General features: G+C 37.6%; 4 protein-coding genes and 1 pseudogene across 46 annotated transcripts; 2 read left to right on the top strand and 3 right to left on the bottom strand.

The window, feature by feature from the left end:
- Window positions 1-2,465: 2,465 nt before the first annotated feature.
- On the top strand, window positions 2,466-14,822 carry LOC120305296 (cartilage associated protein). The gene is made up of 7 exons (XM_039336965.1): window positions 2,466-2,924; window positions 6,662-6,811; window positions 7,263-7,434; window positions 9,038-9,166; window positions 10,692-10,837; window positions 11,062-11,145; window positions 12,174-14,822. The coding sequence occupies exons 1-7, from the start codon at window positions 2,466-2,468 to the stop codon at window positions 12,228-12,230; spliced, it is 1,197 nt and encodes a 398-aa protein (XP_039192899.1). The 3' UTR covers window positions 12,231-14,822.
- Window positions 14,823-14,871: 49 nt separating this feature from the next.
- On the top strand, window positions 14,872-15,052 carry LOC120305305 (annotated as a pseudogene).
- A 4,172-nt stretch (window positions 15,053-19,224) lies between these two features.
- On the bottom strand, window positions 19,225-55,441 carry UBP1 (upstream binding protein 1). 7 transcript variants are annotated; one of them, XR_005556001.1, is made up of 16 exons: window positions 55,318-55,441; window positions 54,782-54,972; window positions 51,989-52,140; window positions 50,460-50,536; window positions 46,391-46,496; window positions 45,980-46,086; window positions 43,209-43,361; window positions 42,944-43,054; window positions 42,351-42,458; window positions 38,310-38,410; window positions 32,165-32,219; window positions 31,965-32,058; window positions 28,128-28,218; window positions 27,350-27,459; window positions 22,891-23,849; window positions 19,225-21,117 (listed from the first exon to the last, which is right to left on the bottom strand). XR_005556001.1 is itself a non-coding variant. In XM_039336959.1 (16 exons), the coding sequence occupies exons 1-16, from the start codon at window positions 54,892-54,894 to the stop codon at window positions 21,080-21,082; spliced, it is 1,611 nt and encodes a 536-aa protein (XP_039192893.1). In that variant the 5' UTR covers window positions 54,895-55,307; the 3' UTR covers window positions 19,225-21,079. The 7 variants fall into 7 exon arrangements, 3 of the variants coding, with proteins under 3 accessions (XP_039192893.1, XP_039192894.1, XP_039192895.1); XM_039336959.1 differs by lacking the exon at window positions 55,318-55,441 and having other exon boundaries at window positions 22,891-22,942; window positions 23,707-23,849; window positions 54,782-55,307; XM_039336960.1 differs by lacking the exons at window positions 42,351-42,458; window positions 55,318-55,441 and having other exon boundaries at window positions 22,891-22,942; window positions 23,707-23,849; window positions 54,782-55,307.
- Window positions 55,442-58,985: 3,544 nt separating this feature from the next.
- Window positions 58,986-61,900, bottom strand: LOC120305068 (uncharacterized protein K02A2.6-like; the record flags this gene model as incomplete). Its single annotated transcript, XM_039336376.1, has 4 exons — window positions 58,986-59,097; window positions 59,713-60,600; window positions 60,699-61,375; window positions 61,721-61,900. Coding segments are annotated over 4 exons (1,857 nt in total), but the record flags the coding sequence as incomplete, so codon positions are not given.
- Window positions 61,901-79,047: 17,147 nt separating this feature from the next.
- Window positions 79,048-273,434, bottom strand: CLASP2 (cytoplasmic linker associated protein 2). Of its 37 annotated transcripts, XM_039336918.1 has the most exons (43): window positions 272,229-273,434; window positions 265,260-265,338; window positions 260,090-260,193; window positions 254,085-254,176; window positions 253,772-253,847; window positions 248,139-248,236; window positions 220,261-220,331; window positions 184,892-185,038; window positions 179,731-179,810; window positions 176,237-176,329; window positions 175,984-176,129; window positions 170,871-171,006; window positions 161,564-161,634; window positions 160,454-160,513; window positions 148,043-148,120; window positions 147,450-147,617; window positions 146,681-146,736; window positions 146,355-146,525; window positions 142,410-142,433; window positions 136,720-136,737; window positions 132,812-132,913; window positions 132,656-132,682; window positions 123,691-123,861; window positions 122,191-122,298; window positions 118,442-118,504; window positions 117,366-117,466; window positions 116,642-116,665; window positions 115,664-115,908; window positions 110,208-110,271; window positions 106,198-106,200; window positions 101,568-101,731; window positions 100,924-101,002; window positions 100,748-100,798; window positions 95,241-95,384; window positions 92,969-93,112; window positions 90,433-90,539; window positions 89,524-89,677; window positions 88,205-88,430; window positions 84,486-84,679; window positions 83,534-83,662; window positions 82,552-82,758; window positions 82,248-82,364; window positions 79,048-79,468 (listed from the first exon to the last, which is right to left on the bottom strand). In XM_039336918.1, exons 1-43 carry the CDS (start codon window positions 272,421-272,423, stop codon window positions 79,382-79,384), a joined length of 4,674 nt encoding a protein of 1,557 aa, XP_039192852.1. In that variant the 5' UTR covers window positions 272,424-273,434; the 3' UTR covers window positions 79,048-79,381. The 37 variants fall into 37 exon arrangements, with proteins under 37 accessions (XP_039192852.1, XP_039192853.1, XP_039192854.1 ...); XM_039336919.1 differs by lacking the exon at window positions 106,198-106,200; XM_039336920.1 differs by lacking the exon at window positions 136,720-136,737.
- Window positions 273,435-282,929: the final 9,495 nt, after the last annotated feature.

Below are 282,929 nucleotides of genomic sequence, written 5' to 3'. Positions count from 1 at the left end.
TTTTCCTTAATTTTTTTTTAACTTCTTGAGTTCTGACTGAATGGAAGGATTTATATAGTCTTTGCAATCATCTGGTCATTAGCACTCTGAGGTCAGTCATTAGCTTTCTGAGAGTCATATCCTCAAGAGTCAACTGAATCAGAATGCAAATGGGTGTGGAACTTTCTTGGGACTGCTGATTCTCCTTTCAGCTGAATCACACACACCTTCCATTCCCCACCAGTTAGTTAGAACTGAAGAAGCTTTTTTTTTTCAAATTTTATTAAATGTACATTTTAAAAACAAAAATGGACACGATTCAACTTCCCTGGCTTCAACAGTGCTATTAGTATTACCTTATGTTATAGAAAGAAAAACAGAAACTTAAAATACATTCTGTAACAGGACAGAGTATAACAAACTGTGCGTATAACATCTGTAATTTTTTTTGATAAACCATCTTTCAATAGTCAACGTTGTATTTACATATCTTTCAGTTGTGTCCTAATATAGGTACTAATAAGAAGTCCTTATAATATCAACTAGTCAATCGATAATCATCTCAGCGATCCTCCTTATCTCTAACCAATCGTACAAATTTTTCCAAATTTCATAATACTCTGTTTCAGTTTTATTTTTAATCTCTAGAGTTAACCTGTCCATTTCGGTGCAGGATAAAATTTTATTTATTATTTCTTCCTAAGTGGGGGTTTCCCTTCTTTTCCATTGCCAATCTTGCTGTGGTTAAACTATGCAATAGTAAGTAAAAAGATGCTTTGCTGAGTTTATCATTAATAATCCCTAATAAGAAGATTTCTGGTTTTAAATCAATTTTTTGTAATAGTATTTGTTCCAGCCAATTTTTTATCTGATTCCCAAAATTTTGCATCTATGAACATTCCCACCACATGTGATAGTAAGTCCCTGGAAGCCTTCTACATTTCCAGCATGTTGGTGAGGTTTTTTTTAATCTATTTTTGCTAGCCTTGTAGGGGGAAGGTGCCATCTATAAAACATCTTGTATAAATTTTCTTTGTAGGAGGTGACTAGTGTTAACCTCCTGTTTCTGTTCCATAATGATTGCCAATTATCTAGGTCAATACTATAACCAAAATTTTTACTCCAGATTAACATTGTTTCTTTTACCTGTTCTTCTAACAAATCTTGTTCTAATAAATATTGATATATCTTTTTTATCATTTGATCTTCTATTCCTAGAAGGATTTTATCTAATTGTGTATGTTCTAATTTTATCCCTGGTTCTTTTTTGTCTTTTCTGTATCACAACTGTTTTGTAAGTATGCCTACCATTCCAACTCTATACCATCTTCTGATAATTTTTTCCTTGTTTTCAGGTCCCCATTGTTGTCTAAAATATCTTTATATGTAATTACTCTTCCTAAATTTATGAATTTGGGGTGCATGAATATCTCTAATATGGATAGCCAATTGGGAATTTTTATATAATTATTTTTTTTAATTTTTATCCATACATCTAATAGTGCCCGTCTAATATGGTGATTCTGAAAGTACTGATGAGCCTTATATTTCCCGTCCCACATTATAGCATGCCGCCCTATTTGCATGTCATGGCCTTCTAATGCCAGTAGTTTTCTGTTCCTTAAGTGTATCCAATCCTTTATCCATATTGATATTGTTGCTTGATAATATTTTTCCCAATTCGAGAGACCGAGCCCTCCTCTTTCCTTTGCATCCTGTAATAATTTTAATTTAATTCTCGGTTTTCTACCTTGCCAGATAAATTTGGATGTAATTCTGTTTAAATTTTCAAAAAAATCCTTGCCTAATTTAATTGGTACATATTGAAATAAAAAGAGTAATTTGGGAAGTATATTCATCTTGATTGTCGCTATTTTCCCCATAAAGGAGAACTTTTCCATCTGTCTAAGTCTGCTATAATTTGATCTATTAATTTGTCAGTGTATTTCAAACTTAAGAGTTGAAATCCACGCAGTTTAAAGTTGCGGATGTTGAGAAGCACTGTTTTAAGTGAATGGATATACATAAACAGAAAATAAATACAAAAAGAGCAACTTGTTTATGCTCATTTCTTTTTCTTTTCTTTTTTTCTTTTGAAGCACGCCCTTTGAAATGAACATCTCTGTTCTTTGAGGAAAAGCGGAAGGCGAGAAAGATCCATCCTTGAGATGTAAAAGTTTAGGACAAGGTCAGTTTTCTTGCACGTTAGCTTGCTTCCTAAAGTATCCGATTGTGCCGATCCTCCTAAGCGAGATCCCTCCAACGAAGGCAAGTTGGACCCCTCTGTTCAACTGCTGACCTAGTTTCCCCCACCCGTTTCTCCCCAAAAAGTGCGACGTTTCCAGCGCGGGTCAGGAGGAGGGGTCCAACTGCACGTCAGTCCTTCAGGATCCCCGCCTGGTTCTCGGAGTGGGGCGGGAAGGCTAAACTTTTTTATTCCCTTCCTCTTGCTACGTGGTGTCCGGTTATTCTCTAAGCTGGGAAAGATGTGGAGGCGCCGGTTACTCGTGGCCACCCTCTGCCTCCTCTGGGCCGGGGCTCGGGCTCAGTACGAGCGCTACAGTTTCAGGAGTTTCCCGCGCGACGAGCTAATGCCCTTGGAATCTGCCTACCGCTACGGCCTGGACCAGTACAGCAGCGAGAACTGGCCGGAGAGTGTGAGCTACCTGGAGATGAGCCTGCGCCTCTATCGCCTTCTGCGGGACAGCGAGGCCTTCTGTCACCTCAACTGTAGCTCCGTCCGCATGGAGGAAGAGAAAGAGGCCGACCGTTTCGATGGTTTCCCGGAGCTGCGCTATTTCGGGGACATGCTACGCAGAGCACAGTGCCTGAAACGCTGCAAGCAAGGGCTGCCGGCCTTCCGCCAGTCTCAGCCCAGCCGGGAAATGCTGGAAGAATTCCAGCGCCGCGATCCCTACAAGTTCTTGCAGTTCGCCTACTTCAAGGTAGCCCCTCGCTCGAGCCACCTTTCCCCTGGCTCAGCCCGTTGCCACGTTTGCGTCCCGCTTCTGCGCCTCCTCCTTTCCAAAGTTTTCATGAAGTCCGGATCTTTTTGAGCATTCTGCGCTCTTAGTTTTCCTCCATGTGTTAAATTGAGGCTTTTTAAACAGGAAGGCAGAAGTCCAACAGGTGAAATTTCCCCTAACATCATCTTTGGATTGGAAAAGTTTAATTATTTTTCATTGCCCTGCATTTAGAGATTGGGATATACAAGCAGGTGACAATGGTAGCCCACGGTTCATGCTAAATCATTTATCAATTTATCTGAAAGGAAGACTTGTGACAACCCCTTCCATATCATTACAAAGGAAGGGTTATCTTAAAATCAAATGCATCTTTCACATACATTCAATATTCATCTATCATCCATTCTGAATTTCAGACTTATGTTTTACTTTTTAATTGAAAAACTTTAGAACTTTCTATTGCAGTGGTTCTCAATCTTTTTAATGCCGCGAGCCCAACCGGTCGTAAGTCAAGAACTACTCAACCGGTCGTAAGTCGAAGACTACTCAACTGGTGCAGCACCGTTTTCAGAATGGGACTTTTGGTGGACTCAGAAGGGCAGAGACAGCCTGGACAATTCCTATTGGCTTTTGAAAGCCAATAGAATTAGACTCTATTCAAGAGAGTCTATTCTATTGGCTTTCAAAAGCTAATAGAATAAAGGGGAGTAGCACAGCTAAGGAAAAGGGGAAAAAATGGCGGACTGCGTTGTTTGGCAACCCCTGTGAAATGGTCGTTTGACCCCAAATGGGGTCCCGACCCACAGGTTGAGAACCACTGTTCTATTGAGTGATAGATTAATATTTGTCAATCAGCTAGTTAAAGTTTTGTGAATTTGTCTGCCGGAATTTGAGTGCTGGCTAGGGAATTCTGGAAATTGAAGTCCATGTATTTTAAAGCTGCTAAGGTCAAGAAACAGTGCACACCTGCATGCAGATTTATTTTTCTTGCATGTCATACAACTGCTTTGTCAAACATGGAATTTAGTAATCTTTGTAGTTTCTTAGGCCCATCAATTCCTTTTCCTTAGTCCTTCAGCCAATTGTTAGTTTTCTGTTTTTCTAGTGCTATAAACATAAAATTAAATAAGAATTATATATGCCAGGCTTTTCAACTGCAGCCTTCCAGATGTGTTGGACTACACATTTAAGTGTTAGCTCCTGGCTATGTGAATTCTGGAAGTTGTAGCCCATCGTATTAGTAGAAATATTCTAGTTCTCCCTTAGTCAAGAAAATTCACTGGGTGACTTTAAACCAGTCAGCATCTTATCCCATTTTGTTCTTACTGTCTTTCTGTCTATTTATCAATCTATCCACACTAAACTGTGCCTGCTGCCTTGAACTCCTGGTTGCAATGGAGCATATAAATCTAATAAAAACATAAGGCTGGAGGCAGCAACAACTAGAAAGGGGAGAATCAGACTGACAAAAGCAATGTCACAGTGCAAGCCCTACCCCTTTTGTGTAAGCATTACAATGTCATAAGCACGCCTGAAAGTGGCTGGGGTTGCAGCACATTTCTTTGAGCCTGAAGTCTGAAGAAAGGCAACAAGAGATCCTAAAAATGCAAACAGCTATGGATTGTGTTTGTGATTTAAAAATGGAGGTGGAATAAATATAGTTTCCCAAAAAAGATTAAAAGACTCTTTTACGATAGAAATAGCAGACCTTTACCCACAGCTTGACTATGAGCTGATATTGGAAAAAATACTGGAAATGTCAGAGGAGATGAAGTTATGGAGAAAAACTAAAGATTATTTTGTAGAATCTCAACCTCAAACTCTAAAAGATCAATCTATAGGCCAAGAAGAAACCTATATACAACAGTGTACAGAATCTGAGATGGAGGAAGAATTTACTGATCAATTGAATTCTGGACTGGATTATGAGCTGATATTGGAAAAAATATTGGAAATGAAAGAGGAGATGAAGTCATGGAGAAAAACTAAAGATTATCTTGTAGAACCACAAGCTGGGCTTCAAACTCTAAAAGACCAATCTATAGGTTAAGGACAAACTTATATGCAACAGTCTACACAATTTGAGATGGAGGAACTCACTGATCAATTGAACCTTTAGAAAAATTTTGGACCCAAAATTCCAGATTGAGACTTTAAATGATTACTCTACAAACCAACTAACTACTACAGAGGAGGATATTTCACAAATTTATGCACAAATGGTGAAGAACTTTGAAGATCCAAAAATGACTTTAAGTGAAGTACTCTCATTGCTAAAATTAACAGGAATTGACAGCCAGACGCGATTGATTGAAAGTTATGACAACTTGGATAATCAAGCTGAAATTATAATATGGAACAAAATGGACTATATTGCTTACATGATACTGGAAAAAGGGGAAGAGGATTTTGATCAGATCGATTTATTGATGAACATTAATACTCAAATACTGAGATTTGATGACGTAAATGCGACATTATGGAAACCAGCTTGGTATAGAAAAAAAGCTAGAGTCAGATTTAAAAATGTGATTTAAAAGCTTAATTATTGGGTCAAAAAGGCTTTAGAAATTTGGATTGATTTGACAATTTAATTGAGTAAATGAAAGTAGTAAGATAATAACTGGTGTAATAATAGGTTTGTTTTAGATACGATAGATAATTTTGTTGAGATTTAAATTTTACTTAACAGGTTGAAATGTTTTTTTTGTTTGTTTATTTTTATTTTGTTTTTATTTTGTTTATATAGAAAACTATTTTGTAATAGAGAGATCTATGATAAGAGAAGAAAGGGTATTAATTAATGATGTATTAAATTAAGAGATGAAATATATATGAAAATATTAGAATATTATTCTCGGAATATTATGTGTTGTAGAAGGGATACCCAAAGTCTTATTAATATGTTTGTTTAAGATTAATTGGAATATGTTAATTAATTAGTGGAGCTTAAAAGCAGGAGTGATTTATATAGATGTAATAGGGATGATTTTGTGGATTGATTAAATTTTAAGAAGAAATAGATTAAACTAAATTTGTTACATTATGAGAGGGAAATTTTTTAAGGTATTAATTTTAGCTATACATATATGACTTGTTTTGCTATGATTGATTACCCTTTCACCACAGTGTTTTCCTGAGCATTTTGATGTAAAAAATAAAAAAACCCATTAAAATGTGTATTAATAAGAGATCCTAAAAATGCTGCTGGTTGGAAAAGGCTGACATATGTAATGCACTTTCTTTCATAAACCTCATCCCTGATAACCATTGTGTGCTGCTTATTCCACATTTCCATGACCTGCTCATCATTGTGATTTTTTTTTTTAGTAACATTGCATGCTGTTTTTAGTTTTCTTAACTGAAATAACTTAAACTGAGCAGCTAAATTTTTCATTGCCCCTGTGATACATTTTCCCCCTCCAAATACCTTTATTGTTACCCAGTTTTGATATCTTGATTTTTTTCCTATTTATCTCATTGCCTTCCTTAATCCCTTTCCCATCTCAGAATACTCCTTATGGCACTTATTAGAAATTGTTTAAGATGAAAATAAATACATTTTACAATATTTGAACAAAATATATTTCATATATAAGTTGTGAAATGGAAATATAAAACTTTTTGTATTTTATAATTGATTTTGTTTTATATATATATATATATGACATGACATTAAGGACAATATATATATATATCAAATTCTTTTTCGCTAGGCAAACAATTTTCCAAAAGCTGTTGCAGCCGCACATACATTTCTTCTGAAACATCCGGAGGATGAAATGATGAAAAGGAATATGGCGTATTACAAAAGCATGCCTGATGCTGAAGATTATGTTAAAGATTTAGAAATCAGATCGTATGAGGTATAGTTTCTACCCTTGTTTCTTAACATGTCTTATAATATTCTGTAAAAATATATATAAATAATTTTTTAGCTTCCTATAATTTCTTATTTTCATCTGTAAATAATAATAATGGCTTTATTGCTAAAAATGCCAAATTTTGGTCCCTTGACAATCCATTACATTTAATTAACTAATTTCAAAATATTGGTAGAAAGTGAATTTTTTAATACAGGATTTTATTAGAAGACCCCACGAATCTTAAGACAGTGTTAAGTTTCATGGGGAAAAATGTGTAATTAATAAGGTAGATATAGGAAAAATGACCTGTTTGGATCTGCTGTGCAAAGAAAACAGAAAATAAAGCAAAGCAAAACTTCAGTTTCTTGAGCATATAGTGATATGGAATGAAATTAGGTCATTCAAATACAATTTTTGCCACATTCCTTCAATTTTTGTTCTTGCCTCTCAGACTCTCTTTGTCAGGGCAGTAAGGGCCTACAATGGAGAAAACTGGAAGACCTCAATTTCAGACATGGAACTGGCACTTCCTGATTTCTACAAAGCCTATGATGATTGTACAGCTGCCTGTGAAGGTTCCCGGGAGATCACAGATTTTAAGGAGTTTTATCTGTCTATCGCAGGTGAAAGGGTTTCTTGAAATAATCCTTATTTTCTAAATTTTACACCCACTATATGCCTTATAATAATCAGTTTTCAGCCAGTGAGGAGAAAGGAGTGTGAGAATAAGAATTAAAAATGAAGTGATTCATATTTGACATAAATATGGTTATTCAGGTGATTATGGAGATGAAGAAATTTGTTCAAAGCATTAATTAGACATATATGTACAGTATGTATTTTCTATTTAAATTAGGAGATAATATCAAGTTTTGGCTGCAAATAGAAAACAGGAACTTTCTTCTATTCCTTTCTGACATAAAAGAAGCCTAAATATAATATTTATAATCACTTGTTACATTATATAAGAGACATTTTGCTTCTGCACAAAATTGTTCTTTCTCTCTCTTGCTTTATCCTACCTATTTAGTATATACATTATATGTATTAGTCCTACAATATTATGACACATTACTCACAAAGCCTAAAATAGGCAGATAAATAGATATAATCTGGATTGGAGACAAAAAATTAGTCAAGACATCAATCTGAACAGTTTTGACTGAAATTGACATCAAAACTATATTAATTAGAGTAGGGCAGAGCATGGCAAGGCAGAGCAGAACAGAACAGAACAGAACAGAGATGGAAGGGACTTTGGAGGTCTTCTAGTCCAGCCCTCTGGACTAGTCTAGTCTCTTCTTAAAAACCTCCAGTGATGGAGCGCCCAGACAATGTAATGTTTAATTACCTATTTAATTATTGGAAATATAGCTATATTAGTGAAAAAGCAGATAGTACAAGTTAACAACTCTTACTACAAGTTAACAACATGGTTCATTCAAGAAAATAAATCAGAAAAGCTTTATAAAGCAAAGAAGTTGTGGGGTAGGAGGCATTGATTGAGGAAGGTACAGTAGGCTTAGCCCTGCATGTTGCTATTTCTCTCTTTTAGATTCCCATATTGAAATTTGTGGGAAAGTTTTGTGAGGGATAATTTGGAGGGAGTGAAACACAATCTGAGGGGGGGAAATTCAATAATATTATTTTATCTGAATATGGTTTCCTTTTTTCTCAAAACTGTATTTTCCAGATCTCTGGAATTGTGTCCAAATACAGTGTTGAACGTTTTCCTGCTTACTTGAATTGCCATGAAATGCCAACAAATCAATTTTTGTGTGTATCTTTCTGACCTGTGCAAAGCCGAACTCTCTGCCTCAAATTGAAATACTGAAATAGGCCAAATTAATTCAATTGGAAAAGAAGTGGAAGGAGACCTCTGTGCGGAGGCAGTGTTAGTATCTGAATCAGAAGAAAATGAATCAGAATAGTTATTTGAAATCCTACACAGTTCTAACACATTCAGAATTATTTGTAATAATTAAACTTATTCTAGGAATTTGTCATGCCAATGTCATGATTTTGAGAATATATGCTGCATTTGCTTATTAGGTATTCTGTATAATGAATTTTTTTGTATCCCAGAAATTAAACACTGACATATCCTACTGACTTTCATGCCTCAAATGTTGTACATTTTTTAAATTCATAGTATTGTTTTTTTTATAATCATCCTGTCATCTTCAAGGTGAATTAGTAAACTAATGTTCAGATTTTATTTTTTAGATCACTATATTGAAGTTCTTAAGTGCAAACTGAGATGTGAAATTGATCTGACACCTGTCATAGGGGGCTATGTTGTGGAAAAATTTGTGGCAACTATGTATCACTACTTGCAGTTTGCCTATTATAAATGTAAGTTAAGAGTTTTGTTCTTAGTTGAAACTGATCCTAACAAAGATGTCTGGATGAGAACTAAAAAGCCAAGATGCAGTTGAAGCCTCTTGGTTCTTGTTTTTGCATAAATGTTTATTCAGAGTGACAGGGCTTCAATTCTGCAATCATATCCCCAATTTTGGCTGCTTCTGATGGAAAGCAGTACAAATGTGGTTACTTTCTACAGGGGTTCCCATTCTTATAGAATAATTTTCCTGTGGAGATGACCCCTCCCCAATATTCATGGCTTTCCAAAAGTTTGTTAAGGCCTGATTATTTCAGAAATCTAAGCTAGATATTGATGTCATGAATGCTGGATTAGTTTCTGTTAGGTTATTTGTTACAATTAATGTAAAATTGTGCTGTTTATTACTATGTGTAATTCATCTACTATTAGTACATATAGCCATTTTACATGTTATAGGCAGTTTGGGGCATCAGTGTTTAGTGACTACCACAGACAACTGAGCAGGAACCTATCATTATTGCCAAGTGTCCTGACTTCCAATTGGTCTTTAACCAAGCTGGTTTCCAACTTGTGCAAGTTTGTGTAATTTGTTCTTTGTGCCTCATTCTGAACTATTGTCTAGACCATGGTCACTAAAACTTGAAGCCCAACATTACCCAACAGATAATGGCTGTGAAAAAAATAGCTTAGCTCAGCAATTGAGTTATATCTTCTGCCCAGGATGATATACTATAGTAGATAATCCCTTTGATTTCCCTAAAAGCACTAATTGGATCATTAAGAAAAGAATGCTCACTTTGCTTTGCATTTTTTACATGGAGATGATTTAAGTGATATCAATATTTCTTAAGTACAAAGCGACTGGCTTTATCTACATCAGTGGTTCTCAACCTTTTTAATGCCGCAACCCCCAACCGGTCGTAAGTCGAAGACTACTCAACCGGTCGTAAGTCGAGGACTACTCAACTGGTGCAGCACCGTTTGCAGAATGGGACTTTTGGTGGACTCAGCAGGGCAGAGACAGCCTGGACAATTCCTATTTGCTTTTGAAAGCCAATAGAATTAGACTCTATTCAAGAGAGTCTATTCTATTGGCTTTCAAAAGCCAATAGAATAAAAGGGGGTAGCACAGCTAAGGAAAAGGGGGGAAAAATGGTGGACTGCATTTGGCGACCCCCGTGAAATGGTCGTTCGACCCCAAATGGGGTCCCAACCCACAGGTTGAGAACCACTGATCTACATACAGAAGAACTGTTATATATTGCCATTATCAAAATGAAATTAAAAAGGCAGAAGAAGAAAGAATACATATCTTATAATTCTGGTGTTAAGGCTAAGATGGGATACTTGTTTTTAATACTTATAAATTTATTTATTTTTAGTTGGGAATATGCACTTCTACCATGAATCAGAATTCAGCCCTGAGGTCTGATTTCAACTCAAAAGTGCTGATAAAATATTATATTTGTACAATGTGTGTTGTTATAATAGTATCTTTCTGACAAGTTGACTTGATTTATTGCATATTTGATTCAGTGAATGATTTGAAGAATGCAGCTCCATGTGTTGCTAGTTACATGCTTTTTGACCAGAAAGATGAAGTGATGAAACAGAATCTTATCTATTACCAATATCATAAAGATAAATGGGGACTCACAAATGAAGATTTCCAGCCTAGAGCCGTAAGTAAATGTTGGCCTATTACAGTCTAAAAAGAAAAGTAGCCCATTCTGTTTGGTTGGCTAACCAGTATATCAAAAATTCCAGACTTTTGGAGTAGCATGATTAGAAACACTTAACATACAGTATGAGAATAGGCTTATTTTTTCCAGGCTTGCTGTGTTGACCTTGATATTTCAGTGTTTTGATTTTAATATGATACATAATTTTGCTGCTCATCTTCTAGGAAGCCATTCGATATTACAACATAACAACGCTTCAGAAAGAAATGTATGAATTTGCTAAGGAGTACGTAATGGATGATGATGAAGTAAGTAAAGCAGACTAAAGCAAAATTAGTATTTTGAAAAGAAATTAAGGATCAGGTTTCATGATGACCCCCCCCCTTGCTTGTTCTGGTTCTGGTTTTGTTTTAAAGAGTTGGCATGTTGAAATGAAGACACAATGTTTTTACATGCCTATAGGTAGTCCTCAACTCAATCCACAATTAAGTGCAAAATTTCTGTTGTTAAGCAAGACAATTATTAAATGAACTTTGCCCCATTTGATGTCCTTTTGCCACAACTGTTAAGTGAATCACTGCAGTTGTTAAATTAGTAACATGGTTATTAAGTGAATCTGCCTTTCCCATTGACTTTGCTTGTCAGAAGGTCACAAAAAGTTTATTACATGATTCTGGAAGCAGCAACCATCATAAGTACATGCCAGTTGCCAAGCATCTAAAATTAACGTAACCACGGGGATGCTGCAATGGTTGCAAGTGTGATAAACAGTCATAAGTCACTTTTTTCAGCCCATTGCAACTTCAAATGGTCACTAAGTGAATAGTTGTAAGTTGAGGACTACCGGTATTGGGACATATCAAGCTCTCTTTGATGGCAGAGAAATGGACCATGAAAATATAATGCCATGCAACTAATTATGCATGATTTCCAATTATCCCTTGATAGATCAAAGAGATATAAGGAAAAGTAGCTTTTTTGCCATGACAATTGCCATTTTTCCTTGCCATTTTGCTTTTCCTAATCCCTATTTCATTTATGGGTTCTTGCTGTCAAGTCGTATGCCTAACTTTTCAGAGAGTTTATATTTGAAAGTTTTAAATAAATTAAATTGGGAGAAAGTGATAGGCCAAGGACATCCACCAGCTTTTGTGCCTAAGGTGGAACAAGTAACCTCAGTTTCCTGGTTTCTGGCCAGAAGATCCATCATTAGACCAAACTGGTTATTTCAGCATTAATATCAATTCTATATTTTATTTTATTTAAAAAATAGCAATTTGTCTCAAAAACTAATTTTTTAAAATATTAACCTGTTCTCTGTGATAACATATCCTAGGGTGAAGTAGTAGAATACCTTGATGAACTCCTGGAAGTAGAAGATGGAACACAGTGATTTTTAACAAGTAAAGAAGGTTAAGAAGCGAATATTCACCATTGCTCCTAAGTATTTCCATGCATCATCTTTAGCTCAGGTTTAGAAATACCTCAGGTCTTTATCAAGCTTCATAAGATGCCCGACTTATCCTGTGAATTTTCTACCTTGCCATTCAGCTGAACCTTGTTTTTCTTTATTTCCTTTTTAAAAACTATTATTATTAAATTTCTTTGCCACCTATCTCACTCTGAGGCTACTTTAGGCGACTCCCAATCATGAAAAATAAAGAAATAAAAAGGAAGTTTAAACAAAAGTAAAAGTAAAATAGAACAATGTGGAAAATGTTGAGCAATTTTTTCTAGTCATTTTGCTAAGCAAAGGCATCATGATTTAGGTGGGATTTTGACAGATGGGAGATATGGATCTTTGTGATTTGTTCTGTATGAAAAGAGTTTTCAAATGAGGAATAGAATATGAATCCTTCAAATAAGTAAAGGCACAACTCTATAATTTTAAAGGATGCTTTATATATTATACTGCACAGTGCATTTAAATAAAGTCTGAGTCTTAAGCCACAAGCACATACTTTGAAATAGCTGAAACTGCAGTCGTATACTTGTAAGCTTAGATGTTCAAACTTACATGTAGTCCCCATCTTATGATCCGATATCAAAGCTATGGGGGGGCCATCCTCTTCCTGCAGTCACATGACCACATTTTGGATACTCAGCAACCAGACCACATTTACTGCTATTTGTAGGGCTCTGTGGACATTAGATTTCAATCTAAGTCATTTTTTCCCCAAAACTTTCAGGTTTCAAAAAATTCTGCCCCATAGCAAAACAATAGGTTTGCTTAATGACTGCTGCATTCATTTATGATCACAGCCTGTGCTTAACAACCATTGCAAAAAAGATCATGTGAAGATCTGCTTTATGACCATCAAGTCTGATGACCATAATTGCCAGACTCAACTGTGGTCGTAAATTGAGGGCTATGTCTATTTTGGAAGTCAATCCCTTGAACTTGGAGCCTTTTTCCAAGTAGAGATCCATAGGATGGCACTCTAAATTGGCTATAATGAGAGTGCAGCTTGTGATTTTAGTGAATCTAAATATTTAATATTCAAGTATAGCTTGCTTAGACTTCAGGCATGCTTTATCGATGCATGCAGATATTTAAAGAGTATACAAACTCAGTGTATGGACTTCATAATATAGTATGTAGAGTTCCCTATAAATGCACATTTTAAAATAATTTCCATACACAATGACTTTGCAATTCTACTGCAGAATAATTTTCATGGACAGTTTGATTTATTCCAGGTTATAGTCTTTATTTGATTATATACATACAGCTCCTTTTCTAATAGTAAGAATAAATACTTAAGAAAAGATCTTTTCCATGATCTAGGTGCAGATTTGACTATCACTCTTACAACAGAGTTGTCCTTTATGTGCATTCATATACAATATATGTAATGCCATATATGTATAATTGATGACATCCATAAGATGACCTCATCAGTTTTCTTTTGCCTATTTTATAGGAACATTACTATTATAATTTATAAATTATAAATTATTTCCAAAACTATCTAGAAGCTGCTTTGGTGTGAAATTTTCAACATCTACACCAGTTTCTAATCTAAATCAACCCTGACTTAACCTGAAATGAAAGTTTTCACTTCATTCAGCCAAAGTCAAATGCACCCAAAGAAAGTCTGAATTATTGCCAACATAATAAAATTAGCACCAATGAATTCTTTATACAAATTTAGTCACTAAATACTAGATAGTATTAACTATTCATGCTAATACTAATACTATTTAAGTAGTAAGTTAATAAGTGATTCAAAACTTGAGCAAACACGTTTTTGTGTACTTCTGAGCTAAATTTTATAACATTTTTCAGGCATTCTGCATGAGAATGGAAGAGTTGTAGCTGATTTAAGACTTGTATTAACTTTAATAAGTGGTTTTCTGAAAGCAAGGTCATATTTTTCAGGCTTGCATAGAAGCTGAATAAGGCAGAGGGCTTTTATGAATATCAGAGAAATGCTTGGTTGAATGAGATCCAAGGCAATTTTTGAATCATTGCATAGAGTTCTAATAATTAATTTAAAATCCACAAATTTCAGATTTAGATTGAAATGAAAACATATTTTTATTATTCCAAGCAAAGTTCTGAGCATGATTTTCATTTTTTTAAATATATTTCAAATGAAAATATTAGTGTATTACTAAAAATTAAGTAGTTCTATCTCAATAATTCAACTCGTTCCAATAAAATCCCACTTTCACAGTATAAAAAGATATATTTCTAGGTAGCAAACAACAAGAAAAATGTGTTTTCTAACAACAAGTAAAATGCATTTTCTAACTAATAAATGGTGATTAATCTGGGATGATTCTCTCCCATCCTGAAATTATCAGTAGAAGGGTAGAATTGTTCCAGACAAATCAACTAAAAAGAAGAAGAGCAATATGGAAACAATTCTTGATGGTTAATACTTAGTGAAACACTCATGTAATTACTACCCATGTTATTTTATGCTCACTTTGGGAAAAAATGTAAATTTTCAAATAAATTATGTCTTCCTGACACAAAGGTTTTTTTTCCTGCTTTACTGCTTTTGAAACATATCATTACTGTAGTTATCGCTTCTCAGCCTTTTGGCTAAGATCAAGTGTAGTACTGTAGTTTTTAACCTGCAGAAGTGAAAACGGTAGAAGTAAAACCATGTACTGTTTAGTCTTTGTTGCAAGTTCATTTGTTCTACAGCAGTGGTTCTCAACCTATGGGTCGGGACCCCATTTGGGGTCAAACGACCATTTCATGGGGGTCGTCAAACAAGGCTGTCCGCCATTTTTCCCCCTTTTCTTTGGCCACGCCCCTGGCACCCGGTGATGTATAAGTGGTTGGGGGTCACCACAACATGGGCAACTGTATTATGGGGTCGCAGCATTAGAAAGGTTGAGAACCACTGTTTACAGAAATCCGATGCACGCAATAGCAAAAGATGGCAGTTTGTCAAGATAGCTGTTCAGGAACTTGCATATCACAAACATCAAAAAAACAATTTAAAACATATATCTAAATGAATATGGGATAACTTCAGGTCCTGCTGAAGTGCACAGTTTCTTTTATATTATTTTCTGAACAAGTCAACATTAAAATCCTTATAAAGTTTTTTTTCTTTTGTATTGTGGAAAAAAAAATCTTCATCAGGGTCCAGTCCAAGCTAGGAATAAGCAAAATGAAGACTGCTTTAGAAAGAAGGTTGTAGTTTATTGAAGAGCAAAGCCAGATGGAAGTGTGGCTCTGGGAAAGCTGACCACATGTAGTAGGAAGTGGTGGGTTTTTATACCTTCTTGAGCTTTTGTTTGGAGTTGTTCCTGTGGCATGAACTTTGACCTGAGTCTGAGTGTGCCCTTCTGGTATTCTGATGTGGTGGGTTGATCCTATTATGTCCCAAAGGTCATATCCTGCTTCCTTGGCGGTGTGGCTGATGATTATGTCCTGTGTTGGATTTTTTGGTGTGAAGGATTGTTGATTCTAGGTATCTTTGTCTTTCTAATATGATCAGCTCTAAGCTTCCAGGTGCCAATCTTTCTGAAAGGATTATGATATCTGCATTTCTACAGAGTTGGTTTCTGCATAGGGAGGGAGACTTTGGGCTATTAAGAAAAACTGGGCATGCTTTTCTACCTTTTTAAGATCCTTTGAGGAAATATAATATTCTGCCCTTTTAATCTTTCCTTCTCTGGGGAGGGGGGCTGACTTCCCACAGTACTATTCCTCTTTCTCCAAATAGGATAGACTACTAGCTAGATCTTCTGCATTTCAATATGTCACAACAGGTACCTAGTAACTTTTTTCCATTTAGTTTATATGCAGAGATCTATGACTGTTTCCTTGAAGCACCAACCTTCCAAAAGTAAAACGAGTAAAATCAAGCAGACAGTAGCTATCACAAGATATGTATCTCAGCTGGACCAATCTAAGCCTGTACATAGCTCAAATGTGGTTGTATGCTTTCTGTGTACTTTACAGGTCACATTTTTTTGCCTGAACATCTATTATTGTAGCAGTAGAGGCATTTTGAGAAGCTGCACTAGTAATAGTTTACATTAAGGAAATCATAATTTCTTCTTCCTTTGGCAATAAAATGTGATCAACAAGCTGAAACATTGTAGAAGTTTCCCAGCTGGCCAAATTCAAGGTAGCAACTGTTATTACAGATGCCAGTTCCATTGGTTTTGTTAGGCCACAATTGGAGACATCATCAGAATCTTTGCTTATGTTCAGATTCTCTAGACCATGGGTCGGCAACCCACGGTTCTGGAGCCATACATGGCTCAGCCTTCTATTGCGGCTCCTAGTCCTCCTCCGCCATTTGCAGAGAGATAGAGACAGAGAGAGGCTCTCTCTCTCTCTCTCCCAATCTTCTGCTCACCTGGCCAGCTGGCCTCATGCTGTTCTCCGACAAGTTGACAAGCTTATTGCTCTGCAGGAAGCAGGAAGCCACAGAAAGCAGCAGCTCTCTCTCACTCACATACACACACACACAAACTCACACTTTTACTTACTTAGTGGGGGAAGAAGACTGGCAGACTGAGGGCAGGAGAGAGCCAGCCCAATAAGAATGTGTGTCACCTTGTCGGAGAACAGCGTGAGGCCAGGTGAGCAGAAGACCAGAGAGAGGAAGAGAGAGAAAGAGAGAGGGAGAGGAAAGAGAGAAAGAGGAAAGAGAGAGAGAATATGAATATATATGGTGTCCTTACTGGACTTTTAGTAAAGAACATTTAATGAAATATTTAGATTTTTTTTAAATTAAGAGATGAGGTATGGGGATAATTATGCTGTATTTAAAGATGGTAGATAAGCTACTAAAAATGTTTTCACCTGTTGGGATGAAGGAGAAAGGGTTTTTTTCTCCCCTCTTTCTCCGGCATAAAAAATTTTCTTTGTAGCAGTTCACTGATTTCATAAATGCAACACACTATAGTTTTTTTATACATAGCATAAAGGTAAAAAAGGATATATGCAGTGTTATCTTCATTTTAGATGTCAAAAGGGTTTTGTGGCTCCCAGTGTTTTCTTTTCTCTGGGAAAAAGGGGTCCAAGTGGCTCTTTGAGTGTTTAAGGTTGCCAATCACTGCTCTAGACCAAGGGCATTACTGTTTTTTTTTTTTTTAAGTTTATCATGTGTCCTTGATTGAACTGTTCCAGTCTGCATAATATCCTTTTCCAAACTTATAAAATTTGGTAATTAGTACTGACATAATTTTATATCCCTACAAATTCATCAATTTTATCTACTCTACCTTCCTGCCCTTCAACTGTTTTTAACAGGGTGATCAACAAGCCAGGAGTCATTTGCATTAGAATCCATGTTTTTGTGTAACTACAGTTATGGGTTCAGTGGGCAAATCCTCTTTCATATATCATTCTAATGCCCTGCTCACTAATGTGGTTGTTGTCATCGACTCGAATCTTTTTTTCCCCAGAATCTTAGGTTAGTCTTATCTTATATTGCTACTTATCCAGAGAGTTACCATAAAATTAATAAAACTTATTGCTGTCAAAGTGAAGACTCTTCCATTGGACTATAATTTGGAGAATGGTCTTTTCACCTTCATACTAGTACCATTGGTTTGAATGCTGTACAAATACATTATGGCGATTACTTACAAATATCTGAAAGTATGCAAGCCAAAATGCAAGGCCATGCCTGACTATGAAACCATCCCACCTCCCCCCTTATAGACCTCTATTAACCCCTAAAGGAGTTAAGGCAGGGGTGTCAAACTCAATTTCATTGAGGGCCGCATCAGCATTGCAGTTGCCTCAGGGGGGCTGGGTGAGTGTGGCCTACTGGGTGGATGTGGCCAGCTCTACATCGTTCGTGTCAAGGGGCCTATGGGGCCTGGGCAGGAGTGGGACAACAGGGTCTCTGGCAGAATGGGGTGGGACCGGGGCAAGTGCCAAGACATGGTCCACTGGAGGAGCCTCACTGTTCCTCTCAGGCCACGCGGGGGGGGGGGCTGGATGGTGGTACAGGCTGCCCAGAGACCTGGACAGCAGAGATCAAATGCCCAGCCTGGCCATTGAGCACTCATGGCACCAAGCCCAGCCCCACTTCCTCAAGGCTGCTGCTCAAGGTTCTACTGGTTCCTCGCTGTTTCCAGACAGCCTTGTGGAGCTAAAACTGAATGTGTTTCAGCATAGATGGCCACCACAAAATTGTACATTGGCTCCTGGCCGGCCTGGGCCAGGCCCAAGGCAGAGGGGGCCATTCCCTCAATTTCCAGGATGGCTTCGCGGGCCACATGAAACCACTTTGCGGACCGCATCCGGCCCCCGGGCCTTGTGTTTGACATGTCTGAGTTAAGGTGTGAATACATTTGTTTTTTTTTTTAGAAAATTGGCAAGCTGGTGAGTCTTTTTTTTCTATTTCCTGCTGCACACCACATAGAAAAAATATGGAGAGAATCTGTATGAACCTGTAGATTACACATTCTTCTTCTTCTTCTTGTGCCATATCTGATATCGTACGTTGGCGATCATGTTGGCGATCCTGTTTTTATCAGCAGCTGCACGAAAAATTGCTGCTAAGTTTTGTCCAAACCAATCCCTTAGATTTTAAATCATTTTAAGCAACTTTTTTTTAAATAAAGAAAATGGCATGATAGACAAATGAAAGTTATGGAATACACCATCTCAAAGTTCTTCAACACTGAATTTGAAAAAAGCATTCTTCAAATATTCAGTTAAAAGATAAAACAGATTTGCAATGCATTCTAATCAGTATCTGTATGATTTAAATACAAATAAAATATGATTGAACACAGTTTTTGTAATTTGTATAGAAGAATATCTTACAGTAGTTATCTGTATTATTTGCGATTTGTATATAGTAATTAAGCTATGAAATAAATATTACATTATCAAACAAACTTGTTTGGATGTGTTTGATTCTATGTAAAGGGAGTTCATGAAACTGAAATTATTAAACAGGTATTTAATTTAAATAACTTGGTACTGGTTACTAGTGAATAAAGGCAATCAAATTTAGATTTAACTTCAATCATTTTAAAACTTATTGTGGTAAATCAATATAAACAGTATTTTTTTTAAAAAAAAAATCATCAGCACATCCAGTTCAATTGAGCAGAGTATAAGCACAGTTCTTTTTTAAGCCAGTGCTCATTCTAGTTCCAGCTGAAAGAGATGACATACTTCTCCAAATTATATATCTCAGCAGCACTTATGTTTTCAGTACACATTGCAAAAAATGAAGGTAAAATGTTTACAACATTATTGGAAAATGTTTTTACTGAAATTGAAATGTATATATCATATCCAAAAACAAAAAGCAATTTGCTGGTGCCATTAATTAAATCCAAATGAACAAAACTATTGTACAGCTTTTAAATTTTTTGAAGATTCTCCACAAATTTGAAAAAGTGTCGACATGACACATCAAGTGAACTGAAGACACTCAAGTACAATCAAAAATAATTTATAGTCAAGAACAACTCAAAAACAGTTTATGCTCACAAACTATGCTCCCTCTATCAGTGCAGAATAGTATAGGTCATGGAGAAATAAGGGAACGAATATTCATCCAAATACAAGTAATTAACTGACTTTCTTAGAATTATATAGTTCAAGCACTTCACTTAGGCATAATTAAAAATGGAATTGAAATCAAAAACTTTACTTGACGTGCACTTTTCACCCTTTCACTACAGCATTCAAGATTAAAGTTGATTAAAAAAGCAAGTCATGAAGTAATCTACCTTCTGTGTCTTAATTTCCAACAAGTACATATATTAATACACAATCCAAGAGTCAAATATTTTTCTAGAATGCTATGATCTTCAGTAACATTTGAAAGCATTTGTACAGTTCATTAAGATGTGCAACTGCTAGTCAAGTATTTGGTTGTATGGAATAGGCACTAAGACTGGTCTTTCCAGTGCAGCCAGAGAGGGGGGGGGCAATTGTGACCTGGGAGTGAACATGGAAAAATGCAGGAGTGCACCTATATTTTGTTAAAGGTCAACTCACTATTATTTTTACAGAGTGGTTTAAAAAAAAAAGGTAACTGCAGAGTGTATCATTCAAGAAACTAAAAACATGATGCATAAACAAATTTTCTCAAGGAATTTGTTGAAAAGCAAAATGCTGTACCACAGAGGTCGTATTTTACAAATTGCTCAGGTACTAATGATAATATATTTTGATGCATGCTTAATTTTCATGTAGTTAGGACTTTAACAAGAAGCCCCGACATTTGCACTTCTTACATTCACACTTTATACACAATCTATACAGAGAATGTTGTTTTGATAGCTTTATGCTCAAGATCCCAAACCTGATTGCTATTATCATACTACTTATCTCCACACAAATTACTATGTGCTCTGCTAACATCAAAAAATAAAAGCAGCATAAAAGCACAAGCAAGTAATAGACAAACTGGCATAGGAAGATAAATGCCCAGTATTAGTTTACATTCAACTGGATACAGTGTAAGAGGAAACAGTAATGCTTCAAGATACTGCATCTACTGGCCATAGCGTGCCTATTTTATTTTATTTTTGTCAAGAAAGGGCAAACACTTTTATGTACTTTGCTTTTTCCATGCCTGTCATTTCAAGCCTCTAATGAGGACAATTGGCTATGGCAGTGATAAGTTCATTTACTAAACAGTTCATTAGAAGATCAACTTGTGTTTTCAATATGAAACATTCTATATGGTGAAGTCAGATCCCTGAAGAGATTTGGTGTTATTTGCCATTCTTGATGACTCCATTTTTCAATTCGAATATCAGTCCGACGTACATATGGCAACTTCACTTCAAAATTATGTGGAAACCTTCACCATTTTCAGCTGCAAAGAATATTAATGAGCAATAACAAAATGACATTCATAGTATTAATGCATTGTCTTAATTAAAAGATTATGTTTACATTCTATATCTATGAAAAGAAAGAAATCATACTTTAAAACAATTTTTGGTTCCATAAAATTATTCTCCAAGTCTATGGACTCATAAAATTCTGAAGCTACTATATGGTTTCATGAATGAATAATTATCATTTCATTTTATAGAAACAAATTATAAACTTTTACATTTATTGAACTTATATAAACTTGTAAATTTATTTAAAAAATAATAACTAGGAATTCAGGATGACACTCTGGTTCCCTCTATGTTTTCCCTCCTTTCAGTATCTGTCATGAATGTAACCTGAGACTAATATTGATATTCCAATAATTTTTAAACAATCACTGTACATTTTTCTGTGTGAAGAACTATTTATCTGAATGGACTATAATTTAATTTTGGTTATATATTTTGGCTATAACAAATGTTATATATAAATGTTATCAAATGAAAAATATCTTCTAAAGTGTTCCTCTTTTCAGCAATTCTTGGGAAAAACTCAGTTAAGAAATGTGTTTCCGTGTAAACCATTTCAGAAGATTTGCATTTCAGACTAATAGGATGTGGAAATACCAGGAGAAATCTTGGTAAATGCTATGGCTTATGTGTGTAGGGTGAAGCTTTTGTTTTGATTTTAGATGGGTCAAAAATTAATTTATTTTCCTAACCCCAACTTGTTAATTTTTAGAAGTGCCAAGGCAAACAAGTTATCATAAAACAGTTCACAGGTTTAACAAGTGTACATAAGATTAATAAGACCTTGACATGCTTGAATGATACAATAACGCAAACTTTCTGTGGCTGCACTTGTGTTTAGGGCTCATCTAGACTCATTGCTACGCTAAACTGATATAACATTATATGTAAAACTAGAGGCTTAAAAATAAATTATAGAAAGCTCGATTAATGTAGTATAGTTAAAAATCTCATAAATGCAAAATCTATTACTAGACATAACCTAGATCACAGGTTGGCAACCTGTGGCTCTGAAGCCACATGCAGCTCTTTGAGCCTTCCCATGTGGCTCCCAGCCTCCTCTGACATTTGCAGAGAGAGACAGAGACACAGAGAGCCACTTGCGCTTCCCTGCTTCTCTCTCTGTCCCTCTCTGTGTTTGTGTTTCTCTCTCTCTCTCTCTCTCTGTGTGTGTATGTGTGTGTAAAAGAGAGTGGACTCATGGTGTTCTCCGACAAGCTGAAAAGCTTTTTGGGCAGGGCTCCTCCCTTTACTGCGTCTCTGCAGGAAACAGGAAGGGCAGGAGAGAGCTAGCTAGCCCAGCTATGCTGACTCAGGAATTCTGGGAGCTGAAGTCCATGAGTCATAAAAGAGCCGAGGTTGCCTACCCCTGAGCTTGTTGGAGAACAGCTTGAAGCCAGCTTGCCAGGTGAGCAGAAGATTGGAGAGAGGGAAAGGGAGGAGAGAGAGAGAGAGAGAGAGAGGGAGGGAGAGAGAAAGAGAGTTGGTGAAGGGGACTGGCAGACCAAGGGCAGAAAGAGAGAGACACAGAGAGAGAGACCTTTTTTACCCTTTATAAAAGTAAAAAAAGGATATATGTAGTGTTATCTTCATTTTAGATATCAAAAGGGTTTTGCGCTCCCAGTGTTTTGTTTTTGGTGGGAAACGGGTCCAAGTGGCTCTTTGAGTGTTTTGGGTTGCCTACCCCTGACCTAGATAATAATATTTGATTTACTCTGTTTTCATGATTACCATCATACCTTTTATTGTGGTAACGAGGAAGCAGGTCTCATCTTCAAAGTTTTGGACCATCTAGGGAGGAAGATTATAAATACTATTCCTTGTTAACAAGTCAGATCAGTTTAATACATTACAGAAAAAGTTAACAAATAGTCCCACAAACAACTTCTGTTCTCTAATGCTCTTCTCTAATACTCTTCTCTCATTTGAACTAACATTATTTTCTGATTTAGTCAAAAGTGCAGTGATCTCTAATAATGCATAGTTTTAATATTTTATTATATTTTTCAACATGTGGCAATATTATAGTTATTATATGGATATTACATACTATGTATCTGGAATGTTCAGAAATATGGCATCAAAAGTGGGACACTGATGTTCACAAAGAGAAGAATGTTCATGAGGCAAGTGATAGTTTGAGAATTTTAACTCAAAGAATGAGTTACTATTCATCCCTTTGTTCTGACCATTTTAAGAAGTAGATTTTCCAAAGATTTTTGCTTTATTCTTGTTACCTGATTGATAGAATGAAAATGAATCTAATAGGAACTGTTTGTATTGTAAAATTTGACCAACTCATTCGAATTTCAAGGAAAGCAAGATATTCATTAAGTAAGATTATATGAAAAATAAATTTCATATATAAAACGAGGTTAGTATGCTTGTTTGCTGATTGTCTTCTCATTCATTTAGAATTTGTATTTGTTAATTCAAATATCTTTCTTAAGTCTACAGCAGTGGCAACTATACCAGGAAAAAAAACACAAACTGATTGTTGTTTTGGAATTTTTGAAATGTAAAATGTATGTTGGTGGAGGAAAAATAGAATTTACCTGATCGCTGACAAGAATATGGATACCAGTAGGGCCTTGTCTGTAAACCTGATTAATTTGATGCAAAGGAATATTGAACACCAAAGCAAGCTTGCGAGTGACTTCCGAGGCAGCCATTTCTTCCAAGTAGATTGCATGGTAAACTAAAATAAAACATATCTTAAGAAAAGGTCTTCTAAAAGACCTCCTAATACTGCTCTTCAAAAACAAATACCTCTTGATTTCTTTCTGTTATTATTAGTATTCTATTCTATAAGATTGCAGTATTATGAAGCATGTTACTAATATATGGATCATTAAAAACCTTTTTTATATATATGCAGCCTGGCGACCCACTTCATATATTCCTTTCTCTTCAATTAAAGTAGAAGTCTGATTCTTTGAATTAAGTTGTGCACAGCCTTAAGCCTGAATGCCAGCTACCTGAAAGATGGCCCAAACATTAATGAAGATTTCTACTATCTTTCATAATATCCTTGAAACAGAACTAAGCCAAGGAACAAAATATTCTTTCCAAATAAATTTCAAAATACAGAGTAAAGTCTAAAATAATATAATAGCCAAAAAAATATAGTTAAGCCATCTTATATATTGAATGTAGAAAATGGACTGGCATTAGTCTTTGCCTTTTTGTAAAAAAAAAAAAAAAAATCTGTACTTTTCTAAGTGGAAGCATCCCCTTGTTCCATAAATATGTACAAACTATGTAAATGTAATCAATCCTGACTTCAAATGCCACATCTTCAGACAGCAGAATCTTTCTTGTAAATTGAGTTTTTAAAACAGAAAACAATCCTGTACTTCAGGAAAGGAGATATATTGCTGCATATCCTTATATCTGGAAGTAAATTTGTGAATCTCTGATAATGTGCTTCTTTAATAAGTGTATCTAAAATCTAACATTCCTCCTCTTTCTCAGGCTATACTGTTCCTGTTGGCCTGGAAATGGATTGGAGAATTTTTTTGAAGTTATTCCGATGGCTAAGGAGTAGTTTGTGATGTTCCACATTCACGGGTAGTTAGATTAATATAGCTGGAAGAAACAACAGAATATGCAGAAGAATATTTTTATTCCCAGAACATTTCTATTATTACAAGTGTACCTTTCTCACCCTTTATGTCTTTAATTATTATGGAAAAACTTACCACAGCACTCAGAATATGGTTTTATAGGTTTTTAGACCAAATGTTTTCCCCAAAATTTGAATGCAGTGCACTTATTAATGCAACCAAAAGGTATGCTCCTTTTGTCATTGAAACATTGTATTGAAATGTTTATTTATACAAATAAATATGTGATGCAGTAAGTTTGTGAATCTTTCTGAAATTTTAATTTTTCTTTGTAACTATGACCTCAAGTGTGTTCTGTTCTCCGTACAACTCCCAAAACTAAATAAAGAGAACCCAACTAAACAACTGAGTTAAAAATATTATACTTGTTCATTGATTTATTGAGAAAAATGATACCATATCTATGTATGGCAAAAGTATGTTAAACTCTAGGATGATGATAATCAGGTTTGGTGGTGAAAAGTCCTGCCTTATTTAAATAATAGAATTCTGGGGATTCACTATCAAAATTTCATCTTTACAACATAGATGGAAGTGTGTCACAGCTCAAACAAAGATTTCTGACAAACTCTGGAAAACAGTTGTTCATGCTATTACAAAACTCTTTCTAAAGAATTTGAATTCTACCAGTCTACTGAAAGGCAGATTGTGTATAAATGGAGGCAATGCAATACTATTGTTACCCTCCCCAGAGTGGACAATCAACCAAGATCACATCAAGAATAAGGCATGAATTACTCCAGTAGGTCTCAAAGACCCAAGTAATGCTTACGGAACCAAAAGCCTCTCTTGCATTGGTGTCTATGGAAGGGTTTCTTGCATTGAGAAACACCAGTGTTTATGAAACCACGATCAGGGAAACACTGAATAACCATACGTGCATGGAAGGGTTGCAAGAAATAAAGCCAATATTCTCCAAACAGAACACTGATGCCTGCCTATAGTTTATAAAAGGCCACGTGGATAAGGCTATCAGAAGAATATTTTGTGGTCAGATGAGATTAAAAAAAAAAACTTTTTGGACTGAATGAAAAGTGTTGTTTTGCAAAAAGGTAAACACTTCAATCCAGATAAGAACCTTATCCGATGTGTAAAAAATAGTCACAATATTATAATTTCAGCCTGCTTTGCTGCTGTTGAACCAGGGTAAGTTGGCATCATTGATGAATTCTGAATTGCACCATCAAATTATTCAGGGAAATGTCAAGTTATCTGCCTATGAATTGAAGTTCAAGAGAAAGTGGCTTATGCACACACAGATTTTATAACCAAAAATAATTAAAGGAGAATAAAGTTTATGTTTTGGAATAGCCAGACTCAAAGTAGTACCCTTTAGAAATGTTGTGGAAAGACCTGAAGAACCAATTTGTACAAGGAGGTTCACCTCTGATTAAAATGTTTGATCAACATTTAGTTAGTTATTGCTGCCTATGAGGGCACATCAATTACTGAATGCAAAAGTTCACCTATTTTTGTCACATAAAAATATATCGCTTTGGATCATTTTCCTCAACAAAGAAATGAACAAGAGATGTTTTTGACTCATTTGTTTCACTGGATTTTTAAAATCTGGTTATAAGGCTTGTGTAGAGGTTAGATCACATTTTAGGTTACCGTATATGCCGGCGTACAAGGCGACCCGGCGTATAAGACGACCCCCGTCTTTGTCGCCGAGCCACATTCCTAGAACGTCGTTTTATACGCTGGAAACTACCAGTATTTCCAGCGTATAAGACGACTCGGCGTATAAGACGGCCCCTGTCTTTGGCGCCGATTTTAGCGCTTGTAGAAGTCGCCTTATACGCCGGCATATACGGTATGTTTATGCAGAAATATTGAAAATTCAAGAGGGTTCGCAAACTTTTAGGTACCACTATACTTAACTGTGCCTTGTAGCATATACATCTCCTTTCAATCTCTTCATTATACTTTATATTTCTCTCTGCTAAATTTAATTTACTTCCCCTAACTGTATTTCCAATGCCTCATGTTCATATATTTTCCCCTGGGTTACCCATAATTTCCCTCAATTTCTATTATTCATAAATCTGGAAAGTTTTCACCTAAGATAAATTAAGATGCAAAATATAATCAGATTAGGAAATTCTAGAAATATCAACACACTTTTTTTAATAAATGCTATTTGTCAATCAAGTCTGAGGGGACTGTGTTTTCAGATTTTTCATTAGATGGTTATATGGATTGGAAGCTAGTCTCATCTAAATCTCATTAATAAATTTATAAATCAGTAACATTTGGCATGATTTGTTTTCAGGGCATCAAACTTGAATTGTATTTTAGAAAACTGAAAGCTATTTATGCATTTCAATATGAACAATCTCCAGCTACAAACTCACTTCTGTGTATTTTTTTAAATGCAAGTTTTGTTGCAAACAATTTATAACAACATGGTATATAATTCAAAATAATTTGTTCCACTAAAAAAAAATTAAAAGATTTTTAATTCTTTAAAAAGGCTGGTTTTGATGCCTCAAGGAGATCTGTAATTGACACATAAAGAATATTTCAAGGTACAGGAACAGTATATTTGATATCAAGAGAAATTACATACCAAATATTGCACCATTCTTTTCTCCATTGCCTGAGTCTTGTTGCCTTTCCAGTCGTATAATTCTTGACTGCTCTTGGCATACATAGATTGTTAAACGTGGCCTAACAGACCTAGAATGCAAAGAAATAAATATTCTTTTTAAAGAATACCATGAACATATGCTCATTTTATTATATTACTTTACTGTTATTCTTTGTGAACTACTTAAAGTTTTATCAGATATTGTTTAGTCAAGTAACTAATTTCAGAACCACTGAAGTTATCCCAATATTGGTAAATAAAGTTTTACATTTAAATTAAAGAAGACATTGATGTTTGGTGTAATTTTTTGTAAAACAACTATCATAGTAGAAGTAACAGCAAGTTAACAAAATCTAGTATGCCAGTTTAATTCACAATTAGAAAATCTGCAATTGTTAATATTTAGTAGCCATGACCTCAAGAACTTTAGTTTGGTTATAGCTCACCTAAATGAGAAGATTTGTCTCTTGGCAACAAACCCATCCGTCTTCAAGAAATCAGAACTGCCCAACTGCATTGCTATCAGTCTTACAGTCTACCTTTGAGCTCATCAGTGCCTGCATCAAATCTGTGGCCTGCCCTGAAGGTGTACAACAAAACATTCTTCTTTTGAGCACAGTACTTCCAACTCTTGCATGAGCTCACACAGGCATATGCCAATCGAAAAACTAAATTAGCATCTCCCAAACCCTCTAGTCTAAGACAGACTGTTTTATACAATTGACATAGGTAGAGTTGACACCAATGAACTATTTACCTTGATTTAAGTGCATTGTAAAGCCGAATTCCATCAGCAGGACCACAGATTTGTACCAGATCTTCTCTTGTCAGCTTCAATAAATCAGCACCTACAAAAACATTCAGAATGTATATACACTAGAAGGCTACAAATCAGTTTACAAAATAAAACTGTCTTTCAAAGATAAATAACAAAATTTCTGAATAAGTTACTAGTAATTTTTGAGGATATAAACATTTGGCTTTAAGGAATTCTAAGCAAACTTAATTTAATGTAAACTTAATCTCTCTACTCATTTAAAATCAATAATTAACAATCAGTCTGCATTCTTTAGGGTAATTCAGAGCACACTTACAAGATGTCTTAAAACACTTCAGAAAAGCACAGAAAAAATGAAAACATAAGAAACATGATTATTACATGATAAAGATTATATTAATGGCATAATAAAGGTAATATTAAGTTCTTTTATTGTTATTTTTTAAAACTGTAACAGCTGCTAACACTAGTTTTGCTTAGACTGCATAGCAGTGGATGTTTCAGTACCCTTGTGTCAAAAACACCTAGCTGAAATAAAACCCATGTACAATTGCCTACTTTTGTATGGATAAACTCGGCTGACTCCAGAGAGACAGCTGAATATTATTATTTTTTGCTGTATGCCAAACAATACCTATGTGAAAAAAGTCCCTTCTCATAGCCAAATCATTCTCTATGTTTGCATGGATTTAATTGATGCCATGAACCTCCCACAGGGAAAAAGAAACTATCCAATTGCTTTGCCTCAGATGTTTAATGGATCCTGTTTCTTTCTAATTCTTGAACTCCTGATGCTGGAAATAAAATATTGTTAGGAGCATTTGCCAAGATTGTTTAAGAGTAATCTTCTCTAGTCACTGATCCATGGGACCTTTTGTCTTACCAAGGAGTTCCAGAAGATGAAGTAACAGAAAAGATGCCCTAGAGCAATGCTGACATAAGAAGAAAAACAGATTTGACCAAGGAGGTAATTCCAAACTAACCTCTGGATCACAATCATATACACTGCTTATCTTTCCTTAATCTTTCAGAGCAGAAATACAGATGTTATGTTATGCTGTCATATTTTGCATGACTTACATATACACATATGAGGAATATTCTGTATTTGTGTATATTCTGTGTGTATTTTGCAACTGTATTTTCATTTGCAATGTTCATTGGGAGCACTACAAAGTAACAACTGATTACCCACTGATGATTTCCAACGAGCATGGAACTATTAATGAGGTATCTCCTCGTGGTCAATGTAATTGAAATTCACTTTGTGACAATATAAATGGAAAAGAAAGCTGTAACCTCTACTCTGCACCTGTGGTTAGCCACTTGACAGTATTACAGTGACTAGGTGCTTAACACAAGAAGGTTGAGGGTTTGGTGAAATGGTGTAAGGAAAACAGCCTAGTGTTAAACACTGGAAAAACCAAAGAGATCATTGTCGATTTCAGAAAAGGTAGGCACAGCCATACTCAAGCAGGGTCCACTTGAGCAGGGTCTGCAAGATGGTCTGGGACACTACACATCCTCTTCACAACCTGTTTTCCTTGTTACCTTCTGAGAGGAGGCTCCGTGGTATCCGAAGCAGAACATCCAGATTTAGTCAGTTTTGTTCCATACAGTATTAAGCTTGTGAACTCTAAAGCTTCCTCCTTCCCTTATGTATTCAAGATAGACAGTGATTAATATTTATATGTTACTTATATGTAAGGGTGTAGTTCTATACATAAGTTGTATACAGTATTAAGCTTGTGAACTCTAAAGCTTCCTCCTTCTGTTACATATTCAAGATGGACAGTGATTAATATTTATATGTTACTTATATGTAAGGGCGTAGTTCTATACATATGTTGTATATAGTATGTTTAAATGTGTGTTATATATGTGTACACTTTGAGAGCAAGTAACTAAATTTCATTTTTAATGTGTGCCATTGTGCCCACAGTAAAAAAATAATAATAAAGGTTATCTGTCTAGGTGCCTAACGTGTAAAACAATTGGAAGACTGTATACTAGGGGTAAACTAAATATTTGGAAGATAAATAATTTTGCTCAGAGTTAGATGCTAGATAAACAAACCCAGCTGAGGTCTTGTAGGTCTTATCTAATATTGGTTTGAACTTGTTAATGCTAAGCTAATAGAACAGTACTCTATTCTATTAGCTCCAGCATTGGTGGACTATATTTCTACCCTACCTGGTTGGTAGCCTGAAAGGTCACATTGATAAATGCATTGACTCCACCTCCCACTATGAAACAGATTGTACTAGAGTCACTCTTCAAGAAATCATCATTCTACCAATGCAGAGACACAGAAGGACAGCCCTGAAGCAAATATTCAGATCCTCATATATTAACAAACAGGACAGTAGCATTCCATAAATCCTGGGAAGGGAGATAATATAAAAACACCTAGGCTGACTTGTCCTTATTGATTGGGGGAAGGAATCAGACTTGCAATGGTCTGTTATTATAACCTTTATCAATAGACTATAGTCCTAGTCTTCCTATGGAATCTTGTTTACAGATTTGGATTACTTGTTTACCTGATCTGGCTTATTTTAGACAATTAACAGGTCTCCAACTTTCCTTTGCATGAAACAGATTAGCTGAATTCTTTTCAATCAAGATTCAGCTATGGTATTGCAATGAACACTTTTTGATCACTCTCACTGAGGACCATTGGCAGGAGCAGTGTAGAGCAATGCAGCTATCCTGGTTCTGCTGGACTTCTAGGCAGCCTTCAGCACAAACTATGGTATTTATCTGAACTGATTACAAGGATTGGAAGTGGGAGGCACTATTCCTGAGCAGCTGGTTACAGCTGATGATACCGATTGGGGACAGGTTAAATATCATTTCATTATTGGGTGCTGCAAGGGTTAGGGTTAGGGTCTTCTCCTCAATTATGAGACTATTGGGAGAGGTCATTCACCAACATGTGCTCTATGAAAAATAACTTTCAAGTGCTACTTTAAAAAGTTGGGACTGTTATCCAGTGTTTCTATTTAGTTCATAAATAGTTCTATTCAACTTTCAAAGTATGAGTTCTCCAGTTATATTCTGTGCTGCTTATTTTTTAGTTCTTTATTTTGGGATATCAACTATTTTTATCTTCTTGTGTAAAATTAAAGGACATTGTTCTTGGTTTCTGATGCTGTCTACAGAATAATGATCAGTTTAGTACAAGAATTTTAAAGACAAGGCTATATTATCAACCAATTTGCTTGAAGGTACAATGCATATGGTATGGTGTGGGATCAGAGTAATGCAAAATTTATGCTTTGTGATGACTCAACTCTTAACTTTTATAACCAAATCCTAAGCTCTAATTTTACGAGTAAATTGATAGTACTGAAAAGAGGTTGTTTCCATTTACTTATTTACAGAAAGGACACTTCACCAGATGTAGACTGACATAGTGAAGGCTGAAGATTGTTCAGCCTTAGGATGAAAATCCAAGCAGAGGTTATATCCAAAATGGGTTGGCAATAAAATAGCAAAGAAATATGGAATAACAGATTGATATACTTTAGAACCAAAATAATTTTAACCTCCACTGAACTGATGAAGTATATATCAGGTAGTAAGTACTTAGCAAAAGTCTTTGGATCATAGTCAACTCTGCAGATACATGAAAAATTCTCCCTTTTAGATGTGGTAAAGTCATACTTATAGTTTGCTATAAAAATACCAATTAAAGCAGAGATATAGTAAAGTACCTTGGATATATGTAATCTATAATCATACAAATAAATTGAACTGAAACATATTATTACCTTTAAAATACAAAACAAACTTTGTAAAATATTGAGCTACCTGAGAAATTAGAAAACACCCTTGTGTAAGTGGAAAATCTATGTTTAAGCAACCACTGCTGGGTTTCCTGGATTGTGGCTGATGGATGAAGTTGCTGGAAGAAAGGAGAAAAGGCAGTGTACAATGTTATGATTTTTTCAAGATAGTGAGTCTGAAAATAATATGACAAGTTTCTTGATAGATGAGAAATTGGCATTTACCTCACCACCTGCTAGGGAAATTCCTTCTCCTTGATGATTTGGAGATGATGAATTACTAAATAAGCAGAAATTTGACAAAGGAAAATTACAAAGTTAAAAAAGTTCTATGGAATCAGGGGTCTGATTCAGCAGGGTTTATCTGAACTACTTTCCTATAGCAAACAGTTTCTTACTTAAAAGTAACAACACAAAAATAATCATCTCTTTGGAAGCTTTTTATCAGAGTGTGGCATTTGGGTTGTCATAAACAGTAGTTATAACAATTTAAGATATTTTTCAAGGTAATTTCATTTGGCATGCTGGAAATATAAAAATATTGGTATTAGACAGCATTTGATTAGTTAGGCAAATCTATTTATTTCCACTTATCTGTATGCCACTTTTTGGTGACTCTTGCTTACAATTAACATCCAAAAACAGTTTATTTATGGGAGACAATTTGGACAAGAAATGTTAAATTTACACAAGCTCAAAATTTGAGAGAAAATTTCTATAAAATGTTTTATAGATGGCATTTAGATCCTAAAAAATTATCTTGTATGTACTCCAATATACAGCCCAAATGTTGGAAATGTGGCAATAATGATGCGACATACTTTCATATTTGGTGGAATTGTAAAAAAGTAAAGGCTTTTTGGATTATGATTTGGTGGAACATTCAAAAGATTTTTAGAAGAAAGATAAAGTTTACTCCTCAACTATTTTTACTTGGTATTTTTGTTGACTTAAATGAAAAAGAAACTATTTTGATGTTGAATTTATTAACTGCAGCAAGGTTATTAGTAGGTTTATACTGGAAGAAAGATTCTTTGCCTACTTTAGAAGAATGGATATTTAAAGTATCTAGTTTTGCAGAAATGGCAAAAATTTCTGCTTATTTAAAGGATCATACACAAGAAAGATATATTATTGTATGGAGAAGGTGGATAGATTATATTCAGAAAAAGTATGGAATTAAAAAGTTTCATTTATTTTATGAATGAATATTAAATATTATAGAGAATTGTTTTATAGGTTATGGAGTTAAAGGTTAATTATGACATTTTTTTCTTTTCTTCTTTTCTTTTCTTTTTTTATTATTATAAATTTTGTTATTATTAACCCTGTATTCTGCTCTGGGAAGTGAAGGGAGGGGGGTTGGGGGTGGGAGGGTAAGGGGGGGGGGGTAAAGGTAGTATAGACAATGGTTGCTTATGAATTTATTTTATTTTAAAATTTTATTGTATTTTTATAATGTTTATATGTTAAAAAATAAAAATTTTCAATTAAAAAAAAACATCCAAAAACAGTTTGACTCTGTTCGACCTAAAGAAATAGACAATTCAATCATCTATCAATTAGACCTGTCCCTCTTAGCTGTAAAAGCCTTCAGAAAAGGTCACCATTAAGTGGGTTCAGTGATAAACTCCTCATTGCAAGAGGGGACATTCCTGAGGATGCCTTGATTTGTCCTATCCTTAAAAAAACATCTCTTGAACCCACCTGACAACTTTCGTCCAGTCTTCCCTCTTCCCTATTTGGGAAAAGATGGTAGAAAAGGTAGTTGTTCGGTAGCTCTAGGGGGTCCTGAAAAAAATGGATATCTTGGACCAGTCAGTCAGAATTCAGTCAGAATTCAGCTGGGCCATGGAACAGAGACAGTCTTAGTCACACTCATGGATAATCTCTGGCGGGAAAGGGATAGTGCAACAATTCTCATCCTACTTGACCTCTTAGAAGCCTTTAATACCCATCAAGCTTGGTATGCTTTTAGGCTGGCTACATGAGTTGGGGCTGGGTAGCAAAGTTTTGCATGGTTCAGCTCCTTTCTCCAAGGTCATTCCAATCTGTGTTGATAAGGAGTGAGATCTAGCCCCAGTCTGCTCAGTATTCTATCCTCTCCTACTTAACATCTCTATGAAGCCGTTGGGTGAGATCATTCATCACCATGTATTGACATATCATCAATACGTTGATGATATTCAGCAATACATCCCTATATCTAGGGACCAGAGTAATGCTGTCTCTGCTCTCGCATGATGCTTGCAGGGATCTGGATGGGGGACAACAGATTTCACTTGAACTCTGGCAAGACTGCTATGGATGCATGGAGCCTCAAGACTTGATTTTTGACATCATTAGTTTTGGATGGGATTGCACTACCCTGTTTATATCCAGTTTGTAACTTAGGGGTTCTCCTGGACTCATCTCTCTTGCTCAAAGAGTAGTTGGTGGGGTGACTAGGAGAGCTTTTATACAGTTCCAATTTGTGCATCTACTGCAAACTTTCTTACGCACCTACTGCAAATGACTTCCTGTGCTCAGTTGCCAAATCCAAGTTATCTCTCATCTGAACCCAAGTCATCTCTCATCTGAACTACCTTTGAAATCGACTTCAAAGCGCTGGTGTAAAGTGTGGCAGTAAGAGCAGTCTTTGGAACTCCTAGGATGGCCCATATTACACTTCTACTCTACAAATTTCACTAGCTATCAGTCTGCTCCTAACGCAGTTCAAGGGGTGCATTACAACTTTAAGCTCTTAATGGGAGACGTCCAGACTACCTGAAGAACTATTCAGTCCCACTACGACAAGCTCATCCTATTTGTGCCGGCAGAGAGGGCCTACTATGTATCCTGTTAGTCAAAAAGTGCCAACTATCAGCATCCAGAAGAAGAGCCTTCTCTGCTGCAGCAGCTATCCTTTGGAACATCCAATCCTCTGTCAAACTACCGGCACGCAGGCCAGATGCATCATGCTGAAACTGGTCCCACTCCAGCAATGGGAAAAAAGTCGTGATACATCGCAACATGTCACATGACATGTTGCTCTAGGGCAGTGGTTCTCAACCTTTCTAATGCCACGACCCCATAATATAGTTCCCCATGTTGTGGTGACCCCCAACCACTTATACATCACTGGTTGCCAGGGGCGTGGCCAAAGGGGAAAAAAATGGCGGACAGCCTTGTTTGGCGACCCCCGTGAAATGGTCGTTCGACCCCAAATGGGGTCCCGACCCACAGGTTGAGAACCACTGCTCTAGGGTAAGATTTGCTCCCCACCCTATCCTTCTGCAAGAGCCTGAAGATCTGGCTCTGCTGGTTGACCTGGGAGCCAAATGGGGGTGATGGCTGCTGGACTGATGGCAATTTCCACCTCTCCCCCTTGCTCTGATCTGAAGTATTATCTTTTTTTATTGTTCATTTTATTGTTCTATTATTTTACTTCCGTTTGGTTTATACTCTTTTCATTTCTTTCTCTTTATTTTAAGCCGCCTAGAGTAGCCCCACAGCGAGATAGGCGCAAATAAATGTAATAGAAGAATCCAAAAATTTGTATAAATAAAAATGGGAAAAGCATTAAACACTATTTAATAAAAATACAATATAGATAATTCTTGATTTATGGCCATTCATTTAACAAAGGATCAAAGTTATGATAGACGCTGAAAAAATGACTTAAAGTTTTAAAGTTAAAACCATCATGCTACTTCCAGGATCACATAACTGCAAATTTGGATGTTTGGCAGTTCACTCATTCACAATGGTTGCAGCCTTTTGGATCATATGATCATGATGTTACCTTCTCAGCCAGCTTCTGACAAGCAAAGTCAATTGGGAAAGCTAGATTCACTTAATGATCATGTGATTCACTTTAAAACCACAGTAAAAAGGTCATAAAGTTGGACTTATCATGTGATGACTTAACAATAACATCACTCAGCAACAGAAATTCTGATCCCAATTATGGTAATAAGTTGAGGTTATAAGTTGAAAAAGAAATGTTTTCCAATTTACAAACATAAATGAAAATTTAAATAAAAAATTTAATGAATTAAACTAGTTTTAAATCAACCCAAGGATGACATCCAGATGCAGGTAACAGCAGCTAAATCAGATTTGCAGTTGGGTGGATTGGAACTTGTTGACAGATGTGAAGGAGAAGGAGTTTTGTTTGAGAATAGGAGGTTCGTTGGAGGCTGAAAGAGGCATGAATTAAAAAAACTTAAAGATGACAGAATGAGTAATGATCTGGTCCTTCTTAAGAAAATGATGGAGATTGTGAAACAGTCCTATTTTATGAAATTAGAAGTCAATTGTCAAGAGATGCTGTGTTTCAATTCACAGGAAAACCTGCTGAACAAGTGCTGCAGAGATATTTACAACAGAGATTTATGACTCTGGGGATTGAGATGTAATTGTTTGGAAAGAACCCAGCTACAATTTTAAAGAAAAGTTTTATTATTAAAAATCAGGATATTTGATCTTGAATGGATCAGAAATAATGACTTCAATGGGCTTAAGATAGATTAAAAGTTGCTATTGACTTTCTGCAAGTTAAATATAATAATAGATTTGTTTACAGAGGGCTTTGAAGTTTAGCTTTGCTAAACTTCTGTTCAGCAAATTTCTGGGTTCTGTTAACTCTTCTTTTTTACAATAGATAGATGGTAGGTCAAATTGGCTGAATAAATAGAACTGTAGAAGTTCATAAATTGTAGAAGTAGGGGAAAACTACTATTGTTGAAATATACTTATCGGTATTCAACTGGGAGGACAATCTATCTGTTTTTCTTTTAACAACTCTGCAATCCCTTGCATTGAGGTGGAATTGGGGTGACTGAATGTAGCTGACTGTTTACTGGTTGGATGCCCTTATTGATGCCTACAGCTTACAGCAGATAGTTTCTTTGTGCTTGTCGCTACCTGATTCCAATTTAACAGCCTCCTGATTTGTGAAACAAGAACTCCACCACTAGGCCACCAGACTGCTCAATCATTGTATATGCTTGTTCTTTTGTTTATATGCACATTTTTTTGTCTTGTTCCCCTTTTTTGAGTTTATAGTTTAACTTTGGAAAAAAAACAAAAACTTTAATAATAATAAAAAAGTCAAGGACTATCTGTAACATCTAGTTACTAATAGGCTGATTTTCTTATTGGAATGCCATCACCATTTTAAAAAAAAGTATCTGGATAAGGTGGGCAGATTCTACCAGAATATGTTCTCAAAAATAAGGGTGCAAACTGTAATAGGCTTTAGATACCTTTAACAGGATCTTGAAGCAACTAGTTAGCAGTGCAACCTCTGCAATATTAGGGAAATCCTGATAAATTAGTCAGTAAGTGGCCTGTTAATTCCTTACCTGTTGCAAATTCTGAATTCACTTCAAGGGCACAATGAGTTGTAATAATCTAGCTAAATTGACAAGTGTGTAAGTCATTGCTTCCTTGTCCAAGAATGGGGGAAATTGCTTTATTTAATGACTCTCTGACCATGGAAATTGCTTTATTTAAAGATTCTCTGACCATGGCTTCCCACGATTTCTTTAAGAGGAGCTGTGAGTCAGGAAAAAAACTGAGATTATGCATCATCCCTTACCTGTCAAGAGCTATATAGGGAATATCCATTGTATCAGCAATAACTGGTGCTAGGATTCAACAGTCTGCTTAAGCCTGTCCAGTCTCTCAGAGTGTTCAGATTCCAGTTTGAGATCTTTCTCTCTCTCCTCCTCCCCCCGCTCTCTCTCTCTCATACACACACACACACATCCATCTGAGCCTAGCAGATAAAATGAGCAGTATCAGCATAATGATGTCTAAACCAAAATTCATGAAGAAGTGCCATATGGATGCTAAACAAATATGCCTAAGGCACACCATACTAAAGCGCCTAAGGCTTGATCTATTTTTTCTAAACAATATTGACTGGAATTGCCCACTTAAGAAATGACAGGAACAACTGTAAAGCACTGTCTCAAATCTCCAAACCCTGCAGAAAGCCCATAACAATGCCATGATCTTTTAAAGAATGCTAGTAAAAGATCTAGCAGGATCAGACAGGGCATACTATTTGCCTCCAAGTCCTAATACAGGTTATTAATAAGTCTTTTAATCTTCATTTTCATAATGTAGCAAGAAATCTTGCAAGTTTTGATATTCTTAAAAGTTTAATTAGCCAGGAACTCCCCATCTTATTTCCTCTTTATTTCAGTGATGCAAGGTATCATATAATGAAGTAAAGGAGTACATTTAAATCAAAAAATGCTTTCATGTTAATTATACAGAAATTTCTGATTGGCAATTTTATTTTTGTCACAACATTTAATATTATCCTGAACTTCAATCTTGATTTAATATGTCATATCAGCTTAGAAGTCAAATATACCTGTCTGGGACACTGTAAGTAGTATGTGGAGAAGAAGTAAAAGCTGGCGTTGGAGTAGGGCTACTATTCACAAATGCAGGCGTATCAGGCCATGGTGAACACTAGAATAAAGAAAAATATTAAACAGCAGTTTAATCATTACCACTAGGATTACATTATAAGAATTTAGCTCTGGTATTAACTTTTATAAGTTTCAGTCCTCATGTTATTAAATAATATTCATCCTTTATTTTCTGTGCATGCATTTATAGGCTCTTTGGTTAGTAATGCCTTTATTCTCATACATAGACTTGTTTCTCTCATATTTAGCTATCAAAGGAATTCCATTTGGCAAAAAAATAATCAAAGCTCTATATTTAAATTCTGTACAAAGTACTATGAATTAGTGATAGCATCTGTGGAAAAAGTAATAATGAGAAAGCACAATTGTCGCTTTACAGCAAATAATCTTAAGCATTCTGATATCAACTCACTATATGAACTAAAAAAAAATTTCAGATGTCGTCTCTTCTTTTAGCCCTATATGATTAAAATGTAATTGGAAACTTTGTTTAGAGTAAATTACTGATTATTTTAAATGCAAGTGGACTCTGTGGAAAAGTACCAAGAAACTAAGTATATGTGCACTAGTTATTATAAAAATTCTTATAATCTTCAATGAGAAGGCAAAAATATATTATACAATGAGACTGCAACACTGTGAATCTTTGAAATTCATCTAAACCACACAAAGCTTCAGATTAATTGGTACTACCTGTCTGTAACTCCTTAAAGCAGCTGCCTCTCCAGGATCCTGAAGCTGCCGTTCACAGCTCCAGTGGAATTTTGGGAAAAGCCACATGTTTAAGGAGTTGCTAGCAAATGCTATGTGTGCACCTCAGAGCAATTTGCTGCAAACTATGACTTGATGATAAACAGTTTGCCTGAGATGGCAAAAATGGAGATTACGCACCACTTTACAAAGTGAATTGATGGATTACAGTTAGTGATGGATGTGATGTAGGTGTATAGTGAACCATGCAAAACATGTAACTAATCTTGCAATATCAGTACAGTGTTATATCAGGAACAGATATTGCAACTCCTGAAAGTTATTATTACTCTTCTTCTCACATATTTTCTCTTTTTTGGATTCCAAATCTCATAAACCACTAACAAAGGGAATTGGAATTTATATCTGTACTGGTTTCCTTTTGCTGAATTAAAGAAACAGCAACATCATTTTCAGCAGAAAATTTTGAAAGACCAGTGGAGCGTATCATACTGCTATGACTACTGAATAAATAATACACTCTCTAGCTATCTTGTCATCTCTCTATATATAAAATCTACTTGCTCCTCAGCAATGAAAAATGGTGACAAAATAAAACATAAATACATTACTGATAGCAGAGATTTATAGTATTGACAGCTCTTTGTTCATTTCTGATGAGCAAGAATAAGTTATGTATTTCAGACAGTGTAAATATATGTTTCAGTTATCTACAACTTATTGTAAGCATTTATATTACTTCTTACAAAGGCTCTGCTTGTTCATTTTTTGCTATGCTTCTTAAAGTTTCATTGATTTAATATAAAATTAAAACTGAGAGTTATGAAAAAATATCATTAAATCCACTTTGAAAAATAGAGCTTATATTTTATATTTATTATACTGTTAAAGGACAATAGCATTTTAATTTATAATATATACTATGTAGATTATGGCAGGTACATACAATAGGGCTCCCATTAAAATAAACTGCTCAATTCTATGCATTGGAGGGAAAAAAACATTAATTTTTAGTTAATACTTATTTTTCTCATGATTAAAGTTTTTCCTTTCCATGCCAATTTATCATTTATTATTATAAATGATAAAATATAATAACTTTAACACTATTCATTTAAAAATTGAAGTTAATAAAAATATTTAAATCCATTAATAGCATTTAAGACTTTTATTCTTTCCAATTCAACAGAGTATTGGAAAGAAATAAGGTGAATGGGGATTCAATTGTTCATAAGAAAACAACTCTCCAAATGCTGAACAGAACAGAACAGAAAAAGTCAAATCCAGTGTGGAGACAAAAGCTGGCAAAATAAAAATTAATTCAAAAACTGGTTGGACTTCATGAGAATTTGCAGGAAAAGAAATCCTGGAAAAAATCTCCCATATATCCCTGTGGAAGAGGCAGATGGTGTGGTTTAGAATATTGCCAACTCCTTGATTCTAAACCTCCTCCCTCTTCCTCCCCTGGTCACATGACCCACAGTGTTGCTATTGTTAAGGGATTGGAAAGAATTCCAGAAGCCATGCTCTGCACGCTTTCCCTACCTTGTTGAAAAGTTACACTTGGGAGAACACATTTGACTAGGCAAAGCTTTGCAAATTGCTCATTACTTCCCCGGTGGGCTTTTATTGTTGGCTATCTTAGGCAAGGCAGATTTGCAATTCCTTGTACTTAATGAAGCAGTCTATAATTATCTGACTACAACAATCCTCATCTCAGAAAGCATCCATGCTAAAGCTATAGGAAAAGAAGGAATATGTTAAGAACATGGGAAATTTTAACCTCTTTATAAATACAAAGCCCGCGGGATTCAAAAGCAGACCTATGAAAAAGAGCTTCTCTTTTATTTTTAATTCTGTTGTCTATGTAGGTGGATTTGATTTTACTATCCTAAAAGCTAGGATAGTAGCTTTTAGTAGCTTGCTCTAGTTGGCATATTAATAAGGCAGAATCAATAAAAACCATCACAAAGATACACTAATCCCTGGCCACATCTTTCTATTAAACTCATCAAATTGCTTTATATCAAATGAGCAAAGCAGCTAAACTGAAATCATGTGCCCTTTGTAAAAACCTGACTGTTCTTTGGAGTGTATGGGAGGGAATTTGCTGATTTCCTCATAAATAATAGCTCGGAATTCTTGGCTGTATCCAATTCAGAGAATTGCCATTGATCACAAAACATATCATAATCTAGGGAGAGAATACTTTGGCAGAACTCTTGTCGAACAAAAGTATTATGTGTTGAACTCAGGATTCAATTTAACAAACATTAAGGTCAGTGAAAAATCTTACTCATCAAATTTCAATTCAAGCTATGTAACAGAACTATTATCAAGATTCAGTGAGTGAAAATAGTCATCTTGATCTCCTTCAAGGAATAGTGGAATTAAAAAAATATATGTTTTTAAAAGATAAGATTGTGAAATTGTTTTTATTATAAGATAATATTGATGAGGAACTGCAGCTGGTATCATACAAAACAACAGCAGCACTCTAGCATTAGTCTCTTTAAGGATGAACAGGATTGGCATGCTACAGGAATATGTATATGGGCCCAGTAGAGAGGATTTGGGAACCTATACTTAGTACTAGTCTTACTAAAGACTGCAAGCACAATAAAAAGACCAGTTATTCAGGCAGACTGATTCTTAAAAGGTAGCAGCCTCCATTCTAACTCTCTTAGACAATCCCCTTTATTATAAGTAGAAGAGGACTATACTAGTACCATTCAGTACATGTGAAAAAATGTACATATTTGCACATTAAGCATACATACAAAGTATAAGAATTTTTTATAGTTCTTACATTAAAAAAACCCCAAGAAATGGAAAACGTATAATCAAAAAGGCAAGAGGATCTTTACTGCAACCATTTTGATGAAACAGTTTGCTAAAACATGCAAGCCAAAATAAGGAAATATACATCTCAACTAATTAATTACTGCTATATCTGATTTCATTAATTACATATGAGAAATTGGCTTTCAAGAACACAATTTATTATTCAACATAGCCATTTCATGTGTAAACTACAGCTCTTGATTTTTATAAGTGTTACAGGCCTAACATTTTACTTAGGTGTTAGATTTAGGAAGCATTTCTCTCTAGGAAATAAGTATGAAATAATTTGCAGTAAGCAAAAGTGAATAAAATTAAGCCAGCCCAGGAAAAATCTTTGTTTTCGATCATGGATGATAGAAATTGGTCCTATATCTAACACTGCACAAGATAACTTGCACAATGAAAAGTAAGCAGAAGTCCCTTACACTGCCTCGCTTTGCCAGAGAATCACCGTAGTCTGCTGGCAAAGTCCGCTTGCTGGACTTTTTCTGCTCATGTTCAACTGCATCTTCAATTATAGGCTCAAGCCTCATCTGGACAAACACCAAAGATGTGGATCAATTTCTTTTCATTATACAGTGAGGAAAATTTTTAAAGCCTTTTAAAAACATCTGCAATCTTTAGAAAGCTATAGAAAACTCACTGGTGTTTAAATAAAAAGAAATACAAAAGGCCAGTGAGGCTCTGCCCATGAATCCATTAACTTTTTAAATACAATTGTAGGTCCAAACTGACAAGGAAAAAACAAATCCTAATACAATATTTTTAACACTGGGTTTTCAGATATGTATATGAGATAGCCATGAGTAACCTAAATGCTTTAACAGAGTACCTATTTTCTTGATCCTAAATCTTATAGGTCTTCTATTTCATTGTGATCTACAACTGCCAAATAAATTTTGCCTTTACATATATTCTGCTTAACCCCCACCCTTTGAAACCTAACTTACTGCTTAAAGCAGGCCAGGTGTACTCTGTATTATTTATCTTAACAAATAAAACATTTCATTATTCTTACCTCAGAGAGAATTGTAGTATCGTATGAAGACTGATATTTTTCCTTTTCACGGGCAGTTCGCTTCTCCATCTTTTCTCTATCTGTTTTTTGTTTTCTGTCTGCCCCTTTTGGCTAAAAATAAAATTATGAAGGATGGATGGATGGATGGTGGATGGAAGGAAGGAAGGAAGGAAGGAAGGAAGGAAATTAATTAGTAAAAAAATAAATTCCATTTTTTATTGCCATTTTTTAATGCCACTCCCAAAAATGTATTTAACTTTCTTACTTTAAACACTTTGATTTGACAGCTGGCTGAATGCAGATGATCAGTGTACTCTCCATTTTCTGCTTGTTTAAAAGTGTCAACCTGTATTCTAAATGGAACTCCTTTTTCACCTCCATGTTTACGAGGTGTAAATTCTGTGCTGATACAATGTACCTGGGGGAAAAAATAAAAGCAAACCAAAGTAACATGCAAAGATACATTCTGTTTTTCTGGCTTTAACAGACATTTTAGATTTATACAGAACATTTTTGTATTAAAATAGAAACTGTTGCCTCAGAAAGATAAATCACTGTTATCATCTATCCCAAGCAATTAGTATATATATATATATAAAATAAAGCCACTGCAGATTACCCAGACTAAAAAATGGAACTCAAGATTTAGAAGCATTAAACTTCTGAATGCCAAATGACAAGGACAAGCAAGAGGAAAACATATTTTTACCATAATGTATTGCTTGAATGCTTTCTCTAGCTGGATTTAAGATTCCCTAGAGCAGAGGCCCCCAACCTTTTGAGCACCAGGGACCAGTTCTGTGGAGAAAGATTTTTCCACGGACCAGAGAGGGCGTGGTTTCATGTGCTGCCTGCAGCCAGTGGATGGGGTTCATTAATAATAATAATAATAGTAAAGTTGGAAGGGACCTTGGAGGTCATCTAGTCCAACCCCCTGCTCGGGCAGGAAACCCTACACCATTTGGACAAATGGCTGTCCAGTCTCTTCTTAAAAACTTCCAGTGTTGGAGCATTTACTGCTTCTGGAGGCAAGCTGTTCCACTGATTAATTGTTCTCACTGTCAGGAAGTTTCTCCTTAGTTCTAGGTTGCTTCTCTCCTTGATTAGTTTCCACCCGTTGCTTCTTGTCCTGCCTTCAGGTGCTTTCAAAAATAGCTTAATTCCCTCTTCTTTATGGCATCCCCTGAGATATTGGAATACTGCTATCATGTCCCCCCTTGTCCTTCTCTTCGTTAAACTAGACATACCCAATTCTAGCAACCGTTCCTTATATGTTTTAACCTCCAGTCCCCTAATCATCTTTGTTGCTCTTCTCTGTACTCTTTCTAGAGTCTCAACATCTTTTTTACATCGTGGTGACCAAAACTGGATGCAGTATTCCAAGTGTGGCCTTACCAAGGCATTGAAGATTGGTATTAATACTTCACGTGATCTTGATTCTATCCCTCTGTTACTGCAGCCTAGCACTGTGTTGGCCTTTTTGGCAGCTGCAGCACACTGCTGGCTCATATTTAAGTGATTGTCTACTAGGACTCCGAGGTCCCTCTCACAGTTACTACTATTGAGCATGGTGCCACCTATGCTGTACTTGTGCATTTGTTTTTCTTGCCTAAATGTAGAACCTTGCTTTTTTCACCATTGAATTTCATTTTGTTAGTTAGTGCCCAGTGTTCAAGTCTGTCCAGATCCTTCTGTATCTTAAGCCTGTCTTCTGGAGTGTTGGCTATTCCTGCCAGCTTGGTGTCGTCTGCAAATTTGATGAGTTCCCCATCTATCCCTTCATCCAAATCGTTGATGAAGATGTTGAAGAGTACTGGGCCCAGCACAGAGCCCTGGGGCACCCCACTACACACTTCCCTCCATATAGATGCAGTTCCATTGAGGACCCCTCGCTGAGTACGGCCGGTCAGCCAGCTACGGATCCATCTGGTGGTGGTTCTGTCTACCCCACATTTTTCTATCTTGTCAAGTAGTAGGTTGTGATCTACTTTATCAAATGCCTTACTGAAGTCCAAGTAAATAATGTCCACAGCATTCCTCTGATCCACTAATTTTGTCACTTGGTCAAAGAATGCAATAAGATTTGTCTGGCATGATCTATTTTTGACAAACCCATGTTGGCTTTTAGTAAGGACTTTGTTTGCCTCTAGGTGTTCGTTGATTCGTTGTTTGATTATCTTTTCCAGGATCTTCCCAGGTATTGAGTCAGGCTGATAGGTCTGTAATTTCCTGGATCCATTTTTTTCCCTTTTTTGAGGATGGGAACTACATCAGCTCTTTTCCAGTCCTCTGGTAGTTCCCCTGTGTTCCAGGATCTTTGAAAAATATAGTTCAGTGGCTCCGATATCACATCTGCCAGTTCCTTGAGAACTCTGGGTTGTAATCCATCTGGTCCTGGCGATTTGAACTCATCTAGGCTGGACAAGTGCTCCCTAACCATTTTCTTGCCTATCTTAACTTGTGTTTCTGTTTTGTTTTTTATGGCACTATTTTTGATAGGTTGGTCTGTTTTTTCCCTTTGTGTAAAGACAGATGCAAAAAATGAGTTAAATAGTTCTGCTTTCTCCCTGTTGCTTGTCACCTTCTTGCCACTTCCACCCACTAATGGACCAATGCCATGGACCGGTGCCGGTCCAAGGAACAGAGGTTGGGGACCCCTGCCCTAGAATACTACTAGGGTAAGGAAAAATTAGCATGTAGGACAAGTGGGAAGTACAAGATAGGTATAAAAGGGTAAAAAAGCCCCTCGTAATAAAGGCAGATTTTTTTTACTATCGATATGTGTGGAGGATGTTAAGTGCATGCCTGCTGACACATGTCGCTTCAAATCAACACCCCCATTCCAAAAAAAATCAGGCCAAATATTTTGGCTCTAATGAAACTTATAATATTGTATTATTATTCATATCTACTATGGCCCTCAGAAATAAAAAAGAAAAGAAAAAAGAGTGATCCAAATCTCAATAGAAAAAATGTTACCTACTACTTTAAAAAAGTTACCCTTCTGAGAACCTATTTCAAATAATAATTTCAAACCTGAATAAAGGCAGATGTGCGTTTTCCAGGATCCCACAAAAACTCAACTGCATTGAGTTGGCTTGGATTTGTTTTTACATCAATTACTCCAACAGACATAGGAATATCTATAAAATAAAGAAAAAATATAAAAAAAATCAAACAATTAAATTAATGTTTTAAAACAATAAAAATAGAAATGTTATTTAAATACATAAATCCTTTCTTTTTTCAGTTTTATTCTTAGGTTTTCCAGTAAGTCTATTAAATTTTATAATGGATTTTAAATAGGAATTTCCAAAATGGAACTTTAATTTACAGAATTCAGTGTACCATATAGTATTTAAACCAGGTGTTTAAATTTTACTATTTCATAGTAATGAAGTTCTCAGTTTATTTTTATGAAGAGATTAACTTAATTCATGATTTTACCTAAATCAAGTAATCGGTCTCCAGGGCGATTCCACTTCCAGCCTTCTAGCTGCTGATGCTCAGTGTATTGTAATCTTCTGTCATGGAATACTACTCTTATGATACTCTAATATAAAAGACAAAATATCAACTTAATAATAAAAATAGAATACAAATGATAATTTAGCTATAATAATGTAGTCAAGGTTGCCAATTCTTCATCACTCAATTTTTTAAAAATTGGGTGAGTCAATAAAATAAGACCATCTCTTTTTACCTGAAGATATAAATTTATATAAAGGTACAAACTTCTTTCATATGGCTTCCACAACAACAGACTATGATAATTACAATATAGAATCTTTTCCATCAGAGAAAAATAATCCAGAGAACATCGATTTATATGCGGACCAGAATGAAAACATTATCTTATAGCTCAACTAAAATAAATTCATAGGCTCCAAGACATACATTAAATTATTTACTACAATCTAATCCTAATTTACAGGTTTCAGTTACGTTATAATAGTTAGAAATCACCTTCTCAATTTGCCAGGAGGCAAAGGAACTGTTTTTTATACAATAAAGCAATGAATATTTACAGCTGCAATGACCAGATTTAAATGCTCAGGCATTCATAATTTAATCTATGAATCAATGTTACTTTCTTTTCCCTGACCTGGTGCCCTTAATATACACTGGGCTACTTTGAGTCAGCTGGAATTCTTGGAAGTGTAGTCACAACCCATCTGGACATCAACATATCAGGCAAGATTATAGCTGACCACACACTGAATATTACTTGGTTACTGTGTAATGAACACATTTGTATCAGATAATTCAGAAAACAAAGAATAAAACAAAACTTGTACTTCAAGAAAAAACTCCAATTTTCCAACCAGAATTTGGAAGTTTAAGTAAAAATGGACAACTAAATAAAGGTTTTAAACAAATAAAAATATTTTTCTATTGGGATTTATAGATAGTCGGTTAGAAAAGACTCATAAATTATTCATTTTGTTAACAACAATATATAAAAAGAAAATACAAGAAGGAAGGAAAAAAGAAACAGAAAAAGAAAAAATCAAATAAAAAAAATATAAAAAGAAATAAGAAAAAATTAAAAAAAAGTCTATAAAATATCTTAAATTTTAAATATAAGTTATTCAAAAACTAAATAATATTTTTATATCCAACTTATATTGTATAAAATCTATCCATTTTTTCCATACCAGGAAATACTTCTCTTGCGGTTGATCTTTCAAGAAAGCCGAAATCTTTGCCATTTCCGCCAAATAAGAAACTTTAAGAAACCACTCTTGCAAAGTAGGCAAAGATTCCTTCTTCCAACATTGCCCTACTAACAACCTGGCCGCTGTAATTAAATTTAACATCAATATAGTCTCTTTACTATCACAATCAGAAACAATACCTAACAAAAACAATTGTGAGGTAAATTTTACCCTTCTTCTAAAAATTCTTTGGATATTCCACCATATCTTAATCCAAAAAGCTTTTATATTTTTACATGACCACCAGATATGATAATAAGTAGCATCCAAACATCCACTTCTCCAACATTTAGGCTGCAAGTCAAGATACATACGAGACAATTTTTGTGGATCAAGGTGCCATCTATAAAACATTGTATAAAAATTTTCCCTTAAATTTTGGGCTTGTGTAAATTTAACATTCCTCACCCAGATAATTTCCCAGGTATCTAATGGAACCGATTCATCAAAATTTTGTGCCCATTTAACCATACATTCTTTAACTAATTCCGCTTCTGAATCCAGTTCTACTAACACCCCATAAATTCTCTTAATATGAGTTCGTCTTTGATCTTTTATTTGTTTTAATAAATTCTCATCTTCTCTAAGCAAACCCACGTTACTATCTATCTTCCACCTCTCCACTATTTGTCTATAATGAAACCATGAATAAATAATATTTTCTTGTATTAAATCTTCCAAAGATTTTAATTGCCAGTTTTTACCATCCCATCTAAGTAATTGTGCATAAGAAACGCTATCCATCTTGACTCCTCTCCTTATCCCTTCTATCGCATGCCAAGGTATAGCCCATAGTGGAATTTTAAAATCACTTCTATAATATTTCTTCCAAACCCGAAGTAAAGAAATCCTTATAATATGAGATTTAAAAACCCTATCAACCTTTTTATTAAAAATTAAATAGGCATGCCATCCATCCCAACCCTCCAAGAGGAGTATTTCTACATTTGTTAAGTTAACCCAATCACTAATTAATGTTAAAACCACAGCATCATAATACAATTTCAAATTTGGTACCTTGAGTCCACCTCTCTCACGAATATCTTGTATAATTTTAAGTTTTACTCTTGGTTTTTTCCCTGCCCAGATAAATTTATTGATATCTTTCTGCCATTCATTTAAATTAACCTCATTCTTTAAAATGGATATCATTTGAAATAAAAAAAGAAACTTTGGCAGAACATTCATTTTAATCACCGCAATTCTTCCCAAAAGAGATAATTGCAGCTTCTCCCAATTTTCCAAATCTCTTTGTATTTTGACCCACAGCCTTTCATAATTATTTTTATACAATTTTGCATTAGAAACAGATAAAATAATCCCCAAATATTTTACCTTATTGACAACCTCAAAATCTGTCAACTTAACCAAGGTCTCCTTATCCAAATTAGTCATGTTTCTGGGCAATATTTTAGTCTTATTGTTATTAATTTTAAAATCCGAAACCTGTCCATACTGACATATCAATTGTAATAACTCTACTACAGAATAAATAGGTTGAGATAAAGTAACCACCAAGTCATCTGCAAAAGCCCTTAATTTATATTCTTTTTTATTAACTTCTATTCCTTTAATTTGCTGTGATTCTCGAATTTTAATCAGCAAAATTTCCAAAGTTATAATTTGTTTAATTAATGTATTCAGATTTGCTTATGGTTTATATCTGTTTTAAGATTTTTTTTTTAAATTTTAACTAAGCCTGTATTCAGCTCTGGGAAGGTTGGGGGAGGGTATGGGAGGGTTGGGAGGGTTTGGGGAAGGGAATTGTTTTGTAAAACTTAAAAATTTTCAATAAAAAAAATATTCATTTTGTATATAGTAAAAGCAAATTTATTTTATGCATAATGTTTGAGAAATACTGAAATACCCACAATTGAGAAATGGGAGTGTAAAGATGGCAGAATGTGCACAAATGGCAAAATTGACCTGTTTGATCAGAAATAGAACTTTTATAAAGAGTGTTTGCAAAAAACTAGAAATTTTTTATAGACTTTATGCTGAAAATGGAAAAAGTGAAATTATTTCTGAATCTGTTATTAAAAAGGGACAGAAAGATTATGAATATGAGATAGAGGGAATTATCTGATGTAATCTGAGAGAAGAAGAAAGGATAATAAGCTGTTTTATAATTGCTATAAAGAATATTCAACTGCTTCTTTATCTTTTTCTTTATTTGTTCTGTTTCTTACACTTTTTATTTATAAAGAATATTCAACTGCTTCTTTATCTTTTCTTCTTTATTTGTTCTGTTTTACACTTTTTATCTTTTTCTAACTGTTACATGTTCTTGTGTTTATCTTTTATTAATATAAATATCTTCAATGAAAGTTATATTTAAAAAATCCAATTTTATGAACAGATACAAACTGGAAAACATTACTAGACTCAAGACTTAGTATCATCTTTCACACTAAACCATTGTATAGACATTTACAAAAGTTCCTAGTTTTTTTAAAATTATCATTCCATTTATCACTTATATCTCAAAAAGCTTAAAATAAGCTTTGAACATTATTTTCACTAAGAAATTCTTCCAAGTATTAACAAAAAGAGCTATGTAATCATATTTCTGCAGCTGTTTTCAACGTTATTTTCTCCTCCTGATAAAGTTATCAGGAAGAAATATTGGAAGAAGAACATTCTCTTCCCAAACCTGTCCCTGCAGATCAGAATATATCAGAATCTTCCTCCATACTCCCATAGCGGCATTTTAACATCCAGAGCAACAAAATGTTACTGGAGAGAAAATAAGAAAGAATTTCTAAGAAACAAGAGTCAAGGTTGAGCTACCAACATACCTTTATGAGTTTCCCATTGATTTCAGGCATATCTCCCATTTTTCGATTATCTAACAACCGAATTTCATAGGACTGACCTTCCAAACAGAAAAAGAGAAAGATATGTGTGCAAGTATATTTAATATTTATATACAAACTTTTATATTTGTTTCTCTTTAAAAATGATTCACATCTGTTAATAACAAAAACATGATATACTATTTGCTTTTTTGTTTAGAGCAAAGCAGAACAGGAATAAAAAATACATTGTGTAAAAACTAGTTCTGGTTCCTCTTCTAAAATTCTCAAAATCTTTTTTTCAAGTGGAAAGAAAGAAGAGAGACTGAAATGATAGGTTAGTAATTGACAATAAGAGATCCACCAAATAAATGCTAGTTCTGATTAAATAAACATAGAAAGAGATGTATATAATGCAATATTTTAAAAAAGTTACAACTTTTGCAAGGCTTAGTCATTCACTTCAGAAATTGTTTCCAGTTCTATCTCTATGTATGAGCATAAATAGCCACTTTATATTTGCTAAGTGCAACCTAAATAAATGCTATATTTGAGATTCACACAACATATTCTGAAATATAGAAATTATACAACTTTGACTGTCACAGAAGGATCAACAAAAACCTCTTCTACATGCAAATAAAATGGAAAAAAGATTGTCAATACAATTATAATTTTGCAAACTATAAACAGCCATTTGTTTCTAAATATGGAAGATTGAAATAAACAGAGGAACTGCAAGAAAACAAAGTTCTGTGGTCATCATCAGCAGTCACCAGAATGCACTTCTAAATTGGTTTCTTATTATTAGATTTACACTTGGTCATCATTAGTGTAAATAGCAATATTAAGTTAATTGTCACCAATGTCTTTCCAAGTATTATTGAATCTGGCTTCAATCTACTGTTCCCATGTTTTTTATAAAACGCAATGGATTACATATGATATATTTATGTCACAAAATACAAAATTAGCAATAGTTTTAGATAGAAAATATGAATTAAAATATATTAAGGTGAACCTCAATGAAACAATCTATATATATATATGCATAGAATTTTATTAATTTAGTAATAGCTATTCAAGCAAATAAAGCAATTTTGAACAAATCAGGAAAACTACATTTTCTAATAGTTGTTATTCATTACATATTATAGTGACATACATAAGCATTTTTTAAAATATATATTTCTTTTTAAATCAATCTAAAGAGAAAAATTTGAATTAAGTCTGCTAATCTTATTGCAGTATTCTGTGTTTTTCAGTTTGAGAATTCATACACTTAGGAACTGAACCACATTTAGAGTCAGTTCAGTATCCCCATTTATAATGGTTTTGCTGAAACCTGATGTTTACTTCTGGTTTTTGGCAAAATTGGCCCTATTATGACCATCACAAATTACAACTGTAACGAATGGGCTCCGTTATGGTCATAACTAAAGGACTACCTGCATATATATTGTAATATACAATGTGTGTATGTGAGTCTGTTATGTATCCCCTTCCCCTTCACACAAAAGATAAATGCTTACCTTGATTTAAATAAGTAAGTGTTTCATCATGCAGTTTGATTGCTGGGGAAGTTGCAGCAGACATAACATATTGAAATGGTGGATGTTTTGTGTCGTTATCAGGTGGAAGGCTAGAGTCTTCTTGCTTGAAAATGGGAAGTGCCAGAACATCACTAGAATGGGAAAAAAGACATATAATCCAGATTACTCCCTCCCTTTATAAAATATAAATATTTTGGAAAATCTGGTATATATATTAGAAATAAAATATGCAATAGTAATTTTCTGATCATACCTAAACTTATACTACTGGTTGCACAATATAAGATTTATTATTTACAGTACATAATTTGACATATAAGATTGAATGACCAATCCAATTTATAGATAATAAATCATGGCTTATTTAAATGTGATTTATTGAATAAACCATAAGCTATCTTAATACTATATCTTAAAACTATACTAAGTCATGGTTCTCAATGACAGTCACTGAGCTTGTAACAACTGGTAAGAAAAACTAAAAAGTAAAACCAAATATTGAATTAGCATGATATGCAATTTATGCCATTTTACTTGAGAATATGAATTATACATTTTATAATCAAGGCTAACAACATTTCCAAACAACAGTCTTGAATATTCATCCAGTAAAGATAGCAGGCCTCAGAATGTAGATAACGAGAAAGTTGTTAAAGTGAGTTTTGCACTATTTTACAACCTTTCTTGCCACAATTGCTAAGTGAATCACTGCAGTTTTTAAGTTAGTAACATGGTTGTAAAGTGAATCTGGCTTCCCTATTGACTTTGCTTGTAAGGTCATAAAAAGTGATCACATGACCCAAGGACATTGCTACAGTTGCCAATTATCTGATTTTGGGCTCACTTCTGGTCACAAGTCTAGAACTACCTTTAGATGATTCTAAATCGAACTCTTGTTGTTCTGTAGCTATTCTTCTACAGTTGTTTTATTTTTATTATCTTCTGACTGAAAACTCCTTAAGCCTAAACGTAGGGAAGCTAGTGGTAGGAATTTGGCATTTATGGGCTACAGAAAGTCTTTTGAGTTCACATTTTGATCACATGACCATGGGATGCTGCAATGGCTGTAAATATGAAAAGCAGTCGTAAATCCTTTTTTCTGTCTCACTGTAACCATTAAAATAATGGTTGTAAGTTGAAGACCACCTGTACTAGTTCAAAACTCATTCCATTCAGTGAATTCCAGCATAAGCATTCCATTTTTTTTAATGGAAAAATTTCATTTTGGATTTTTCTGCTACTAAAGAATTTCAGAAGGACAGGCATTTATATAAAATGTCTTACTTGCCAAAGAAAGAAAATGAACTAGATTCCAGTTAGTTCCAGTTACTTTCATGTACCATTAATACTGTATACATAAAGAGCAACAAAAGCTCATGAATACTTCATGTAATATAATCTTTAGGGGCAGAAGCTGCAAGGAGTTGGTGGATTTAGATCAGAGGTGTCAAACTGCCAGTCCACGGGCCAGATGCGTCATGCCAAAACCATGCCCATCCCATTGCCGGCAATGGGAAAAAAGCCATGATACATCGCAACACATCACGTTGTGAGTTTGACACCCGATTTAGATGTCTTAATTTCAACCTTTGTCACTTCATGAAAATGGGGAACTATCATGACTTTCTAGTTGGATAAAATAATTCTGCAAGTATCTAGGTACCAAACCATAAATAGTTGATATTTGTTTCATATGTCATTTCTTAATTTACATATATCACAACTCTGCAATTATCTACAATAGTCCTTAACTTATGACCGTAATTGGACCAGAATTTTCATCGTAAAATGAATGTGACTATACACAATTTTATTATGGTTATTAAGCGGATCACATGGGATAAGCAAATCCAACTTCTCCAATGAATGGGGCAAAAAAAATCACAAGTTGTGAACACGTAACCACAGGTTTCTGCAACACCTGAAACCAGTTGCCAAGTGCCTAAACTGCAATAACACAACTTTGGAGGTAACTGTCATAAGTCTAAGTATAGGTCAGAAGGTTGTTTTTTTTTTTGAGGCCATAGTAACTTTGAATCATTGTTAATGGTTTTAAGCTCAAACTACCTGCATTTCTTATACCCAGAAAATTCCCAGAAAAAGTTTGTAAACATATATTTCAGGCTCACCTCATTTGGTCAAAACAAATCAGAATATACCACATTTCTAAAATATTTTTGTACACAAATTTTTACGTTAAGTAAAAAAAAAATGACAATAACAAAAGATAATGAAAGAGAAGGTGCAAAAAGAAAAAAAAGGCAATAGTATGTGTTTAAAATACCATAAAAGAATTATCTGACAGAAATGGTAAAGGATTCCAACTAGGAGCCCTGCTTCTGGAATTATCTGGGCTCAGGCTCCTCCACCAAAAGGACCAATATGGCTTCGAAGATTAAGGCCGGTAAGTGCCTTGCTTTAAAAGTTACCCTCTTAACCACTATCGATCACTGATTTCGTGGACGAAAGGAGCGCGATTTGGCTACCGGTTCCCGAAAGCAGGACAGCCAATCACAACAGGGAGGAGCTCCCGAGGTTGAGTAAAGGAGCCTGCCAAGCCAGCAGCTCCTTCCCGCAGGCGACACGCCGGTTTCCCCCCGCGGTGAGCAAAACAATTAAGCAACTACCTCGGCATAACAGAAGAGCTAAACTATAACCAGGAGGCCCTTTCCGCCGAGAGGGAAGCACTGCCGGCGAGCTCTTCTTCCCTGTCAATAGAGCGAAGAAACCGGGCAAAAGGTGCTTCCCGGTCCCTTCCGCCGGGACACCCACCTCATGCTGTAGGCGCCGGCGCCCAGCTCTTGTCCAATGCCGGAGAGGCTGGCATCGAAGTCGTGAGCCAGACCGGACTCGATTACTTCGTCCATCTTCAGCACCCACGCCATCTTCCAGCGGTGGCGAAGTCGCCTCTTTTCTGCGGCGGCGGGCCAGGAACGTGTCCGGCCCGAGTCGGGAGAAGAGAACTGAAAAGGAACGCCGGAAAGACGCACTCGAGGGCGAAACAGGCAAGGGGAAAGAGGCCGTCTCAGCCCCGAGGGAGCCCTGTCTCTTCGGAGAAAGTGAGGCTAGTTGAAGGCAACACCATTACGATGGTTGCCGTGCTCAGCCCCATCCTGAACTTCCCACAGCAAACCTCCTAGTCGAGGTCTGGCTGCGACAGCTAGGGCTCAGACCGGGGCCGGCTCCCAGGCGCATCCGACTAGCAGCACCAGCGCCGCCCTCTGCTGCAGCAGCGAAGGGAACCGCCCGCCGCGACAATGCTGCCACTACCGCTCCCGCGTGTGCTCCGCCTAGCAGGCTCCACTCACTCTTCCAGCGGCAGGAGCGGTTCCGGTATCGGCGTCCCCGCCTCTTTCCTGCTGCGCTACAGCGCACCGACACGGCAATAGCAGAGCACGCACTACCAGAAGGCTGGATCCTCTTATTCAGCCCTGCCTCCGCTGAAGCAAGGAGCGCGGGCGGTGATTGCTTGGCGCTAATTTACGGACAGCGTATGCTGACGAATCAGAGACTTAATAGAGGGGGAAATTATTTTATTTTAAGCCAATCAAAAGATGCTCTCACCTCTCTTGGCTGTTTGTTTAAGCTTCTTCTCCACGCTCTCTTATAATCTGCCCTGACTACAAAATGCAGGTGCAATTCGATGCCAGAACCCGTTAAAGAAAGTGAATGTAGCTGTAGGGACAGTTTACAGCTTTTACATGTGTGATAACTGCCACTGAGCCCGAAAAATCACCCTAAATCTTTCAGCTAGTACCATGTTCACTTTTTCATAATAAAAGTCATCATAATCCACATAGTGATCCAGTCTAAACATCTGGCTGACTGCGATCAGTCATAGTGATATGTGGATAAAAATACCAGGTGCAGCCTAAACATCTGGGTGATTATGTGACTAATAAATAATAACAACAATATGATATACTGGGTGCCACACCAAAAGTTTTGAACAGTACTTCAAAATCTGCACATTTACAAAATTTTCATGTGTCAATTGCAAAAGGCTGCAGTGCTTGTATCTGCACATATACTATCTATGCCAATACATTACTACATCCTAGATGCTTGGGAAGAACTTGGTGAGCAAAAAGGCCAATACCAGCTAAAAACTGTGACTTTACATTGTTATGAACTGATAATAATTATCAACAAGTGTTTAAAAATTTATACATTGCATAATGAAATTGTGATTTTTTTTATTTTATTTTGATTAGGATTTTGAATTTGAATACAATATTAAAATGTAACATTCATTAGAAACTCCTTTAAGCAAATTAAAGATTTTATATTTTTTTGAGAATAATCAATTAAGTTGATTATTGATTTATAAAATTTAGCTGTTTTTTTAAATCTAGGAGATCTTATCCCAAATTCACAAACTAATTTGAGAGGGATTGATTGCACATAATTAATCGTGTGCTTTGGGCAGGGGACACAAAGATAGAAGTGCTGCTGGAAGCCACTCATACTTTTTCCTGGAGAGACTAAGAAAAAAGTTACTTTTTTTGTAGTTGACTTCTCTAAGGAAGATATACCGATTAAAAATGAAGGTGGAATGAGAAGGAATTGCAATGTCAAATGTAAAAGCTCAGATTTATATTTATGCATAACAACACAACTCATCCTCTCACTAAAAACTATGATTTTAATTGTGATCGTTTGATTTCCAATGGAAACATTTAACCGATAAAGGAAACATTTAATTTTATGAAGTTGACAAATTGTTTTATTTCATATAGATAGTTAAGATGTAGTTATTTAAAAACATGATATATTTATTTTCCAATCTTAGCCTTAATAAACATCTTGAGTGTATTCATACATGTTTGATGTGTGTGTGTGTCTGTGTGTGTGTGTATGTGTGTGTGTGTGTGAGAGAGAGAGAGAGAGAGAGGGGGGGGGCAGACAGACAGACAAACAAATTTACAGAGACAATATTTTATATTAATGTTTTAGAGTATCTCGGCCCTGAAAATTGAAAACCAATTCCTGTTTTAATCCAAACATGATATTAATCAAATTGTACTGTGTTAAAGCATTTAAATTTTATCTCAGTCTATGATCAAAATATCTCTGATTAAACTGAAATTGAAAAATTCCAAAGTAACTTTTGTTCTTGATTATAAGCTACCCTTAAAACTATAATAAAATACTATTTTTTACAGTTGTGGTTGCCTATGTTTTCATGTCCCTTGCTAAGAAAGATATAACATTTAATTGGTATGGCTGAGTCTTAACAGTATTCCCAGTACTAATTTATGTGTGTCCATTCTACTAACTGCATGAGAGGGAGAAGTTAGATCAGGACTATTACAGTATGCATATTTGTAACATGATACAAGATGGCTGCTATGGCAGCTTGCACATTCACAAAAAAGGCTGCCATTGTGCATGAAACAAATCACAAAATATTCACCAACAGATAAATTAGTGAGATTACTTATCACCATCCTGCTTCCTTCCTAGGATGTTCCCAGCTTCCATTTATCTTCTTCTTTTACCACACAGCTAAATACAATTCTTCAAATAAATCTAAAGATTTTTATGTAGGTTACAGACATATTCCTTGAGCCTGATTAAAGGCTAGTGCTTTCTTTTATTATTCCTTAAATGTTATTTGTAAAAGATGAGGTATAGTGTGGTATCAGGGACAGAGATTACATTATGTGCCCCTATTTAGACTAAGGGCAACAACACTGACAAACAACATTTAGTTATTAGTGTTGCGTCCTTCGCGAAATGGCAAGACACGAGAAGCAGTTGTAGTTCTCAGGAAACTTCTTTATTCTTTAGTTCAGCTTACAGTTAGAAGACGCCGACAACGCCCAAACTCCAGGCCTCTTATATAGGCCATCCCCGGGTCAATCTGCAACTTTTGGCACACCAGCACTTGCGCATGCGCACAAGTACTGGCGACAGCCTGTCTGGTCCCGGGCAACTTGCACCTGCCCGGGACCGTTTGCAATGCCCCGAGCCTGCTTGCACAGGCTCAGGACATAACACCCCTTCCCCCAGGCTAAAACTATTCCTCATACCATAATACCACATAACTCATCTCTTTAGTGCAGTGCCATGCTCCCCACTACCAGGTATTTCCCCGTTTCCATCAGCCTCAGTGCTTTACTTTTCTACTAGCTCTGTTTTGCCAAGAGGGTTACAAAATCCTCCAAATACTTGGGAGATTTCCTTGCTCTCTGTGACCTCCTAAGCTCTGGGTGCTTGCCAAGTACCCTTTGACTGAGGGGTTATGCGTGCCTGTCCCCCCTATTTTGCCTTGGGGGTTCCCAAGGGCTGTGCTCCACTGCCTGGCCTGCTTGCTTGCCCACCGGGCTCGTCAGGCCAGGACTCTTTTCTCTGTGTGACCTGGTTGTCCCGCCTAGCTGTAGGCTCTCTGGCCCTTTTAAGTGACTGTCATTGTTGGGCGTTTCTGTAGAACCTCCTAGGTCCGTCCAAGACCTGTCAGGAGGCTGTCTGTCCCCTGAATCCCGTTCTGTGTCCGGGCTTGTGTGGGTTTCAGTACTGTTCCAAAACTCAGCTGTCCCCTGAGTATAGTCAGAGGTGTTGTAGTCGGGATTTGGTTCCTCGACCACCTCCCTGTGTGTTTGCCCCCTTCTGGGGACAGGGGTAGTGTTGGGCCGACTAGAAGGAGTGTGTGCCAGGTCTCTTGCGGGGAATGGTTTATTGGGATGCTCCCGGGTATCCTCTCTGACTGGAGTACTGTGTGATGCGGGTGAGTAGTGATTATGCCCCTGGGGTGACTCCCTGGCTGGAGTAGGCGTTGAAGCCTGGTATCTAGTTGGGCTCCTTGAATTCCTGTTTGGAGCACTCACGGAATCTTGAGATGGGCTGTTTGTAGCTTCCCTATTGATAATGGGCATCATTCCATGCCCCTCCCTTTGCCCAAAGGGCTCCCCCTCCCCCCTGGAAAAGACCCAGGAGTCTCAGCGGGAAGGTCCCGACGAGGGCGAAGTTGGTCAATGTGCCACTGCAGGACACGACCGTTGTCCAGGGACACCTCGTAAGACAGAGGACCTGTGACCCTGGATATAGAAGCGGGGACCCATGTATGACCAGGCCCGTAATTACAAGTCCAAACCGGGGCACCCACAAGTAGTTGCCTAGGTGCCCTGGGGTGAGAGACAGAAGGAGGCAGTCTGTCCGGATGCAACTGGTCAAGCTTGGTAGTCAGTTTGCACCCCCAACGAAGTTCAGCTGGGCTTCTCCCTGTAGAAGTGGACGGTGTAGTGCGATAAGAAAGGAGGAAGTCAGCCAACCTGTGATGCCAGTCTCCGTAGGTGAGTTTCTTCAAGGCGTCCTTGGTGATGCGAACCATGCGTTCAGCCATACCGTTGGTGGACGGGTGGAATGGTGCAGAGGTGGCATGACGAATCATGTTAGCCTGCAAGAAAGCTTGGAATTCGGAGGAAGTGAATTGAGGGCCGTTGTCAGACACAATGACGTCTGGGAGCCCATGTGCAGCAAAAATCCCCCTCAGTACCTGAATAGTCTTTGCAGTGGTGTTGGATGAGACAGGTACAACCTCAAGCCATTTTGAATGGCTGTCAATGAGGACCAAGAAGAATTGACCCTGAAAGGGCCCAACGTAGACAATGTGCACCCTAGACCATGGAGACTGTGTTTCCTCCTATCTATGCACAGGAGCTTCGGGCATTTCAGGGCGCGAGCGTTGACAAAGGTGGCATGCATGCACCTTAGCTTCAATGTCTTTGTCTAGGCCAGGCCACCACAAGTGGATGCGCGCAAGAGCCTTCATTCGTACAATGCCAGGATGACCCTCGTGGAGGGAACCTAAGACCCTAGTCCTCATTGAGGTGAGAATGACAACTCTGCTTCCCCAAAGCAGACAACCCTGAGAGGTGGACAACTCGTTCCTTTTAGACCAGAAACTCTGAAACTCAGGACTAGGATAGTGCTCAGGCCATCCAGACAAAACCCAAGAAAGGACACGTGAGAGTGTGTGATCTGTGCCCGATTCAGCAGCTACATCCCTGGCATTCAGAGGGGACTCAGGCAAGGCTTGGATAGAAAGAAGATTGATAGCTGGCGCGGGGTCAGCTTCTATTACCGGCAGGGGTAATCTACTGAGGCCATCATCATGGCCCATTTCCTTCCCAGGCTTGTGAAGTAGGGAAAAATCATATGCAGACAAAAAGATAGACCACCTGAGCATCCTGGGGGAGATTATTTGGGGGGTTTGCTTACGTGTGGTAAACAGTCCCAGCAAAGGCTTATAGTCAGTGAAGACCGCGAAATGCCTACCATATAAAAAATCATGGAATTTTTTAATCCCAGCAATAACAGCTAAGGCCTCCCTGTCTATTTGAGCATAATTACGCTCAGCAGAAGATAATGTTCTGGAGTAATATGCAACAGGAACCTGAGTTCCATCAGACCTGAGGTGGCTCAGTACAGCTCCTACCCCATAAGGGGAAGCATCACAAGCGATGCACACAGGAAGGGATTCATTGAAATGTGCAAGTACACTGTTAGAAGTGAGTAAGGCCTTGACCTCATTGAAACTTGCCTCATGTGTTTGTGACCACTGCCACACTGCCTGTTTATCTAATAGCCTGTGAAAAGGCTCAGCTACACTAGCCTTATGTGGAAGAAAAGAATTGTAGAAATTCAGAAGGCCCAGAAAGGCCTGTAGTTCGGCCTTAGACTTTGCCTAGGGGCATGCATTATAGCTTTTAGTTTGGATTTAGCAGGGTGAATCCCAGCAGCATCAATTTTGAACCCCAGGAAATCAGTAGAAGGCACCCCAATTTTGCATTTGTCCTTTTTAAGTTTGAGGCCTGTTTTCCTGAACCTTGACAGGACAGCCCTCAGCCTTTCAGCTAAACTGTGTGTGGAGTCTCCTGCAATTAAGACATCATCAAAGTAGGGGCAAACCCCTGGTATACCCCATAGTGTGTTTTCCATTACGCTTTGGAAAATCCCAGGAACGACATTTACTCCAAATTGTAGCCTCTTTACCTTGAAGGCTCCTCTGTGGGTCACAATGGTCTGAGCTATAGCAGCAGCATCATCAACAGGCAGCTGTTGATATGCTTGAGCTAGGTCAAGCTTTGCAAAAACACGCCCCCCCTTGAGGGAGGCCAGAATATGGCTGACCACAGGAACAGGGTAGGCATGTTGCTGCAATGCCTTATTCAGAGTGCATTTGTAATCAGCACAGATGCGAATGTCCCCATTTGCCTTGAGAGGCGTGACAATGGGGGTCTCCCAGGGACTGGAGTCAACAGGTTCTAGAATCCCTTGTTGGATCAGTTTATCCAGCTCAGTGTCAATTTTACTCTTTAAAGCAAAAGGGACCCTTCTTGCTTTAATTCTAATGCAGTGGTTCTCAACCTGTGGGTCGGGACCCCATTTGGGGTCGAACGACCATTTCATGGGGGTCTCCAAACAACGCAATCCGCCACTTTTTTCCCCCTTTTTCTTAGCTGTGCTACTCCCTTTTATTCTATTGGCTTTTGAAAGCCAATAGAATAGACTCTCTTGAATAGAGTCTAATTCTATTGGCTTTCAAAAACCAATAGGAATTGTCCAGGCTGTCTCTGCCCTGCTGAGCCCGCCAAAAGTCCCAGTCTGCAAACGGTGCTGCACCAGTTGAGTAGACTTACGACCAGTTGAGTAGTCCTCGACTTACGACCGGTTGGGGGTCGCGGCATTAAAAAGGTTGAGAACCACTGTTCTAATGGGAGTGACAGTGGGGTCTAGCTTTAGTGACACAGGGGGTCCTTTGAATGTGCCCAGCTGGGGGCTGAAAATATCTGCAAATTCTTTGCAGACTTCCTGTAGGTCGAGTGTTTGTAGACTGTTGAGCCCTGTGACGTGTATCCCCAAGGCCTCAAACCACTCGAGTCCTATGAGACTCGTTCGTTCACCTCCTACTACTAATAGGTCTAGTGGACCCTCAAAATCCTTATATTGCACGTTAAGGGTGGCCTCCCCCTTAACACACACTCTGGAGTTTTGAAAGTCTGTTAGCACAATTTCAGAAGGCCTCAACTTGGCCTGGATTCCGCTGCCGGAACAAATCTTCCTAAATGTATGCATAGAAATGATTGAAAGTGCAGACCCCGTGTCCAGTTCCATAGTTAATGGAACCCCTTGTAGCTTTACCTTAAGTGATAGCTTTTTCTTAATGGGCTTTTGTGTGCCTGTCCTATAGATGCTTCTTCGCGAAGCACAAAACCCCACCCTACTCTGGCTGGGACCCCTGGTACCTTTCAGGCGCAATTCTTCCTGAGATTGTACCTTCTGACGGCCCAGGCACACAGCTGCAATGTGTCCTTGTTTTCCGCACGCCCTGCAGACAGCGGAGCGGAACTTGCAGTCGGTTCTCTTGTGGCGACCTCCACAGCCGATGCACTTGGGGAGAGCTGAAGAGCTTCCTTTTTGTTTCCCTTCCTTTGTGGGGTGGAGACGGTCGACTTCCTCGTCCGGATCCTCCTCAGAGTTTCTTTGGACTTCTTCCTGGTGCACGAATGCAGCATCTGGACTGTTCCTGATCGGCCGCATGTTCTTGATGGCGCCGCCCGCTGCTTCTTCTGCGGTGACCTCTCTCAAGGCATCTTGGAAAGACAAGTCCTCCTTAGCAAAAAGTCTCTGTTGTAACTCTCCATGCCTTAGCCCGCATACGAATCTGTCCCTCAGTCGTTCTTCGAGGTCCTTGAACTCGCAATATTTGGCAGCTTTCCTTAATGCGGCGATGTACTCCTTGGCCGATTCTCCGGGTCGTTGATCCCTCTGCTCGAAGGTGTGGCGCCACACGATGACGGACATCTTAGGCTGGAAGTGCTCCTTCAGTAGCTTTTTTAGATCTGCGTAGCTGACAGAATCTAAAGGAACAGGTGCTGCAAGGTTCTCGGCGATTTCGAATGCGTCTTGACCGCAAACGCACAGCAGGATGGCAGCCTTCAAACTATCTTCCCTCACTTGGTTCACCTTGAGGTAGTTTTCCACCCTGGCTACGTAAGACTCCCACCTCTCTGGATGTGAGACGTCGAATTCCGAAAGCCTTCCAATTTTTGCCATTTTTGTAGAAGGAAGAGTCTATCAGCCAGCCTACCCCCGAATGCACGCTGGATTGGCGGGTAGCTGCCAAGTCAACGCCGTTCCTGCCGCTCAGGACTCCTCGGGTAAGCTTACACCTTTTTGTTGATGTAAGGCAATCCCACCTTCGTCGCCAGTGTTGCGTCCTTCGCGAAATGGCAAGACACGAGAAGCAGTTGTAGTTCTCAGGAAACTTCTTTATTCTTTAGTTCAGCTTACAGTTAGAAGACGCCGACAACGCCCAAACTCCTGGCCTCTTATATAGGCCACCCCCGGGTCAATCTGCAACTTTTGGCGCGCCAGCACTTGCGCATGCGCACAAGTACTGGCGACAGCCTGTCTGGTCCCGGGCAACTTGCACCTGCCCGGGACCGTTTGCAATGCCCCGAGCCTGCTTGCACAGGCTCAGGACATAAAAATTAGGTTTACACAAGATGCTCAACCAACATCAAATAAAACATGTTAATTTAGAGTTATTTAGCTCACAGCTTCATAGGATTAGAGTATACTTTTTTCTGAAATACTTTGCTTTCAATGATGCAAGTAGAAGAGCTCAAGTAAGATAATTAATTGGCCTAATATAATTAATTGGCCTAATATAATATAAATATAATTCAACTTGAATTTTATTTTTTGAAATTCTACCTTTATTAGAAGATATAATTTTTATTTATAAAACTTTGTATTTATTTATAAAAACTCAGGGTAGCAAATATAGCTTCCTCGTTGTATTTTCCCTGCAGCAACAACCTTGTGAAATGAATTGGCCTGAGAGAGTGTGACTGCCCAAAGTCATCCAACTGGCTTTCACACTGGGCCAAACTGTCAATCTCAATTGACTGTTAAGAGCTATATACTGATTGATGATTTCTTCAACAAGCCACTGTTGACTCTTAACGAACACATAGACTGATTTTCTCCATTACAATCTGTCTATAACATGATATTCCAGATCTTCCAATGGCACACCCAAATCACTGCAACTACCGGTAAGTTCATCCACTTTGCTGTTACCCATATTCTTTCCTTTCATCTTTCTAGCACCTTAGACTTTTCAAGTGATATGTCTGAAGTAGGATAATTTGACCTGGTCATTTGTGCCCTCTCAGGGAGATATAATAGCTTAGTGTCGCATGACAGGGTGAGCTTTCATCTTTGCCTAGTTCTTGCCCATCTAGCAGTTTGAAAGCATTCAAATGTGAGTAGATAAATAGGTACTGCTTCAGTGGGAGGAAACACCACTCCATAATGTCATGCTGGCCATATGACCAAGGAAACATCTTTGGACAGCACTGGCTCAAATGGCCCTTGAAACTTCTTCAGACAGCGCTGCTCAACGAGTACCACTTCTATAATCGATTATGACTAGCAAAGTAAAATCCTCTTTTTCCTTTCCTTTCCTTTCCTTTCCTTTCCTTTCCTTTCCTTTCCTTTCCTTTCCTTTCCTCTTCAAATAAGAATCCTGCGTTCTTTGGTGAGCCATTGATTAGAAAAATAAGTGAAACCAGCCAAAACGTAATGATTTCTGATATTTACCAAGCATACTATATGGATTTCTTTCCTAACATTGGTCTTTCCACAGACTTAAAATTTTATTATTTCATAATTATTTGTTTGCTCATTTGTCAAACAATTGTTCAAGTTTGGTACCTTTTTCTTTGTATTTTCATGACAATTTTGATTCCTAGTGCTATATGTAATCAAAAATTCATACTACTGGAAAGAATCATCTGCATCTCTTTATATATTTGACCTTAAAAAAACTATCTACATACAACCCAGTTTCTAGGATTACTGGAATTCCTCAGTTCCCTAGAAGCTAAAACCTGAAAAATTCTATTGTATATCTATGCAAATTTTGGCTGCATTCACATGAACAAATGTTTTCAAAAATTAAGCTGTTAATATGTGCTTTTCGCAATTTTATCCTTCCTATTGTGCATTTCTTTAACTGAAACTCCAAATTTATGTTATTTGAACAAACAGTTTTGTCTTGGATAATCTTAATTTGGATGTGGTATCTTACTTTATTATAAATAGAGCTGCTGGGTTAGGCAATTATGTGCTACCATTTTAAACCAGTTTTGTTGGGTTCACTACATTTCAGCACTGTTCTATCCCCTCAATCTAGACTAATCCTGTCTTTTAAAACCAACCTGAAAATCGGTTCATCAATGTCATTTGATTAACATTGTGAGATGGAATAAAAAGATAAAATATTCTGACATTAATTGAGCGAGAATATAATAAGGAGCCTTTAGCAAGTTCCTAAGTGTCATGCAGTATTTATTTGTAACAGCTTTGTTGTATTCCACTAGAGCATTTCTTGGGCTGTAAGCCAACTATAAAGTAGCTTTTGGAAGGAATGTCATGTGGTAAACACAAAGAAATATTATTTAAAATATCTGTTGTATATCTCAACTGAAATACTTGGATACAGTACAGTATGTTCCAGCTAATATGACTGATATACAGTTGTATATATGATTGCAGAAAGTTTTATTGTGTAAATCTGTGCTTTAAAATAAATATTGGCTATACTATTTCTGAGCATTCTGGCCTTATCTCACAAAGCATTTAACAGTGATGTTAACTAAACATTTACTCTCTAAATTTAATTGAAAACTTGGATTATTCAGTGTTTTCAACAAAGAATCCTTCCTACTGTTGTTTGGATTGTCTCTGATATCCAATACTCAGGCTGTGAGTAGGGATACTTATGTAGGTAAAATAGTACCAGCTATCAGTAAGCTTAGCAAATTCAAACTTTGCAGAAAGCTGAATGGGAGGTAAATGCTTCTCAGCTGGTAGGAGTAAGGAAAATAACATGGAAGTGGCTGGAATTATAAATTCAGGAAAAATTATATTAAAGAATTATATGCATATCTCTCTCATTCTCTTTCTCTGTCCCCTTCCCTCTTAGGAAGAAAAAAAAATTAAAACAGCTCAGCGAAAATATAATGTCTCTGGGAGACCATGAATTTTAATCCTGCCTAGATACAAAGCCAGGGTGACTTGGGCCAGTTATTTTCTTTCAGCCCTAGGAAGCAAAAAATGTCAAACCACCTCTGAAAACTTGCCAAAAAAACTGCAGAGGCTTGTCCATATAGTTGCCAGGAGTCAGTGCGCACACACAAACATCTAAGTAATTTGCTTAAGTTTTGAAAGTTGAATATACTTCCCTCACCTTATGACTTAAAACTATGCTTTACTGTTTGATGTGAGCTCAACGATTTATGGCTTAATCAGAAAAATAATGAATATAATTATCTTCTTTTTACAACTTATTTTACATACCTTTCCTCCCCCCAAAAAAAACAACAATCAAAAGGATATGTTAGCACAGGTGATGAACCCACCAGACACTTTGAAATTGGCAGTGGAGAGAAGGAAATGAAACATACCATCCAGGAATAATGGGAAATTTTGTAAAAGAGCAAAACACCACATTAAATGTTGTTGCAGGTCCTATTTGCAGCTGCTTTATTTCAGCACACACCAGGGCATGATGTTTTGCTTTATTTTATTGTGAATTGCCAAGAACCTAACAAATGATAAGTAAGTAAATATTTGTAAATGAGCAAAAAGTGTAATAATGCTACCCACATTGCCTACTATTGGTTTTATTATAATCTTTATTATAGGCTTTATTATATAAGGGGTAAAAAGAAGAAAAGAATCATACAGTCTTTAACTTGTTCATCCTGTTAATATTTTAAAATAAAGCTTTGTACATCGTAGCAATAATATCATCATTTGTACACAGCTCCACAACAAATTCAGTCTTACTATTTTCAAATTTGTCTTATCAAGTTTTCAATCTTCAAATTGAATTTAGGAAAGCCAATGGCATGTAAAGCTTTTCAACACCAGATTTTCTCATTTTTAACAAGTTCTCCTTGAGAAAAATTCAGCAGATCAACATAACCATTTTTGTTTAAGTATCTTTTTCCTTCCTGATAGTTTGTTTTAGTGCTGAGTTAATATACAAAAGCAATATTTTTTAAACACAATGTATAATTTTTTCAGTTATAATCTTATAAATACCTCACCTCTTTTTTTGTAATATGTGATTAAATAGATTCTAAACTTCTTAATTTTCCTCAAACAATGAAAATTTTTTTTTCTTTTTTGAGGAATGGTTGGTCCATTTATATTCCATGTTAAAAATTTGTAACCCATATTCAAGGAAAATATTTATCAAAAGTCTTTAGCTGTAGCTCCCAAGACAAAAATTTATTTTCAGTATCTTTTATCTGTCGTAGTGCTTGTGAATCTTTATCAACATCTTCATGAAAGCTTGATCCAGTTCATGTTTATATTTTTCTAAAATATTTAATTTTTTGAACATTATTCAGTGTTGTGTGTGTGTGTGTGTGTGTGTGTGTGTGTGTGTGTGTGTATTATCAAAAAGGCCATGGGTAACAGAAGCAAATGTGTAGAGGAGAAATAAAAAAGGATTAATTTAACATTATCAGGTCTTATATCCTGATGAATCTTTTCAGCTTCCTCTACTTCTATATGGTCTATTTGTGCCAATTACAATCAACAAATAATGCTAATCTTGGCGATTGCCACTATCATTTGCTGATTATTGCTATGTGGTCATTTCTATAATTTGAAGGTATGTTTTACACACACAAACACTCTCACACACCCTTTTTACTACCCTGCATTTACTGGCTGAATGTCCTTCATGACACATATGCAGAGTTGGCAGAGATGTTTTTCTTTATGCCCTAGGAGAGAAACACCTGCCGCAACTTTCTGAGTCGGAGGTGAGCATCTTCACCATTATATGTATACATGCATGCATGCACACTCACACACACACATACACACTCACACACACACATATACAAACAAGCTTATTTGATTTATATTGATTCAAAAGCTTTAATAAAGGAAGAAGAAGGGGTGATGAAGAGAAGAAGATACTTCAATGGGAAGATTAGTGGAAAGGCACTGGGGAGAGTGACATTTAGTGTGAGCCGCTAGAACGTTGGAAGAAATCTTGGAAAAATCCAGTGCAGCTTTTAAGTATGGACAAAATGATGGACAGGCTTTTTGACCATGAAATTATCTTTCATATTTCATGTTTCACAACACTCCTTTTTGTTGGGAAGAATTCCAAAAAGTATAGGTAGCTCTTGCTTAGTGATTGCCTCATTTAGTAACTATTCAGTTATAAGATGACAAAGTAACTTCCTACATTTATGACTTTTGCAGATCTCTAAAACAAAGGAAAGCTGAAGTAAAATTGTAAGTACAGTAGTGGTTTCACTTAATGACTTTACTGATCAAATTACTGGTCTCAATTGTAGTAGTATAATGAGGATGATCTGTATGCCCATTAATAGCAGTTGCTGAATGCAGGGTTTAGTTCTTGTTTCATACTAATATAAAGTAAGTATATATATTACCTTAATAGCTTTAATTTATACAATAGCTCAGTGGTTCTTAACCTGGGCGATATTGCCTCCCAGGGGGTGATTTCATTTTTCAGGGGGGCGATGGAATGAAAAGGGGCGATGTGGGGGTGAAGGAACGAAAAGGGGGTGATATGGGGGCGATGGAGCAAGAAGTTTTGGGGACATTTTTGAGCCTGCCCCTGCAGCTCCAAGCCTCTTCGGCCATTTGGAGAGAGAGATAGAGAGAGAGAGGCACTTGTGCTTCTCTCTCTCTCTCTCTGTGATGCAGATTTGCCCCTTCACAGGGCTCCTGGTTGGCCTTGAGCCTGGGTGCCCCGCCTCCTGGGACAAGCACAGCCAGGAAGTCCATTTCCCTGGCTGGCCCCGTACCAGGTGCACGTGGCCAGGGAAACGTGCAGGGGATCCCCAGGACCCTGCTGGGAGCAGCCCATCAGAGCCTCAGCCTAGCGGGCCAGCCTTCCTGTAAGCCGCAGCCCTGAGGGAGAGCTGCCCCTGCGATCCCCAGCCATGGGACTGTTGGCCCAGCTGGCTGGGAAGGTGCGCCAGAGTCCTGGCTGCTTTGAGAGGTGAGTAGAAGATGGGGGGGAGAGAAAGGGAGAGGGAGGCATTTTTCAACCAGACCCACGAGAGCGCCTCCTCCTGGGGTCCGGTGCTGGCTCCCTTGCCCTCCTCCTCCTCTCCTTCTTTCTCCTGTTGCCCCCCAGGCGGCAGTCCTGGCTGGGGTGGTGGCCGGCGGGGGCATCGCTCCCTGGGTGATGCTGGTGGGCCGCGGATGGCCGGGAGCGTCGTGTGTTGCGGAGCAGCCCCAGCTCCTCCAGCAGCTGATGGGGGTGTTCTGCAGATGCCCTGTGAGTTAAGCCCGGGGATGCTGGTGGTGCGAGGGGAGGCTTGGTGATGCAGCCAATGGGCGGGGCATTCTGCAGATGCCCTGTGGCCCCAACCTGAGCTCAAGGATGCCAGCGGCACGTGGGATGGCCTGCCAATGTGAACGTGAGCCGGGGCATCCCTGCAGGCCCGGTGGGCAACAAAGCTGGGTGCCTCTAGCAGCGATGGGGTCTTCTGCTGCCTCCTGCCCCCCTCCCCACCCCTTCGGTGCCCTCTGCCTTTCATTCTCTCCCTCCCTCCCTCCCTCCCTCCCTCTATCTCTCTTTCTCCTCACCTGGAGAAAAAAGGGGGAGGGAGGGAGAGGAAAAAAAGAGAGAGGGAGAGGGGAAAGAGAAAAAGAAAGAGAGGAAGCGCAACTGCCTCTCTCTCCCCCCTCTCCTCACCTGAAGAAAGAAGAGGGGAGGGAGGGAGAGGAAAGAGAGAGGGAGAGGGGAAAGAGAAAGACAGAGAGAAAGAGAGGAAAGAGAGGAAGTGCAAGTGCCTCCTTCTCCCCCCTCCTCACCTGGAGAAAGAAGGGGGAGGGAGAGGAAAGAGAGAAAGAGAGAGGGAGAGGGGAAAGAGAAAAAGAGAGAGAAAGAGAGGAAAGAGAGGAAGTGCAAGTGCCTCTCTCTCCCCCCTCCTCACCTGGAGAAAGAAGGGGGAGGGAGGGAGAGGAAAGAGAGAAAGAGAGAGGGAGAGGGGAAAGAGAAAAAGAGAGAGAGAGAGGAAAGAGAGAAAGCGCAAGTGCCTTTCTCTCCCCCCCCTCTCTCCTCACCTGGAGAAAGAAGGGGGAGGGAGGGAGAGGAAAGAGAGAGAGAGGGAGAGGTGAAAGAAAAAAAAGAGAGGGGAAGCGCAAGTGCCTCTCTCTCCCCCCTTCTCTCCTCACCTGGAGAAAGAAGGGGGAGGAAGGGAGAGGAAAGAGAGAGGGAGAGGGGAAAGAGAAAAAGAGAAAGAGAGAGAGGAAGCGCAAGTGCCTCTCTCTCCCCCCTTCTCACACACACACACACACACACACACACACACTGAGTGGGGGAAGAGGACTGGCAGACCAAGGGCAGAAAGAGGGAGGGAGGGAGGGGGAGGGAGGGAGAGAGAGAGAGAGAAAGAGAGACCCTTTTGACATCTAAAATGAAGATAACACTGAAGATATATATATAATAAAGGTAAAAAAGGATATATGCAGTGTTATCTTCATTTTAGATGTCAAAGGGGGTTTGCGGCTCCCAATGTTTTGTTTTCGGTGGGAAATGGGTCCAAGTGGCTCTTTGAGTATTTTGGGTTGCTTACCCCTGCTCTACCCATACAGTGGCTCAACATTGGCCAGAATGGGCAGTGATGGAGGGGGGAGTGCTTCTTTCAAAACATCACATGCTGTTTTGTGTGTCTCTTTGTATTGTACTTTTTTAGCATGCACTCCAGTTCGATATTATATTTTCTTTGTGACTTTTTAATCCTTTTTACAGTGTGTGTGACTATATATACTTTCCTCGAATCTTAATTTAGTTTCAGAATTTTCGTCTTGAAATTCTTAGTTCCTGCACTGCGGTTTGTTCTTATGCCCTTTTTATATTTCTTTTTGCATCTTAAATTTCACTTGTAATTCAATCATTAAATGTTACTGTTTTTCTTTTCGGGCATTTCACTTTCTTGCAGTTGAATTTTGTTTTCAATGGTCATTACATTTAAGTGTCTTGAATAAATAAGATAATAATGAAATACATGTATCACAAAGTTTGGGAATAAAGTGACGGGTGGCACCAAAATTTTTCACACAGTTGAGATATGGGAAAAAGACTGGAAATAAATTATTTGCATCATATGTTCTGATGACAATTTTAAAGAAAACAAAAAAAGTGTTTGCATAAATTGAAGAATTATTTCCTATGTTGTGATTGAGAGGTTATGTTGGGGGAGGGGGCGATGACAACTTCCTCATTGGCTTAAAGGGGTGATTCGTTCAAAAAAGTTAAGAACCACTGCAACAGCTTATCATTTAAAGGCAAATATTTGTAGCTGAGGGTTGAAATGAGGGATCCTTGGTATTCTTTGAGCTTGGTTGTTTTCTTGCAGACATTTAATTATCCAGACTAGGTAACATCGTCAGTCTAATAAGGGGTGGGATTTTTTGATCTGTTTTATGTTCTAGTAGCTTGCCCTATTAGTATTGATGAGGGGATCTTAAGAGGTTCTTTGGTTGGGCTGTTTACTGTCGGCTTGTTTGGCAGTTTCTTGATTGGGGTATTGTTTATTTGATTGTAGGCTTGATGTTAATCTTATGGTTAATCTATGCTCATCTCGGTGCTGATTACTGGTGGACAAGTACTTAGGTCTTTTTGTTCTTTTTAGCTTGTCTCTTTTTCATGGTCTATAGATAATTTTTATGTCTATGTACCTATTGATGGCTAATTTGTCAGAGTGCCAGACTTCTAGAAATTTCTTAGCATTTTTGGACTTGGCTTGGTTTAGGATGGTCACAATTTCCCAACTGAAACTATAGTTAAATCTGTTGTGAAATGAAACTATGGTTAAGTATGTTGTGAAATGAGTTTTCATCATGTCTTCTGACTGCTAGTTGGTGTTCATAGATGTGTTCTGCCAGTTCATACTATGTAGTATTTGTTGCAGTCCTTACACTGTATGCTCTAGATCAGGGGTAGGCATGGCTGGCTCAGGAATTCTGGGAGTTGAAGTCCACAAGTCATAAAAGAGTAAAGGTTGCCTATCCCTGCTCTAGATGCTGCTGTTTTGTTCTTCTAAGGCTACTAGATCTTTTGGTTTGCTTAGGATGTTTTGAAGAGCTTTAGTTAGCTTTTGCTCTACACTGATTCCATGTGGTTGTAGTAGTCTGTTGGTGATTTCTTGATGTCTGTTGGTTGGTGATTTCTTGATTAAGATGTTCTTGATGCATGACAGTGTTATTCTTTTTAGGGCTTGTGTTAGTTGGGTTGAGTAATCAGGCACTTTTTGATAAAGTTACGTGGATATACATATTCGGGGAATATGTTGTATAGATGCTCTGTTTCCTTTCTCCCCTGCTTAGAATTATGCCATTCAGAGTCAATTCACTGCAGCAATCCCAAACAGCAGAAAATGAAACAGATCATCTATACAACATATTCTACTCAATATGGACAGCCTTAATCATAGTTTCAGTTGGGAAACTGTGACCATCCTAGACCAAGTCAAGTCCAACGTGACTTGTCCAACCAAGTGCCACCAAGAATGGGTCAATTCACCATGGCCAACTTGCTGTGGGCCTGTTTGCTGCAGGACAATTCAATAATTCAATTTAATTATTTAAAATAATTTTAAAATATTTTAATTTTTGTCATTCACATTTCATTTTGTCCCTCCTTTGGCTTTCTTTCTTTAATGATTCTATTCACTATTTCTTTGATATTAGTATAACTCTTGTCCTGCAGCAAGTTATCCTGTGGTGAGTTGGCCATGCAGTGAGTTGGCTATGGCGAGTTGTCCTAGACCCATTTCTAGAAGCTTGGCACTCTGACAAACTAGCCATCAAGACATATAGATGTAAATAATATCTATAGATTATACAAAACAGACAATTAGCAAGCCAAAAGAGAGACAAAAAGACCTAAGCATCTCTCCAGCAGAAATCACTGTTAGCCTAACAATGCTCATTTAATATTCAGCAGATTAAACAAATGTATAATGTATTAAAAATTGTAACAGATGGCTACAGATTTCTGGTGAGGATGTCTAGGGGCTTCTGAGGTAGGAAGGAAGATGGCAATATGAATGACTCTTCTTTAGCAACAACCGGTGTCCAGCTGATTTTGAGGTTTTGTTGGCACCCTTGCAGTCTGAAGAACTGTCCAGAATTAAGGAGAGATCTGGAAATTAATCCCTTTTGTTCTCTGGATGGACATTACTTGGGAACCTTTTTGGTTGCTTGGTGAATGATTGTCTGAGAAGTGGAGCTTCCCTGATGTTCAGTGCTCTGGCATAGCTTGAAGAACAGATTCTAGATGAACTCCCCCCCCCTCCCATTTCTAAAGTATCATAACAAGTTTGCTTTTTAATTCAGTATGAAGTTCAGATGTTATAATTTAGGGGCATACCAGACATTGTGAATATTTAATGCTTTATGAAAAATAATCCTTAAGAGAATTTCCATAAAACGATCATTAAGACATTATTTTAACAGCTAAATATAGCAATATGTTATTAAAATCTGAATTTGCTGAATTAAACATTTCAGTGAAAAAATATTTTCAATTATATTAACTTTTTAAAAGAATCCTATTGCCTGTCATAAAGGAAATTTCTCATATTTTTAGCTTTATTTTTTAATACTATCAAAATTTGTAACTTAATATCAGATATTCTTTAATTACAGTATTTGTCTCCCTGCTATTGTGTGTGTGTGTGTGTGTGTGTGTGTGTGTGCATGCCTGAGCATGCGTGGGTGTGCGTGTTCAAGCAGTCTTGACTTCCAGCAACTGTCTGGACAAGTCCATATAGTTTTGTTACCATTTTCAAAAGTGTTTGAAATCATCTAGCTGGTCTAATGCAGGATTAAAATTCATAGTCTTCCAGTTTCTAGCTTGATGCCTTTAACTATTACACCAAAGTAGCTCTTCTCCTGTCCAGCCATTAGTTTGTAAATTGTAAAGCTCAGATTCAATCTAAAAAAATAACATGGGACTAGCTTTAGTACAGAATCTTATATTTTCTTGGTTGGTGTTTTATTGCTTGTCTTTTTTTCCTGGTTTAATTTAAAACTAGGCAATGTATTTACATAAACTAAGTCACTACTACAATGTATTACTCCTACAATATCACTAAACGAAAGCAGAAACACAGATAGATACAAAATTTAATTTTTCAAGTAATGCTATGTACACTTTATTGCCTGTATATCCACAATGGTAAGCAGTGAACTATAAATACACAATGTAATTGAACAGTAGAAACAAGAATGTTACACATAAGAGAATGAGGAAGAAAAAGGCTATTTTCCTGATTTGCAGCTGCTAAAAAAGCCAGTGATGAATAATGTAATTTTCCCCTTACATTTATTTCTAAAGTATTTTCCCAACAGACAGCTTTCAGCAACAGCAAATTGTATTTTCAGTAATCACATATTATCTTTTCCAGTCAGAATAATTTCTGATAAAAATCAAAGTAACTTATTAGATAACTGCAAGTATTCTATTTATTACAAAGTAATAAGCAAATTGTGATATTAGTTCTTTTAAAAACAATATTTGGCTGCATGTTAAGGTATTAAACTCTGAACATATATTGTAGTAGCAAAGGAACAAAAAATAAAATAAAAATAATTATTTTATAGACAATGTTTTTCACAAGACATTATTGATAGCAGCTTAGTCAAAAGTATTCACCCTGAAAGAGGTAGAGAGAATCTTAATCTAGCAGAAAAACCCATCATCCTTGGCACTGCTATAATCTCTCCTGTAAATACACAATCCCTAAAACAAGATAATTCAACAAAGAATCATTTCAGGTATTGTGAGATGGGTACACATCTTATTCTCACCCCCCCCCCCCCAGATAAGAATCTTGGTACTTTTGTCTGAGATACAGAAGTAAATTTATTTTCATTCTCTCTTTGACTATTCATTTCATAAATATAAGGATGCATTATTCACAATAAACTTTTTAAAAGGTTACAGAAACAACCTGAAAACATTTCTATATCTTAGTCCAGATGGCTGCAATAACACCAGTTCAAGATAACCTCAAGATAACCATGCAATAAATTTAGGGCACTTTCCAATTCAAATTAAACTCCTAAACCAGTGGTTTTAAGAGTTTTCCCCATTCCATGCCTTTAAAATAATCAGTGCACAAATCTCCAATCTTGCAACGTATCATTGTGGAACAATTTCCTGCAGTGATGTCATATATCCTTATGTGAGTGAAATTGACAGAAGTACTGGTTTCAATAATTAATTTGAGAGGAAGTATTCTACTAACAAATGATAAAATAGACATACCAAGCAGGCTTATACAAAGCATTCTATTCTGAACCATCTTGCTTGAAGATGATACAGGTGGTTCATATCCATTAAGTGATTTTGTTAATCCTGATCTAGGAAAGCAGGATGCTATAAAACCCAATTTTGCAATACTATATTCTGTATAGCTCCTTCATGGATTAATTACTGCCTTGTCATGGCAAAGGGGCTTGCGTAACTCAATGAAGCTATGAGCTATGCCGTGCAGGGCCACCCAAGATGGGCAGGTCGTAGCAGAGAGTTCTGACAAAATGTGATCCACTGGAGAAGGAAATGGCAAACCACCCCAGTATCTTTGCCATGAAAACCCCATGGACAGTACCAAAAGGCAAAAAGATATGATGCTGGAAGATGAGCCCCTCAGGTTGGAAGGTGTCCAATATGCTATTGGGGAAGAGCAGAGAGCTAGTACTAGTAGTGCCAGAAAGAGTGAAACGACTGGGCCAAAGCCAAAAGGACGCTCAGCTGTGGATGCATCTGGTAGTGAAAGGAAAGTCCGATGCTGTAAAGATCTTTTCTCCATAGGAACCTGGAATGTAAGATCCAGGGAATCAAGGCAAGCTAGACGTGGTCAAACAAGAGATGACAAGACTGAACATCGACATCTTAGGAATCAGCAAACTAAAATGGACAGGAATGGTTGAATTTAATTCAGATGATCATCAGGTATACTACTGCAGGCAAGAATCCCTCAGAAGAAATGGAGTAGCCTTCATAGTCAATAAAAGAGTAGGAAAAACAATACTGGGATACAATCCCCCAAAATGACAGAATGATCTCAGTTCAAATCCAAGGCAAACCATTCAATATCACAACAGTCCACGTTTATGCCCCAACCACTGGTGCTGAAGATGATGAAATTGACTGGTTCTATGAAGCCCTACAGCACCTTACAGAATTAACACCAAAAAATGATGTCCTCATCATCATGGGGGATTGGAATGCTAAAGTAGGAAGCCAAAAGATAACCGGAATAACAGGCAAGTTTGGCCTTGGAGTACAAAATGAAGCAGGGCTGATAGAATTTTGTCAAGAGAATACGATGGTCATAGCAAACACTCTTTTCCAACAACCCAAGAGATGGCTCTACACATGGACATCACCAGATGGTCAACACAGAAATCAGATTGACTATGTGCTCTGCAGCCAAAGATGGAGAAGCTCTATACAGTCAGTAAAAACAAGACTAGGAGCTGACTGTGGCTCAGATCATGAGCTTCTCATTTCAAAATTTGGGCTTAAATTGAAGAAACTAGGGAAAAACACTAGGCCACTCAGGTATGAACTAAATTATATCCCTGATGTATATACAGTAGAAGTGACAAGTAGATTTAAGGAATTAGATCTGATAGACAGAGTGCCTGAAGAACTATGGATGGAGGTTTGCAACATTGTACAAGAGGTAGAAACTAAAACCATCCCAAAGAAAAAGAAATGCAAGAAAGCAAAATGGCTGTCTGAGGAAGCTTTGCAAATAGCTGAGGAAACAAGGGAAGCAAAAGGCAAGGAAGAAAGAGAAAGATACACCCAATTGAATGCAGAATTCCACAGAATAGCTAGAAGAGATAAGAATGCTTTCTTAAATGAACAGTGCAAAGAAATAGAAGAAAACAATAGAATAGGGAGAACCAGAGATCTCTTCAAGAAAATTGGAGATATGAAGGGAACGTTTCATGCAAAGATGGGCATGATAAAAGACCAAAATGGCAGGGACCCAACAGAGGCAGAAGAGATTAAGAAGAGGTGGCGAAAGTACACAGAAGAACTATACAAGAACGAGCTTAACGTCCCAGATAACCACGATGGAGTGGTCACCGACCTTGAGCAGACATCCTAGAATGTGAAGTGAAATGGGCCTTAGGAAATCTGAGCAACAACAAAGCTAGTGGTGAAGACAGTATTCCAGCTCAGCTATTCAAAATCTTAAACAACGATGCAGTAAAAGTACTACACTCAATTTGTCAGCAAATTTGTAAAACTCAGCAGTGGCCACAGGATTGGAAAAGGTCAGTTTACATTCCAATTCCAAAGAAAGGCAATGCCAAAGAATGTACAAACTATTGCACCATTGCACTCATTTCACATGCTAGTAAAGTTATGCTTAAAATCCTACAAGCTAGACTCCAGCAGTATGTGGATCGAAAACTACCAAAAGTACAGGCAGGATTTTGAAGAGGCAGATTGCCAACATACACTGGATCATGGAGAAAGCTAGGGAGTTTCAGAAAAACATTTACTTCTGCTTCATTGACTATGCTAAAGTCTTTGATTGTGTGGATCACAACAAATTGTGGCAAGTTCTTAAAGAGATGGGAGTATCAGACCATCTTATTTGTCTCTTGAGAAACCTATATGCGGGTCAAGAAGCAACAGTGAGAACTGGACACGGAACCACTGGTTGCTTTAAAATTGGGAAAGGAGTCCGGCAAGGCTGTATACTGTCGCCCTGCCTATTTAACTTATATGCAGAGCACATCATGAAAAAGGCAGGGCTAGATGAATCAAAAGTTGGAATTAAGATTGCTGGGAGTAATATCAACAACCTAAGATATGTAGATGATACCACTCTAATGGCAGAAAGTGAAGAGGAACTAAAGAGCCTCTTGATGCAGGTGAAGAAGGAGAGTGCAAAAGTTGGCGTGAAACTCAACATTAAGAAAATCAAGATCATGGCATCCGGCCCTCTCAATTCCTGGCAAACAGATGGGGAAGAAATGGAGGTAGTGACAGATTTTACCTTCCTGGGCTCCAAAATTACTGCAGATGGGGACTGCAGTCAAGAAATTAAAAGACGCTTGCTCCTGGGGAGGAAAGCTATGGCAAATCTAGACAGCATATTAAAAAGCAGAGACATCACCCTGCCAACAAAACTGCGTATAGTCAAGGCCATGGTTTTCCCAGTTGCAATGTATGGCTGTGAAAGTTGGACCATAAAAAAGGCTGAGTGCCAAAGAATTGAGGCCTTTGAACTATGGTGCTGGAGAAAACTCCTGCGAATCCCTTGGACTGCAAAGTTTTCAAACCGGTTAGTCTTAGAAAGATCAACCCCGACTGCTCTTTAGAATGGAAGATCCTGAAGTTGAAACTCAAATACTTTGGCCACCTAATGAGAAGGAAGGACTCACTGGAGAAGAGCCTAATGCTGGGAAAGATTAAAGGCAATAGAAGAAAGGGACGACAGAGAATGAGGTCGCTGGATGGAGTCACTGAAGCAGTAGGAGTGAGCTTAAATGAACTCCAAAAGATGGTAGAGGACAGGAAGACCTGAAGGAACTTTTGTCCATGAGGTCGCGATGGGTTGGACACGACTTCGCAACTAACAACATCATTCTGAATAGATTTCCATACAGGAGTTGTCCTCCTAATTTGCATTGAATTTTTGTTTATATGACAAATAGTCAATGGTTCATCAATCAAGCTTTATGGACATTGCTTTCTGCTCCGCTATTGGCATTATGATAATATATGGTTGCTTTATCCTCAGTATAGAGACTAGTCTAGCTGCGGTTCAGCTCAATCCAGCATTGATATTTGCTGTCTTCCCACTTTGTGCATCCAAGCAGAAGCACCCCTCCCCAAAAATTATTCTTAAAACCAGGAAGGAAGAACCATGTTATTTTGCAGTTTAGTAAAAATGAGGAAATTTAGACCATACTTAAAACTTAAAGGCATTCCTGTTTAATTAGTTTTTTTGAAAAATAAAAATGTACATTAACACTGATAAAAAATCAATGGAAAGACACACAGAGGAGTGCAAACAGAAAACATGATGGGTTAGTTAAAAAAATATGTTGCTTCAGTCAAGTGATATTAATACTGTCTTTTTCCTTGGATATGGAATTACTGGAACAGTCACATGCAGGCTGAGAGCAGCCCTTCATTGGGGGGGGGGGGAGATTGAGAGGGAGAAGAGCTCCAAAAATGCATTTGAGAATTTTCCTTTTACTGATGTGCCTTTCCTCCTAGTTAAAAGATGGGTTTCAGGATTACTAGCTTTGTCCTGGAACATCTGCTGAGGCATCACCTGTTCCAGATCCTGTTTGTGCACGCTTGATATAAAGATTCAACAATTTCATCTGCAGATTTAAATTAGTAAATAACATGTTTAGTTCTTATAACATATTTAGATATGTCAGACAAATATTTTTTAATTTTTAAACTAACAGTGAATGAACAATGAACATTAAAAGAACAATGAAAAAGATTTGTAATGGAATGATATATACAGAGGAAAGAAGCCTAATCAGAACTATAGAACATACAACTTATTGGAATAATTCTCACATTAATATTCTCCTCAAAATAGTTTTAATTTACTGTATATAACGATTGATATAACTTAATTAAGACTTGGTTCAGACATGATAAGGAACAACAGTCCTTTTTTCATCTTCAAATTTTTATTATAAAGATAGATGCTTTCAGTTCTAAATGATTTGTGACTGCTGAACTGGGTGAACTGTAGTTTGTTTGATAATTTCAAAATCTGAAACTGTGTTTTGATCCTGCCATAGTTTAACAAAGCACAATTTGCAAGGCATAAATGGCACAAGAAAAAAGGTTGATTTTAAACTCTAAATGGAAGTTTTTAAATCTTCGTATATGGAAACAGAAATGGAAATTTGTTATTTCTTAGATCTAGACTATTGATATATGGGCCTATATCTTATATTCATACCACTGATAAATGGTTTAAATGTCAATTATTTGCCCTCAACTTTTTAGTACTGTTAACTAATTAAGATATTTTTAAAGCAACATCACAATCTTAATTTAAAAATAAAATTTCATTGATTTTACTCTATAATAAAACTTCCTTATGTTTTCCTAAGAGCTTAGGTTCTTTACACTGAGTAGCATGAGTTTTATAAGTGAAAAAGCTATCATTTGTAATTATAATTCCATGAATGATAACTTTTTTTTTCTTCAATCAAATGCATGTCTAATCAAAACTATTACAGGTAGTCTTTGACTTACGACTACAATTGAGTCCAAAATTTATGTTGATAAGAAGACAGTTATTGAGTGAGTTTTGTTCCATTTTACGACCTTTCTTGCCACAGTTAAGTGAATCACTGCAGTTGTTAAGTTAGTAACAATTGTTAAGTGAATTTCTCCATTTGCTTGAGAGAAGGTTGCAAAAAGTGATCATATGACCTGGAGACACTGCAATTCTCATAAAACATGCCAGTTGTCAAGACTCTGAATTTTAATCACGTGACCAGAGAGATGTTGCAAGGTCATAAGTGTGAAAAATTATCGTAAGTTACTTTTTTCTAGTGCTATTATAATTTCACTAAATTAATGTAAGCTGAAGACTACCTGCAATTGATTTCAAAAGGTTTTTTTAAAAATGTATATAGAAGTGCTTGTTAAAGAACTTTTGTCAAGCTACATAAATAAAACAGTATTACTACATTTAAAAATTGTTTAAATAGCAGTGACTATTAAAAAATTTGAAACAAAAGATGACATAAAATTCTGTCCAAATGAGATTTTTCTTTATTTAGAATTTAATACATATTTGGCATATTACTTGATACTATGGGATACAATCCCAGTCTCACTCCACTGGGATTGGCCCGTACCACTCGTGCTGGCAGAGGAGGCATGCTGTGCGTCCTATCAGCCTGATTATTCAACTGGTGGGGTTCAGGAGAATGGCCTTCTCTACTGTTGCTCCTACCTTGTGGAACATCTCCCCCCCCCATATGAGGTTGGCCACAGCCTTCTTCCTATCTTTTCGTAAGAGTCTAAAAACATGGCTCGGGCAATTGGCTTAGGGCCCCAGTCAGGGAATCAGCACAATGGAGGTGGTAGATTGAGTTATAACAGACTCCACCTCCTTCTCCACTCCATCCCACCCTCACCATGTATCCTTGATTTAGTGTCTGATTTTAACATGTTTTAACTGTATATGTAACTGTAAGCCACCCAGAGTTACCCTATAGTAAGATGGACAGCCAATAAATGTTAGAAATAAATAAAATAATAAATAAATTGTACAAGCCTCTCAATGATTGAATATTATCAACAGCTTTGATAATAAATTTTAATGCTCATAGGGTACTTTTTACTTTCTATTTAATTAACTATTAACTATTTAATTAACGTATACTTCATTTTGCTTTATAGAGTAAGTTTCATCTATGGTATAATGGCAATTATTGTTTGTAATCAGGAATTAATTACTGAAGAGAAAAAAGGGCATCAAGTATATGAGCACAATGTTCATTCAATAAGACCGAAATTTTGATGCTGTCATCTTTATACTTTCTTTATAACATTTTAGCAACTTTTATTTCAAGCATGCTGATTAAATCATTGCCTAGTTTATTATTCTCATTTTCAGTAAGTTGTCTATCATTTCTCTAGCCAAATTACTCAAGACAATTGATTTGAATAGTATTTTTCCCCAGTTCACACTATTGTTAAAGAACTGGATATCTGACTGCTATCTTTGACTAAGAGAAACAGTATGTAACAGACAAATCTTCCAATATAAAGCTATGACATTCTAGATGCTTTTGTATGCAGGATTACGAATTGAACTAACAGCTTTCCAATTCACAGTCTAAAATCATATAACTGCATGAAGCTACCATGATTTCACTGAAGTTTAAAACTATATGTTTTATTCAAGTCCTTATAGTGTGTATATCAACAACCATATTCATTTATATTTTGTCAATCTATTTATACATTTCATTTTCCAATACACTTCCAGATTCAAATAATAGCCAAAGTGAGATGCTGAACAAATTTCTGTCCCTAAGACCCCCTCCACCTTTTTTTTTCTAATCCCCATAATTAGAAAAAAATCAAAATCAGGTCCTGGTATGGCATGTCACTTACTTTGCTACCTGTGAGTTGACTAAGATGTGGCTTCAGCTCATCACCAATTACTGCATGAATAGCTACAAGGCAGAAAACACATGCCTTTCGAACGCTGCTTTCAGAGTTATCATAGCCCTAGAAAAGAAGTAATTGAAATGCATATCAATCCAAATAAAAATGATATTCCTAAAACATATTTAGAAAAATTATATTTCAATCAAATATTCTATAAAACTAGAAGATTACTTGAAAAATTAAATAATCTTTTGAAAAATACTTTTTCAACGTTCTTTCTATTGTTTTTGTTTCTGTATCTTCTTACCTGTATTAAACCTGGCACTATCTCTGGCAAAAGCTGAGCAAGAATTTCTTTAGGTACTCTTTCAATAACTTTGGTCTGCATTTTGATTGCAGCCAGATTTATAGGATAATCTGCTGTTTGAATGATGGGACAAAGTACTTTAATGCATTGATCTGGACTAATGGATGTAGCCAACATAGTAGCAGCCTCTTCAGCTGATCTTACCACCTAATGGATTAAAGAAAAATATAGAAATCGAATAATGTTACACTTGTATAGTTTTTTTGATATGTAAAATATTAAATGTCAATATATTTTGCTTTACAATAGAAATTTCTGTCAGAACAGCAGTATATTATCAATATTGATACAACAGTATCAATATTTAAACAAAATAGCTTCAGATTTGAAATTTATCTGGATATGTTGGAAAAATGAACTAATATATCTAGGAAATATTCCGTAACAACTTTTATTGACATTACAACTATGCTAATTTTAAAATGAAAAAAATCATTCTAGAAAATATGAGATATGTATATGTTCAAATTTCTGTTATATCTACATCTTAATCCATTATTTCCAATTAAAATGAATTCATGAGAGGAAATGTAATTAATTGCCACATTTACTGCCTTGTAATATACAAAAATAAAACTAATGAATATATTGACATTATTGTTTAATAATAAAACTGACAGAACAGACAATAATATCCCTAGAAGCATTTAAACTTTGTAGACAATTTTATGTGTTGGGAAAATGATAAGGATCTTACTTAGCAAGGAGGTCCATGATCAAAGATTAAAAGATTTTCATACCTTGTTAAAACAGATGTTCATAAAAATCTGTATTATTTGAATTTTTTTTGAATAGGATATATGATTTTCTCAATTCCTGAAATTTGTCTTATGAAAAAATTATATTCTTTATCTTCCTCACTGAATACCATATTATTACTTCAATCAGTTTAATATTGTTTAATACAAAGTTGTATACAAACCTCCTTATGAGGGTCCTTATGAGCTTCTAAAGTCTTCATTATTGTGAGTTCTGCATAATTTCTAAACCTTGCTGGTTGATGTCTTAAAATTTCTCTTAAGACTTTCAGTGCCAGGGCTCTAATTGAATGCTGAAAGTTTAAGGATTGTTAATTAGTTTTGCTCATATAACTTTCAACTCATTATTGTTGATAATGGAACTATTTAGTATTATATTTTTGAAATTTTATTCCAAATATTGAAGTTTTTTCTTCACAACCTCATTTGATAAAGAATTGTACACATTAATTTAGTATTTATACATTACACATTATTTTAATAAAATAGTAGCTAGGACTTTATTATAACTGCATGGTGTGATTGTGATATCACTAAGAGACACTTTACTTTAAGGAGACTGAAATACTGAAAAGTGTATTCTACTGTCTGTATTAAAGAATATAGTTATAATAAAGCAATATGCCCCTGTTTTTCACCTATTTTTAAAGTTAGTAATCCTGACATAAGTAACATTCAAGAGGGACCCAAAGGTGCTTTTTAAAAAGGCAAACTTTCTTTATTTTTCCTTGAAGACTTTTTGCTTCCCATCCAAGAAGCTTCTTCAGCACTTTTGGGACAATCATGACTTGGATGATGAAGAATCTCCATACACATTCAAGAGAGCCACAATGGTATAGTAGTTAAAGAGTTAAACTGGAAAACGGAGATTGAATTTTAGTCCTCCTTATGAAAGCCCAATGGATAATTTTTTGGTGTAATTATTCTCTCAAACCAACCCACCTCACACTGTTATTATTGTGGCAAAAAGAGACTATCAGATCATTATGTATGCCACCTTGAGTTGTGTTAAAAATAAAGGCAAGTTATAAATTTAATAATTATAATATTAGTAACTTCATCATCCGGGCAAATAAAACTATTATATAATTTTTCTTTGTCCATTTTGGGCTTTACCTCTTTGTCTCCAAGAGTTTCAAGTAACAAAAGAAGAATTGTTTTGAAATGCTCATCCCAAACACCAAAAGACTCCTCCTGAGTCAATTTCATTAGCTCATAAAGAGCAGCTTTCCGTTCTTCAGCTCTCTCATTATGGTTTGATAACTCCTTTAGCAATTCTGCAACTAGATCAGAATGGTCCAGGGAAGGTTCTATAGCAAAAGTAAAATTATTTAATTAGTAAAAAGAGTATCATTCTTCTTACTTTACATGTCAAGGTATATATTTATAAAACAATAGATAAACAACATGGGGATGGAACATAACCCTGATATCATATTTCATTTTATTACAAAATATGGCATTTATTATTAAAATCTCCTACTATGAACAAGGATGTTCTCTTCACCACCCATTGGGAGTAAGACTTTTTGAAAAGAAAAGAAAAAGCACAAAGGACTACACTAAGAGGAACATTTTTCTCTACAGAGTGATCACCCTAAGATCCTTAGCTATGGAAGGCGTTGGAAGCTATGGAAGGATTCAATCTCGCCTCAAATCATTTTTAATTTTTTTGACCCTCTTTACCAGTATAAAATGTTATTACTTTCTCAAAAACTTTTACATAAGCATCTCAGCAGTGGTAGTCATACATAGAATCTGCAAGTCACAAACAAGCCCAAACTGAAGATATGCCCAAATTACCCCTTGAGGGTAATCACCCCAGTTTAAGAACCAGTGATTTAGATCCTTTCTCATCTTTACCTTAAGAGAAATCTTAAAAGACACCAAAAAATATGCCATGTTTTCTTCCTAGGTTGCCTTTACAAAAATATCGATTGAGTTAATTCCTATTGTATATTGAAAGAAATACTGCATTATGTTTGGAAAAAAGATGAACCTTAGCTCCTAGTAATAAAATTTGCATGGCTACATGTGTAATAAAAAAATAAAAAGCAATAGAAAAAGGTAGTATCAGATCTATTTTTGGTGCAAAGGAAGCTAAATGGAAGTATCTATGAGGAAGTGTGACTTGAAAAGGACTACAGGTAATCTTCGAGTTATGAGTTTAACGGAGCCTGCCCATTCCATTCGTAACTTGAAAACCCGTAGAGTGAATCTTGTACTTCGAACGAGATCACCCCCTTGCTCATTAAGACTTCCTTTCAATAAGATTCCTTGCGTTTTGAAGCACCCGTGTGAAGGCACAGAAAGGAGTGCTCCGTTTCTCAAGTGCCCTATTCCAGGCATATTGAGCTTGTAGTCTTTGCCAGATCTCCATTGGGAAAAAAAAATGTTTCAGCACCTGTAGAGCGCTTCCAAACGCAGGGATTGGCTGCATTTGGAAGTGCTCTGTAGGTGCTGAAAGACTTTTTATTTCAACAGAGATCTGGCAGAGACTGCAAGCTCTGTATGCCTGAAATGGGGCACTTGAGAAATGGAGCGCCCCTTTTCATGCAGTCACACCGGGTGCTTCAAAACACAGGGAATCCCTGCATTTTGAATAGCCCCACCAGAGCAAAAACACTCCACAATCCACAATGCCAAATCCTAACCCCCCCACAACACCCCAGGACATCCACAATGCCAAATCCTAACTCCCAACCCAGGGCAACCACATTCCTTCACTAATCTCATTTCCAGCTCTGTGTGCAGGGCAACAAAAGAAGCTTGTGGGACTAAAAAAAAAAAGAGATCAATCCGACCTTCCAACTTTTTGTGGAAAAAAAAAAATCTCACAAAGTTGGAAAGTCTGATTGACCTTTTTTTTTCTTTTAACCAGTCGTCCCACAGGCCTTTGTTGTCCTGCATGCAGTGGCGGAGAACAGAGTTGGAAAGGTTAGTGAAGGGAGGCTTTGGAGAAGTGAGGGAGATGGGGAAGGGTCTGTCTGGCCGCCGCTGCCTCACTCCGCCAGCATCAGGGCTTGGAGGCTTATTTTCACCAGAAAAAGCCATTTCTCAAGCCCCTTCCTGGCAAAAATGGAGCCAAAGCGTGCCTTGCTCTTATTGAGAACAATCTTGCGAAAACATGTCTCCGGAGCAAGCCGGCCTTATTGAGAGTTCTACGCCTCCATTTCCTTTCACTCAGGCGGAACAGACAAACTCAAGCCTGCTGTCAAACATCTTTCATCCAAACGGAGACCTGAGTCACACGAAGTTTCAAACAATCACAGAGCGTTCCTTTCTGTTTCTGAAGTGCCTCACTGCAGGCACATAGACCTTCCAATTTCTCTCAGAGATTGTGTTTGGATAAAAAGTGTTTGAGCAGCAGCAGCTTGAGTTTTTCCACTCTGTCCCAAAGGAAGAAACCGGAGATGCAGAGCAGGATTGCTCTCAAGAAGATGCAGGTGTGCTGCCTGCACCGGCCTTATTGAAAGCAATCCTGCTCGGTGCCTGTTTCCTTTCACTCGAAGCAGAGAAACTCAAGCCGCTACCGCTCAGTGAAGAGGATGAGAAGAGTGGTGAGGATTTGTGCCAGCTGGCTGGCTGAAGACTAGATCAGGCAGGCTGAGTGGCTGGTTGGGGAAGGGGATCATGGCCGTTCAGGTGGTTGCCACTTCTGCCAGCTTGGATGAGGGTACAAGAGACCTGGCCCCGCGATGTCTCCCCACTTGAAGGCTTTGTTCTTGCCCTCAAACTAAGGATGCAAGCAAACAGCGCACCTGGGCAATGGATGGAATTGATTCTTGCGCCTGGCTGATTCTGATTCCATGCTTTGCCCCATAGGCATGTAAATGAAGCAAACCCTTCCCCTCCAGAGAATGGAAGCTTCCGGGACCGTGATCTCTTTTGCAGAGAATTTGTGTTTGAACTCACATGATATTACAGCACTCAGGAGCTTCCATTGTTGGTGCAAAAAGCTTTTCCAAGCCGATTCTCCTCTCCCTCAAAGAGAAAGAAACCGTGGCAGAGAGGAGACAGATTTTGCAAGGTAAGTAAGTCCGGTGCGGCAGGAAGAGAAGCAGTTGTAGGAAGCAGGGAGAGGAATAAGGTGAATATTGCAGAGCCTCTGTGGTTGGTCGCTTGTAAGGGCGAACGACTGCTGTGTTGCTGCAATAGTTGCAATTTTGGATTTGCTCATAAACGCTAGGAGGCATTGATCACATAATCTCGAATGAGCATTAAGTGAATGCTCATAACTCTAATAAAGTACAGTATATTAGATTGCTAATTTGCCATACCCATTTTGCCATATGAAAGTTACCTAAATGAACAATGTTTATGCATAGCACGTACTGAGAGGGATTAGAAATCAACATTATTCAAGTGGTTGTTTGTTTATTTCCAAACCATAATGTCTTTTATACTCTTTGAATAGAGATAGATGCCAGACTTATCTTTTATCATTTAATAAATTTTCAATCTATTTTTGAATTAAATTTTATTTTGGAAAGTAAAATAAGAACATTCAAATGTCTTTTACTTAAGCTTTTTTCTTAAATATGTATTCCATTAAATTCTATTAGTACAATTTTTTAATTTACTATCATTATAAAAGTGTCCTATTTGGGAACAAATCAGGCAACAAAGTGCTAAGAGATACATATCAGATGTTATAATATTTAATTTTTATAATAAATAAAACTTTCTCTTTTCCCATCAAGCTCTTAAAAATCATATTTTCATGCTGTGTATCATAACTCATGTCCCTTAGTTCAGACAATGGTTTTATTTCTGTTTAGCTGTAATTTTCTTCCAATATACCCATACCCCAATTCTGTTTGTGACAGACTTACCATCAGGAAACTGATCTGCATCATCATCAAACATAGCCTCTTTTAAAGCTGATTTATTAAAAGAACCAACACTATCAGAATAATTGTATGGATTATAGTCACGTGACCGTGGGGAGGAATGAGGAGGCATAGTGTTAAGTAATGAAGTTTTGTTGTCAAGAGCTGTTCGGCCTGTATCAGTCACACCAGTTCCTGTTCGTAGATCTATTCCAGTCCCACTGCAAATCTAACAAAGACAGATACACATACCCTTAATAAAAATATAGAGAGATCATCTGCAGAGCTAGATAACTGTTTCAATACGAGATACTTTCAAAATATTGTCCAAAATTGTTTACAAAAAAATTAAGAAGATTAGTCAGAATAGAATACAGAATAACAGAGTTGGAAGGGACCTTGGAGATCATCAGGTCCAACTCCCTGCTCAGGCAGGAAACCCTATACCATTTCAGACAAATGGTTGTCCAATCTCTTTTTAAAAACTTCCAGTGTTGGAACATTCACAACTTCTGGAGCCAAGTTGTTCCACTGGTTAATTGTTCTGTCAGGAAATTTCTCCTTAGTTCTAGGTTGCATCTCTCTTTGGTTAGTTTCCATCCATTGATTCTTGTCCTGCCCTCAGGTGCTTTGGAGAATAGCTTGACTCCCTCTTCTTTGTGGCAGCCCCTGTGATATTGGAACACTGCTATCATGTCCCCCCTCATCCTTCTCTTCATTAAACTAGACATACCCAATTCCAGCAACTATTCTTTATTTTTTAGCTTCAGTCCCCTAATCATCCTTAATCAAGATGTCCCTTTAATCAGTTTCCTTAATCAAGAAGATTAAGGCATTAGTAAAAGCAAAAGAAACAGAGTTCTAATCAGGTTTATATCAGATGTATATAAGATAGTAAAAGAGAAAAAAATCCAGCAAATTAGAGATAAAAAAAGCAGAAATACAGGTGACAGAGAGATGTATAAGAACATACAGAAAGAAGCCAAGCAAGTTATTAGTGTTGCTAAAGGATAGTAATAGGGGGAATCTATTAGAAAGTGGATAAAGCCTTTTGTAGATACATAAGTGACAGAAGGAGAAAAAACTGTGCAATCACCAAAATTAAAAATGCAAACAATTCTTATGTTAAGCAAGACCTGGCTCTCTTCATTGCTCTTATGTCTCTACCCATTTTTTAAAAATTAGGCTAGTTCCCATTTTCCTTGGTAAGTTTATCTCAAAAAACCTGCAACTTTGTTTTCTCGCATATGTGTTGAAAAAACAAGCACTTAAGTATATATCATTATGGCCTTCAAGTTATTTCTCAATCTAGAGATACTTACTGAATCACCATCCTCTTTTTTTGAATCCCGTTTCATAGGTTCATTCATATCTTCCTGACTGCGGAAGCTAAAGTTCTGAATTGCTTCAGTCACTCCACGGAGAGAACTATATATATCTTCTGAATTCATATTTTCAGAATCATAATCAAATGCACTGTTAAACAACAGCAATAAAAATATTGTGAAGCAGTTTTAATTTCAGCAAGTGATGGTTCTTTAATGGATATTTCTATGTGTTAATTTGTACAATTTAATAAGAATTTAGATGACTGCTTATATTAGAATAGAATTAATTAGGCTAGAAAGAACTTATACATACATATGCCCTCTTTAAGCTGTGACAAAGCATTGCTAGATTGGAAATTTAGAGGAATAGCTATTGTAACAGAGTTTAGGATGGGGTTAATATCAAGTATGGAAGAAAACATTCTGTTGTTCAAGGCAGGGATTTACAAGGGTAACCAGGCAAATAATGAGGCAAATTAATATTTTTCTTTTAACAAGATATTTGAAAGTATTTCTATGAAAGAAAGGAACAAAGAAATGTATAAACTATATAAATTTGAACATACAATTTCAAAAGAATGAATTATGAAATAAGCAGAATAGGAATGTTGTGCAATTGATGTTTTAAATATTCTTTCACTATATTTTTCTTAAACTTGAATTAAATTATTTTGCAATTAATTCAGATTTGTATTTAAATTGGTTGAAAACTTAATGTTATTTAAATAAATTACAAAGTTGAATTAGATGTAAAACTCTGTGAAATGACTGATTCTGCAGGAAAAACAATTTCTGCCATTCTGCCCTCTTCCCTTCAAGAAAAATCCTATTGGAAACAAATTTATCTTTATTAGTGTTGGGTGAGAGTCAGTGCTGGTTCTAAATTAATATCTGGTATCTTACCTTGGTGATAATGTGTTCTGGGATGTATTGGTTGGTGAAGTGATGGGGCTAGACCAACTAGCTGGTGAGCGTGGAACAGGCCTTGTTAATGGGCTTCCCATGGGCCCCTGTAAAACACACACACTTCTCATGAGTCTTTTGAACATTGTAATAATAATAATAATAATAATAATAATAATAATAGTAGTAGTAGTAGTAGTAGTAGTAGTAGTAGTAGTAGTAGCAGTAGCAGTAGTAGTAGTAGTTGGAAGGACCTTGGAGGTAATCTAGTCCAGGTCTTTTCAACCTTTTCACTGACTGTACCACTTTTAGGACATGACAATGTTTGAGTACCATCAGTGCTTAGCAAGGTGTCAAAAACTTGATGACTAAAAAAGGGGGGATTTTGGGTTTTACTGATTAGATTCATTTGTTGTTATAGAAATGGCTAGTTTATAATATTATGGAAAAGTAAAAAGTTGAGGTTCAACGTTAATGCTTCCTTCTACTGCAACAGAGGAAGTCAGAAGTCAATGCCTTTTCTTTTTCCCTTCCCCCCTCACATTTTCCCCCTTTTTCCTCCCCACTGTGTCCTACTATTTGCTTTTGTATTTTTGTATTTTATTCTATAATAAAATAAAATATTACAAACTATAGAAAAAAAGTACCAGTTTTAATTTCTTCGGTTCCTTTGCTGAATCACTTTCCCTTTGCACTGACAAATGTATGATGAATTTAATCATGTTTACTAATATGCACCACTACCAGCTAGTTCAGGAGTCTTCAAACTTGGCACTTTTAAGATTTGTGGACTTCAACTCCCAGAATTCCTCAGCCCTCATGGCTGGTTGAGGAATTCTGGGAGCTGAGATCCACAGATCTTAAAGTTGCTAAGTTTGTAGACTCCTGAGCTAGCTGGTTTGCTCTTCTGAGCTCTTCCACAGTGTAGTAAGAATGCACCCCCCCAATCCCTTCCCTGTACCCTTAAAGACCCAGGAATCAAGCACAAAGCAAGAAAATAAACACAAATTCCATTTTTTCTCTCTCTTTAAGCTGCCTCAGGTGTGTCCCGTGTCACAATGGTGCAATTCTAGACTGAAAGACTCCGGCAACTGCAAAAAGCTTTAGCTTTAATTAGTTAAGCTAAATTAAGCCTATTTACCTTCAAAGAAAACTTTCTAAAAGCCACAGACAGACTCAATTAAAGAGGGTAAAACTAATTACATTTGTTTAAAGGGATTAAACCTTTCCTGTTATCTTTTTTCCCCTTTCCCCACCCAAGCCATGTTATTTTATAGCCTCTCCTCCCCCCCCCTTTTCTTCAGTTAATCTTCCACTACGAGATGCTTCTGGAAGCCCAATCAGCTGGAGTCCTGCCGGCTCCTGCCAATACCAGACAGTCCTCAGCTGCAGCTGCCTCTCCCTCAAGCTTGGCTTGCTTTGGCTCATTCCCCTCCCCTGCTACACTTGGCTAGCAATCGCGTACCATCTGCCATGTGGCAAAGTACCACAAGTGGTACATGTACCACCGATTGAAAAGCCCTGATCTAGTCCAACCCCCTGTTCAGGCAGGAAACCCTGCCATCTCCGGGGCATGGTGCGCGTGCCCACAGAGAGAGCTCCAAGTGCTGCCTCTGGCAGGCGTGCCATAGGTTCGCCACCACTGCCCTATACCATTTCAGACAAATGGTTGTCCAATCTCTTCCAGTGTTGGAGCATTCACAACTTCTGGAGGCAGGTTGTTCCACTGATTAATTGTTCTGTCAGAAAATTTCTCCATAGTTCTAGGTTGTTTCTCTCTTTGATTAGTTTTCATTGGTTGCTCCTTGTCCTGCCTTCAGGTGCTTTGGAGAATAGCTTGATTCCCTCTTCTTTGTCTGAGATACTGGAACACTGCTATCATGTCACCCCTTCTCCTTCTCTTCATTAAACTAGACATACCCAATTTCAGCAACTCTTCTTTATATGTTTTAGCCTCCGGTCCCCTAATCATCTTTGTTAGTCTTCTCTGTACTCTTTCTAGAATCTCAACAATTTTCTACATTGTGGTGACCAAAACTGGATACAGTATTCCAAGTGTGGCCTAACCAAAGCACTGTAAAGTAGTATTAACACATCACGTGATCTTGATTCTATCCCTCTGTTAATGAAACCTAGCACTGTGTTGGCTTTTTTGGAAGCTGCAGCACACTGCTGCTGGCTCATATTTAAGTGATTGTCCACTAGGACTCTGAGATCCCTCTCATAGTTACTACTATTGAGTAAGGTACCACCTATATTATACCCATGTATTTGGTTTTTCTTGCCTAAATGTAGTGCCTTACTTTTTTCATCACCAAATTTCATTTATCCTTATAATGATATAAAATCTTTAAAGAAGGCTTCATGCATTTTTCTAGAATAAAGATACTAAGTTGAATAAAGACTCAATGCTACAATTTGAAAACTAACATATAAAAATAACAATAAAAGAGGGCTAACAAATGCATATATGTCTGTTAATTCATCATGTTTAATGCAAATTATCTCTACCTATTATAAATGATTATAAATATACCTGTCCCCCATTGCCTGTATTCCGGAGGTGACTGTGAAGTAACTTTGTGGCACCATCTTGAAATGTTTTTGGTAAAGCACCCAACAGCATTGTAAATTCAGGGGTATTGAGTTCAAAAAGAGAAATCAGCACTGATTGCGCAGCCTAGGAAAATGATAAAATAATTAAGCCAGGCCTGAAGGACAATTGTTGATAATTTCTTAATTATGGAATTGTAAAATATATTCACATTCAATGAAGCTCTTTTTTCTTCTTGGACTTCCAACAAAACATATCTCCTTTATTATGAAATTCTAAATTATTATGAAATTCTAAAATATAATTACATACAAGTAAACTAATTCTTTCTTCTTCCTCTTGAGTTCTTTATAGCTCAATAAAAGAATGACTAAACTCAGGGAGGGGGTGATCCCAATAAATTTTTCTATAAAATGTTACATAAATTCAATCCTTGAATTTGAAATTGCAATAATTTTGAAATCAGCACTTACTGTACTTTTATTTTCAGGATACCTACAGCATTTGGTCAAAATAAATAGGCTGGGTTTCACTGCATACTGGGTGGTACTAAAAAAAGACGTGTGTATTTGTTCTTCAGCTTTTTAGGAAATCAGATACCAGAAACCTCTGCAACTTGTGTGAATAAAGCCTTCTTCTTATGACATTAGATGGTGTACAGAGCATATAATATGTGTTTTGCTAGCCTGTATTAGCAAAGTGTAGTCCATGTATGATATGCTATACTAGACCATGATGTGAGTATAATATGTATTAGGTTTGTTAGATTCTAATCTCAACCTTTTTCTGACTTAACAGAGCCTGGTTGCCATTTAATGGGTTTTGGGAAGTAGACACATACAGGGCAGATGTGCACTAGTCTGAATGTATTCCAGCTACAACCCTTTACTGGAGGTGTGCAGCTGGAATGCAGTAAATTTTCCAGTCAGTGTTCACTCCAGATAACTGCCTGGATTAATTATTGAGGCTTTCTTGAGCAAGATTTTGGAAGTGGTTGGCATTTCCTTCTTCCCATAGCTGAGAGGGAGTGAATGGCCCAAAATTACCTAGCTGGTGGTCTACCTAAGGCAGGACTACAACTCAGACCTTCCAATTTCTAGCCTGAGGAATGGAAAAGATATATTCACCATGTGGATCTACATCAGAGTAAGTCAAATTCTGTTATAACAATGGGAGGTCTCTTGAACAAATTAGATACAATAGTACCAAGTAGTCATCCTGCATCCAACAGCCCTTGTAATAACGCCAGTCACAGAAGGTCTATGTATTTAGTTAGTTCCTAGGATATGGCCAGATGAGTCAATGAAAAAGGTTAAAAGTGACAAAAGAATGCCTCAACAAGTAAAGTCAATATTTTTCTGCATTACACTTCTACTTTAACTAGTAACCAAATTCTCCACTGAATAGCTGTGCTTACAGCACAGGTAGAGGTATATATTTCAAGAAGGGAGGCAACTTACATGCACTGCCTCTGAAACTTATTCAGTGATTGAATTTCCAATCTGGCCAGATATATATATGCTACCAGATTCTGATACTCAATGTACAGCTGAAGAATGCATTATTCTATATATTCTATATTTTTTTGAAAGCCACTATAATACAAAGAGTAATGTCTAGAACAGTGGTTCTCAACCTGTGGGTCGGGACCCCATTTGGGGTCGAACGACCATTTCACGGGGGTCGCCAAACAAGACTGTCCACCATTTTTCCCCCTTTTCTTTGGCCACGCCCCTGGCACCCGGTGATGTATAAGTGGTTGGGGGTCACCACAACATGGGGAACTGTATTATGGGGTCGTGGCATTAGAAAGGTTGAGAACCACTGGTCTAGAAGTATAGGCAAGATTTTATAACTCTTACTTCTAAATAGCACCTTCATGTATTATATTTCATGCAATGACAATATATATATATACCCATATTGACTGGATTTTTTCCCCAAATATTCTAAATAAGCAGGTAGCTGGCAAGTGTATTGGCAAATATATTTCCAAATCAGTTTAAATAGAAATTTTCATGATTTAAATTCATCTGTTTATGTGACATTAGGTCAAAATTCTGCTTGGTTATTATCCTTTACAAAAATTAGAAAAGAAAACAACAAACACATGGAGAATTTTTTTCAAAATTATTATGGATAATCAATATCATGTTATTGAAATTAAAAATATTAATGTATAATTCAATACAATAAGAGATAAATAAAAATTCTTAAGAAGTAACTTTGTTCATGTCAACATCATTTGAAATACCTTCCTAACATCTGAACTTTTGGGTTCTGTTGTCCAAGTAATAATTCGAGACACAGCCAGACGAGTTTCACTTGAATTTACAAAATCTCCTGGATCCATCTGTTGTGCAAGGGTCTCTATGTATTTAAGGATTGCAACTTTTACCTATAAAAATAAAAAATATACAGAAAAGTATAATATCTAATGACAAACATATGAGAATTGGAATTATTTTACTTATTTTACTTCACTAGCAATGCTAGTTGATGATAATAGTAGCAATTCAGAAGTTATTTTTTTTAGAGCAGCAAATCAGTGAATTAGCTGAAAGGATCTTGAGCAAGAATCCATATGTAGCACCAGTAATACCTGTATAATTCAAAAGCATATTTTGGATTTCAAATGCAAAATAATAATTAAAATAACTTTAAAGGTTATGCAGGAGAAAGGCAAAAAACTACAGACAATATTTCTATATACTTCCAGATTTTTTCTAAATGGAAGTTCTTTGGTGCTAATTAATAAGCTACTTTTAAATCTGAATTTCCAATATAATTTAAAGTGTGTAATTGAGAACAGCCTTAGGGTCCTACAGGATATGAAAAACATGGTAGTGCCAAAAATAGATATTCTAACACCATAAATATATACAAGCCTATAATGATTTTAAATAAGAATGGTGGGTTTTTAGATAATTTTAGCAACAGTTTTCACATAGCTGAAAATTGGACTATATCTGGAATAGATACAGAATGGAATTCTTCAATTTATTTATTTATTTATGAGACTTATATACCGCTTTAAGTGCAAGCACTCTCTAAGCGGTGTACACCAGTAAGCAATGTGTGTGTGTATGTGTATGTGTATATATATATATATATATATATATATATATATATATATATATATATATATATATATATATATATATATATATATATTTACATTGCCCCCAACAATCTGGGTCCTCATTTTACCTACCCTGGAAGGATGGAAGGCTGAGTCAACCTTGAGCTGGTGAGATTTAAACCGCTGACCTGCTGAACACAGTCAGCTAAAGTGGCCTGCAATAAGCTTCTAATCAAATTAAATTAAGTATTTATAAAAATAAGAGACAATTTCTCTTCTGAGTCTGCTTAGTGGACAGAAAAGATTTAATTCCGGTATATACATTCCTTTAAATATTCTGCTAGAATTTTCCAATAATTCCTTTTCCTTTGCATACATATTATGTATGTTTACTTTCTGAGAGACATAGATGGGGAGCCCGTTTACAACAATACCAGGACTCAAAATATAATTATCTTTTCCATATCAAACTTATAAATTATTCATATCAATTTCTTATATGACTGTTCTAACAATTTAGTATACTTGCATCAAAAAATATATCTTTAAATATAATCTTACTGATAAGACATCACTAGTTCAGTGGAATTCAAACAAGGCAAAATTATTTCTGATAATAACTTTTTGGTAGCTGAGAGCCATCCACTACAGAGAAGTTGCATCTGCCTGCAGCTAGGTAGAATTTATTTAGCGAATGGCATATCATACATGGACAATATATATTAACATTTCATCTAGATTAGTAAAACATAATAAAATGTAAAAAGTATTTTTGAGTGCCCTAAATATACCTGAACTCAGAGTAATGAGTAAAACAATCTGAGAAGATTGTTGCCCTTAGGCCTTGTATACAAGTTATCTAGCTTCAAGCTGGCTGTAGTTAGAAATAGAATATTGGATTAGATGATCAATTCAATTCAGCATGCTATTTTTTAAAGAATAGATATTCCCAGGGCATTTTTTCTCATAAAACGCCCAGAATGGAGTTCGGCACCTTTTTTGGATGGAACTTTGTAGGGTAGGCAAGGCAGGTTGTATGATGTGTGTAAGTTCCAGCACTTTTTTTTTTTTTTAGAAAAAAAGCACTGCATATTCCATAATAAATATGTATGTATAATACATCTATGAACAATAATATTGCTAAATGTTATAATGAACACAGAATATTGAGAGTTTATTTTAAAAAATATGCATCTTTGGCACAAATAATCTAATTCCAAAAGCAATGTAGTAGTCCTTACATAAGATAGATGTCCCCAAAACCCACTTAAAACCCTCTTTTGAAGTTATTCCTGCTGCAGCACCCACATCGTGATTCACACTTAGGACTCACAGCAAGAACCCTGCAGCCCCCGCCACCGGCCTATCTCCCTCATTCTGCCTTACTGTGTCCCTGCAGGTCTAGGGCCACCTTTATACTCCCATGGTGCATTATCCTTTGGAGATCTCTAAAGTTTTGGTCCTCATATCCCTCGCAAGCTACCCCATCCTTTAGCATCCCTGGGGTATGTGGCTAGAAGCAGCTGAAACGAACTGTGGTTATACCAAAATGGCAGATGTTTCTGGGATACAGCTGCAGTCTGCTCTGCTCCTCTAACGCAGTCTGTGTAGCACTGCAGAAATCTCTGGAGTTTTGAGCAAAACTGCACAGAGCTTGTTAAGATCACTTTATCCCAGGGCCATGTGGCTGCATCCAAAAAGCAGCTGCCATTTTGGAGTAGCCACAATTTCACAAGTCTGGGGCTCTGGAGTTCTTCATAAGATAAGCGCACGATGGATAATGAGAGGCAGGGAGGAGATAGGTCCAGTGGGGTGGGAAGCAGGCCTAGGTTTTGCAGAAAGTCCTGTGGCAGGGAAAGGAAGCCTAGGAGGGGAAAGCAGGTCAAAGAGCTATGGGGACCTTGAGGGGCGGGAAACAGAGCATGGGGATATCTTGGGGCGGGGGAAGAGGTGGCTTTGGGAGGCAGGCAGGCCTTAGTGTGTGCTAGGCATTCTGGGTCTCCCCTAAGGCAATTTAATTTAAGTAACACATATGCAACCTTAATGAGCAGGTTCCATTAGTGTTGTGTATGTAGATTCTTCAGTTAAGCAATCACCATGTCCTATATGACCAGTTTCAATTTGAGTCTCTTCAAATAAAGGTAGTTATGTGAAACAGTGCATAAAAGCATGACATAATGTAATAATCCTATCTCTCTGTTGTGAGATCTTAAGGAAAGATAGATTTGTACAAATTAGAGGCTACCTGATACCTAATGTCTGAGAACACTACACAACAAAAGGAAAATGCCTTCTTATAGCTGCCAAAAGCAATAAAAAGTGCCATAGGAAAAACTATGCCGTTAAGCAATGCTAGCTTAAAAAAAAAATTAACACATCTGCCAAGAATAGCATCAGTATTATCTATCACATAAACACAGAGCACTTTTATAATTTATTAATGAAAGATTCCTGAAGAGAATTTTGGTCTACATGTAGTTTCTTATATTGAATAGATTCTTAATACTTGCTGTTAATACTATTTTTGTTGCCATCTATAGTATTTTTGTTGCTCTCTCTCCATTTTGTAGTCCATGGAGTCCATGTTCTAATATGAGCATTGTGAAAAATTAGATGGCACTTTACTACTATTTGCTTACTTTCTGAATATAATATAAATTTTGTTTATTCATAATACATAAATTCATAAATAAATACATATATTTGTTTTGCTTTTACTTTGTAAAAATTAAGTAGTCATTTTTCATATTCATATTTCATTTCATATTGCTTAATTTTATAGCAATATACCAGAGTTTCTTATATTTGGAAGTTTGTGTGCAAATGTAGGAAGCATACCATAGTAATAATGGGAGACTTCAACTATCCAGATATCAACGAGACAAACTCTGCAGCGAGCGAGCATGAGATCAAACAGATTCCTAACCAACCTAGCCGACAACTTTGTCATCCAAAAGGTGGAGAAGGAAAGTAGACGTAAAGCCATACTGGACTTAATTCTAACTAATATAGAAGAAGTGATAGAAGGAGTTGAAGTTGCTAGAATTTAATATAATGCAAACACTAGCAACAGAAAACAATCCAACCAGTGTTTTGAACTTCAAAAGAGCTGACTTTAACAAATTCAGAGAGAACCTAGGAAAGATCTCATGGATGAAAATCCTAAAGGGGAAAACAACCCAAGAAGTGTGGGAAACTAAAAAATGCGATCATAAAAGCCCAGACCAGCACAATACCACTGAAAAAGAAAAACAAGAAATTCAAGAAGAAACCAGCATGTCTGCCCAAAGATCTCTCTGACAAACTGAAAGTCAAAAAGGACAAATACAAAAAATGGAAAGAGGGGCACATAACCAAGGCTGACTATCAGTAGAAAGCCAGAGCATACAAAGATGAAAATCAGGAAAGCAAAAAATCAGAATGAACAAAGACTTGCAACAGAAATCATGGATAATAAAAAAAGGTTTTTCCAACATATTAACAAGAAAAAAAATCAAGGAAACTGTAGGTCCACTAAAGAGAGAAGTGGCAAAGAATTAGCAGGCAACAGGGAGAAAGCAGAGCTGCTTAATTCATACTTTGCATCAGTCTTCACACAAAAAGAAACTATAGCCCAACATACAAAAAAACCCATTGCAAAAGACAAATTAGAAACAAATTCTGTTCTATTCTATTCTATTCTATTCTATTCCTAATTCTAATTCTAAATGCAAACATATAATGTCCTCACATCTACAATTAGTAACATAAAATTTGAATGATTCACATATATACAATTTACAGTTAAAGGAATTTTTTTAATCAGGACAAATCCAACCCATGTGGATCCCCCCATGTCGCTCTCCCCGTTTTAAAAACTTTATTCCTTTATGCTTAAATCTACAGAAAAATCTAAAGATTCACTGTAACAAAATAGTTAACATGAATTTCTCTATAGCATTTATAATAAACATTGCATTTTTGCAAATATGATATTTTTGCTTGTAATTGTGATACTGCTGCATCCAGGAGTAAAAAAGTACCATCTTGTAAAAAGCAATTAATAAACTAAAAACGCTGTGCCAGAGAAAAATGGTGGTTATATATATGCTTGTTATTTTCCCAAATGTCTCAGTTGCTGTATATACACAATATATATACCCAACTCTGAAGTTTTTCCAACTGATTATCTGCAGAAGAATAGTTTTTGTTGTTTATATATTTCAACTTTTACATATTTTCAGCTATAGTTCAGTATCTGAATATGTATCATTAATATCATACAATATTCATTATAAAAGCTGAAAGGCAAATGACTCAAATTTTAAAGATGCAAATACGTTTTACAACTGCAGAAAACTCAGCAAAAAATTCTACTGTGATACTATTCAGTCTTTTAAATGTAGATTGGGAAATTACAAACATAAAATTAGAAGAGATTTGACAGAATGAGCTTGCATAACCAGCTTGGTGTTAGATAGCCATACAATTTTTTAAAACTGTGTTGGACTTTGTGGAGTTTTTATAGGATTCATTGTCAAATGTTTCAGACAACCACATAACACTTGGTATCAAATATACACGAGCATGCTCAAAATTCCTTGCAAAGGTTAGTAGCAGTATATGGATGCATAAGAATATTTTAATGTAAATTTTACATACAATAGGTTAAAAAAAGGAATAATGCAGAAAAAAAAAACCTTGGAACTCCAAAAAGAACGAAGCTGGTCCTGCAGTGCTGGCTTGACTGTCTGAAATTTTATAAAAAAAAAAAAAAACCCACTAATTGAAAACCAACAACATTGAATGTATAACATGACAAAATTATTATTGAATGGAATGTTACACATAATTGTAAAGCTTTATAATTTCTTACCTTCAGACTTGGTGTTTGGGTCTGATCAACAGTAAACCGCATTAAAATACTGAATTGAAGATCATTTGGAAACGATTCCCTAAGAAATAACAGAATTAAATTTCACTTCATAAAGTATGTTCGGAAACTAGGCCTAAAAAGGGAAATACACGTACTTTGCCTAGATAAGCAGTATTAGTGAGACATAATATAAAAATTATGGGTTTGTAAATAGTGAAAATTTTAAAACCGGACAAAGCATTTCAGTTCATTCTTTTTAAAGGTATATTGCATATAAACATCACCAGAAGTAGACAATATTGGTGAAAGACACTTTTCTATATTCTACTATGTTGATATATATAGCTGTGATTATTTTATTGTATTATTTATTGTATTGTATTCTAAAGCAGAGGTCCCCAACCTTTTGGGCACCAGGAACCATTCTGTGGAGAGAGATTTTTCCATGGACCGGAGGGTGTGTGGTTTTGTGTGCTGGCTACATCCCGTGGATGGAGTTTTGTTTGTGTGGATTGGTTGCTGGCATGCTGGTACTGGTCCATGGACTGGGGGTTGGGGATCCCTGTTCTAAAGGATGCAAAACTGAAATATAGGTGTAGAAAGTTCAAAATGTATGTATTTTTATTCTAACATCAATCTATTACCTTGTCACATCTAAAGCCTTCTGAACTTTGGCTTGCACAGATCCCAACAAATCAGCACCCATTTTTTTCAGAAGTTGGGTCAGAAGCACAAATAGCCAATCTTGTAGATCTTCTTTATGAACTTGGATAAAATCTACTAATGTTTCCAAAAACATGCTGAACACCTGCAGTAGGGGAAAAAAGGGAGGACAAAAGGAAAAAAAAAGAGTAGGGAAGAAAAGGAGTTGATGCTTGCCTGTGTTGAACTCACAAAATAATGTAGTACCACATAGAAGCAGATAGAGGCAATGATACACAGCCAAGCGGGAAAACATTCTCTCCTGTCTTGTCAGAATCTTTGATTCAGAAATTTATTTGTATTTCTGGAAATTAGTACTTCATGCAATACCACTGAGCAAAGAAATGCTGTGATGACTGGCGCAATTCTCTTCTTCCCTCATCTCTGCTTTGGTGTTGTCTATTCCACTGAATTTGGGGACTTGATCTATGCTTCAAACTGTTACCCCATTATAGCATACTAGATCTTTTCATTACAACTGATCTGAAAAATTCTAAATCTTTCCAGCTTTAGTGATATATTATTTACTTTCATAGATCTTATATTCTCTCATATTGCTCAGTCACAATTTTCATCTTTTTCACACAAACATGCTATTTTTTCTGCTATTCATCACTTTACAGATTATTTCAGATATGATGCTTAATAAAGTCATAAAAGATCTTGCTTTTCGATTTAAAAAATAGTTTTACATCACTCAGTCTTGCATGCAAACATGCTGGATATAGATGAAAAAAGCTAAGATGCCACAACAAATCTTTAGTGAAACAGATTTATGTCTATCTTCAATATAGTACACTTGAAGCAGGGAAAGATGAAATTAATGTCTTACAAAGGATTTCTGTACACCTAACAATTTAACTGCAGTATTGTTTATAAAAATGTCAACAATTATGGAAACATAAAATTGAGCAGAATCGGGAGATGGTGTGAAGAAATTTAAAATTGGAAACTTGATCTTCATAGTTTTTGGAAGTATTTGTATCAAAACAATATAGTTATATAAAATCATAAAGGTGATCCAAAAATGGTGTACGTGAATCAGAAAGCAAGTTGATTAAATAATGTATAGCTGCAACAGGGAAACTTTTATCTTTTTCCATATAGATAGTAAAATACTTAGCTATACTTTGTACTGAAATTAGTAATCAAACTTTCAAATAAGAATAAAACTCTTCTACAAAGCATAAAAAATAATACTTTGATTCCTGCTGCAAACAAAAAAAATAAAAATAACACTGGAAATTTATGAGGTAAAAGAAAATGTGAACATTTTTAATCTATGTTCATACTGTAAAATAATTCACCATCAGAACTTTCTATGCTTTTCTATAGTAGTCTGTTCATATGCTGCTATTTGGCCCTTTATTTATTTAATATAAAAAAACCCTATGTTTAAAATAGCCCTAAATTTGTAGAATATTTAATGAGAATACATAGTGAATATATCTATCTGTTGAAACTCCCCACTAACAAGACATGTTCTTTTGCCCAATTCCTAAAATGTGGGTTTTATCACTAAGACAGTGATTTTCGGTTTCTAGTTCCACATTTATCTTGGGTCTATATTTGCTCTTTACAGCAGCAAATTACAGACTCTGCTGTTGGGTAGTGCAGGCTAAATAAGAGGCAGTATAGGCACAATTTTGTTAAGACTCCAGCTGTAGGGATACAGATCAGGAGTTGTCAATCTAGAGTTGGAGCTTTGTCACAACCCATTCCAAGCTTTACTGTAGGATTAGTTTTAAGTTCCAATTAAATATATCCAGATAAAGTAATACAGAAAACTATAATTTAATAGATTATGGAGGAAGGGTATACCAAAAAAGCTAGGCTTTCCAATTTTTTATTACAGTAAACCTCAATTGAATAAAATTGGTTTACACAATTTCAATGTAATCACTGAAGCTGAAGGTCTCTTACAGTAAATTTTTTAACTCACCCATCTTTTTACAGAAAGTAAATAGAAGACATAAGACAGGAAAACACACATTTAGGCCTTTCAAACCAAAATGAGTGCAGGAGTGTGGAAGCAGAATAGAATATGTATTATTTGGCTATTTGGTTTACTAACTTAACTTTTTTTATTGCAGGTTAGATTGTGTAAATTTGAACTTGCCAAATGAATGTTTATTAAATTGAGGCATACTGTAGTAGAGAATTTGAAAGCCTAGTTTTTAGAAATATTTTCCACTAACAACCTAAGGGGCAACCTAAGGGGGACCAAGGGATATATGTTGTTTCTATAGCTGGAATGACAAAGTGGGCATGGTTTAATCATACATGTGAGCAGAGTTTGCTCCAGGGACACCAAGACGGGGATTGTTCTTTGGCTGCACTGAAGTACGCAAATTTAAGTTTTATAATACTTTTTTATTGGGTTTCTCACCTCAAAATGCTAAGATTCTTTTAAAAAAACTAAAGAATAGTTTTTTAAAATCATGATCAAAAGGGTTTCCAGGGGTTACAATAAGGGGACTTGGAAACTGCAGTTATCCATCAGTGTACTCAAAAAATAATAGCAATATTGAGTAAAAAGAATGATGCAACAAAATTGGATTCAGACCAAGTTCATTCTTAATATTGGTGTAATTCAATTGAATTATGGTCATAATTGTTGTTAATTTCAATGGGACCTAAATTCAACTATGTCATTTTATCTCCAACTCATTGTTTACATGACACATTTAACGGCATTGATAGGCAATCATTTCATATAAAACATCAACAGACACTACTGCATGTTATCTTGTTTTTAAACTGAAGAATACTGAAAACAATCGAAGGAGCTGAACTTGCCCTTAGCAATAAAGTCTTGATATTTAACAAGTCAACTTACCATATTTCATGTTCAAAATTGCAACACTTGTCACTGTCTAACAATGCTGTTCCTCCTTCATATTTATTGACCGTAGATCAGTTAAATATAAACATAATTTATACACTGCTCAGTATTGCATATTTTCATGGCATTTTGCAGAAAAAATATAGATATTCAAGATAAGGGATAGCTAAAAGGATTTGTATTTGTGTGTGTAAAAATCCACACACACAGCGTATACACACATAAAATATATGTCTATGTGTACGCATGTATGTATATGTGTATTCCTATAAACAAATCTAGATATAAATCTTCAACTGGATTGTGGAGAAAAATTCTTTTAAATCTTTTTAATATGGATATTTCCTTAGATGACATGAAATTAAGATGCGCCAGTCACCACAATACACAATAGCAGTAGAAAACAAAAGGAAAGTTAATTTGTATACAAAAAGCATTTCATAATAATTTTTATAGCTGCAGGAATTTATAAAGTGCAAAAGCTACATTCTACAAACATTCTTATAGGTATAGAGGGGAGAAAGATTAGTATCCGTCATGCAACAAAGTCAGGGTTCCAACGAATATTGAACCAACTTACTCTCTATAGAGAGTTCCAACACAGGGGACAGCATGCAAAAAGAAAAAAAAGGGGGAAGGAAGGGAGGGGGGAGATAAAACACACAAATTAGTTGCCATCTGCATAGTTCCTGCATGAGAAAATTATGATACAAGGATTTATATGTTTTAAAATATTAATACCTTTGGAATCAAATTCCCAAGTAGCATATAACTACCAATCTACCTTCTGTCTCCTTCCCCAATTTTCTCTTTCAAGAAAAGTGGAAGAAAAGTGCTTTTTTATGAGCAATTTTAAAACATGGCGTGCATCAATTCAAGCATCGAACTTTAGTAAGTTAAAGAACTATAATCTATGCATATCTATTAAAATTATAACATCTTAATTAGATATGCATATTTTGGGGTATACTATAGATACAAACATAATACAACTGAAATCTATTATTTTCTATTATAGCAGCTTTTTTGCAATATTTACAGGATTGAACAATCTGACATAGTGCTTCAAGTAACAGAATTTTAGCTACTTTTCTATGAAAGCTTAAATATTTTACTGAGCCCTTATGGGCTCCTAAAACAAAGTGCCATTAGACAATTCAGCTCCTCAACATCCTCAAACACAGCCAAAGGACTTATCAAAACATTCTAGAATGATTTCTATAAACTGATCAAATTAAACTAAAGGTACACATCTAATAAAAACTACAGAAAAGTTTGCTGAAGTTAAAATGCATTCATAAATGGAATAATCCCAAAATTTAGAATTTACACTAAAAGGTGCAGAACTTTTTCAGTGAATTTTATCAGATACTTCAAACAAATATTAAGAACCCACAACTTTGTTATCAATAGTTGATCAAATATTTATTATAAAGGAAAGGTGGGAACAAATTGAAAATGTCAGTATCTGAAGCAGGGTGGAGTTGGAGTGTTTCTCGCAGAAACCATAGTGTTGACTCAATTTTTATCCTACATTTTTTCTACACTACACACAACAAAATTAGAATAGTCGATAACTTGAACTTTACTTTACTTCACTAATTCTTCATCTTTCTTCACTTGTGCAGCAAATAATATCCAAAATATTAAAAAAATAAAATCTTGCAAGTAAGATTTACAAGTGCTTGAATGTAAAGTCTTATTCCTTGGTATAATATATCCGCTACTCTCTGCATGAGTAAGAAAAGAAATAGTTTCCATAGGTTTAAATATCAATTTATTGACCATTTCTCTAAAATTGGTACATCAAACTTAATTGTATTATGGTTTCCATATATTGAGTTTCTTATTCCATTGGCACAGAGCTATTTGCAAGAAATAACTTAAAGTGAAAAATTAGGAAGCTATATTAAGCAAATACTGGAAATCATTATATTATTCGGATATAATGGATTATTTAACCTAGGAAATTATTTCTATGACTGTAATATCAAACAGTGTAAAAGAAGATCACAAGCAAGTCTATCCCAGGTATTAGTTCTTACAAAGTTAATGTTCTTACAAATACAATACTAGCAAGACAAAATATCAAAATACAACATTGATGCTTACTGTGAGGGATAATTGGGTATAGGGTAATCAAGCTAGTTAACTGCCTTTTGTTCAGAATGTAATAAGCAAAAAGTTTTAATTATAATCACATCAGAAATGTCGGTACTGTGGATAAATTTGATGTAGAAACATGGATCATAATAATGAAATATAAATACAGAACAGGTACAGAGTCATTTGGAAGTTTGTTTGGTGTAATGCTGAATTTAAACTTCTGAATGTGCTTACAAACAAAATGATAAAAATAAGATGCTATGGCATTCTTTTTACCAATAATACTTCATCACAAATGTAGTGAATAACCTAATTAGTGCAAGAAGTACACCAATTAATATATCTAGTAAGTTTATTGATGCAAATGCTATTTTATACAGAGTTATTGAATGAAGAGGTGAGTAAATATGAAGTTTTGTAAGCTAGTCTAAATCAAGTTTTATAATATCAGAAGGGCAACAATTGTCCTGAAAACTTTATAACAACAAACACAGATTTAACACTGGAAGCAAGGTCATTTATTACTTCTGGCAGATAGCTGGGTCCGGCTTTCATTTGGTTACCATATTAGGTTGGGTTGGGTACAGATAGCCTCAGCTTATGATCACAATTGAGGCAAAAACTTCTGTTGCTAAGCAAGGCAGCCATGTTATGACCTTTTCTGCCACAGCTGTTAAATAAATCACTGCTATTGTTAAATGAATAATGCAGTTAAGTGAATCTGATTTCCCCCATTGACTTTGCTTATTGGAAGCTGAATGGGAAGGTTTTAATGATGACAAATTGTAACCATCATAATGCATACCAACTGCCAAGTACCTGAATTTTGATCATGTGACCATGGAGATGCTGCAATGATTTTAAGTGGTCATAAGTCACTATTTGCAATTATATTATAACATTGAACAGTCACTAAATGAATGATTGTAAGTCAAGGGCTACCTGTACTTGTTCCCTTTCAGAGGAATTATATTTCATCACAACGATGTGATTGTATCGTATACTCTAGTGTCTTAATTATATTTATGTAATTCTTTTGCCATGAGTACTGGGTAATGATAATTTCATTGTCTGCATTAATATAAAAACACAACTCTGACTTCTCCCAGATATTCTGAAAAAAGAATGTTAGGATCTTCAAATTTACAGTGAATTTATTGAAATCTGGACAGGACCAAGGTATACTGAGTCACTGAAATTCATAGGGGGACAAAGCTAAGTGATTCTGCTATTTGAAATATTTTGGAATCTAAGATGATTGAAGCTTCTTGCTCTCTTATAAGTACCTGGCAAAGAAATTGTGTTCTAATGAAAGACCCAGCCATGGAATAAAAATAGATTAATAAAAAAGTTTTTTGTTCCATGAATGAAAGCAAATGAAGTTTTTTGTTTGTTTGTTTGTTTAATATGCAGTCCACCTCACTGTTGCATCAACTCTGGATGGCTTACAAATAGTTGGAGAGCAAAGTTTCCTCGGAGGCAGAGCTTTAGCTGAAGAAAAAAGTGGCTGTAAGTCCTTAAATGAAAACAGAGCCGTTAGTAAATATAACTGATTCAATTTCCAAAATCTAGCATTTACCTAGTTATTCTTTAGGATCTAATATTTTCTCCCCAAGACTAGGAAATGTGGATCAGATGATTAATTTTACTCCCTAATCAGTTGGACAATGAAAAAAGATTACAATAAGACTGTATGTTTAATCCTGCTCTTAAGAGCCTCTACTTTAGCTAAATCTGAAAAGTGGGAATATATTGGTAATATGTGGAAACAGGAACATGTAATTTTTAAATGGAAGCATGTGTGCCTCTAGTATTCAGTTGCTGATCAGATCTAACACTGATTCAGGAGATGTGAAAGTGCTAGCTATCCTGGAAAGCCTGTACCTGGAAAAAGAAGCCCATTTTATAAGATCTTTTTCACGTCAACACTGGTAAAAGACAAATTAAGAGTCAGTGTAATATAGCGATTAAAAGTGCTGGATTAGAAACTATTTCTAGTCTTGCTTTAGGCATATGAGCCAATTGGATAATTTTGAGCCAGTAATTTTTTCTGAACTCTAGGAAGAAGGTCCTGGCAAACCACTTCAAAAAATATTGTCAAAGAACTGAATCACACCACACCAAGAGAGAGAGAGAGGGGGAGAGGGAGGGGGACAGAAGGACCAGGAGAAGGAGAGGGAGAGAGACAGAATAGTTCTTTGCTGCCATCTGATGGTGGATGAAAGGAATAATTTCAATTTGTACTTTATATAGTAAACATCTGGAATTAGCTGCTTTTCTATTACATTTTATTAAAAGGCATAAGATTTCATAAGCTGTAGCTCATTTCATTAGATGCATAACATAATGTGCCCAGTTTCAGTTCATTTTATTACATTTGTTAGTTGGAAAGGTGGTTGCTAAAAAATTCCTCCTAAAATTTGGCTACCATAAACTACGATAGCACAAGCCCCTCCTTTTGCAATGTTTATTTGATAAGTACACCAACCAATGGGGTGAGCCTGCTACTGGAGGACAGAAAGCTTGAAAAACCCCAATATTGATATTATGACATGCTGAATCAAATATCAAATAATTGGGCTTGGCGTTATTAATTGTTCTATTGATATCTGCATTCTCCCTAAAAAGACTCACAGAGCGATTCCCTTCTTGGTTTGGTCAGAAGATAGTTTCTTTTGTTTCTTTCTTCAGCAGATACTCCCTTCTCAATATTACAGAGAGGCAAAACAAGACAAAGAAAATATCCATTTTGTATATTAAAAAGAAAGTAAAAGACTCTAAAAACAGGGGGAAGAAAAAAGGAAATGAAGAACTGAATTGAATAGGGAAGGCCTGAAAAAGACAACAAAATAATTCAAGGTGAGAGAAGCTATGTTTTGTATCTGTTTTTAATAAGGAGAAGATAAGAGGAATTTCTGAGAAGATACAGCACAAAAAGTTGAGTTACATAATTTCTTGCTTATGAGCAAACCGGAAATAACCCACCTTACATAAATCATAATGGTTTCACAGAATGCTTTCTGGGGTGTCAAGTCACTTCTAGTTAAAGGAACACATTATCTGCCTCTACCTTATAGATAACTTGAATAATAAGTTAAGTCCTCAGAGTTTAATCAATGTGAATTAAATTACAGCAGCAAGTGCCACACTATGTATAGTTAATCCTCACTTAACAACTTCAAATGGGCCTGGAATTTTGTTTGTTAAACCATATGGTAGTTTTGCAGGAGAAAAATCTCAGTCACATGACTGCAAGATGCTGCGAATGATTCTCAATGCGAGCTGGTTGCCAATTGCCCCAAATGCAATCATGTAACCAAGGGTGGGTGTAGCAGTGGTTGTAATTTTGGAAATGGGTTATAAATAACATTTTTTTGAGTCCATTTTAATTTCAAACAATCATTAAGTGATTGGTCGTTGAGCAAGAACTATCTGAACCTGCTGAGGTCCTTTCTTGCATTTAGGAATCCTGGACCTGTGTAATTGGAGAACAGCAATACTTGAAATCCATAAGCCTATATCTTATCTTTTAGCTTTGTGAGTAAAGCAACTCCAATGATCAAAGCTTTTAGAATTTTAATTTATATAATACTTGGTAAATCATCATAAATAATAAAATGGAAATACATACCTTGCTATGAGGATCAGCAAACATCCTCGTGAAGATTTCACACAATCTTTTTAATTCAACACGACTGCCAAAATGACAAATTATTACTTTAGTAAAACTTCAGATGAAAAAGAAATCCATGTCCTAATTTACTTAAAAATATTTGCAAATTCTCTTTTTAAAAATATAATTTGTTAATGATCTCATAAAATACAAAGAATTTTTCAAAACATATTGCCTTGTATTTCCTATATAGAGAATATTCTAGTTCTAACCTTAAAAAAAGATCCTGCAGAAAGTACAAATTGGACTTTATCATATAGCTATTTGTCCTTAAGGAAAATGACAGCATGGAATGAGTGAACTCAAGATTTAAATTGATTGTTTTGAAAGGAAAAAGCTTTATTTCAGTATTGCAAACATTTATCAGATATATCCTCTTAAGCAATTTTACAGGTAGTCCTTGACTTATGACCATAACTGGGACCACAGTTTCTATTGCTCAGATGGTTGTTGAGTCAACTGATTTTTATGAGCTTTTTTTAAACCATAGTTTCTAAGCAAATTACTGCAGTTTTTAAGTGAATCACTGTCATTAAGCAAATTTGGCTTCTCCATTGACTTTATTTGTTGGAAATTGGCTGGGAAAGTAGCAAACAACAATCACATGACTCTGTAAAGTTCATAAATACATGCTAGTTACCATACAGCCAAATTTTGATCATGTAACCATGCAAATGCTGTGATGGTTCAAATAGTGGCTAAACAAATGATTATAAGTTGTTGAGTATCAGTACTTTCTAAAAATTGCTTTTTTAAAACTCAGTTTTCCCTCTGTCAAGTCTTCATGAGGTGCCCTTAATACAACAGAAATAGTTATTATTTCAACAACTTTCAATGAGTTCCATAAAGAGCCTCGTTGTTCTTTCTATCCATGCTGCCCTGAGCCATCAAGACGCTTCCTGAAGGCAGGAATTCAGAATGGATCCTTACTTTTATCTCAGAAAATGGAGAATACTGGATCATGCATGAATAACAGTTGCAAATGATTGTATTGCTAAAACAAATCAGCTATCCTCGTACAGGCTTTTCCTACTCTGATTGACTCTCATTTAACAAAAGCCTAAGAATAATATTGAGCCGAGGTGGCGCAGCAGTTAGAGTGCAGTACTGCAGGCCACTTTAGCTGACTGTGTTCAGCAGGTCAGCGGTTCAAATCTCACCGGCTCAAGGTTGACTCAGCCTTCCATCCTTCCGGGTTAGGTAAAATGAGGACCCAGATTGTTGGGGGCAATGTAAATATATATATACATTGCTTACTGGTGTACACCGCTTAGAGAATGCTCGCACTTAAAGCGGCATATAAGTCTCATAAATAAATAAATAAATAAATAAATCAGAAAAAGTCTCACTTCTGTAAAAATTTAAGTTACTGATAACACCTGCCTTAGTTCTCCATGTTTGAATAGACAAATATCTGATTGATAGTTGAGTGTTTCCTGTTATGTAAGATTCATTTTAAGCAACTGCTCCTGCTGCCTTGTATTAATTCTGCCTGCATATACAAATATACAGGATGAAGAAACTATCCTACTATTTTGTACTGACTGCCTAGTATAGGTGTGGGAGAGGATGAGACTTATAGATTTTAGTGAGATCTTGCCCTCTTCTCAAATGTAAAAAACTAGAGTTATAAGACTATTATATACAGTGGTGTTTGGGAATCCTTTTGAATTTCAGTATTTTTGTATACATAAGATCTTAAATGTGATCTGGAAACTACTTCCATATTACTATTCAGAAATTAGATTTGGCAATAAATGACTATTTTTAAATGAATGCCACAGTTATTAAGTAAACTATTTGCTTTGTGTCAGTTTTGAAAACCAGAAATAAATGCTAGTTTGGCAAAAACTATGTAAAATGTGTTTACATGACTGTGAGACACTGCAAATGGTCATAAATGCAGGCCAGTTGCCTAATGCAGTCACATGGCCATATTCCAAATACCCCTGTGGAGTCATAACTTTAAACAATCACTAGGCAATTGGTCATAAGTCGAAGATACCTGTATGTTGGCCAAAAGCCACACTTAAAGGAGATAAGTGCTTTTGTCCTCTCTCATTCCCTTGCTTACAGAATACTGCTGCTGATTGATGGCCAGAATAAAGCTCTCAAATATTTTATTTGCAGAAGGTCTAATCATAGACTTCCTTCAGGTGAATATAGTAAGTAATGTCCATTTTTTTAAAAATGAAGCAAATTGGACTAGTTATTCTGCAATACACAAATCTAAGAGAAAGAGGTCAAATTTAAATGAGTACATCTTCTGACTCCTGCTATCAGAGGTGACTGAATTATAACATTCTACAGTTCCATGGACTATATGGATTAGGTCCCATGACACAACTACTGCTGGGGAAAATGTTATGAGCCAAAACTCAAGGCTATGTTAAATATAATAGATTGTACATGGAGTACAATGAACATTTGAAATATAATTATGCATCATTTCAGAAAATGTATGCAATACTTAGATCAATGTCACAGGGGTAATTAAATTTCTTATAGGCCTGGGTAGTAGAGTTACTTCATCCGTTTTCCCAGGATTGAAAATTAACAACTGTATTTTGTGATAGCTTCGTTTTCCTTGTTTAGCGTATTTGTTCTGAAAATCTTCTTAGGTCTTGTCTCTGTGAAAAATGCAATTTTATGGACTACTTGGAGACCTGGGATATCCTTTGGATCTGGGTGTTTGTTACCTAATTGATGTAATTTATGATGCATTTATATAATTTTAGTAATTATGTAATTATGATAATTACGTGGATTACATCAATTGTCTTGATTGCTTCAAAAACAATGGACTGAAATACATTCCTACCCAAACTTTAATACTGAACTTGTCATCAGTGACTTTCTGACAGGATTTTAAAAAAAATAATGTAACAATGCCTTTGAGTACAGATTGCAAGATAATCATTCTACATATAGTGCCAACTGGAGGTTTTTACGATGGAGAGTGAGGGTATTGTCTACCAAAGTACCATCACTTAAGCAATGTCTCATCTGCATATCATTAAACACAAGAGAATTTGTTTTTCTCTTCTTGTCTGTGATTATCTGAATCCTTTCAACATGGCAGTCAAGCTTAGAAAAACGTACTTTATTATTTATTTTTTTCTGAACTTAAATATCACAATGAGGAGTGAAATCTGTGGTGATTTAGATTCCTTAAATATAATCCCCCTGAAAATCACACCTTTATAAAAATTAAGCTTAGAATTAAGTGCAAGTATCTAGGTACTTAACCTGCTTCCCCTCTCCCCTCCCCATTTTTGCTGGGTCCTGCAATTGTCCAGGCATACTCTCTCACAGCCAGGTCCAGGCATATACCTGTCATGCCAGGTCCAGACTCTCATTTTGGATTTCACTCTAATGGATTTGATCAGACAGCTTTGGAAATGACTTGTGGTTATTTGATTTGGATTATTAGATTGGAAAGTCACTCCAGAATGGGACTAGGGCTTGAGGAGTAGAACTGGAATGGGTTGAACTTGCACTAACTCTGGATACCTGTGGCATTATGGAACACTGGATTGCTGAGTGCCTGACAGCAGAAGCTGTGATTGCAGCTGTGTGAGAGGGGTGTGGGTGGTTGTTGGATGGATTGCTTGGCCAGGAAAGTGGGGGGGGGGATTGGCTGGCTCCCTCAACGCGTCCCTTCTTTGCAGAAAGGGTTTGGCTCTTCATGCAGCTTGCCCTCTCACGGGACTCCTGATACTGTAGGCCCAGCTAGCCAGGAAGGCGCATCGGAGTGCCAGCTGCCGGTAAGGTGATCGACCCACTCCTCTCCCATTGCCCACTCTGCCCGGCTTGAGCCTGGCTGGAGCAGCCTTGGTGCTTCCAGAGGTGGCCACTTCAAAGTCACACGGGCAGTCCTCGGCCGCTCCCCTCCCCTCCGCGCCGCCAAATCAATCCCCAATCAGAGAGAGAGAGAGAGAGGGAGGGAAGGAGGAAGAAAGAGAGAGAAAGAGAGAAATACAGAGAGGGAGAGAGAAAGAGGGAGAGGGAAAGAGGGAGAGAGAGAGAGAGAGAGAGAGAAAGAGGGAGAGAGAAATAGAGAGAGGGAAAGAGGGAGAGAGAGAAAGGGACAGAGAGAGAGAGAAAGATAGGGAGAAAGAGGGAGGGAAAGAGGGAGAGAGAAAGAAAGGGAGAGGGGGGGAGAGAGAAAGAGGAGAGAAGGAGAGAGAGAAAGAGAAGGAGAGAGAAAGGGAGAGAGAGGGAGAGAGAGAGAGGGGGAGAAAGAAAGAGGGAGACAGAGAGGGAGCGAGAAAGAGGAAGAGAGAGAGAGATTCAATTAGTAATATGGTTGTTAAGTTGGTTTCCCAACTAACTTTGCTTGTCAGAAGATTGCAAAAGGTGATCACATGATCCTGGGGATGTTGCAACGGTCATAAGTGTGAAAAATGGTCATAAATCACTTTTTTCAGTGCCATTGTAACTTTGAACAGTCACTAAGCAAACTGTTGTAAGTCAAGGACTACCTGTACTTTATTACTTTTTACAATTTTTTGAGGGGTCAAGTTTTTGACACCTCGCTAGATGACTGGTGGTACTCAAATGTTGCCATATTCTAAAAGTGGTACAATCAGTGAAAAGGTTGAAAAGTCCTGATCTAAATAATATTATCACTCCTATAATATTATAGGAGTGAATCCACTGTTTTTCCAACAAGATTGGAAATGCTTTTATTTTTAATGTGATGGTATAATAAATTCTAATCCAGGAACTCTCAGTTTCATTGCTTAATTTTCTTTCCATCTTACTGCTTATCTTCAAACCCAGTTTGTTTTTGTGATTAATCACTATGCTTTAATTATGTTCAATTTGTAACAATGAAAATACATCTTGCATATCAAATATTTACATTACGATTCATAACAGTAGCAAAATCACAGTTATGAAGTAACAACAAAAATAATTTTATGGTTGGGGGTCACCACAACATGAGGAACTGTATTAAAGGGTCGCGGCATTAGGAAGGTTGAGAACCACTGGTCTAGAAGCATGCTTTTCTGTAACAGTGCACGCCCTCTGGAATAACATACTACAGGTTTGAATGGTCCCTACTCTGCTCTTCTTCAAGTGAGTCTTGAAGACCGGCAGTTGTCCAGGCATATTCTCTTCTTCTCCCAGGTTTTGGACTATAGTTGAGTGTAGGATTCCTCTGCGATGGTGCATATGTGTGGTTGATTATAGATAGTACAGTTACATTAACCTTTTCAAATTGTTTTTAGTCTTGATTTTTATTGTTTGCTGTCTGAAGTCATCTAGAATCAGATGGTCTTATAAATGTAATTTAAGATTATAAATATATGTTTTCTACTGAAAGCAACTAATAAGATTGAGACTAAAATCTGCACTATTAAATATAATACTTTTACATCCGAGTACAATGAAAATACATTTCTTACCTTAATGTCCTCTGATTTTTTAATAAATTTTGTAGACCAAGAAGACCTTCTTTTCTCTCTGACCAGTTGGAGCTTGCACAGCGGTTAAGGACTTCAGCAACATCTTCTGTTTGTCGCATATAGGTGGGTATCGTGCCATTCCGTGAGCTATAGGATCTTTCTGAGCAGGCACTAGAAGCATCACTGTTAGCATCATCATCAGAGTACATTCCATAAGATTCATACCTCCTTCGAACTGGCTTTTTCTATTATACAGAGAAAATCATAAGATAAACAATGGCAAAATGAGCTCCTTTATCAGTTCAATTGCTCAATTTTTCAGATCCTACTACTATCTTCAGCCTTAGAAAGTATAATATATTATTTTAAAAATGGAAATATAATATTTATCTGGAAGCGAACAAATACCTGAAATGTACAAATTTTATCCCTTTTGGTTCCTTACTACAAATCCCAGATGACATTTGATTTATTAAGTCACGAAAGTATAATAACTATTTTTGACACTGAATATTAACTAACCCAATAGGCTCTAATCTAGATAATGTTACACTAAAAAGAAGAAATGCTTATTGTTATTTACATGCAAAAAGCAATATTTAAACCAAAGATCTAATTAAAATGATATTCTCCCCAATCATTATTATAATTGCTATAGTTAAGATAAAATGCAGCGGATGTTCTAGTGATTTCACATTATTGCTAAGTTAATATTTCTGAATAATTTCCAGCCAAGGCACCAGCTTATCCGCTGAGGCTGCATTACTTAAAAACAACAACAACAACATACAGACAAATATTTGGAATTTATTTAAATGTGAGGTGTTATGGTAGAGCAAAAAAACAATGACATTTAAACCGACACAGACATATTTAGAATCTTTTGGTAACTTAAAACATTTATGCAGAACATAAAACCTATTTATTCAAAATAGTGTTATGTATATATATCATAAAGTTTGACAATAATAGTTATACCTTTGTCCGAATGTCTCCTAATAGCTGAGAGCATTATAGAAAAAACAAATGTTATGAATATAAATATTGAGTGGCTTGTTAGCAAATATACTAAGCAGGTAGAATCAGAATACATGCACATGATTTACAGCACAAGAATCTAGTTTTGATATGAAAGCAAACCAAAATTGGATTCATTCTACTATTCTATTCTCTATGAAACAGAAAAGTTTATGATTGAGTGCTATTACCTGAATTACTATTAGAGCTATCAAATTATTACTGTAAAATCAAAGAGCGGAGAGGAAAAAAAGTGAAATATGCGAAGTAGGGCTTATAAAAGAAGGTGACATGTGTCATGAGATCTAATTAAAATATTATTTGATAAAATAGTTGGATTTTTCTCAGCCAGTATTTGTATTTATATTTGTATTTTAAAGTAATGATATGTAGCTAATACCCCTCTTTGCAAAAATCCTCTTTGACACAATTATCACAGAATACAACACAATTACAATCCAAGACATTATCTTATAGAACAGGCAGAAGACAAGCTAGCCTGGGGGTTTCAGAGAACATATAATCTTAAGAAAAACATGTTTATATAAAGAAAAAAGAGATATGCTAACGTTTATTAGGAAAGGAGCATCACTTAACTTGGCAGAATCAATAATCAAATTGGACAATAATATAATAAAGCATAAGAAAATAAAAATGCTACTTTGTTATCTCCACAAAAACTTACCAAGGCATCTGCTACTGCTTCTTCAACATCTGAGCCTGTGTTTAAGACACGCATGGCACTAACTGATGAAGATAATCGGCTTGATTGACTAATTCCAAAACCTGAAATAAAAAGTATGAAGTCCTGACTTAGAAAGTATAATATATTATTTTAAAAATGGAAATATAATATTTATCTGGAAGCGAACAAATACCTGAAATGTACAAATTTTATCCCTTTTGGTTCCTTAGTACAAATCCCAGATGACATTTGATTTATTAAGTCACGAAAGTATAATAACTATTTTTGACACTGAATATTAACTAACCCAATAGGCTCTAATCTAGATAATGTTACATGCACATGCAGCAATTGTATGTGCAGCAAAAACACTCCTTCAGTTTTTCCAAAGTACCTTTATTGTTAGAGGTGAAAATGACTACATTTTTAAGAATTATACTGCTATAGTAAAAATTTTAAAGAAAGTTTGATATAATACCATCAATATCCAATTTAACCATAGTTGTAGCATTGGCATGATGACGTCAGCTATGTGTCATCATTTTCTCCTTGTTCTCCCTGTATGTTTACTAAATTGTAGTTCCCAAAATATCCTCATAAAATTGAATTCCGCTATGATGTTGACACTTAAATGCAAATGTAAATGCGTTTGTTATTTTACAGTTATTTTACTGTGGCTTCTATAATATCAAAACAAAATTCTATTGATAGCATAATTATACAGGAACTGAAAGACTGATAACTTATATAAATCTCCTATTAAAATGTGTTCAGTCAGTTTAGAAATTATGAACCATATAAGCTGTATCACTGTGTATGTAAAAGCAACATGCATTAATAAAACTTTAGAAATAAAGGAAAATGAAAGAAAATGCAACATTCATCTTAAATTAGGAGGAGAAAAAGTTTAGGGTATATGGAATGAAAGCATTGTTTCATATACTTCAAATATTCCAAAATTATAAATACAAGCTAATGTAGAAAGCAACAAAAATAGACTATACAGGAAACCAAATATGGTAAAAATTAATCCAGGATGATGGCACAAATGATAGCAAAGAGTACTCATCCTTCACCTGTAGCCCCATAAACATCTGGAGAGTAGAGAGCACCAGTAGATCTGGAGTGATGCCTGGAAGCTATAATAATAGGATCATATGAACCCTCTCTGTTATAATAATAATACAGAACAGAAAAACTGCAGAGAGAGCAATGAAGCAAGTTCTAGGCAAAGTGAGAAATCAGCCTGCCTCTAGAGACTGATTTACATAGTGAATAGTAACCAAGAGTGAAGTTACAATGAGTGTTTGTTGTGGGATAACTAAAACAACTTATAGCTTTTATGATCAGCCACCTGTGTCCAACTACTGCCAAGTTATATTCAGAACTGTGCTATTGAAAGTGTTCAGAAATACTGTTGGTGGCACCATCAGTATAAAACAGTCACAAGGCTAGTGGCTAAAATAAATATGTTTATAGGACTCAGTGATAATCTGAAGGAGACTGTAAGTGATGTAGGGGATGGAAAGAAAATTATTGCTTTAATTGGGCTTACTAAGATATCAGAACTGTAGTAATTTATCAAACTATAAAGAAGACAAAAGATAAGGGTCCTATGGGCGCTGCTATATTGTTTCTTTGACAAGAATATGGCACTCATTGTTACAGGATTCATGAGGAATTTATCTCTCCCACTTATTTGGCTAGACCCCAGCTTTCTTCACAGTCCAAGAATTAGCCACATCTGATCCCTCCAAACTTTCAGACCAGCAAAGTTCAATTAGATTGCAAAATACTACAAGCTTGAAATGGGCATTCTGGGCAGGGGTTGTTCATAGTGACACCTTTGAAGCAGACAGAGTGCAAAAACTGGTTTAGAAGGCTGGGTGGTAGTCCATAATGGTTGCATCTACTGGCAAATTTACACACAAATGAATCAAAGCGATGGACATACATGAGATTTTTTTTAAATTAAAAACAATCTACTTAGCTACTTTATGTATAGATTAAATGGCATGTAGGTGACCAGTACTATCATTTCACTTATTCTTGTGGCTACCAAATGAAAATCAAGGTTATAAAGGTCTTATCCAAGTTCTCCTGGTTGTCTCCTGGTAATATTTCATCTGTGACTCTCCTGGAACATGTCACTTGGAGCTATTTTATAAAAAAACAGAATACAGGTACTTCTTGTAGTAGCTATCTGAAATTATGATAATGTTGAAAAAAGTGACTTATGACCAGTTTTTACACTTATGATTATTGCATCCCATGGTCATGTGGTAAAAATTCAGGGGCTTGGCAACTGGCAGGTATTTACAATGGTTGCAGTATCCTGGGATCACATGATCACCATTTGCAACCTTCCCAAAGGGCTTCCAACAAGTGAAGTCAATGGAGCAAGCCAAATTTACTTAATGACCATGATAAAAAACTTGTCTGAGCTCAATGACCACCTTATTTAGCAATGGAAGCTCCAGTCCCAATTGTGGTTGTAAGTTGAGGACTACCTATAGAAAGCATTTCTAGTCTTGCTTATATTCTATAATAGATTAATAAAGTGCAAAGCAATTTATAATTTTATAGAGAAGATGTAGGAATTGGAAGTAATCAGCTTTAAAACTTTGGCATGATATTGTTAAAATACTTTGGTTGTTAAAATACTATTAATTTTTATTTAGTTTAAGTATTTCTAAATAAAATTCACTATTGCAGAAACTACAGAAGCTAATGATATACAACAGCTGTTCACCTTAGTTATAAATTTACAGATAGTACCATTGAAATTCTTGTTAAATTTGTAAAGTATGTTGAAATAAAAATGCACTGATTCAAATTTTGCAAGATAACACACATAATTAACATGAGACTTAATTCATCATATAAATCAAGTATATCATGCAAATCATAAAAACAATTTAATCATAATTTAATAAAATGAGTATAGCAGAAGCACAATGACTATTTTTCATTGTTTAAAATACAATCTGCTGTAGTCAAAATTAACAAATGCATATAAGAAAATATGTTATACTTTTATGCATGTACATGTATAGTCATATATTCAATTCCTATGATTCTATGTATCTTTTTATTAGAGAGAAACACTAAATGTTAATTTTTCTGACTTAAAAGCAATTGAATCTTGAGATATTAATTAAAATAACTTCATAAGCAGGGCTCTGTGTCAAGCAGTGCCATTGTACTGATGGATTTCACACAAAACTGAGGCTTTAAAATAGTATGGTACAGTAGTGGCCAAAATTGTGGATCCTTTTTGGGAAAAGTGTATTTTTGAGGTTTGATGGCTAATAACACCACTTTTTTTTGGAGTAGTACCATAAAATTTAATTTAATCAAGAATGTAATGCAACAAAGTTTGTTCAATTATCTGTACTGTATTCTATGAAAAGTTATAGCCAAATAACCAGAAAAAGGAAACACAACTTGCTTAGGTTGATATCAGGTAGCTTTCCTTCATCTGAGCATAAGTGTTTAGAGAGCCAATCAGGTGTCATCTTGTTTTGGCAATGAGCCAATCAGATCACAGTAGGATTCAGTTGTTGATATCATGTATTGAAGCCGAGAAGAGGACATTTGTCAGCGTGTTATGTGATCGCTATCAGTTGGTTGGTTTTTTTTGTGTGTTTTTTCATTTAGTGAGCTTATAAAACGTGATAAAATTAAAGTAATGGTGCAAAGAGTTAACTGGTTGCTCAGAAAGCGATGTAAAATAATATTATTAAGTGAACAAGGCTACAGTGATAAAGAAATTAGAAGAAAAATTGGTGGAAACTTAACCAAAGGTGGTATTTCTACCGTATACTTTTCCCAAAAGGTTTCCACAATTTTGGCCATTACTGTATACTAAAACCTGCTGTAAACTTTTTAAAAAAGTTTTAAAAAAAGAAATATTGATAGCTTTAGTTAATAATAACACTTGAATCAAACTTGTTACATTAAAATATAACTACAAGGAAGAATAATTTTGTACTCATCTAATTTCATTAAAAATTAGAAATTCAAATCAATAATTACTATGGTGATGTAATGAGCCAGTTAACAGGTTAGAACGTTATGTTTTAAAAAGAATGAATATTGGAAAGTATGCAATAATTATAAAATGAAATACAGCTTTTGAATACCTATGCAAAATTTGCCCATTATGTAATATGATAAAAAATTCAAATTACTAATCATTACTCTATTCCTTTGAATCTTCACTGCCATCATTATAATGAACTGAATATTGACTTTTACATTAAACAATTATCTAAAATATTAAGCAGATATCAAATCAAAACAAATCTAATAATTACAGAAAAATCAAAACCAATTTTATTCAAAGCAATGAATAAAATTATGCATCATAGAAATAAAAGATACATCTACTACCTCAGTGTGCTGTACAATCCAGAGGTATGACTATCTTTAATTTTCCCATCAAATTTCATTTCCTTGCATTTAACAAGAACTTCCAAACTTGAATCTGAGATTTGACAGGAGACTTTCTGCTAAAATTACTGCATACATGCAGATTTTCATTTTAATAAAAGTTCATCAGAAATATATATATTGAAGAAATTATTGATGTATGCAACAAAACTTTAGAAATACTTTGCATGCACCTTTGGATTGTGCAATTATTCTACAATTCCACGGGAGATTTTTTAAGCTCTTCAGATGGACAAATTCTTCAGCCAAAGTATGCAAATCGCCATGTCCTTTACACAGGGAAATATTTATTTGTTATTTTAACTTCAGCTTATATTAGCAGATAATCAGGGGCAAACAACCATGCAGAACAAGCTCTCCATGTACTTACCAAGGGGTGCAAAAGAGCGGACAGGGCTTGTATCCCTGCTGCTTTCACGACTGGCTTCTCGACTGCACCCCTGACTCACACTAGGCCGAGGAATGCGACTACCTCGAGCTAGTATGATTCAGGGGACAGACCAACAGCAGCACAAAAAGGGAAAGATACAGAAAAAGTTCACATTTTAATACAATCCCAAGTGATTTCACTTCTACAATACAGTACTGAGCATTCTTAAAGCACTCTTTATTATTTATATTAATTATACACACACACACGAACATATATATACACACAAACATATATATATATATATATATATATACACACAAACATATATATATATATATATATATATATATATATATATATATATATATATATATATATATATTCAATAATGATGGTGAAAATGCGACTCCCGGGCATAATTATAAATGGAATGAATAAAGCGCGTTCACCAGGAGAGTTTAAAGTTAAAATACTTTAATTAAAGTATTTTACTATATTAAAAGGTTGCCAAGCTTTCGTTGGGAAAACTCCCCAACACACACACACACACACACACACACACACACACGTGTGTGTGTGTATATATATATATATATATATATATATATATATATATATATATATATATATATATATATACACACACACACACACACGCACGCACGCACGCACACACACACACACACAGAGACACATATATATACATATACTTACACTGAATATAGGAGATAATCCCAGAAAAACTTCTTGACTTGATAAACAAGTTATAATTGAGTGATATATGAATCAACATTAAACATACAACTATCTTCAGGGAAAATAGATGGTATTATTACACCTAGAGTATATACGTGTTCATCAGTTTAAATAAAATAATATACATTAATATTGTCTCATAGTTACTTTCAAAATTATTTCATAAATGTTAAGAATTGTGTGTTTTTTAAGTGATAAAGTAAGGTTTACAAACATGTTCCATCACAGGGCTAATTATATTAAGCTACAGGAACCAAATGTGTTACGTGTATGCTTTAAAATAAACCTGAGTGATATCTTAAAAAATGTACATTTATGTTTTCTTCTCCCAAAGCAATACTAATCTCAGAAACTGAAAAGGCAGAATCAATAGCATTTTAGTCACATGTTCAGGAAAAGTGTGCTCAAGTATATATGAGCCCTTTCATTCTAGGACTGTGCTGCGTTGCAAGGCTATGGTTTGTCTCTGTGTGTGTGTGCTTGTGCCCGTGTGTGTTAGAGATAGCATGATGATTTTACTCGGATGGTGCTGAAATGATTAGCCTAAATTTTAGGAAAAGGATAGAATTTGCATTACTTATTTTAGACTTTATTGTGAGGAATTCTGCTGCTGAAAATTACTATTTTGGTGGCATATTGCTACTTCTGTGAGAAGAGACATAGCTTGTCTTTACTGTATTCAGTTGTTATGTGCGAGACAGTACAGTGTAACCTCTGCAGGCTATAATGAACAGATCTTACCAACAGACAATCTTGAAGGACTGGCTTCTCTGCTGCATCCTTGGCTTCGAGGAATCTTGCTCCGTTTTTGTGCTGTTGCAGGGTTAACGAGTACTCTCTGAACACCTGTATTCATAGTTGAAAGTGTAGTTGTAGTCAAAACTCTTCCAGGAGAACCAGAACGGCTTCCAGCTGAAGGCAAACAAAGCATGTGTTACAATTCTATTACGTAGAACAAGTTTCAATTGCCTGGAAGAACTTGAAGAAATTGTTTATAACCTAGAAAAGTATACTGTCTGACATCTAGTCAGCAGGTATTATCAATTCATGTCCAAAAATGCATTTAATTGTTTTGCTTTTTAACACGAAATTAAATAAGAGTTGATTCTCATTTTGTGTTATCCCTAAAAGTATTAGGCGAATTTTACCAGTATAAATATCATTACCAGCTACTGTTTTCACGATTCTGATATATTTGAAACAAAATATATCTAACATAATTTACATGACTTGTTTGGTGCCATTATTTTCCTCACATTCCACTTTTGAATACAATTTTACAACTATCTGATCACTTATAAAACTGGTGAAATTACTAAACAGCTTCCAAATTCCTGTGAGATTAGGTAGATTAGTAAGAAAACATACATTTAGAAAAATTAATGCTCTGAGTTATATACAAATATTCATATATTTATGAATTTACTTTTACCTAGCTATTGATTAGAACAAAATAATCAATAATCAACAAATTCACAAAATCTACTATAATATAGAAAATGTATTTTTATTTTTGGATCCTTAAGCCTCCATATAAGAAGTAGGAAACCTGTGGGCTTCCAATGTTGTAAAACAAAATCTTCTAGGTAGATTACCCTTGTTTTTTCAGCATAATGGTAAAATTAAATAAAAACTACTTCAACTTGATAGAAAATTAAACAAAGAACTCTAAGAACAGGCTTGAGTTAGAATATGCTTCTAGCTATGGATATGTGATCAATTTGAAGTAATGTTTAACCGTTATAATTTGGAAATGAAACATCAATCCTGAATACATATCTTCCTAGAGAGTCACCCTGACTTGAGCAGGCTTTATAGCAGAACATATATATATGTATGTATGTATGTATGTATGTGTGTGTGTGTGTGTATATGCATGTGTGTACGTATGTATGTATACACACACACACACACACACACACACAAACACACACACATACATACAAACAATTTCATTGTACATTGTAACAGTAAGAAATAAATAAACCCAATAAAAGATGATGAGGCAAGACAGTGCTCATGCAAATGTTATGTTATCATTATTTATGCAGTGGCATATTATAGTAATATAACAGCAGTTCCCAAACTGTACACATTATCATACTTATATGTGATTTATGAAATGAAACATAAGGCTCTAATGTTTCTATGAAAACAGCAATCAGAGAGTAATTTGTATCTACTGGTAAACCTTTGGGATTTTCTAGTACATCAACAAAAATTATAAAATACTGTGTTTCCCTGAAAAAAAGACCGGGTCTTATATTTTTTTTGAACCAAAAGACCCATTAGGGCTTATTTTTGGGGGATATCTTATTTTGCGGCTGCCCGCCCATTCCATCCTACCATCTAGTTGCTTGTGGCCGCAATGGGGCAGGAGCGCTCACGTCACACCAATGCCACCACTAAGAATTGAGGCAAAACAGGTGGGGGTGTGTGGAGCTGCCCCACATGCTATGCACCTGCTTATCTTATGCCCCTCCAGCCAGGCCACCCATGCCCTGCCACCTGCCTCGCTTTGCATGGTTGCAACAGGGCAGAAGAGCGTGCATTGCACTGGTGCCGCTGCCATGGGGTGGAGCTGCCCCTCACGCCCCACCCTCGCTTACCTCAGGGCCTCGCAGACAGGCCACTTCCCACTCGGTGACCTCCCTCACCCGTTCAATGACCCAGCTCCCTGCCCGCCTCTTCCCTTTGACTTCCCTCCCAAGCTGGTGGCATCTGCAGGGCAAAGCGGAGACAGAAGAAAGCCCCTCCAGCTGCGGATGCAAATGTGCAGTGGTGGCAGCCTTTTGTTGTCACTCCCCCTGGCTCCGAAATGGTGGAGGGGGACCGGGTAAGGGGACCAAGCCTCCCCTGTCCATCCTCCGTAGCATGACAGTCCAGCTCTGGAAGGGAGTGGAAGGGAAGATGTGGATGGGCAGCTGGGTCATTGAAGAGTGGGGGGGAGGTCACCAAGTGGGGAGTGGCCTGACTGTGGGGGCCCTGAGATAAGCAGGTGTGGCACACATGGGGAAGCTCCACCCCCCACCACCTGCCTCACCTTGTGCCAGCAGTACCAGTGCACAGCGCGGCCCTCTGCCCCATTGCTGCAGCAAGCAACTAGACAGTTGGACAGAGTGGACGGGCTCTTAACTAGGGCTTATTTTGGGGGTAGGGTTTATATTAGTTGCACGCTAAAAATGCTGCTAAGACTTATTTTCTGGGTGGGTCTTATTTTTAGGAAAACACAGTATCAACATAATTAACTTCTTTGCCAAAATTATTCTGTTACATTTAAAATATTTCTGAATAAATGAGAAATATTTTTGGCACCAGGGTTCATTTGGTAGTCCAGTAGGTTCTAGTATAAAACAAATCAGATCCAGAAAGTCAGATATATTCTAACCGAACTGAACTGAACTAAGACAACAGTATTTCTTCATCTCTGAAAGAGATAAAACAAGTACATATAATCAGCCCTTTTGCCTCACTAAGTGGGTATAATCCTTGCTGTCTAAAATATTTTTGGAATTTTGCTAATTTTTGTTTCAGAAATTGGAGTATAGTTCAGTTTTCAGAAGTCTGGGAAATACTGAAAATATGCTCTTTTTATATAGGAGTCTATGCAGCAGAAAAATGATTTATATCAAACCAGGTATAAGAATATATACATTGTAGATCTTTTAAAATTGCATTAAAATATTCAGGGAATTAGAACAACATTTACATAATTTGGAGAATGAAAACCTATTCATATTTCCCTATATTACCATTCATCAACTCACGGTATTATTTCTGAGCACACAGGATAATGAAAAAGCAACTGTAAATTGGTCAAATCTGTTTTTTTTTCCAAATGCATATATAACATCTTTTACCAAGGCTGCAACTGTGCACTAACTATATACTTTTAAAAATACTACTTATTTCAAATTGTTTTTTGAAGATTTGTGAAAACAGCATGCAGACCATAAACTGAATCTTCATACATAAAATATGCTTGATTGAAATATGTGACAATATTTTTTATTCCTTATTAGCATAATTGGAAAAAACGTATAAAATCACGAATGCGTCCCTAGTACTTCCTGTTGAAATTGTTTAGCTGTTCTCAATATGGTTTTGAGTCTTCATATATATAATTACTATTTTTGGGCCTGAAACATACTTCTTGTATACCCAAATACAGAATGTTTCTGCTGAATAGGATCCTGCAATTGATGGTCAAACAAGAACGCACACACAAAATCTAAAAAAACCTTACCACCAGACTGTGGATTAGCAGACTGTGATCCTGAACAAGTGTAAAGGCAGGAATAGGGCAAGGGTTTAAAATCCATGAAGAGGGAGGGAGCAGAGCAGGTTAATAATGAATGGTGAATGGAAATAAAAAAGCTTTAGTCATTTCATATAAAAAGCTGGAAATGCCACAAGAGGGTTAGGGCTAAAGCAGTGCATTTAAGTAGCTTCCATCAAGCTCAGCTGCTTATATACAACACAGACAGAAGCTGTATAATTACAGTTCTTCAGCTCTTGAACAAAGAACTGTAAAGTAATGAATTTAACTGAAATGTCACATCAAACTGTTGAAAGCTCTAACAAAGGTATAAGTGAATGTCTAATAGGTACAGAAAAATAATATTGTATTTTTCATTTTATAGAATCCAATGAAAGAAAATGAAAGTGAAGGAAAGATAATGTACAAGAATTCCATAGCTGAAATTCATGCAGAAGTGAAGAAGCAACTAAAGATGGCTGTCCAATTCTTTTAAAATCTACCTGCACGTTGAATCATTATCTGAATGATTCTGCATTTGTAAGTATGATGACAGAAAAAATAATTATGCTTCCATATTGTTAAAGTTTTTTTTAGTGAAAACTGCAGTACAAAACTATGCATATGCAGGTTAATTCCATCATTACTGGTATATACCCACAAGACTCAAACCATTGATTGAAGTAAATATTCTGGCATTAATAAATGATACATGATTTGTGCCAGAGTTAATGCAAATATGCAGGAGGTGTGATGGCATGGGTAAAAGTTAGCTAGTCTCAGGGATATTTAGTTGATTATCTCGACTAAACAATCTCTATATTGAGTAATGAATATATTTGATTTCATTAACTGGAGTTGTATTAGATTTATTCCTAAAAGAGAGACAACTTATGAAAAATCCACCCACCTAGGCAGAACAATCAATTACCCAAAGAGGTGATCATCTGTGGAGTTGCTTTAATTTGGATTTCTGCACCAAACAAGGAGTAAAAAGCTTCTTTAAATGAATGCTGAAAATATCCACCCAATCCTACTCCTTCCCTGACAAAGTCAGCTAAGACTTCTGAACCCGCTGTTTCATATAAACTCAACATTAAGCTTCATTCTTGTAAATTTCAACACAAGCTTAAATGTTTGGAATGCTTCCAATCAGGAAAGGTTTCAGGTTAATATAGAGATTAAACAGTTGCTGAAACTGCGTATACATTTTCATACACTGGCTATAGTACAGAAACATTTGATTACCATTTTTCACCTTAATTTTATCAAATTAATTATTTGAAAATAAGAATGGAAATCTGAACTGCTTTAATGTCAAAATAATGTTGTTTTAATGTTGTTTTAGCTAATTTATTTATTACATATATTACTTGTGGCAGTATTCACTGAGGTTTTTAACTTTATACAAAGATAAAGTTATTAAAATATTAACAGAATAATATTAATCAATTAAAGGGAAAAATTTAAAAAATGCTTATAATACATGAAAACCAGCTACGAAAAGGATAAAAAAGAAATAATACAAATACAAATAATACAAATAAGTAAATGGTAACAATCACAATTCAAATTTTCCTTTCAGTACATGTAGACCTCATTTAGTGACTGTCTCATTTAGCCACTACTTGTAGTTACAACAATGATGAAAAATAGCTTTTAATCCTTGAATTTACTACTTTTGCACATCTGAAAAGCGAAGGAAAATTGAAAGGAAGATCATAAGTACAGTACACTGTTTCGCTTAACAACTACTTTGCTTAACAACTGAGTATCAGTCCCAGTTTTGGTTGCTAAGTGAAGACTACCTGGTATTTGTTTTAAGAAGTTTATGAAAAATTAATAAAGTAGGAGCTGACTGTATTTCAGGAGGAAGGACAACAAGTTCAAAAAAAAGAAAATATCTCTTACAACCTTCTATTTCCTTTGCTTGTTTGTTTGTATCCTTTAAAAGTAGGTGACCACAAAATATTCTCAAACTGGGTGTTTGCACGTTTTGTTTTTTGTTCCTTTGTTTTATACTTGTAACCAAAGGTAACTTGCTCAGAATTGCTAGTGCAAATTGGATATCCAATAAATAAATAAATTCATGCTGGGAGAGACTGTGTTGATTGCATAAAACAGTCCCTGAGCTAATTCAGAGTCAAACAAAATCAGCACTTTTAGATAATTTATGTTGATGTGAGTCAGCAAGCAACTTTAAGACTAGTTTCCAGGTGATTTTCAAAGAAAGTGCAGAGTGCACCAGCGATAGTCCAAGCAAATGATGCTGCAATATCCATGTCTTCCAAATAAGGCTAAACTGGCACAGCAAATCTTGACAACGAACCATCAGCCACAGCATCTACTTGCCTTTCTAGCAATAACTATAAGTCTAGGACTCCCAGCCATCAATCTGCTTCTTTAGGGATAGTATTATCAACAGACAAGAGACATAGAAATCTCTGATGGATAAACAATAACTATCTCTTATGGCAGCGGTTCTCAACCTTTTTATACGGCGACCCCCGGTCACACGGATGCGCCCCCATGCGCGCTGCGCCACGCATGCGCAGCGCCGCCCCATGTGCGGTGCGCATGCGCGGCGGCGCCCCCTGAGGGGGAAAAAGGGCGGATCGCATTGTTTGGGGACCCCCGTAAAATGGTCGTTCGACCCCAAATGGGGTCGCGACCCATAGGTTGAGAACCGCTGTCTTATGGGTTCAACTTCAGCTTGTTTTGTCTCACTTTGATTCTCATAGTCTTTAGATCCTGTGTCAAAACTTGGACCTGGATACTGGACCTCAAACTGATGATCACCCCTAGCTGTTTTCATGTAGATATTAAAAAGTAGGGAGAGATTGAGTACTGTGACACTTCACCAAGGTTCATCTCTCCTACAGCCAGTGACTGGAATTGTCTATTAAATAAGAAACAGAATTTTTCTAAAACTGTGCCTACAGCCTCAATCCCTGCAGGCTAGTCAGAAGAATACTTGATTGATGATATTAAAGAGTTCTGAAAAGTATAAAAAAACAGAAGGAATATACTTCTCCATCCAGATCACAATGAAGGCTATCTGTAAGAGGAAGTCATGCTTCAGTCCCAGTACCAAGCCTAAAATGTGATTGAACAAAACTGAAATAATTTGTTCCCTAGTCTAAACAAGTCCAATCAATAGCCTAATGATGCAATATCGGAGAAGGATGTTTCACCTCCCTTACTGGTGAAAAGGTGTAAGCTTGAAATTGAGCTCATACCCACATTCAAACAGATTTATTTGTTTTGCTATTCCATCTCTGGGAGGAAAAAATCTGTAATTAATCAACAGACAGGCTGCTGGGAACAATCATATCAAGTGTTTGGTTGCTGTTTATTACCAAATAGAAAGGAGCTTTCGGGTTTTCTGGAAAAACCCCCAAAACTTGCAGGAAACCAGCTAAATATAGCTTTGAGAGACCTAGGATGACCATCTGAAATGGTTTGTGTGCTCTATAGAGGTCTTGAGTTGCATCCAGTATCAAAGGTGCTAGGAATTGTTTGATGATGGTAAAAGGTTGGTGGAAATACTCTCCATATTCTGATCACAAATCATTTATTTTGAGACAAGCATGGACCCACTTACAAGTATTGAACCTGATTATTACTTTCAACAATCCCATACTATGCATTAATTATTGAGTTTCACTAGAGATGATCCTTACAGAATGGAAATTAAAATTGTCCAACATCAGAAGACAAGGGAATTTCAAGCTCCTCATCAAGGGAAGAATCCTATCAGGTAAGCAGGTAGCTGCTTATTTTTGCAGCCTAATATCTAAGCCTTTAGTTGACTATCTCTGGGATAGAATACTTGGCCTCAAGTATTAATAAGTAAATATTACAATGTATCTATTACACTATGTTAGACTTTCACCTTGTCTTTCATTAGAATAAGAATTAGGTCATCTGAATACATATATCCACATCCACACCCTATCTCTCTCTCTCTAAAATTGCCATTTTATATTTAAGGAACAAGGAGCAATAATCAATTATAACTACCTGATAAATATATATGTAGTTGCAAAATATATTTGTACATATATTTGAAATGTAAATTTTAGACACTTAAGAATCATATAAGCCAAAAAGTCATGAACACATAAGCATGAAAATAATGGTATGTAAGTGAACTTTGGACTAGATGCAGTATTTAAAACCCACTGCCACTGAAGTGATTTAATTTGTCAAGACATTCAATTTCAGAATCAAAACATGAAAGTTGCAGGAACAAAACCTCAGAATATTTATCCACCCTACAATTATTTATTAATATGTATAGATGTTTGCAACAGTAATTTCTATAGTTTTATTGCAAACAGAAAATACATCCATCCATTACACATCTTTTAGAATATGCAACATTGTTTATGATACTATAACAAGGAAGAAGTGGTAAGTGAGACATTAAACATAAAGATCATTCTCATAAGTCTCTTAAGGAATATTTGCCTATGCTTGTAAATGTATTCACCATTAATACATTGAAAGTATGCATTCTATATTTTAGAAAATAACATTATTTTTAACAATGCTTCTACTTTCCTCAAATGTATATCAATTAAAAGCTGTGAGATCTATTTAGAGAGGTTTGAAAAATTAAATTAAAACTCATTCTCTTTAGAGTTGACAGTAATGTGGCTTTCTTTTCAAGATTTAGTCCCAATTGCCAAAATTAAAACAGAATAAGGAAATGTTTAGCCAACCAAAAGAAAATATAAACCAATGTCTAACTTAAGAGCATTTTCGGTACCCTGTTAAATTAATAGAACAATCCTAAAATTTTCAGAGGATAATATTCTAGTATTTGGAATCTGACAACTGAAGAAATGAAAATGGATTCTCTGTGTCCTAAGGGCAAAAAACTGATATTGCAGTATTTGAAAAATAAACGTATGGCTGCTTTCACTCAAAGAATTGATGACCTGAATGTACTTGCCACCTATGAGTGAATTGCCTATATATGTGAATTTTGTATGGATAAATATAAGAAAATATGGGAGTCATTTATACAAAATACAGTAGGTTAAAAATTATAGTTACATAAATGTATTAGAAATATATAATTTGAATAATACATTCCAATGTTCACTAATTTTGGAAAAATACATTCAATTCTACATAACAATAAACTTGGATGGAATTTCAATTATTGAATTATAATGTTTGAATTGTAGTTAATTAAAATGTTTTCAGGCATTGAAATATTATAACACCCACTAACTTTTTGCTCTCTTTCTGTTTAAACCTCAAATAACTATAGGATTTCCCAGTGCAGAAAGGTCTACTTTAAAAATTTCTACACTGAAAGGATTAATTTTTCTTTTTCTCAATATCTTATTCAAAATAACACAACACAAAGTATAAAAGACTCCAAAAGCATGCAGACTACTGACCCGAAACACTGAAACACTGAAAAAAAAATACCTTCATTTTTGTCTGGCGATGATGAACCTATGGCACAGAACAACAACTCAGTATGTAGTGTTTCTTAAGAAATATTTCGACCATATCCTTTGGTCAATGAATGTACAGTAGATTTATGGGTCTAAAACATTGTTAAGAGAGACAAGCAATACATACGTTGAGACTGAGATACAACTTTTGTTCGACTCCGGCCTCTGGAATCTGCCTTTGAATTTCCCATTCCAATAGAGGGTGTTGAAAATTTGGTTCGCACACGTCCTATAAAAGAAAGAAAAAGAAAGAAGTGTGTGTAGAAGTAATCTAGTTAATTGGGAGAGAAACAGTGCTACAGTGTAATTGAAATAATGAATCAGCTCCATTACTTCTCAACTCTTAGCAAATTTTACTTGTAAAAATTTAATAGATGAAGCAGGTAATAATTCCTTCTTTAATCTTATCCTGCATTTCCCATTGAAAGACTACTAGTATCTCTTAAATATATAAACATCGAATAAAATAATCTATCATATTTTAAATACAAATTATATACAATATTATTTATGCATCGATACGATAGTTTCTATTTTAAAGTAAAATATATTTTATTTTAAACAGTGTATGTTACTGTTACAGATGTACCATATCAAAATTGAAGTGTATACTGTCTCTCATATTCAAGTTGGATATCAATGTCTATTATCTATATGAATATGTGTATGTGTGTGCGTATATTTATGTTTGTGTGTGTATATACACACCCACAGCCATATTCTATTATTTTTTAAAAATCCAAAACATTCTAAAACTATTCACATGATTCCATTTTATTGAAGAATAGCAGGATAGATTAAAAGTAACTTAAAGACCCAACTTTTTTTTTCAGTTCCCAAAACAGAATTGCTCAAGTGTTTGAAACTTCCTAGTATCATGTTTGGTTAGTATATAAAAAAATAAAAATAAAGAAAAGCAAATACACCAAAGATTTTCAACACATAATTTTGTTAAATAGATACCAAATCATTTAGGTCTCCTACAAAAATATATTATTTACTCAGGCACAGAGGATAATGTACCGTCTTTGAGATGAGAGCCTGTATTCATTCAATTCTTGATGAAGTTATCAAACTAAGTTTCTTATACCCAATACGCTTTGTCTATAACTAACACACTCAAATCCATGCAATGACAGAATTTCTGCCATTCACTGTAATGTGTGTAAATGTAAAAAATTTGACCTGCAAACAGAAGGAATACAAAGTGCCACTATTTTGTTAAGATGTTAAATAACCAAAACAATCATTATTTTTACTTCAATAAAAATAAATCCATTCTGTAAGTCTTATTGTTCAGAATTAAGTAAGTAAAAAGTCTATTGAATGATTCTGTATTGTCAAATGACTATATATTAGACGAACATTCAATCGCTGTCATAATTTCAAAAATTATGAAATATGAGGAAAAAATTATTTGATCTGCTGATTTTGTACGTTTTTGTACTGACAAGGAAATGATCAGTCTATAATTTTAATATAGGTTCATTTTAACAGTGAGAGACAGAATAACAACAAAAAAAATCAAGAAACATTCATTACAAAAAAGTTACAATTGATTTGCATTTTAAATGAGTGAAATAAGTATTTGATAGTCTTTCAATCAACAAGATTCCTGGCTCCCAGGTATATTTTATATAGATAACAAGCTGAGATTAGGAGCACTCTCTTAAAAGAAGTACTCCTAATCTCAGCTTGTTACCTGTATAAAAGACATCAGTCCACAGAAGCAATCAATCAATCAGATTCCAAACTCTCCACCATGGCCAAGACCAAAGAGTTGTCCAAGGATGTCAGGGACAAGACTGTAGACCTATACAAGGCTGGAATGGGCTACAAGACCATCACCAAGCAGCTTAGTGAGAAGGTGACAACAGTTGGTGCGATTATTTGCAAATAGAAGAAACACAAAATAACTGTCAATCTCCCTTAGTCTGGGGCTCCATGCAAGATCTCATCTCATGGAGTTTCAATGATTATGAGTATGGTGAGGAAACAGCCCAGAACTACACGGGAGGATCTTGTCAGTGATCTCAAGGCAGCTGGGACCATGTCATCATGAAAACAATTGGTAGCACACTATGCCTTGAAGGACTGAAATCCTGCAGCTCTGCAAGGTCCCCCTGCTCAAGAAAGCACATGTACAGCCCCCTCTGAAGTTTGCAAATAAACATCTGAATGATTCAGAGGAGAACTGGGTGAAAGTGTTGTGGTCAGATGAGACCAAAATAGAGCTCTTTGGCATCAACTCGCTGTATTTGTAGGAGTAGGGATGCTGCCTGTGACCCCAAGAACACTATCACCACTGTCAAACATGGTGGTGGACACATTATGCTTTGGAGTTTTTTTCTGCTAAGGAGACAGGACAACTTCACTGCATCAAAGAGACAATGGACAGGGCCATGTACCGTCAAATCGTGGATGAGAACCTCCTTCTCTCAGCCAGGACATTGAAAATAGGTCATGGATGGGTATTCCAGCATGGCAATGACCCAAAATACATGGCCAAGGCAACAAAGGAGTGGCTCAAGAACAAGCACATTAAGGTCCTGGAGTGGCTTATCCAGTCTCCAGACCTTAATCCCATAAAAAATCTGTGGAGGGAGCTGAAGGTTTGAGCTGCCAAATGTCAGCCTCAAAACCTTAATGACTTGGAGAGAAATGGGACTAAATCCCTCCTGAGCTGTGTGCAAACCAACTACAAGAAACGTCTGACCTCTGTAATTGCCAGCAAGGGTTTTGCCACCAAGTACTAAGTCATGTTTTTCGAAGATGTAAAATACTTCTTTCACTCATTAAAATGCAAATCAATTTATAGTTTTTTTGAAATATATTTTTCTGATTTTTGTTTTTGTTATTCTGTCTCTCACTGTTAAAATGAACCTACCATTAAAATCAAACCGGTCAGTCCTAGATCAACCCTGACTGTTCTTTAGAAGGCCAGATCCTGAAGTTGAAACTCAAGTACTTTGGCCACCTAATGAGAAGGAATGACTCATTGTAGAAGAGCCTAATGCTGGGAAAGATTGAGAACAATAGAAGAAGGGGACGATAGGGAATGAGGTGGCTGGATGGAGTCACTGAAGCAATAGGCGTGAGCTTAAATGGACTGCAGAAGATGGTAGAGGACAGGAAGGCCCGGAGGAATGTTGTCCATGGGATCATGATAGGTCGGACATGACTTCACAACTAACAACAACAACAACCATTAAAATTATAGACTGATCATTTCCTTGTCAGTGGGCAAACATACAAAATCAGCAGGGGATCAAATAATTTTTTTCCTCACTGTATGATATGAAAAAAAATGTGCTCTATTTATAAAGAAGTTGGAGCCAACCTTAGAAAAAGCACCACTATTCTATTGATAATCTGCTACAAATGAAATGTTTTTGCGGTTGTTCGGGTTTTCTCCCACATAAAATTGGAAGTGTCTTGGCGACGTTTCGATGAAGTCCCATTTGTCATCTTCAGGCTGGTGTTTTCAGCTTCGTGCTTCGAGCAGCAATCGAAGCACGAAGCTGAAAACACCAGCCTGAAGATGACGAATGGGACTTCGTCGAAACATCGGCAAGACACTTCCAATTTTACGCGGGAGAAAACCCGATCATTGTTTTGGGGATCTCATGTTAGTGTTTTAAAAATATTTTGCCATTTGACAATATTTGATCTAAATCTCAGACACTGAACACTGATATCTAGTTAGATAATCATGATGCCAAAATAAATTTCAAAGATTGAGTAAATAGTAGCACCTATTCCCAAAAGCATGAGAATGTCTAGTGTGTCAAAAGTTTCACTAACTATTTTTAATAGCAAAGCAAATAAAAAGTTTACATATTTAAAATATAATAGATATTGATACGTTATTGCCAATCTGCATTTGAAAAAAAGACAAATACTGCAGCAACAAAGCGTTATTAGCTAAGCAAATGAATAAATAACTCCAAAGACCATGTTAATGGACTATATGGTCCGCATACAGTATGGCTTATGATGATGGAAATATTAAGATTTGCTCTTTTATTGTCTTACCATCTTCAGAAGCTGTTCCTGAATGGGAAAAAATATCAAAACAATGATATTCCAAACAAAAGCTCTTTTTTTGTTTTTGATAAGCAATAATTGTTTGGCTTCCAAAATGCATATAAAATATTTAATAGTGCTATTTTATAGTTTGCTATGAAATGATTCCTTAGATCCAATCAACTGTCCTGTGACATAAACCAGTGGAATGACTTGTCTTCAGAAGTTGTGGGTGCTCTATCACTGGAAGCTTTTAAAAAGAGATTGGACAGCCATTTGACTAATAAATTTTGTATTATACTTTCCCATCTGCTATGATGACTTTATGCTAGAGCTGTTCCACAGGTTATGAATAATGCATGAAAACTCAAGGGTAGCATTAACTATATTCACATGACAAAATCCTAATCTTGGTTCAATACTAGGTCTATATTGTTAGGAAGAAATGGAAGCCTTGGTTATCAAGAATTGGATCATTTTTCAAGATAAATTGTGCGTTATTCATTTTCATTAAAAGTTACTAAAAAGATAATAAATAAATAATTGTGCCTATAACTTAATCAACCCAGTGAATGCATTCTGTTATCAAAATCAAATGACTGATAGTTCAATCTTGGAAACAGTGCAATGGATTAATAGTTCAGTACTGGCCAGACACTTTCTTCATTTAAGACAAGAGTGAAAAAATGAGCCTGGATTACAGAAATTATGATATAATCCTCCAGTATGTTAAAAGTTTGCACATTTATTCTGAACAATTTTTTGTGTGAAATATATATACTTTATTTTGGTATATTATAAACAAACAAACAAATATACATATATACATCAAATGTACATTAACCTGTGACAAGAAGTGGCTAGTTTCAAAACAGTAGTTAAATGTAACAGATATCCTTGTAATAGTGAACTGGTGAACACTTGATACAATAAAATACATTATATCTATTCAAACTACAGGAGATGGAGATGATGCTCTTGATAAATAGAAGCTCATTTGTTTCACAAATTCAATCTAATGTTTTGTTGCTCATTAAGAACAGCCACATTATAATCATTAACAGAGGCAAAGAGACTGAAATGTTACTGTCAATTGTAATGTAAATTATTTTCCATTTAGCGAAAAGACTGGACTGTCTCATCTTATAAAAAGTTATTTTGACACTTTTGACAAAAGTCAATAACATCACCCTGGAAGATATACTTATGATTCCCTATTTTCTATATGACATTATTAGATCTAGTAGGATGGTTAGAATAGATATGGAGTCATTTGATTTGTCATAGGGCTTAATCCCATAGCATAGTCTGCTGTGGCTGGCAAATACCTGTTTTATGCTAGACATCCTGTGATAGGGAAACAAGGTTCAACAAGGGGTGTTATTGTCTGGTTTGGTACAACAGAACAGGAAAAGTACAGACATCTGCAGTTAGCACTGCAGAAAAAAAACTGTAATCAGCCTGCCTTCCTTTGGCACCTGTATACTGCACAGGTCAGAAAGAAAAAATATTTGCAGACCCCTCACATCCTAGATATAAACTATTTCAACTCTTCCTCTCAGGATGTCACTATAGGGCATTGCATGCCAAAACAACTAGACACACAGTTTTTTCCCTCATGCCATCACTCTGCTGAACACCTAATTTCCACAATACTATCTTATGCTTAAGAATATTTAACCATGTAGTATGGCTGTAATACTATTATCCTTCTAATCTTTTCTACTACCCTCTCCTATTTGTATCTTAATGATTATATTACTTTGTTGTTTGTATGTACACTGAAAGTTTATGCACTGGAGACAAATTGCTATTCTATTCTGTCTCTTCTGTTCCATTCTACTCTATTCTATTGCAAATTAGAAGCATTTTTATTTACCTCTCCATTTAGATTCCAAAAATTTGAGCAGCCATAGAATATGTACATACAAATGCATGTTAAAACCATGGCTGCTAATAGGTTTAAATAGTTTAGCTGGGAACTAGGTGAGAATTGATATTTTTATCTCTTTGGTTACATACCAGTATAATTATATTTCTATGTTTGTATCCAATTATCTAATTTTTATACAAATTATTGATGAAATGGCATAATGTTTTCTCATAATTTGTGTAACTGTGGGACTATGTAATGCTTTGGATTTGATTTAAAAGAGTTACCTGGAATGTGCAGACTGCAGATGCAGCATTTATTTGTGACTGATTACCCCTTTGCTTTCTAGCAATCCCAAAATTATATACTGCTATTTATGTTTGTTATAAAAAAGATATTTGTTTGTATTTTGCCATATTTTTATGACATAGATGGATTATTAAATTTCATATAAAATTAATAATAAAAAGAATAGATGAATTTCAAAAAGTTAAGGATCCTTCTCTTATAATAAATCCAAGAATATTGTCACATGTTTTATGAATTCCCACTGTTAATAAGATATTTATAATTTTAACTCATACCAATGATGCAGACTTTTTTATACAGTAGTGGCCAAAATTATGGAAACCATTTGGGGAAAGTGTATTTTTGAGGTTTGATGGCTAATAACACCACTTTATTTTGAAGTAGTACCATAAAATTATATATCATTGGAAAGATAATTTAATCAAGAATGTAATACAACATAGTTTGTTCAATTTGTACTGTATTCTATGAAAAGTTATAGCCAAATAACTAGAAAAAGGAAGCACAACTTGTTTAGGTTGATATCAGGTAGCTTTCCTTCATCTGATTGTAGCCAATAAGCGTGAGTGTTTAGAGAACCAATCAGGTGTCATCTTGTTTTGGCAATGAGCCAATCAGATCACAGTAGGATTCAGTTATTGATGTCATATATTGAAGCTGAGAGGAGGACACTTTTCAGTGTGTTATATGATTGCTATCAAGTTGGTTGGGGTTTTTTTTCCCTTTCATTTAGTGAGGTTGTAAAACGTAATAAAATTAAAGTAATGGTGCAAAGAGTTGACTGGTTGCCAAGAAAGCGATGTAAAATAGTATTATTAAGTGAATAAGGCTACAGTTATAAAGAAATTAGAAGAAAAATTTGGTGGAAATTTAATCAAAGGTGGCATTTCTACTGTACACTTTTCCCAAAAGGTTTCCACAATTTTTGCCACTACTGTAAACTTGAATATTTTAAAGAGAATGGTTTTTTTTTTAAGCCGGTGAGATTTTTCTCCAGTCTCTTTGCCACAAATTTTCTAACTGGTTCACTCTTTTCAAAAATCAGGAACTATTTTATCCCAGCTAGATCATTATTATACAGATCTATTCCTAATAGTTTTCCCAGTACTAACATTCATAAGATTCTTCCTCCTTATAATTTAGTATATTTTTCTCTAAAATTCTATCAACTATAAAAGTAATCCCTGAGTTATATCAGTTCATTTAGCACATTCAAAGTTACGCGATAAGAGCCCCGTAGTATTTATGAACAAATCTCAAAATTATGAAAGTTGTAGCACCATGGCAGTTGTTCGCCCTTATGAACTGCAACATTGGGCCTATTCCCCCCCCCCTGTTCCTCACAACTGCTTCTCCCTCCCATCTTGCTGCACCGGACTCACCTTGCAAAGATTTGTCTTCTCTCTGCCGCGGTTTCTTTGTATTTGAGGGAGTCGGCTTGGAAATGCTTTTTGCGCCAAGAGAGAATGGTTTTGGGTGCTGTAATCTCGTGGGAGTTCAAGCCATAAGATCCAGTCTTGGCACCCAAACTGTTTGTAAGCATGCCAGATGCTTTGAGACGATTTTGCTGATCCAAAGTCTCCTGTCAGCTTGCAAACATTTTGTGGAGACTGGAAGTGCCGTGAACTTTTGTGGCAGAAAGACTGGAGAGGAGATAGCTTGCTAGATCTTCGCAAGGTAAGTGACCCGGCATGGCAAAATTGGGGGGAGAGAAAAGCAATTGTGGGGAGCACAAGGTATTTCAGTGGGCCGGGGGAGGCCTTAGATGGTCTTAAGCAGGTGGCCTTAGATGGTCTTAAGTAGGTGGCCTGTTCCATCACCTCCCCCATGCCTCATGTTCACTTAACAATTAGCAAATGCGTGGGCGAAAGCAGGGAGTGATCATGTTCAAGGTATATGATTCACTCCTATGAACCCCCAAGTTACGAATGGAATGGGCAGGCTCCATTATATTCGTAACTTGAAGATTACCTATACAATACACCAAATTTGTCACATTGCAGACTAAAAAAAATTCCAATATAATTTTTTAAAAAATAAACCTCACTTTCTCCTTCCGTTATGTATTCAAGATGGACATTAATTAATATTTAAGTTATTTATATGTAAGGGTGTAGATCTATATATATGTTGTATATAGTACGTTTAAATGTGTTATGTATGTGTACACTTTGAGAGCAAACAACTAAATTTCATTTTTAATACGTGCTGTGGTGCCCACAGTAAAAAATGACAACAAAGGTTATCTAATCTAATCTAATCTAATCTAATCTAATCTAATCTAATCTAATCTAATCTAATCTAATCTTTTTGAACTAAGATATACAGTCATTCATCCACCCATACATGTTTTTCCACATTAGTCTATCTGGTCATGTTATATTTGAATTCCAGAAGAACTGAGGCACAATATATTAGTTTTATATGATACTGCAAATACTTTATACATTTTTATACAACCCACAATGGCAATTTTCTCATACTTTCTGGCATCCCATTACAGCTTTATTCAGTATATATAGAACCATACTATATTTTAAAATGTGGTTAGAAGTATATTTTGTTATAAATACTTATATATAGTTAAGAACTATATTTGGTTATACCTTCTTCAAGCTTTTTTATTCTGAAACTTTTCCACATGGTCTATAATCTATAATTTTCATTAAGCAAAATTTTCTGCCTTGCTTTTATATTATGTTAATGGCAATATACTGATATTGTGTATGAGAATATTAAAGTCATTATAGACTATTAACACATCCACATGCATGCACACAAGAAGTCTCAGGATTCCATTCAATTCTTTGCATCTAATGAAATGTATTCCTCAAAAACATATTTTAGAATAAACATTTAAATCACCAGACCTTTTTTTTTTTTTAACCAGAGTTAACATATCGAAAATTACATTTGGTAACAGGCTATAAGAAGTATAAAATTTATGAACTGGAGGTTATTTTATTTATCAAATTTATTTATTGATTGATGAAATATATATGGGTGCCCATCTACAGAAAGTGATTCTGGGAGATATATAACAGTTCAATAAAACAATGAATATAAAATAATAATGACCTAAAACCATTATATAATAATTAATAAAGAATTAAAAATTAAAAAGCAGAACTAAACAAAAATAATAGATGGTTATTAAAAATGAATTATATGTATTATATATTAACACACAAAACTTAAGGTTAAATATTGCAATTTAAATTCAACTATTGTACTGATAGTAAGAAAAATCAAGGTATGCCCTTGCTCAAGTATTTAAGACTAGCTTTGCAAAAATAAACAATACTATACAAATCATATTAACAAATCTTATCTAAAGCAGCACTGGAATAGAGCTGCACAGACATATGCCCACATATGTATTTATATCAATGCTTTAATAAGAAAATCTAATACTATTTAGAAGTTAGGTGAGTGTGTTATTCAAACCGAATTTGTTATGTGTACAGAGTCACAAAATCAGTTGTTTTAGAAATTGACAGACAAAACAGGCTCTTACCATCCATCTTATCAGAAGTATCCTCTTTTTTTGGAGTAGCAAGCAAAGAAACAGGAAAACTTAATGTGTTAAGACAAACTACTGACAAGGAACTATAAAATCTTAATTAAGGCAATCAATGTAATACTCATATATTGATATGAGTAATTTACAAACATTTAAATACTGAAATCATGCACATACTAATCATTAGCAAACAAGCAGTTCCAAAATTATTAATGAAACATAGTATCTAGTACCAATGGTACTAAAAATAAAGAATTTTATTAATACCTGTGTTGTCATAATATCACATAGATATTATTTGGGCACCAGGGACTGGTTCCAGGGAGAAAAGTTTTTCCATGGACCAGAGGGAGCATGGTTTCACATGCTGCCTGCATCCCATGGTTGGGGCTTTGCTTGTTTGCGTGGATCAATTGCTGGCATGCCGTGGACTGATGCTGTTCTGTGAACCGGGGGTTGGGGACCCAACATAGACATTTGACAGTTCAGGCTAAAAAAGAGCCAGAATATCCTATTTTTGCAGGATGCACACAGAGCTGCATATAGATCTGCATGTATGATTTATAAACTGGATCTAAACCTGGTTAGGCATGCTTTTCTAAACGGAAATCAGTGGGACTTAAGTTACTTATGATTAAAATCTTCCACAGATTTTAGTGGAACTAAAATATATTTATGTTTGGACTCTATTCAAATGAACAATTATTTGAGATCACAGTCCTAAAGAAGAAAGAAAATTCACTAGTATAAAGATAGTAGAATAGGAAACTTATGGATTTTTTTTTTTTAAAAAAAAATCAGTTAAATAGTAAGCATGACTAGTTCAACAAACAGCCAAGGTTTATTTTGTTACAATAATATTTTTTAAATATACAAAGAATCAGTGTTTATAAAGTTTGACGCAATAAAATACATTAAACTAGAATTTAATGCTACAGGGGAAAAAAGACCACACCCTAAAATAAATCTACATAGGTTATATTTGTTTTCTTTCATTTGTGGAATAATATACATGTTAACTTGAAAAAAATAAGATGCTGAAAACAATTGCCCCTGAGTGAAAAATAGGCAATAAATAACATACACAGATGAAATTTGTATGCAATACCTAGCTTTCTAATATTATCAATTTAGACATACTACTGTGTTTTCCCCAAAATAAGACTTGGTCTTATTTTTTTTTTCCTCCAGAAGAGGCACCAGATCTTATTTTTGGGGGGTGTCTTTTCCACTCACTTTGCTGCCGCGGCATCGATAGCCCCACCCAGCCAGCCAGCCCACTTCTTCTGCGGCTGAAGGAGCAGCTTCATTCTGCAGCTGAGAATGGAGCTTCATCAGAGGCCTTCTGGAAAGGCTTTTGCAGCCAAGAACCGAGCTACGGATTCAATCCATAGCTTGGTGTCGGCTGCAGAGAACTTCCAGAAAAGCCTCTGACTGCAAAATGCAGGCCAGAGGATGCCACAGAAGAAGTGGGCTGGTGAAGAGATGCAGCTGTTGATTCATGGGAAGCCTGGTAAGTGGGTGTGGGGCACGTGGGGCAACTCCATCCCCAGCTTGATTTTTAGGCATGCGCCTCGCCCCAAAACTAGGGCTTATTATTGGGGTAGGGCTTGTACTAGGCTCACCTAAAAATCAAGCTAAGACTTGATTCTGTGAGCAGTAGCAGCAGCAGTGCAATTGGTGCAACAAGATTTGTGGTGTGAGCGGCAGTAGCACGATTGACACAATGAGCCTTGTGGTGCGAGTGGCAGTAGCACAAAGAGCCTTGTGCGCAATGAACATTATGTTGCAAGTAGCGGTGCAATGCTACTTGGGCAGTGGCGCGACAGGTGTTGGGGCATGGGAGGCCTAGCTGTGATAGTGCTAAGGCAGTGGTTCTCAACCTGTGGGTCGGGACCCCATTTGGGGTTGAATGACCATTTCATGGGAGTCGCCAAACAACGCAGTCCGCCATTTTTTTCCCCTTTTCCTTAGCTGTGCTACTCCCTTTTATTCTATTGGCTTTTGAAAGCCAATAGAATAGACTCTCTTGAATAGAGTCTTAATTCTATTGGCTTTCAAAAGCCAATAGGAATTGTCCAGGCTGTGTCTGCCCTGCTGAGCCTGCCACAAGTCCCATTCTGCAAACAGTGCTGCACCAGTTGAGTAGTCCTCGACTTATGACCGATTGAGTAGTCCTCGACTTACGACCGGTTGGGGGTCGCGGCATTAAAAAGGTTGAGAACCACTGTGCTAAGGTAAGACATTCCCCGAAAATAAGATCAAAAAAATATAAGATTGGGTCTTATTTTTGGGGAAACACAGTAGCAATCTCTCTCCTAGCCCAATAAATGTATTTCAAGGAGATGTCCCATAGACTGATGTACAAATAAATACCTCCTATGACACACTTCACCACACTTTAAAAAGGGAGCTGGGTGAGGAGGCAAATATACACTTCATACAAATTACCTGTAAAATAATATAAAATTAATTGATTCCCATAAAACACCGATTCCATTCTCTTTTTCCAGTAGAAACAACAAAAAAGTTTTTTAAAAAATCAGGATGGAGAGCTGACTAGAAGAAGCTCTTTCTCTTTCCAGCTGCCGTCTGGAAAAACTCAAAACCTCATTTGCCTTATTGAGAAAGTGAGGAATCCAATTGATACAATAATACTTCAAAAAGTAAAGAGGATACACACTTTTTTTTTTTCAAAAAACTATACCAATCCAGATCTGGACATCTGACTATTGTAGCCCAGATGTATGGACTGACAACTGCTTTAATAATTCTAAATTAAGGGTAATATACTGAATGGATATCATTTAAAACTGTTAAATGATATCATTTAAAACGGATATAATTTAAAACGGTGAATAATTGCAAGCTGAACACACTTGTTCATATCTATCTAATTTTTTATCTTATTGCTTGCACCTTAACATGAAAAAGAGTTGGTATGAGTTTTATTCCCCCTTTCCTGCAAAGAATATAAATGTTTATAATTTTCATTGGGTAAGAATTTCGCAGTTACTAACATAAGAATAAGAAAAATGTTAAATGATATAATTCTCAACAAGAAAAGAGAGTAATGGATTCCCCTAATTTTATTAAGTGGAGGCATAAAAAAAATCTTTATTAATTAAACTAGTTTCTCATACTGCTTTATTTTGTTTCACATTTGTTATTACAAAGCCCTAGAATAAATTCATATGCCAGCATCTTATGAGAGCAAGCATATGAAAAATATAAATTAGTTTATCCCAGCTCCAAGTTTGCTCATCTTACATACTATTAGACATGTTAATACAGTGGTTCTCAACCTGTGGGTCAGGACCCCATTTGGGGTCGAACGACCATTTCACAGGGGTCGCCAAACAAGGCTGTCCGCCATTTTTCCCCCTTTTCTTTGGCCACGCCCCTGGCACCCAGTGATGTATAAGTGGTTGGGGGTCACCACAACATGGGGAACTGTATTATGGGGTCACGGCATTAGAAAGGTTGAGAACCACTGTGTTAATAGGTTAAACGTGTATTGATTTTTATAAGTGTTTTCTGAATTAGAAGGTTATTTTTAGCTGCAAAACTTTTCAACCTAACAAGAAAATCCCAAAGATGCTTTTCAAGCGGCAACTGAACTTTATTGTTTTTCTTTGAAGACATTTCGGTTTTCATTCAAGAAGCTTCTTCAGGAACAAGACAGTCCAATTACCTCTTGAAAAAGCACCTTTGGGACAACCATGACCTGGATGACTGAGAATCTCCATTGACACCTACTAACAAAAAAACATTGAATAATATGGAAAAAGCAGTGTCAATATCTTATTTACTATAAATTAATAAATGTCTTCATTGCTGGATAATTCTTTATTCACAAGCTTAGATAATTCACTGATATAACTGTAAATGAAGGGAAAATTCTGATGTGGTTTATTGTATATTGAACATGTTTCCTACCTAGTGAAGCATATGATCCTGGAGATAGACCAGCAGTTGCTAAACGACCAGTTCCTGATGGCTGACCAATAGCATGACGTGCCTTTGCCCCAGCGGCAGCATTAACATCAATGTCACTGCGAGACCTCTGCAGTGTTCCTAGGGTCGGAGCAGCTTTGCTGCCACTTGAAACTGAGAGAAAACAGAAAACTGCATATTAAGATTTCCACCTCATGCTGACAGTTTAAAAAAATCCTCAAGAGATTTGCCTAAATTATTTCTAAAATTTTCTAATTCCACCTGGTCTAGTACACTGAGTAACTCTTTGGGGGTACACAGAAAATTACCTCTGTTAGCCATATTTGTAGAACTGGGGGTGGACCATTTTGAAGAGAAGGGACGACTGGGGGGGGGAAAAAAAGCAAAACAATAGTTTTAGTAATGCAAATTATTGACATTTCAAAACAGTAAACATTTCCTGTTCTCTTCAATACTCTTAAACTTCTATAAAAACTCTAATCAGGAAACATTATTTTTGGGGGGGAAAAAAATCTTGAAACACTTTCTTGAAAAGCTCAATTCTGTGTCACTATTTTACAAAACCTGCTACAGGCTTTCACATTACTACCTAATATCGAACATGCACTGAAAGATAGGTCCCATCTAAATAAGGCAGTGAAGATATGTTACAATAAAAATACATTTTTATCTATAATAACAAGTGGAAATGGCCTTGGAAGGCAAGAGTAAGAGCTGAAGACTAGGCAAAAGTCAGATAAGAGGCAGCTGAACCTGCAGAACTGTGGACAAGGCAAATGGCTCAGAAGGGACTCTCCCTAGTTTCTTTTGGATTGTTTCTTTTGGATTGGAGAGGTGAGAGGTGAGAAATGTACTTTCAGATTTACAATATTCTGTTAAAAAAATCTGTTAATTAAATAATAAAGTTAGAGCTGCTATGTCTAGGAGTGCCTCTTGTCTAGACTCCTCCGCAAGGTTGACAATATTATAGTTTCTTATTCTGTAGGTGGAAATAAGTTCAAGAAAAATGCCCTAATCTGAAGTGGACTGTATATAGATCTTGTGGATAGAAGTATTTTCTTCTAGATTGACACTTACTTTAGACTTTCTTGTGAGCTGGAAGATGACCTATCTGACTGTGGAAGTGATGCAATGCTACCAGAATTCTTTAAGTAAGTCTGGAGACTTCTTTGATAGGATGGTTCAAGACTATTATATAGAACTTCTGCCTCACCAGGAAAATGATTTCTTAGGCCCAGATAAGTCCTGAAAGGAACAACATAAAATTTATTAGAGGAAGGAAAACATTTCTGGAAACAGAAACAATCTTCCAACACTAGTAAAAAAATTAATCTTTCTAACATTTTAAAAAATGAGAAAACTCTCAACATCACAAAACTGTGTCTCCATAAATAACTAAAATGGAAAAGAACAATAACTATTAACTTACTGTGTGTGCTCCCTGGAGTCATTGTATGTTAGTGGATCGTTACATAAATCTATTTATTTGTTTATTAAATAAATGTATGAAACCACCCAACTAACACACAATGACACCTGGTGGCATACAAAATTAAAAATCAACAATATGTATAAACCCTAGAAACTCCCCTCCTAAATATGGGGGCTATCTTTTTCTGCTAAAATCAATGTTTTCAAATTAGTTAAGCCAAACTTTAAATTAATCTTACTTTCGTGCCTCCACTCTTGCCTCAGCATCAGCATCATGAATGCCCTTTTTGATAGTTTCAACAAGAACAGCTGCATGCCTGTAAGGGAAAACCGGAAATAAATATTACTTCCAATTTATTTTAACTTTATCAGAGGAGTTGCTGTTTCTTGAAACAAATTAGACAATGAATGCAAGAAAGTTCTCAAATAAGAGTAGAGAACCTTGCCAGCTTTACCCAGACCCAGATGCTAAATAGTTCTAATTAGTACCTGGACTAATATGGACAAGCAAATGATTTGATGATTTGTCTTGAGTCACACATAAAGGAGTACAATATCTCCCTGCTTTGGGACAACATTGGGAAAAGCCTAATGAGGAGATATAATAAAATCTGAGATCAAGATATGTCTGAGTTCTGCAGGAAATCTGGAAAGGAAATTTGGAAGCTCTGGGTTTACACTAGAATGAGGATTATGGATTGAAATTCTAGCAAGATAGCAATTCTGCAGTATATCATAAATAGACAGAATTCATGTTAATATGTTTCTCATAGAGATATTGGGAGAATAGTGAAAGATCTGGTAAGATCTTAGTTAATACAAAAGAAAGATAAGGCAATGATTCCAACTATTAGAGGTGAAAGAGATGAAATCTATACAATTTTAATAGATATAAACTGTCAATTTTTAAAATTTGATTCAGACTTATATAGTAATCCAGAGAATATATTGAATGAAGATATTTAGTTTTTTAAAAAATAAAATTAAGCTACCATATGTAGATTACAAAAACAACTTGGATTTGCTCCACTATCTGAAGTAGAAGTTAAAAAAAGGCAAGAGGTAAAACACCAGAATTAGATGGATTGCCTATTGAGATATTAATCATTAATTAAGGTGGATATATTAGTAAGGAAAAGAAAAACAAAGTCCAAGATTAACCAGAAAAAAATGAACATATGATCTTGATCAGGTAAGAAAAGAATAGTGTGTAGATATGAGTGTGCAAAAATTCTCTTCTAGGAAATATAAAAAAACTATTTACAATTCTTTCCCCTATCATTGACAAAAATTAGAACTGGACTTAACTGCTACCATTCAAAAATAAATTTCTATAAATGAAATGTTTCTCTTTAGAGGAGAGGATTTCAGTTACAGATCTAATGTTTGAATGCAAAAATGCAATTTTAGAACTATATTTGACTGAGATGATCATTATTACAAACATGATTTCACAGTTTATTAAGAGATGCTGTTAAAATTAGAGTGCATTAAAGTTGGCCAACTATAACAAATTTGAAATGATAATACCATCAAACAACAACATCTACCTATCCCAGGTCCTTGAGAAGGATTCGATAGGTGCATAAAAATGCCAAATCTATTCTAAATATCTGGTTGACTGTGCAATCAATCATAATAATAAATCACAACTGCACTGATTCCTCTGTCAATAATAGGCCATGGCTACTAAACATCAAAAACATCTGCCAAGCTATCCTACCTCCTTTTACATGTATGATTTGAAATGATAGAAAAACACTATCTGAAATAGAATCACTGCTCAACAGTTTCCAAATATACAGCCAAGATATTACAATGGAGTCTGGACTACACAAATGTGCCACCTCGCCAGTAATAGAGGAAAAATAGTGAAACTGAAGGAATCAAGGTGCCCTGTAGAAATAACCTCAAGAGTTTGGATAAAAAAAATCACTATAAATAGCAATAGTACTTAATTTCAGACCTGCCCCAATCTGACCCCTTAGAAAAGAAAAATACTTGCCACACCTTTTCGGGGTCCATCTCTATTCCCTCATGGGAGATGCAGTAACCTAGGTAATCAATTTTACTCTGGTGGAATTTGCATTTGGATAGCTTGGCATATAGTTCAACCATCAAAGCTTCTTGAGCACAGCTCTGACTAGTTTTACGTGTTCTGCCATGATCTCAGTATAGAGGAGGTATAGACTCCCAGGTATTCATGCAGTACTTAGTTTATTAGCTGCATAAACACAGCAGGGTTCCCTTGCAGTCCAAAAGAGAGGACCCAGAACTGGAAGCAACCAAAGAGGCAACTGAAAGCCGTTTTTCACTTATCCCCTGCTTTGATCCTCACTTGGTAGCAGGCCTCCTGCAAATCAAACCTGGTGAAGACCTTTCCTTTGACCAAATGGGCCAGCATGTCCTTCAATTCTATGGGGATGGTCACCGGATTGACTGTGCGGTGTAGGGATCACTGTCGTAGTTTGACTCATTTTCCACGTGGCTCTCCCCTGGGTCAGTTGGGGTTCTCCCATCCTCTTGGGCAATGGGGTAAATTCTATGACTTCCACTACCTTCAAGGAGGTTTCATGGGCTTGCTATTGTGGTTTCTTTGGTTTTGGGGCAGCAGCCTGAGTTGCCTTCTTGGCTGGGCATGCAGTTCAGCAGGCGGCAGCTTGCTGCCCCTCCTTCCCACCCCTGAAGCAGCCAATGGACTGGCAGCATGGGCTCTGCTCACGTGGCACTGATTTTGGGGCCTCTTTCTTTTCATGGGAGGACCTTCGCCATCCACGGTTTGGCCAATATCTGGATTGAGCCAGGTCGATTTCTACTTCCTCTGCTAGGACATACCAGTCATGGAGATTGGGGGGGGGGCACTTCTGGAAATGTAGGTGTTGCAGACTTTGTCATTTAGCCTGCCTTGGAAGCATCTGATCAAGAAGTCTTCTGGCCAGTCAGTCAGTCAACAGGCCAGGTCGCAAAACTCGTGGCTATACTCGGCCATCACTGTCTCCTTGCCTGATGGTTTTTATGCAATCTCTGGCTTTGTGATTGGCTAGAGGGTCTGCAAAGCTCTTCCAAAGTGCAGCTATGAAGTGATCAAGGTTTCTTAGTTCCGGGCTGTCATTGTTGTGGAGGGTAACCATCCATTCAGCTGCAGCCCCCTCTAACACCATGGTCACGCATTGCACTTTAGCCCCTTTAGTAGCTATTTCCGGATCATACTTTTGCACGTATGTCCAAACTTGTGCCAGGAAGAATCCCAATTGCTGGTGATCTCAGCTGAATTTTACTCCCAGGGCTGGTGTCTTGGGTCTTCTCCATTTGTTGATGCTACTCCTACAGCTGGTATAGGCTGGGCTTCAAGGTCAGGTGCTGGGGCGGTTGCAGTTGCTGAGGGGCTCGTTGCGGCTGCCATTGTGGTGACAGAGGTAGTTGCCCCTTCACTTGCTGTGGCTGGAGTTGGCTGGTCAATGGATATGCCGCCCGGGCTAGGTTTCTCGAGATTTGAGACTACCAAATGAGTTCCTCATGAAGTTTATGTCTTGCTCTAGCATCCAGTCCTCTTGCTCTGGCTTGCCTGTGCTCAATTTTTCCTCCAGTTCTGGGTCTCTCGCTGGTGGCTGTCTCACCTTCTATGGGTGAATGTCATTCCTATGGATTTCTCTTCCCATTCTTCCTTTTTCCTGACACCAAGGGACCTCCCTTGAACTGACATCATTTGCATGGTCCCCACAAAGTTCCTCTTTGGGCTGACTACAACTGCAGAGCTGGCTTAATATCAGATCTGCCCCAATCCCCAATTACGAAAGAAAAGCCTTTGACTCCCTTTGATTAAAGTAAGGGTTTCTTTTATTAAGAGTGATGGTTGCAGTAAAGCCAAGCCAGCTCTGAAATCCACACTTGCTGAATACAAAAATAAAAGGTAGGTTTGCTCCCTAGCCCATCCCTCCCCCCATGACCAGTCTGTTTCCAGCCAACTAAAGCTCGCCAAGATGTTTTGAGAAATCTAAGACGTTTGGAGGTAATTGCATATTTCTCAGGGTGTCTGGCTGTGGGATGCTGGTACAAACAGGATCCAGCTTTTCTGGTCCTTCTCACCTGTCACTGCCCCCATCCCAATTTCCTATCATGTGCACGCAAAGCATTGGAAGAATATCTGCAGGACAGTGAAGAAGATGCACTGAAGGCTTACCAAGTAAAGCAAGGTTCCCCAACCTTTCAGGGTTGGTGACCCGGAGTGGGAGGAGGGGGGAAAGAAGGGATTGCTTTGTGGGAGGGATAAACATCTGTGGGGCTGTGAATGGCCATGATACTCGCAGAAGTGTGCCATGGAAGTGCATGCACTTGCGCACATTGGCCAGCCATTCACATGGCCCTGTGGTCAATTGGCTGCAGCCTGATAGTGCACTGGCGCCCACAGAGAGGCCAAACTGATCTACTAGAAAGATTAAATGAAGAACAGAAAAAAGAGCTGGCAAGACAAAATATTTCATTGCCAGTACATTAAAAAATGAGCATTAGAAATAAGGAAAAGTATGAACAATTCATTGAAGCTAGTACATGGGCAGCAAATAAAAATAGCAGGCAAAGCAGATAATAACAAGACCTGACAATAGCTGAGAGCAGGAAAGTTGAAGAAAGAAACTGAGGGGCTATTTCAGGCTACACAAGACCAAGTCTTAAAACAAATGTGTACAAAATCAGAATTGAAAAGACAGTACAGACAGCGAATGCCATCTCTGCAAAGAAGCTGAAGAAACACTGGACCACTTAGTTAGCTGCAAGAAGACTGCACTGATGAATTGCAAACAATAGCATGACAAAATAGCAACAATGGTGCATTAGGAGATGTACAAGAAATACTATTTATTCATAAGCAGGAAATGGTAAGCCTACAAAATAAATTAAGTAATAGAAAATGAAGAAGCTAAGTTGCTTTGGGATTTAGAATTCAAATAGAGAAGCACCTGCCACATAACATCCTAGGCAAAAAAAATCTGGCTAGTAGACTTAGCAGTACCTGGAGACAGCAGATAGAAGAGAAAGAACTGGAGAAAATCACAAAGTACAAAATTTGCAAACAGAAGTAGAATAACTAAGAAAAACATTTGGAGCATTGCTTGAACAGCATCGACAAAATCAAAGTAAAGGCAACTTTATTTGAAATAGCTTACAACCTATAATACTTTTAACACCATCAAATAACAACATCTGTCTATCCCAGGTCCTTTGGAAGAATTAGATAGGTGGATAAAAATGCCAACTCTAATCTAAACTGACTGTGTGACAACCACAATAATAAATTTACATTACCAAACAACAACATCTTTCTATCCCAGTTCCTTGGGAAGGACTCAACAGGTGGAATCTTAATTCATTCTAAACATCTGGCTGACTGCAACGAAACATCATAATATCACAAAATACAAAGACTTGCAAATAGAAGTAGAATGACTGTGGAAAAAGAAAATAAGTTAGTTCTAATAGAAATGGATGCCCTGAGTGCAGCTCCAAAACATATGGAGGACTACTTGAACAACTATCAACATTAACAAAATCATCAGTCATTTATAAAAGGCGGTTTTATCTGGAACAACTTACATCCTGTGATAAAAACAGTCTAAATATTTGACTGTGTGATCAACAATAATAAATTATATCAACTATTTTTTTCTTTCGCAGAAAATATAAGAAGCTGAATTAACCACTACGAAAACATTTGATTACTTCAATGAATCTGCATAAAGACAGCAACTAAATTCACCTAAAAACTGTAAAATTTATCAGAAAAGTTTAAATTATATGGAAAACTGCTAAATGCACTCCAGTAATATACAGAATACTATGTTTATTCCTGTTAGCAATACAATTCAAAATTGACATATTTGGGGCAGTATCTGTTCCAAAACATTTCCCTGACATATTTAATTATTTAATTAAAACTACACATAGAGAAGCTGATATACTTATTTCCTCTATCCCTTCTTTGTCAATGAAAGAGAAAATAGAGAACAGTTAAAGGAAAAGAAGGTAACAAACAAAGCTTCCAGTGCTAAGCCAGTTTGGAAGGGGCGTTGACTTCCTGAACGCCTTTTCTCAGCAGGGAGATGGATAATCCACGCAGTGGGTTGAGACTGTATTCCTGGCCAATCAGATCAGTCAGCCAAAGTTGCCACGCCCCGTCCTGGACCATGATTCTTCAGTCTTGACTCGAGCGCAGCCATTGACTGACAGTAAGACGTTTTGGCTCCACTAAATATACCCTATTATCCTAGTCTATAAGGGTGGGTGTGGATTATCCATCTCCGTGCTGAGAAAAGGCGTTCAGGTAAGTCAACGCCCCTTCTCCAGCACTGGAGATGGATAATCCATGCAGTGGGACATACCAAAGCCTATTGTCCCTTGGGTTGGGGAATAGACTGGTCCTGTGTTTAACTTTGGTCTAGAACCTGCTGGAGAACCCTCCTACCGAAGGAGGCCTCTGCAGAGGAGTACTTGTCGATCTTGTAATGACGAATGAATGGAGAGGGCGAGGCCCAAGTGGCTGCCCTGCATACCTCTTCAATAGAAGCCTGCATGGCCCATGCTGCTGAGGTGGCAGCACTCCTTGTGGAATGGGCCGTGATATGCTTGGGGACTTGCAAGGACTCCGCCTGGTATGCCCCAGTGATGCATGCCCTAATCCACCTACCGATGGTAGAGGACGAGACCTTCCGGCCCCTAGTAGCGGGGTGGAAGGATATGAAAAGCGCTTCCGAGCGTCGGAATTCCGCTGTGCGCGAAATGTAATGTCTTAGTGCCCTTCGTACGTCCAAGGTGTGCCATTGTTGCTCCAGGGGATGAGCTGGGTTTGGACAGAAGTCTGGTAGGACTATTTCCTGTGATCTGTGAAAAAGGGAGTTGACCTTTGGAATGAGTGAAGGGTCTATTCTTAGGACTACCTTGTCCCTGTGAAAATGGCACAGGTCCTTCCTCATTGAGAGAGAAGCTAACTCGGATATCCGTCGAGCTGACGTGATGGCTACTAAGAATGCTACCTTATGGGTCAGGTAGCGAATGTCACATGTTTTGAGCGGTTCGAAGGGCGCTCTGGTAAGAGCTTGTAGTACTCGTGGTAGTTCCCACGATGGATACCTGTGCACGGTTGGCGGTCTGATGTTCGCAGCCCCCTTGAGGAAGGATCGTATTAAGGGATGCTTGCCCAAGGATTCACCAGGGCTGGCAGAAAGTATAGTTGAGAGGGCGGCGATTTGCCTGCGCAGCGTGTTTGGCGAGAGGTCCCTCTCTAGGCCATCTAGTAAAAATTCTAGGATCTTGGGAATTGTGATCCCTTCGAGTAACAATTCCTGTTTAGAGCACCATGATTGGAAGCTTCTCCACGTGGCCTCGTAGATACGGTTCGTGGAGGGGCGCCTTGATGCCTGTATGACCCTAATTACACCCTGTGAGCAAGCCCCCTTGGCTAAAATTGACCGTTCAAGAGCCAGACGGCTAGTTGTAGCCATTGTGGCTCTGGGTGGGAGATCTCCCCCTGCTTGAGGGAGATCCTCTCCGGAGGAATCCGCCATGGATTCGTGCGGGAGAGACTCCTCAAGTCTGCGAACCAAGGTCTCCTTGGCCAATAAGGGGCCACAAGGATTACCTCGGCCCTTTCCCGCAGAATCTTGCGTACTACCGCCGGAAGGAGAGGTAAGGGTGGAAACGCGTACAGGAGCCCCCTTGGCCATGGGCTCCGTAACGCGTCCGTCTGCTCTGCTCCCTTGGATGGGAATCGGGAGAAGAAGCGAGTTAGGTGGGCATTGGAAGGAGAGGCAAAGAGGTCCACCTGGGGAAGCCCGAAGAGGTGACAGATCTCCCTGAAGATCCTCGGGTGTAGTTGCCACTCCGAGTGATCTATTGTTGATCTGCTCAACAGATCTGCTTGGATGTTTGCCTCCCCCGATATGTGGTCGGCCTTTATGGAGGCCAGATTTTGTTCCGCCCAGGCCCCCAGTAGGAGGGCCTCGGCCGAGAGCGAGCGAGAGTGTGTGCCCCCCTGACGGTTTATGTGGGCCTTGGCTGTCACGTTGTCCGTCAGGACCAGTACGTGCCTGCCTTTTATGCTGCTGTGAAAATGCCTTAACGCTAGGTGAATAGCCCGCAGCTCGAGCCAGTTTATGTTGTGTTGGAGATCCACCGCTGACCAGCGGCCCTGTGTCCACTTGGTCCCCAAGTGGCCTCCCCAGCCGAATAAGCTCGCATCTGTTGTGACTACTACTCTGTCTGGTTCCCTGAAGGGGGACCCCCTGAGGAGAGCTGGAGATAGCCACCACCTGAAGGAGTGTCGTACTCTCAGAGGTATGCCTACCCTCTTCCGGGATGCACTGATTTGCTGTCTCTGAAACGGGAGCATGAACCACTGCAGTTCTTTTGAGTGCAGCCTTGCCCAAGGAACTATTGCTATGGTCAATATCATCTTCCCTAGCAGCTGGGAGAGGCAGACCAGCGTCACTGACTGACCGCGGCTTACCTGTTCTACGGCTTTCTTTATGCTGCTGAGGCGTTCCTGTGATAAGTACACCTTGCTCTCCTTTGTGTCTATGACCGCTCCCAGATGGAGTATTCTCGTAGTTGGGGTTAGATGGCTCTTTGGAAAGTTCACCGAGAAGCCGTGGTCCTGCAGCAGTTTTATTACTAACTTTAGGTCCGCACGAGACTGCTGGGCGGACGATGACTGGATTAGAATATCATCCAGGTAGCACTGGACTCTGACTGGTACGTTTCTTAGGTGTGCTGCCAGAACCGCCAGAATCTTGGTGAACACCCTGGGCGCTGATGACAGGCCGAATGGAAGTGCCCTGTATTGAAAATAGTGCCCCCTGTAGGCAAACCGTAGAAAGCGGCGGTGAGCCAGAGAGATAGGGATGTGCAAGTATGCCTCCGTGAGGTCGATCGATGCCAGAAAATCCCCTTTCCTTACGCTTCCAAGGATGGAGCGTAGTGTCTGCATTTTGAATTTGCGGTATTTTATGTAGAAATTTAGCCTTTTTAAATCCAAAACGGCTCTCCAAACCCCCGAGGGTTTTGGGACCACGAAGAGGATAGAATAAAACCCCTGGTCTCTCTGGTTCATAGGCACCGGCTCTACGGCCCGTATGTTTAGAAGGTGCTGAACGGCCTCGTTCATGAGCCTTCTCTTTGTTGGGTTTGTGGGACAGGGGCACGGGCGGAAGCGGTTCGGGGGCTTTGAGAGAAATTCTAGAGATAGACCATGACGTATGGTGTTCCTGACCCATACGTCTGTGGTGGTCTCTTCCCACTGGGGAGCAAACCCTGCTAGTCTGCCCCCTATGGGAAGGTCTGGGTGGGAGTCATCTGGTACGGCGGAAGGGGCGGTTGTTCCCCCGAAAGGGCCGTCTTCCCTGCGTTTGCCTATGTCTTGTGTTCTGTCTGTCCCCCTGTCTTTCCCTATCCTGTCTAGCTTGGAAGGGTTGGGAATTTTGAAAGTAGTTGACCCTGGCTTCCGTACGAAAGGATTGTTTCCTTCCCCAGGAGCCGGGTCTCTTGTCCTGCCTTTTAAGCATGTGTTTAAGGACCTTGCGCTTGTCCTTGTTCTCTGTCAGGTATGGCGTTAGTGCCTCACCAAACAGCTTTGCCCCTTGGTACGGAGCCGAAGCCAATTTCCACTTGGATTTGGTATCCGCCTGCCAGTTCTTTAGCCAGAGGATGCGCCTGCTCGTGTTGTTTGCCGCCATTGCCTTGGCTGAAAACTTGGTCGCTAAAAGTGTTGCGTCCGACGCATATTCCGTGGCCGCTACCATTTTGCTGAGTTCCTGGTGAGTGCGTATATCCTCCATGGGAACCCGGCCCTGTACCTCACGGAGCCAACAAAGTGTGGCTCTGGTGAAAAAGGACGCGGAGGTAGTCGCCCTGGTAGCCCAAGCTATTGCCTGGTGCGTTCTCCTGTAGTTGGACTCACTCTTTCGGTCCTCGGCTTTAAGAGCCTCAGCAAAATCTCCTGATATGGCCGTGTCCGATATCAGGGGACCTATGGGTTCGTCCACCACCGGCACCTCCAATGTTCCCTCTAGCTCCCTTGCTACGTTAAATAGCTTCCTCTCTGCATTGCTAGGAAGCGGTAGGGAGGTTGGCGCTGCCCACTGTTTCCTTATTGTGTTTAGGAACATGGTCGGGCATGGTATGCGGTGTTGAGTGGTTACCTTTTCGGCGAACGTCGGCTCAGCCTCCGTGTCAACTGTGACAGGCTCCGCTGGTGTCCCATGCCCCAGATGGGCTGTGGCCTCAGCCTTGCGCAGAATGGTAACAAAAAGAGAAGGGTTAAACAGGCCGCTGAAGGATGGCCCTTGAGGTGAGGTGTCCTCCTCTTCCTCAGACATTTGAATCCCTTGTGACGTACCTGGCTGGTCCAGGTAAGCTTCCTCAGAGACCGACGAGTCTGAGAAGGAGGAGAGTCCTGATGGTCCTCCGTTTCCTCCCGATGCCTCGTTCTAAGTCCTAGAGGCTTGGCTTTTGAAGTTTGAGCCCTGGCCTCAAATGCACGGTCCACTGCCTATGCTATTAGGGTAGCTAGCAGATCCCCCGTCAATGCAGGAAGAGTAACCATTGCCTGCGACCCTGCAGGTGCTGTGGTTAGCATGGTCCTCGGGTTTTCCTGTAACCTCCGTGGGGAGGGGGATCGGGAGAGCGATGAGAATTCGCCTATCCCACTCTCTGTTTGGGACTGTGATGAGTTCCCTAATGACCAAATAGCCCGTGGGGATGAAGGGAGACCCAGCGGTAGATCAGGACCTATCACCCCATTCTGCCTATTTTCAATTCTGGCCCTTTTCTGGGCTCTGTCGAACTCTTTTTCTAGGGCTTGGTGTCTTCTGATTGCCTGTTTGTCAGCCTTCTTTGATGACTTCCTTGCAGCCTTTCTAGGGGCTGCAGAGGATTCCGAATCCTCTGAAGCAGGTGCTCCAGAGGATGAAGGCGGGGCTCCAGTGGAGGGAATGATTGCTTCCTCCATTCTCCACTAACGCCGGGCCGCGATAGGGGGGACCCAGGTAGTAGGAGAGCTCCAACTTTGAGTAAGGACAGGCGCACTACTGGGGGCATCTGGAACTCAGGAGCAGACTCTGCAAAATTGTCAGAGTTAGTCACTGTGCACGGATAAGAACAGGCACGCTAATGGGAATGCCTGGAACCTGGCTTGACTATGGTGGGTAAGGACAGGCACGCGACTGGGGATGCCTGGAACCCACCACTAAATCCAGAAGCGTACGGGCCACTAATGGGGGACCCGAAGTCCGGAAGGAGCCAAAGGCAACTAAACACAGTTAGTTATGAAAGGTTCTTATTTACTTTAGGTAGAAGACACCAAGTCCTGGAACCAGCAGCTATGTGTCTGATTTGAATGTCTCTGAATGAATAATAGATGCTTTAGTACCCCAGTACTGCTTGCCTATTAATTCACTCCAGCGGTTGAACCTAGCTTTCTCAGGAAGCCTTAGATCCCCTGTTTGGACAAAAATATGGCCGCCGCTGCCAGGAGACTACTGCGCATGTGTTAAAAGGAGCAGGAGATTATTGCGCCTGTGCTAAAAAGGCTGCCTGTGCCACGTGCGGTTGTAACAAAGAGCCGCGCGTGCTCCCAGCTGTGCAGACAATGGCGCCTCGTTTAAAAAATCCTGAGCAGCCTGGAGTGAAAAAGACTGCTCCTTCGCACGCCAGCTGTTTCCCTTAATCAATCTCCCTCCCAGCATGTGTCCCCTTTGTCCTCCGCTTCCCTCGCTAATTGCTTGCCTTTCTGTCTTTTTGTTTTGTTTGTTTTAAACGCGAGGGGTTGCCCGAGCCTCCCCGTTTGTTTAAGGCGGCTGCCGGCTGCTGGAAGGTGGCTGGGGTTTGGGTTAGGGAGGGGAGTTAGGGATTTCCCCCTTTTAAGTGGGGGTGGTTTCTCCTGTAGGGAATCTGACTTCCTGAGTCTTACAATTTAGCAAGGAAATTTTTGAGTAATCAATTAAATTGAATTAAATTATCTCTAATTAACTTTTAAACTAAGCAATTTCAGCTACTAGAAGAAATCCCCCCCAATGGAAAGGAACTATACCTGCCCAGGAGCCAAAGATGTAGGTCTTTCTGTATGGCCAGATCAGTCAAGACTGGGGAATCATGGTCCAGGACGGGGCGTGGCAACTTTGGCTGACTGATCTGATTGGCCAGGAATACAGTCTCAACCCACTGCGTGGATTATCCATCTCCAGTGCTGGAGAATGCATTGGTTTTTCTAGTACATAACATTTTTTCATCAGATCATATACATGGTTCTGAATAAATCTCATACCAATTACAATACTGTTTATTATCACAATGTAAGGCAACTGAAATATATTTTTGAAACAGTGCACCTAGACTTCTTTGCCAATACTCTTTCATTAAAATTTTTCAACTACTTCTTGCATTAATGCAATAATATGAACAATTCTCTCTCTCACACACACACATACATACACAGATACAACCATACAGAGAGCCTCTCAAGTCTAGATCACATTATGTTTTTAGAAAAGATTCATAGTTTTTATGAAACAAACAAAATATTTTGTATTTTAAAAGTACAGAAGAAACTTATTTCATAAATAAGGAACCATTTTTATGAACTAAAAAAGAGGCACAAATCCTACCTTTCCAAAGAATGGGTTTGCCATTCTTGCAGCAATAAGTCTAGAAATTCAAAAGAGCGCCTAGAAAATAAAAGGTTTAAATTCAGTTCTAAATGTATTTGAATTAGTTACAAAAGGTAAAGATTCTAACTTGTTAAAAGGTTTTAATTACTAGAAGTCAGGGAATTTGACAAACAAACAATTATACTGAATTTAGAAGGAAGCATCATGATTTCTTTATCCCCTTCTATTAACTCTTTCTTTGAGTTAAATCTGGATGGTCCATACAACTCAACATTTAATAATTAAAAAATGATATTTTTATAAGAAATAGCAAAGATGTGTCATGTGACGTGTTTTAGAACCGCATCACTTAGCAATGGAAATTCTGGTCCCAATTACTGTTGTAACTTGATAATTACTTGTCAGGAAAGTCCTATATCAAAATTCAGAAAAATATCCCTCCTAGATGTAGCTATATGTTATGGCAGAAGTCATTCTTAATATTTCCATTTATTAAATTTTGAAATATATGCCTATAAACATTCCTTAAAATGTATTTCATGTCAGATTATAGGGGAAAAATCAACAATTCTGAACATCCAGGCTCAGCCATACTTTCATTCCATACAGCATTAACCTTGTGAACTCTCAAGCTTCCTCCTTCTGTTATATATTCAAGATGGACAGTATTTAATATTTATTTGTTATGTATATATAGGGGTGTGGGTCTATACATATGTTGTATATAGTATGTTTAGGTGTGTGTCATGTATGTGTTTCATTTTGAGAGCGGGCAACTAAATTTCATTTTTTGATGTGTGTCGTTGTGCCCACAGTAAAAAAAATAACAATAAAGGTTATCTTATCTTATCTAGATTTCTGCCAGACTTATAAATATAGTTACCGTTAATTTTTAGTGTTTTAAGATTTACAGGGCACTCTTATTCATGTTTTCTCATGCGATGTCTTGATGACATTATGAGGCTTACCCACAAGTAAGTGCCAGATTATAGTTTTGACATTGATAAATTTCATGTTACACTGCTAGAGATTAAAATTGTTATTAGAGATATTCATATTTTTTCTAACGTTGGTTAATCTTTAAAGGTTAAAATTCAAATGCCTCACCTCCTTACTGCCACAGATTTTGAAGTACAGTTGCTGGTTATTAAAGGTATGAGTCTTGGCACATGTGTATGCTGAAAAGAAAAAAAAGTCTCTTGAAATATAGCTGAATGGATTCAACAGAAACAATGTTAACAAATTAATCTCTGTACAGTATACCCATTTCTGAGTGTCTCACAAACAAATGAAGTTATAAAACACAAAACAATAAAGGCTCTTGGCATAATTTGTCTTACTTTAATTGCAATTTATTTGGAATATGGTTTTTATAGGTTTTAGGTTTTGGGTAGATACATTTCAATCTCTTAAAATTCAAATATTAAAAACAGCTCTTTTAATGTTTATCTTTAAAAGTATGTACAATCTTCTCTCAAAGGACTTCAAATGAACATGAGTCCAATTTTTAATCAAACTAAAATTAATTAATAAACCAATTAAATATCAGTTGGTAGTATTTAAATTATATAGTCCCATATAAAATGTGTATTCTATATACTGTACCACATTTAATATACATAAAAAGAGGGCATTCTGATTGAAATATTGCAGAAAATTAAGATAAAAAATCCCATCTGCTTTTATGTTTATTGATTGATGTAATTAGCAAATATTTTTCAAATGCAATATTTGTAACATCTCAAGCCCCATTCTGGTAGCTTTCAGAACTAGCATAAATGCTACTAGTATTTAGGCAATATTTTTCTCTTATAATCAGTTTTATATAAAGTAAGCATATGATACATAAAAATATATAAACTATACTGATAGTATAACTATGCTATTAATAAAGCTGAAAATATTCTAGCCTTTCCTAACCACATTACACTACTCAAGATGATACTAGATGCATCTGGAGGACAATATCACAATTGCTTCTCAGCACACAGCAGAGCTTTTAAAATCAACAAATAAAAGTGCAATATTCAACATAAATGATCAAGCGTAGATCAATACATTTCTAGACATTTTATCACTGTTATTTCTGCCAGCTGATTAATGGATTTAACAAATGCTGAAGGCTAAGCAAAAATGAATATTTTTGTTTTAATTAGAATATACCTGTCAACGCTGCTAATATTGAATATTCTTGTTTTGACAAAATATGCAGAACTGTCTGGTACTTTTAGAGTTAATTCAGATGAGAATGAGAGAGGAGAGAAAAGCGCATGGAAGGGAACGGAAGTGAATCTTTGCTCTCCAGGTTAATTGGAAGATGTGAATCATGACCCCAAAATAGGGGAGGAGAAATGCCTGGAATGTTATGTGCGAAGGAAGGGAAATTCAGATCTTGGCATTCTCCATGCCGTAATGACATTCCTTTACACTAATAAAGGCGTTTTAGGTTAAAAAATGCTTGAAAGTTCTTTGAAGTGTTTCATTAGTCAGACACATGACATCATGCCAAGATCCATTTTTTAATTTTTTAAACCAATTAATGGGTCCTGGACCCCGGTCACTATTCCTAAACTAAAGGGATAAACTGACAAAGATTCAGGGAAGATTTCATTATGGAAGGAGAAAGATGGCTTGAGGCCAGCACCTCAGTAGCAGCAGCTTCCCCAGGGAGCGGAACGACAGCAGCAACAGCTTCCCCAGGGAGTGAAGCAACAGCCAGCCAGCCGGGGGAGAAAGAACTCTGGCAGATCTCCCAGCTGGGAGCAAAGACTTCAAAAGCAGAATGGAGAGATAATGAAGTTTTGGGTGAGTCACTGGAAAGATTTCAAAACCCAGAGGTGAAAAGCAGAAATCAATTCCTGGAGAGAGGAGCCTATACCCCTCCCATTGAACATCAGAAAGCCTTTCAGATCCTGTCTTCCCCTGCCAGGGACCCCAACCCAGAAGAGAGAGGGAAATCCAGTCTGAGGCATCTGCAGCAATGGGGAGATTGGGTTCCCAGCAGATGGATGGTCAGCGATCTCTGAGCTTGCCACAGCTAATAAAGGCCTTGCAACAGGTTGGGGTGGTGCAGAAGCCAGGAGATCAGCAGCTGGTGGGAGACTGACCACAGCAGTGAAATTGGCCACAGCTCCTGAACGTGCAACCCCTGGGCATAAATCTGCTGCCAGGATGGGGCCAGCAGCAACAGCCACAGTGGAGGCCCCAATAGCCTACAACTGCACCACTTTTCAGAGCAACCTTCGATGGGGACCCAGAGAAGCTGTTTTTTTTCCTCAACCAAGTGCGTTCTCATCTGAATTGCTGGGCCTATCTCTAACCGGACCCGGGGGCCATGGTCGATGTGACTGCGTCCAGCCTAGAGGGAGAAGCATCCGAATGGCTGAGCAATTTATATAATGAGCAAGCCGCTGAATTGGAGGACCCCCACCTCTTCCTCCTAGGGCTGAGAGAAAGATTTGAGGACCCATCTATTGGTCTTAATGCAAGAGAACAAATCTACAAAATAAAACAAGCCGGCAGGCTTGCCCTGGAGTATGTGTGGGAATTTTGCAAGATAGCAGGTCGAATAGAGGGGTGGCCTGAACAATCCCTAATCCATCACTTCATCGAGGGATTAGATGATCACTTCTCTCAGGCCTGCATCTATCAAGCTGTACCTGATCAGCTGCAAGAATGGTACCAGGCAGCAGTGAAGCTCGCCCGCTATAAGTCTCCCCCACCTGAATCTGAGCAGCCGCTAGACCAACCCAGAGAGCAATCACACCCACAAAAACCTCCAACTACTGCAATGGCTGAGAGACCCAGACCACCTGCAGGCCCGTCAAATAAGTGTTTTCGGTGTGGACAAGAGAGACATTGAGCGGCAACCTGTCCAGTTCCCTACCCCCGACTGCAGAGCAGACCGGAACCAGCAACGAGAAGGAAACCTGCCCAGGAGCTAACGAGAGAAAAATCCAAATGGGTCACGCAAGAACCTGTTGCCCGGATTACACTCCCCACACAGGAGGATGCTGGGACTCCGGGTGGACATGCCCCTTCTCTACCTCCTTTGACAAGTGAGTCGACAAATCCCGCCTTTTTCACTGGCTGCCAAACTTATAATCCCTAAGTCCGGGGCACAAATGGACTTAAACGTGCTAATTGATTCTGGATGCACCCGCTGCATTATTAGTCAGCCATTTGCCATGAAAATGGGCATACGGGCAAAACAGCTTTCCAAACCTGTGAGGTTTGAGCAAGCTGATGGCTCCCTGATGGGAAGGACTCTTGTTACACAATTAACTGAACCCTTACACCTAGAAATAGGTGCGCACTGGAAGTTTATTCGCTTCCTAGTGGCTCCAAAAATGACTGATACTGTGATCCTAGAGCTAGTCTGGTTGGAAAATGGAAGCCATATATCTGGTGGGAGAAAGGAATGAGAAGTGTGAGACTACCTATAGGGTCTAAATCTCCCACTGATTCAACCGATGTTGCGGGACACCTTAGGCCTCCCAATGAGTGAGCACACATGGCTGCTTCACCGCCACCGAGCAAACCACTCATCCCCAATGAATACTGGGACCTGACGGAGGCATTTAGTGAAAAAGAATGTGATGCCCTGCCCCCTCATAGACCCAATGACTGCTCCATCGAACTGGTGCCAGGAGCCAAACTCCCACGCCTGAGAATGTATGCTATGTCCCCCCTCGAAATGGAGGAGATGCAGCAATACGTGAACAAAAACCTAGCGAGGGAGTTCATCGAATGGGCCAAATCTACTGTGGGAGCCCCTGTGTTGTTCAAAGAGAAAAAAGATGGATCTCTTCATCTCTGTGTAGACTATAAGGGTCTCAATGCTGTGAGTGTGGAAAATAAATATCTCTTCCCCCTCCTAAAGGACTTATTAACCCATCTGGCTAAGGGGAGTGTCTTCACTAAATTAGACCTGAGAGAGGCATATTACCGGATAAGAATAAAAGAGGGAGATGAGTGGACAGCCTTCAACTGTCCTATGGGGAGCTATCAGTTCAAAGCCATGCCATTTGGACTACAGGGGGCCCCAGCCGTATTTATGCAGTTGATTAATGAGGTCCTACATGATCACTTGTACAAAGGGGTTTTGGTGTATCTTGATGATATCCTGATATACAGCACTGATCACATAAAGCTGGTGAGAGAAGTATTAAAGAAACTATTGAATGCCAAGCTTTATGCTAAATTGTCGAAATGTGAAATTCACCAGATCCGATTAGATTATCTTGGCAACAGAATTTCCAATGAGGGTATTGAAATGGATCCAGACAAAGGGGAAAGCTATAATCGAATGGCAGCCCCCCAAAGACTCGCAAATAGCTCCAGAGCTTTCTGGGTTTTGCCAACTTTTATCATCAATTCATCCCCCCTTTTGCCGAGATTGCCCTACCCCTTCCAGAACTACTCAAAACAGGCAAAGGAGGAGGGAAGCCACGACCGGGCCAATCACTAGCATGGACGATGGGCTGTCAAACAGCTTTTGAGTATTTAAGGAGACTATTTGCTGCTGAACCGATACTAAAGCACCCCTGCCCAGGGGAGCCCTTTGTGATTCAAGCTGATGCCAGCGATGTGGCAGTTGGAGTTGTGTTACTACAAAAGAACAAAAGGGGGGTCCTGCAACCCTGTGCTACACCTCTAAGAAATTTACTGAAAGCGAGCAGAGATGGGCAATCTGGGAGAAAGAGGCCTTCGTGATTAGGTGGGCGCTATTAAACTGGCAACACTATCTAGAAGGGAGCAAGGTGCCATTTGAAGTATGGACAGATCTAGAATCTAGAAACACTGAAAACTCCCCACAAATTGTCCCCAAAGCAAGTGCAGTAGGCACAGTACTTTAACCGCTTCAACTTCACTCTAAAGTACATACCAGGAGGAAAAAGCTTCCTAGCTGATGCACTATCCCGGTTACCCCAATACAAAAGCGAACGGGAGGAGGTTAACAAGGCAATTATCCCCAATCCACAAATTGCCGCTCAACTTACGCCTCGCAGGGTCCCCAATCCTGATGACTCTGGGGTAAAGAAAATAAAACGAGAGCTCCTCAACGATCAATGGTTCAAAGATAATCAAATCTCCCTAACATGCAGGGATGGCTTGGCTTACAAAGGGGGGAAACTATATTTGCCAGAAGCCCTCCGTCTTAATGCTCTCAAACACAGCCATGATGTAAAACAGGCCAGACACCTTGGATATTTGAAAACCCTACACCTCATTCGCTAGCAATTTTGGTGGCCGGGGCTGAAAAGGGATGTGGAAATCTATGTAAAAAGTTGTACTGTATGTGCCACGATGAAAAGAATCCCAGGGAAAACCCCTGGGTTACTGCAAGCCATGACAGACCCTTCTCAACCATGGGAAGAAATAGCTATGGACTTTATAATAGACCTACCTGAAAGTAGAGGAAATACTGTCATCTGGACTGTGATAGACCTGTTTTCGAAGCAGGCTCATTTCATCGCCTGCAAAGGACTCCCATCTGCCCAACGACTGACCAATTGTTCCTGAAACATATCTATCGGCTGCATGGCGCCCCTAAGTGAATAATTTTGGACAGGGGGTGCAGTTCACAGCGAAGTTTTGGAGGAGTTTTTTAAAATTAATTGGGTCATCTCAAGGTTTATCATCTGCTTTTCATCCTGCCACCAATGGGGCTGCAGAATCCGCTAACAAAATAGTAAAGCAATATCTTAGATGCCATGTTTCTTATCAACAGATGAACTGGACTGACCTCCTCCCTTCCGCGGAGGTGGCGTACAATAATTCTGTGCACAGCAGCACCGGCTACATGCATATCAGAGTGGCCACAGGAAAAGAGTGAGGGGGTGGGAAGAAGTTTGGAGAAACACAAAAACTGCTTTAAAAAGACCTTTGAAACCTATAAAAAGCAGGCTAATAGAAAGAGGGCTCCCCAAAGAACATTCCAAGTTGGGGAAAGGTTTATTTATCAACTAAATATTTACACCTAAAATTGCCCAGCAAGAAATTGGGACCAAAATTCTTGGGGCCTTTCCCCATAGTAAGGATCATTAATCCGGTCACCGTAGAACTAAAACTCCCTAGACTTTTAGGGAGAATTCACCCAGTCTTCCATTGCAGTTTGTTGAAACCATATCGGGACTCCACTTTAAGACCTCCCCCAAAGAAGGCACCTGGGCCCCTCGTAGTTGTGGGACAGACCCATTATGAAGTGAAACGTATTCTTGACTCTAGAATTTTTTTAATTATTATTTTAGACCAACAAAATAAAACAAAACACAACAAACATTACACACATACACAGGTAATATATCCTTTTTTGTTAACAGCAGTTTGTAACAGTACTCTTCTATTCTTTACATTTCCCCCGACTCTAGAATTTTTAAAGGGAAATTGCAGTACCTAGTACAATGGAAGGGATACCCGTTTTCTGAAGCCACCTGGGTGAAATCCAATGAGGTGAACTCTGACAGGCTCATCAAAAGGTTTCATGCGAAATACCCCAACAAACCAAAAACTAGTCATTAACATATGCTTTTGTTTACATTACAGGATCTGTCCTTTTTGTAAGGGGGGGGGCGGATGTCAACGCTGCTAATATTAAATATTCTTGCTTTGACAAAATATGCAGAACTGTCTAGTAGTTTTAGAGTTAATTCAGATGAGAATGAGAAAGGAGAGAAAAGCGCGCGGAAGGGAACGGAAGTGAATCTTTGTCCTCCAGGTTAATTGGAAGATGTGAATCATGACCCCAAAATAGGGGAGGGGAAATGCCTGGAATGTTATGTGCAAAGGAAGGGGAATTCAGATCTTGGCATTCACCATGCCATGCTGACACTCCTTTACACTAATAAAGGCTTTTTAGGTTAAAAAATGCTTGAAAGTTCTTTGAAGTGCTATATTAGTCAGACATATGACATCACCACTAGATCATGCCAGGGGATTTATAAAGGCTATCATCATGTTTTAACACTGTTCAGCCTAATTCTGCAAATCTAGCTATAGGATATGAAATCCATAATCTTTCTATCGTGTAGTATACATGCCTATCTCCTATTTTATGACAGCATACTGCTCTTCAGCTTTTATAGTCAATAGTTTCTTAGAAGTAAACTACTCATGAAGAAAGTTAGTACATTTTAAATCTAAGTACCAGTCTAAGTCTAAATACCAGTCTTAATCCTAATTACCAGCCTAAGACTCTAATCATAGCTGGCGACAATGAGTTCCACATTTAATGTATCTGTGAAATAGCGCTTCCTATACCCATTCAAATTTTATTGCTGCTTATTTCCACTGGATGAACGTTTCCTTAAGCAGAAACAGACAATTCAATTATCAGCAGATTAGAAGGGAATTGGGACTCCATGCATATATTTCTTGACATCACACTTAATGTAAATTACAGGTACTCTTGAACCTACGATCATTTCTAGCAGCAATTGTTCCAAGTTATAACACCACTGACCATACAGTTGTTACTACAGTCCCTGGTGTTCCAGCTGTTCCAGCATCTCTCAGTCATTGGATGCAATTGTGATCTGGATTTGGCAACCTGTTCACATTTACACCTGATGGCCAAGTGTCTTCTGATTATCTAATTGCTATTTACAACCTTCCATACTGGTTCCTCCAGAAATTTAATGGGGAAGCTGGCAGAGAAGATTGCAAATCACTGGGATAAGTCTATCCACCTGCAATCTCCCCCAACCCTTCTGTACTTGCACCAGCCACTTGTGCATTTTCCTGCACCATCTCCAACCCAAAGGGTACCTCCTGCACACCTTCCTGCAACCTCCATGATCTAAGTAGCCTCTTGCATACTATTTCCAACTTGAATTATGCCTCTTACACACTTCTGTGCCCTGTCCCAACCTATGCCTCTCACACATCCCTCATGCACCTTCTCCAAGTCATGCTGCACCATTTGCGCCGACCAGCAATAGCCATTCCAAACTCCACTGCATTTATACTGTCCACCTATGCACTGCTTTGCTCCTTCTCCCGTCTGGCAGCAGGTTTTTATTTACCTGCTTGCTTGCTTGCAAGGTACCTGGACTTTGCAGCTTCCTGCCAGTTTTTCCATTTCTAGTTGTTGGAAGCTGGGATGAAGTTGTGAGGAAGTACTTCCTTAGCAACCCATTATCCTCACTTAAGGACAGCAATGGAGACTGCAGGGATTGCTGTCACTAAACAATGTGGTTATGTGACATCACACTTTTTGACCACATAGCTTAGTAATGGAAATTCCAATTCCAGTTGCTGTCATAACTCAAGAACTATCTATACCTTCATTTTAAGTTATCCACTTTGATTTTATAGGTCTTCGACTTACAACCATTTGTTCAGCAACCATTTGATTCACTTAACAACCAAGATTCACTTCTCAACTGCAATATCGGAATACTGGAAAAGCTCAGAAGGATCTTCATCCAACACAACATATGTGCACACTTCAAACCAAAATATACACTAAGGCAGAAGCTTGTCCACCCCAAGGATAAAACACCCAGACACAAACTGAGCAACGTGGTATATGCAGTACAATGTAGTGAGCCATGTGCAGATCTGTACATTGGGGAAACAAAACAATCACTTCATAAATGCAGGGCATAACATAGGAGAACAAACCCATCAGGACAAGAGTCAGCAGTCCATCTGCATTTAAAAGACAAAGGCCACTCTTTCGAAAACAGCAAAGCCCACATTTGGACAGAGAGGACCACTGGTTTGAAAGAGGGTTTAAAGACGCCATCTGTGTCAAAATTGAACAGCCCTCTCTCAACCGAGGGGGAGGGATACAACATCATCTATCTCCAGTCTATAACATTAGTCCTTTCAGCATTCCAAGTAGTGTGCCCATCTGTACTACTCAGGTGACCCTGACAACATGGATAAACCTCCAGGTGGCCTCAACAAGTCTCTAAAAGAATGCAAATGATCAGCTGTCTGCAAGAAGTATAAATCCTTCCATTCCCCACCATCCAGTCAGAGCTGAAGAAGCTTCTTGGATGAGAAGCGAAACATCTTCAAAGAAAAACAAGAAAATCCAGTTGCCTTGTGAAAAAGCATCTTTGGGACAACTATGACCTGGATGATTGGGAATCTCCATAGACATTTTCAACTACAGTGATTAGCAACCATAGGAAAAAGGTCAGAAAACTGGGGTGACTCACTTAACAACTGTTTTGCTTAGCAGCACAAATTCTGGTCCCATTTATGGTCGTAAGTCAAGGACTACCTATATTTGGGTTTTTATTGTTTGTTTGAAAGAAAGCATTTTTATTACCATAGATGATTGTCTACACATTGCAAATATACAGTTTATTTTGCTGAAAATAATGCTTGGTTATTAGTAAATTACGTTATATACCTAATTGGCAATAGCTTCTTAAAAGTAACATAGAAATATACTCACACGGATAATAAATCTAATGGCTGCACATCCAGAAGTAGCCATTACTTTGGCGGTATTAGGGACCAGATTGAATAGAGTAGGCACAATGGCTTCTGCTCCATGGTCAAATTTGTTTCCCAGAACTGTTGAAAGATGGCTGCAAAGAATGAAACAAAGCAAATTATCAAAATCCATTCAACTGCCAATATAAAAACTTTTTAACAATTCATTATATCACAAAATGCTTTCTAGAATATTCAACCCATTAGTTGTCATAATTTTTTTAAGAACTTTCCTACTGGATTTTATTAACATATACCTTAATCCAAATTTCCTTCCCCTATACTAGCCAGCTTACACTAGCCAGCCAACGTTAGCCAGTTAGGAATGATGGAATGCTTTTTTAAAAAATAGTATGTACACAGCCCTTCAAAAATTAAGTTTTCATTCTAGATTTCTATCATGGTGATACTTTGTTTAAGAGAACTGAAAGATGCTATGTATGAGATTGCCATGGAAGGTTGCTGGTAATTTCAGATACAGCAATAGAAAGGTGTTAAAAATTGCTATGTTTAACAGCATTCTTCTGCCCTTTTTATTATATAGTTGTCCTTGATTATAATTATATAGGTAATCCTTGACTTACAACAATTCATTTAGTGACCAAACTTACATTGGCATTAGGACTGTTTTTCACACTTACAACTGTTGCAGGACCCCCATGGTCAGGTGATCCTCTTTTGCCATCTTCTGACAAACAATGAAAAAGCCAGATTCATTTAACAATCATGCTACTAATTTAACAACTGTAATGATTCACTTAACAACTGTAGCAAAAAAAGTTGTAAAGTGGAGCAAAACTCACTTAGCTTAGTGATAGAAATTTTGGGCTCAATTGTAGTCGTAAGTCAAGGACAACCTGTATTAGAAAAATAAAAAGTAAAATGCATTGGGCATGAGCTACTTAAAAAGTTTGTATAGTAAAATATCTAGAAATCGAATCAAAAATGAATAGTGCTGAAGGAACAAAGGTAAAAATGAATGGCAAGTCAGAAAGAAATACATTGAAAGAATGGATGAGGATTATACACACAGACACAGACGCACAGGAACAATGGATAAATGTAGAAAAAAAAATTGTGGTTAGATGAAAGGTGTTGAAAAAAACCCAGACAATGCTTTAATCCAGTGGTTCTCAACCTTTCTAATTCCGTGACCCCATAATACAGTTCCCCATGTTGTGGTGACCCCCAAGTGGGTGTGGCCACCAATAAGAGGGAGTAGGACAGCTAGGGAAAAGGGAAAAAATGGCGGACAGCGTGGTTTGGCGACCCCCGTGAAATGGTCGTTCGACCCCAAATGGGGCACCGACCCACAGGTTGAGAACCACTGCTTTAATCAGAATATGAGCATAACCCTTTGCACAAAGTTACTTGTTTTGGAAAGAAATACTGAGTATGTATGCATAGTTGTAAACAGTATGTTAGCAAAAAACTATTAGGTGGAACTAGATGCTACAAGATTTAGTAAACTAGCTTTAAGTTATGTTATTTTTATTGGTTCCAATTTCATTTCTTATATAAAATTCAAGATATTATATTAACCAATCATGCCAGTTGCAGTTTAGAAATACAATATTTCAAAGAATACATCTTGTAGGTTTCTATAGAACCTCAGGATTGTATGTAGCGATCCTGCTCTGCATACTTCTCCAATGTTCAGTCAGTGAGCCTTCTCAACGTTGGTCTCCTGCTTTTGGAATGTCCTTAGGGACAGCTTGCTTATTTATTGTCTTTTTGGTACCAAGAATATCTATTTTGGTATCCTAAACCTTTTACTATATTATGTTATTATTTTATGTTAGTTGGATTTTTCCTGCAATCTATATCTGTTTATGATTTTAGTTGTGCACTTTAATCATTGTTTAATTTTTGTAATTGCAATATTAAGAAACCATCATGCTTAATCCAGTGGAACTATACTTCTACGAAGGATTTTTGGATTTATTTGCAAGAATTGAAAGACAAATTATTTCATTAGGTAAATAAATTTATGTAGACACAGTTATTTCAATAGTATTTGACGCAGCTGTATTATAGATAATTAACACATGAGACAGATGCCATTAACCAAGATTTCAGTATTTTTAAATCATTTTAAAAAGTTACAATAAAGTCGGAATTCAATCTAGTATAGCAGATATAATCATTTTTATATATGCTTACACATGTTTATACCATCCAGTATCTTCAAATTTGCTATAGTAATTAAATTATAAATCAAATTCTTTAAAATTTAGGGCAACTATATAGAGGGCAAAATTTAGAGGCAAAGATTGGATTGTTCTCTTCTGTGCATGATGCATTCAGGCATATGAAACATTAAATTAAAGCAGGGATGACGGAAAGAGTGGAGCATACACAAGCCAATTTCAGATTCCTTAACTACCCTTTGACAAACTACCTATACCTCTAAAAAAGCTAAACACTTTATATTATTCATAAAAACCAGCTGTGTCCATCTAATACGAAGCTTATCCTTGCCTAGATGCTTTAATGCTTTGCATGTGCAGAATTACAAGAAGGAAGATGAGAAAATAAACACTTTTTTATTCTCTGAGTGCAAGAACAAACATTTCCAGCAGGTACCCTGCTAAACTCTATTATAGGCAGTCCTTGACTTATGACTGTAATTAAGCTCAGAATTATAGTTGTAAGTCATGGCAGTTGTTAAGTTGGCTAACTTAACTTTGAGCTGTGTTATAAAACATTATTGTTTATGCAGATAGTTTGTCAATTATATTATTTATAAAGGTAGTTCTCGACTTACCACCACAATTCTTGGTCAATGAAATGGTCATTAAGTGAGGTGTCATGTGATGGCTTTTCGTAAAGACTGAAATCCTGGCACTCTTGGTTGTGGTCATTAGGACATCTCAAGGTTGGTTAAGTAGATGAAGTCCTAGGTGCCTCAAGTGGATGGGGAAGGCTCTGAGATTACCGATGCAGGCTGCATGCAAATGTCTCTGTTCGGTAGCTGAAAATCTTCCCTGCCAAAATCCAAACAGGATTTTCAACCCAAGTGGAAAGACAGATGCAGCCTCCCAAGGTCTTACCTACCATGAGGCACCCCATGATCCTTACTTTACTGCAGCGCTTCTCCACTCAGGAGCTGAAAATCTTACTTGATGAAATCCAAGCAACATTTCAGCCAGAGTTTGTGCATGGCCTTCCCCATTTTCCTAAGGCATGTGATACTTCTTTGCTCAGGGACCAAAAATCCCTTACTTCTGGGGGCTGGCTGAAAGAACTCCTTGCCAAACGATTTCAGTTCTTTGCCTGTTTGAGTTGCTGAAATTGAAGCAGGAACAGAACAGAAATCCTTCAACAGACAGTTCATTCTGAAGCCTCCAGAGAGGAGAGGGAGTCCTCTTGGCAGGCAGCAGCAGCTTGCAATCTTCCTTGATGGCTTCTCCATTTGACTTTCAGTGAAGCCGCAGAGAATAATCCCAAGTGGTGATCACATGATTGATGGAAAACACTCATAAGTATGAATAGGTTGCCAAGCACCTAGATCATAATGATGTTCCTACAATGGTGGTGGTATGTTTTGCAATGGTCAGAAATGCTTTATAGGTCTTTTGAATGCTGTTACTAATTCAAAGCAGTATTAAGCAAATAGTCATAAATCAAGGACTACCTGTATAGTAATTAAAAAAAGGCACACCTGGTGTATTTCCAATAGGACTCTCAATATTCACAGTTACAGTGAGGGAAAAAAAATATTTGATTCCCCTGCTAATTTTGTATGTTTGCCCACTGACAAAGAAATGATCAGTCTATAATTTTAATGGTAAGTTCATTTTAACAGTGATAGACAGAATAACAAGAAAAAAATCCAGAAAAACACATTTCAAAAAAGTTATAAATTGCTTTGCATTTTAATGAGCGAAAGAAATATTTGACATCTTCACAAAATATGACTTAGTACTTGGTGGCAATGACATAGGTCAAGATGTTTCTTTTAGTTTGCATACAGCTCAGGAAGAATTTTGTCCCACTCCTCTCCAACTCATTCAGGTTTTGAGGCTGACGTTTGGGCAGTTCAAACCTTTAGCTCCCTCCACAGATTTTCTATGGGATTAAGGTCTGGATACTGTCACTAGGCCCCTCCAGGACCTTAATATGCTTTTTCTTGAGCCACTCCTTTGTTGCCATGGCCATGTATTTTGGGTCATTGCCATGCTGGAATACCCATCCACGACCCATATTCAATGCCTTGGTTGAAAGAAGGAGGTTCTCACCCAAGATTTGATGGTACATGGCCCTGTCCATCGTCCCTTTGATGCGGTGAAGTTGTCCTGTCCCCTTAGCAGAAAAAAACCCACCAAAGTATAATGTGGGGGGGGATGGTGTTCTTGGGGTCATAGGCAGCATTCCTCCTCCTCCTCCAAACGAGTATGGTCCAGTTGTCTTGAGATCATTGACAAGATACTCCAGTGTAGTTTTGGGCTGATTCCTCACTGTTCTCATGATCACTTAAACTTCACAAGGTGAGATCTTGCATGAAGCCCCAGACCAAGGGAGATTGACAGTTATTTTGTGTTTCTTCCATTTGCAAATAATCACACCAACTATTGTTACCTTCTCACCAAGCTGCTTGGTGATGGTCTTGAAGCCCATTTCAACGTTTTGTAGGTCTGCAATCTTGCTCCTGACATTCTTGGATAGCTCTTTGGTCTTGGCCATGGTGGAGAGTTTGGAATCTGATTTACTGATTGCTTCTGTGGACAGGTGTCTTTTATACCTCACCCTTTAAGAGAGTGCTGCTAATCTCAGCTCTTTACCTGTATAAAAGACATCTCGGAGCCAGAAATCTTGCTGACTGATAGGGGATCAAATACTTATTTCACTCATTAAAATGCAAATCAATTTGTAACTTTTTTGAAATGAGTTTTTCTTGATTTTCTTTGTTGTTATTCTGTCTCTGACTGTTAAAATAAGCCTATCATTAAAATTATAGACTGATCATTTCTTTGTCAATAGGCAAACATACAAAATCAGCAGGGGATCAAATAATTTTCCCCCTCACTGTAAATTCAGCAAGCCACTTTGTTTTCTTGATCTATACTTACGCTACTGTGATGCATGCTTCTCTAACCACCTGTGATCTGAGATCTTTAGCAGATAATTTAAATGCTCCATCCAACAATCGTAAATGCTGGAAAAAGCCATCATATTGCGCAGCTCCAGCAACAAGTAATGACCGGACCTTCTTAAGCTGGGATAGTGAAAGAGCAAATAAGAATATTAACTTTTCTAAATGCAAATATGCTATAATTATATAATCACATTTAAAAATATGTAAAAAATTTTAAAAAGACATACCGCATTAGTGCGCTGATCCCAATCATGTTTATCATCTGACAAGATTTCCCTGATTTTATTTAGTGTTTCTTCAAGTTCACGACTAGAATAAATCTGAAAGGGAAACTTCCAATCAGGTTGTGCTATATATATCTTGTCCAATAAATAATTGAAAAAAAAATTGTGATTTCTATCTTGCAGGATGACTCCCTAATTGGAAGTGCCCAATATGATACTCTTACATTTCCATGAAATCTCTTATTATGCAGAATAAGACAATGGTAAACGAAGATTAATTATTTGCTACTAGTTTTGATAATCTCTTCTCAACTATGAATCAATTAATGTAAAATACAATTTCATAACAGAGAAAGCAATTGGAAATAAATCTGCCTTTTTGGTACAGCACAGGGATTCTAAAAAAAATACATGGATATTGATAACAAGATATAACAAGGTGGTTCATATTTTTAGATTGTGGAATTAAATCATAAGGAAACAGTATAAATGTTGAACAAGATTATATCACTTTTCAACAATAAACATACATTGAAATGAACACTCATGGAAAGATAATAAGTTTGTTTCAGTAAATACCAAAGAGGACTGGAAGTAGCACATAAAAATGTGAAATGCACAAAATATTCTGGAGTACTGAATTACTTAGCATAAGACAATTGTGAAAAGTTGTGATAAAAATGTTGATTTTGTTAAGTTTATATATTAATATAAAAGTCAACCTGCTTATACTGCAGCAGCCAAGAGAGGGCAATCTAATACCACAAGAGCATATATTAACATAAGAAAATAAATTCTCAATAATTTTTAAATTATTAGATACTATAAATATCTGATTTTTGGAAAGTTATTTAAACATCATTTAATTATGCCATAAAATAGAATTCTATAGATAAAAATAAAACTGTTACTTTGAAATTACACTAGAAAAATATTACTGCCTGAATTTCTCTAAATTATATAATAATCATTACATTTTGGTATAAGGAAAAAGACCTGGAAGATCAAACCTAAAAAAATAAATAAATCTGTGGACTAATACATTCCAGAGGAAATTGAGTACTAATATGAATAAGGCAGTTACTGTTGATGAAGTGGATGTGGCTCTTTGAGCCTTCTTCTGCGGCTCCTAGCCTCCTCCGCCATTTGCAGAGAGAGAGAGACAGACAGAGAGAGATAGAGATAGATAGATAGAGAGAGAGAGAGAGAGAGAGAGGCACTTCCCTTCTCTCTCTCTCTCTCTCTCTCTCTCTGTGTGTGTGTAAAAAAGAGAGTGGCCTTACACTGTTCTCAGACAAGCTGACAAGCTTACTGGGCGGGGTTCCTGCTTTTGCTTCTTCTCAGCAAGAAGCAGGAAGCAGCAGTTCTCTCTCTCTCCCCCTCCCTCCCTCCCTCTCTGAGTGGAGGAAGAGGACTGGCAGACCAAGGGCAGGAGAGAGCCAGCCCAATAAGAATTTATGTCAGCTTGTCACAGTGTGAAGCCAACTTGCCAGGTGAGCAGAAGATCGGAGAGAGGGAGGGAGAGAGAGAACTCATGCACAGCAGCCTCTATTTCTTTTTAAACTCTTCAATCAAGCTCCCCCCACCTCCCACGTGGCTCCCAGTGTTTTTTTTTCTCTGGGAAACAGGTCCAAGTGGCTTTTTGAGTGTTTAAGGTTGCTGACCCCTGCCCTAGCCTCCATCCTAAAAAAGGGGGCTTATGAATGTGCAGTCTCTGAGACTTAGTGCTCAGTTTTGAAGGAGCAAAGACTTTTCTCAATCTTTTAAATTACTTTTATTTCTAGTCTTAGCATTTAACTAGATTTCCAGAGCTGAAAACAAGTGAAGCTTTTGCTCTGTTGTTCCTCCTCACTTGCTAGATTACTGGGAATTCTTGGAGCTTCTCTAGCCTGACTGCAACAAATAGCCATAATTAGTTCAAAGTCTTTAGTCCTATTTCAATGTTCTCTGGCCTGGAAATGGCATTTCTTCTTGTGCTAATATTTCACTGCTAGTTTTAAACTTCAAAATGTCATAAATAATAGCTTAAAGATCTGATTTTCAAGTATTATTTTGTTTCTCATAAATGACAGGGAGCCATAATTTCTGCTTGGCTTTTGAGTCAAAGCAGCCTTTTCTGGATACCTATTCCTTCCCCATGAGGTCAGACAATGAGTATTCCTAGTTTCACTTTTAAATTTAGAGTAAAAAAAAAAAAAAGTCACACTCCTGGCTTCAGTTTTAAAATTTAAGTTCAAAAGAATGGTAGAAAATGATTGGGGCTTGGTCCTGTTCTATGGAAGGGTTCCAAGCTTTTCAGCAACAAAGCAGACAAACAATATTCACTCTTTTCTCAAATTAAGAAATTGTGAAAGGAGCAAGAATAGTTCATCAACTAGTAGCTCAACAGTTTTGGAGGGTGAAAACTTCAAATACCTATATAAAAAATGCAAACATAATATGCATCATTTCCTGTGATCAGGTAGTCCTTGACTTATGACTACAATTGAGCCCCAAATTTCCGTTGCTAAGCAAGATATTTGTTAAATGAGTTTTGCCCCATTTTACAACCTTTCCTGCAACAGTTGTTCAGTGAATCACTGCAATTGTAAAGTTAGTAATACAGCTATTACCTGAATCTGGCTTCTCAATTTGCTTGTCAGACGATTGCAAAAGGTGATCACATGACCCCAGGACATTGCAACTGTCATAAATATGAGTCAGTTGAAAAGTGTCTGAATTTTGATTATGTGATCATGGCATTGTTGTAATGATCATAAGTATGAAAAATGGTTGTAAATCACTTTTTTCAGTGCTGTTATAACTTCAAATGAACTGTTGTAAGTCGAGGATCATCAAAGCAGGGCTTTTTTTGTTTTAGAGATATTATGATGGTAAAAATAATGGAATGAGAATTGTTTGTAGCAACTCTTAAATGTATATGCTGGGTCTGTTTTACTTCCGGGTCTCAAGCTTAATGGTTCAAATGTTTCTTTTGGCAATGAATTGCAAATTTGGATATAACTGATCAAGGATGCAAGATTCAGAAAAATTAAAACGGTAACTCTACAACAAGTGTATGCATAAGAACTCTTCCCGCACTTGAACTAAGATAAATGATGATATTGAATGAATTTGTAGTGTAATTCTGGATACTTTGTGTGATAAATACATTTTGTTGATATTGAAACTTTGTTTATAGTATAGAATGTTGTTCTGGTGATAAGCCAGTACCGTTCAAAACAGCCACTAGATTTGGTATGTTTAATAGCTTAATGCAATTGTATCTTATTGAGTGCACTGCAGTTAAAAAAAACCTGTCGTTAGCCAGAGCCAATCTATACAAATGGTTGCAAGCAGATGTGATGCCACAATTATAGAGTCATACAGGAGCCATGGTGGTGCAGTGATTAGAATGCAGTGGCTAATTCTGCCCAGAGAACGGAGTCTGATACTGACTGGTTCAAAGATGACTCAGCCTTCCATCCTTCCAAGGTCGGTAAAATATAGCATTTTACCTGTACAGTAGGAACATCTGTAAATGCCTTTATGAAATCATCTTCATCAACAGCACCAGCTCCTCCTTCTTTAGTAGTGCCTGCAAGCAATAAAAATTATCATAGCCAAGATTTTAAATGAGGTTCAACTAAAGAAGAGGAATCACACCAATCAAGTTACAATAGTTTATAGAATTTCAGATTAAAAAACATCCTGGCTGAAGGATATTTTTTTTAGCATTTACAAGAATAAGTTGAATTTTTAATGAAAATCTACTTTGTCAAGGTAGTATGTTCTTGCACCCAAAAAAACTGAATGTTGAGCCCATATGTCATTTTAGTAATTTGCATAATTTCTGCTACCTAACTAATAACACTATGAAATATTTCTGCTTAAATGTGATTGAAGCAATACAAAGGAAAGCATCTATAGCTGTAAGGAATAAAAAAAAATTAGGATCAGAACCATCACAAAATGAACACCAATGCTTTTAGTAAAAGAGTATATTAGCCAAAAGTTTCCTAGAGCATAAAATAAAGTAAGCTTTTTGTTACTTCTAAGCCCAGATTCCAGGTTTGTCTCTTCTCTAAGAAATCAGAATCTGAATCTGAAGTCTTGGCTTTCTCGAAGCATGACTTGGGTTCAGATACTATATATTATCTATTATGGTAAATTTCTGTAAACAATAATATACATTTATTCTGTTGTAGATTTTGTGTAATCCTAGCATAGTAGTAGTTTGTAATTATATCTATTTAATAATTTCCAATTCTGTTTTCTCTGTCCCTTTGTACTGTATTAAAAAAACGTACTATCATTAACTTTGTCTTAAATTCTTTTCTATTATACTCTTACCTTAGTATCAACACAGTTCCATAAAAGAAAAACAGAATTAATAGAGTATATATTTAAGAGGGGGGGGGAGAAATACTGCTACAGAACTGGTTGCTACAGCACTGGCCACAGGAGAATATTAAGGCAATGTTTAAGTAATGTAATTGATAGGAACACACTACTCACGTGAAACAAAGATAATGCCTGATTGGTTTACTTACATTCTTCATGAATTAAACAATGCTTTTCCTTTCCTTTTTTCTATTTTTTTCTCAATACTTATGGCTACTAACTATTCTACAGTTTGTTTTTTTTGTTAAACCAGTGGATTTGCAATCCTTCTTGATACTTTAAGAGTTACATTTATGTACAGTTTCCTTGCTCTTTTAAAAATACTAAAACAATTTCTGAAATCTGGTACATCATCAAACATAAAAAGTATTGATGAAAAATAATGAAACTCTGTATATATAAATTATCTGAAAGGTTTTCATATAAAAGATCAAACAATAAATACGTGCATTACTCTCAAAATTAATGTTCAATTTAATAATGCAAAGACATTAATAAAATATACATTTTAAATAAATCTTGCTATATATCAGCCTTTTCTGAGAAATAAAATAAGAGACAAGAGGGACAAACAGGCATGGGAGTATTTTACGGTGGCACAGATCTGTGACTCTTGAATGCGCTATCTTGCCATTCTTACAACAGAATTACCAAATGACTGAAGGAAAAAAGTGCATTGAAAAAAATGCATATTAATAATATAAAGGCGCGCGCACACACACACACACACACACACACACACACTCTTGGCATAATATACTCTTGGCAAATCTAAATACACACACACTCCACATGAACAAAACCTTTGGCTCTTTGAAATTCCTAAATATTAATAGAAATTCTTAGATTTTTAGTAATAAAAAAATAAACTTCTAAAACAACATATAGCCTTACTCAATCTTTAAAATTTCCCTTCAGGCATCTATTTTAAAGGTTTTGTTTAGCATCAACTAAAGTTAGATCCTCACTATCATATTATCTTTATTTTTCTCTTAGTTTTTTCTTCCACAATAAATTAGAAGATAAGTTTCTCAGCAATGAATTGTATAGCTTAAGTTTCTCTGTAAAGCCCGCATGCTGAGACTAAATTATTAACAGTTCTCCTTGTAATTTATAAATTTTTAGATTATTAACCTAGATTTATTTTATTTATTGTAACACTTTAATAAATAATAAAAGCATCTTCAATAATCTAAATGGCTGAAATTGATGCAATTGATACAATTTTCTACCTAGCCAACTTTAACATTTTTATAAAGATTTAGTTTTCTGTAGGATTCTTAAAAATATGTCATCTCAATGTAGTTTCTTACATTTTTAAGTAAACTGTGATATAAACATAATTTTCAACAATGGTCTTACATGACATGGATACCACTTCTTGAGGAACACATGAAAAAAGCTGTTTTAGACCTACTGCCATTTCTGATAAACTTAGCAATAAAATACTTTTTTGTGGAAAATAGCAAAAAATATTTGTCATCTAATGCACTAGAGCAGAGATCCCCAACCTTTTGGGCACCAGGGACTGAGTCCATGGAGAAAGGTTTTTCCACAGACCGGAGAGTGAATGGTTTTGCTTGTTTGGGGCTTTGCTTGTTTGTGCAGACTGGTTGCTGGCATTCTGCAGCCCGGTACTGGTCCTTGGATCAGGGGTTGGGGACCACTGCACTAGAGGACATGTGGTGATAAGACATTTTTGAAACCAACTACATAAATGTTGGAAAGTCCACATTTCAACTCTCTTAAACACAGTTATATTTCTCAGCATACCTTCTGCAAAATGAAGATACTTTCCAACCTTATAAAGCTCACAATATAGTTTAAATAATATATTAAGCTACTCCACATTTGAAAGATACTTCAGATGTACTATTGTTTTTATTATGGAAATTTTATTTACATTCTGCTACCACAAAAATAGATGGAGAACAAAACTAGGTATAATGTAACTAGGAAACATATTTTGCAACAAGCATGGTAATTAAGTTATGAAAGAAAATGATTCAATGTGTAAAGATGTTAACTGTTTTATCTGAAAATGCTAACTATTGATGTCCCAAAATATTTTCATTGATGAAATGGAAGAATGGAGATTCCATGCTTTTTGTATAAAATCAAAAAATCTGTACCTGAGGAAAAGAAAATCTCCCGGAATAAATTTGTGGGAGAGTATTCTGGGGGCTTGGAAGACAGATACAAATAATCCTTGACTTACAATCATTTGCTTATTGACCATTTGAATTTACTGCAGTGCTGAAAAAAGTGACTTATGACTTTTTCATACTTATGGCCTTTGCAGCATCCCTGTAGCCATGTGATCAAAATTGGGATGCTTGGCAACTGACATGTATTTATGACGACTGCAGTATCCTGGGATCATGTGATCATCTTTTATGACCTTGTGACAAGGAAAATCAATGGGGAAGCCAGATTCGCTTAATAAGCAAGGCAAGAAATAGGCAAGAAATGTCATGAAATGGGGCAAAAGTCATTAACAACTGCCTTGCTTAGCAACAGAAATTTGGGACTCAATTGTGATTATTAAGTTAAGGACTGTCTATAAGTCAGTTATTTACTCTTATATATAAATAGGGGTCAGGTTCATGAAATGGACTAAAAATAGTTAAATACTGAAAAAAGAACTCTTAGGATCTCATATTTATTCTTTGACAACATTCAGAAAAATTCTAAACTGAATGTTTAGGAAAAACAATTTCCTGATGTTGCATCAAAAATACAGATGTGACAATATAATATAGTAACTACAATCTTCCTTGCCCAAACATCATTCATCTCCTATATTTAATTTCTAATGAGTTGATTTAGTTGTCCATCTTTTGCTAAAATTATAAACAATCATGAGACTTCTATATATTTACCAATGGCAATTTGATGCCATAAACATAAAATGGCATGAAAATAGCTTATAATGAAAATAAGGTCAGGAAAATAAACAGTTCTCATATACATACTTTTGAACATACATTTTGTTTATTTAGAGACTAAACCTATAAAGACATGGGCAAAGTTTGAGAAACAGTTTCACAACTTTTGCAACCTTAGACCTTCTTGTGCTCTCTAGACTATTAACATTTCTATCAGTAATTTTTAAGGGAAAAAAGAATTTTATTTTTCCTACAGAGAAAATTTAGTTATGTACATAGATAATGCAGACTTTTTTTCCAGTTGTTCAAACTTTTCTAAGAAATGATAATAGGAATTGTAAATCAACATATTTATAGGAAGCTTCACTGGGAAAGAATTTGATTTTGTCATATGTAGTTTATCCCAAAAATGTATACTAAAACCAAAACAGCAGAATAGCAAAATATATGTATAATATAAAGATGGCAAGCCACTTATATTGCCAAATTTGAGGACATTTCCTAATGTTGACTAAACATATACCTGTTGCAGATTTATACAAATAATAGTTGAGGTTTAGTAGGTAGATAAATAGAAGGCAAGATATAGATAAAATATATTATGTTTATATAATATATTTATATAATGAACATAAACTCACTTTTACCTTATTTTACAATGCTTGATTTACCCTGAAAACATCCTGAGCAATAGCCCACTCAAATGATGATGCAACTTTATCAACTATATTGAAAAAGCACACTGGATGAGAAAATAAATATTTTTATCTGGTAGATTAATGTATTTTAAATATAAGAGATTTACATCTGCATTTTGATTCAAGTATTATTTTTGGGTCAAATAAATCATTTGGAAATGGAAATATTTATTTTTGTCAATTTTTTACATTTTCAACTGTTTCAAAAGAACAAAAAAAATAACTGCAACTCATAATTTACTGAAACATGAAACTATTTTTTTTTAAAAAAACTTGTTTATGATCAATGTTTCTATCTTTACGACAGACTTCATATAGTCTATTCTATGGTTCACTTCCTTTCCCTAGTATATTATTAAGGTTGATCATTTTATTTATTTTGAAGTTTTTCTATACATGGGAATGTATCAATGCTTAATAATTTTATAACATATGATTTCTAACATGATAGCAATTAAGTGTGTGCTTTTCTTACCAGTCACGAAAAATTAGAAAACTAGAGCATCCATTCAAAATGTTAAATTCATCATTTATATTTCATCTAAAGACCTAAGCTTTTGAAGGTATTTTACACTTTCTTGACTTGCAAAAATATTGCAATTATGAATGATACATTATTTACAGATCTTCAATATCATTCTCATTAAGTCAAAATAAAGTATCCTGACGTCTGAATTATTTATCCTTACCTACAACCTTAGGCCCACCAGCAGATCCTGGCTTTCTTGTTGTATTTGAAGGATTTCCAGGTTTTTTAGGTGCAGGAACCTTGAAACCTGAGGCAGTTGCAGATGGCCTATTTCCATCCACTGATTCTTCATCATCAAAGCTTTTATCTATAAAGGTGTTTTTAAAAAGAAAAACATGCATTAAAACCCCAATTTTTTTTGTTTTTAAAATAAATATTTACAACTGTAGTATATATAAAAATCCAATCAAAAGGAATGTCACTTTTCTTTAAATCTACAAATAACAAAAGAAAAAAATAATGTATATATATAATGGACTTGCGAATGATAGAATCTATCATTCTTTGGCAACCAAGGAAAAATCCATTAGATATATATTTCCTGTCCACTTACAATCTGTAATTCCAATTAAACATTTACATTTTCAATTTAATTCAGCAGTTCTGTAAGAAAAACACTGCTTTTCTACCAGTCGTACTTGCCATTTCTGCTACACATCCTCCTACAACGTGTCTACGAACACTCCCTGCTCATTCCTTCCACCCTGATTTTAACACTTACAATCACAGATCCGTTTACAGATCAGCCGCCTCATTCCTCTGTCAGCTCTTCAACGGCCCTTGCACTAAGATGTTCCCACATGCTCACATGGCTGTATAGTTGAATAATCTCAATATTAATCAAAATATTCCATATAAAACTGAGAAAAAGCAGCACAGATTCACCACAGAGATTTGTGCCGGCATCCTTCTGTCTCTTGCCTGCACTAGGTACTGAAACAGCCAATCAGCTGCAAGGTGACATCATCTGCTGGTAGCCACTGCTAGATGAAAAGGTGAAAAATTCTTCATACATATAAACTCATTCCCATGCCCAAACATTTACATACTCTATTTTGTGATACATGATAGAGTATAATTTTCTTTAAAGGTCTTTATTTTTAAAAACTGAAAGATATCATCTGGCTTATAACACTTCTTTCCAATTTGTTCCGTGTTGCTTTAGTTTTTTATTTCAAATTATATCCTTACTCTAAAAACTTAGTATTCTGCATATCATGTCAACATTTCACTATTCAATTATAGAAAAAATATTTTTGGCAGGATCCAAAATGAAATGAAAAATCAACCTACAGTTTTTCATCACAGACGAGATGGGCGAGGCTGATACAGAACTGTACAAAGCCTAGAGCATGTGCAGACGAACAGAGTTTCCCTGAAAAATTTTTCAGTTATGGTTTTCACCCTGTCAATGGAACTCCTGTAATTCCTATATGCTTTACCCTAGATTTCACATCTTTCTAGAATAAAACTAAACATTCTATTATGTTCAACAAAATATGTTTAAAACTATGACTTTAGATTTAGAAAGGAAGGTTTAGAAATGTGCTGCTGAAAAAATGTTTGAAAAATATTGACATATCTTATTAAGTATCTCTTAACCATACTCCTACTGGTACGGGACTTGATATCAATTTTAATGTATACCCAAAAATGTCAAAAGTGTATCCTTCAGATAATCATCCAATGGTATATGGCTCTAAGCATTTTGTATGCAGGAGTATGTTACTATCAGAATGCAAGAGGAAGACAGGAAACACATTATTCTAGCAGTCTCCATGGTAACTGTGCTTTGCCCTTGCATATGTACTGGAAGGCAACATTTCAGATCACTTTAACTCTTAAAACATAGGAACTCTGTAGAATATCCTATTATTTTAAGCACATTAAATGAAAAGTAAAAATGTACTGAAGATAACACTGAATGGAAATGGTTGCCCCCTTAGTTCTATGTAATGACATTATATAGTTTCTCAAGAAATTGTTTTAAACACTCACTAAGAAAGATGCAGAAATCATGAGAGGCATTAAGATTTCTAGGACAAAGAGCACCTAGTTTGTTAACCTTAAGTAAAAATAATCACCAAAACTTATGGTCATTATTTGTAATACTTCTCTATAATAAACATATTTGGATTCAAATTCTGCTTCTAGTACATAGCACAAATTCATCCAGGAGACTAGAGATAAAAAAGATGGAGGATTGATATTTTTGTCTGCATTATTCCTAAGCTTTTAAATGATCCCTGACAATGATCTGAGGAACAGCTAAGAACCTGCATCTCAGGTGACTCAATGATCCACTTATGCAAAAGTCAGGTTTTTAGCATCCCTTAAAAGTTATCCACATTGCATTAAGTCCCACATGGCTGATTTAATATGTTTTCTCATTTGTCCCTGCATCATCTGGTGTGGCATGCCTATGGAGAAAACTCATAGCATAGATGGAAGTGATGCTATGGTCAACAGACAACAACGTCTTAGACTATAAGAGAATTGCTCACTATTACATGTCACTGTATTTGTGGATATTTTATTTGCTATTCGAACTTGGATTTTATATAGATGTATTGGCAAAGTAAATGTGAAAATGGTATGTGTGTATATGTTTGAGTATGTGATGTTGTGTATGATGTTAACTTTAGAAAGAGCTAAAATATATTTGTACTTTCAGTATAATTATTATGAAGAATATTAGAAATTACTCCTTTGTATATTTTTCATCCCCTTTATGGATTACTGCCTTGTCATGGCGAAGGGGCTTGCGTAACTCAATGAAGCTATAAGCTATGCCGTGCAGGGCCACCCAAGACGGACAGGCTATAGCAGAGAGTTCTGACAAAATGTGATCCACTGGAGAAGGAAATGGCAAACCACTCCAGTATCTTTGCTATGAAAACCCCATGGACAGTACTAAAAGGAAAAAAGATATGACGCTGGAAGATGAGCCCCTCAGGTCGGAAGGTGTCCAATATGCTACTGGGGAAGAGCAGAGGGCTAGTACTAGTAGCGCCAGAAAGAATGAAGCAACTGGGCCAAAGCCGAAAGGACGCTCAGCTGTGGATATATCTGGTGGTGAAAGGAAAGTCCGATGCTCTAAAGATTTTTTCTCCATAGGAACCTGGAATGTAAGATCCATGAATCAAGGCAAGCTAGACATAGTCAAAAAAGAGATGACAAGACTGAACATCGACATCTTAGGAATCAGCGAACTAAAATGGACAGGAATGGGTGAATTTAACTCAGATGACCATCAGGTATACTACTGTGGGCAAGAATCCCTCAGAAGAAATGGAGTAGCCTTCATAGTCAATAAAAGAATAGGAAAAGCAATACTGGGATACAATCCTCAAAATGACAGAATGATCTCAATTCGAATCCAAGGCAAACCATTCAATATCACAGTAGTCCAAATCTATGCCCCAACCACTGGTGCTAAAGAGGATGAAATTGACCGGTTCTATGAAGCCCAAGAGCACCTTATAGAATTAACACCTAAAAATGATGTCCTTATCATCATGGGGGATTGGAATGCTAAGGTAAGAAGCCAAAAGATAACCGGAATAACAGGCAAGTTTGGCCTTGGAGTACAAAATGAAGCAGGGCACAGGCTAATAGAATTTTGTCAAGAGAATACGATGGTCATAACAAACACTCTTTTCCAACAACCCAAGAGACGGCTCTACACATGGACATCACCAGATGGTCAACATAGAAATCAGATTGACTATGTGCTCTGCAGCCAAAGATGGAGAAGCTCTATACAGTCAGTAAAAACAAGACCAGGAGCTGACTGTGGCTCAGATCATGAGCTTCTCGTTGCAAAATTTAGGCTTAAATTGAAAAAAGTAGGGAAAAGCACTAGGCCACTCAGGTATGAACTAAATCATATTCCTGATGAATATACAGTAGAGGTGACAAATAGATTTAAGGAATTAGATCTGATAGACAGAGTGCCTGAAGAACTATGGATGGAAGTTCGCAACATTGTACAAGAGGTAGCAACTAAAACCATCCCAAAGAAAAAGAAATGCAAGAAAGCAAAATGGCTGTCTGAGGAAGCTTTGCAAATAGCTGAGGAAAGAAGGGAAGCGAAAGGCAAAGGAGAAAGAGAAAGATACACCCAATTGAATGCAGAATTCCAGAGAGTAGCTAGAAGAGATAAGAATGCCTTCTTAAATGAACAGTGCAAAGAAATAGAAGAAAACAACAGAATAGGGAGGACCAGAGATCTCTTCAAGAAAATTGGAGATATGAAGGGAACGTTTCATGCAAAGATGGGCATGATAAAGGACCAAAATGGCAGAGACCTAACAGAGGCAGAAGAGATTAAGAAGAGATGGCAAAACTACACAGAAGAACTATACAAGAATGAGCTTAACATCCCAGATAACCACAATGAGATGGTCACTGACCTTGAACCAGACATCCTAGAATGTGAAGTGAAATGGGCCTTAGAAAATCTGAGCAACAACAAAGCTAGTGGAGGTGACAGTATTCCAGCTGAGCTATTCAAAATCTTAAAAGACGATGCAGTAAAAGTGCTACACTCAATTTGCCAGCAAATTTGGAAAACTCAACAGTGGCCACAGGATTGGAAAAGGTCAGTTTACATTCCAATTCCAAAGAAAGGCAATGCCAAAGAATGTTCAAACTATCGCACCATTGCACTCATTTCACATGCTAGTAAAGTTATGCTTAAAATCCTACAAGCTAGACTCCAGCAGTATGTGGATCGAGAACTACCAGAAGTACAGGCAGGATTTCGAAGAGGCAGAGGAACTAGAGATCAAATTGCCAACATACGCTGGATCATGGAGAAAGCTAGGGAATTCCAGAAAAACAGCTACTTCTGCTTCATTGACTATGCAAAAGCCTTTGATTGTGTGGATCACAACAAATTGTGGCAAGTTCTTAAAGAGATGGGAGTACCAGACCATCTCATTTGTCTCTTGAGAAACCTATATGGGGGTCAAGAAGCAACAGTGAGAACCAAACACGGAACCACTGATTGGTTCAAAATTGGAAAAGGAGTCCGGCAAGGCTGTATACTGTCGCCCTGCCTATTTAACTTATATGCAGAGCACATCATGAGAAAGGCAGGGCTAGATGAATCAAAAGTTGGAATTAAGATTGCCGGGAGAAATATCAACAACCTAAGATATGCAGATGATACCACTCTAATGGCAGAAAGTGAAGAGGAACTAAAGAGCCTCTTGATGCGGGTGAAGAAGGAGAGTGCAAAAGTGGGCTTGAAACTCAACATTAAGAAAACCAAAATCATGGCATCCGGCACTCTCAATTCCTGGCAAATAGATGGGGAAGAAATGGAGGTAGTGACAGATTTTATTTTTCTGGGCTCAAAGATCACCTCAGATGGGGACTGCAGCCAAGAAATTAAAAGACGCTTGCTCCTGGGAGGAAAGCTATGGCAAATCTAGACAGCATTCTAAAAAGCAGAGACATCACCCTGCCAACAAAAGTGCGTATAGTCCAGGCCATGGTTTTCCCAGTTGCAATGTATGGCTGTGAAAGTTGGACCATAAGAAAGGCTGAGCGCAAAAGAATTGAGGCCTTTGAACTATGGTGCTGGAGAAGACTCCTGCGAGTCCCTTGGACTGCAAGGCGTTCAAACCGCTCAGTCCTAGAAGAGATCAACCCTGACTGCTCTTTAGAAGGCCAGATCCTGAAGTTGAAACTCAAATATTTTGGCCACCTAATGAGAAGGAAGGACTCACTGGAGAAGGGCCTAATGCTGGGAAAGATTGAGGGCAATAGAAGAAGGGGACGACAGAGAAGAGATGGCTGGATGGAGTCACTGAAGCAGTAGGTGTGAATTTAAATGGACTCCAGAAGATGGTAGAGGACAGGAAGACTTGGAGGAACGTTGTCCATGGGGTCGCGATGGGTCGGACACGACTTCGCAATTAACAACAACAACAAATATTTTTCATTTATTTTCTATTTTTTATTTTCTTGCACTTTTTATTTTTTCTTTTTGTTTTTTCTTCTTTACATTAACTTGTATTAAATTTTATATTCTTACTTATCTATTTCAATGGGATATAGGAGAATCAGAATAGACAAATGTAGTTAACCTCAATATCTTTTCAAAAATATCTTTATACTACTGGTATTTAGAATCTGGCTTTTATGGCTGCTGACATAAATCTTTCAGCAAATTGCTGATGTATTGAAATTTTGCTATGTATGTACTCTGTGTATTTTCTTGAGGGAATAACGCAAACAATTCTGCTGATTATCTGTTTTGGTCTGATTACTGGGTTATATGAAGAATCTTGGCTTCTGCACTTTTGATGAACTGGTAATGTTTTTTTCTTAAAATATATTTTTATTAAAAGTTTTTTTCTTAATATAAAATACAAATAAAAATAAAGAAAAAAGAAGAAAGATTAAGCGAGGAAAAGGGGGAAAAAAGAAAAGAAAAAGCAGTAGCTTCTGACTTTTTTAGTACAGTAAGGTAACTAATAAAGTTATCGTATCAACTTTTTACATATACTAAATAGTAACTATTAGCGATTTCTATAGCAGTAAACCACTTAATAATCAAAGTCCAAAGTTAAAATTTCATTCTTCTTCCACATAGAAAGTCCAGAAGCGGTTTCCAAGTAACCACAAAACTATTTACATTCTTGTTCATAATTAGTGCAGTCAACTTCACCATCTTTGCCATCTCTCATACCATAGATCAGGGGTGTCAAACTCAATTTCACTGAGGGCCGCATCAGCATTGTGGTTGCCCTTGGGGGGGGCGGCCGGGTGTGGCCAGAGTGGGTGCGGCCTACTGGGTGGGCGTGGATAGAGTGGGTGTGGCCTACTGGGTGGGCATGGCCAGTTCTACATCATTCGCGTCAAGGGTGCCTGTGGGGGCCTGGGCAGGAGTGGGACAGATCTGAGGATCTCTGGCAGAAGGGGGTGAGACCAGGGCAAGTGCCAAGGCACGGTCCACTAGGGAAAGTGCCAAGATGGCCACCACAAAATTGTACATTGGCTACCGGCTGGTCTGGACCAGGGCCAAGGTAGCAGGGGCCGTTCCCTGATTGTTTCCAGGATGGCTTCGTGGGCCACATGAAACCACTTCATGGGCCTTGTGTTTGACATGTCTGCCATAGATAGGTGTGCTGTCCAAACTTCTAAACCAGTGGTTCTCAACCTTTTTAATGCTGCGACCCCCAACCAGTCATAAGTCGAGGACTACTCAACCGGTCATAAGTCGAGGACTACTCAACTGGTGCAGCACCGTTTGCAGAATGGGACTTTTGGTGGGCTCAGCAGGGCAGAGACAGCCTGGACAATTCCTATTGACTTTTGAAAGCCAATAGAATTAGACTCTATTCAAGCCAATAGAATAAAGGAGTAGCACAGCTAAGGAAAAGGGGGAAAAAATGGCGGACTGTGTTGTTTGACGACTCCCGTGAAATGGTCGTTCGGCCCCAAATGGGGTCCCGACCCACAGGTTGAGAACCACTGTTCTAAACCAAATAATCTTTTATTCCTTCTTTCATTCAAACCAAACAACATGTCTCAAAATACTGTTTTAAATCTGGAAGACCCAAACCTCTTTTTTCTTTGGTATCTTATAATAATTTATACTTTAATTCTTGTTTTTTTTTCTTTGTTAAATAAACTTAAAGATGTCCCTTTGCCATTGCTTAAACAGAGCTTCAATCATCAACACTGAAATACAAATAACATCTTTGGTAGGACATCCAGAATCTACTAATTGGCTTTGAATTGTTTGATCTTTTTGGTTTTGATCAAGTTTATTCTCCATTGCCCTTGCTTCTTATGTCTTGTCTATAATCAGTTTAAGTTTGAGAAGAAAATATTTCAATTTTTCTATGGAATTCAGTCTAAAATCTTTTTTCTTAGTATGTAAAGATAACCTCTTCTAGTTTGTCCCAACAAAATAGTCCTTTTTTTTTAGAATAATTCTCAGGAAGGCATATGCTTTTTTTTTTCTCAATATTTTAATGGAAATTTCCTTCAAAACAACTATTTCTACATTATTAATCTACAATTTAGTCTTGAAATGACAATCAAAGACTTGATTTTTTATTCTTTTTGCAAAATGGACTAGAATACCATTAGGGACTTCCCAGTTTGTGCCATAACAAGAGTTTATTCTATAACCTTTATCTACTTCACTATTCATATTTTTTTCCTCAAATAATCAATAATTGTGCCAAAACTCAGACTATCTTACTTCTTATATTTTCCTCAACTTCTTCAGGAGTAGCATGAAACTGTAGTAGCAATTATTTCACATGTGGCTCCATCACAGCAAAATTATCCACATCTCCCTCATACTGTAAATTCCTGGTATCCATTCTATGTTCCACAAAATCCACTTTCTATCTGTTTCACCTCTCTGCAATTTGATGCATCTCATCATGGAGTTCTTTGGCTATATTTTCCATTTTTGCCTCTATTATTTTTATTGTTTTGACTGAATAGTCTTCCAGTAGAGTTTTCATATGATCCAATTCTCCTGATCCCTAAGAAGGAAGAGCTTACACTTACAAGACTAAAATTATGACTTTCTTGGGAAGACCTAGATGCCATAAACTCAATAGCACATAGGAATTGAACAACACATTACTAAGAATTTTTATGTTAAAAATGTTTTAGATCACCTATTTTTCAATCCTTCTGCAAGCTGGCTACTGGGAGGCATGGACTATTGACTTCTGTTAACTTTTGTTATTAAGAGCAATGGAGCAAAGGGATCATTATAAGTTCCAATTATATTCCATGATTGAAACATTCAAAACAAAGTTTGTCATGCTGGAACACAGAAGATCTAATTGTCTATAGAGGTTTTTGTTTTCTTTCCAACCAAAATGAAAAGGACTATTCCAAGTTTGAAACAAAACATGATTTCTCTACATGATTCTATTAATTATTACTTAAAAATGCCTGAAAAACACATGGCAGTGTTTTAATTCAGCTCTGATACTTATTAGAAAGCCATATTTTTAATTTTAGATAAGCACTATTTCTTTGAAGTCACCACTATCACAACCTCTTCTACAAGTCAATTTTCAAATGCAATAAATAGTTTCCAATCATTTATCTATATAAAGCATTCGTTTTACAAATATGTCCAAATTTCACAACTTATCTGATTTAGGAATTTTAGGTAAAAGATAAATAAATGCATTTTAAAAAACAGAACCATTTGCTTAATGTAATTAATCTTTTGAACATCATATTCTGATATCCCAAATAATACCTGTTTTCACATAAATATTCATACATAATATTTAAAATACCTGACACACGGCCAAATTAAATAAGATAGTCTGAGCAAAGCAGTTAATGGGATTTTAAAAGTAACAATTATGATTCTAAGCTTGATGCAAGTTGTAAGAAAAGACTTATAAAGTTTAACTTTCAAAATAAATTATCAAAAGGTGCACTTTCTAGATTAAATCTATAATTCAGTTCATTTTATATAATGCAAAAGTTGTTTAAAATGTTTTAAAAAAGAATACTGAATTTAAATAAATTTCTCTTAGAGTTCACATGCTTTTTAGTTCACATTTTAAATTGCTACGAAGTATAAGCATATAATAGAGTTTAAACCAGAGGCCCCCACTCTTTTGGGCACCAAGGACTGGTTCTATGGAGAAAGAATTTTCCCTGGACCAGAGGGGGCATGATTTCGTGTGCTGCCTGCATCCAGCGGATGGGGCTTCATTTGTTTGCGTGGCCCAGTTACTGGTATGCTGTGGCCTGGTGCCAGTCCACGGACCGGGGGTTGGGGACCTCTGGCTTAAACTAAATCTCCATAGAAGAAAGTGGAAACATAAGTAACAGTCTTTTTCAGGCTGTGAAATTGTTTTTTTTTAAGAATCCTGAAATCCCCATCAAAAGCCAAAGATCTTGTGAGAGAAAAATTAGCTAACTTCCAGTGAAACTCCTGCCGCCCCCCCCCCCCATTCATGAAACAGCAAAAAATCTTCATAAACCTCCAGGTATCCACAGAACATTCCAAAACCCTGATTCATATTTCATTACAGATAGTTGTTGACTTACAACCATTCACTTAGTGACTGTTTAAAATCATAACAGCACTGAAAAAAAGTGACTTAAGACTATTTTTCACACTTATGACAGTTGCATCTTCCCCATGGTGACATGATTAGAATTTGGATGCTTGGCAACAGGCTCATATTTATGACAGTTGCAGTGTCCTAGGCAATATGATCACTTTTTGCCACTTTCTGACAACCAAAGTCAATAGGGAAGCTAGATTCACATAACAACTGTGTTACTAACTTAACTGCAATGATTCACTGAACAACTGTGGCAGGAAATATTGTAAAATGGGGCAAAACGTAATAATTATTTTGCTTAGCAACATAAATTTTAGGCTCAATTGTGATCATAAGTCAAGGAATATATACACTATACTAGATTAACAATTACAATTTTCAACAGTACATTTATTAATGGTGTAACAAAGATAACTGAGAAATATTCTACCTCAAACAACCCTACATGAGAGCTAGTTTGGTGTAGTGGTTAAGGTACTGTATTAGAAACACACACAGAGAAAGTTCTAGTTCTCCCTTAAATCTGAAAGCCTGCTGGGTGACTTTGGGCCAGTCATTTACTCTTAGTACAACCCACATCACATGAATTATTAATATGAAAAAAAATAACAGGTGGGGATTTATAATCTGCTTTTATTATTTTTATAAATAACTCAAAGCAGCTAACATACCTAAATATTCTTTCCTCTTTTTATTTTCCTCACAACAAAAACCCTGTGAGATGGGTTGGGCTGAGAGAGAATAATTGGCCCAAAGTCACCCAGCCAACTTTCATACCTAAAGTGGGACTAGAAGTCTTAACCATTAGATCACACTGGTTCTCATTACAACTCAAGAAGTTAAAATCAACATTATTGTGCCAATTAGGACATTGTGCACTTTTGGAAAGTAACATTGAATAAGACTTGGAAACATTGAAAGCAAAGTACAGGTAGTCCTTGTTAAATGATTACAAAGTGCTCTGTCACAAAGCAAAGCGGTTGCTAAGTGGAAAGTCAGGTGACCTCAACATTGACAAGTGAATCAGTTTCACATCTTTGGGATTTGTTTATTTCCAAACCACTTACCCATCCTTTGGAATCCTCCCCCGTTTTGTAATAATTAACAGGAAAGAAACTGTTTGTATGTCTATGGAGATTCTCAGTCATTTAGGTCAGGGCTTTTCAACCTTTTCACCGATTGAACCACTTTTAGGATATGGCAATATTGGAGTACCACCAGTCACCTAGCAAGGTATCAAAAACTTGATAAAAAAAAGGGAAAAAGTGATAAAGTACAGGTAGTCCTCAACTTATAACTCTTCGCTTAGTTACTGTTCAAAGTTACAAAGGCACTGAACAAAGTTACTTTTGACCATTTTTCACACTTATGACCATTGCAGCATCCCCAGGGTCATGTGATTTACATTCAGATGCTTGGCAACTGATTCATATTTATGATGGTCAGTGTCCCAGAGTCATGTGATCCCCTTTTGCAACCTTTTGACAAAGTCAACGGGGAAACCAGATTCACTTAACCACCGTGTTACTAATTTAACAATTGCAGTGATTCACTTAATAAATGTGGCAAGAAAAGTTGTAAAATGGGGCAAAACTCTTTTAACAAATTTCTCTCCCTTCTCCTTTTATATCCTCTCCTCTTTCCCTCCTACTTTTATATCCTCTTCTCTCTCTTCCCTTCTCCTTTTATATCCTCTCCTCTCTCCCTTTCCCTTTTATATCAGGGGTATCAAACTTGATTTCATTGAGGGACACATCAGCATTGTGGGGGGGAGTTGGGGTGTGTGGACAGCTCTATGTCACTCAGGTGGGGAGGCTGTTGCAGGGATCCATGGGTCTCCAATGGAGGGGGTTAGGGTTAGGCTCCCTCCCTCTCTCTTTCTCATTCCCATCTCCTTCCTTCTCCTCTCCTTTTCTCCTCACTGCTTCTCTCACAAAAAGCCTTTTCTCTTTCTCATTCACACGTCCCTCCAAAATCTTTCCCATTCTCACTCACACGTCCCTCCGAAATCCCTCCCAATTTCACGCACATGTCTGTCTGAATTCCCATTCTGATTCATACGTCCCTCCAAAATCCCCCCCATTCTCACTCACACACACATCCCTCCAAAATCCCTCCCATTCTCACTCACACATATCTCCCCCAAATCCTTTCCTTTCTGTCTTCCTTTCTCACCGCTTCTTCTGCTGCCTCTTTCTCTGGGGTCTTTTTTCCTCTCCCTCTCGCACCCAAACTGCCTCCTTTTATAGCCTCTCCTGTCTCCGCTCCCTTCCTTTCTCTTCCAGGTGAGCCAATCCTGGGGCCTTTGCCTCGCCCCAGCAGCTCTGGAGCTCCCAAGGACTCTCCCATGGCAAGTCCTGAGCTGTGCCACTTTGGCTTGTTCCCTCCCTCACTACAGTTGGCTGGGCTGGGCCATGTACCACCTGCCAGGTGTCAATGTACCACTGGTGATATGCGTACCACTGGTTGAAAAGCCCTGATCTAGGTCATGGTTGTCCCAAAGGTGCTTTTTCAGGGAGCAACTGGACTTGTTTTTTCTTTGAAAACATTTTGCTTCTCATCCAAAAAGCTTCTTCAGCTCTGATTGGATGATGGACAAATGTATATTCCTTGCAGACAGTTGGTCATTTGCATTATTTTAGAACAGATATGTCAAACTGAAGATCCACAAGCCAAATCCGGCCAGTGTTTAGATCTGAAATGCAGGGCCACTGTGGGAATGTGAACACGAGGCAGCGAGCATGTGGAGCTGGCAGTGCCCAGCAGTAGCTGCAGCTTGATGGTCCCTCAGCCACTCATTGGCCAGCAGCAATGGGCAGCTGGATATGAGCAGGGATCCACCCGCCACATACTCGCATACATCACAGTCCCATAGCCAGGCCCCATCTGCCCCTCCACCTGCTTTGCCTCTGCGGTGGTGGCACTGGCAGCAGCCCCATCCAGCAGGAGCCCCTCCACCCCACCCCCCTCCAGCCTGGGAAGCTCATGGGCCTGGAGGGGAAGCCGCTGTCGCAGTCTGCTGGGCAAAGCAGCCACCTCGGAGTCTGCGAGCCTCATCCCTTCCCACTGTCCTCCCGCACATGCCATAAGTAACCTGGCCAAGGAGAGTGAGCATAGCAGAAGCAACCTTGAGAAGGTAAGCCTGACTGGGTGCCCGCTCAGGAAAAGGAGGCTGGGCTGGGGGTCCTTTTTGGCTCTTTCCTCCCACCACCCGGGGGGTTTGGAGAGGTAGAAGTGGCCAATATGGAGGCTGCACCTTGCTCTCCAGATGTATCTCCCCTGCAGCCTCTGATGCCGCCATCTGACGATGACTGGGCTTCCCAAAGTGGAGGCTGCTTTCTTCGGATGTGCCCTCGCAGCTTGCATCCCCTCTTCTGCCATTTAACTAGGATTACCTGCAAAAGCTAAATTTTGGATGGATACTTCAGAGATTTTGAGCTCTATTTCTGGGCTTCTTGGATGTAGGAGAGTTATTGGTAAAAGATGGAGTTCATAGACCCTTGTTTTCTATTTGGGAAAGCTTTAGAGAAGGATACTGGTTTGTTGGGGCAGCCTTCCCTCAACGCAGCTCCCCGCTACCCCCTCTTCTCTCCAGAGATCTTTGTAATTCAAGAACTTTGGCATGCTGCACACACGCATACACACACCATTTCAAGCTTGGCGTCTTTTATCCACATCTGAGCTGATAAAAGTCCCCAAACATGGAATGCGGTATGTGAGCATGCACACACTTTGGCTGCCAGCAGTTTGGAGAAGTGAAGAGCTTGTGAGGCACCGAGTTGTAACCAAGCTGAGTTAGCCGACTGTGCCATCCCAAGTCAGCAGAGCTGGGCCAGCTGCACCTACCCGGCCACGCCCATCTGGCCATGCCGAGTCAGCTTCACCGAGTGATGTCAAGCCCATGCCCACCCAGTCACGCCTATCTAATTGCAGTGACCCGGCTGTGACCACCCAGTCATACCCATCTGGCCCAGCAACCATAATGCTGATGCAGCCCTCAATGAAATTGAGTTTGACACCTGTTTTAGAGAGTGGTTGAGGCCATTTGGCTCTACACACATTTACACTACTCAGGTGACCCTGAGGACACACATAAGCCTCCAAACAGCCTCAACAACTCTCTAAAAGAATGCAAATGACCAGCTATCTTTTAACTAATTGTACAAAGGTTAAATATACATAGAAATAACTAATTCTCACACCATCAATTAGAAAAGCAATTTTAAATTTAGCATCTCTTTTGAATGAGACCACAGTACAGTATTTGTAAAAAAAAAAAACTGGTCTGAACTGAGGAAGAAAACTCAGTTTTCTTATTATTATTATTATTATTGGTAAATTTAAACACCATTTAACTCTTTTTGGCCCAATTCTTATAAATTGTTAAGCAGAGCCAAATATAACATCATTTTAAAAGTGTGAGGACATGTTCATTAATCAGTTTTAATCCACATTTAGGTACACTTTAGATTTACAATACTGACATTAAAACATGAGTTAATAATGAATTCAATGAGTCTACTAAAGATGCACACAAAATAATTTCTTGGTTAACCATTGCCTTATGAAAAAGCATCAAACCTTTAACACAAGTATTTTGAAACAGCAAGAGGGCCATTTTTGACAGACAAGACTTTCTTGTTTAGAACAACATTTTTTTAATTTATAGGTTTAGCAATGTTTAAGTTTTGATGACCTGAGAAATCATAAAAATGAAAGCATTTTTACGTCAGTAAACTATTTTCTAGTACTAGGTGATGAACAACCCATTTATCAATAAAATCAATCACTCATTTATAAAAACTTTAATAAAAGGATATTCTATATAGTATTGTTTATACTTAATTATTTGAGAATGTTAAATTATTCATGAATACACTACATCAAGCAAGCTATTGTAAGCTTTCTTCAGTCGCATTAACTTTTATATCCTACAAATATGGAATAGACTCTTAACATAAAGTGAGATTTAAACAGTGCGTGAAATCTAAGAAAAAAAAAAACCTCATGAAGGTAAAATGACTTTATATAGCCTTTATTCTATGTTTGTTTATTTATTTATAATGTATTTATTTATTTACTTGCAGTACACATAATATACCGGAACACCAAAGAACTAGGGGTGGTACACTACGTCAGACAAACAAACAAACAAAACATTAATAATCACTATATCTTTCAGAATAAGATGAGCAAATTAGTTATGAAGAAAAAAGGGAAGAGAAGTAGGAAATCTTGCATATCTTGTCTAAAATAGACACACTGGAAATAGAATACAGGGATTGTTTTGCACATATCTCTAGTTCAGGATTAGGTCATATTTTGCTAAATATGATTTTGTTCAAACCCAGAAGAATTTTTTAAGCAATATATTCCAATAAGTCAAAATAGACTTTAAATGAGGACAATAGAACTTAGAAAACTGAATAAAGTTTTAAAAACGACATCATAATAAAATCTATAGCAGGGGCTTGGGTTTTATAGAAAGGCCTACTGTGTAGTTGAATATTGTAGACAATGTAGCAATTATGTTTAATTACAGAACATTATAAAATTCTCCACAATGCAATATTTTCCACAGCTTCTAACCCTTGTAGAAGGATCCTCTTTCTGATCCAAAATACTCCATGGTCGATGATATAAAATGCTGCTAAGATATCAAATAGGATCAAGACAGGCATATTTCACTATCAAGGCCCCATCAAAGGTCATTCATAATAGTAATCAATACTGTTTTCATCCCATGTCCAGCTCTGAATCCTGATCAAAATGATCAAGATAATTCTTTTCTTTTAGAATTCTCAGTAGCCAATTTTTCACCATTTCCTCAACAACTACAAAGTTAAGTTTCTTTGGAAACATTATCATCCTTGAGTATTTTCAGGGGAAAGTTCTAAGGAATCAAGATAATTTATTTCTTGATTTATTTCTTGAAACTAATTTATTAGTTTCCAGTAACAACTTTGCAGTGATTCATGATCTATGGTTTGTGCATCAGGAACAAGAACAATGTTATAAATCAAACAGCATCCTGCTTCAGATTAAAAAAAATGATTTTCTTATGTTTTTGATACCTTAATCTCCCTTCCCTTTGAAGTGTTTACAGAGTTCTTGGAAAAAGTCTAAAAGTTTAGGGAAGGAGAGAAGGCATTGAAACAGAAATAAAAAGCAATTCACAGTAAATATTTTTTTTAAAAGTAGATAAATAAAGTAAGCGGTTCTAAACTGCATTTACAACATCATATGTTTTGCACTGTCTCTTGATTTTAGCACCAAATGACGTAGTACTGTTCTACAGGCTTATAAGGCAGCATAGCAGCTTTCACTAATATAAGTACTAATCAATAAAAAAGGGAAAATTTCATCTGTTCAGGTATTTTCAATAAACCCTAAAACTGAAATACAGTATCCTGATTCATTGACTAGCCTTCTGTGAGACTGATCAGAGTAGAAACTAGGGTAGAGAAATCTGTAAACAATTAGAAAAGTTGGTTGCTAATCTCAACTTGGTTGTAAGTCTAAATCAAACCAAGGATTCAAATATCAACATTTTGCTTCAACCTCTCCCATGCTTTTTAAAACATAATGACACTGGGATTTCTTAACTTTGGAAATAAGTGGTGCAAAAAAGGGCAGAAGAATAATCCAATATCTGATCTGACCCATGCCTACCTGAGCATGAAAATAGCACATTTTATTGTTTCTGGGACAATATCTTAGGAGCTAGAATATAATTATTTAATCTAAGTCGTTTAACATAAACATTTTTAGAAATGTAAAATAAAATATGACTTAATGATAATAATGCATACAAAAATGGATTAAAATACATTCAGAAAAAAATTCTTACATTAAGAATGTAAATCAAAACCAGTCATGAAGAAAAAAATAAACTAGGCTACTGTAAGGATTCATTTCCCCAACTAAAATAAACAATGGGCTTCAGTCAAGTTTAAGTGGATATGTATTATACAAATAGTCCTCAACTTATGATCATAACTGAGCCCAACCTTTTTGTTGATCAAAAACTTTTCTCTTCAAGGGGCCGAATGTCTGCCAGCCATGTTTAACATGCCATTCATTTTCCTTTACTGTATCACCTTTCACTGTGATCCGTTGGCCAAGGTATATATAGTGGTCTACTGTGTCTCGTTCTTCTTCAGATATATATATATTTTCTTTCTTTGGTGAATTTATTAAACATGACTTGGCCAGGTCAAAGAGCCAGTGCAATATACTGATAACAATTTTAAGAACTGCATTTTTGTTATTTTAGCCAGCAGGAGCCATTAATTTGTACAATTCAGTCCTTTTCTTATGACACACTTTTTAACTGGCTTCTAACACATGTGATTTAATTTGAAAGAATGAGATGTAGTTACGGAACTAGAGTTAGATGTTCTGCAATGTGAAGTTTACCTATTTAAAAATGAAGCAGAAGTTATGGATAAGAAGCTGGAAGCTAGTGGGATTTATCATCTATAGCTCCAGATCTTAGTTAGAATTTGCAGGAATTTTCCAAGTAATTTAATACAATACATTTTCCAAAAAAATGTATTATATAAAAAAGCTCCTTGTCCATCCAGCAAATCACAAAAGGCATTCCTGCTTAAACACACTATTCTATGTTTTTTTTCTTTTCTATATCCTCATCCTTTCTATTTTTATCTGAGAAAAGCTAAGCCAGTTTCCATCACACCAAACTGCGGTAGATCTGCATAACTCTCTCAGGCAGTTAAAGCTCTACCTGTAGTTTGTAAACAGGAATATATACCATAACACAGCCTGAGAATGAAATGATCTATATGTATAGATTTGCATCCTAACGTCCATTCAGAAGTTCAAGATGGATAGTGATCTCTCCTTGAAACAACAATTCAGTGAAGTAGGTTGGGCTGAGAGTGTGACAATGGTCAAAGTACACGGAGAGTTTCTATGCTTTAGGGAAGACCTGAACCTGGTCAGTGCCATTCCAATTAATTGCTATAACATTGGATCTCTTCAAAAAAAAAATCAGTGTTAGGAAATGCTTAAAACACTAAAATAGATGGTAATTAGATAATACTCAATATTTTATAATTTAGATATCAATAATACACAAAACAAGAACTGACCGATGTGCAAATTGGATTCAGAAAAGGCAGACACCCAAGATAATATTGCTAACAACTGAGGGACAATGGAAAAAGTCAAGGAATTCCAAAAAGTGTTTAGCTTTACTGATGTGTTGACTATGTAGACCAGGGCTTTTCAACCTTTTCAGATTGTACCACTTTTAGGATATGACAATATTTCAATACCACCAGTGCTTAGCAAGGTATCAAAAACTTGATGATTAAAAAGAAAGGGGGAGATTTGGGGTTTTACTGATTAGATGCATTTGTTGTTATAGAAATGGTTAGTTTATAATATTATGGAAAAGTAAAAAGTTGAGGCTCAATGTTAATGCTTCCTTCTACTGCAACAGAGGAAGTCTGTTCTTTTTCCCTTCTCCCCCTCACTTTTTCCTCCTTTTTCCTCCACATTGTGTCCTACTATTTGTTTTTGTATTTTTGTATTTTATTCTATAATCTATTAAAATATTACAAACTGTAGAAAAAAAAAGAAAAAAGTACCAGTTTTAATTTCTTCAGTGGCAGTTCCTTTACTGAATCACTTTCCCTTTGCACTGACAAATGTATGATGAATTTATCCATATTTATTAATATAAACCACTATCAGCTGGCTGGCCGGCCTTCTTCCTCTCTCCCTCTCTTCTTCCTCCTTGCCTTCTGAGCTCTTCTTCCACAGTGTAGTAAGAATGCACCCTCCCCAGTCCCTTAACTGTACCCCTTAAAGACACAGAAATCAAGCACAAAGCAAGAAAGGCTCACAAAAGCCTTCCAGAATAAAGAAACACTGACTACGTTTTTTTTTTCTCCTTAAACTGCCTCAGACATGTTTCAGTTTAAACAATGTAGCAACCAGGCTCTGGCAATTGTGAAAAGTGATAACTTTAAATTAAGCCTGTTTACCTACACAGAAAACTTGCTAAAAGCCATAGACAGACTCAAGATAAGGGGGTAAAACTAATTACATTTGTTTAAAGGGATTAAACCTATGGAAGTCAACACTTTGGATTCACTGCTAGCCTTTGTGAAACAGACTAAAATATTCCAATAACCAAAGGACACAAACCGAGCTTCTGAATTACAAAAAGCTGTATAAAACTGTATAAAAATCCTTATGGTAACCCAATCAAGCTGCCAGTTGACCACTGACTTCCGAAATAAACCAACCTCCTTTCGGACATGCTCGTCTCCAAGCTTTTCATTTCATTAGCACTGATTGTATTCTCTTGGCTGGAGAAAACAAACTAGGGGACCTTTTCTTTCAGCAACAGCTTCTTCTTCTTCCCTGTCTCTTTTTCCTTCCTGCTTGCAGAGCTCTTTTTCCACAGCTTCTTCTTTGTCCCCTTCTCTTTCCGTTGTCTTTTTTTCTCCTTTCCCACCAAAACCATCTCCTTTTATATCTCTCCTCTCCTCCCCCCGTTTCTCCAGTTTAACTTCAGCTCTGCGCTGCTTCTGGAAGTGTCAATCAGCTGGAGCCCTGCCGGTGCTCCTGGGGCTTCTGCTGAGCCCCGACAGTCCTGCAGCTACAGTTGCCTCTCCCTAAGGCTTGGGTCGCTTCAGCTCATTGCCCTCCCCTGCTACACTTCTCTAGGATGGTCATGTACCACCTGGCATGTGCCAAAATACCACTGGTGGTATGTGTACCACCGGTTGAAAAGCCCTCATGTAGACAACAAATTAGTGGATACTCTTTAAACACGTGGGTAATATCAGGTTACCTCATCTGCCGGCCCATTAAAGTATTTGTCCAATGACCAGGAATGCACTAAAATATGGGGCAATTAAATGTTTCAAAATTGGGAAAGGAATGCAGTAATATTGCAAACTCTTATCTTATTTAATTTATTTGCTGAATATATGCAGAGAAATATTGGCTAGATGAAATAGATATTGGAATTAAAATTACTCTAAGAGACATTGACATCAACTGATTTTGCCACTCTAATACTTATAAGTGATCAAGTCTTCTGCTGAAGATAAAAGAAGCGGGTAAAAAAATATGGCCTGTTGTTTAGTATTAAAGCAAACGCTATTAATAGACAATGCCAGTTCAATATAAGGAGACAGAGGAGAAATTGATACAATGCCAGCTTTGTTTACATTCATAAGGATAATAATGATAGTCATGGAATAGATATATCTTCTACTTGGGATAAAAATTATAATAGATCTAGTCTAGACAACCCCTTTATGGATTACTGCCTTGTCGTGGCGAAGGGGCTTGCATAACTCCATGAAGCTATGAGCTATGCCGTGCAGGGCCACCCAAGACGGACAGGTCATAGCAGAGAGTTCTGACAAAATGTTATCCACTGGAGAAGAAAATGGCAAACCACTCCAGTATCTTTGCCATGAAAACCCCATGGACAACAAAAGGCAAAAAGATATGACACTGGAAGATGAGTCCCTCAGGTCGGAAGGTGTCCAATATGCTACTGGGGAAGAGCAGAGGGCTAGTACTAGTAGCGCCAGAAAGAATGAAGCAACTGGGCCAAAGCCTAAAGGATGCTCACCTGTGGATATATCTGATGGTGAAAGGAAAATCTGATGGTGTAAAGATCTTTTCTCCATAGGAACCTGGAATGTAAGATCCATGAATAAAGGCAAGCTAGATGTAGTCAAACAAGGGATGACAAGACTGAACATTGACATCTTAGGAAGCAGCGAACTAAAATGGAGAGGAATGGTTGAATTTAACTCAGATGACCATCAGGTATACTACTGCGGGCAAGAATCCCCTTCATAGTCAATAAAAGAATAGGAAAAGCAATACTGGGATACAATCCCCAAAATAACAGTTCGAATCCAAGGCAAACCATTCAATATCACAGTAGTCCAAATTTATGCCCCAACCACTGGTGCTGAAGAGGATGAAATTGACCAGTTCTATGAAATCCTACAACACCTTATAGAATTAACACCTAAAAATGATGTCCTTATCATCATGGGGGATTGGAATGCTCAAGTAGGAAGTCAAAAGATAACCGGAATAACAGGCAAGTTTGGCCTTGGGAGTACAAAATGAAGCAGGACACAGGCTGATAGAGTTTTGTCAAGAGAATACGATGTCATAACAAACACTCTTTTCCAACAACCCAGGAGACGGCTCTACACATGGACATCACCAGACAATCAACACAGAAATCAGATTGACTATGTGCTCTGCAGCCAAAGATGGAGAAGCTCTATACAGTCAGTAAAAACAAGACTAGGAGCTGACTGTGGCTCAGATCATGAGCTTCTCGTTGAAAAATTTAGGTTTAAATTGAAGAAAGTAGGGAAAAGCACTAGGCCACTCAGATATGAACTAAATCATATCCCTGATGTATATACAGTAGAGATGACAAATAGATTTAAGGAATTAGATCTGATAGACAGAGTGCCTGAAGAGTGCACAGAGGTTGGCAACATTGTACAAGAGGTAGCAGCTAAAACCATCCCAAAGAAAAAGAAATGCAAGAAAGCAAAGTGACTGTCTGAGGAAGCTTTGCAAATAGCTGAGGAAACAAGGGAAGCAAAAGGCAAGGGAGAAAGAGAAAGATACATTCAATTGAATGCAGAATTCCAGAGAATAGCTAGAAGAGATAAGAATACCTTTTTAAATGAACAGTGCAAAGAAATAGAAGAAAACAACAGAATAGGGAGGACCAGATATCTCTTCAAGAAAATTGGAGATATGAAGGGAATGTTTCATGCAAAGATGGGCATAATAAAGGACTATAATGGCAGGGACCTAACAGAGGCAGAAGAGATTAAGAAGAGATGGCAAAACTACACAAAAAAACTATACAAGAACGAGCTTAACATCCCAGATAACCACGATGGGGTGGTCACTGACCTCGAACCAGACATCCTAGAACTGTCCTATGGCATGCGTGCCACAAGCGGCACGCGGAGCCATCTCTGGTGGCACGCGACGCATTGCTGGGCCGAGCTGTTGCCTGCTCTTCGCGCATGCGCAGCTCTCCACACATGTGCAGTCTGGGAATAGGTGAGAGGTTACAGCACCGGCCATGCAGGAGAGGAGAAAGACAAGGGGCAGCGGGGGCAGTAATGGCGGTGGCAAAAGGCACGGGGGGCAGCCTGCTTGGTTAAGCTGCCTTGCCTCGGCCTCATGGAGCTACGGCGAGGATGGCTGTGTGGAGGTCGATCCGGACACCGCGCAGGGCAGAGGCGCTGCCCAGGGCCAGAGAGGAGGCCGGGCAGATTGCAGGCACCAGCAGGGGTGCTGGCACGAAGGCCTACTGCACGTGTGAGCAGGACAGCCGTGCAGGGCAGAGGTAAAGACAAGCCTGGCCGGCCGCATAGAAACAGGCGGGAAAGATGAGCGGCATGCCTAAAAAAAAAACAAAGAGAGAAAGAGCGGGAAAAGCGACGAGCCAAGTCGGGAAAGGAAAACCGGAATCTCTCCGACCAGCAGAGAGGGAGTGCCCAGCCCACCTGGCCTGCGTTTAGGAAGGGGGGAATAAAGAAGGAAAAAAGGGCAGAAATTACTTCACATGTCCAAAGATCGGGAGGATTTTCTCTGCAGGCAACCCACAAAGCCTGAGGCCAGGCTGGAGGAAGAGGTGGCGGTGGTGGCGCTTTCTCCCTTGGGATCACACAATTGCATCCGGAGGGAGCACAGGAGGATCTCCCAGAGCCCGACCAGGATCTCTCCAGCTACTGAGAAGGGAACCAGAGCCGAGCGGAGCCTCCGTCTGGCCGGCTGTGGCTCGGAGCCTTCTATGGGGCTGATTTCCATGCTCTACCCGTCAGCCGCCTCACTCTTCCCGCGCTGAGTGAATGCCATTTTCATTCCCTGGTATCCATTTGCTCCCCTCAACCAATAGCCAGCCAAGGAATGGGCTGGCCGAGCCACTCTTCACCTGGAAAGGAGCCAGAGTCAAGCTCGAGAGAAGGAAGCCACAGGACGGACTTCACTCTTCGCTCCATCTCTTAATCCTGCTGGCAGGTCCTTCCAGAAATGGCTGGAAGTTCCGATCCCTCCACGGAAGTTTCCTGTCCTTCCGCTGCCCACCTTCTATGAGGGCGCTGGTTAAAGTTTGGAGGAGTTCCCCCTCGCTTTATTATTTTTGGGGGGAGGGGATTTACCAGGAATGATGCCTCTCCCCGGGATGACCAGAAGGGATCCCCTTCTTCAAAGGGATCCCCTGAGCTCGGCTATCCGGACAGCTCCCTGTCCGATCCAAGTGAGCCCCTCTCAGCCCCAATCCTCACTTCTTCCGAATCAAGGGATGCTTTCAGGGCATCCCTGTGCCAGAAGAGGCCTCCCTCTTCTCTTGCCCTGCGCCTTCTCCTCTTCGTCTTCCACCTCAATGGCTGCCAGGCTCCTGGTGAGCCTGCCCCGCTTCAGCAGCCTCAGCCCACCCCCGCCATCCCAACCTCTACTTCAGCCCCAGCACTGTCGCTGATATGAGAAGGTACCCCAAGCCTTTTTGCCGAGCTGCCCGGTAGGATGCCCATTTTTTGGCTGAGGCCAGAGGGGAGGCTGCAGTGCCTTTGCACTTTGCAGAAGCTTGCTGTAGGCAGGGGGAGGAGGAGGCACACGTGTTTGCACTTGTGAGAAGGCAGGGGGAACGTAGCGCCCATTTGCACTTTGCAGAAGCTTACTGTAGGCAGGGGGGAGGAGGTGCGGGTGTTTGCACTTTGGAGGAGGCAGGGGGAACGTAGCACCCATTTGTGCTTTGCAGAAGCTCGCTGTAGGCAGGGGGAGGAGGAGCATGTTTGCATTTTGGGGAAAGGGAGAGAGAGGAAGGAAGGAGGGGAGGGAGGAGGAAGGAGATGGGAATAAGAAAGGGTGACAGGCAAGGAAGGAGGGGAGGGGGAAGGAAGGAAGGAAGGAAGGAAGGAAGGAAGGAAGGAAGGAAGGAAGGAAGGAAGGAAGGAAGGAAGGAAGGAGATGGGAATGAGAAGGAGGGAGGCACCTGACCCTGGGGATGCTGCAAAGGTCAAAAGTGAAAAATGGTCATAAGCCACTTTATTCAGTGCCTTTGTAACTTCAAGCAGTCATTGTTAACTGTTGTAAATTGAGGACTACTGTACTTTATCACTTTTTTCCTTTTGGGGGGGGGGTCATCAAGTTTTTGACACCTTGCTAGGGGACTGGAAAAGCCCTGAGTTAGAGTACTTGGAGTGCAGCTGCTTTCTTGTAGGTATGTGGAATGGCGTGTAACCCACAGGTTTTACACAGTTAAATGAGGAAGTTGGTTACAGCTTATTAGGAAAGATAAAATAGACAACCAAGAATGGTTTATTGACCATTCTTTGTCCAGATTTTGTATCAGTTGCACCTGCTAGTACAGGCATTCTGCTTCAGATTTCTGTTAATTTCAGCATCTGGCAAAATGAATGAGTACTTTTCCAACAACCTGTAAAATCCAACACACTGTGCTTTCATTGTTTAATTCTCCCCCTCATACAGTAGCGGCCAAAATTGTGGAAACCTTTTGGGAAAAGTGTACAGTAGAAATGCCACCTTTGGTTAAGTTTCCACCAATTTTTCTTCTAACTTCTTTATAACTGTAGCCTTGTTCACTTGATAATACTATTTTACATCGCTTTTTGGGCAACTAGTCAACTCTTTGCATCATTACTTTAATTTTATTACGTTTTACAAGCTCACTAAATGAGCTTGTAAAAAAACCCTACCAACTTGATAGCGATCACATAATACACTGACAAATGTCCTCCTCTCAACTTCAATACATGACATCAATAACTGACTCCTACTGTGATCTGATTGGCTCATTGCTAAAACAAGATGATGAGCCTCCTGCCCACTGCCCCACCCACAGAGACCCTCTGGATCTCCCCTAACCCTGCCTGTCCTCCACAGGCATCCCTCCTCAGGAGCAACATCGAGGTGGCCACGCCCACCCTGGCACGCCAACCCCACTGCCATGACTACCATATCCATGTCCACTTGGTGGCCACACCCACTCAGTGGCCACACCCGCCCAGTACTCGGCGATGCATAAGTGGGTTTCGGGTTGCAGTTTGGGCACTCGGTCTCTAAAAGGTTCACCACCACTGTCCTAGAATGTGAAGTGAAATGGGCCTTAGGAAATCTGAGCAACAACAAAGCTAGTGGAGGTGACAGTATTCCAGCTGAGCTATTCAAAACCTTAAAAGACGATGCAGTAAAAGTGCTACACTCAATTTGCCAGCAAATTTGGAAAACTCAACAGTGGCCACAGGATTGGAAAAGGTCAGTTTACATTCCAATTCCAAAGAAAGGCAATGCCAAAGAATGTTCAAACTATCGCACCATTGCACTCATTTCACATGCTAGTAAAGTTATGCTTAAAATCATACAAGCTAGACTCCAGCAGTATGTGGATCGAGAACTACCAGAAGTACAGGCAGGATTTCGAAGAGGCAGAGGAACTAGAGATCAAATTGCCAACATACGCTGGATCATGGAGAAAGCTAGGGAGTTCCAGAAAAACATCTACTTCTGCTTCATTGACTATGCTAAAAGCCTTTGATTGTGTGGATCACAACAAATTGTGGCAAGTTCTTAAAGAGATGGGAATACCAGACCATCTTCATTTGTCTCTTGAGAAACCTATATGCGGGTCAAGAAGCAACAGTGAGAACTGGACACGGAACCACTGATTGGTTCAAAATTGGAAAAGGAGTCCGGCAAGGCTGTATACTGTCGCCCTGCCTATTTAACTTATATGCAGAGCACATCATGAGAAAGGCAGGGCTAGATGAATCAAAAGTTGGAATTAAGATTGCCGGGAGAAATATCAACAACCTAAGATATGCAGATGATACCACTCTAATGGCAGAAAGTGAAGAGGAACTAAAGAGCCTCTTGATGCGGGTGAAGAAGGAGAGTGCAAAAGTTGGTTTGAAACTCAACATTAAGAAAACCAAAATCATGGCATCCGGCCCTCTCAATTCCTGGCAAATAGATGGGGAAGAAATGAAGGTAGTGACAGATTTTATTTTTCTGGTCTTCAAAATCACCTCAGATGGGGACTGCACTCAAGAAATTAAAAGACCCTTGCTCCTGGGGAGGAAAGCTATGGCAAATCTAGACAGCATATTAAAAAGCAGAGAGATCACCCTGCCAACAAAAGTGCGGATTGTCAAGGCCATGGTTTTCCCAGTTGCAATGTATAGATGTGAAAGTTGGTCCATAAGAAAGGCTGAGCGACAAAGAATTGAGGCCTTTGAACTATGGTGCTGGAGAAGACTCCTGCGAGTCCCCTGGACTGCAAGGCGTTCAAACCGGTCAGTCCTAGAAGAGATTAACTCCGACTGCTCTTTAGAAGGCCAGATCCTGAAGCTGAAACTCAAATACTTTGGTCACCTAATGAGAAGGAAGGACTCACTGGAGAATGCTGGCTAATGCTGGGAAAGATTGAAGGCAATAGAAGAAGGAGACAAGAGAGAGGTGGCTGGATGGCGTCACTGAAGCAATAGGTGTGAACTTAAATGGACTCCAGAAGATAAGGACAGGGAGACCTGGAGGAACGTTGTCCATGGGGTCACGATGGGTTGGACACGACTTTGCAATTAACAACAAGTCTAGACAAAATGTTAAAATGCAAAGTCACTGCTTTTATAATAAAGGTACATTATTGAGGTCAAGATTTCCCTAACTGTGAAAACTGGATCATCAGAAAGAATCAACAAAGAAAAATGGATGATTCAAACAAGAATACTTTGAAGTTCAAGAAGTATAAATCATTCAATACTATATGAAGTACCTGGATAGAGATATGCAGTGAGGAATCTTAGGATTCTGTCCTGGGCCCAGGTGCTTCAACGCCTTTCAAATGACTTAAGGATACTCAGCAAAATTGCAGAAAACACAAAGATGGGGTGAATTGTTAACCAACCCCTCAGAAGGCAGCCTCAAGTTTCAAAAGGATCCTGAAATTTGAATATTGGTCTCTATCCAACAAAATGCTATTCTACGGAAAGAAATGCAAAGTTCAACCCTTAAATAAAACCCTCCTCCCAATATAAGATAGGTGGTACCTAGCTTGGCAGTAATATTTTTGAGAAGGCAATAGTATTTTGTATTTCCCAGTAAACCACAAATAAAGCATGACCCAGTATATAGAAGCCAAAACAACAAATGTAATCAGCAGAGTATAATTAAAACCATTAAACATAGTACTAGTCAGAATGCACCTAAATACTGTGACTAGTCTGGTCACAATAAAAGAAGGATGCTAAGGAACTAAACAGAATGCAGAGACCAGCAGCAGAGATGGTGAGGAGCTTGAAAGTCGGAAACTAAATGCTGACCCTATGAAATAGTTTAGACTAAAAAACAAAAGGGGAGAGTGTGCATTTATTTTTGCTACTGTTTGAGGGTAGAACAGGATGGAAGCTTTGCAAACAGTTCCAAACCTGAAATAAGGAGAAGAGTCTAAACCCAGAGCTACTAAATAGTGGAATGCATCCTGGAATTTCAGATGCTTCACTGGAAGTTTTCAAACAAATATTTAACATCAATTTGTCTGGGATGATCTGAAAATTCCTGCAGTGGGCAGGACGTTAGGCTAGAAGGCCTCCAAAGTCCCCACCAGGATTCTATTTCTCTAAGTTAAACTAGATTGCTTACCAAGAGCACTAATAATGAAATCAAAGCTTAAATATTTTGTACATATTAATGCAAATGCAATAGTCTTGAAGTTTGGAAAATTTGAAGAGAACTGAAAAACATACCATCAGAAGACAAGATAGCTAGATATTTTCACTAAAACCAAACCCACTAACTGAGAGTTTACAAGAACTGAAAGCAGCAAGTACTGAAGGCAAACGTTGCAAAATAATGTCTTATCAGGTCAAAAAAAGAACATACTGCTTAATCAAACAATAATCATGAATTTTTATTTCCTAAAAAATAAGTCTTTTAAATATGATGAGAATTTTTCACAGGTTAAGTGTGTAATGAGGAATAATATTATTAAGCTACTTGAATTAAAAAAATACTACTGTTTTAAAATGCTTCAGACTGAATACTGTATAATCAAAGTGTTTTTCATACAATATTTTGATTTTTAGAAAAACCTTTTAGGGGATATAGAATTCTCAGGATATCCTCTACTAGAGGAAGGGTATGGCAAATAAAAGGAATGAGAGATTTCTAAGGTCTTTTTTTAATTAATAATGAAAAACTTGGAAAAGGTGGTTACAACTATCATACTAATCTCCCTTAGAAGTTAGCATTATTTTCTTTGCAATATAGCACATTAATTTTTTATAATTCAATGGGTAAACTAAATATATTTTCTCCTTAAAACAAAATGCTATTCCTGCCAAAAATAATAGTATTTTGAAATTGCTTCAATCCAGAAATATATTGAAGTATTAATGCCACTTTTTAATGCCTTGGTAAGGCCACACTTGGAATACTGCACCTAGTTTTGGTCACTGTGATGTAAAAAAGATGTTGAGACTCTAGAAAGAGTACAGAGAAGAGCAACAAAGATGATTAGGGGACTGGAGGCTAAAACATATAAGGAACGGTTGCTGGAATTGGGTATGTCTAGTTTAATGAAGGATGAGGGGTGACATGATAGAGCAGTATTCCAATATCTCTGGGGTTGCCACAAAGAAGAGGGAGTGAAGCTATTCTCCAAAGCATCTGAAAGCAAGACAAGAAGCAATGGATAGAAACTAATCAAAGAGAGAAGCAACCTAGAACTAAGGAGAAACTTTCTGACAGTTATAACAATTAATCAGTGGAACAACCTGCCTCAGAAGTTGTAAATGCTCCAACATTGGAAGTTTTTAAGAAGAGACTGGAAAATCATTTGTCTGAAATGGTATAGGGTTTCCTGCTTGAGCAGGGGGTTGGACTAGAAGACCACAAGGGTCTCTTCCAATTCTATTATTGTTATTATTGTTAAATGTGGATTGATTACAAACAGGAAAAATTAAAGATACTTACGACCTTAAAAAATGAGATCAAGGACAAAGTATGAACATCCCCTTGCATATGTCATCATTAAATAGAAGTATGTAATAATGTCAATCTATTTGAAATATAATTCTGTTTATCAACCGTTAAAGTACAAGGAAGTTTCTGCTAAATGTACTTTAATTTGATATTAAATATAGCATGCTATAGAACAATCTATTTTAATAATAATTTTAAATGGTTTTGACAGAGAATTAATCCATGTATGCCTTCTCAACAAATCTAAACCTTCCAACTATTTACAATAAAAAAACAGTATAGTATTATACTATTGGACTAACAAGGGTTAGATTACAATATTTATTTAATTATGAAGTCTATAAGAATACTCTAGTCATTAACTTTTATCTGATAAAACTGAAATGAGAACAAATCGAGGTGAAGGCCTTGCACACGTTGTTACTACCAAAAAAATAAAGGCAAAGTATCAATTTATATACATTCAGAGTTTGAATTCACTAAGAAAGAAAATGATTTAAGTGCCAACAAATTTACATTCAACGAAACGGTAACTTGTTGATGGGATCTTAAATTGTATAAATTGATCTTGGGCCCCTCGCTGCAACAATGCATAACAAATATGTTGGATACAATCTGAAAACCTCAATTTGATTAACAAGAATACAAATACTGGTCTTAAGTGTATTTGTTTTCTTACACACACACACACACACACACAGAGAGAGAGAGAGAGGGAGGGAGGGAGGGAGGGAGGGAGGGGGAGAGTGAGAGTGAGAGGGAGAGAGAGAGAATGAATCTCTATCAGTTTTTCAGTAGTATTAAAATTAAAGTTACCCAGAGTAAACTTTCAATAATTGAGGCTGGATTTGCATTTGGGTCAATTCAACACATTACCAGAATATCATACATGACCATAATTTATCTGGATGTCTGGATAATTCCTTAACTTCTTCACAATTCAACTTATAATATGCTTACAGAATCTTTCAGAGGACTGAAATTGTCTCTGACATTTACTTAAGGCTTTTTCATGTCAATGTTACCTGAAATCATACTGCATTATTTCATTCAGAAACCCAATACTTGGCATAACAATTACATTCTTACCCATGATAGTTATTCAAGCATACTGTGCTACTGTGTTTAAAGTAAACAATATCCTGATTAAAAATGAGTCCATAAATGATTGCAAGTAAGCAAATCTACAAAAAGGTGCTCTTTACAATAAGATGTTTAGAATCTTGCTGTATAGCAAAAAGCTTTAAGATGTTACAGAAGAAATAAAATCCTACTTTACCGAAACGTATAAAACATAAAAATAACCTTTTCCACATGCAAACCTAGCACAAAAGATTATTAATCTAAATACAAACATTATAATTTATAAATTTATCATAATCCGTCTATGCAATGTTACATACATAAAAGTTTTCAGATTGTCCAGTACAGGAAGATTAAATAAAGGATGGTTTCTTAAACATATACTGAAAAAGCTCATAATTAAACAGTTTTAATTACATAAGCGGAGATGAACTTCAACAGAAATATATTTATAAACTGTCAGTGAACTGACTGTATATAATAATATCAACATTCAAAGTTCTTCTTAATTTCTAATTGCTGGAATTTAAATATTTCCTACTGTGTGGAAATGTATGGGAATTTACCTTCAAACATATTATTTATTCCTACTGGCAGACTAAACTATGAACAGATTATCTTGAGCACTAAATATAAGCTGCAGAATAAACTTAAAGCTGACATATTTATAAGACATAGAAATAGCATATCAAGTTCCATAAAAGGAAACAATACACTGTCCAATAACATCATAAAATGTCTAAAGAATAGTGTATTTGAACAACATATTTAAAATAAATATGCATTTTAATTTTTATTGGGCCAAGATGCTCAAAGTAGATTGTGTAAGATGATGGCCATGACAACCTGCTCTAAAGGATCCAAATTATACAGCAGCCTTAGGTCAGGACTTTCACATATCTTTGTCCTTTAAAGATTATTCTCCTTTTTATTTGAAAAAAAGTATAATAAAGGATAGTTTTACATTAATTTGTAGCCAGGTAAGATGACATATTCAGCTTCTCAAAATATAAAACTAGGTGCACAACTGAAAGCAGAGCTATTCTAGATGCATACTTGTGCGTCTGCTTAAGCCTAATTTAAAACCATTAAAAATATTAAATAAATTATGTTTGATATGCTTAGCAAGGTTTTTCAACATGCAAGTGCACCAAATTCAAATCTTTATATTAATTATATCAACTGTAGGATTATTTTTAATTTTTGATCATTAAATGATCAATTATGTTTAAATAATAAAAAACCCATTTAAACTGAGTGGTACTCACCATCTCCAACTGCCATTGTTCAGTTAAAGTATTACCAAATGATTTTTCACGGAAGCTAAATACAGTACAAGACTGTATGTTCCTGCGCCACTCTCAATCCAGTGCAGCATGAAAACAGACACAGCACTGTGTGACCCAGTCAGATCTGCAGCTTTATACTGCAACAAGCAACAGCTGCTATGCCACTTCAAAATAAAAGTCCTGCTTGTTTTAGGAAACTCCTTCCATCTATTACAATAAACCTCATTACTGCTTATATCAATGAGGCATTTCAGTATTATAGTAAGATTCCCCTCCTCCTTTATTTCTATCCTTGTTCTTGCCTTTTTTCTTTGAAGAATCTGCTTACAACCAATGAAATTCATTCCACAAGGGCTTTTAATGCAATAATCAAAACACAAGGCATGTGTTTGTGAAACATATCTTGCTTACAATCCCTAAGGATTCATGTATAATCAGGATTAGTCACATGACCAAAGTGATTATCTGATTTACATTGGTGTAATAGAATCTAATGAAATCGTACTATAGCCAAAAAAGATCAGCAAAACAAATTTTCCAACAGTCACATAAGGCAGAAATAGAACATGTATGGTATTTTTGTTTGGCTTTCCCCTCCCTTGTCTTTCTGTCGCTTTTCTTCTGTGTTCCCAGTCTCCAATTGTACATAACTATCTCGGGCTGCTGTAAACAATCACGTCAAAGGCACATTGTAAAAGGCTTTTCTGTTCAAAGAAAGCTGTACCACTGTTTCAGATAAAGTCAGTGACATAAATCTGAATCAAACACATAGTAAGAGCAAGCATGCAGTGCTCTGCTTGACAACAAGACTCCCATTTCATAGCTATTCATAAAAGTAGAATACATTTCCCACCAAAGTTTTACAAATATAAAATAAAAGCACAATTCAAAACCCATGTATGTTAACAAATTACACATTTAATTCAGCAAGCCATTTAAATTAGGACCTACAGTAAAATGTATTTTTATACTAAGGTAGACCCACAAATTTAACTGCAGACATTTTTCAAATTTTGAGTCTATATACTTTCACCCACCTATGTACTGAGACTGTTTTCCTTAAGAAAAAAAGGTCTAGGAATGCACAAAGGATATAGAAACAAATTGAATAAGAGGATGTTTCTTATAGTTGCAGTTGAAATACATATTTAAAGTAAGAACCAAGGAGATCTAAGATCCCTCCTCAATCATATAATTCACAGGAAAATGGGCAGTGAGTTACTATCTCTCAATCTAATAAATTCCTGAACTTTTGGAATAAGATGTAACAAAATTGGTTCAATCACTATCAGTAGATTGCACTGGAAATAAAAAGGTAAACAACCTTTTTGTTCTTCAGGCTACAACTCATTAAAAATACAAATCATTTCTTCTCCGTACATTCCCCCCAGATGGAGTGCTGGTTGGTGAATGACTGTTTTGAACATCAGATTTTACCATCAAAGCTGGTTATTTTGTGGTTGAGCTCCCTGTTTTTTGAAGGGGAGACAATCTTCGCACACCCACACACTTATGGAGTTGAGACAATTTTGAAGATTGCAATTCTCAGTCAAGAGCGATTGGAAAGTCAGGTCTTACCATCACCCATACCCTTGGTAACCTTTCACTTAGATTACTGGGACATACTCTACATGTAGCCATTCAGAAACTTCAACTGGTGCAGAATGGGGCTGCACAGGTAGTAAATGGTGTTGGATACACTGCACAATGTAACACCACTATTACATGAGCTCCACTGGCACCAGTGTATTTCCGGGTGTCATTCAAGGTGTTGGTTACCTTAAACCTACATTGCTTGGGACTGGACTACTGTGGAATCGTCTTTTTTTCAAAAGTCTCTATTTGTCCAACTTGATCCAGCAGATTGGGCATGATGCAGATTCCATTGCTTGTGGAATGGTGGTAGGGAGCATTGGAAACTCTTTTCCCTTTCCCCATCTCCATACCCCTTCCCTCTCCTTTCTCTTTTCTCCTTTCCATTCTTTTCCTTCAGGTATGGTTGTTGCCAGATGGGAAAGACAGCAAGAGATTGCTTGAGCATAGCATGAGCATAGAGGAATTAACGAGACTAGTAGAGAACATGCAGAAGGAATAGGAGACTTACCAAGTAACTTAACACATTCCCTGTCAGGTTCTCCACTTAATTTCCCCTTGCAAAAACTTTGCTAGTAGGAAGATGGTAACCAGCACTGGCAATCGTATTAATTCCTTCTGGCTTCCCCATCAATTTGTGGGAAGCTGTCAAGGAATGAGGATCACATGACTGCAGCTGACTGCAGCAGCAATGAACAGCAGCAACACATTGGTACTGAAGTGGCAACAACTTCCCCAAATTTAATTTGCACTGGAGTTCTAGCATTCTGTAAGCTAGGCTATTTGAGTTACTTTGACTCAATAACTCAGTACTTCTCAACCTGTGGGTCGGGACCCCATTTAGGGTCGAACGACCATTTCACGGGGATCGCCAAACGACGCAGTCCGCCATTTTTCCCCCTTTTCCTTAGCTGTGCTACTCCCTTTTATTCTATTGGCTTTTGAAAGCCAATAGAATAGACTCTCTTGAATAGAGTCTAATTCTATTGGCTTTCAAAAGCCAATAGGAATTGTCCAGGCTGTCTCTGCCCCGCTGAGCCCGCCAAAAGTCCCTTCTGCAAACGGTGCTGCAAGTTGTCTGCAGCGAAGGCGAGCTGTCTGGGAGCTTCTACCCCTCCCTGCTGAGCAACTACTAAAAATGTAAGTAAAAGAGGGCCAGGGGTGGGAGGTGGGAGGCCAGCGGGCGCAGGGAGGGTTGCTGGCGCATGTGGGACTCGGTGGGTGCCTTACCTCCCTTGGGCTGGGCCAGCTGGTGGCCCAGCCGGTGGTCGGCCTGGCCATCTCTGCCGCTTGCCAGCTATGCCTCGGCCGGGCAGGGGGCGGCACCACGCATGTGCGGCGCTCCCGGGCAGAGAAAGTCCTCGACTTACGACCGGTTGGGTAGTCCTCAACTTACGACCGGTTGGGTAGTCCTCGACTTATGACTGGTTGGGGTCGCAGCATTAAAAAGGTTGAGAACCACTGCAATAACTGTTGCCATATACTTCCAATTTAGTCCAATTGAAGGTTATAAACTATCAAACATAGAATTTTAGTAATGTATAGATGCATACTTTCTTTGATATAAATAAGCTGTTAGAGGCAAGATTTTTTATCTACTGCATAAAGTGATCAAAGTGCAAAAAAAGTTTCTGAAACAGTGAGAAAATAGTGTTATCCTATTTTTATATACTTGTTATATTTACATCCTGAGGAAGGGGATGCTCTGGAAAATTGTAACTGCATCCTTGTGAATCGCCTGTTTCATCCCATAATATTTTTTTTAGATAGACTATATTGAAGTGACTGAAGACATTGAATAAAGACCATCCATGAACTCTGTCACTGACTGAGGATTTGAACTTGAGCCTCCTTAGGTCTAAATCCAAACCATTAAACGCTACGCTACATAAAACAAAACAAAACAAAAACTTTTACCTTTAATGCTTCAGAAATTACAAGCAAAATAGAAATATCAAGGAGTTCAAATGATCATAAAATTAAATAATGAAATTTCAAAATATTCATAAATCTTTAAAATCAGAAAAGTATTATCTTAAATTGATCAGTGTGGGCAAAAACTGACCATAATCTCAAAAGATATTGTAAAGCCTGTAAGCATTTAATGATGCTAACTTACTAATTGCTATCATGGATCTTTTACTTCTATCAATAAGTGAGAAAGAAATTTTGATGTGAATCTTATAAAGATTTTCTTATTATAGATGCAGAAATACTAGTAATAAAGTTTGTGATGCATTCAGAGCACACACTTTCTTCAATTATATTACCTTAATTAATATATAATGTTTGTGATTAAACAAAGATTAGTTAAGATTATAAGACTCTAACCTCCTTTCATTTTACATATTCATTTAAAATTGATTACCTTTAAACACCAAAGTTACCTAATTGATTACTTTTTAGTACCAAAGTCATATAAACTGGTAGTTACTCACCACTGATACTGCTTGAAATCATACTGTCGCTATTTTTTACTTCATCAAATTTCATAAATATTGTTTGTAATCTGAAAAATACAAATGAAATAAGCATTTCACACTTTTCCCTTCTAAATCCAAATTATAATTTTAGATTATAATTTAATGTAATGTTCACAATTTAAAATCTCACTGTTTCTGTTCAAACACCAAATTTTAGTAAAAGCCATTTTTACAAACACAAGAATCAAATGTAGTACAGTTTAACAAATTATAGTGAAGACAACTTAGTCTGTTTCTAAAGTAGGATTAAAAACAAAAAGTACATCTGTCAAGCGAAAATAATTTGGTAAAAAAATAGCTACTTAATATCAAATGGCAAGTAGCACATAACTGGAATATTTTACATACTCTTCCAGTAAATATATACTGAAAAATAAGTACAGTATAAACATTTCCAATAATTGTTGTTGATCAGCTTTGCACATCAGTGTGAAAGTATTTTAGTCCATTCATTTTATGAACAGTTTCACATCAGGAATATTAGTGGGCTTTCCTGAACAGATTGCTCACTTCAGGTCCTTCCACAACATTACTGTAAGATTTAGGTCAGTTCCAGAACATTAACTTTCTTTTGCTATAATAATTCTTTGGTTGTTGCACTTGTTGTGTTTTGGATTATTGTTTTGCTGCATAACTCATTTTTTCTTAAGTTTCACTTCACAGAAAGATAATTTGACATTTTTTGTAGAATTTTCCAATACAATTTGGAATTCACAATTTATTAACAATAGCAAGCCATCCTGGTCGAGAGATAGATAAGCAGGCCCAAATCATCATATTGCCACCTTATGTTTCACAGATAGGATAAGGTTCTTTTGGCAGAATACTATACAGGTAATCCCAGAGTTATGAATGTTCCCTTAATGAATGTTCAAAGTTATGCGATAAGCATTCCCTAGTGTTTACGAACAAGTCCCGAAATGTTGCAGCACCACGATACTTGTTCACCCTTATGTACAATCGCAGAAGCACTGCAACATTCACTCTGGCTATTCCCTCCTTGGCTGTCCCTGGCAGGTCTTCATAGTCTTTGGGGCTGTGGATACTCACCTTACGAAGATCGAGAGGCTTTGCTTTCTTGGTCTCTTTTGGTGTTTCAGGCCTTCGGTGTATCCATAGAGAAGGGGGCCTGACTGCAAGATCATGCGAGATCAGTAGTGTGAGATCTCAGATCTCACGTGATCTCATGGTACTTTAGACCTCTGTCCTCTGCAACAGGGCACCTATACGAGATTTGCAGCAAACTATCGAAGCCTTCCCTCCATTTGCAAAGCCTTTTGCATCTCTGCAAAAAGCTTCTGCAGCTGAGAATGGAGCCCTGGGTTGACACGCGTGTTGCCTCTGGCATCTGTTTTGCCAGAAGAGGCCTTCAGGAAAAGCCTCAGCCACTGAGAACGGAGACCTGGGTTGATGCACATGTTGCACCTGACCTCCGTTCTTGGCAACAGAGCCCTTCAGGAAAGGCCTCTGCAGCTGAGAACAGAGCCCTGGGCTAATGTGCAAAAATGAAAGTGGGGGCTCCGTTTTTGGCAGCAGAGGCCTCAAGGAGACCTCTGGGGGGCTCCATTCTTTGTGGCAAAGGGCTCCTCCAGCTCCCTCTGGGGGCTCCATTCTTTGTGGCAAAGGGCTCCTCCAGCTCTATGGGGCTCTTTGAAGCAGAGCATAAACATTTTTTGGCCAGAGGCCAAAAGTTTCTGGAGGACTATGGTCTCATGCTCGGGCACCTATCTGCTTTTGCATAGAATGGGTGCCTAATGTCCCGCAAGATCAGGGCATTCAGAAGCTTCCAGTGTCTGCACAAAAAGTGTTTGCACACAACAGGAGGCTTGCCCCAAACCTCCCTTCAGCATGCAAACACTCATCAGTGTGAGGGTGGTAAAGGGTCTTGTGATGGGGTGACTGTGTAAGGTCAGGAAGGTGAACTGCTGGGGGGGAGCCTCTTCCCTCCCCCAGTAGTTCAGCTTCTAATGTGCCTGACCTGACATAGTCTCCCCAACATAACCCATTACAGCCTCCACTGATCACTCACTCCTGACCCACTAATTCATACCCTCCAACAACCCTGACCTGACATAGTCTCCCTATCACAAGACCCCTCACTTGACATTCCCATATCTGAAGCTCTTATATAAGTAGACATCCACTATAAGTAGACATAAGTAGACATCCATTAAACAGTTGAAGATGTTACCTAGCCTGGTAATAAAATGTTCAGAAACCAACCGTCAGGCTCGGAGAATGAATCTTCACTCTCATCCTATACCTTAGCTACAAATATTTGCCACTACTGCAGAATGAGGTAACTCAGTGGGTCGGGGGAGACCTTGGGTGGTCTAAAGCAGGTGGCCTATTCCATCACTAGGCCTCTCTATGGCCTTCCCCACCCTGAGATACCGCATGTGCACTTAACAAGCCACACATTCTATTAGCGAATGCATGAGTGAAAGCAGGGAGTGATCGCGTTCAAGGTACGAGATTCACTCCTATGAGTCCTTGAGTTACAAATGGAATAGGCAGGCTCCATTTCATTCGTAACTCGAGGACTACCTGTATTTGTCTTTTGCCAAAATGTTTTCATTTAAGCAAAATAATTCTATTTGACATCTATCTGATTCATTTTATTTTGCTCTCATCCATCCACAGAACATTGTTCCAAAAGCCTTTTAACTTATCCACATTTTATTTGGCAACTACAGATGGGCAGAAATGTTTTTTTTTCAAAGGCAGTAACTTTTTTATTGTACCTGTACCATGTACACTATTATTGTCTGGTGTTCTCATAAACACTGACATTTAAAAAACTTTGGCACAATATATTGTCAAATCATTATTTTTGGTACCACCAATATCCACCAATCTAATAAGTATAAAGTAGGGGAAAGGCTAGTTTATTTTCTACACTCAGCTCTGCAGGGAGCATCATATTCTCACTTTTGCCTTTCATATAAAGTCAAGTTCAAAATTGAAAAGGTCAATAAATGGAGAATCTGACCATCAATAAATATTGTGCATAAAAAACCTAAATGAAATCTCAGGTTTAAGAGTAAGCTTAGATTTGATACCAGCAAAATGGAAAAATATATTTCACTCTTAAGTTTCATTAGGAGATTAATTTTGTTGTGCATATGTATTTGTTTTTAACTCTGAATATGCTCTAGAACTAGCTGGCATAGTAAAGCCTTCTTTAAATTTATGTGATACGGCACAAGTTAAATGCACATATAATTATAATCTTTTACAAGTAATCCTTGAATTATGACAGTTCACTTAGCGATGGTTTAAAGTTACAACGTTCCTGCCATAAGTCTTTACACACACTCCTTTTTACACACAGACGGAATTGTCTGTGAGAAAGTGAAATCTCACAGGCCTCCTTTGGTCCCAGTTTGGGCAGCACAGCAGGCATTCGCTCTGTGCTTCTAGGTAACTGATTCAAATGAGTCATTTTGGGGACTGCACCCCAAAAGCTAGTTTTGGTGGGAGGAGGAAGCGGGATGTGAGTGGCTGGCAGCTAGGCAGGGTGGTAACTGTAGAACCAAGCCCCTTGTAGCAGCACTGCTGCCAGGGAAGGCCAAGCCTCTTCTCCATCTGGGTGGCAATGCATCTGGCGAGGTCTGGCAGCAGAAATGGAGAGCTTGATGGTCTGATTTGTTCTGCTGCATGCGCCACGGAGATCTAGCAGATTAAGAAAATAGCTGCAGACCCTGAGGAATGCCCTGAAAGACTTTCATGGGAACACGAGCAGCCGTGGGAATGCCTACCCTCTGCCACCAGGGAGACTGGCCCATGCTGCAGCACTCACAGCACCAGAATTGAGCAAATGCAGGTGGCGCAGAGTTCCTAGCCACGATGCCCAATGGCTGCACTGACCTGGCTTGCGGCGAGGGGCTCAGCCAACCCTGGCAACAGCGCTGCCATGAGAGGCTTGGTTCTCCAACTGCTACCCTGGCCGGCCGCCCAACCACCCACATCCTGCCTCCCCCTCCAGTCAATACTAGCTTTCAGCTGCAATTCCTAAAGTGACTCAATTGAATCAGTTACCCAGCAGCACACAGAGAAACCAAAGCAGGCCTCCAGGGATGTGACAGATCTCTTGTTTTCACAGACGAATCCATCTGTGTGCAAAAAATAGCGAGTGTAAGAATGTGAGATCTAAAAAAAAAAGCTTCGCCAGCATCTGAGAAAAAGTCACCTGTTTTTCTGCTGCTCTGGAGCTTCAGAAATCTTCAAAAAGTAAATGACCAATTGGTAATAGGACGTTGTTATGGAGAAGGCCAAAGCAGCCATGGGGACCCCAGGGGGTGGTAAGTGAGCATGAAATATCTCAATTGGTGGGGGGAAGCCTTGAGTGGCTAGAGGTAGGTGGTCCTGAACTAGATCCCCCATGGTCTTCACTAACCTGAAGAACCCGTACTTTTGATTAATGAATACATTGGGAAAGAAGAGATAGGGCTCGTTCACTTAACGTGATTCATTTAATGTTACCATAATGGGCAGGTTCCATTACAACTGTACTTCAAGGATTACCTGTAAACTTTCAAATATATATCCAATAGGGCACATGTAAACTACAGATTGGAAAGTTTCTCAGGCCTCCCCATGCAATTTTGTATATTAAATAACTGGGACACAAGATTATAGCACTAGCCGATAGGTTAATACTTATTAACCTTGAAAGTATTCTGTTTATAGTGTTAATATGGTACAATAATGTGAAATGACAATGTTTATATTTTATCAGCAAAAATACTAAGGATACACTTTAAAATATCAACAATTTCTGAATAAACTTTAAAGAAAATCCACTTAATAATCCTCTACCCAATGTACCAGATTAATCTCAATGACTATACTGCTAGAATAATGTAAGATATAATACAAAGTGTTGAAGACACCAGATTTACCAATATATATATTTAAGACAGTAACAGAATATTAACGGAATAACAGAGTTGGAAGGGACTCTGAAGGTCTTCAAGTCCAACTCCCTGCTCAAGCAGGAACACTTGTATCTTCTCCAGTATCTTGATTCTGTGGATCAAGCAGCTACGATGGCTGCTTTTCACAAAGCAGCCCGTTCCTGGGTTGTGTAAAAGCCGCAGGACTTTTACAATCAGCTGTCCTGCGGTTTGAATCTCCTCCCTGGGAGAAAGGGAAGAGAAGAGCTGCTCAGGTAGAGGTAAGAGCTCCCCTGGATCCCCATAACTTCAGGGATCGGAGGGTAGAGCTCCCTCGGAGCCTGAGCCATCTCCGCACTCCAGGACGTCTTTGTCCCGAAGCTTTGGGATGAAGCAAGGCGCCACTCCCACATCTGCTTTTTTTGGAGGCTTGTGAGTATTTAAATGCAGACGGAGCAGACCAAGAGAAACTGCGTTTAAGATTGATTGTGACTTTAACTCCAGCAAGTATCTTCTCCTCTTTTTATTGTTTACTTTCCCTTTTGAAGAAAGGGAAAGTGAAAGGCAAAATGGTGACCGTCTTTCTTGTTTGACTTAGCAACAAAGTTAAAAGTTGGATATAGATCAATGTTTTAAATATAGAGGCAAGAACTTGATGTTTTTTTTCTCTTTTTTTTCCTTTCTTTCTTTTTTTTCTTTTTGCTACTATTTAAAGAACTGTGATTTTATAGGCAAGAATTTTGCTTTTTTGTATTTAAGAAAATGACTTCAAAACGTTTGCTCCCTGCTCCTAAAGCTTCCATCTTCTCTCCAATGTTTCAGCCTGTTTCTCAGAAACCAAAATCACCCCCACCCTTCCCTCCTCCTGCAATTTCTCTTAAAGACTTACAAGAAGCTTTAAAAAAGAATGCTTTGGATATTAAAGAGGAAGTAAAAGATCTTATAATTGCAGAGAGGGCTATTACAGAAGAACTATTGGAGAAAAAAAACAAGCAAGTCAGGGAGGACATCCTATTTGCATTTCAAGGTCTTGCTCTGCATATTGAAAGAATTGATGACAAAATGGAGATTACCGAAAATACAACAAGATTGGAATCTAGAATGGAGGAGGTGGAGAATAAGATAGAAATTACACAGGATGAACAAATTATTTCACAATACAGAGAGATGGAGTTTGCATTGCGTATCAGGGGATTGAGAGAAAACTTTCAGGAGGACTTAAAGATGCTTATTGTGAAATATTGCTATTAATCTTGGATGGAGACATGAAATAATTGGGAATGAGATAGAAAATTTTTTTTAGAGTCAACTCACAGGTTGCTAGACAGAGAAACCTACCAAGAGATGTGGTTATTTATTTTTCTAGAAGATTTATTTGTAATGAAATTATACAGGCTTTTTATAAACAGAAGTTTCAAATTGCAGATCAAGATGTGATAATTTAAAAAGAAATACCTCCCAAAATTCTAAGAGGCAGAAAAGACTTTACTTTTCTGTCTGATGAGTTAAAACATCGTCAAATTTAGTTCAGATGGGAGATTCCAAGAGGAATAGTAGTGAATTATGATGGGACACGTCATAGATTAACTACAGTCTCAAAGGCAAGAGATTTTTATCATTCTATTTTAAAGGCAAGATCGTCTTCACCCTCACAAACAAGGATAATTGAAGAGCCTGTTATGGCAGGAGCCTCTTCAATGATGGTCATGGAACAAGCTGTACAGAATCTTGAGATAAAAGATCAAAGGATGACACGAGCTGCCCACAAACGTAAAGAAAAAGAGCAGCAGCAGAAGAGTGGTGATAAGGTAGAAGGAATGGTTACTACAGAGCCTGTGGGAGGGGAAAAACCTAAAAGATCGTCGACAGTTGATCTACAGGCCATGCTCCAGAGGCTCCAGGCCGGTGGAGATGGCCAAGTTCTTGACCTGGAATGTTAATGGCTTAAATTCATCACAGAAATGGAGAAAGGTTTTTCATTATTTGAAACAACATAATAATGATTTGATATGTTTGCAAGAGACTCATATAACTTCAAAGGACTCAAAATTTTTGATAAACTCTTGTTTGGGATCACATTTTATGGCTCCAGCTCCAGGGAAAAAAGGGGGTGTTGTAATTTATGTGAAGAAAATTTTTTCACCTAAACTAATTGAGGCTGACCCTGAAGGAAGATATGTCTTTGTGGAATTACCAATACAAGGCAAGAAAGTTTTTATTGTTGGACTATATGCTCCTAATCAACAACAGAAGCAATTTTATAAGTTTTTGCATGGGAAGATATCTCAGTTGGATTACAAATCTGTAATTTTGATGGGTGATTGGAATGGAGTTTTAGACTCAACTATAGATAAAAAGAGTTCTTCTAAAACTTTTACTCAAACTAAATTACCCAAAACTTTCTTTCATTTGAAAGAAGAGTTGGAGCTTATTGACATTTGGCAAGAAAGGAACATAAGTGATAGAGACTTCACTTTTTATTCGGATAGACATCAGTCATTTTCAAGGATTGACTTTTTTTTGATTACTAGTGATTTCTTTTCTAGGGTGAGGAAGGTAAAAATCTTCCCCAGGACCTTGTCAGATCATAGTCCGGTGTGGATGGAGCTACATTTGGAAGATGGGAATAGAAGACCCTGGAGACTGAACGAAAATCTGTTTACTCGGGAAGAGTTTGTACAAAAATGTAAAGAGCATTTAAAGGAGTTTTTTGCTTTAAACATGAACAAGGGTACATCGATGCCCATGGTTTGGGACGCCAGTAAGGCGTATATGAGGGGAATCTTGATTCATTTAAATAAAGTTTCTAGGGATAAAAGGTTACAAAGACGTAGAGAAATAGAAGAAGAGATTAAATTAAAAGAAGAAGTGCTTGTTCTTAATCCAACTGATAATAACTTAAAGGTTTCAATAAAGATGCTTAGGGAACAATTTAATATGTTGATGGCAGATCAGGTGGCTACCAATCTGTCTTATATGAGACATAATACTTTTTGTAATGCAAATAAGCCTGGGAGGTGGTTGGCTTATCAGTTACGAAAGAAACAGAAAGCTAGGATTATAGAGAAAGTAAAATATAAAGGTACTGAGGTTTTTCAGCAAAATTTGATTAAAAAGAGTTTTTTTAGATTTTTATACAAAATTATATTCAAGTGACAATATAAAGGGACTGGATATAGATAAATATTTACAATCAGCACATTTTCCTAAACTTTCTGAGGAACAACAAAATGGGATGAATTGTTTAATTACTGTGGAGGAAATTGGTTTAGCTATTAAGCAGTTAAAGGTGGGAAAGTCTTCAGGAACAGATGGATTGACGTCGAGGTACTACAAGATTTTATCTGAAGAAATGATGGAGCCATTAAAGGAGCTCTTTAATAGTATTTTGTTGGGAGCACAAGTTCCTCCTTCTTGGAAAAGAGCTTTTATATCACTGATTCCGAAGGAGGATCAAGATTTCACAGAGCCCAAGAATTATAGGCCAATATCATTGTTAAATGTTGATTACAAGATTTTCACTAAAATTTTGGTAAATAGATTAATGCAGGTTATGAAGGATTTGATTCATAGTGATCAATCAGGATTTATAACAGGGTGATATATGAAATATAATGTAAGACAAATCATAAATTTAATTGAGTATTTGGATAAGAATAATCAGATTCCTGTGGCTTTTATATTTTTGGATGCTGAAAAAGCCTTTGATCAACTAGATTGGCAATTTTTATTTTCATTGGTAGAGAAAATGAATTTTGGGGATAAGTTTCTATATGCACTTAAAGCTATATATCAGCAACAATCTGCACAGATTGTTGTAAATGGGGGATTGACTGAGACTTTCAATATTGAAAAAGGGACAAGACAAGGATGCCCATTATCTCCATTGTTATTTGTTTTAACGTTGGAAATTTTGTTGATCCAGATTCGAGAATCAACGGTAGTCAAGGGTATAAAGATAAGGAAGAATGAGTATAAATTGTGGGCTTTTGCGGATGATTTGGTTTTAATTTTGGAACAACCGAATCAAACGATTGATTGCTTATTAGAACTTATAATACAGTATGGGAATGTTTCTGGTTTTAAAGTTAACAATTACAAGACTAAGATATTACCTAAGAATATGTCAGTTAAGGATAGGGAAAGTCTGGTTAAAGCTACAGGTGTTCAAATGGTAAAAAAGGTTAAATACTTGGGAATATATTTAACTGCTTCAAATGGAAAATTGTATAAGAACAATTATGAACCATTATGGGCAAAAGTACAAAAGGATTTAAAGGATTGGAAAAAATTGCAATTGTCATTGTTGGGGAGAATTTCAGCTGTAAAAATGAATGTTCTACCAAAGTTTCTTCTCTTGTTCCAGATGATACCTATTTTAAAAAAAGAGGGAAACTTGGAGGAATGGCAGAAGGGTATTAACAATTTTATTTGGGCTGGGAAAAAAACCAAGGGTTAAGTTTAAGATTTTGCAAGATGCCCGAGAAAGAGGAGGATTTAAGGCACCTAATTTGAAATTATATTATGATGCAGCTGCTTTAACTTGGGTAATTGATTGGCTTAATTTAACAAATAAGGATATTCTTTTTCTGGAAGGCTGGGATTTAATGTACGGTTGGCATGCATACTTAATTTTTAATAAGAAAGTCGACCGGATTTTTAAATCACATATTCTGAGGAATGCTTACTCTGTGTTTGGAAAAAGTATTATTATAGGTTAAATTATAAAATACCTATCTGGGGGATTCCCAGACATGCAATTGAGGGAACCTCCAAGGGGATGAACTTTGATAGAATTTTGTATAAAGAATTATTAATTTGGTCAGATTTGGATTGGCATTTAAAATCGCTAGATGTATTAAGGCAAGAAAATATTCTACAGTCATGGTTTCAATATTTACAAATAGTGGACAGGTGGACTGTAGATAAGAAAGAGGGAATAACGTTAGAAGATAAACAATTGGTTATTCAGATTAAAAATCAGAGCCAGGCTCATATAAAAAGAATTTATAATGCTTTATTAGAGTTAAACTCGGAAACAGAATTGGTCAAAGACTGTATGATTAAATGGGCTCAGAATATACAGGAACCGATTTCATTGGATTTATGGGAGACAATTTGGATTAGAAATGTCAAATTTACACAAGCTCAAAATTTGAGGGAAAATTTTTATAAAATGTTTTACAGATGGCACCTAGATCCTAAAAAGTTATCTTGTATGTATTCTAATATACAGCTCAAATGTTGGAGATGTGGCAATAAGGATGCGACATATTTTCACATTTGGTGGAATTGCAAAAAGGTAAAGGCTTTTTGGATTATGATTTGGTGGAACATTCAAAAGATTTTTAGAAGGAAGATAAAGTGTACTCCTCAATTATTTTTATGGGGTATTTTTGTGGATCTAAATGACAAAGAAACTACTTTAATGTTGAATTTATTAACCGCGGCAAGGTTACTAGTAGGTTCATATTGGAAGAAAGATTCCTTGCCTACTTTAGAAGAGTGGATATTTAAAGTTTCTAGTTTTGCAGAAATGGCAAAAATTTCTGCTTATTTGAAGGATCATACACAAGAAAGATATATTATTGTATGGAGAAGATGGATAGATTATATTCAGAAAAAGTATGGAACTATAAAGTTTTATTTACTTTACGAGTGAATTTTATAGTAAATGTTATAGAGATTTGTTTATGATGTTATTGGAGTTAAAGGTTAAGTATGATTTTTTTTCTCTTTTTTTTCTTTTTCTTTTTTCTTTTTTTTTTTATTGTCAACTTTGTCATTAATAACCCTGTATTCTGCTCTGGGAAGTGAGGGGAAGGGGGTTGGGGGTGGGTGGGTGGGTGGAAGAGTGGGTGGGTAAGGAAAAAAATAAATAATAAATAATATAAAAGCAGGAATACCTGTATCTTCTCCAGCAGGATGGCTGTAGAATCCAGCGGATGGGTTATTACAGCCTTCCTGCTCAGCAGACTAGGTCAGAACTTTGGCCATGCCCCTCCTTTGGGTGTGACTCCAGTTTTGACTTAGTCTTGAGCTCAGCAGCACATAAATTTTCAGGCTCCGTAGTCAGATTAGGTGTCAAAAATAGATTAGACTTCAATTAGAATTTATTTGGCTGATTTCAATTGGCAACATTAAAATCACTAGCAAATTGACAAAATTAGCATAATAGGGAGGCGGCCGGCGCCTGGCCTTTTGGCAGCGAGCTCCGGGCCTCCTGCCGGTCATTCTGATTGCTCCGGGTCCACTCTTTTCACGCATTGATCTGGCTTGAGCTTTGAGCTTCGGCCCGCCGGTTGATTCAAGCATTTCCTACATTGATTGAGCGAGCCTTGAAGCGGTAGCGGCAGCGGCCAGCAGACGCTCAGCTGAGAGGCGGAGAGTTTTTTGGCGGCCAGAGTTGATCGGGGGATCCTTCGCAGCAACGCTTTCCAGCCTTGCAAGGAGACGCGAATCTGCAGATTGCTTGTAGGATTCCCCTTGGCTGGTTCTGATTAGTTGTTTATCTATATTTGTTTTTTTCTCGTTACCATTATTGCCTAATCTCCTGCCTCCGGGGAAGCCTCCTTTAGGGAGCGTGGCCGTCATTTTGACTGCGTGTTTTTCACTGACGGCCGTTATTTTGAGGACGTTCTTTCTCCGGACGCCATTTTGGGTGTGCTACAGGCATCCATCATTTTGGGTGGGTCTACCTGCACGGAGATTCCCAAGTTCTCTTACTGAGTGAAGGGAATATAGACAGCCCTCGCAGGAAGAATATCCAAAATACCCCAGTGGTCTGACCTGTCAGCCCCACATTGGGGGGGGGGAGAGTACAAGCTCAGCCAGTCTGAAATTACTGAGTTGGTATTTGTTTTCTGTCAGCATATTTCTGGGATTGCTACTTTAGCAATACCTTTTCCTGGTGAAAGAGCGACTGGAAAGACCCCTTTTACTCCCAACTACTCTAGTGAAGTGGCATTTGTCGCGGGCCTGACAGGTTTTCTCCTTTGGCGAAGCCCCTGACTGTCCAGCCATTGCGTTGTACAGAGTGAGAATTGTCTTACTTCCATCTCTGTCAACTGGTCTGCGTGCTTGAATTTCCCCCCCACCTCCAAGTATTTCCTACTTGGTATATCTGGTTCGCAATGGCAGGCAGCATCTCGCATTCAGCTCCACAGGGCTCCAAAATGCCCCCCCCCCCACAACAACAACAAAAGCGCAGATCCACTGAATCTGAATCGGGGGGAGGGGGGGGAGAAAAAAGCTAAGACAAAGCATATTTCCCAGAAGGAGCCCTCAAAAACAGCTGAGCGAGAGGCCTCGAGGAGACATTTGGCATTGGAAAAACAATTCTCTAGGGCCCAAAGGCTTAGATCCAATGAGGCTGACATAGTTTCCTCCGCCCCATTGGAGACCCCTATACCTGAACCTACCTTTGTTTCTTCTCAGGAAATTCTAAGGTCTTGGTCTCCTCAGGGGGAAACTGAGCAGGTTGGTTCCCCTCGCTCCTCATCATCTGCATCATCACTAGATCATGTTCCGGCTGTGGTGGGCCCTAGTACCAGGTTTCAGGAGGATATATGGTCTGCTCAATTTCAGGCCTTTATGCAAAATGCATTCACTCAGTTTATGTCCTCCAAAGGTCAACTGACCTTCCAACCTCCATCCCATAAAGGGAAGGCCACTGTTTCCGCCACAGATGTTTCAGAGACCTCCTCACAGCTGGGAGAGGCAGAGTCGGTGGACCTTGACATAGCTGACATGCCCTTGTCGGAAGATGAAGAGGCTATCCCTGAGCAGACCCCAACTTCAGGTCTCTTTGACCCCTCTCTCCTTAAATCTCTCCTAATCAAAGCAATTATCACCGTTAATCTAACTTCTGTACAGGAAGAAAAACCTTCTACCAGTCAGGAGTCCAATCCTCTGTTCGCGAGGAAGGTAGCGGAGGACAAGTACATTCCTTGCCCAGAGGTTTTCCGCACCTCTGTGGAAGATCAATGGTCCTCTCTGGCAGCTCCACCTGTTCTTAACAGCGTAGAAAAGAAGCTGTTTAACATTTCTCCTTCATTTGCCTCACTGTTGGAGGTACCCACTGTTGATAGTCCTCTGATCTCACTGTTTTCTACATCTGCTATTCCAGGGGACATAGCAGAGGCCCTGAAAGCTGAAGACACGAAATTTGAGTTCTCCGTCGGGCATACCTGGCCTCAGCCTGGGTGGCCAAGGTGGCAACTTCTTCCTCCTTCTTCGCCAGGGCCTGCATCATGTGGCTTCGCGAGCTACAGGCCAGCGTCCCTCCAGATCAGATTAGAACACATCAAACTTTGGCCAAAATAGTGGCCGCTTCCCAATACATGGCAGACACTTCCTTACACTCAACTAAATATTCTGCAAGATCTATAGCTGCCATGGTTGCCTCTCGTAGGCTCCTATGGCTGAAGCATTGGAAGACAGACTTGAAGGCTAAATGGCGCCTGTCCACGTCTAAATACAGCGGGACACTCTTATTTGGATCTATCTTGGATCCACACGTTAGCGAGGGTAAGGACAAATGCAAGATCTTAGTCCACCCTTCAAAAAAACTGGACAGGAGAGCCCCACAGGAGTTCCGTAGACAAAGTTTCCGTCCCAGCGGCACCTGGGAGTGGAGACAGCCCTTTCGGCCAGGACAATCCTGGGACTGGTCAAGAGGCTCGTGATCCTTCTACTCCAGACAGGATCATTCCCAGGATCGCCAAAATACTGGAGCCAAAGGCCAATTCCAGTCTAAGCGTCCATTCAGGGGATTTGAAGGCCGTCCTTACAGGTGGTCCAAGTGACGCCAGGCAGGACTCTCCCATTGGGGGTCGGCTGGAAAGGTTCAGCGACGTCTGGGAACTAACCACCTCCGACGCCTGGGTATTAGAGACCATCAAGTACGGTCTTACCCTAGAGTTCTATTCTCCCCCACCAGACCGCTTCAGGTGCCCTCTCTCCCGGAACACTACCAAGGCAAACTTGGTAACCTCAGCCATTCTGCATCTGGTATCAATTCAAGCCATAGAACCAGTCCAAGGGACCAGGAAGAGAAGGGGTTTTACTCCATTCTCTTTGTGGTTCCAAAGGGCTCAGGAGGGTGGAGGGCAATACTGGATCTAAAGGGACTGAATTATTTCTTAACCTACAGAAGGTTCAAGATGCAATCCCTAAGGTCCATACTAGCCAGCATCAGGGAGACTTTCTCTCTTCAATAGATTTCATGGAGGCGTACCTACATATCCCGATTCACCCGCAATATCGCAAGTTTCTTAGGTTTTGCTACGCAACAACATTATCAATACAGGGCCTTACCCTTCGGCCTATCCTCAGCCCCAAGGGTCTTCACAAAAATATTAGCAGTCATAGCGGCCCACCTCAGGCTGATGCCGGTGCGCGTACAATGTTACCTGGACGATATTCTAGTCCAGTCCAGTTCTCTCCAGACAGCACAGTTAGACATTCGGACCACAATACTCACCCTTCAGAATCACGGATTCTCAGTGAACTTCAAAGAGCCACACCACTCCCACAAGGAAACTCCAACACCTGGGGGCAATAATAGACTCATCATTCTGCAAGGTATATCTTTCTCTGGAGCGTCGAACCAGCATCAAGAAACTGGTCCATCAGGTTCAGAAGGACAGGAAGGTATCTCTGGCACAGCTGTCAAAACTCCTAGGAAAAATGATATCTTGCATGGGCATCGTTCCGTGGGCCAGGCTCCACTCCAGGCTCCTACAGTGGTTCCTCCTTCCTTATCAAACACAGAACCTCAGTGCTTCCAACAGGAAGGTCACAGTCCCACATCACACATTACGGTCTCTACTTTGGTGGACATCACCTGTGATGTCCAAGGGAACCATATTCAGAGAGCCGACTCGGGTCACTCTCACAACAGATGCGAGTCTGTTCGGTTGGGGAACTCACCTGGGACCCATCTGGCCCAGGGACAGTGGACCCGCATAGATCTCACCCACAATATCAATTGGCTCGAACTCTGGGCCATACACCTAGCCCTCCTTCAATTCTCTTCTCTAGTAAAAGGGAAGCATGTCCTCGTTCTGACCGACAACATGGCAGCAAAGGCCCACGTCAACACAGGAGGGACCCAGTCCTGAGAACTGATGCGCGAAGCATCGGCTCTGGGTCTTTGGGCGGAGTCAAACTTGGGCTCCATCAGGGCGGAACATATTTCAGGGGAGGCAAATCGTCAAGCAGACTCTCTGAGCAGAGCCAAGATGGACCATGCGGAATGGCAACTGGATCCAGCTCTGTTCAAGGAGATCTCACGGAGGTTTGGGCGGCCGCACCTGGACCTATTTGCCACCCCGACAAACACACAGCTTCCCAGGTTCTTCTCCAGGTTTCCGACAAGGGGAACGGAGGGAACGGATGCCCTTCGATGTCGGTGGCCGGTGCAGCTTTTGTACGCCTTCCCACCACTTCCTCTGATTCCGGCGACCATACGCAAGGTGATCCTGGAAGGAGCAGAGGTAATCTTGATTGCTCCACATTGGCCACAGCGTCCGTGGTTTGCCGACCTTGTGGATCTCTCGATATCACCTCCGTGGAGGATCCCTCCGGACCGAGTGGTCCTTAGCCAGGGCAACCTTCTACATCCCGACCCGCAGTGGCTACAACTAGCCGCTTGGCACTTGAGCGGGAAGGTTTAACCAGGCAGTCTTATTCATCCGGGATGATCTCGATGATACACGCTTCGAGACGCCCTTCAACGAACAGGATCTACGATGCCACCATGCAAGTGGTGTTTTGTACATAGGTTAGAACCATTCTCGGTCACTATTCGAAATATCCTAGATTATTTGTTAGAAGGTCTGAATAATGGTTTGTCATCCAGTAGGCAACTACCCTTTCAACGGTCCTCTCCTGTGACAATTCTAGCCCCTTGTCGCAACATCCGGCAATCAGTGCCTTTCTAAAGGGAGTAGTCAACACCAGACCTCCGGTAGTACATCGCTATCCTTCTTGGGATTTAACCAAGGTGCTGCAGACCTTGACATTGTCTCCGTTTGAACCTCTCAGTTCATGTTCTCTCCACCTCTTGTCTTTAAAGGTAGCGTTTCTAGTGGCTATTACCTCAGCTAGAAGGATCTCGGAATTAACAGCGCTGTCAGTCAGGGAGGATTTATGCACCTTCTTTGAGGACAGGGTGATCCTTAGACTGGACCCCTCATTCATTCCAAAGGTTAACACTATCTTTCACAGATCTCAGGAGCTAATCCTCCCCAATTTCTGTCCCAATCCCACGCACAGGTTGGAACGTCAGTGGCATAAGTTAGACGTACGCAGGGCTCTGCGTTACTATGTGAAGCGCACTTCATCCTTCCGTAAGTCGAAGGCTCTATTTGTATCCTTCCCACCTTTGTCCATGGGGAGGAAGGTTTCTTCCTCGATCAGAGGTAGGTGGATTAGGGCTTGTATAACTTGAGCCTATTCTTCTCAGTCAATTCCCGTTCCTCCGCACGTTACGGCTCACTCAACACGCAGCGCTGCCGCGTGGTCCACGCAGGCTTCGGTGGAGATTTGCAGAGCTGCAACATGGTCTTCTCCTTCGGCGTTTGTCAGACATTACCGTGTAGATGCCTTTGCGGCGGCTGATGCGGTGTTTGGCAGGCATGTACTTCAACAGGTTGTTTCTTCTCAAGGTTCACGAGCCTAAACTCTCCCTCCCGAGGTGACATGAGGGCTTTGGTATGTCCCATCCGGTGGATTCTACAGCCATCCTGCTGGAGAAGGGGCGTTGTCTTACGCCTTTTCTCAGCAGGATATGTAGAATCCACACCCTCCCGTGCAGTTAGTCTAGGCAGGTGTATAACAAATGGAGCCATTACGTTGAATTCATCAGAGCTGCTTCGCCTCGTCAAAACTGGAGTGGCCAAAGTTCTGACCTAGTCTGCTGAGCAGGAAGGCTGTAATAACCCATCCGGTGGATTCTACATCATCCTGCTGAGAAAAGGTGTTCAGGTAAGACAATGCCCCATTTCAGACAAATGGCTGTCAAATCTCTTCTTAAAAACGTCCAGTGCCGGAGTCCCCACAACCTCTTGAGGCAAGACATACCATTGATTAATTGTTCTAATGTTGCACATGCGCTCCCAGATTTGGCTTATGGTCACTCATTTACACACCCACAGCCCTGGAAAATTGCCACACTCAAATCATTTTCAACTGAACAATGAGACACAACTGGTTCTTTAGAATACACAAAAATTCAGTGAATTTAAAACAACAGCAAACATTACTAGTTACAATGTATATCTATTTGCTCTTTCTCACACACACACACACATATATGCATGCATGCGTGTGCACACACACACACACTCATCCACACTTATTCATATCTTCAACTAGGCTGAGGGATAAAAGCCAGCAAGTCTGAGTTTAGCTCCCTCGAGGAAAGAAGTTAAGAAGGAACCATGTCTTTAAGAAAACAAAGAACAAATGTCACCTGAGTCAGAGAAAAGAAATTGGGCCTGACCACATGGGAAATCCCTCCCCAAGTTCTATTATCTGAACAAAGCAAGGACTTCGGAAATAAAAGGGGTCCTCAAGCCCACCTACCCTTTGAGTCATCTTTGGACCCAGACTTGGTGGCTTCTGTACCTCTGGCTAGTTGAGAATGTGGATATGTGTGGAGGAGTGTTTGTTTGCGCATGTGTGAGAGCAAATAGATATACATTGTAACAAGTCATCATTTGTTTTACAAAGAGAAAGTCAAAATGGAAAAGCCATGTGTGAAAAACTAAGTATAGGTACATCTATGATTCAATAGCTTATAGAACCACCCTTATCAGCAATAGCTAACTTTATTAGCAATAATTCCTCCACAACAATGTGAGAGACTAATAAAGTCATACAAAAAACGATTACATCAATCTTTTTTTGTATGACTTGATTACTCACATTGTTGTAGAAGAATTTTGGCTCATTCTTCAACACTGCTTCAGTTCATTGAGGTTTGGGGCATTTGTTCATGCACAGCTCTCTTGAGGTCCCGCCACAGCATTTCAAGGTCTGGACTTTAACTGGACCATTGCAACATCTTGAATCTTTTTTCAGACATTCTGTTGTAGATTTGCTGGTGTGCTTGGAATCATTGTCCTGTTACATAACCCCAATGTCAGCTAAGCTTTTGCTGTCAGACAGGTAGCCTCACATTTGACTCTAAAATACTTTGATACAGAGAGATGTTCATGGTCAACTCTATGACTACAAGGTGGCCAGATCCTGTGGCTGCAAAATAAGCCCAAATCATCACCTCTCCACCAGTGTGCTTGCTGGTTGGTATGCAATGTTTGTGCTGATATGCTGTGTTTGATTTTTGCCAAATATGGCACTGTGCATTATGGCCAAACATCTTCCCTTTGATCTCATATGTCCAAGGGACAGTGTACCAGAAATCTTGTGATTTGTTCAGATGCAACTTCGCAAACCTATTGTAAGCTATGTTGCCATGTTCCTTTTAGAGAAGATACTTTATTCTGGCAATTCTTCCAAACAAACCATACATTTGGTCTTTTTCTAATTGTACTATCATGAACTTCAACATTTAAGATGCTAACTGAGGCCTGTAGTGTCTGAAATGTAACCCTTGGATTTTTTGCAATTTTTCTGAGCATTGCACAGTCTGACATTATGAATTTGCTGGGAATTCACATTCATTCAGTTGGGAAGATTGATACCTGACTTGAATATTTTCCACCTGTGAATAATCTTCCACATTGTTAAAATCAATTGTTAAATTGTTTGGAAATAGTCTAATAACCATTCACAAATTGATGAGCAACAACAATTGCTTCTCTAAGATCATTGCTGATATCTTTCCTCTTTGGCAGTGTTAACACACACCTCAATCCTAGACACCAGCAAACTCCTAAAACTTTGGCTTGTATACAATTAGTCACACTTGCTGATGATCAATTGATCAAGGGCACTTGATTAGCAGCACCTGCAGCTAATTAGCCTCTTCATACCTTACTGAAAGCAGTAAGAATGTACTTAGTTTTTCACACATGACTTCTCCATTTTGGCTTCCTTTTTGTAAAAGTAAATAATAAAATGGTGTAATATTCCATGTGTTGTTCATCTGAGATTGTATTTACCTTTAAGAACTGCTAAGGGCCAGATGATTTTTACTATGTCCTGATACATAAAACCATAGAACTCAGCGAGTGTACTTCCTTTTTCACATGACTGTACTTTCTTCTGAAGTTGATTTCCAAAGTTTTCATCATTCCAAGTTTACATTTCTAACTAATAGACGTGAATGTGAATAGTTTACAACAATATCTGTGAGCCTGGGTTATACAGTCCATTAGGTTTGACTTAAAATTGAGTTGGGATAATAATTAAAAGACAACCCTAGTCTGTTCTCAGAAGCAGCATTAGAGTGAAATTCAATAGAGCATATAAATACTTTTTGTGGTATAAAACTTCATTACTTGATATTATAGCAATGTCATTATCAAAATACATCAACCTACTTAAAACAAAACAAGCAAAACAAAACAAAACAAACTACCAGAACAAGCCATCAAATTTAGTTAAAATCAACAACATACAGATAATCCTTAGTTTATGGCACTGGACATAATTTATGGGACTTATTTGGCACTGGACTTTTGGTTGTTGAGTGATCATTAAGCAAGATGTTACATGACTACTTGGTTCAATGTCCACAATCCTGGTACTTCTGGTTGTGGTCAAAACAACATGTAGGTTGCTAAGCAGACAGAGGCCCAGTAAGGAGTGTGGGTGTGTCAGGAAAGTGGGTAAGAATCTGGAAATGCTTTCAGGACTTGAAAATTCTCCCTGCCAAAAACTAAACAAGATTGTCAGCCCTGGAATGGAGAGTCACTCATGCCAGCTTCCCACATCACCTAAGGCAGTGCTTTTCAACGCGTGGTAAGCGTAACACTAGTGGTACGTCGGCACCTGGCAGCTGGTACGCATATGATGTGTTGAAAAGCACGGTTAAAAAAAAAGATGTAAAAAAAGTGTAAAAGTATAGTGTGGGGATGAGATGAAGCAGCAGCAATGCAGCACAGGCCTATGGAGTCAGCTGGACTCACCCTGTTGCTGAGCGCCCAGGATCCACAGTGGGCTCCAGCTGACTGGCGCTTCCAGAAGCAGCGCGCAGCTTTGGACAAAGGAGTCAGCTGCAGCTGCACCAGAAACAAGGAAGAGGAGGGTAAGAGAGGAGAGGATATAAAATAGACATGCCCATAGGGTGTTGACATTTGGCCCAAGGCTGCCCTAGAGACAGCAAGGGGCCCGGCTCACCATAGCCTGCAATTAAAAGAAAAACCTGAATCTAGAGGGCCAGAAGGCAGCCCAACCACCGCTCCCCTCCAGTTCCTTCTCCTCAGCCCATGGGCCCAGACGCAGTCACTGCTCCTTGCCATAGCAAGGGTTGGACTTGCAATTATGTCTGCCCACTTTGTTCTGTAAAGCGGCGCTCACCTGGAGCTCTCGCCCGCCACCTTGCCGGTAGTCCTGTCAGGATCAGGAAGACTCTGAAGGAGGTAGCTGGGGGAGGGGAGAGTAGGAGGCTTTCCAGCAAGTAAGCTGATGCCTACAAACATGGTGCTGCCCCTCCGCTTTAGTCAGGACTGCCAGCACTGTGGCGGGCAAGAGTGCCAGGTGAGTGCCGCTTTGCAGGACAAAGTGGAAGTACGTACTTGCAAGTCCATCCCCAGCTGTGGTGAGGAGCAGCGACTGCATCTGGGCCCAGGGGCCGAGGAGAAGGAACTGGAGGGGCGCAGTGACTGGGCTTCCTTCTGGCCCGCTGGATTTAGGTTTTTCCTTTGATTGCGGGAGTATACCCTGAACCTTGCTGAAATACAAGGTTTCGCTATAAGCACGGATTGGGAGGCTGAAGGCCTCTATCTTTGTGGCCTTTGATCTTCTTCTTAAATACATAATAATAAAATAATGAGAACTAAAGGCTCAAAAGGAAAGCAGATTAGAAAGAACAAGATCTTTTGGGGTCTTCAAATCCCTTTCTTTTAAAAGTTCCTTAATAAGGTTTGCTCTTCCTTCCTAACATCAATAAAGGTAGTTTTTCCAGAAAATATGTGAAGAGCTGTAATTAGCGATTTAACTGCTTTCTTTTTGGCTGTGTTTTAATTTATATATAATGTATCTTTAATTGAGGAGGGCTTGGAGAGGTAGAAGTGACCAATATGGAGGCTGCACCTTGACCTCCAGATCTCTGTCTCCCCTGCAGATCTCTGGAGAGGAGGGGATGGCAGGGGAACTGTGTGAGGGAAGGCTACCCTAACAAGCCAGCATCCTTACCATGCAGGATTGGAAATGGGAATTCCCTTTTGAGAAGGGCGAGTCCCCCTTGTGCAGGACTTCGGAACGCTGCTCCCCTGCCCCTCCTCTTGCTCTCCAGAGATTTGTCAAGGCAGAAGTTGGACTCAGAGAGAACTGCTTCCTGCAAACTTTCTCCTCTGCGCTTCCACATGCAGGAGTGTCGTCCTCCACCTATTTTGTCAAAAGGGGGCACTGAATAGGGAAACACCAACAATGTCTGGGACTGGGAGAAAATATTTCCTTTCGTGGTGCTATGCACACAAACACACACACAACATTCCAAGCTTAGACACTTGTATCCACATCTGAGCTAGTAAACTGCCAATCATGCCTGAGCTTGGGGAGAAGTCCCTCTACTTCCTCTGTGGATAAAAGTCCCCAAACTTAGAATGCAATGTGATGTGTGTGATTGTGCGTGTGCGCACGCACTTGGCTGCCAGCAGTTTGGGGAGGCAAGGTTCTTGTGGGGCACCAAGTTGACCTCACATTGAATTAGCCAGTGTGACTTGTTCCATCCCAACCCCAGCTGTCTCGAGTCAGCTATGTCCAGTGAGTAGGGTCGAGTTAGCCATGCCCACCCGCCCACGCCCACCCAGCTCTTTGAGGGCAACCATAATGCTGATTCGGCCCTCGTGAATTTAAGTTTGACACCACTGATATAAAAGGCGGTTTTGGAAGGAAAGGGAGAGAAAAAAACATGACGGGGAAAGAGAAGGAGACGGAGAAATAGAGATGGAGAAACACACAGCCTTGGGAAGAGGAGTCAGCTGGAGGTGCATCAAAGAGAAAAGGAGAAGGAGGGGGGACAGGAGAGAAAATAAAAGGAAGTGGTTTTGAAGAGAAAGGAAAAGAAAAAAACACAACAGGGAAAGAGAAGGGGACGGACAAAGAGAGATGGAGAAGAGGCTTCTTTGAGTCAACCAGGAGAAGAGGAGTGAACAGTGCAAAGATTAATGTCAGAGAAACAGGCACAAGTTTCCCATTAAAAGTGTGGTAAGTGGGTGTATAAATAGTCCTCAACCTACGACCAAATAGTCCTCAACCAACTGAGCCCAAAATTTATGTTCCTAAGTGAAAAATTTATTAAGTGAATTTTGTTCCATTTTATTTATTTATTTATTTATGAGACTTATATACCGCTTTAAGTGCAAGCACTCTCTAAGCGGTGTACACCAGTAAGCAATGTATATTTACATTGCCCCCAACAATCTGGGTCCTCATTTTGTCTACCCCGGAAGGATGGAAGGCTGAGTCAACCTTGAGCCGGTGAGATTTGAACCGCTGACCTGCTGAACACAGTCAGCTAAAGTGGCCTGCAGTACTGCACTCTAACTGCTGCGCCACCTCGGCTCCTTTTACAACTTTTCTTGCCTTATTTGTTAAGTGAATCACTGCACTTGTTAAATTAGTAACACGGTTGTTAAGTGAATCCGGCTTCCCCATTGACTTGGCTTGTCAGAAGGTTGCAAAAGGGGATCACAGGACCCTGGGACACTGTGGCCATCATAAATATGAATCACTTGCAAAGCATCCAAATGTAAATCACGTGACCCTGGAGATGCTGCAATGGTCATAAGTGTATAAAATGGCCATAAGTCACTTTTTTCAGGGCCGTTTTGACTTCAAACAGTTACTGAGCGAACTGTTGTTAAGTCAAGGCTACTTGTACTTTATCACTTTTTTGGGGGGGGGGGTCATCATGTTTTTGACACCTTGCTAGGTGACTGGTGGTACTCAAATACTGCCATATCCTAAAAGTGGTACAATCTCTGAAAATGTTGAAAAGCACTGCATTAAGGCACCCAGATTCTTTTCCTTAATGCTGCATTTTTTTGTTCAGGAGTTGAAAATACTTTCTGCCAAAGTCCAAGCAGGATTTTCAGTCCCTGAGCAAGAAACACTTGTATGAGATTATGCCAGGCCTTCCCCACCTGACTGAAGTACCCTGAGCTCCTCACCTTACCTGCTGACTCTCTGCTTGGATTTCAACTTTCTCTCATTTCTGGAAACTAGCCTGAAGAATTGCCTTTTGAAGTGTGTTCAGCTTATCTCCATGCACGAAAGAGAACTTCTTCAGCAGGGTATAGGAATGTAGTCCGTATCACCCGAAGGAGTTCAGTTCTCCTTTATGTTTGAATGGAACCCTTTTGACAGGATGCAGGAACTGTCATTTTTGGGATTTGAGCTCCATTTCTACGTCCCATCAAAGGAGTGAAACTACCCTCAGGCAACACTTCTTTCAGCCAGGCCCAAGAGATAAGACAGAGTCCCAGGCAACAGCATGTAATCTTCACTGCTGCCTTCCCCATTGACTTTCTGAGGAAGATGGCAGAAAAGATTGCTAAATGGCGATCACATGATTGCAGGATGTTTGGCAGGATGCACTATCATAAGTGCATAAAATGCCAAGCATCCAGACTGCAATTAAATGTTCGAGGGTGGTGGTGGGGTTGCAATTACTTTACAATGACCAAAATGTTTTATGAACATCATTTCTGAGACTGTTGTAATTTTGGACTGTTGTTAAACGAATGATCATTAATAATAATAATAATAATAATAATAACAACAACAACATCAATAATAAAATTGGAAGGGACGTTGGAGGTCATCGAGTCCAACCCCCTGATCAGGCAGGAACCCTACACCATTTCAGACAAATAGCTGTCCAGTCTCTTCTTAAAAACTTCCAGTATTGGAGCATTCACTGCTTCTGGAGGCAAGTTGTTCCACTGGTTAATTGTTCTAATTGTCAGGAAGTTTCTCCTTAATTCTAAGTTGCTTCTCTCCTTGATCAGTTTCCATCCGTTGCTTCTTGTCCTGCCTTCAGGCACCTTGGAGAATAGCTTGACTGTCTCTTCTTTGTGGCAGCCCGAGATACTGGAACACTGCTATCATGTCCCCCATCGTCCTTCTCTTCGTTAAACTAGACGTACCCAATTCCAGCGACCATTCCTTATATGCTTTAGCCTACAGTCCCCTAATCATCTTTGTTGCTCTTCTCTGTACTCTTTCTAGAGTCTCAGCATCTTTTTTATATTGTGGTGACCAAAACTGGATGCAGTATTCCAAGTGTGGCCTTACCAAGGCATTGTAAAGTGATATTAATACTTCACGTGCTCTTGATACTATCCCTCTGTTAATGCAGCCTAGCACTGTGTTGGCTTTTTTGGCAGCTGTAGCACACTGCTGGCTCATATTTAAGTGATTGTCTACTAGGACTCCGAAATCCCTCTCACAGTTACTACTATTGAGCAAGGTACCCCCCATACTATACCTGTACAGTTGGTTTTTCTTGCCTAAATGTAGAACCTTACTTTTTTCACCATTGAATTTCATTTTGTTAGATAGCGCCCAGTGTTCAAGTCTGTCCAGGTCAAGGACTATCTGTATTTATCATCATTTTTTTTTTTACAATGCCGGCATGATTTGACTCTGATGTAATTGTCATACTACGTACAGGAAAACAGTACTAGTGTATAGGCCTAATAGTATCATTACTAAAAATAACTGCTATTCCATATATACTTCTGTGGCCCCACCACAGAAGGGGCGTTGGTCTTACCTGAACGCCTTTTCTCAGTACGGAGATGGATAATCCACGGATGGGTTTTCTCTGTCTGCCTGCTCTTGAGACCAAGTAGCCAAAGCTTGACACGCCCCCACTTCCTGTGGAGTCCATTCTTAACAAGGGCGAATTGGCTGATGATTGACGAGGTATTGGCTCTCAGCTCCCTACTAGCGGCCTGCTGGCCTTGGGGTGGGTGTGGATTATCCATCTCCGTACTGAGAAAAGGCGTTCAGGTAAGACCAACGCCCCTTCTCCAGTACAGGAGATGGATAATCCACGGATGGGACGTACCAAAGCCTCACTGTCCCAAGGGGTGGGAAACAGATAAGGCCGGTAGATTGATCTCTGAGACAACTTGCTGGAGGACCCTCCTACCAAAGGAGGCGTCCGCCTATGCAAAGCGGTCTATCTTGTAGTGTCGTATAAACGGGGAAGGCAAGGACCATGTCGCGGCCCTGCAAACTTCCTCGACTGACGCCTGGGTAGCCCATGCCGCCGAAGTTGCAGCGCTTCGGGTGGAATGGGCCGTGAGATGACTTGGGGGCGGCAGGGATGATACATTGTAAGCTTCTGTGATACAGCTTCGGATCCACCTTCCAATGGTGCCCGCGGAAACTTTCCGCCCCAAGGTGCCCGCTTGGAAGGACACAAATAGGGCCTCCAATTTTCGGAAGGGTTCTGTACGCTTTATATAACGCCGCAAGGCTCTGCGGATGTCCAATGTATGCCACTGCCGCTCCCAGTCATGTGTTGGATTTGGACAGAAGTTTGGGAGAATTACTTCCTGTGTCCTGTGAAAGAGTGAATTCACCTTCGGTATGAAGGCAGGATCTAACCTAAGGACCACCCTGTCCTTGTAGGAAATGCATAGGTCGTTTCTGACTGACAGTGCGGCCAGTTCCGAAATTCGTCTGGCCAATGTGCTGGCAATCAGGAACGCCACCTTTAGCGACAGGTGTCGCAAGGAAACGGTCGCCAATGGTTCAAATGGTGACCGAATGAGTACGTGAAGGACTCACGGTAGTTCCCAGGACGGCTACCTGTGAATTACTGGAGGTCTGGTGTTATAGGTGCCCTTGATAAAGGCGCGGATCCTGGGGTGGTGAGCTAAGGGAACCGAATCCGTGCAAGTGAGGAGGGTGGACAAGGCCGCCACTTGCCTGCGGATGGTCGCGGGGGCGAGGCCTCTGTCTAGTCCCTCCAAGAGGTAATCTTGTACTGGAGAATCCATAGTTATATCCCTGATTAGCTTAACTTTCTGAAGCCAGTGGACTGATTATGGAAGCTAAGCAAGATTTATTGATAGCAATTATCAACTATTATTTACAATGTGGACACAGTACATTTATGGAGTTAATTCCTTTATAGCTTATAACTCTACTTTTACAATATTTAAAGTACTTAAACATATGCATATTGTTGCTTTATTTATGCCTCCAAAGTGAAATTGAAACCAATAAACTAGAATATAATTCTTCCCCAGACAGTTCTCAAAATTGATACAGAAAATAAATATATTTTGATTTATCATACATTTATATTTGGGACCGATAATTTATTGTAAGAATTGGCAGGAGGCAAGTTGGCCTTTTCATGCAAAAGAGACAAAAGCTTATTGAAAGAGTTCTACATTGTTTCTAATGTATGGAGGTATTTTTTTTGGGGGGGGGGAAAGGGATTTATTAGTTTATTGGCATAACCAACTAGAACTTTTCCATTAGAACTTTCCCAATATTTCATATAGGCATTTTTATTTTAGCTTTTACTTTCCCTTTTATTACTCTCCAAGATTTTGGAGAATCAATTCTATAAATCCATATAATTTTAGTTAAGGCTAAGTTTTAACAACATTATTTTCCTATGAATTTCTTTGAGCATTTAAGGCAACATTACTTTCCAGTAGCATTTAATGGATATTAGACTCCAACAAAAATTGTCAAACCAATGGCAAAAGAAACAAAAGTCAGGTTTTCAAATGTTTGGCTATTCCACTTCCTCAATAAAGAAAAGATGCAAATCAGAAAAAAAATTGTAGTATCTTTTCAGTCTAACAAACTTTAATATCAGATACAATTTATTTTTCTTTTGATCAATCGTGTCCAATTCTCAGAGACTATCTGGAAATGTTTATGCAATTTTCTTGGTAAGGTTTTTCAGAAGTGCTTTTCCATTTCCTCTTTCCTAGGGCTAAGAGACATAACTAACCCAAGGTCACCTAGCTTGCTTTATCCCAAGGCAAGACTAGAATTCACAATCCCCTAGTTTCTAGCCTGATGCCTTAACTCTACCAAACTGGTTCTCTATCAGATAGATACAATGACTAAACTGATATAGATGTAAATTGGGATGAAATAGAGAAGGAGGGGATATAGGTTGATTATGTAAATGGAGTTTATATGTAAGCTGAATACAAGTACATTATCTATTAACTGTAATGTATTAAAATCCAATTGTTGTTTGTTGAGATTTTCTGAGGTAACCTGAAATCTTTGATGTGAGATTAAAAATTTCTCATACAATTGAAATCTCATTTTATTTTCTTTCCTTGAAACGGTTACTTTGAGCTGTGTAACAGAATGTCCTGGGAAGTTGAAATAGTTTGCTATCAGATGGTACTTGTATTTTATGCATCTGTTGAACTGAGCTTTATATTATCTTCTAAATATGAAAAAGTGCTACTAGACTCTTCTGATTTTTGGCTGCCATAGATTAACATAGCTTCCCCTATAATGTTACATTTTCTAAGGAATTCCTGTTCTAACTGAGCAGAACATGATAAAATGGTTGTTTATGCAGGAGGTTTCAACTACAAACTAGCGAATAGGATGGCATTGTTCTGACCTATATTAATATTGTCTTCAGGCACTATGTTAGATCAGCTGACTTCCCCAAAAATCTTTACACTAGCTTGAAAATAAAATCTCATGAAGGATTTTAATATGTGTATGCATACATAACCATAGTAATATATATTAAGTAATATTAATAGCCTTTAGGACAAGTATTAAACTCACCTTGCAGCAGGAATTCCTCTCTTGTTAAGATCTACTCTTACTTTTTCTCCTACATGTCTATAAATCTCCACAAGTGCCAAAATTGCAGCGTCTCTCACCTGTGAATATGCAGTACAAACTGGTAACAAATATTTTAAGGTATAATAATTTGCTGAGTTTAATATCTAAGTTATCTTTCTTCCACCATTTCTTTCTACATCTTTCTACCATTCAAAATTTATACACCTAAAGAAAACAAGCTGACTTAAATTTTAACTTGTTACCTGAAACACTGTTTTTTTTTGGGGGGGGGGAGCGATGATGCTCATCAACAAATCTGAAAGATGCTAAAATAAGCTGTCTTGGTAACTTCCTGGAATTTAATATTTCATAATACACTATACAGGTAGTCCTCGACTTCAGACCCCAATTAAGTTCAAAATGTATGTTGCTAAGTGAGACATTTGTTAAGTGAATTTTGCCCAATTTATGAACTTTCTTGCCACAGTTGTTAAATGAATCACTGCAGTTGTTAAGTTAGTAATATGGTTATTAAGTGAATCTGGTTTCCCAATGACTCTGCTTGTCAGAAGGTCACAAAAGGTGATCACATGACCCCGAGACACAAAAATTATCATAAATATGAGTCAATTGACAAGCATCTGAATTTTGATTATGTAACCATGGGAAAGCTGCAACGGTCGTAAGTATGAAAATGGTCATAAGTGGCATTTTTCAGTGGCATCGTAACTTTGAACCATCATTAAATGAACTGTTGTTAAGTCAAGGATGCACTAGACAGATAGATTCCTCAATAAAAGTATATAGTACAAAGGAAACGTTTACCCTTATTTGCTTTGTTCACTGTTGCAGTAATATCATTGATCAAATCATGCTGTATTGAGCTATAACTATAATACCTACTGCACCTTATTTATGCATCATATTTAAAACCTTCCAAATCTATCATAGACTTTTGACAGTTTACACTATAAACAGGATGTAGAGCAAAAGTATAAAATTTAAAACAGCCACTGTAAAAGCTAAGTTATATTTAAAAATCACAATTTGTCCAATTCTGACAAGGCCATCAATCACAATTAATTCCATCAAAAAAATGACATCAATTATATAATAATCCAAAGTAAGAATGACAGCTTCCAGTTCTCTTCACATATTCATGATGGTAATCTAATATACCAGAACTACAGGTAATCCTCAACTTATGACTGATTACTTAGAAACTGAAATGCTGAAAGCTGGTAGTCACAGTTTATGCAAGATACTAACAAAACTACACTTGAGATGCCTCAGAGAAGAAAAAATACCGGATGTATGGGAAAATATTGAAGTGATTCTTATATACAAGGGGCCCAAGATGATTTAAAGAATTATCATCCAATAAGCCTTCTTTCAGTCATCTACAAAGTTTTCACCAAGATAATAGCAAAAAGAATATTGAAAATATTAAATGATGCGCAGCCAAAGGAGCAGGAAGGGTCCAGAAGCGGTTACAGCACAATGGATCACATCCAGGTTGTCCAGCAAGTCATTAAAAGACATAACAAATAAACCAGGCCTCTGTGCATAGCTTTCATTGACTATGAAAAGGCATTTGATTCAATATTTCAGCAAGCAATAATTAATGCATTGCTCAACCAAGGCTTAGACACTGTTTACATAAATTTACTACAATGAATATATGAAAAAAACAATGGTGACAATTTGCCTTAATGACCATAAAGTGGAAATCAACATAGAATGAGGTGTTTGACAAGATAATATAATATCACCTGCCTTGAAAAAGTATTTCACAATTAGACTGGGCAAAAAATAGAATAAAAATTAATGGTGGCTATTTAAATCACTTAAGATTTGCAGATGATGTTTTTTTTTTCCCCCATAAGACCCAGAAGAGCTACAAAGACACATACAAGAGCTGCACAAAGCAGGAGAAACATTTGGCTTAAAAATAAACCTGAAAAAGAGCCAAAAATGTTTATTTATCTGGAGAGGAACTAGACGTAGTAGACCATTACATATACCTTGACCAATGGATCTCAGTGGAAGGTGATGCAGTAAAGGAAATTGAACAGCGTGTTAAATGTGGTTGGCGGGCATTCAGCAAACTAAGCATAATTTTCAAGAACAACATCCCCCTGTGCCTGAAGAGAAAAGTTTTCGATCAGTGTGTGCTACGTGCTCTAACATATGCCAGTGGAGCATGAACACTAACCTCACAATCGGTACAAAAGTTACGAGTGACACAAAGAGCCACGGAAAGATACATGCTTGGCATTACAAGACATGATAGGAAGACCTGCACGTGGATTAGAGAACAAATAAAAGTATACAATATCATCAAGAGAGTAAAAAAAATGTTTATATGGGCCGGAAAGAAACCAAGGGTTAAGTTTAAGATTTTACAGGATGCTTGAGAAAGAGGAGGACTTAAGGCACCCAACTTGAAATTATATTATGATGCAGCCGCTTTAACTTGGTTAAGCGACTGGCTCAACTTAACAAATAAGGATATTTTGTTTTTGGAAGGTTGGGACTTAATATATGGTTGGCATGCATACCTGATTTTCAATAAGAAAGTTGATCGGATTTTTAAATTACATATTTTGAGGAATGCCTTACTTCGTGTTTGGAAAAAGTATTATTTTAGATTGAATTATAAAATACCTATCTGGGGGATCCCCAGACATGCAATTGAGGGAATTTCTAAGGGGACAAATTTTGATAAAATCTCGTATAAAGAATTGTTAATTTGGTCTGGTTCGAATTGGCATTTGAAATCCCTAGATGTATTAAGGCAAGAAAATACTCTACAGTCATGGTTTCAATACTTACAAATAGTGGATAGATGGACTGTAGATAAGAAAGAGGGAATAACATTAGAAGATAAACAATTGGTTATTCAGATTAAAAATCAGAGTCAGGCCCATATAAAAAGAATTTACAATGTTTTATTAGAGTTAGACTCGGAAACAGAATTGGTTAAAGACTGTATGATTAAATGGGCTCAAAATATACAGGAACCGATTTCATTGGATTTATGGGAGACAATTTGGACTAGAAATGTTAAATTTACACAAGCTCAAAATTTGAGAGAAAATTTTTATAAAATGTTTTACAGATGGCACTTAGATCCTAAAAAATTATCTTGTATGTATCCTAACATACAGCCCAAATGTTGGAGATGTGGTAATAAAGATGCGACATATTTTCATATTTGGTGGAATTGTAAAAAGGTAAAGGCATTTTGGATTATGATTTGGTGGAACATTCAAAAGATTTTTAGAAGGAAGATAAAGTTTACTCCTCAACTATTTTTATTGGGTATCTTTGTGGATTTAAATGATAAAGAAACTATTTTGATGTTGAATTTATTAACTGCCACAAAGTTATTAATAGGTTTATATTGGAAGAAAGATTCTTTGCCTACTTTAGAAGAATGGGTATTTAAAGTATCTAGTTTTGCAGAGATGGCAAAAATTTCTGCCTATCTAAAGGATCATACACAAGAAAGATATATTATTGTATGGAGAAGATGGATAGATTATATTCAGAAAAAGTATGGAACTAAAAAGTTTCACTTATTTTATGAATGAATATTATAGTAAATATTACAGAGAATTGTCTTATAGGCTATTGGAGTTAAAGGTCAAGTATGATAATTTTTTCCACTTTTTTATTATTATTTTTTCTTTTTTCTTTTTCTTTTCTTTTTTCTTATTATTATAAATTCTTTTAATTATTAACCCTGTATTCTGCTCTGGGAAGTGAAGGGAGGGGGGTTGGGGGTGGGAGGGAGGAAATGTGGGGGGCGGTAAGTGTAATATAGATAATGGTTGCTTATAGGGGTGCGGCCTGGGCACTCCCCTTATGCTGCATTCATGGGTTTGATAGGGATGAGAGGTGGGGAAGTGTAGAGAGGAAGTAGGGTAGTGAGAGGAGAAGGGGAGGGGAAGAGAGTAGGATGGGAGGTGAGAAAGAGGAGGGAAGTAGGGAAGAGAGGGTGGACGCGGCCTGGGGGGAGTGCGCAGGTCGTAATAATGTTTATTTTATCTTAAAATTGTATTGTATATTGTTTTTTTTATATGGAAAAAATAAAAAACTTTCATTGAAAAAAAAAAAGAGAGTAAAAAAATGGAAATGGAAATGGGCTGATCACATAGCAAGAAGAACTGATAGCAGGTGGACCAAGGCAGTCACAGAATGGATCCCACCTGATAAAAAGTGTCCACAAAAGAGACTGAAAACTAGATGGATCAATGACATCAGCAAGTATTGTGAGTCCTATTGGCAAAAGAAAGCTCAGGACAGATTGGAAACAGGCCTTCACCCTGCAGTGGATAGACAATGGCTAAAATAATGATGATGACTTAGAAACTGTTCAAAGTTATGAAAGACACTCCCCCAAAAGATACTTACGACTGCCACTCCAACCCCTGTGTGGTCACATGATGGTATTTCAAGCCTGTTACACCCATAGTGAACAAAGGGTTTAGTTAACACATACAGTGCTTATTAGTTTCAGATTCACTTAATAACCATGTTAATTTGCTTAATGACCACTGCATCTTTCACCTGATGATCTGCCTTATGATTGGCTTACTACTGTAATGAGCAGGCCCAATTATAGTAGTAAGTGGAGGACAGGTAACTGCAGGATTAGTAACCATCTGAGTGGCAAATGTGTAATAGGCAGTGCTACACAGTTTTTTTTGAAATAAATCCAGTCATTAGTCATAGGACAGTCAGCGGCAACCAGAATCCTCTCTGAGACATATAAAGAAGCAGACTTATTGACCAGGCAAAATGACCTATTTAAGTACTGTAGACCTCCCAAGATGCTAGAGTGAGGCATATTAAGAGCTGTTTGTCTATGGACTTCAAATGACTGATTCCTGTTTAATTATAAGTTCTTGTATCAATGCCTCCACAAACAGGCATTCTTTCGAGAGCACAGTTTGGTTCATCATAAGGTACTGAATTAAAATAGTCTTGTGCCGTGGAATTAAGAAATAAATATCTCTAGATAAAACAGTAACTAAATTCATGTAGGATTCAAATTTAGACTACATAATGATATAACTGTAAGGCAACTTACAACTTGTTAACTGAAACTTGAACAATCTTATAACAATTAAAATTTATTTTATGTGATGTGCCTTTTTAAAATCTATTCCCCAATGTTTCTGCTAAAGCTCTTATAAATGTATTTACACACACACACACACACACACACACACACACACACACACAATGTAGCATGTTTGAAATCCATATGCACATTCTCTGGATGATGGAAAATTTTTTCAAAATGAAAAAGTTATTAGAGTAAGAGATCCAGGACAAGAACTAAGTTAATTCATTTGTCATGTGATCAGAGAAGCTGTATTAATACAAAAATATTGTATATTATTTCTATTTCTATTGTATAAAATATAAAGTATGTATAAAAAAACCCAAAACTTGGGGAAACTGCCCATAAGGAGCTGGTCAACCAACTTTTCCTTTTATTTTAGAGAATCTCCCTGCCTGCCTAGCTGCTTGCCCATCTTAAACTTTCTTCAGAGATAATACCAACAGAGAAATCGGATTCTATACGGGTTTGTTGTGATGCTCAACTATAATAATCTTACCTGGCTGTTGGAGTCTCCAGACAAAAGACATAAGTGTGGCACCAGTTTGCTGAGAATTAGTGAGTGTGCACCATAACTAAGAAAACAAAACAAAAATGCAGCAAGGTTATTTTTCCCCTATCATGTAAGGAATCAATAACATCAATCAATAGCAGTTCTATTATCTAATTATTGAAATCTTACATCTGGAGCATGAGGAATGAATTAGTGAAAATCCTGTTTTCAGTTTAGGATCTTAAATAGTACAAAATGTAAGAAAATGTCCCATCATTAAGGTAATTTAAGAGCTTTTTAATAAAATCAAAATACATACGCATTTAATGTTGCAACAAGACACAGACACACGCCTTCTCGTGAACGATAATTCTTGTGTTTAAAGCCAGCAGCAAGCCGCTCCCAAATGAACTATTAAAAAAATAAAAGATAATGGATACTTAATACTAAATATGTAGTAGCTATTATAAAATTAACATTCAGTTTTATAAATACATGAACGAAATAACTGTAGTTGAAGACGTAAATGTTTCCTCTTAATTTTTCTTTGTTAAACTAAAAGCTTCTCTTTGTGGTTTCCATGCACTATTCAGAAAGGCTCTGAATTTCTTTATAATAGATTTTTAATGTACAAATCACAACTTGATGTATTTATTGGGCATGTTTATGCTCCCGTTTCTGTCCATTGTTTAATTTCAATGCTGGTTGTAGTCTTCAGTGAGCTTGTGTGATGATCTCTGGCTCATTCTTCTTATAAATCATTTGGTCTACGTGCATTTCCTTGCAGCTATCTTTCCACCATTAATCTGCCCTTACTCCTTTTTTGTTTTTAGCTTTATGATTCTAGACTTCCCAGGAACTTTGCTGTATCAAAACAGCTAATGCTGCAAACTTGAAGCTTACATGATTAGATTGCTTTGAAATATCACTGCAAAAAAAATTTTTTAGCTGCTACTCTTTTAGCTGCAATGCTGCCATTATACTCTCTGCTGTTCAGCAGGCATTCAGAAGAAAAAGGTTGCCTAGCAACTGCTGCACAGTGAGCAATAGCACATTTCCTAGACTGCAGCATTTTATGGCTTAGGTTCTCCCAGTATTTGAATCATGCTGAAGCAGAAACACAGCCTTTCATGTATACTCGGACTACATTAGCCTACGTTGTTCTTAATTTTAAAAGATGTTTTTAAAATAAATACAAATAGAGTACTATTATCTGTATACATATTCCAAAATAACTTCAGTACTTTAAAACACCATGGAAATAATTTGATGAAATACAATTATATCCTTATAACTGTATTGACTTTGGCATAGTTTTTAATATAGCAAGTTCACAGTAAATAAACCAAATATAACTATGCATTTATAAAGCATTAGATGTTTATTTATTTATTAAATGTATATGCTTCCCATCTTCGCAGTTCAGAATGTAGTGAAAGTACTGTCCAGGGAGTCAACATAATTACTTTCAAGTAAGCCGGCTCAGGACAAGTATCACAGAACATACATGAAAGAGCAGGTCTTATATTAACCTTCTGGAAAAAATCAGGACATAAATTTAATAAAGAAATAAACTTTAAACTTCTTTGAGGGTGTAGAAGCTTCAGTAAGCCAGCATTAACAAAACCTCTAGTAGGAAGGGAACAAGTGTTTCAGCTTTGCTTTCTTTCTTTAAAAATAATTGGCCCTTACATGGCTCTAAGTTTTAAAAGAGAACAGATTTGTCATCTCTTGAACATGGCTGGAAACTCAGTAGGCCCAATACTTTTCACACTTCCTCATAAAGCTTGATTTCTTGACCCTGTAATAAAGGAGCAGACTATCCATATCCTATTATTTCAGCCTGTTGGACCCTCTTTCAAGGCAGATGGCAACTGCCAGCATAGACAATTAATATCTTTATCATCTCAACAAAAGCAAATGGTTTTGACACATATAAACATGCATATTCTTTTTCTATTAGAAAGGAAATTTTTTTTTAAAAAATCAAGCAGAAGTTGCTAGATGAAAGTTTGAAAACCTATCTCTTCTTAAGTTAAAGCTAAGCCAAAATTTGCAAGAAATCAGCACACAGATAATATCTATATCAAGAATCAGCCATCCTCCGCAGGAACACAAACAAATGAGCTAAAAACTATGCTAAGCTTAATTTCTTTTCTGTATCTACTAGGTAATGGTTTGCTTCTGGTAATGATTGTCTTAATCCAATATCTGTGTGTTTTAAGCTAATTGGCACTTCTTTAAATCAAACTGTCTCCAAATGAGCAGGTTTTTGATTGGAGATTCTTCTATATACTATCTGAAATTTTAGTAGCTCTATATTTTTGTTTCCTGCACCAATGAATATTTTGCAGGTAAACTATAAGAAAGTTAACCTTAATATAGATGAGATAATTTGAATCATGTAGGCCAAGAAACAACTCTCTATCATCACAGAGTACAAACCTCAAACTCCATAGCAACGCATCAGAAACTATTATGAAATCTGATGAAAACATTTCCTAAAGTCACTAGGCAATCTGGACTGTCCTACTGTCTCAAGCATCAGAACTATTACAGTGAATATCAAGTTTCATGATGTATTCAGACATTATGGGTAGAGAAATTTAGAGAAAGAAGTGAGAGTACTATCAAAGTAGAAAATGTGAAAGTCTCAGAACACGCCCTACTCTAACCTTGTCCTTAAAGAGGGACAGTAAAAGTTTTGCATGAGCTTTCAATTTTCTGTTAATACATGCTACACCAATAAAGCAGCATTCCTGGAGTTCCTGTGGAATCAGGTTTCTTGACCTAATTTGGCTTGAAGGGCTGGCATTATGCCATCAGCATTTCCAGCTATTTAACACCATAGCTACACTACAGATTTGATAAGAAGACTGGCAAAATCAATTGATAATCTCCCTAACACCAGCATTTTAGCCATCATGGATTTTGAGGCACTACAGTAACATTCTTCATTTGCATGGACTTGAAGTCATCAAGAATATCATCACTGTTATCAAATAGCACGTTTTCCCCTCAATTCATATGACACACCCATAACTACATATGTTTTGATCCACTTGACACAGATGCTCACCTGATGGAATTAAACCAGGCATTTATGAGACTGAACTTCCAACAAAAACAAAAAATAATGATATGGGAACCAGATCCTGCAAAAAGTTATTGGAATACAGATGTCAATAACTTCACACACAAGATTAAAAGCAAGTTATGTTTACTTCCTATACCGCGATCTGCCAACAATGCCTCTCTGGATTCCACAAATGACAAACATGCCATAAACCAAAAGAACTAATAGCCACAAATTTGACACCAAGACTCAAAACAAGGCCAACATATTATCAGAACATTTTAATTCTCAGGATTGAATTACAGATCTGAAAGCAGCCATTTTGGAAAAAAATAAATTTTACCAACCCAACTGACAAGGGATTGCTGAACTCACTTCAAGAGGTTTTAGGCTACCTCAAAAGATGTTAACACATTCAATAGAGTTTTAACATATTAAAATTGGTAATTGATAAGGTATTTGAAATCTGTCTCACATGTAACTGTCATCTGCATAATCATCTTGTTTTCCTTCTGTTATCTAATTTGAATTTATATCCTGTAATAGTTCAGCTACTGCATGATGAAGTGACCTACAGTTCATGAAAGTGTATGTCTTTTAATACAATTTATTAATCTTAAAATCTAATCCAACAGACTGTTTTTGAATTTTGGATACCATAGATAAATATTTATTTTATTTATTTATTAAATTTATTGGTCACCCATTTTACCACAGGGTAACCATGGGTGGTTTACAATCATGAAGTGTGTGTGTGTGTGTGTGTGTGTGTGTGTGTGTGTATGTATGTATGTATGTATGTGTGTGTATATAAATATATATATATATATATATATATATATATATATATATATATATATATATATATATATATTTGAAATAAGGTGAGCACCAGGGTGATAAAACTATAAAAGTTTAATTTAATTTAAAAACGCCAAGCTTTCGCCGTCACCTGCCGGCATCCTCAGGGCTTAAAACGCCAGGGAGTGAGAGAAATTGCCCAGGTAACTATGTTGGGGAGACTTCAAAACGAGTGAAGACTAGGGTCCATGAGCACAGACTAGCAGTGAAAAGGGGCGAGCAGCACTCCCAGATATTCATATTTATTTCAAATATGAATATTCCCAGGGTTCATGTTTTTAGTGTTATTAACCATATATATATATATATATATATATATATATATATATATATATATATATATATATATATATATATATGTTAACAATTATACTAAAAATGTGATCCCTGGGTATATCCATATTTAAAACCAAACAAATAAATCTGAGCACCAGGGAGTGCTAAAAAATTTAATAAAATTTAGTAAAATGTCAATAAAATTACAATAAAACCAATAAAACGCCTAGCTTTCGTCAGCAACTGCTGACATCATCAGAGCTCAAAATGCCGGTCAGTAGGAGAGTCCTCTTTATAGATTGGCCAGGGTCTGCACCCGGCTCCTAGATCTTGTCATTGGGCCTGATGGAATAAGCTGTTTCCCGGTTGCCGGTTTCTTATTAGCAATAATTGCTTTCTTGCATTTCTTGCTTGTGTAAATGTCATCGGGTGTTTTCTCTTTGCCAAATTCGGGGTTTGCCACACCCACTTTGTTTAGTTGCACATCTCCACCCCCCCCTTCCCCACTCCGTTCTGATTGCCCCGTTGCAATGCACTGTCTCTTATTTTCTTTGTGTTTTCTCCAACCCCACTGCCTGTAACAACTCGATCACCCCTTTCAGCAGTACCGACCCGAATGCGCCAACAGGAAGTGTGGAGTGATCCCAATGAAGATGCACAGGGGAGAAACACCAAGAGTGGAGGGGAGAGAGCAGTGAAGGCTGATGCTCCTGATTGTCATATAGAGAACATCCAGGGCGAGTTAGTTAAAACTAGGATGGAATGTATAAAGATTGGAGATAAAGAAAGGAGACGCCTGGGAGCAACAACTACCAGATCGTACTCGAAAAGGGGAAAAACAGCCTCATTAGCATGTTTGGTGAATACGACCCGCCCACCCCACCTCGCAATGCCAATCTGCCCATATCAACAGGCAACACGGAAGAACTCTCAAGATGGCACCGTGCAAGCAAGGAGGAAACAGGGGGTGTGATAGCAATTAACTTGAATAACATCTGCGGAGACCATGATTGGGGAAAACACAAAGAAAATAAGAAACAGCGCATTGCAGCGGGGCAATCAGAACGGAGTGGGGAAGGGGGGGATGGAGGTGTGCAACTAAACAAAGTGGGTGTGGCAATAAAGCAAAAAAAGAGGAGGGACGTTCCACCAAACCCCGAATTTGGCAAAGAGAAAACACCCGGTGACATTTACACAAGCAAGAAATGCAAGAAAGCAATTATTGCTAATAAGAAACCGGTAACCGGGAAACAGCCTATTCCATCAGGCCCAATGACAAGATCTAGGAGCCGGGTGCAGACCCTGGCTAATCTATAAAGAGGACTCTCCTACTGACCGGCATTTTGAGCCCTGATGATGTCAGCAGTTGCTGACGAAAGCTAGGCGTTTTATTGGTTTTATTGTAATTTTATTAACATTTTACTAAATTTTATTAAATTTTTTAGCACATATATATATATATATATTCATTCATTCATTCATTCATTCATTCATTCATTCATTCATTCATATTCTGAGGTTTTTGCGGGTATTTGTATGTAGGTCTTTGGTTATTCGGGTTTTCTCCCGTGTAAAACTGGAAGTGTCTTGGCGACGTTCCGACAAAGTCCCATTCGTCATCTTCAGGCTGGTGTTTTCAGCTTCATGCTTCGAGGAGCAATGTGTGGTCTTAGCTGTTTCTTCCTTTTAACTGCCTTTTAACTTTACATATGTGTGTTTGTGTAGGTATGTGTATGCATATATACACATATATATGTATACGCAAGCAAGCAAGAAATTGGCATAGTCTTCTGCTAAGAAGACAAATATAATAGAGTATATACCCAAGTCACTATTGCTCCCTTATCATTCATCTTTTGGCAGGATGTGAGATTGATTTGATTCTCTTCCCATTAAGCTCCCTTGGGAAAATTCTATTTCTTTCCCATTGTTTCAACTGAGAAGTGAGGCAAAATAAATGACTCTCACATATCTTCAACCAGGAAACACTCCCCATATAATTCTCACCCCCACCCTTGCTTCTTAAATTGCTGATTGAGATTGTGCCGCTTAATTCAATAGAACAGAACAATTCACATTTAATAGAAAAATCCTCTCTATATAATTCCTACCATTGGTGGAGCTACGTGATCCATTAACTTCAAAATAAGATTCAGTGCCTGTTCTCGAACTTGGTCTTTGGCATCTCCCATTCGATCCATCAATACTACGAGAACTAGAGGATAAAAATAAGACTAAATGCATTATGTGATAAACAATCTTAAAAGTATTTTGAAGCTCTATGTCAAAACAGTTTATGTTTGTTTCAACCATATTTTAACTAGCCAAGATTTCTAAGATTACTAAGACGTATACAGGTAGTTCTCAACTTACGATCACAATTGAGCCCAAAATTTTGTTTTTGTATTCATACTTGTACAGCTGGTTCTGAAAAATCAGTAACTTAAAATTACTGACTATCCAAAAGTGCAATTTGTTTACATATATGTTACATATTTGTAATGCAATAATCTATATTACTTCATAAATTATATAAAACAGCAAGCTCAGATAACTAAGAAAAATAACTAAAATTAATGTGGAAAACTTAATATAGAAACTATAAAGTATGAAGTTATAGTTTTAGTTATACAATTTAGAAAAAAAAATGAGTAAAAATTATAAACGTCTGTGAAAACCCTACTATCTATGGTATAAATTGCACAATATAAGGAAGCAAAACCATAACTTTTCTCCCCCTCATCTGCATTGCAATGCAAACATATTTATTTAGCAAAATAATTAGGAAAAAAATATATCGCACAATATATTTCTAGTTTATCTGAATGGATAGCCTGCGGGCTAGAACTCTGAGCCTTGAGCACTTCTCCTTCCCATAGTTCCTCGGTAGGAATATTCAGGGCAACTGAAGGCATTAAAAACCAATTTTAAATTCTTTGTATTTCACATGGGGGTGTGAGACAATATTTGAGGGGGTATGAAAACTTGGGTTTTCAAAATTATAGTGTATATGCATAATTTGTTATCATTATTCTGAACTTTGGTAAGGGGAGTGAGAATATATCAGAAGCATTCTAGGGATGCAGGGTATAGAAAAGGATGGATACCACTGGCCTAAGCTGTTCCATGTAACATAAAGATAGATGTTTTCTTTTGCTTGCTCCCTGATCTTCAGAATTGTTGGCAGATTTTTCAATATTAGGCTCCTAGTAACACATCATTTTTCTTATTTCTTCCCTCAAAACTGGTATTATATATCTAAATTATATATAGAAAAAAATTCAACCACAACTATGACCAACTAAATGATAGCAATGAATGTATATCTTCAATTTTTTAATTTTTAAATACATGAAAAAATATTTGGGACAACATCCGCTCATTCTCAGGCATATAAAGATTACTTTTTTCTATTATTGATACATTTTAGGCCTAAATGCAAAAATCTTGATGAAATTAGGGTATTTTTTGCTACTTTTAGTCTACTGATTTAATTTCTGTTATAGTTACAAATGTTAAAACATTTACCACCCTCTGCAAAATGATAACAATTATTTTCAGAATGCCACGCAATGTCTTATTTGAGTGATCATATGCTTACTGAGAAACTATTAATTTATGAATAATAACCATTACCCCTTTTTATCTTAGTACTGAGGGACAAAAATAGCTTGAATCAAAACATGACCATGTACCATCTATTTTTTAAAATAATTGCACTAATAACAATTATAAATTAAATATTTGGATCAGATTCTAGAACATCTAATTAGAATTACTTTTAACATAGTAAAATATTAGGCATTTTATACTGATTTTGTAAATAAATGGTCATCTAAGATATATTTCATAAATATATTTTTAAATGTTTGAGAGTATTTCTTAAAAATCAAGGCATAGAAACTGTATGTGGTCCAACAATATGCCCAATTCTTACTATACCAGTTAGTGGCTCCATCTACGAAGTCAAATAAACTGCAGATATTTTTTCTCATCCATCCATTTGATTTTTTTATCAATTTAGCTACCAAAAATGCAACTGTAGAATTATAGAGATTCAGATCTCAAGAGTAATAGTACTGAAATTTCAGACAAGTGATACTATAAACAGTTGAACGGTTACAGTTAAATACAATTTTAATAGGTCTTAAGCTCAGAAATCTTTAGCACCTTTTTCAGACTGACACATTAAAAGGCATACGCTTTTCTGAGCAAAACCTTATTTCATCAGATGTACACCTAAACTGTAGACTAAACTGATATAGACAGATTGGTTAAAAAAGATACACAATATGATTTTAATGTTAACCCATTGTGTTCACTGAGACTTTCTGAGTAGTTTGAAATTTTCTGATGTACATGTGTTCAGTAATTACTTGTCCAACTGTACTAGTAAAATTCCTTTTTTCCAAAATCTTTACTTGCAATAGAGTGCCAGGGAGGCTGAAGTGCTCTTATATTTCTCGCCCTTGTTTCCAGTGGTTGATAGAAAATTTGTTGACAAATGTTTGTCCATTAATTATTTTGCACAAAAGTTATCCTATCTGTTCCATGTAAAATCCTAAGAAGCATTATTGGCAAATGATGGCATATATCACATTACAGAAATGGCATATGAAGTTATATTTCTAGTTGCTACAATTTTTGCTTAATAATTCTATTGAAGTTTTTAAAAATTATAATAAAAATACAAACTAAGCTAGAAGAAAAAGGAAAACTCAAAATATGCATAAAAAGAAAAAAGTAGAAAAGAAAAAGGCAACAAAAACAGTATTAAAGAAGTGACTTCTAATCATCATACAAAGAAGAAGCTAATATATCAACTTTTTATCATAGAAAAACATCTTCCATTACCTAACTTTTATCTATATGTAATTCATAAATCATTATATTTTCAATCCTAGTTCAGCAAAAATTCTATTAGGAGTTACCAGAAATATGAAACAAATAATTTATACTAATAGTTTATCCTGATCAAATAGTCCAAGTTTATATTATGTTTTTTTGTTCTGAACAATCTTGACTTTTAAATAATTCCTATGGCATCACAAAATTTGATCTTCCATCACTGTTTGGTAGTTTTAAAAAAATCTTCAAGTCTTTCATAAGTCTACTTTGTAAATCCCATAAACAGATATTGTCTAGGATTTCTTGTTGCTGCTGATCTATATCTACTTCCTTTTTCCCCATAAAGAGGTATCATTCAGAGCAGAATTCCCCAACCTTTTTGGTTCTGTGGACCAGCGGGGGGGAGAAGGGGATGGTTTCACATGAGTGATAGTCATGTGTGCATACAACTCCATTTATGCAAGTGGCAGGCATGGATGGAGAGTGCATATACATGCTTGCCTGCTGCTCCAACAAGTCGGGATGTGCTCATGCCCGCACTCACCTATCACTTCCAGGCCCAGCTGCAAATGGCTCACAGCCTATTAGTGGGCCACACTAGTTGGAGACCTCTGATCTACAGCAAAAGGGCTGCCTACCAGAAATTTGGTACATATGTGACCAAGTGTCTTCAGCAGGCATCTCCTTGAGAGCTAAAGGCCTGCCTTCCAAAGGGATCCCCCCCCCCAGTGGTGCTGAGTATCTCTGAAAGGCAAATTTTCACTCTGTCCATTTTATGACCTAGGAACTTACTTACAACTGCAACCAGGCATGCTGGGATTGTGGTTTGGAGAAAAGTGCTTATATGACATCTAATTACATGACTGCTTCACTCAGTGACTGAAGAGTCCAGTCTCAATTGTTATACAGATATACAGTCAAGGACTATCTGTATTTAATTATATACTTGTTTTTCAACCCTTAAAGCAAAAATAATCACTTTACAAACCAGAAGATGATTCAGAAGAGCTCAATATGAACATAAAATGGAAAGTCTCAGGGCTTACTATTACAATCACAAATGTAACATCGCCCAATAAGCTTAGTGAGACCATTGCAAAATTACCTTGGTTGTTTTCTTGCAGATGTTTCATTACCCAAAGTACATCATGAGTCCTAGTAGGGAATCGGATTTTCTCTAATTTTATAATCTAGTGACTTGCCCTATCAGTGTTAGTTGGAGTAGTCTTGCTGATTCTTGGGGGGGGGGGGAGGGCTGTTTACTATTTCTTTGGCAATTCCTTGATTGGGATATTGTTTGCTGCTTGATTGTTGGTCTAATATTAATACTGATGTTAATCTCTGCTTGTCTGGATGTGGATCGCTGTCAGGATGTGTTTTGGTCTCCCCTGCCTTTTTGGTTTGTTGATTGTCTCTTCTCAATAGTGTATAGATATTGTTTATGTCTATGTTCCTGGCTGACTTGTCAGGGTGCCTTTTAGGAATTCTCTAGTGTTTTCGGACTTGGCTTGGTTTAGGATAGTCCCAGCTTCCCAGTAGAAACTATGGTTAAGTCTGGCCATGTGTTGTTGAATTAAGGAGCTTTCATCATGTCTTCTGGCTGCTAGCTGGTGTTCATGGATGCACTGTTTAATGTTCTGCCTGTTTGTCCTACGTAGTGGCTGTTGTAATCTTTATACTTTGATGACTCCTGTTTTTTCTTCTGAGGCTGCTGGGTTTATTGGTTTACTTAGGATGTTTGGGAGAGCTTTAGTTGATTTCTGTGCTACACTGATGACATGGGGTTGTAATAGTCTTTCACTAAAAGGCACCTTTCACTAATAGTCTTTCATTAAAAGGCACCTAGGAATTCTGGGTGGTTTCTGAGATGTTTTTGATGTATGGCAGTGTTATCCTGTTCACAGTTTGTGTTGGTTGTGCTGTACTGGGCTGAACCAAAAGACTGGATCTAAGGCTCTAAGGCTCTAAGCTCCATATCTCTAACCTGCTGAAGGCTCTTAGTTTCCCCTGAAGGCAGCTTTTTCCACCAGACTCCAGAGACAAGAGTGTGTCCTCTCTGCAGGCAGTAAAAGCTTGCAAACTTACCTGCCATTGAGAAACCAGCTCAGAAGATTGCAAATGACGATCACATGATTGCAGGGCAGTAATAAATACAGGTTACCAAGCAGATCATAATCACATGATTATAGGGGGCAGACATAGTGCAATGTTATATTATGGTCAGAAGTGCCTGTAAGTGCCCTTAACAAGACCACTGTAATTCTGGTTGTTCAACAAGTGGTCATAAGTCAGCAATAGTAGTGTTCTACATACAAATCTATCACTACACTTTTTCCATTATTATAAATTTGTGATGTACATCCCTAATTAAAAAATAAACTATTGATGAAAAGATAAACATATTTTTATAGAGAAAATGTAAAAAATACTTACCAGTTCCTACATAGGTTTTGAAACGTCCTAATAGTCTTTCACTAAAGGCTCCTAGGAGTTCTAATCCAAGTAATGAAACCTATGGAAACATAAAGAATTAAAATGATACTGTGGTAATTACCCAACCATTTAAAGCAATTATATAGATTTGAGAATGAGAATCTGTTATATTAAATTTCATGCAGCTAGTCTTGTACAGAAAGTCCTTGCCTTACAATCACAATTGAGCCAAAATTTCTGTTGTTAGGCGAGACAGTTGGTAAGTGAGTTTTGCCCCATTTTTTGAGCTTTTTTGCCACATTTGTTAAGTGAATCACTGCAGTTGTTAAATTAGTAACACAGTTAAGTGAATCTGTCTTCTTCATTGGCTTTGCTTGTCAGAAGATCGCATAAGGGGATCACATGACCCCAGGACACTGCAACCATCATAAATATGAGTCAGTTGCCAACAGTCTGAACTTTAATCATGTGACTATAGGAATGCTGCAATGATCATAAATATGAAAAATAATTATAAATCACTTTTTATGTGCCGTTATAACTTCATGCAGTCACTAAACAAATAGTTGTAATTTGAGGACTATCCGTACTATATACTTAAAAAAACAAATGTTATCAATTTACATTGAAAAGAAGGCAATGCCTTGAATCTACTTTGATAAAGAAAAATTAATTAAATTATAATTGCATGCTGGAACTCATCTGGATCAAAGTCAACTCAGTATAGCTTCATTAATCACTTTTTAAAACTTTTTATTTCCAATTGCAACAAGTTTTGATATTGTTCAGGTTTTAAAAAATGTTTGTACCAATTATGTATTTTACATTAGAACATTATCCTTAATTTAGACCTGGCAAATATTGTACACTTACCCCTTCATTAAATTATTGTCCTTAATCTAGCATACAGAATCTTAAATGTTAATAAAGTCACAAAATATATGTGTATTTTTTTTGAAATGTGACAGCCTAGAACTCTAAACTGGTAAATAAAATTCAAAATTCATTTAATAGGGCAATCAGTATTATTAAGTATAAATTTTACTTTTTAACATTTTATTGTTATTAATATTTATTATTGTAATCAGTTTGGCATATATAATACAGTATTTTTCCTGGGAATAAGACTCAGATATGTACAGCTAGTCCTAAATTTATGACCGGACATCAGACCATTCAAAGTTATTATAGACTTTAAAAAGGGGTGTTACAACTTGTCCTTGAAGTTATGGCTGCTACAACCCCGCACAGAAACTAGGTATTCTGAATTCGTATAACAGACATGATTTGCTTAATGACTGTAGTGACTCACCTTACAACCATCATAAAAATGATTGTAAAATTGAATCCAATCACATGGTGCCTCGACCTATGACTGCAATGATTTCTAATTGAAATTCCAGGTTCCATTATGTTGTAAATTGATGCTTCTAAATATACAAGCTCTAAGATTCCAAGGGGCCCAATGAATGAGCAAAAAATTAGCAAATTAGCAAAATATTGCTAATTTTCTTTTCTATTTTCTATTAATTATGTTGCTTTGATTTTCCCAGTGTCCAAGGATTTATAAAGACAGAGAACTATTTTGGATTTTCGGGGGAATGATTCTAGTACATGCCCATTTATACATCTGGATTAAAACTATAGGTGCTATTAGATTCCAGGTATGACAGACTTTAAAGAGAAAATTAAACATATAATTCAAGCTCCTTAACAGAAACATTGGTTTTTAGGAATTTATAGTTCATAATGGCTGTAAAATATGAAGAATGCTTAGCCCCAATTTTGTACAATTTTCATCAAAAAGTAATATATCATATAAAAATTCTACATCTCTTGGGTTTATATTTTGCTTTATATATCCCTTTATTTTACTATATGGTTGCATATAATCCAAGTACCCACTATCTCAGATTTTAGAAAATATCTATTTAGATGGATGGTTTCAAAATTACACACACACACACACACACAGACACACACACACACACACAGAGAGAGAGAGAGAGAGAGAGAGAGAGAGAGAGAGAGAGACTATACAAGAAGATAGCAGTAAATATACATACATATATGTATATAGGTATATGTGTATGTATGCATATGTGTACATAAAGTGTACAAGTTTAGAAAGGAATTCAAAAGAAAGGAGAAGAATTAGAAAACAAGTATCCTTCTATAGAAAAATTAAACATGAATAATCTGGAAGAAAGACATAAAGGGAATCTGATATCAGAAACAAAACAAGTCACCAAGATCAAGGAATATGAAGATTTGTAAAAAGTCTTTTAAATTCAGTTGTAAAAAAAGAAAGTGGTAATTTTTATAAATGCAGTTTTAATATACAGCCAACAGTAAAAGCCAGATTTGTTGTGATAAAAAATCAGAACTGGATGATAGAAAATTAAAATAACACACATTAGAAATAAACAACAGAAGTGGTATTTTGGAAATTAAAATGATCATAAAAAAGATGTTAGAAAAGATAACCAGTGTGAAAAATAGTGAGGAGTCAATTAACATAAATAAAATAAAGTGAAAGCCAAGTGCCAGGTTGAATCCCCACTCTCATCATGTGGGCCAGAGGACATTAATAGTAGTATGAAGGCAAAATTCAATCACAATATTAGACAATAACAGCTATTCTAGAAATGAAATATTCTGAAGTGATGTCTTCCGGCCAGAACTATCCTAATGGTCTAGCTATGGTATATCTCCAAACATAGCTCTCAACATAACTATCCTACCTTCCTCCACTTCTCAGTGTAGAGCTGCTAGAAAAATTACATTAGCAGGCAATACAACTCGGATATTTGCATGTATAACAATAATGATAGAAGAGCATTAAGCAAACCTCTGAAGTGAAGAGAGAGTTAAAAAAATCCACCAGCTTCAATTTATGATTGCTTAAAATATGTTAACTCTCACCAATACATGTCTGTGTTTAAAAGTAGTAGAGGCAAAACAACAGATGTTTATGAGTTATTTGTATTTTAGAATTCTCTATTATTCATGATTCCAATGTGACAAACATTTTAGGGATGTTTAGCTTCATCTTTAAGTTAGTAATTATACTATAGTTCCGTGGTGCGAACCTATGGCACGCGTGCCACAGGTGGCAAACAGAGCCCTCTCTGTGGGCATGTGCACCATCGCCCCAGTCCTAGGTCTTCAGCTGGTTTTATAAAACATTTTCACTTTAGGCTTCCGCCGTGTGCAAAAAAAAAAAAAAAGGTTCAATCAATCAATTTCAACTTCTTGCAGGAAAAAAAAAATCTCTCAAAGTTGGAATTGATTGATTGAATTTTTTAGTCCCACCCAGTGTGCCGTTACCACCACAGGCATGCCCACCCAATGGGCCGTGGCCACCCAGTTGGCCATCTCCACCCGGCACCCGACAATACATAAATGGGGTTTGGGTTGCAGTTTGGCACTCGGTCTCTAAAAGGTTCGCCATCACTGCTATAGTTCCTTGTCAGAAGCACCAAAGCAATTCCATGATAAAAGGATCAGCCACTCACATCACCGTTGCCTGGGGGAATGTGCAATTGGAGGTTCCTTTTGTGTTCCTGTTAAGTTGCCCACTGAAATGATACCCATCTATCTACTCGCAGTTGCCCACTTTCAAATTGCTGGGTCAGCAGGAGCTGGAGCGGGTAATGGGAGCTTACCCAGCATCCTACCATATGAAGCATTGTGCTCTCACAGCTAGTAATTTAAATCTGTCAAAATGAATAATAGCTCCTATAAAACCACATATGTAGGTGAAAGAGTGGCAGAGCCTGGTGATTCTGGTGGGGGAGTTAAAAGACGGATTAGCCTAGTATCTCTACATAGCCGCAAGCAAACTCAGTTAACATTTAGCACCTGCTAAGGGTTAGATAAGGATCAACAGTATTAAAGTGGGTGTCGGACTTAATTTGGCTGTGGCTATATAGATTCTAGGCGGATCCCAAGTTCTGCCATTCCTTCTGCTATATTATGTCATATGCCAATTTGTCTTTAAAGTTATATGATTATTTATTTCACATTAAGCTACATAAATTATACATATTTATCTATGAATATAAGTCATAGTTTTAAGTATTCACAATGAATTTGAAACTGAAGTGGTATTCTATCAGGATAAGCCACTGTGTTTTAATGCAGTGATCGCCAACCTTTCTAGCTTCATAGCCCACGGCGGCAGCAGCTGGAGGGACAGTGAAAATGGTTTCGCAATCTAGATCCTACACATGCACAGATGGAGCTCCATGTGCTGGCCCACTGCTTTCACAGCCTGGTTCCCAACAGGAAGCAGGGGGACCCCTGCTTTAATGAATTCATTTTAATAAATTCATTATCATTACCTATTGTATAAAAAAATTGTATAAAACACTTCCTAACTTTATGATAAATGTGTATTTAAAGCCTGGCAGAAATGAAAATGTATTATTACATTTAACATTTAAAATAAGGTCATTCTAAAAGGTACCTGATATTGGTAAAGCAAAAGTATCTTATGTTTTTTAAAAAAGCTCAAATTATTTGATAATGAAACACTATCAATTTCAAAATACTGTACTTTCAAAATGTTCACCAACGGTCTGTGACTTTATTCTAACCAGTACATTAAAGTTTGGTCACATAATTATCTTCTCACTCACTTTTTTTAAACAGTTTATTATTAAATGGTTAAAAAATTATTGCATATATTAGTGAAACTTCATTTTTATGAACTAATTGGGGGAAGAAGTGCTTGTTATTGCTTATGTTAAATTGGACAATAGCCAATAAAAATGGGTAGTTTGAAATCCACAATGATGAAACATAGAAAAAGTTGAAAGGATCGGTTCTAATTTACATGAAAGCTGGGACATGACCACTGAAGTAAAGACAAGGATAGAGAAAACTTGAACAGCATTGTTCAAAATGAAAAAGGTCTTTCTGACATAAGCCGAAGACTGAAAATCAGGCTTGTCAGATGCTATATTTTTTCTATCCTGTTCTATGGAGCAAAGAGTTGGTCTTTGACAGAAGGCCACCTGAAGAGACTAGAAGCATTTGAAATGTGGATTTACAGGCGGCTGTTACATATAAGCTGGGTTGACAAGATCAGAAATGAGGTGATAAGCCACCTGGGAAAGCCAAGGGAAATCATCAAAATAATTAAAAAACAAAAATTAGAATTTCAGACATGTGATGCAACACCCAGACAAATACGGGATACTCCATTTAATCCTCCAGGGAAAGATTGAAGGCAAACGAGGTCCAGGCAGAAGAAGAACATCGTGGCTTCAAAATCTAAGGGATTGGTTTGGACAAAATTCAGCAGCACTTTTTCGTGCGGCTGCTGATAAAAACAGGATCGCCAACATGATCGCCAACGTCCGATAATGGATATGGCACAAGAAGATGCATGTTATTTGCATCTCTTTGTTATTTACATAATGGTAATATGTAAATATAGCCAGAATTGCATTATTGTAATTAAAGTTTGCTGCATTGCTTTCTGCTAGATTAAGATTTCACAATTTGACTTTCAAAAAGTCAATTAACAGTAATAGAGGGAAATAGTTATTCCAAATAAAGTATTTTAAATGTTTTTTTGTTTATTTACAATACCCACTAGGTTACCATTACATTTATTTGCAAGATATCTTAATAATGTTCAAAATTTGAATCAATTACTCACTAGGTGTTAAATTATGTACACATAATCTCTGGAGTATTCTTGGAATCCACAAAAACCTGACTTGTAGAGCAATACTGCCACCAAATGACAAAAATGTAAATAAAGACAGCACTCAATACCACTGAACTAGATTACTACTAGTTATTACTACTATTACAATAATATCCTGGAGCTTTCTATGATACTCTGCGGTTTTTTAAATTTTTTTCGCTAACTCCATGCTTCTATTCTGGCAACCAAGAGAAATCTATTTAGAAGATTTGAAGTATGAATCATTTTGAATTTTTTACAACACAAAATGGAATAGTCTACAGTCTAAATATTATTTAAAATATTTTTGTTGCTATTTGTTTTAATGGGAATATATTAAAGCTATTAATGTGACTTCTTTAATAAATGAAAAATCCTTATTAAATAAATATCTAACTCCTCCAGAAACAGTATATCCTCAAGTAACTACATACAGTGTAAAAATATAAAATTTTACAGTAAAATGTATTTAGTTTGTATCTGGTTTAGTGGATTACAAACTCTACTAAATTAAAGTAGGGCCTTAAATAAATACAATATATACAAGGATTACAGTTCTAACATGACAACATGAAGTTTTTTATAGTCAGTCCATAATGAAAATGAATGTAATACAAGTAATGCTCGACTTATTACTACTTGTTTAGCAACCATCTGAAAGTAGTACAGATCTACTTATTACCTGGACATGGAAGTCCTGACGGTTGAGGCCCCTCACAGTCATGTGATCAAACTTCAGGTGCCTGGTAAATGGGCTACATTTATAGCTATTGGCAGCTTCCCAGGGTCACATGTCAGTGTTTTGATGGTTTTGCTGTAAACCAACTTACTTCCACATTTTTTTATAAAACTGCAATCATAACATATTGTTTTTCTTAACCGCTGCAAAAAAGGTAGTATAATCAGAAAAATCATATAACTAGCCCATTTTACGACTGTCATAGCTTACAAATATGATGGGCAGGGTCCAACACAGTCATACATTGAGAATCTGTATTCTCATGAAAATAACCCACTTATATATTAGGAATATCTTACCTAATATTATATTGATACATCTACTGAATATACACATTTGAGTTAGTGAATTAAATAAAATTTTATTTTTACAAAGTAAAGGGATAAAATTGATATTAAATGAACATTGACAAAATTTATCCATTTAATGTTTCAACAATTTGCTTGAATGACAGAGAACTTAGTGAAAAAGCAACACCACAATACTTAACAAAAATCAGAAATATGTCTACATCAGGCACAATTATTACCTTATAATTACTAGAGTTAACCCATCCTGTTAATTCATCCATCACTGTATCAAGGCGCTGCTGATCCTGCTCAAGATCAGTAGAAATGCTGGGATTATTCAAATATTCCAGAAATTCCTGGCCAACTTGCAACCTGCGGCTCACATCTTTTTGTTGTACTTGTTCACAGAAATAATCCATTTTGCCATGCTCCATCGTATAGTAGACCCGAACTTTCCTATTCTTAATAACTCTGCTTCTAATGTATGGTGAAAGGAATCACAAATTTTCAAGAAGTTGTAATAAAACAGATTAGTTTTCTGCCCATCGACTGGGGGGACTGTCTTGTTTCCTTCCTTCACCAAAGAAAAAATATAAACTGTAAAACACCAGACTCTGAGGAATAAAACATTAAGTCATCATATGCCGAAGCATACAAATTCCATATAAAATTGCAATGCAAGCTCTGGGGGGGGGGAGTACTCTACAGCTATGAAAGGTTTAGTTGGAGGAGTAAGTCACGGTGGCGATGTCTTCTCGGTCCCGCTTTAAAAGAATCCCTTCAGGAGGGGCTCAACAGCAGGAAACGTGAGGCACTTCAGCAGATGAAAGGCTAGGAGCGCTGCCCATACGGCCGGGCAAATAACGCCGCAGATAGAGCCTGTGCCTCCCGGCTTCAGGCGCCGCCGGCCACCTCACCACTTCTCACCGCAGTGAGCAATAGCGGCCGTTCTCCCTGGCCAGAGGAAATAGGAAGCGGCTAGAGACGCTGTTTCGGGGCTGCGGCGAAGGCGGAACTTTCATGCTCCCTGCGAATCCCCGGACGAGGCAAGAAAGCTGAGTTGAAGAACAGCAAGAACGGAATCAAAGCGCTGTTTTGCTGGCTCTCCTCCACACGGCACCGATGGCCACCCTGTCCTGTGGAAGTCACGTCCACTTCTAGCCACCGTTAGCCAGCCACACGCCAGAGGCGCCACTCACCCCACGGAGAACCCGCCTTTATCTTCTCTTTTCGGCGCGCGCGCGCCTACCCCACTCGCTCAGCCAATTTACTGGCGTCGCTTCTTTTGAGCGACTCGCCGCCCAAAGAGCCCCCAACGCTCTTCCTCCGCGTGCGTAAAATTGAGGCCCGTCCCCTTCTTTAAATCATCCTTTCCAGTCTCACGCCTGGTCTAGATCTATGGCCGAGCATGCGCGTGCACATTGAAAGACCCCTCTTCGCGACGCACCTCCTGCAAGGGCTTCCCCTGAACGAGTTGCTTGCGCATGCGTCCTCACTTTTCTGCTCTTTTTCTTTCGGAACCTGGCGTTTTATTATTGGCATCTCGTCACTGAGGGAAGGCGAGATCTTTTTAGTAGCCTATTGTTGTGCCGGTATTTTTCTTTGTAAAGATGAAGTAAGAATAGCAGAACATTGCATTAAAAGGATAGAGCTACAAAATTATGATTTCAGCCTTTCCTGAAAAATATTTAAATGGATTCCTGCGTCAGAAAAAGATAGTTTCCCTTCCGGCAATACAATGAGATACTCTCTGTCGTGTTTACTTTGGTGCTCAGTTTGTGGCAGTGCCTAGTTTGTGCATGTATGTGTGGGGGAAATAACGAGAAAGAAAAAGGGTTGAGGGGCCTTATGTACAGTATTGTTTTAACCAAGTACATTCTTTTTTCTCAATTTGGAAACGTACTGTGCTCCAAGGATACACAGAAGGATCCAGAACTTAGGCACTATTCAATATTAAACAAGTTGTACCCTCAGTAAAATTTAGTTGCATATAAATTTACTTAATTCCTTTTGGTGTCCATACTCTGAAAAGATAAAATTTGGCAATTTGCAGCATCAAAATATTCATAAGAAAAAATACAACTGATCAATACTAATGAAGACATCAACCCATCCCTTGGCACCAGCCCAAACAATAATCCCTTCAAGCTGAAAACTTACTAACAGCTTTCCTGAATAAAGGCAGAGCAGGTGCCATTCAAATCTCCAAGTCAAATGGTAGATGATGATAGATGTTTGAAAACAGATATGTCTACTCATGTATTCTCCAGTCTAAAGGTACCCAATATCTCCAGCTGTTCCTATGCTTTGTCTTTCAAGCCCTCTATTGCTTAGCTCCTCTGAACATGTTCCATTCTGCCAAATGCCCTGAACTGGATGCAATATTTTAAGTGTGATCTGACCGACACACAATAGAGAGGAATGATCTTTCTTGATTTTGCATCATATTACTGTTTATACGGCCTAGGTTTTTATTTATTTATGAGTAAACTAGATCATGTTCATCTTGTAATCCATTAAATACCTAAATCCCTTTTGCAATGCTGCTTCCTAATATAGTGGTAATCCCCACTGTTCTATACTCACATCTTGTCTTAGCTAACAATCAGGTTTTGCATTAGTCCCTACTGATATTTATCGTGGTGGTTTTTACTCATTTTTTCAGTATAAATGTTGAATGGCCTACTTTTAATAGGACCCTTGATACTTTTTTCTAATTAGATTCTGAGTCACTAACATAATCTCATTGAGTACATTGATATTTATGTAATATAGCATAGTTCAACCTATATTTTGCCATCTAACAATTTCATGTGAAACTTCATCAAATATCCCCTGGACTGCAAGGCAATCAAACCAATCAGTCCTAAAGGAGATCAACCCCGACTGCTCTTTAGAAGGCCAGATCCTGAAGTTGAAACTCAAATACTTTGGCCACCTAATGAGAAGGAAGGACTCACTGGAGAAGAACCTAATGCTGGGAAAGATTGAGGGCAATAAAAGAAGGGGATGACAGAGAATGAGATGGCTGAATGGAGTCACTGAAGCAGTAGGCGTGAGCTTAAATGGACTCCAGAAGATGGTAGAGGACAGGAAGGCCTAGAACAGCGGTTCTGAACCTATGGGTCGCGACCCCATTTGGGGTCGATCGCCCATTTTTCGGGGGTCGCCAAAGGCGGTGATCCGCCATTTTTCGCGGTGCCGTGCACGCGCGCTGCGCATGGGGGTGGCGCCGCGCATGCGTGCTGCGCATGGGAGGCGGCACCATGCATGCGCGCTGCGCATGGGGGGCGCCGTGCATGCGCACCGTGCATGGGGGCGGCACCGTGCACGCGCGCAGCGTGGGGGGCGTCGCGCATGTGCGTCGCGCATGGGGCACCGCCGCGCATGCACACCACCCGTGGGGGCCCCACCCCCATGTGCGCGGCCCGGCGCATGCGCAGAACGTTTGTGTGACGGGGGTCGCCGTCACACAAACGTTGAGAAGCACTGGCCTAGAAGAATGTTGTCCATGGGATCGCGATGGGTCGGACATGACTTTGCAACAACAACAAAAGTACATGGTGTGAATCACAATTCCAGCAACCAGTAAATTGTTCACTCTGTTAAAAAAGATCATATTGGATTGGATTTATTATAATAAAGAACACGCTGATTTTTGCCAAGCAATGCATTTTTTAAAAAAATGTTTGCATCCAGAGCATTTTGTTCTGTTCCAGAGTTTCATCTGATATTGATACCAAATTAATTGGTCTGTTCCCTGTTCTTCTTTTTTTTTACTTTTCTGATAGCAGAAACAAGTATTTTCCTCCAGTCTTCTGTCCATTCTCTGCAAGTCCACAAAGATCACAGAAGGGGCTCTGAAATGGCATATGCAAGTTCCTTCAAGACTTTTGGGTATAATTGTTCTAGTTCTGAAGAATTAAACTTGTTCATGATAATTAGGTGCTTTCTAATAATCTTTTTACTTACCTTAAATTGGCACTCTTTCTGTCAATTGTTCCATTTAGTTCTATTGGAACACATGGGAGAAGACAGAAACAAAATAGCTGAGCAACTCTGATCTCTCCTGTTATCTTACTGTGGGAAGTCACTCCCCCCAGAGAAGGAAATATTAAAAGAGCAGAATATTATATTTATTCAAAGGATCTTAAAGAGTCAGAAAAGCATGCCCAGTTTTTCTTAATAGCCCCAAATCTCCCTCCCCCAAGCAGAAACCAGCTCTGTACAAATGCAGATGTAACAATCCACTGAGGAAGGTTGGAACCCTCCAGCTAAAAGCTTAGGAAGACAAAGACATCTAAAATCTACATACCCCACCCAACTGTAAGACAGGACATAATAGGATTAACACAGAGATGCCAAAGGGGCACACTCAGACTCAGGTAAAAGTATATGACACAGGAAATACAAAGCTTCAAACAGGAACAGGAAACAACTCCAAACAAAAGCCCAAGAGGGTATAAAAATCCACTCCCTACTACATTTCCTCTCTCTTTTCTTCCAGAGCCCTCTTTCTATTTGGCTCTCCTCTTCAATAAACTACAATCTTCTTTCAAAAACAGTCGCCATGTTGTTTATTCCTGGCTTGGACTGGACCTTGATGAAGACTTTCCCCACAACATTACTATCTTCTCCTAGCAGTAGGCTTACCTCTTACTACTGATTAAAAAAAAAAGGTTTTTATGGCTTTTAATTTCCCCAGTAAGCCTAAATTTCTTTAATTTTGGGGTTAATTTTCTGTCATAGATATTAGCTACTTGCTGCAACACTTCCTGGTGATTTCATTTATCTTCCATGTATATATTCCTTGTTACTATTATCTGAATCAAAACCTTTGCAAACTTCAAAATGATTTCTTAACTTATCCATTACTTTTTTCACTATACTTGCATGTCATCATACTTCCAGTACTTTATTTTTGAGAATTTCCTAATCTTCCTGTACTCCCACTGACTAGAAAGTTTCCATCCATGTTTCTAAAGTTTCCTGTATCTATTTATAGGGGAAGATTTCTTTTTTCAGTCTAAGAAACTAGACTGAAATTATTTTTTCATGAAATTTGAGAAGGCAATGAAGTTTTCCCTAATAAAAGGAAGTACTAGTAAATTAAGAGTTTTCTGTTTATCTTTTCTGCTACCTAATATGGTAATTTGTATTTTGGAATTATGCTCTAATAGCCTTACTAACTGCCTAATATATGATTGTTTTCACTTGGAGTGTGCAACTTGTCCACTTATGTAAGAGAAGATCAAGCAAGCTGGGGAGCTGAGTTAAGCGCGTCATCAGCTTAGATTCATTGCATTCTCACAAACAGTCCAAGTCCATTCCTTCTTGAATTCTGTTGTACCTTATTTGGCGGATAGTTAGTATCAAATCTTAGTTGTCTAGATTCTTGTCTATATGCTTGAGCAATAAATCTTTGAATTGTAACTTAACGTATGACCTTTTTGAATTTAATGTTGTGTATTGTTTTTCCATTTCTTCAATGTATAAAGTCATCTTCAGTCTTAATGTTAAGTTGTGTAGAACTGAATATGATCTGGTGATCCGGCTACTTGTCTTTTGTGTGTATACAGATATTTGTCCGATTATAAATACAGTATAGTTTTGCATAATTATGTATGATTCTTTTCATTAAACACCAATCTGCCAAGTTATTAAGTTCTTAATTTTTATTCTAGAGGAAATTATGGGAAATAAAGTTCTGGAAATATTTTTTAAAGATTAGTTTGTCAAGCAATGTTATTATTTTTTTTAAATTTGTTCATATTTTACTGACATTTAGACACTATCAAGAATATATATTTAACTTAGGAGCATAATGATATAATACTTAAATGTTTGCAAAGGCATAATCAGAATCTGAGGCAATTCTGCTGATTAATAGATTCTCTGATAAAGACCAGTATTACAACAGTGAAGCACTGAATTTAAGTAAAATGACTTCAACATGTATTTCTAACTTGAAATTCATACTAAACTTGTTTGTTGTGCACACACCCAAACTATGCCAGAATATTAACTACTACGACTACAAGTATCATCATGTTCTAAAATATGCAGTAAACAAGGAAAACAAAAATGGGAACTGCAGTTTAGTAGTTTATCCCTAACTCCTTAAAAGAATGTTCCTATTCAACCCAACTGAACAGGAATGAGTTAAAGCTGTGTTTATTAAAGTATGGTCCGAAGAGCCATGAAATCAAAGTTATTTGCCAGATATTAGAGATATTTGTAAAAATACTAAATGTCACTGTTTTTAAATTATTTTGTTAATATTTAATGAATTTCATATTGTCATTTTACATGATTCAATATTCAATATATGCATTAATTTTAATATGATAAATATTGATAAATATAACCCATGCAAACAAAATATTTTTGGAGGTAATAATTCTTTGGGCACAAAAAAATCATAATTTTTAAAAATGGGAAGGAGTCTGGAAACAAGAAATTTAAAAAATGCTGGGTTAATGGATCTCATTTTTCTTTCTCTGACATTTGTTATTTGGCTTTAGCATTAAAGCACTTTCCTTATCTTCTTATCTCCTACAGTTAGGCTACAGCAATTATTTTAATTTTAAATAGGTTGCCTTGAACTGTTTCATCTGAATTTACAGATGTGGGAAAAGACCTATCTAACACTTAATCATTTCCATATAATAGTGTTGAAAGAAAAATCTTCAGGTCCAGTCCAGGGAATAAAAATGGAGGCTCTTTGGAAGGAAGATTCTGTTTATTGAAGTACAGAACCAACAGCATATGGTTCTGGGACAGCTGACAAAATGGAGTTATCATAGATGGGCTTTTATACCTTTTTTGGGCTTTATATTTGAGGTTCTTCCTGTTCCTGTGCCATTTACTTTGACCTGAGCTTGAGTGTGCCCTTTTGGTATTCTAATGGTGGTGGGTTAGTCTTATTGTGCCCTAAAGGTCATGTTCCTGTTCTTGGGAGTCTTTGTTTTTCCAATTCCATCCACTCAAACCTTCTCTGGGGTATGGCTGAAGGCATTTTGTTTATGAATAGGTGGCCCCAAATCTGCATTTCTAAAAGCTGGTCTCTGCCTGGGGTAAGGAGACTGGAGGCTGGTTTCTGCCTAAGATTTTTCTATTATTCCTTTGGGGAAATATAATATTCTGCCCCTTTTAATATCCCCCAAAATATTTCCTTCTCTGGAGGGGGGGGAGCGCTGACTTCCAACAATAGGAAAATTATAATTTCATGACTCACATCCTCTGAACTCTAATTTCATTTCCCTTTTCCATACTGTCTTAAGAGATATTCAGGAAGTTCTCATTTAACTACCATGCATTCAGCAACCATTTTAATTTATGAAGTGCTGAAAAAGTGGTATTACCAGTTCTCATACTTATATTGGACCCCTGTCTGCAGTTACCAATTGCTATTTTCAATCTTTTTTTTGCTGGCTTCTCACAAGTAAAGTTGGTGAGAAAGCTGGCAGGAGGTCACATATGGTGACCACTTGATATCCTAACTTAATAATCTGCAGCGATTTGTTTATCAACAGTAACTGGAAGTACTGGAATTTTTGTCATTAAGTGACATGATCACATAACGTAGCACTGGACGACTGTGTTACTTAATGATGGCAATTCCAATCCCAATTACTATAGTTAAGTGAGGACTACCTCACAGATATACTGAGCACAATGTATATGATGTGACAATGTGTATTGTGTTTTGAACTATAACCATGTGTTTGATGTTTCAACTGCAGATTTAACTAACGTACCCTAGATCTGATTTGGCTTCTGATTAGCTTAGATTTTGGAAAGGAAACGGGTAGTTTCCCAGATGTTTCAAATTATACTTTTTGTTGTATTTTATGTTATTATAGTTCAGGCAATATCTAATGGGACATAATCCTCCCATTCTTAATTTAGATAATTCTAAATCAGTCTATTTGTTCCTACTAAATTTTTATTTATATACCCACAAGTATTTTTAATTAGTTTAGCTGTTTAACATTCTTTTCTTTTAGTTTCTATAAGTCTGTAATACTTCTGTATACCTAAAAATTCTTATTCATATAAAGAAATTATTGGCCCATTTTGGAGTGGCTGTATTCCACATTCAAATTAACAGATTCTTAGCCTTTTGCTATAAATTAAACAATTTCTATGTGGGTCGTAGGTTGTTTTTGACAATAAACCATTTTATGCCGAAAGCCAGCTGTGTGTGACCCAGTTAATTGATAAAAAACAAACTGTAAGTTAACAGAATATCAAAAGAAGAAAAGCTTGTTTTATATAAATAATCCTTTTCTGTTTTGAAAATAAATCAGAGAGGCAGTCAACCTTTTTAGAAAAACAAGAAAAGTATTTAGTTTTAGTTTACTGTTGTCTTATAAACATAAATCTAAGTTATATATTATATATATAACTGCTATATATATCTTTGTATTGGAACATCAGATGCACCAATGATTAACAATGAAGATAACAAATGTTGGAACAAGGATATTTCAATGTATTCTTTTGCTTGGTCTGGAAGAAGTAATTAGTATAAAACTGGCATGACTGTATGAATTAACATACTGACACGCATTTAAGCTGACAATGAATTCCTGGACGCCCACATAATGTCAGTATGTTTTGCTTTTTTTAAAGCACACAAGAATATTTCATTTTTTCCCCTGATTGATCTGGGGCACCCTCTGGTGACTTGGATAGGTATATTTTAAAGCCTGGTACTTAAAGCCTTAAACTTTTTTTTTTTAAAAAAATGCATCCTTTATTCTTTTTATAAATAACTCAAAGCAGTGAACATATCTCCTTTCTGCTATTTTTCCCACAACAATCACCCTGTGAGGTGAGTTGGGCTGAGAGAGACTGGGTCTAATTCACCCAGCCAGTTTTCATGTCTGATGAGCCTGGAACAGAGTTTCTTATTGTTTAGCCTGGTGCCTTAGCTACGAAACCAATATGGCTCTGTTGTATTAAGATACCGCTAAGCATTCATTGCACCATAATCTAGAATAGCACCTTGACCCAGATATCTTCCTCTACTCTTCTAATAAGTGATAGTATAACATTTGGTATATTGGATTTTCTATTTTTATACAATACTAGCTAAAATAAAAGAAATGGTCCAAAGTGGCAATACCAAACAACTACCACTGCTGCAAATATGGAGCATGTCTGCATTTAGTCTTCTCTAAGTAACTGTTGAACTATTTTGGAATCAACCAAATCCGTAGTTGGCTGTTTCACACAATACAACATTAAGTTGTATATTTAAAACACATGTGCCAAAAGTGGTACTCAGAGTTGTCTCTGTGGGCATGTGCACCACCGCCGCCAGCAGCTTGCACAGGTCCATTAGGCTGCCGCTGCTGCCCAGAGCAGCAGCCCTGCCCAGCACAAAAGAGGCGAAGCGGCCAGCTAGCAAACTCAAGTAGAGGTGGTAGAGTGCGCCCATGCCCAGCAAGCCAAAGGCTACCCCGAGCAGGGAAAGCCAGATCCTCATTGGCACTATAGCCCACCATTCCCAGATAGGATTGTGAACCTCCCTCCCATCTCTGCTGGTCCTGGGCGGCCATGACACCGATGGGGATCTGGGTTTCCCCGCTCTGGATGGCCTTTTGCCCGCTGATCCTGTGTGTCCTCTACCACATCTATGCAGGCTTTCTAGCTGACCACTTTGCCTCCTTCGTGGTGGGCGGGCCTGCAGCTTTGGACAGCGGCCTAATGGACCTGCGCAAGGGGCTGGTGACCATGGTAAGTACCAAGGTGCGTGAGGGGAATGCGCTCCACCCACGGGCCAAGGGCAAGAATCCCGAGGGGGCTTAGAAGATGGGACGGAGTAGGAGTGTCCAGTGGTCCACATCACATGCTCCCCCCATTCCCTGTGCTGCTGCCGCGCTGTTACTGGAGGGGCAGCCCGGTATTCACAATGGGCTATGCAGCCTCTGCTGCCAGATGCTGTTGGCCTCTGTACACTCACCATGGGTGGAGCGTATTTCCAGCAGAGATGGGGAGGCATGCAATCCTAGCTGGGACTGGAGAGCCATGGCGCCAGTAGGGATCCGGCTTTCCCCACTTGGAATGGCCTTTGGCTTGCTGGGCGTGGGTGTACTCTACCACCTCTACTTGAGCTTGCTAGCCAGTTGCTTTGCCTCCTTAGTGCTACGTGGGACTGCCACACTAGGCAGTGGTGGTAGCGTAATGGACCTGTGCGAGCTGCTGGCGGGGGGGGTGCACATGCCCACTGAGGGAGCTCTGTGTGCTACTTCTGGCATGTGTGCCATAGGCTTACCACCACTGTACTAGGATATATCTTATGTTGCCATATTGACCATTTAGCCTGGCTGAAATGTTATGCTCAATAAAAAATAAATTTAAATGATTGAGATTTGCCACTGCACTGTTGTCTTTTTGAGCCACAATCTTATTTCTTGCAATTATTCAAAGTTTATTTATTTATTATCTATTCATTCAATTTGTATGACAAACGTTCACTAAGAATTCTAGATAAATAACATTAAAACCAATAAAAAATAATAATAAAAATAGACCAAAGTGGTAGAAAAATACATAACACCTATAACATTAGGCACAGTAATTCTTAAGACACACTAATATATATTAGTTTATATAACATTTTGACCCATAGCGTAAGGAAAATGAAAATGTAATTCTTGTTTTTTTCCCCATTTGCCCCCAACCATGATATGAACAACATGGCCATATTTTTTTCTATTTGCATTTTCTATTTGCAATGATCTTGGCTGAAGCCATTTCTGCTTTGTTGCGGTTGCCACAGTAATGTGATTTTAAGGTTAGACTAAACAATAATTTGTCCTGTGGGAACCAAGGTCATTGCTGCCTGGATTTTGGTGGGCTGAGCCTTTTGTCAGAAACCCGGCCAAAGTAGTTTATTGGGGAATGTGATTTATGACATAATGCTGGGG

Source organism: Crotalus tigris, unplaced genomic scaffold (genome assembly GCF_016545835.1).
Source record: "Crotalus tigris isolate CLP2741 ecotype Arizona unplaced genomic scaffold, ASM1654583v1 scf7180000017666.379230911805:20528666, whole genome shotgun sequence".
NCBI lineage: Eukaryota > Metazoa > Chordata > Lepidosauria > Squamata > Viperidae > Crotalus > Crotalus tigris.
The sequence above is the reverse complement of the archived record's forward strand: the minus strand, read 5'-3'. Positions and strand labels throughout refer to the sequence as shown.

What these genes read in the sequence shown, in the direction of transcription:
- UBP1 (XM_039336959.1), bottom strand. Translation starts at nt 54,894, where the DNA reads ATGGCGTGGGTGCTGAAGATGGACGAAGTAATCGAGTCCGGTCTGGCT. An exon ending in GTCAAATCAAAGTGTTTAAA is followed by an intron (nt 43,055 to 43,208) that starts GTAAGAAAGTTA and finishes TTTTATTTTTAG; the next exon opens with CCAAAAGGGGCAGACAGAAA. An exon ending in ACTTACAGTGTCCCAGACAG is followed by an intron (nt 32,220 to 38,309) that starts GTATATTTGACT and finishes CTGCTTATTTAG; the next exon opens with TAATTCATCATCTCCAAATC.
- LOC120305296 (XM_039336965.1), top strand. Translation starts at nt 2,466, where the DNA reads ATGTGGAGGCGCCGGTTACTCGTGGCCACCCTCTGCCTCCTCTGGGCC. An exon ending in TGCAGTTCGCCTACTTCAAG is followed by an intron (nt 2,925 to 6,661) that starts GTAGCCCCTCGC and finishes CTTTTTCGCTAG; the next exon opens with GCAAACAATTTTCCAAAAGC. An exon ending in AAGATTTCCAGCCTAGAGCC is followed by an intron (nt 10,838 to 11,061) that starts GTAAGTAAATGT and finishes CTCATCTTCTAG; the next exon opens with GAAGCCATTCGATATTACAA.
- CLASP2 (XM_039336918.1), bottom strand. Translation starts at nt 272,423, where the DNA reads ATGGAGCATGGCAAAATGGATTATTTCTGTGAACAAGTACAACAAAAA. An exon ending in AAGCAGTAGCAGATGCCTTG is followed by an intron (nt 116,666 to 117,365) that starts GTAAGTTTTTGT and finishes TAATGCTCTCAG; the next exon opens with CTATTAGGAGACATTCGGAC. An exon ending in ATACAGGCAATGGGGGACAG is followed by an intron (nt 90,540 to 92,968) that starts GTATATTTATAA and finishes TGTGTTTTACAG; the next exon opens with GGGCCCATGGGAAGCCCATT.